This window comes from Triturus cristatus, chromosome 3_2 (assembly GCF_964204655.1).
Source record: "Triturus cristatus chromosome 3_2, aTriCri1.1, whole genome shotgun sequence".
In the NCBI taxonomy this organism is placed as follows: Eukaryota; Metazoa; Chordata; class Amphibia; order Caudata; family Salamandridae; genus Triturus; species Triturus cristatus.
The window spans coordinates 1,166,964,848-1,167,173,029 of NC_140584.1; the positions used below are offsets into that span (position 1 = coordinate 1,166,964,848).

A 208,182-nucleotide genomic window follows, 5' to 3' on the forward strand; every position below is an offset into this window, starting at 1 on the left:
AAACCATAAGCTAATGAGAACAACTCGACTAAGTAAAACAAGGTAAACCATAAGCTAATGAGAACAACTCGACTAAGTAAAACAAGGTAAACCATAAGCTAATGAGAACAACTCGACTGGGTAAAAACAAATTAAGCCGTAAGCTAAAAAGACCAGCTCTATTAGATACAAAATGGGTTTGCTGTTCATCTCAACTGGCTTCAGTAAGATAAAGTGTCCTCTAATGAGAATAAGGTAAACTGTCCACTAGTGAGACGGGCTCCACTGGATGCAGTATGACAAGCTATCCGGTAATGAGGCTGGCTTCCCGACATACAATATGGTAAAGCATATGGAGCTCTCAGCACAATTAGTAACACTAACGTTCATCCTCCAAGGAGAACAGCTCAGCTGGATACAATCAGGTCAACAATAATCTGATAGGATCAGCTGTCCTGCATGCAGTGGGGTAAACGAGTGTTTCCCAAACTGTGGGAGGTACCTTGGGAAAGTCCGGGCAATAAATAAAGTTGGCTTTCAATTCTGTGTTTATCTTGTCACATTTGCCTGCTTCAAAGACAGAGGTCAAAAGTCAGGGTATAACTTCTGCTTCTTCTTTTAACATGGGATTGGTGTTTACTTTTTTTCTCTGACTGCAAAGTGAGAGGGGTTTTTAGAGGGAATTATGAGTCAATCTTGCCGGAGTACAGAGAGTCTGAAAGGAAATGCTGTAGAGTCATTTTTTTCAACACAATTTTTTTTTAACATATGTAAATGAACTGAATGCATTTAGCAGCTAGGACAGCATAAAAGAAGCACATTTTTTTGTAATTCTTAAGTGTGCTGGAAATAGATTTTAATATGATAAAAAGAAATCAAGATACTTTACTTGGTGATGAACAAATGATCAATACTCACAGAAACCGGATTTGCATACATTATCCTTTGTCTGATTTATAGTTTTATCAGTAATATTGGATGTCTGTGCAAAATGAGTGGCCACTTCAATGCAAAATGTGCTGTCTGTAAATGGCAATGCGCCACCGCACGATGCTTCGGTAAATCACCCTTCGTCATGTCCATTCAAGGTAGGAGGGTCACCAAAGTTTGTCAATCTAAAAAGTGGGTCTTGGTTCTAAAATGTTTTAGAACCACTGAGGCCAAACATATTATAAAATGTATTTAAATACATGAACTCTGACGAGACTAGCTGTGGATACAAGAAGTAAACTTTATGTCTAATGAGACTGGTTCCTTTAGATTCTACAAGGTAAACCCCCTCTACTAAGACCTCCTCCACTGGGTAATATTAGGCAAAGTCTATCAAGGTCACGTAAATTGAGGAAATGACACTTAATGTAATAAGAAGAGTCGCTACGCTCATCGGTGTCCCCGCTTCAACATGTAGCTCACAATAAAGGATGTTTAGCTACTCAACAAGTAGCACATGTAAGCGGCCTTAGAAGGTGGTGGAGTAGAGATGTTAGCTAGAGTAGGCATGTCCATGAGCTATTGGGGAGGTGGCGCAGGCTGCAGTGTCGCTCGTAGGGTTAGACGTGGTTGTTTGTGGGTGGAGGGTCATAGTCCAGGCGTTATGGATGGTTGTTTTCTGGATCCCATTTTGTAGGCACCCCTTGTACTCTCAAAGACAACCAGAGGTGGACACCCAAGTCCCATCTCTTTCTCTTGGCCATTGGGACCTACCACGACCCTCCTCTGTCACAGCAGGTTTGAGGAGGGAGAGTGGGGCTGGTGAGGTGGCTGTACATCCCATCCTGGTGCCCTTTACCACACCCTTTAGAGATCCCTCTGAAAGGTGACTTATTTTTAAGGGCATTTAACAAGTTAGCACCTTCTTCCCCATAAAATGACGATGGATTTGGAGTAGGCGCATGTTGAAGTATCTCTGTTCAAGCGCAGCTGATTTAATGTACAAGACAGATTACACTTACCAGCAGCCTGAGCAGCGTAGAGCCAAGGCAAAAAATAATAATTAACGTAATGAGGACAATTAAGCAGAGGTGGAAGTTCTCGTGGGACTGCAGGAGATCCTTGGCTGAGCCTACCTCCTGCACTCAGAGGAGACGGTGCCCTTATATGGTGAAGTAAGATAGCGCAGAGGAGGGGACAAAGGTCACCTGTTGCTGGCAGGAAAGGCTCTCCGCACAGGTATGAGCTGACTCCGGCTTCCTACCTGTGGACGGACGACGCGGGGTCGCTTCCCCTCCCTGCCCTGGACTCACAAACGGAACCTGCAGGTAGGTGTCTCCGGAGCCTTGTCGCTGTGCTTGTGAGTTGTGTGTTGATTTCATCAGGTACCCTGGGCCAGGTGTGCGAGCCTGTCCCCAGGTGTCACTAAGGTAACACTGGGGCCCCTGGTCCACGGAATGATGTCTTTCTCCAAGGGGTGGTGCGAGCTCTCGGAGAAGAGAGTGGAAGATTCCTTCCCTCGCCCGCAGTGGCCTGGATCTGGAGGGTGGCACACCTGTGCCTGTGTTACCTGGGTAATACCTACTGCTCAGCTGGTGCTCACAGGTGCACGTTAAGGTTGTGTTGCATGAATGGAGTATTCCTCTACTTTGGGTATAAAGCACACTGTGACAGCGGTGACTGGGCGGGTGTTTGTGTACCACAGCTGTTGTCAGCTCAATGCTGGTTGAGAGAGAAGCCCACGTTAGCTGCGGCGCCTTCTCTCTCACCTGTCCCAGTGTTACCTGCACTGCCAGGTCCTTCACACTTGTAACTGTGTTAACAACACAGCCCCCTCTCTCACCTGTCTGAGTGCTACCTGCACACCCAGGCCCTTCACACTTATAACTGTGTTAACTGCACAGCCCCCTCTCTCACCTGTCCCAGTGCTACCTGCACACCCAGGCCCTTCACACTTGTAGCTGTGTTAACTGCACAGCCCCCTCTCCCACCTGTCCCAGTGCTACCTGCACTGCCAGGCCCTTCACACTTGTAACTGTGTTAACTGCACAGCCCCCTCTCTCACCTGTCCGAGTGCTACCTGCACACTCAGGACTTTCACACTTGTAACTGTGTTAACTGCACAGCCCCCTCGCTCACCTGTCCCAGTGCTACCTGCACTGCCAGGCCCTTCACACTTGTAACTGTGTTAACAACACAGCCCCCTCTCTCACCTGTCCGAGTGCTTCCTGCACACCCAGGCCCTTCACACTTGTAACTGTGTTAACTGCGCAGCCCCCTCTCTCACCTGTCCCAGTGCTACCTGCACACCCAGGCCCTTCACACTTGTAACTGTGTTAACTGCACAGCCCCCTCTCTCACCCCTCCGAGTGCTACCTGCACACCCAGGCCCTTCACACTTGTAGCTGTGTTAACTGCACAGCCCCCTCTCTCACCTATCCCAGTGCTACCTGCACACTCAGGCCCTTCACACTTGTAACTGTGTTAACAACACAGCCCCCTCTCTCACCTATCCCAGTGCTACCTGCACGCTCAGGACTTTCACACTTGTAACTGTGTCAACTGCACAGCACAGCCCCTCGCTCACCTGTCCCAGTGCTACCTGCACACTCAGGCCCTTCACACTTGTAACTGTGTTAACTGCACAGCCCCCTCTCCCACCTGTCCGAGTGCTACCTGCACACCCAGGCCCTTCACACTTGTGACTGTGTTAACTGCACAGCCCCCTCTCTCACCTGTCTGAGTGCTACCTGCACCCCAGGCCCTTCACACTTGTAACTGTGTTAACAATACAGCCCCCTCTCTCACCTGTCCCAGTGCTACCTGCACACCCAGGCCCTTCACACTTGTAACTGTGTTAACTGCACAGCCCCCTCTCCCACCTGTCCCAGTGCTACCTGCACACTCAAGACTTTCACACTTGCAGCTGTGTTAACTGCACAGCTCCCTCTCTCACCTGTCCGAGTGATACATGCACACTCAAGACTTTCACACTTGTAAAAGTGTTAACTGCACAGCCCCCTCGCTCACCTGTCCGAGTGCTACCTGCACACACAGGACTTTCACACTTGTAACTGTGTTAACTGCAGAGCCCCCTCTCTCACCTGTCCCAGTGCTACCTGCACACACAGGCCCTCCACACTTGTAACTGTGTTAACTGCACAGCCCCCTCTCTCACCTGTCCCAGTGCTACCTGCACACCCAGGCCCTTCACACTTGTAACTGTGTTAACTGCACAGCCCCCTCTCTCACCTGTTCGAGTGCTACCTGCATGCTCAGGACTTTCACACTTGTTGCGGTGTTAACTGCACAGCCCCCTCTCTCACCTGTCCCAGTGCTACCTGCACACACAGGACTTTCACACTTGTAACTGTGTTAACTGCGCAGCCCCCTCTCTCACCTGTCCCAGTGCTCCCTGCACTGCCAGGCCCTTCACACTTGTAACTGTGTTAACTGCACAGCCCCCTCTCTCACCTGTCCCAGTGCTACCTGCACACCCAGGCCCTTCACACTTGTCACTGTGTTAACTGCACAGCCCCCTCTCTCACCTGTCTGAGTGCTACCTGCACCCCAGGCCCTTCACACTTGTAACTGTGTTAACAATACAGCCCCCTCTCTCACCTGTCTGAGTGCTACCTGCACACCCAGACCCTTCACACTTGTAACTGTGTTAACTGCACAGGCCCCTCTCTCACCTGTCCCAGTGCTACCTGCACTGCCAGGCCCTTCACACTTGTAACTGTGTTAACTGCAGAGCCCCCTCTCTCACCTGTCCCAGTGCTACCTGCACACCCAGGCCCTTCACATTTGTCACTGTGTTAACTGCACAGCCCCCTCTCCCGCCTGTCCCAGTGCTACCTGCACACTCAAGACTTTCACACTTGCAGCTGTGTTAACTGCACAGCTCCCTCTCTCACCTGTCCCAGTGCTACCTGCACTGCCAGGCCCTTCACAATTGTAACTGTGTTAACTGCACAGCCCCCTCTCTCACCTGTCCCAGTGCTACCTGCACACCCAGGCCTTTCACGCTTGTAAAAGTGTTAACTGCACAGCTCCCTCTCTCACCTGTCCATGTTACCTGCACTGTACGTCCGTCACACCTCTCCTACACAGACACCTCTCTCTCATCTGTCTGTTACCTGCACTGTCCCCCTTGCGCATCTGTCCTGCACAGACACCGCTCTCTCATCTGTCCATGTTAGCTGCACTGTCCCACTGCCACACCTGTCCTGCACAGACACCTGTCTCTCGCCTGTCCCTGTTACCTGCCCCGTCCTCTTCCACACCTGCCCTGTCCCTCTTCCACACCTGTCCTGCTCAGACACATGTCTGTCGCCTGTCCGTGTTTCCTGCCCTGTCCTCTTCCACACCTGTCATACACAGACACCTCTCACACGTCCATGTTACCTGCCCTGTCCCTCTTCCACACCTGTCCTGCTCAGACACCTGTCTCTCGCCTGTCTGTGTTTCCTGCCCCGTCCTCTTCCGCACCTGTCATACACAGACACCTCTCACACGTCCATGTTACCTGCCCTGTCCCTCTTCCACACCTGTCATACACAGACACCTCTCACACGTCCATGTTACCTGCCCTGTCCCTCTTCCACACCTGTCCTGCACAGACATCTGTCTCTCGCCTGTCCATGTTACCTGTCCCGTCCTCTTCCACACCTGTCCTGCACAGACACCTGTCTCTCGCCTGTCCATGTTACCTGCCCCGTACTCTTCCACACCTGCCCTGTCCCTCTTCCACACCTGTCCTGCTCAGACACATGTCTGTCGCCTGTCCGTGTTTCCTGCCCTGTCCTCTTCCACACCTGTCATACACAGACACCTCTCACACGTCCATGTTACCTGCCCTGTCCCTCTTCCACACCTGTCCTGCTCAGACACCTGTCTCTCGCCTGTCTGTGTTTCCTGCCCCGTCCTCTTCCGCACCTGTCATACACAGACACCTCTCACACGTCCATGTTACCTGCCCTGTCCCTCTTCCACACCTGTCATACACAGACACCTCTCACACGTCCATGTTACCTGCCCTGTCCCTCTTCCACACCTGTCCTGCTCAGACACCTGTCTCTCGCCTGTCTGTGTTACCTGACCCGTCCTCTTCCACACCTGCCCTGTCTCTCTTCCACACCTGTCCTGCACAGACACCTGTCTCTCACCTGTCTGTGTTTCCTGCCCCATCCTCTTCCACACCTGTCATACACAGACACCTCTCACACGTCCATGTTACCTGCCCTGTCCCTCTTCCACACCTGTCCTGCTCAGACACCTGTCTCTCGCCTGTCCGTGTTTCCTGCCCCGTCCTCTTCCACACCTGTCATACACAGACACCTCTCACACGCCCATGTTACCTGCCCTGTCCCTCTTCCACACCTGTCCTGCACAGACACCTGTCTCTCACCTGTCCGTGTTACCTGACCCGTCCTCTTCCACACCTGCCCTGTCTCTCTTCCACACCTGTCCTGCACAGACACCTGTCTCTCGGTTGTCCGTGTTACCTGACCCATCCTCTTCCACACCTGTCATGCACAGACACCGCTCATCCGGTCATGTTACCTGCCCTGTCCCTCTTCCACACCTGTCCTGCACAGACACCTGTCTCTCACCTGTCCGTGTTACCTGACCCGCCTCTTCGACACCTGTCATGCACAGACACTGCTCATCTGGTCATGTTACCTGCCCTGTCCCTCTTCCACACCTGTCCTGCACAGACACCTATCTCTCGCCTGTCCGTGTTACCTGCCCCGTCCTCTTCCACGCCTGCCCTGTCCCTCTTCCACACCTGTCCTGCTCAGACACCTGTCTCTCGCCTGTCCGTGTTACCTGACCCGCCTCTTCCACACCTGTCATGCACAGACACCGCTCATCCGGTCATGTTACCTGCCCCGTCCTCTTCCACACCTGCCCTGTCCCTCTTCCACACCTGTCCTGCTCAGACACCTGTCTCTCGGTTGTCCGTGTTACCTGACCCGCCTCTTCCACACCTGTCATGCACAGTCACCGCTCATCCGGTCATGTTACCTGCCCTGTCCGTCTTCCACAGCTGTCCTGTCCCTCTTCCACACCTGTCCTGCTCAGACACCTGTCTCTCGCCTGTCCGTGTTACCTGCCCCATCCTCTTCCACGCCTGCCCTATCCCTCTTCCACACCTGTCCTGCTCAGACACCTGTCTCTCGCCTGTCCGTGTTACCTGACCCGCCTCTTCCACACCTGTCATGCACAGACACCGCTCATCCGGTCATGTTACCTGCCCCGTCCTCTTCCACACCTGCCCTGTCCCTCTTCCACACCTGTCCTGCTCAGACACCTGTCTCTCGATTGTCCGTGTTACCTGACCCGCCTCTTCCACACCTGTCATGCACAATCACCGCTCATCCGGTCATGTTACCTGCCCTGTCCGTCTTCCACACCTGTCCTGTCCCTCTTCCACACCTGTCCTGCTCAGACACCTGTCTCTCGCCTGTCCGTGTTACCTGACCCGTCCTCTTCCACACCTGTCATGCACAGACACCGCTCATCCGGTCATGTTACCTGCCCTGTCCTCTTCCACACCTGTCCTGCACAGACACCTGTCTCTCGCCTGTCCGTGTTACCTGACCCGTCCTCTTCCACACCTGCCCTGCACAGACACCTGTCTCTCGCCTGTCCGTGTTACCTGCCCTGTCCCTCTTCCACACCTGTCTTGCACAGGCACCTCTCACACGTCCATGTTACCTGCCCTGTCCCTCTTCCACACCTGTCCTGTCACTCTTCCACACCTGTCCTGCTCAGACACCTGTCTCTCGGCCTGTCCGTGTTACCTGACCCGTCCTCTTCCACACCTGTCCTGCACAGACACCTGTCTCTCGCCTGTCCGTGTTACCTGACCCGTCCTCTTCCACACCTGTCCTGCACAGACATCCGTTACGTGGTTGCATTTATTCTTTAGCTGGAAACAAACACAGTTTTCTGTGTGACTTTATCTCTGAAGATGCGGAGATCTGAGCCTGTGGACCCGGGTGTGGCCGAGGAAGGCCGAGCTGCAAGGAATGTAAATGATTCCCTTCCTGGGGTCAAAGGTTAGGATGACAAGGGGGAAATGCTTATCACTCCAAGACATCAAAAAGCTACCAGCATGGCATAATAGCCGACAAAACCGAATAACATGAAAGCATAAGTGATTGGATTTAGGTATAATCTTTAACCGATCATTTATTGAGTGTGTAACCTTTGAAGGGGTGAATGACATCCTTCTGAAGGATTCGCCGCACACTGTGCTCCCGGAAGCAGTTCTGAGGAAGAATGCCCACGCCTGGAAGAGTGATTTCAGGGACACAAATATCTCCTGTAAAGAAAACAGTGAATATCTGCCCCATTAAACAAACCTCAGCCCAGAATCAAGCGGACACAGGAGAGATTCACATTTATTAATTAACCCCCACTTTGTGGGTATCGGCGATTCCAAGGAAGCAAACAGAAGCATGTTATAATGTTAGGGCAGTGTCACTCTAAAGGAGATCCTGTGAGACAGACAGACAGATATCTCTCAAAGTCGTTTGACAATCACAGACACGCTTTGCCCTGTCAATCTGAAGCTCCCTGAACACCCCTTTCACTGCGCTAAAGTAGAAGCATGCCTACTGCGACAGCTCTGAGGTATACAGGTAGAAGGACGACTGGCATAAGACTAGAAAAGTGAGCACTATATAGCGCTCAGAGGCTTAAACGACCAAAGTGCAACAAGAACAACCGTACTCGAAATAGGACTTTCACAGCCGCCAGAAGTAAAAGAATTGTATGGGGAGGTCATAGTGGGTGGATACGATGAAGACATGGGGAGGTACAAGTGAGGAGGTAAGAGTATGTGCAGGTAAATGTGTGGAGACACTGGTGTGGAGACGTCAAAGCAGCATTAAAGGCATGGCGAGGTAGGAGTGGGGAGGTAGAGGTATAGGGAGGTAACATGGTGGTTAGGTAAGGGATAGGAATGCAAAGCTAAGGGAGTACATGTATGCAGAGGTAAAGATGCGGGGAGGTGAAGATATTGGAAGGTAAGGGTGGAGAAGTTTAGATATGGAAAGGTAAAAGTGTGACAACAAAAGTACGTGGGGATGAGGGCTGGGGAGGGGAAATAGAGGAAGTTGAAGACCGAGGGGCAGATTTACAAGCCCTTTGCGCCACTTTTACGACACTTTTAACATGGAAAAGATGGCGCAAAAGTGGTGCAAGGGGCTCGTAAATCTGCCCCCGAGAGTTCACATTAAGGGGCAGATTTATGAGCCCCTTGCGCCACTTTTGCGTCACTTTTCCCATGTTAAAAGTGACGCAAAAGTGGCGCAAGGGGCTCATAAATCTGCCCCTAAGAGTCGAGCACGAGCTGCGTTCGGACCTGGATTCACAGCCGGTTTCAACTCTTTGGTGAAACCAAAAGCAGGTGTTATTCCCCATTTCGATCTGGAAACCGGGAAAGAAGTGATGTAATCGAGCAAGGTTATTGTTCTGCCATTCATTTAAACAAACATGATGTGTGGACTTTGGGAAACCTTCTGCAAATGTTTATAAAGCGTTTGTGTAGATTCCATTTGATACGTTTAAGACTTAATGGACGCTTTCAGAATATTTAAAAGCCCAGCGCGCGACTTAAAACATCAAAGACATTCATTTTAAAAACTTACCGGAAGGTGTGTCAGCATCACAGCGCCATCGCTTCACTTCTAAGCTCTTGATCAGATACAGAGGCCTTGTTTACTGTCTGGCTATACCCCAGACCGCACCTAATCGGGTGTTGGAGGGTTCCATGCCCGCAGGGTGTGAGTGGGGGTGGTCTCTTTATTGTGCTCTTGGACCCCCTTCTGTGCCCTTTATTGGATCAAAAATTGTAGCCCTGGTTCTGTGTTTGGAGAATCTCTCAATTTTTGTTTTTCAAAATCTGGCCAGCTTATCACACCTCATCTGGCCATCAGGGGGTGGAATGTGGCTGTGGGCCAGTACTGCTAAGAGCCACAAGAGGGCAGTGTGCTATATTCAAGGAGGCTTATTTAGTATTCCACCTCCAGTCCTGGAATATTTTGGGGAAAATTCTAAGGGGCATTTTATCAAGCACGGCATTAAAATTATCGCCGCTTTAGCGGCAGAAAACTGCCCCTAAAGCGGCGATAAAGTGCTTGATAATATGCCGCAGAGAATTCCAATAGAAGCCCATGTTGACACCAGGACATAAAGCAACGATCATTTTAACGCCGTTTCTTGATAATATGCCCCTAAATTTCCCAAGTACTTTTGGGAAGGTATGAAAAGTAGTAATCGTGAACTGCAGAAAGTGCCGCACTGAGGGCGCAACTCGGAGTAAAAACGCTAGGAATACCTACAAGCGCTTGCTCCTGCACCTGGGCGTCCCCACAGAAAACACACAAACCAGGCACCTGGATACTGGGTCTGGAAAACCTCCAATTTGCCACAATAAGATCTAGCAATACCGGGTCATGTTAACCCCAGACTTGCAGAAGTAAAGGGGCTCCCCTGAGCAATGGGGAATTACCAGGGAATCATGGATCCTGGGTCTGAATCTTTCAGTAACCTCTCATTCTCCCCTGCAGGTTATCTTAAACAGTTTAGCTGCAGAAGGCATGATAACTCTGTAGATGCAGCCCACATACTTCCCAAGGGGGGAGGCAAGCCTTGTAGTGGCCCAATCAGGGTTACGAGCTCCAGGGCCAGCTTTAGTATTGGTGGCGCCCGGTGCGACAATCTTTGTTGGCCCCCCTATGACATTCTTCTCCAAAGATCCTCTCACTTCCACTCTCCACCGGTGTCGCTTATCACTTCCTACACCCTCTCACACTTTCAGCGCTACTCACTGCAATGCAGGGTGTCAAAGCATCACATCACGCACACATAATATAATATAAAGAGAGAATGAATGGCACAGCTGTGGCAAAGCGATTCCCCCATCCTCATTATCTTTATATTAAGAAATGTAAAGAAGGTAATCTGGGAAAGCTCTCTACTCACAGTGGCATACACTAAACAGGATAATTACATGTGTACACACATTAAACTGTACTGAAAATCAATGGCCTACGCAAGAACGTACACCAGCACTCTCACCCAGAGGCATGCACTCACATATAAGTGTACAGTCATACACGGAGGCCTATTCTGACGCACTGGTGTGAGAAAGTGGCTCTGTATATACTGTCCCCAAATAGGTACAGGGTGTACAGAGCCCACAGTCTGCAGAGGTTTGGCAGAGGCTAAAGTTAGATATTACCTTACTCTCTAAAGTGGTAGCTTGGTCGAGCAGTAAGGCAGTATCAGAGGACAGTGTAAAGCATTTGTTGCACACACTCAGTCAGCAAATGGTCTCACACACTCAATAACTGAACTCTAGGCCAATGGTTTATATATAAAAAATATATGCTTGTTTTATTTTAGAACCAACAACAGGTATTAAAATATACTTTCTCAGAATGAGATGCTTTAGGTAATTACTTTTGCAATATGCAATCGGCTTTTGTAGATATTTACAAGTTGTTGCAATAGGCAACACAGTTTAAACACAATAATGCATTGAGTTCAATGGAAGTTTCAGGTTATTTGCAATAGATTACTTTCAGGATTACTTTTGTAATTCCAGGACTGGATCCTAGATTCAATCCTGGGACAGTTCTTAGAAACAAGTGATAAAAGTCGACTTAGTTACTACTAGGATTTTTAAGTAATATTTTGCTATTTTAAGAGTTGATAGAAGAAATTTCATAGCAAACACTCAATGATTCCCTAATGAAGAAAATTCAAGTTGCAGGTATAGTATGTTCTCGTTACTTTTGTAATCCAGTACTGGGTGCCTAGACTCAGTACTGGGACCTTTATCCAAAACAGGTAAGTAATGACGTTTTCACAATTTATACGATTTTTAAAGAATATTTAAAGTTTGCAGAAATCAACACTAAGAAGAAATTTCACAGAAAAGCAGTCAATGATTTTCTACGGGATAAAATTGGGTTACTGGTAAGTATGGTTGTGAATATTTTTCAGGGTCAGTGCTGGGCACCAAGATCCAGCACTGGGAGCTCACCTGATAGCAGGTGAGTATTTTCGTTTTCGTTACTCGGCTGATTTTTGGTGAATATTTTAAGTTTTGAAAACTCCACACTTAGAAGAAATTTCAGAAGAAACCAGTCAATGTTACCCTATGGAGAAAATTGAGTTATCAGCTTTAAGGTATGTACTCGACTGGCAAAGTTAAGGTCCTGGGCACAGACTCAGGGGTCTCCCAGAGTCAGGTAGGTACAGTAGTTACACCCTCAGCTGCACAGGGGCAGCCGGGTGCAGAGAGAGTTAGGCCCAATGTTATCCAATGGGAGGCAGGGGGGCCTTGGTTGGTGGCTGCTTACTAGCAGGCCACGCGGCTGTGGGAGCTGGGCTCCTGGTCACTTGCTCAGGGCAAATGGGTAAGTATATAGGTGCAAAGGTTACACTGCCAGGGCCACTCGGGCGGCTGGGTGCAAGGTGCTTTTGAGCCTTCGGGCGCTCAATTGATTTCAATGGGAAAGCTCAAGTTTAGAAAAAGACTGCAAGCTTGGGGACAAAGATTCTTCAGGTGCCACCACCCCTTCGAGAGGTAAATTGGGTAGTTGGAGGATAGGTAGGTACCCAGGAGTTGGGCACAGGGGGCCGCAGGGCGCCGGGGTGCCTTTTGGTGTCGGGAAATCTTACCCTTTGTTGATAGCGGTTGGGGGGGTACCTGGTTCTGAGGCTGCAGGCGTCGTCAGGAGCGTCGAGGGAAGTCCTTGGGTGCCGGACTCGGGGTCACAGTCGCCGGGGGGTCGTCCTCGTGGTCTTTGTTCACTCCGGCACAGGCCAGGCTTGGCGGGTGCAGAGTGTGCAGGGTTCGCGGTTCCGGGCTGATGCCAGGGATTAGATGCTGAGTTTGAGCAGAGCCTCTGCTCATGGGAGCCCCAGGTGCTTAGAGCCAGAAGGTAGCCAGGTCCTCCGGGGTTTGTGAGGGTGCTGGCCACAAGAGGTGCCGGGTTGTAGCAGGAGCAGGTTCGAGGGTCGACAGGCCGGTAGGGCTGGGGCCAAAGCAGTTGGTGTCTTCCTCTTCTGAGCAGCTGCAGGACAGGTCTTCTTTCTTCTTGCTCTTCTTTGTATTTCGGAATCTGGAATCTGGGGAAGGAAGATTCAGGGTACCCCTAAATGCTAGATTTAGGGGCGTTACAGGTAGGTAAAGGGCAGGGACCAATGGGTCCCTGTCCTGGGATGGGTACACCCCCTATTCTGCCACTCTCCTGTGGGAGGGGGTCAGTAGCCTAGTCCTGATTGGGTAGGGCCTCCCATCTTCAAGATGGCGAGCGCCCGGAGATGTGCTTCACCTCGTCTCCCCCACCTGAGGTGTGGGGTTGGCAGGCTGGCACATCCCCTGTCCTTATTTGGGGTTTCCGGCCAGGCTTCCCGCCAGAGAGGGGGTTGCAAGTGGCCTGGGGAAGCACACAGAGGCGGCATACCTTTGAAGCTTCCCCCTGTCCATCCTGGGGGAGGAGACCTAACACATCGCCCAGGATGTGCATTGTTGCAGGCCCAGGAGAGCAGGGGCTCTCCTACCCAGGGGTCCAGCAACATGTCTGCTGTGTGGCAGCCTAGGTAGCCTCTCAGACCAGACGTGGATTGTAGGTTAGGTTTCAGGGAGCATCTCTAAGATGCCCTCTGTGGTGCTTGGTACATTAAATCCCACACTGGCATCAGTGTGGGTTTAATGTGCTGAGAAGTTTGATACCAAACTTCTCAGTCTTCAGTGTTGCCATTATGGTGCTGTGGAGTTCATGTTTGAGGAGCTCTCAGCACCATGTACTCTTAAATGGCAGCACTGCACTTACAGTGCCCAGGAATGGACCTGGGCACAGGGCTCATGCTCCTGTGCCCACACCACTGGCATAGGGCACCCAGCTAGAGAGGTGGCTGTTGCATGCCAGGGCAGTGTAGGTGATGGGCATGGCACACAGGGATGTGTGCCATGTCGACTCTTTGTTTTGTCTTGTACCCAGACACTCAGCCACTAAGGGCAGTGTGTGTGTGTTAGGATACAGGGCCTCTAAGGGTGGCACAATGAGTGCTGCAGCCCTTAGAGGCGTTCCCTGGTCACAAGGCCCTTGGTACCTAGGGTACCATTTACCAGGGGCTGACATGTGGCCAGGGTTTGCCAATTTGGAGGTTTTTGTTTAGGGAAGGAACATAGGCCCAGGGCACCTGATTGGCAGGAGTCCAGGGCACACTCAGTCAAAGTACATTCAGCGATTCAGCTTAAAGTGGGGGCATACCATGCAAGAACGATGGCACTTTCTCACAACTGGTACAGTATTTAAGACAGCCAGGCAATTAGTATATACTTTACCATCAGCCGTAACCATGTATGTCAGCGTTCCTGACCTGGCATGACAGGAGAAATTTCGCTAAGCGACATTTCTCCTATCATCAAGCCCCACGCAATGAAGCATAGCGGCAAGAAAAGTAGCGATAACCCCTGTTATCGCTACTTTCCTTACTCCTGCTTCAGGACTGACTAAGCCATGATATCCTATGGAAGGTGGATATCATGGCTAAGTATGTGAAGCCCTATCATCAAGCTAACACCAAACTTCGTGAGATTATCGCTGGGTTACCAGCGATGATCTCACGTTTGGCAGTTAGCGCTAGGATTTTTATCACTTTTGAGATAAGCGTTGCTAATAGCATGCTACTCAGGAATAAAAATCCACGTTAGCCGGCGATAATTATCCTAGCGCTAAGTGAGCTTAGCGATAATTATCGCCGGTTGTTGCTGATATGCCCCCAAGACACTTATTGCAGTACATAATTCACATAAGGTTCAGCATGCTAACATTAAACAATTTGTATCCTATTGGGTGCCATCTGTACTCCCGTGAGTGCCGGTGTCCGTCTTCGATTACCAGAACTGCCGTCTGCCGACGTCATGGAAACTGAAGACAGACAACGGCACTCATTTCAGAAACAGTGCAAATGGCACCCCCGCAAACTTGGCACCTGGTGCGGTGGCACCGGTCGCACCGCCCAAAATCCGCCACTGACGAGCTCTCATATCGAGACCCTTAACATGTGGCGACCCGGCTTCAGTGATCTCAAGACTGGATGATGGAAATGGGCTTCTGAGGTTTCCATTCTGCTGCCCATCTGGTTACTGGAAAAAGAACAATTGATGGACAGAATGCTGCACAATGTCAAACATTCACCCCGATACAGAGATCCGGGCCTAAATCCATAGTTTCTTTGCTACCCATGCCATTCCAGTTCAGACTCAGCCATATGCAAATCAGTGTTGAACCTGTTCCCCATTGGGAACAGTCCAGTCGGAACTGCCAGGCCAGGTCCTCTCCGGACGGGAAACAAGCCTCCTGGGACCGGTTTCTGGGCATCACCCCTCATCAGCCAGGCTAGCTTTACTCCAGTGGCATGGAGAGCATGGGACCCACGTCTGGACATACCCGTCCCACTCGGGGTGACAAATGCAAAAAGAACAATTGATGGACATAATGCTGCGCAATGTCAAACATTCACCCCGATACAGAGATCCGGGCCTAAATCCATAGGGGCAGATTTATGTTGCACTTGCGCCACTTTTGCGCCGCCGTTGCGTCACTTTTGTGACGCAGCAGCGGCGCAAATCCTGCGCCATGGTGCGGGGTATTTACAACGTGACGCATCTGGGAGATGCGTCACGTTGTAAAGCCCTGCGCCACATGTAGGCGTTCCAGGGCAGGTGGGGGCGTTCCGGCGCAGGAACGCCTCCTAAAAGTGGCTGAGTGAAATCTACAAGATTTCACTCAGTCACTTTTAGGCCCATGCTGCGTCAAAACCCTGCGCCTGCTTGAAGCAGGCGTAAGGATTGACGCAGCATTGTACAGATAGGGCCCCCCAGAACATTGCTGGAGCTGCGTCGCGCTTGCGACGCAACTCCAGCAATGCGCCACTTTTACGGCACAGATGCGTCACGCATCTGTGCCGTTTTTGCCCCATGGTGCGCCGCATTATAAATGCGGCGCATCCATGGTGGCGCAGCTGTGGCGCATAATAATTGGCGCATCCCTGCTGATATGCAGGGATGCGCCAGTTAACATAAATCTGCCCCATAGTTTTTTTGCTTCCCATGCCATTCCAGTTCAGACTCAGCCAGATGCAAATCAGTGTTGAACCTGTTCCCCATGGGAACAGTCCAGTCGGAATTGCCAGGCCAGGTCCTCTCCGGACAGGAAACAAGCATCCTGGGACCGGTTTCGGGGCATCACCCCTCATTAGCCAGGCTAGCTTTACTCCAGTGGCATGGAGAGCATGGGGCCCCCATCTGGGCATACCCGTCCCACTAGCGGTGACAAATGCAAAAAGAACAATTGATGGACAGAATGCTGCGCAATGTCAAACATTCACCCCAGTACAGAGACCTGGGCCTATAGCCATCGTTTTTTTGCTCACCATGCCATGCCATTCCAGTTCGGACCCAACCTTATGCAAATCAGTCTTGAACCCGTTCCCCGTGGGAACAGTCCAGTCGGAACTGCCAGGCCAGGTCCTCCGTGGACTGGAAACAAGCATCCTGGGACCAGTTTCAGGGCATCACCCCTTATAAGCCAGGCTTGCTTGACTCCAGTGGCATGGCGAGCACGGTTCAGGCTTAATTAACTCCTCGATGTTGATTAACAATGCTGTTTCTGTTTGAATCCTAACTGAAAATTGCTGATGAGGCCTTTTCATTTCATTGCGAGGACAGGGGAAAACAGTTTCCAATGCAGAAGAAAGACAAGGTGGGGTTGGGATGAACCTTTAGCCGGTACAATTTTCGGGATACGCTGAAGTTTTCTTGAGGTGAGGCATGATGGCCGCATGCACAAGAATTGACAGACAAGTCTGGTGCAGTGGGAGGTATGAATTACCCGGTGATGAGTGGCAGCAGCACGGGAGTCCCCCTGGAGGGCACTTTAGAGTTACAGAAGTCCCAGGATGGGAAGAAATGTTTCAAGGACATCAATATTTTCCAAATTTCATCTCCAGTGGCTGATGTGACTTAGGAGAGAGTGCGCCAAGGAGGTGCTGGTGGAGGGTATTCTCAAACCACTGGGTAGAGGTGTGATCCTGAACCCACTAGGCAGAGCGGTGATGCTGTTTCTTAGATCTGTGGTTTTGATTATGACAGAGCATGAGAAGTTGTTGCAACAGTTGTTGGAAAGCTCCAGAGTGCTTCACATTTGGTTGGGGGTCACCAGATTTTTGTGGATAAAGAATCATTCTTTGAGCATGTTTCCATTCTCAGTGATGCACATTTGGAACACTCCTTTCAGGCTCTTGTGCAATATAATTGATAGCGTACGCTGCATGCAGCACCAACAGAGAGTAATTTAGGTTCGTTCCAGCCTCTTTCCGACGCTCTGCCTTTACCTTTCGAATGTAGGAGCTCATCTGCACTACGTGGGATCTGCTGATTTGTATTTGTGGATTCTGCCCTTGTGTGGAGTCTGGAGACGGCTGTGGGAATGCCCAGTCCAACAATGACTTTCTTGTCCAGGTGGATTAGAAGGTCATCATTTGGCTCTAGTTGGAGGTCGTGCTTGTCACGCAAGAGATGGTAGAAATCACCAGGTTAAGGATATTCAAGCTTCTCCACAGGTTAATTAGTTCCGGGAGAAGAGTTGTGTTTTTTTTACTAGGCTCGTTATCCATGCAGAAATTGATAAGGCTACGCTAGGACCATGGTAGCTGAAGGGCACCCATAAACTATTCTGTGGAGGATAGTAGACTCAGGCAGGACCTCCTGTGAGAGGTAACGCATTGGCCCTTTGGGAGAAGCCAATGTGCCCATTTCTCCAATAATGTATTTTTCAATAAATATAGCAAAGGTAATTATAAGAGCAGTAATAATAAAATGTCTGTTTGCTCTTCAGCTCTGCCGAACTGTTCACATCCTTATTGAGCTCAGGGAAGAGCCTAGGGTGTGCACACTGTTCAGGAGCTTCCAAACCTGCAGCCACCTGCATGAAAATATGGCACCTCACCACCTTTATCATCTCCTCACAGACGTCCCAGGGCACCCGATCCTCAGTGTTAGACCTAACCACCTCCAGGAACTCCTCGCAGACTTCCCAGGGCACACAACCCTCAGTGTAGGACCTAACCACCTCCAGGAACTCCTCGCAGACCTCCCAGGGCACACAACCCTCAGTGTTAGACCTAACCACCTCCAGGAACTCCTTGCAGACCTCCCAGGGCACCTGACCCTCAGTGTTAGACCTAACCACCTCCAGGAACTCCTTGCAGACCTCCCAGGGCACCTGACCCTCAGTGTTAGACCTAACCACCTCCAGGAACTCTTCACAGACCTCCCAGGGCACCTGACCCTCAGTGTTAGACCTAACCACCTCCGGGAACTCCTCGCAGACCTCCCAGGGCACACAACCGTCAGTGTTAGACCTAACCACCTCCAGGAACTCCTCGCAGACCTCCCAGGGCACCCAACCCTCCGGCCCTCAGTGTTAGACCTAACCACTTTCAGGAACTCCTCACAGACCTCCCAGGGCACCCAACCCTCAGTGTTAGACCTGACCACTTTCGGGAACCCCTCGCAGACCTCCCAGGGCACCCAACCCTCCGTGGTAGACCTCTTGAGGAGTTGGGTGGTAATTCTGGTGTAGAGAGCGTTCCCGTAGTCGAGACGGCTGGTGATGAGGGCTTGGGTGACGATTTTTCTGGTGGAGGTGGTGGTGGAGAGAAACACTAAAAAATAGGTCTTACAATTGACAAAAACAAACATTCAAGCAAAACCGTGAAAAGGTGTTAAACCGGGAGGGTGTAGCCCAAGAGAATTGCAAGTGTAAGGACGATCAGAAGTAAAAGCAAAGTGCCTGTCCCAAAGATGGAGTCTGAGTTTTATTTTAAAGGTAGCTTGAGAGAAGGTGGGCGGCTCCAGAAGAAAAGATTCTGCATTTCTCGAACTCCGAAGTGCACCATAAATTTACAGTTTGAGTTTAACATATGGTTGAGTATCCATAATCAACATAATACAACAGACTCAACTCTGTCAGCACACAGTCTGTCTGTGGTTCCCATGCCTTAGGACTCATGGAATATCAGCTGCTGCAGGCACCCTGACTCCACTCTGTCAGCACACAGTCTGTCTTTGGTTTCTATGCCTTAGGCCTCATGGAATATCAGCTGCTACAGGCAGCCTGACTCCACTCTGTCAGCACACGGTCTGTCTTTGACTTCCATGCCTCAGGACTCATGGAATATCAACTGCTTCAGGCAGCCTGACTCCACTATGTTTGTCAGCACACAGTCGGTCTTTGGTTTCCATGCCTTTGGACTCATGGAATATCAGCTGCTTCAGGCAGCCTGACTCCATTCTGTCTGTCAGCATATGGTCTGTCTTTGGTTTCCATGCCTTAGGACTCGTGGGTGGAATATCAGCTGCTGTAGGCAGCCTGACTCCACTCGGTCAGCACACAGTCTGTCTTTGGTTTCCATGCATTGGGACTCATGGAATATCGTCTGCTTCAGGCAGCCTGACTCCCCTCTGTCTGTCAGCACACAGTCTGTCTTTGACTTCCATGCCTCAGGACTCATGGAATATCAGCTGCTTCAGGCAGCTTGTCTCCACTCTGTCAGTACACAGTCTGTCTGTGGTTTCCATGCCTTAGGACTCATGGAATATCAGCTGCTGCAGGCAGCCTGACCCCACTCTGTCAGCACACAGTCTGTCTTTGGTTTCTATGCCTTAGGACTCATGGAATCTCAGCCGCTGCAGGCAACCTGACTCTAGTGTCAGCACACAGTCTGTCTTTGGTTTCCATGCCTTAGGACTCATGGAATATCAGCTGCTTCAAGCAGCCTGACTCCACTCTGTCAGCACACAGTCTGTCTTTGGTTTCCATGCCTTAGGACTCATGGAATATCAACTGCTTCAGGTAGCCTGACTCCACTCTGTCAGCACACAGTCTGTCTTTGGTTTCCATGCCTTAGGACTCATGGAATGTCAGCAGTTGCAGGCAGCCTGACTCCACTCTGTCTGTCAGCACACAGTCTGTCTTTGGTTTCCATGCCTTAGGACTCATGGAATATCAGCTGCTGCAGGCAGCCTGACTCCAGTGTCAGCACACAGTCTGTCTTTGATTTCCATGCCTTAGGACTCATGGAATATCAGCTGCTTCAGGCAGCCTGACTCCACGCTGTCTGTCAGCACACAGTCTGTCCTTGGTTTCCATGCCTTAGGACTCATGAATGTCAGCTGCTTCAGGTAGCCTGACTCCACTCTGTCAGCACACAGTCTGTCTTTGGTCTCCATGCCTTGGGACTCATGGAATATCGTCTGCTTCAGGCAGCCTGACTCCCCTCTGTCTGTCAGCACACAGTCTGTCTTTGACTTCCATGCCTCAGGACTCATGGAATATCAGCTGCTTCAGGCAGCTTGTCTCCACTCTGTCAGCACACAGTCTGTCTGTGGTTTCCATGCCTTAGGACTCATGGAATATCAGCTGCTACAGGCAGCCTGACCCCACTCTGTCAGCACACAGTCTGTCTTTGGTTTCTATGCCTTAGGACTCATGGAATCTCAGCCGCTGCAGGCAGCCTGACTCTAGTGTCAGCACACAGTCTGTCTTTGGTTTCCATGCCTTAGGACTCATGGAATATCAGCTGCTTCAAGCAGCCTGACTCCACTCTGGCAGCACACAGTCTGTCTTTGGTTTCCATGCCTTAGGACTCATGGAATGTCAGCAGTTGCAGGCAGCCTGACTCCACTCTGTCTGTCAGCACACAGTCTGTCTTTGGTTTCCATGCCTTAGGACTCATGGAATATCAGCTGCTGCAGGCAGCCTGACTCGTGTCAGCACACAGTCTGTCTTTGGTTTCCATGCCTTAGGACTCATGGAATATCAGCTGCTGCAGACAGCCTGACTCCAGTGTCAGCACACATATCTGACTGACTACCACTGCTAGAGCTGTGCACTTGAGCCTGGCTGTGCGTACACATGCATAGGTCTGCATTAGGTGTAACATCTGCTCAGCCTTGAAACGGCTTCATGCCACGTGCATGTATTCTGGCCCTAATATCCCCTCTTCCGATGCGCGTGCTCTCCTGGTCTAGTGTATAGAGGTTGCCTCGAGCCTTGATGTGGGTTCTTTGTGCACTTATTGTTGCGTTCTTTCTTTGTCTTAAAAATAATTGAGCCTATAGTTTGGTTGCGTTCTGTGTTTGTTTTTGTTCATTCACTTTGTGGTGTTTTACCCTTGTGTGCTTTGTTTCATTTTAAGCCCCTTCACCCCCCATCTCTTCTCCACCCTCTACACTCTTGCATTTCAATCAGCTTTAGGTAAGGCTCGGGGTCCCTTCAGATAGGCAGGGAGGGATGGAGAGTTGTCCTGTCGATAAATCTTAGGTACCCTCTCCTCGAACCCATGCCAGAGATCACAGCCCACGAATCAAAGGGAATGGCAAACAGTGCGACCTTGCTTCTCCCCAAGGAGGGATGCTGCTGGGAGATGTCATTGACACAGAACACTATCATGTAAAATTGTGCGTGTTACTTGCAGTCACTTAATACAACCTGCATTTTAAGTAGTTCTCTCAGGTAGAGGTGAGTATTTGTCTGGTCCTCTCCTTCAGGTGGGTTTGGTCTTTAGTTTGAGTTCAGGCCTTTGGTTTCTTGGTCTAGTATTTCCTGGACACGTTTTGACTCTTTCCCTTTTATTCACTTACAAACTTTAGATTTGAATTTTATTTGGTTTCTGTACAGTGGTCAGTAACAGTTATGTAACTTGTGTTTTGTCTTGTCTATTCTGCTTTAGGTTGTTTCTGTTACTTGATGTTCGTTTTTTATTGTGTTATTTTTCATTTAGTTGCAACAGGTTTGTTGGATTTTGTTTCCTCCCCATGGGGCTGGGAGTGCACGATGACTTTACACTGATAAATGGGTCACCAAAGAAAACCAAGCAACATTCTCCGCTGGGTTTTACCGCAATAAACAGAAAATATCAAAGTAGATCACTTTAAATGTCTTTACTACTTTGTTATAAGACATTAGTCTCAATGGCAAGCTGCCTAGGGATCTACTAGAGATTAGGATCATGCTCCGCTGCCAATTGTACCAACTTCCTACAGGCAATAACTGTCACTACCACAGCAGAGATTTTCCAGTTTTCCAGAAAGGCACTCATGGGAATCTACTGGGGTCGTAAAAGAATCACATAAAAAAACATACATGCATTGTCTGTGGGTTTCACTCAGAAACCATTTTATAAATTCATTCCTAAAGTCATTCCTATCAGACACTCACATATGTCCCTGTGTTTGGTGTGGTTTTGTCTTTTAATTGTGTTCCTTATTTAGGTTATGCTTTGGGTGTTTATTTCACCTTCTGACTATTTCCAGAGCCACATTCAATTAACAAGATCTATTCCGAGTTAGGTTCTATTCTGTTATTTCAGTTTGTCATGCACTTTGATTTCTGTTTGATCACTCGTTTAGTTTAGGTTTATCCTTATGTATGTTAGAGTTTTGTTCTTTGGTTTCATGCCATTTGTAAATTTGTTTCTTCACATCTTTAGTTTAGTTCTGATCTGTGGTTGAACTTTGTGCCTGCCTTTTGTTTATTTGCTTTCATTTGAGTTTTTCATTTTGTTCTCATGTATTTTGGTATCGACCTTTGTATGATCCATTATCAATGTTTGTTGGAAGTTGGGTCTTTGGTTGTTGTTTTTTTTATCTTACTGGGTTCAATCCCTTGGATTGTATTATGTTCTTTCTTTAATTTTTGCCATTTATAATTGACTAACTTTAGCATTTTTTTTTTTGAAGTACCGAGACTTGTCCCTCTGGTTGCGTTATGGTCTTTGGTTAGGTCTGGTGCTTTTGCCTGCTTCAACCAATTTGTTAAGTTACTTTATATTTTGACCTACTCTCTCCCTCCTTCTCAGTGTTTACTGAGGGTCATATCTTTGGTGGTGTTTGCTATTTGGTTATGTTTTGTGCTATGGTTTTCTTTCCAGTAGGTCCGTTAATTTTGTCTAGTCTTCTTTCTTTGGCAAACTATTGTTTTCTGCTCAAATATTTTCCATCCATTTGCTTGGCCTTGTCCCTTTGAGTTTCTTATGATATTTGGTTTGTTTCTGCTCACTAGTTTTGTTTCTGTGTTTATGTTTGATCATTGTTGCTCTTTTTTTTAATCCAAAAGCCAACATAGCCCTTCATCCTTTTACAGTTGATAAACTTTGTATCAATACATTAGGTAATGGTAAGACCAACTATTATAGCAAAATGACAGAAGAGCGACATACGCTCTAGCTAAATAGCAGGTCTATTATTATTTGCACTGCTTGGTTTATGTCACCTGGCCTGCTACTCCCTGAACATCTTGCAGCTCTGTCCCTTTCTTCCTTTGCTTCTTCACTGGACTCCATTTTGGCCTGTGCTTTGTTATCCTTCATATTTTCTGCCTGTCTGTTCAGTAGTTTCTCGACATATTCTGCGACAAGTCCTCTGTGCAGAGTATGTCTGGGTAATTTCTGTTTCTTGTATTTGTTTAAATCCATTTGGCTGCGCTGTGTTACTTTAGAAGCAAAGGGATGCATCATATCTGCAACGATATGACGGATCCCTTTGCTTTCCCCTGCACTGGTGCACAATGGGCTGCCATGCGACGACGCAGGCACCCTTGCACCATGGTGCAAGGGTGCCTGCATCACGGGGATGACTGTTTTTGTGCAGGAAGGGAAACCTTCCTACACAAAAACAATCAGAAGAGGTGTTTTCCTTCTTCTATTCGTGCTGCACAATGCAGCACGCATAGAAAGAGGAAAAAATGAGAAGAAATTAAAACATTTCTTCTCGTTGCACCCCCTAAGCCTCACCTGAGGAGGAGTACCATTCTGACGCATTTCCGGGTTTACAATTTCTCGTAAATCTGTTAATGCGGCAGAAACCATGGGTGTAGCGTGGGAACACCCACAGCAACACCCATGGCACGCTCTTTTCACGCAAAGTGCTGTGTGTAAAGGGGTCGTATTTACAAAAGCCATACAGGGTGGCTTTACGTGTCCTTGTAAATATGGGGCAGCAAGATGCACCACCGGTGCATCACAAAAAGTGATGCACCGGCGACGCAAGGGGCAATAATCTTTTCAGGTGTTGTACGTCCTTAGTATGCTTTAGCGTAAAACTGTAAGAAAATAAATCCAGCTATTGGGCTGCACGGAATTCTCACAATTTCAGTTCTATTTTTGTATCATTCAGGTTTTTTGTGTAATTTGAGTTCTCTCAAGAATTTTGTTCCAACACAAATAAAAATAAAATGTCTTGTAGGAACTATGCCACTGGATGGGTGTGTGGTCACGTGCTGCGATATCGGCGTTCACCGCTAGACTCTAGAAACTGCATGGACAATACATTAAGCTGGTCCAGAGATACCTTTGGACACGAGGGTGCCCCTCACATACACCTCTTCATGCGAATCCCTCCTACGTGTGCAGCACGAAAAATTCACAAGAGTTGTACTTTTCACTCAAGGAAGAATGAGCATTTTCACTCAGGCCTCACGACCCCAAACCCTTTCCTGAAGAACGAACGTCACAGAATCCAGGAAACTCAAGAATTTGCACAAAAGCTGTGGACATACACTTTATTTCAGTAATACAGCAGACATAGTTTAAGAAACAAGTGTTAGCTCCACAGATGCCCATTGTTATACTCATATATTTCTAAATGTATGCCAACCATTTAGATACAGGTGGAATTACAAGCATCAGTGAGGGTTGTACTTGGCCTTCTCTGCATGGTCACGTCAAACCTTTTGCCTTCATCACTCCTATTTTTGCTAAATTGGCTTTTGTTGGCCTTAGGACTCTGTGCACTTTAGCACTGCTAACCAGTGCTAAAGTGATTGTACTCACTCCTTAAAATATGGTAAAATTGGCTTACACCTGATCGACATATTTAATTTACTTATAAGTCTCAATTAAACTGGCATACCATATACAAAGAGCAGGTAAATTAAATGCTACTACTGGGCCTGCAGCAGTTACTGTGCCATCCACTTAAATAGCCCCCTAAAACATGTTTCTGACCTGACATTGCAGCCCGAATGCAGTTTTAAACTGCCAATTTGACTTGGCAAAATAACCCCCTGACTAAGCCTTAACCCCCCCTCTTTAATTACATATACGTCACCCATAAGATAGGCCCTAGGCAGTCCAGAGGGAATTTTTCACAACTGAGAGACCTATCTGTTCCATAGGATAACATTGGGTTGCCTTATTACATTTTATAAGTGCTAAATTTTGATTGACAGCAGATAAGGACTTCATGGTTAATGTCTCAGAAATTGTAATTTATAACCCTCTTTAATGGCCAAGTTGGATTTTAAGTCACAATTTTGAAAATGCAGCTTTTGGAAAGATGTAATTTTCCTCCCTAACTATTTGGTGTCTGCAGCCTGTTACTGGGTCACATGACTAGGTGTAGTTGGCAGTTGGGCTTTGTTTATTCCTCCCAGACAGCCACATAATAAAAGTGTTAGGTGTGTTTGGATGGACCATCACTTGCAGAATGGGGGAGAGGTCAATGCTGGGCACAGCCCCACTTGCAAATCCATAGGCTGTGCCATTACTTCTCACAAATGACTTCACACCACTGCATTGTTCAGGCAGCCAGGCTAGAGCAATAGCAGGGGAGGCAAGAAATTCCAAGTCCTACAGAGGGAATTATCTAGAAACTTCTCCGTCAAAGAAGTCACCAAGTCTGAAGGGTAAGAGGCGACTGGACCCAATCCACATTCTTGTATGCAACCCGCGCTTCAATGCATTTGGCCTTATTTTTCAACTTTCACACAACAGTCTCGCACAACTAGATGTTTGTGGTTGGGGCTTTGATCTTTTACATGCTAGTTTTTACCTAAAACTTCATCACTCTGGTTCTACTGATTGGATTTTTGTTATTTTGGTGTCACATAATTTACTAAAATGTACCCTTTTGTTCTAAAATGGTGTGGGATTTTTCTTGCGTTGTATTTTCACCTTATTACGGCTTGTGTGCTGCATAAATACTTTACGCATTGCCTATTAGTTAAGCCTCGCTGCTTTTGTTGCAAACTACCAGAGGGTCAAGCACAGGTTAATTTAGCGACCTTTGCGGCTCACCAGGACGGTAACTGTGACGGTTGCTTGAGCAGGGTTAACACCACACTCAACAAAGAACCCGATTTCTCACAGTGAGCATCATAACGCTTTGGCATTTTAATATTCATACAGCTCGGATGCATCACGCGCATCGCACTGTTAAAGACCACTCTGCCTTGCGCTGATTTGCTGTCAATGCTGCATCGTTTGCTGTAACTCTAGTCTGTGTTATTATGGTGTCTCTCCCAGAATAACATTTGTTTTCGTGTCTGCAGCCCAGTGCCCTGACCTTCAGCATGACGGAACTCAGCGCCGCCGTCACGAAGACCCTCAACAGGACCACTCCGGGGATCCAGATATGGAGGATAGAGGTACGGCACAGCATCATTGCTTCACTCAAGACCTGCTGCAGTCCAGACCCTTGTAGCCTCCCGGTCACCAGTGTGGCACTGAAGCCATCTAGCCGACTAATTGTGACACCCCGTATTTGCCGTACAAAAATCTAGCCGACTAATTGTGACACCCAGTATTTGCCTTACAACAACAGAACACAGCAGACACACCTCCCTGGCACTATTTTGCAGATATCATGGCACCAAACTAACCATTGGTTGAGCTCTACAGCACACCCATTAACTCTCACCAACCATTCAGGAAATGTCTCCTCCAATGTACCAAGCCACCCTTCAGGCATGTACTCTGCTAAGAATGGTTCCTAACTGATCAGCCGCCATAACCCGATCAATGGAAACCTTGCAGCCAGCAGAAGAAACTAATAGTAAAGTCCTTCAGCACACACATACTTGCAAATAAGGCAAGTCAGTGACACAGTCCATCCGGTTACTGTTCAGTATGAACCATCACTAAACAATAGATGAGTCAGTTTCATCAATGCTAGTCCTCCCAATTCAATCAATTAGTAAACAATACTAGACTCAGTGCGCTTCATTTACGAGGTTTTGGCACGGAGCAGTACCGCAAGGAATCTTGCTGCGCTGCCCTGCGTCAAAAGAAAAGGGCAGGAATGCGCCGTATCTATGAGACACGCCGCAGTCCTATCCTTTTCCCCTGTACTGGCGCACAATAGGCTGCCATGCTCCAACGCAGCCACCCTTGCTCCATGGTGCAAGGATGTCTGTGATGCAGGGACACCTTCCTGCACAAAAACAATCATGAGAGAGAGGTGTGCTCCTCTTTCTACGTGTGCTTGAGAATACAGCACACATAGAAAAAGGAAAAACGAGGAGAAATAAAGGTATTCCTCCTCATTGCGCCTCCCTTATGCCTGGGGAGGCATTGGAATCTGACGCATTACCAGGTTTACAAAACCTTGTAAATCTAGAAATGCGTCTGGTTTCACGGATAGTGCATGGGAACACCCACAGCAATACCCATGGCACGCCCCTTTCACGCAGAGTAATGCATCAAAGGGGGCCATATTTACAGGCCATGAAAAGTCACGCATGGTGGCTTTCCTGGCCTTGTTTATATGGGCATGCACACTGCTCCACCGGTGTGTCCAAAAAAGTGATGCACGGGCAACTCAATGGGCTTGTAAATAAGCCCCAGAGTCCACAGACAACCGTGACTCGGTGTCTAGAACCGTGGAAGGAGACTGAGCTCTGAAAGGGCTAGAGGGTTGTACAAATGGCACCAAACGATCATTACCTAACATATTATCTTTTAAAAACGGTGTGGCTTAGCGTGTTGTGCATGGATAGTGTCTTAAAAATTCCATCTAAAGCGCCTACCTTATACAATACATCTAAGTCACAGTTTAGGCCTCTCGTGTTCAGCGGGGTAGCATCCATTTGTCAGGTGCACCATGCGAGGCGTGTCTTACAGCCCTTCCAATCTCCTTTTCACTCAGCAGCACAACTAGTGGCCTGAGCTAGAACCTGCATCCACGTTTCAACTATCCTGGATTCCCTCACTGGATTTCCCTTTGAGCCAATATAGGGGCATATTATCAAGCACGGCGTTAACATTATCGCCGCTTTAGCGGCAGGAAACTGCCGCCAAAGCGGGGATAATGGGCTTGGTAATATGCCGCAGAGAATTCCAATAGAAGCCCATGTTCACACCAGAAGATGGGCTTCTATGGGAATTCACACGGGCATATTATCAAGCCCATTATCGCCGCTTTAGCGGCAGTTTTCTGCCGCTAAAGCGGCGATAATTTTAACGCTGTATCTTGATAATATGCCCCATAGTTTCTAAGTTGGGTCACTTTGTGTTAAAAGTGGGAGAAATCCCACAACCCAGCCCTTCCGGCTTTGTACAGCGAGAGCGTCCACCGTTAGAAATCGCTTAGGTGAAGAAGCGCAAACACAGAGGCAGTCATTTTCTACTTTCTGTCTCTAGTTTTGCGAACTGTTTGCCCTTGTCCTTGAAGTTGCAGTAGCTCCAATTGTACTTAAAAAGCAAGCTTGACGCGAGGCCCCCTTGCTCCCGAAATCACCCGCAGAAGATCTCGAGTTCTGCAGAATAGAGACTGGGATTTACTACTGTTTTTTCTCAGAATATCCCTTTCATTGGTTTAAACTAAGGTTGTCACATGTAGTTGGATATTGTGAGGACCTGTAGAGTTCTGCACATGAAGTTAATGTTTGATATTTGGTGGAGGCGGTGGGGTGTGCTGTGTGTCGAAATATTGAGTCATAAACATCGTGCTATCAAAATATCATAGACAAACCATTGAAGACCAAAATATCAAGAAGGTATGTGCATATATGCATGATTATTCTAAACTTCAGACACTCCGTTGGAGTTAAGAATAGTAAATCTAGCTCCGTACCCTCCATAGGTCCTACTCCTCCAGAGCACTCATGCACAAGCCGGGCGCTGTCCTTCAAACCATTGCACCAGGGGTTGTCAGGAAATAGGTACCTTCTTCCATATCCTCTGGGGTTGTCCTGACATACAGAAATATTGGGAGAGAGTGACACAAACCGTGTCTGACGTGACGGGCCAGGCAATACCACTGAAAGGCTAGCTGGCATATACTATGCGTAACGGGTGAGGAGACATGGCAGAGATACCAAAAGTTGTGGCAGATGGCTGCGGCTATGGTAGCCAAGAGGAATATCGCCAGGGCCTGTGGGGCAAGCCTCCCTCCAAAGGTGGGGCAATGGAAATACGACTTGGATTGGTGCTGTGCTGCAGAAAGAGTGACCTATGAGAGGAGAGGCTGCCCTCGGAAATGGGTAAAGGTGTGGGGTCGCTGGGTTGAGTGTCGAGGACTCCGAAGAATCTGGAGGCCAGGAAAGGGGTGGCAGGGAGCAGGGAGAACCCTCTCCTGTGATCTTATGGTATTATATGTAAGTTACTATCAACTCATACGATATCCCTTCTGTCTTATGTTGGTCAAGTTAAATGTAAGCATTGAATTGCAATGTACTGTACTTACTACTACAAAGCCTGTTGTTGTGATACTGTACACTGCAACTGAGGAATATTTAATAAAAAAGATTTTCAAAAAAGAATAGTAAATCTACACTTCCCTTTAAGCATGCACACCGTGGGAGTTAAAAACAGTAAATCTACACTTCCTTGTAAGCATTCAATCTGTGGGAGTTCAGAATAGTAAACCTACACTTCCCCGTAAGCATGAACTCCATGGGAGTTAAGAATAGTAAATCTACACTTCCCTTTAAACATGAACTCTGTGGCAGTACAGAATAGTACACTTCCCTGTAAGCATGCACTCTGTGGGAGTTAAGAATAGTAAATCTACTCTTGCTTGTAAGCATGCACTCCGTGGGAGTTAAGAATAGTAAATCTATACTTCCCTGTAAGCATGCACTCCGTGGAAGTTAAGAATAGTACACTTTCCTGTAAGCATGCACTCTGTGGGAGTTAAGAATAGTAAATCTACTCTTGCTTGTAAGCATGCACTCTGTGGGAGTTAAGAATAGTACACTTTCCTGTAAGCATGCCCTCCGTGGGAGTTAAGAATAGTAAATATACACTTTCCTGTAATCATGCCCTCCGTGAGAGTTAAGAATAATAAATCTAAACTTCCCTGTAAGCTTGCATTCCGTGGCATTTATGAATAGTAAATTCACACTTCCCTGTATCCATACACTCAGTGGGAGTTAAGAATAGTAAATCTCAATTTCCCTGTAAGCATGCACTCCGTAGAAGATAAGAATAGTAAATATACACTTCCCTGTAATCATGCCCTTCTTGGAAGTTAAGAAAATTAAATGTACCCTTGCCGGTAAGCATGCAATCTGTGGGAGTTAAGAATAGTAAATCTACACTTCCCAGTCAGCATGCACTCTGTGGGAGTTAAGAATAGTAGATATACACTTCCCTGTAAGCATGAACTCCATGGGAGTTAAGAATAGTAAATCTACACTTCCCTGTAATCATACACTCTGTGGGAGTTAAGAATAGTAGATATACACTTCCCTGTAAGCATGAACTCCAAGGGAGTTAAGAATAGTACATCTACACTTCCCTGTAATCATACACTCTCTGGGAGTTAAGAATAGTAGATATACACTTCCCTGTAAGCATGAACTCCATGGGAGTTAAGAATAGTAAATCTACACTTCCCTGTAGTCATACACTCCGTGGGAGTTAATAATAGTAAATCTACACTTCCCTGTAAGCATGCACTCTGTGGGAGTTAAGAATAGTAAATCTACACTTGCTTGTAAGCATGCACTCTGTGAGAGTTAACAATAGTACACTTCCCTGTAAGCATGCACTCCGTGGGATTTAAGAATAGTAAATCTACACTTCCTTGTAAGCATGCACAATGTGGGAGTTAAGAATAGTAAATATACCCTTCCCTGTAAGTATGCACTCCAAGGGAGTTAAGATTAGTACACTATCCTGTAAGCATGCACTCTGTGGGAGTTAAGAAGAGTAAATCTGCATTTCCCTGTAAGCATGCACTTTGTGAGAGTTAAGAATAGTACACTTGCCTGTAAGCATGCACAATGTGGGAGTTAAGAATAGTACACTTCCCTGTAAGCATGCACAATGTGGGAGTTAAGAATAGTACACTTCCCTGTAAGCATGCACTCTGTGGGAGTTAAGAATAGTAAATCTACATTTTTCTGTAAGCATGCACTCCGTGGGAGTTAAGAATAGTAAATCTACACTTCCTTGTAAGCATGCACGCCGTGGAAGTTAAGAATATTAAATATACACTTCCCTGTAAGCATGCTCTCCGTGGGAGTTAAGAATAGTAAATATACACTTCCTGTAAGCATGCACTCCGTGGGAGTTAAGAATAGTAAACACACACTTCCCTGTCAGCATGCACTCTGTGGGAGTTAGGAATAGTAAATATACACATGCCTATAAGCATCCAAAATATCTTTGCTGGTCCTGTCCGATTTTGTAGTTGAAATCTTCCCACTAGCTGCATTAAACCCACTGGTTGCATTCTACTCATTAGTTGAATTTCTGTCTGTAGTTGAGTTTGTCTTTGCCAATGGGGTTTACACTCTAGTAGATTCCACCCGTAACTGTGTAGTTGATGGCTCCAACTTCCATGTGGAGCTAACATCTGCCCAACACTTAGCTTCTCTTCTGTAACTGAGCTGGGTCCTGCCTGCTTGAAAGATCTGAAACTGCAAATGTTTTCTTCCCATAAATTGGTCTCTCTTCTCTGTATTTGTGCTACAGTTGAATCTAGGTTTGATTAACTTCTTTATGTGTGATCTTTCATCCAGTTTAGTTCCTCTCTGTGTTAGTGTTAATTATATTTGGGTCCTGTCTTGTTGCAGGTTTATTCTGTATTATTCAATCGGACCGCAAAACTATTGTTCAGACGGGAGTCAGTACTTCCTCCGCAAGATCTGTCATGATGGGAGTGCCACAAGGTTCCATTCTGAGTCCTACACTCTTTAATCTGTACATGGCTCCTCTGGCCCCATTGATTAGAAATTATGGATTTGATGTCATATCGTATGCTGCCGACACTCAAATCCTGATTACACTGGGTCCTGATCCTATCGAAACCAAGGCACGCTTTAAAAACTGCATGTCCCACATTGATAGGTGGATGAAAAGTAACCATCTCCAATTGAACGGTACTAAATCAGAAATTATGCTCTTTGGGAAAGCTCCTGAACATTGGTCACCTGATTGGTGGCCATCTGGTCTAGGCACCTGTCCTGCTCCCAAAGAGGTGGTCCGCAATCTTGGTTTTTATATGGACAATCAATTGTCCGTGAAAACCCAAATAAACCATATTATTAGTACATGCTTTGGAATAATGCGTACCATGTGGAATGTTTTCAAATGGATTCCCATCGATGCAAGAAAACCATTGATTCAGGGACTAATTACAAATCGAATGGACTATGGCAATGCGCTTCTGTTGTCCATAAAAACTTTACAGGTTTTACAGATTTTATAGAATACTGCGGCTAGAATGATCCTGAATCTTCCCCATAGAACATCTTCCGCTCCACGACTGAAAGCCCTACACTGGTTGCCGGTGAGAAAGCGAATTCTCTTTAAAGTCCTCTGCCTTACGCATAAATATCTGTATGGGAAAGGCCCACAATATTGGTCTAAAAAGCTTCACTGGTATAAGCCTCAGAGGACACTTAGGACCAGCACTGTGTCACTGCTCACTCCTTTCAGAATACACACAACGAGACAAGGGGGAAGACCCTTCTCGTATCTTGCGCCGTTCTCCTGGAACAAAATGCCCATATACCTACGCTCCATCCCTGTCCACAGCTGTTTCCGGAAGAATCTGAAGTCATGGCTGTTTGACCAGTAACATCTCTTCCGTCCGACCAGAGTCGTCTGCAAGCGCCATGAGACTCTTCGGAGTGATATGTCTGCGCTATACAAGTGCCTTTGACTTGACTTGACTACGTCATTGGTCAGGGTCCCGCCTACAGATGGGGATTGTCTTGTTAGAACTACTTCTACAGCTACTTTATGTCCATGTGTTCTAGGATGGACTTTTCTTGCTAGTGGACTTTACTTTATAGTAACATCATGGGATGAATATCTTTCTTCACTGCGAGTTTAGTTTTGTACACTGGTTAGATTCTACTATGTGCATTTCATTTTGAAGTTGTATGCTACTGTATCTTAGTTGTGTTCTCCTTAGAATCAGGGTCCTACTGTGGTTGAAGTCCATTCATTACTTCAGTACTTGGTATTGTGTTGGCTTCCTCCAAAAGATGAAACTCACCCGCAAGTAGCCTTTTATCGTTAAGTTGTATTCTTTCTGTTGGTTGTGTTCTGCCCTGCTGTGGGGCTTTTACCCATTGGTGGCATGTAAATTGTTTTTGTCTATGGTTGTGGTATCTCCTATAGTTGAGACCCATCTTGCTGTTAGTGCTGAATTTGTTCCTGCCTTGCTTATAGATTTGAAGTTTTAGCCTTTTTTCAAACTTATTGGGTTCTCTGCTCTAGCTCAGTTCTGCCTTGCTTTTCAAGTTGAGTTTGTGGTGCCATATTGTGCTTCACTTTAAATCTATCTTTTATGAAGCTTCTCACTAGCTTTCTGAGGTGCTTCTATAGGGGATTGTGTTCATCCACAAGGCTGTCTTTAGTACATGGTACTGGGTTTGATGTTTTATGTAGATTGTGTCAGTAGGTTGTTCTCTCTGCTGCCAGTTGTACTTTGCTATGGCCTCATTCAGTAGTTTAGTCATCGGTTACATGCTGCTTTCTTTTTGGAAGTGATTTTGTAATTGTACTACTGAATTAGTATGATTCTTTCATGTAAGTAATTTCTTCCTAGATTTTGGCATCAGCTAGAAGTTAATTCTGCATATCGATTCTACCTTTCAATTGAATTCTCTTTTGGTGGCTTTGTTTTGGAGTTTGTTTTCTTGTTGAGTTCTGTCCATTGGTTGAATTCTCTTCTGAAAATTGTTTTTGCTTGCTGTTATATTTATCTCTAACATTTTGTTCTTCCTCCACTAGGCATCTGAGCTTCTTCCTTATCATTGATGTTCATTTAGTATTTTGGTTTTACGTATCAGTTGAATACTCTCTTGTAGTTGAGTTTCCAACCGGTCCTTTTGAAATTCATTCTGTAGTTGCAAGACTCTGCTAGTTAGATTCTCACCTGTAGCTTGTTTTGCCTTTATTTTTTGAGTTCACTCTACCATAGAGGCCTGTCTATGGGCTGGATTCTTTCCTGGTTGACCTATTTGTTGATTTCTGCTCATCAATTGGATTCTGGTGTTTAGCATTTTTGATGGAGCTGCATCTATCATAGGGTTCTACCAGTCTACTGGTTTCTCTGCTGGTTCTTTGTTCTTCTTTCACCCGGTAGCTGGTTCTGTATGTTTATGGGTTGCATTTTCCCTTGTAATTGGTCTCTGCTCGGCTGTGATGTTTGGGCATGGGTCTGTAAGTAAGTTCCATCCATTGTTTGGGATTACTTCTGTGGCTGAGTTTTGCTCTGTTTTACCAGTACGTAGGTATCATGGATGAAGTAATACACTAAGGTTGTTGAGTTCATCTATCTTCTGGTTCCCATAATTACACAGTACCCTAGTAGTTATCCACAGTAAGACACAACCATTGCTAACCCAGTACAAAAAAGTGAAGAGAAACAAAGAATGCCATGTCTACGAATATCATGAAAAACCAACCCGATCAATACTTCTGGTGATGTATTGATAGTGTAAGAAGCAACCCGCCCTGCCAATAACCATGGTTACAAAGGCAGCAGCAGTGTATGTTACCTCCTCGTCCGTTTTACTCACACAGTACTTATGTATATGTTTATCTCCATTCATGTAGAACCTAATTAGCAAACTAGGGGGCATATTATCAAGCACTGCGTTAAAATTATCGCCGCTTTAGCGGCAGAAAACTGCAGCTGAAACGGCGATAATGAGCTTGATAATATGCTGCAGAGAATTCCCATAGAAGCCCATGTTGACACCAGAACATGGGCTTCTATGGGAATTCACAAGGGCATATTATCAAGCCCATTATCGCCGCTTTAGCGGCAGTTTTCTGCCGCTAAAGCAGCAATAATTTTAACGCCATTTCTTGATAATATGCCCCTAGATTTTTCCTTTCCAATCCAAGATGGCCCCCATAACCATGAATTCAAATACATCACTTCCTGGGAAGCACTTCATGTTTCTTTTTTACACAGCCAATTACCATCTGGTTTGAGGGGAAACATCGTTTACAACGCGGGGATTACATCGCGATGCCATTACATCGCGGTTTTTACAACGCAAGTCGTTACAACGACTTGAGCTAGATGGCGCTCTAGGACAAGGAATAGTATAATTTACTATCCAACACCTTCCCTACTGTACGTAGACTGGAGTTGGAATAGTAAATTATACTACTCCTAAGTCCTATTCCTTGTCCTAGAGCGCCATCTAGCGCAAGTCGTTGTAACGACTTGCGTTGTCAAAACCGCGATGTAGTGTACCGCGATGTAAATGTATGCGTTGTAACGTCATACATCCGGTTTGAGGTATGTGTATTTTTAATTTGGTGATCACGCTCCTATTTAAGGCATATGGGATCACGGAGGATGTCTGTGGTTTGCTAGGCAACCTGTGGCAGCCTCAGGGATGTCGGGGAGCTATTTTTCTTTATTATTATTTTGTTTTCATTTAATTCCCCAATATTGCTGTTATTGCTGCCACTGATGTACTGGGGTGCGCAGCACTCATGCAGAATCAGTGCAAGGATTATTTTGAATGGAATCGGCAGGCGTACAGAATCTGCCTGATTCCAAGATGGTGCCTCCAGGTTTCTGCAGGGGGCATCCTCGCACTTCCTCCTGGCTTTTGCATCGGACAAGGAGCATGCTGCAGCAAGGACGGTATTGCCTGGGAAACCATTCGGCTTTCTCAGGAAGTTTCTTCTTGTGCCAGTCTGGTTTCTGTGTTTGTGGTTGCCTTGCTGGAGTTATTGCCTTGATCTACATATAGAAGGGGGATGGGAGCACACTGCTTCACCTCCCAGCACAGTTTACCCCTTAGCATTATGGTAAATGCAGTTCATTTTAAATGCTTACTTGAGTTTTTGCTGAAGCATTCGACCAAAGTTGGTGCAGGTTAGTGCTGTCAATCTCTAGACACATGTGTTTCTGGATATCATCCTTCATCAGTAGAGATAAAAACAAAATGTATCTGGGGTTGCTGAGCAAGCTGCCACAATCCTTTCAGGTCTCAGTACCTCTCACAGGTGCATCTCCAAAAGCTTGTCAGCTCAATGGCTCAAGGGAGCCTTTTCAAACAGAAGGGGGATGGGAGCACACTGCTTCCGAGAGAGGTACTGAGACCTGAGAGACTGTGGCAGCCTTCACAGCAACCCCAGATGAATTTGTTTTTTTATCTCTACTGATGAAGGATAATAGCCAGAAACACATGCCTAGAGACTTACAGCACTAACTTGCACCAACTTTGGTGACCCACTACAGCTAAAATTCAAGTAAGCAATCACTATGAACTGCATTTACCACAATGCTAAGGGGCGAACTGTGCTGGGAGGTGAGGCAGTGTGCTCCCATCCCCCTTCTGTTTGATCTACATATACTGGCTTCAGTGCTACTGGAGTTTGGATTACCATCTCCTGACTCTGACTTTGGACGTGACACATGCCCTATTATGAGTGATTTGGATGACACCTGTGGTGGCCGGGCCATCCTATGGGGTTGCTGTGTCCCCCTGATCTTCAAGCCATTATCGCTGCAGCTGTGGATGCTGCATTTCGTACCCAAGAGGGGGCTCCTCTGGCTAAAGTTCATAGGATGAATCCTTCAGTTGAGGTGGGTGAGGATGACATCTAGGGCCGCTTTGCACAGGGCACAGATCTGGCTGAAATTCTGCAACATGTGCAGGAGAATTTGGGCTTTGCAGCTGAGGAGGACTTTTTTTTACAGTATGAGCAGACTGAACCAGACTCTTTGCCCTTGCATGCCTCCATTCGCCATGTTCTTACGAATGAATGGAAAGATGTTGAGAAGCAGTCGTTCCCACACTTCTTGCTGAAATGTCACCCTTTGGATCAATTTGGGGAGGAGTTTCCGTCCTCGGTGAAGATTGATAACATTATGGCAGGGTTATCCTCTCGAGGGGCTGTGGTGTCAGAGGATGCTTCGCCTTCTGACGCTGTGGACAAGAAGGTGGAGGGGGCAGTGAAACATCTGTATACAGCTTCGAACTTTGCTGTCCGTGTAAATGTCTACTACACTTATGCTATTCAGTCCCTCCTGAAAGACTTCCATTTTTTGGCCGAAGAGGTGCAGGAGGGTGCAGATTTTTCGACCTTGTTGGCTTTGATGGAACTGTAGGTGCGGTTCCTCTCAGATGTCACTATTGACAATTTCTGTGCCTCTACAGCAGGTTCTAGTGCTGCTGTGGCGGCCCTTCGCAACATTTGGATGTGTTCTTGGAAGGGCGATGCTGTTCATAAGCAGTCCTTTTGAAATTGCGTTTTACAAGTTCTAAGGTTTTTGGCAGAGACTTGGAAGACATGATTAAGAAATCTGCGGAGGATGGGAAACTGGTTACTCCTGTATGGACGGTCACCAAGGGCAGAGGTTTTGGATACAGGAGGGCTTTTACCTCTGGGGGTAAAGCTCTGCCAAACCAGCTTTTTCATGGCAAAGGTCCTGGCCAGGGCACCCCATATGCTGCCAAATCCAGGTACTGTGCTGCTGCTGCCTCTCTCACCTCTCCACGTTCCATCCAGTGGGAGGTCGTCTTCAGTACATTTGGCACACTTGGACTTGTGTCATTTCAGATGCATGGGCCGTCCAAGTGATCTCAGAAGGATACAGAGTAAATTTCAGCGACACTCCTCTTTGCATTTTTTCGAGACTCCTCCTCACTCCCCGGGGAAGTTGGCTGCTGTACTCCAGGGGATTTAGTTGCTGCTCCAGAAGGCTGCCTCGCCGCCATACCACGCATCCGCAGAGCCACCACCGGAGGAAGGTCCTTCTCCTACCTGGCAGCCAAGACCTGGAACTCCCTCCCCATCCACCTTCGGCTGACCAAGGACCATCTCTCCTTCAGGAAGCAACTCAAGACCTGGCTTTTCGAGCAGTAACAGACCCCTCTCCCCCAGCGCCTTGAGACCCTCCGGGTGAGTAGCGCGCTCTACAAATGCTATGATTGATTGATTGATTGATAATTCCATTTCCGCCTGTGAAGATTTTCCATGGTTATTATTCTCTGCTTTTCCTGGTGCAGAAGGCGTCAAGGGAGTTCCACCCTGTGCTGGGCCTATAGGGGGTCAATCAGTATATCCCTCATGTATCCTTCAAGATAGTGTATCTCCTGCTAATTCTTCCTCTCTTTATGAAGGGCGAGTTCTTGACTTCCATCGATCTCATGGATGCCTTCCTCCATGTACCAGTGCATCCATCTCAGCAAACGTTCCTCCAGTTCGCTGTCCAGGGCAACCGCTACCAGTTCCGGGTCCTGACCTTCAGGCTGGCATCGACAGTGAGGGTGCTCACCAAGTTTTTACCACCATTGGTGGGCATTTTACATTCGGAAGGTGTCCAGCTTTTCCTGTATTTGGATGATTGAATGATTGCCTCTTGTTCTTTAACCAAGGCCCAGATGAAGGTTCTCAAGGTGACCTCGCTGTTGCAGGACTACGGCTTCTTAATCAACTGGAAGAAGTCCCAGGTCCTGCCATACCAAGAACTCCTCTTTATCGGGGCACACTTCAGGATGGACAAGGGGAAGGTCTTGGTGTCGGAAGAGTGCTGTGTACGTCTCAGCTCCCATTTGTTCTCTCTCCTTATTCTCCCACCAGCATCTGCAAGGACATGGCTTTGCAGTCAGGGGGAGATGTCCTCTACATTGGTACTGGTTCCTTGGGGGAGGGTGCATCTGTATCCCCTTGTTCACCATCTCCTGAGGCATTGAAACCAATTGTATCGGGTGTGCGAGACACTTGTTCCTGTGACTCCTCTGATCCATGGGGATCTCCAGTGGTGGCTGGACCCTGCTCATCTAAGCAAGGGTTTTTCTTTGGTTACTCTTCCTGTCCTGGTTCTCATGGCTGATGCTTGTGGAAGTCGCTGGGGCGCTACTCTGGGGAATTCCATGGCTCAGCGGAGATAGAATCGGACGGAGGCTCATAAGTCTTTGAATTGGAAAGAGCTGGCAGTAGTCCTGAAGGCCTTTTTGTTTTTCCACCCCCTGTTGTTGCGTACTTCAGTGTGTGTGCAGACAGACAGACAATTCATTATTCTGCCCATATCTGTACTGGCAGGGCAGCATGTGTCCTTCTTTATTTCTCCTTTCCCAGAGGGTTTGCCCTTGGGCCGAATCCCATCTCCTTTCTCTGTTGGCAGTCTATCTTCCGGGAAGGAGAATGTGCCTGCCAATGCTCTGAGTCGGAGGTTTCCGTCCTCTGTGACGATGTGTATGGATCTGGGCATCTATCAGTGCATTCTTTGTCAGTTTGGTCAACCTTGGCTGGATTTCTTTGCTGCTGAAGAGAATGTCATTCTTCCCCACTTCTGTTGTCTGGTTCCATCCTGGGCAGTGGATGTTCCCTGGCCCAGGAGTCTCCATTATTGTTTTCTACTCATCTCTCTTCTCCCTCGGGTCATTCAGAAGGTGGTACAGGACCAGACGGAGATTCTGCTGATTGCCTGGGCTTGGACGAGGTACCCTTGGTCCCCTTGTCATCTCTATCTGTCTGTCAGGCTTCATAGGATGTTGCAAATCCATCCATCCCCGCTGCGTCAGCCGCTGCTTCCGCTTGGACACTCTTCCCAGGTTGAGGCTTGCGATCTGACACCTGAAAAGCAGTCGCTTTTAGAAAAGGGGTGTTCTTTGGATGCTGCTGCACTGACACAGCAGTCCCGGCAGCTGTTTACTCTTAAGGCCTATGGCCGTCATTGACTGAATGTTTCCATCTGGTGTTGGAATAAGGAGTTGTCTTCTTCCTCTTGTGATCCTACAGCTGTGTTGGACTTCCTTCGGGACAGTTTTCAGCTGGGGTTGGCTGTCTCTTCCCACTGTAGTCAGTGGGCGGCTGTTCAAGCGGCTGGTGTTTTGTCTGTTGCCCCTCTGGCGGCTCGGTTCTTGCAGAGTAGTTCTCTTCAGCGGTCTGTTGTTTATTTCTGGGTGTCACTTTGAGACTTGCCCTTGGTTCTGCAAGGTGTGCCACCTGAGCCTTTGGAGTCCGTTGACTTCAAGTTTCTTTCGGCCAAGGTTGCATTTCTGGTGGCCATTTCCTTTTGGAGATGGGTTGGTGAGATAGGAGCCTCCGGATAAAGTGGTGCTTCGTACTAGTCCAGCCTTTCTCCCTAAGGTGGTGTTCTCTTTTCATTTGGATTCTGGTATTGTTTTGCCTACCTTTTGTCCATCTCCTGTGTCGGGTGAAGAGGTGCGTTTGAATTCCCTGGATGTATACTGTACTCTTCCTATCTGTGTGCAACGCACTGCTGCGTACCGTAAGTCGGATGATTTGTTTGTCTCCCATAGTCTGGCGAAGAGGGGTTTCAAGCCGGCCCTCTCTACCTTTGTCCTGTTGGATTAAGTTGGGCATTTCTCATTCCTATTACAAGGCTGGCCAACCTGTCTCTGTGTCTTTCCCTGGGAGGTCTACTAGGGGTGTTTCTACCTCCTGAGCAGCTTTTAAGGGGGCTTCAATTCAAAACATTTGTTTTGCTGCCACTTGGGCTCCTCCCTACACTTTCGTGACCCATTACCATTTACAATTGGGTGGAGATTAATCCTCTTATTTTTGTATGGCTGTCTTGAGATCTGTATGTTCTCCTACAGTGTAATATTTTGGGTCATTTGAGTCTTTTCTCTCATTAAATTCACCTGTTTTGTTTGCACATGGTGTGGTTTGCTTCGAAATCAGTGTTTGGCTTGGGTATGTACTTATACATAAGGACTGTGAGAGGAAGACGAATGAGCAGATAATGCCCGGTTACTTACCAGTCATTTTCATTACTTTGAGTCTGCCTATTGTTCCACTTGTTTCTGTTAATGCTTGATTATTTCAGGAAGTCCTTCCAAGGAAGTGATGTATTTGTACTCATGGGTATGGAGGCCATCTTGGATTGGGAAGGGAAAGTTAAGTTTGGTCATTAGTTTTTGCATGAATGGAGATAAACTCATACATAAGGACTGTGATGAGGAAGAAATGAACTTGGAGTAATGAAAATTACCGGTAAGTAACCGGGTATTAGGGAAGCATATGCCTTAATGTAACCGTTCACGCAGTAAATAATCCTGTCCATGGGCAGTAATTAAGCCTCAGTCTTCAGGGAGTAGCCCTATGCTCTCTACTGTCTCAGGTTCTTTTCATTATTTCTAATCTAATGTATCCTTCTGCTCAGTTAGCAAATATTTGTGCTTTTTTGTGCCCTGGTTAAGGCCAGTGAGGGGTAGCATAAAATGCCAAATTACCCGAAATTGCCTTTTTGGGTGTATGGATGTTCTTCAGTTGTTAAAAGGTAATTTGCTTGGAACACCGAAAATCCTTTACAGTCCTAAAATGTATGTGCACAAATCTTCCTACCATTTCTCAGGAAACAGCTCAGCTCCTTTGCTGGATATTAATTTCGAAATTTCAACCTAGATTCTTTTGGCCTCAGGTACCCTCTAGGGTAGATAAGAAGCTGCATGAAGTATGATGCATTCCTGCTCAGTAACCTCACCACTAGGAGGCGCTATTATGGAGAAACCCCGTACCCTTCTCATGGTGTTGGGGGGAGTGGTGGAGGGGAACTTAAACAAAAGCCTGGTGTTAAATACCCGCTGTGACTTTCTTTTTCAGAGCATGCAAATGGTTCCTGTGCCCGAGAAATCCTATGGTAACTTCTTCGAGGGGGACTGCTATGTTGCCTTAGTGGTAAGTCCTGCACCCAATTAATTATTCATCAATTAGTATCGGAGCAGGTAGCGGTAGATGTCAGTATCGGGACTGGTAGTGGAAACTGATAGCGGCACTAGTTAGTATCGGGGCTGGTAGCGGTAGATGTTAGTATGGGGCTGGTAGTGGTAGATGTTAGTATCGGGGCTGGTAGTGGTAGATGTTAGTATCGGGAAAGTAGCGGCAGATGTGCGTGTTGTGACTGGTAGTGGTAGATGTTAGATTAGGGCTCGTAGCAGTTGATGTTAGTATTGGGCTGGTAATGGTAGATGTTAGTATCGGACTGGTAATGGTAGATGTTAGTATTGGGCTGGTAGCGGCAGATGTTAGTGTTGTGGCTGGTGGTGGTAGATGTTAGTATCGGGCTGGTAATGGTAGATGTTTGTATCAGGCTGGTAATGGTAGATATTAGTATGGGGCTGGTAGCGGCAGATGTCAGTGTTGTGACTGATAGTGGTAGATGTTAGTGTTGTGACTGGTAGTGGTAGATGTTAGTATCGTGGCTGGTAGTGGTAGATGTTAGTATCGGGCTGCTAATGGTAGATGTTAGTATCGGGCTGGTAGCGGCAGATGTTAGTGTTGTGACTGGTAGTGGTAGATGTTAGTATCGTGGCTGGTAATGGTAGATGTTAGTATCGGGCTGGTAGCAGCAGATGTTAGTGTTGTGACTGGTAGTGGTAGATGTTAGTATAGGGCTGGTAATGGTAGATGTTAGTATCGGGCTGCTAATGGTAGATGTTAGTATCGGGCTGGTAGCGGCAGATGTTAGTGTTGTGACTGGTAGTGGTAGATGTTAGTATCGTGGCTGGTAGTGGTAGACGTTAGTATCGGGCTGCTAATGGTAGATGTTAGTATCGGGCTGGTAGCGGCAGATGTTAGTGTTGTGACTGGTAGTTGTAGATGTTAGTATTGTAGCTGGTAGTGGTGCAGATCAGGGCATATAAATTCTCCCTACTTCCATGGATAGAGTAATTTCACAGATACACGCACATACACTCACCATACACTTGGGCCCATTTCACTAACATACACTCAGATTACTCTATCAGTACCAACCATGAGAGAGAAAACCTACTAAACACCCTGCATCTACAACAAGGTCGATGAGACCTAATTGATACTGTCTTGAGTTATGATTTAAACAACAATAATCAAAATAGAGTACTCAATAATTGACAAGAAATAACCACCAACACTGTATTTAAAATTATGATTCTTTATCTAAAATTAGTTCAAATGGAAAAGCAATCAAAATAAAATCATTATTCTCATAGTTACCTATTCTAGCTAAATGTCATAAATGGGTCAGGACAGGTCTCTTAGTAGAAGTCTCCCAAGTCGCCGTCCTCACAGCATCGATCCTCACCAACGCAAGTTTGGGAAGAAGTGGCCTCAAAAATCCGAATGCAATGACCACGGACCCTCTCTAGTCTAGTATATTTATAATAAAAATTACAAAATAATAGCAACATACAATGTTCTGAATTTCCGTTGAGCCGCTGAGCAGAGCGAGCAGGAAAGGATGTAGCATCGCTACATTTGGAAAATCTCCGCTCAGAAAAAATCACAAAAATAAAAAAGACGGAAGAAGGAACTCAAGTTTACAAATGTTTCTTTCGAAGCCGCTCTTCCTTGATATCTCTAGCAGAGCCACCGCAGCATTGTCATTGTTCATTGTGGCCTTATCCTTGTCCAAGGCACTTGGACTTACGCCCAGAACTGCTGTCCTCACGGAAAACTTTTAAACCAGGTGAAGGCTGTGGTCAGGTGACTCTCGACCATGTTCAGCAAGGCCCTCTCATCAAAATTCGATCACTCGAATACAGGCTGTAAACGGCAGCCATCTTGTTTTAGGCCAAAACGAACCATCTTAATCGAAAGAAATACAAATAACGTTACTACATCATCGCAATGATTAAACAGTGTTAATTCCCACTAATACCCTTATGTGTATGTAATTAACTAGCTATCTGCAACATATTTAAGCATTAGTACACATTATTTCAAAAGCGTTTTGTGCTTTAAAACAAACAGCACCTAGCAACATTCATTAAATAAAACCTGCACATTATTAAGCAACATGTATGCTTTCCCACGTGTAATTTCTTTTGTTAATCAGGTTGGTTAATTAGAATTTACACACAAGACAAATAATTACTAATTATGAATTAGTATTTTTAATCACGACTTATAGACAAAACCGGAGCTTAAAAACCCGATAGATTTTCAACAGAAAACTCTGCTCCAGCAATCCCCCCTTTGGTGATATTATCACCAAATAAACAACCCCAAAAAAAAATTTTAGTCACATTTTAGTCCCATTTTAGGAGAAATTGGAAATGTCTTTTTCTTTTTCACAACACTACACACCAGACTCCCTTTCATCATCCCTCTTCGTCTCCAAGTAAACACTCTCCCTCAATTCTTCTAATTCTATTTCTTGTGGATCTCTTTTTGACCTTTCATTTCTCTTTTCAATATTTCTTTTGATTAATTTCTTTTTCCCTCCCCTGTTTTTACAACACAAACACCCCAATCTTAGTATTAATAAAGCAACAATTACACAGGTCAAAGGAAACAATATCTTACCTATTATAGTACTACCTATTTTTGCAATAAAACTCTTAACAGCAACTTTTTTATTAGCTATTTTGGTCCAGATACTTTCAGCTTCCAGTGGTACTAATTCTTCATGCAAATCAGTAATATTTTTGATATAGACCTTCAGGTCTTTGCTTTCGTCAGGAATGTAAGTGCAACAATGTTGAACTTTCAGCATTCCACAGACTCCACCCTCCTTGGCCAATAGAATATCAAGGGCAAGTCGATTTTGCATAGACATGGCACGTACGGCAACCATTTCCGTATTCACCAAAAGAAACCCACCAGCGGTACTTGTCGATAAGCGATCCACCACTGTTGACAGTTTCCGAATTCCATATGCATTTAAAGAAATTCCCACTGCTGGAATTAAAGCTCCAAAGATATCACCAACTATTTCTGACCAAGTTTCTCTCTTAAAACGTGTTAGTAAGTTAATATGTTCTACATCTTCTATTCTATCTATATGAAAGATCTTTGGAAAAACCAGGCCCACATAACACGTGCCATACCAATGGTCAGGCAACTTGTAATAAGCCTTGTTCCCACAAACATAATACACTCCTGGGAAAACTGGATCCTCTCCTCCCTTGAAACCCCATCCTGTCGCAATGAAGTATGTATCATGACACTCACTAGTCCCAACAAAATATGTATCATATTGGGATTTCTTGCTTGTAATGCATAGTTTACCCTTCTGTGGTGCATCTAGAGCTAACGTTGGACTAGCCCCATTTCTCAATTCTTTCCCCATCTCAATGTCCCAAATTGTCTCACTCATTTTATATTTCCCTGCCTTTTCATACATGCTCATTCTCCTTTCCTCTACCATGTTTAGGAAAGCCTTTTCTTCTTCTTTCAAGCTGCAAGTTAAATTGTTCTTAAAAATGTAATCTAACGTTAATTCTTCTTTTTCAATAAAAATCTCTCCAAAAATGTTAGCTTCTTTAGCTGGATTCAGCCTTTTGTTCATAGGCAATTGCCCAAAAATATTATCTTTGTTAGACATCACATAATCTATTTTCCCTAACAAATAGAAAACACTACTCAACACACTACATGAAATCCCATACGTAGCTGGTAAATGGTGATAAGTAACACCCTCTGAAACGGATGCAGGTAATTGCATACATACGTAGCAATCCCTTACTTCCATTGTCTTCACATATTCATATAGCAATTTTGAACAAACATTACTAGAAAAATCATTAATTGACCTATCTTTATGCATGTAAGTATTACTAATTCTAGTTGGAACTACTTTTTGTGAATCCTTCTTTACATTAGTCTCATTCTCAGTATGTATCTCAAATGTACCTATTGTAACTCTAAATGTAACTAATAAAGCTAAAACACCCCATAGTAGCATTATTAATCCAGTACAGCAACAGCACATTCTACACCATCTTTTCAAAAAGGCACATCTACTTTGATTATTTTCTATGTTAGCCATTTTACTACTTTGACCGTGTCTTTTGACTTAGCCTCTACTACTCCACTACTGCTATTCTTTATTTCTGGATTTCTTCAGACAGCTAAATTTCAGACTTTATCCTTTTCACTTTTCACCAAGTGATTTCTTCAGTTCACTCAATTTGGATATTCATCACTTTTCACTTCTTCAGCAAATCAAATTGTATCAGATCATCAACAACATCCTGTGCATCCGACTCTTCTCCAATGTCAGTCAGGATAACTTTTAAGATTCCAACAGATTCTCCCTTTTCCTCAACCACTTTTCTCAAGATCCCCTCCGGATTGTCTCGATTCACTGTTTCTTCTTCTTCTCCTTCAGACAGTGCTACATAAGACCATTCCGGTGATCTGTACTTTTGGTTGGGTCTTCTAATTCTCTTTATCTCCTCAGGTTCTTTTGACTTCTTTTGCTCCTTTTTCTTCACTTCATTTTGACTCGACACCTCATTCACTTGTTCAGCTTTCGATGTATTTGCTCTTATCAGTCTGTATCTCAGCTTCTTTACTCTGTTGTTAGGCCAAAGATCTCCTCTTACAACCTTTTTTGGTCTTGTTTCTTTATTATTTCTTTCTCCAATCCAAGTTCTCTTTCTCAGAACTCGACCTTCTGATTTTTCATTCTCACTTTCATCCGATTCTGTTTCAAATGCCTCTTGTTCTTCAGCAGTTGTCTTTTGCTCCACACTCTTTATCACCACTGTTTGAGACTTCCCTATTTCTTTCCCTCCTCGGGTCTCCGACACGCAATCTTCTTGCTGTCTACTTGTCCCTTCACCTAGCTTATCAGGTATATTCCTTACACCTCCTCGGGGGTCTTCCGCAATCTGTCCCTCCCTATCTTCTTCTGACCCTACTTCTTCAAGTGTAATCTCAAGTGGATTTTCAACCTCCTCATCTGATTCAGGAGTAGTCTCTGTGGAACTGCTCTTTTCTCTTCTTTCTTCTCCACTGCTTGTTGGAACTTCAGGCTCTCTCACAGAATCTGATCTCCCTTTTGAAACTCTCAATGTTTCTCTTGAAGCTTCTCCTGGAAAGAAAGAATCACCTGACTCTCTTTCTCCTTCACTCCTTCCAGAATTCTGATTCCTTGTCACTGGTTCTGTTTCTTCATCATCACTGGAATCTGACTCTTCAAAATACTCCTTACCAGTCCCATCTTTTGGGTTTGGAACTCTCAGAGTATGACTTGCATGTACCCAGTTTTTCACACCAGCACACTTCACTGCAGTTGTCGTAGTCAGAATGACTTGTCTTGGCCTTCCCCACCTTGGAACCAAGCAATTTCTTCTTCTGTGCACTTTAATCCTCACCCAGTCCCCTGGATTCAGATCATGAGCTTGCTTTTTCTCAAGTGTAGTAGCGTCTTCTCCAACCTGGTGAAACACAGAATGAACTGCGTCAGCCAGGCCTTTACAGTAATCCAAAATCATGTCATCAGTTATTGTCATCAACTTGTTGACAGGCACAAATGCATGACGCATTGAACGTCCCATCAAAATCTCATGTGGACTCAAACCAGTAGTTCTATCTGGAGTAGATCGAATAGTCATTAGTACTAGAGGCAAGACATCAGGCCATTTCATTCCAGTGGCTAAACACATCTTACCAATCCTGTTCTTAATTGTGCCATTTATCTGCTCCACAACACCAGAAGCCTCTGGTCTGTAAGCACAATGTAGCTTCTGCTGTATGCCCAATGCTTCACAAATCAAACTCATGAGCTCATTATAGAAGTGTCCACCTCTATCAGACTCAATTGTTACTGGAAATCCATACCTAGGAATCAACTCTCTTAACAGTAACTTTGCCACTGTTATTCCATCATTTCTCCTAGTTGGATAGGCCTCCACCCATCTCGAGAACAAACAGACTACCACTAGAACATACCTCAATCTGTTCACTTGTGGCATTTCAATGAAATCAATCTGCATTCTGGTAAAAGGACCACCTTCTCTGCCTATCGTTCCTAGACTCACCACTGTCTTTTTCCCAGTGTTAAATTGCTGGCAAATCAAACATCTTTGACAAATGCTTTCTGCAATCATCCTGAACTTTGCATTGTACCAAGTCTGTTTAAAAGACCTGATCATCGCATCCCTTCCCAAATGTCCCTGGCCATGATACATCCTTGCCATTGCTGACAACATAGAATTTGGCATGACTGGTCTACCATCTCTATAGATCCAGACATGATCTGTTTCTCTTGGGGCACAACCTGCCTTGATCCAGTCTTTCTTTTCTTCCTTTCCTGCCTCATCCTGCCACTGTTTCACTTCATCCCACGTTTCTAGAACATTAGTAAACATCACAGAACAAAAAGACATTTTCCCTTCTCGTTCCCTATTAATCGGGTGATTATTTTTAGCACAATACTGTGCAATGTCGTTCGCAAATCTGTTTCCAATTGTCACAAAATCATCTCCTTGTCCATGAGCAGCACATTTTACAACTGCTAATTCTTTAGGCAGCTGTATCGCCTCAAGCAATTTTCCAATCACCTCAGCATTCTTTATTGGAGTCCCACTCGACGTCAAGAAACCTCTCTGTAGCCAAAGCTGGCCAAAATCATGCACAACTCCAAATCCATACTGACTATCAGTCATCACAGTCACTCTCAGATCTTTCCCAATTTCGCAAGCTTTCGTCAATGCCACCAATTCAGCAACTTGTGCAGATTTCACTCCTTTCAATGGTGATGCTTCCATAACTTCTGAAACCTTGCACACTGCATATGCTGCACACAACACACCATCATCATTCCTCAGACATGATCCATCCACAAACAGCACATGATCACTCTCAGGCAATGGAAGATCTCTTATGTCTGGTCTCGGTTTTGTACAGTAATCCAGCACATCCAAACAATTGTGATCATCTTCTGTTTTTATACCCACACCTTCATTATCCGGCAATAATGTTGCTGAATTCACATTCACACATCTCTCAAGAGTCACATTTGATGCTCCCAGAATGACTTTCTCATATTTAGTCAGCCGACTATGTGACATATACAGAGTTCTGCTTCTTGTCAAAAGAATTGCCACATTATGAGGTACAAATACCCTTACAGGATATCCCATTATGATTCCTTCACTCTGTTCCAGACTTTTACATGTTGCAGCTACAGATTTCAGACAACCTGGTAAACCCACAGCTACAGGGTCAAGTGTCGATGAGAAGTACGCAATAGGCCTTCTCAGTAATCCATGTTTCTGAATTAACACTGAAAGTGCACATCCATTTCTCTCACTGCAGTACAACTCAAACTCTTTTTCATAGTCTGGCATACCTAAAGCAGGGGCTTCACACATTCTGCTCTTCAACTCCTCAAATGCTGCCATTTGTTCTCCATCTAGTTCCAATGGGTCTTTCATCTCACTTTTTGTCAGTCTAATCAGTGGCTTTGCTATCAGGGAGAAATTAATTATCCACTGACGACAATAACCCACCATCCCCAGAAACATCCTCACTTCTCTCTGTGTCTTTGGGGCTTTCATTTCTCTGATAATTCTGATCCTGTCATCAGTCACCTTTCTCAGACCCTTTTCAATATTGTGTCCAAGATAATGCACCTCTTTCTTGCAAAATTGCAATTTGGCTGGAGATACCTTTAACCCTCCATCTGCCAGATGATTCAGTAAAGCTATGGTATCTACTTCACAAGCTTCACGTGTCTTTGATGCCACGAGTAGGTCATCAATATATTGCACTAGTACTGAGCTTTCAGGCATGATCAAACTCTCCAGTGACTTTTTCAATAACTGATTGAATATCGAAGGACTCTCTGTGTACCCCTGTGGGATTCGACACCATGCTAAAATACGCTGGCCAAACCTAAATGCAAAAATCGGCTGGCTATCATGATGCAATGAAATTGAAAAGAAAGCATGACACAAATCAATCACAGTGTACCACTCAGCATCATGTGGAATCTGATACAAAATCACTGACGGATTTGGCACAATGGGACAACATGCCACCACAATTTTGTTAACTTTTCTCAAATCCTGTACAATCCTGAACTTCCCATTAGGTTTCTTTAGCCCCATTATCGGTGAATTACATGGACTACTCAGTAGTTCTCTCAAAACTCCTTGCTGAATCATTTTCTCAATTATAGGAGTTATTCCTTCAATTATTTCTGGTGTCATTTTGTACTGAGGAATGTTAGGATAAGTAATTCCCTCTTTCACTGAAATTTTCACAGGATCTACATTATTCATCAATCCCACATCCTCTCCAGTAAAATCCCAAACTGTCTTTTTCACTGTGTCTCTCAGCTCTTGAGGCAAATCCTCTGGATTAAACACAGCATATGCACCAACCATCTCACTTTCTCTATTATCTAGAGTCATTCGGTACAAAACATCTTCATCTTGTGTTTCAAAAGCTATTCCATCCGGAGTACAAAAAAGTGTACAGTTCATTTTACATAGCAGATCCCTGCCCAACAAATTCACTGGACTAGTGTCACAGACTACAAATCTGTGCATTTCTGAAAATTTCCCTATTTGTACCCTTACTGGTTCAGTAAGATGTGTCTTGATTTGTGTATTGGCTACACCAACTACTTGGATTGCTTCATCCGAGAGAGGAAGATTTCTAATATCTGCTGACCTGACAGTTGATCTCGTCGCACCTGTGTCTACTAAAAAAGTAACACTTTCTTCATTTATTTTTCCATCTACAAATGGTCCTGCCTGGTCTATTTCTAGAGTTGCACCAAGTATGCACTCTTCCTCCTCTCCTCGGCACCGTCAATAATCACCTTCAGACTCACTCCCTTCATTCTTTAACAAATACTGTTGTACCTGGTTAGAACGCCTTGGTTTGTTTACCTGCTCCTCATTGTAGAATCCCGAATCCTGATTGTACTTTTGTGACCCTCTACTCTGCGGCAAGGGCGGTTTTGGCTCTTGGCTCTGCTGTCTCACAACCTTCTGTTGTTGCTGCTGTTGATTATTCCCCTCGTTCTGCACCTGTTGATTTAAGGGTTTACTCTCGTTATTCACTAATGGCGGATTGGTACATTCAGATCTCCAATGTCCCAGTTGGCCACAGTTGTGACAAGGGAACTTCTTCTTCGCTTCCTCAAGATTCCCCTTTCCTTTCCCTGCATATCTGGGCCTATTCCCTGGATTATTTGCCTGTTCCACCAACTGTGCTTCTTGTCTCTCCGCAACCTTCACTTGTGCCCACATTGCCTTCTCTTTCAGCTTTCTCTGTTTTGCTTCAATTTCATCACTGAAGTACTTTGCATGTCTCAGAATCTCATCTATTTTCTTACTCTGCCAGTCCACTGTATGCTCACGAATTCTCTCACTAATCTCAGGTCTCAGGCCATATACAAATCTGTATACAAAATGACTCAAATCCTTGTCACCCAGGTGCTCATCCCCACTGAATTGTTTAAAAGCCAGTATCAGCCTCTCATAAAAAGCATGAACTGATTATTTTGCTTCCTGATGTGTTCGATCTATCTTAACCCAGTCTGTCTCTTTTGGAGGTACTTTACTTTTCAGGTATACAATCACCTGATCATATTTCCTCATTACCTCTGGATCTGGTGCTCCTGTTCTCTGATCTCTTGGATATTCCTCATTAGGCCAACTTACAACTATTTTACACTCAGCCCACAAGTCTGCTGGAACAATTATATCAAACAGACTATTCAGGTCAATCCACAGCACTTTTGACAATTTCACAAACCTGTCTACCTGCCTATACCACTCGACGGGCTTTTCTCTCAGCCGAGGGAAATCATTCGTAAATGATAGAATATCCTGTCTGGTCCATGGAACATGTACATATCCTCCTCCAGGTATTTCTCTCATAGGATAAGCATCCACTGTTTTCTCTTTTTCTCTCACAGGAAATGCTGAATAAGTCCTGTCCACTGATTCTTCCCTTTTCTTATACCACCTATCCTTCCATTTTTCTACGTCACCCCATTTTCGCAATAAGGCGATCATTTCCTTAATCTGTCCTGTTCTACCATTACCATTCAAATTTTCAATATCCTTGTCTGTAAAATCCATCCTGTAAGACCTCTGCAACGCTTTCACCTTATCAATGTCAACTCCTTGCTCACTCGCTATTGCTCTTAACCTATCATGCGTATTTTTAGCTCTCCAGGTAATATTTTTGCACATGAATAACAATTCTCCATCATAATGGTTTTTCAGAATGTCTGTAGGAATTGTCCCTGCAACAAGCTCCTCTAATTCTATGCGTAACCTGGCCACATCAATTGCCTGGGAATCTTTATCCCTCTTTTGAAGGACTCTCATCCAATCATTCAAATCTTCAGCTGTTATTTCAGTAGTTCTTTTCACTGGAACCACCTTTTCTGGCATCCTCTGTGGTTCTAACATTGGCATCCCTGAACAACTAGCATCACTAGTATCCAATCTTGAATTAGACTGTACCTCTAATCCTCCACTGCATGTGTCACGTCTGGATTGTCTCAAATCATCATTACTTTCTGTCCTTTTTTCTGAATCTCCTGAGGGACCAGCCAAACTTGTTATCTTATTCCCAACATATGGAACCACCAAACCATTTTCACTCATCCTCTTTTTATCAAAAACAGGCATAACCGGACCTATGGTTACAGGCACCGTAACAGCTTCCAGATTCTTCGTCAGTTCCCTAATCTTTTCAGTCAGTTCTGATGTAGTTCTGGCTAATTCCCTCGTATTCTCATCACCACATCTTTTCTCTTTTTCTCTGAAAGGGTTACCACTTCTTAATTCAGGTGTCCCAACTTCTGTCTCAATGATACGCAATGTATCTCTCATCGGAGAAACAACTGGTGTGCTCTCTTCTGGTTCTGGTCTATATGGAGGTGGTCTCTTGTAAATCATGTCATTCAAGATCTCATCCTCATAATCGCTAACTCCATATCTTCTCACTTCTGCCTCAGGAACCCTCTCCGTACCCTTCCTTTCTTCCTTCTCGTCAACTGTTCTCATAGGATATAATCCCTCTGACATACTAGCATCTCGCCATCTCCTCATTCGGTCATGATGAGTTTCACGATCATGTTTCCTCCCAAACATGTACCTATAGTTGCCACCAGATCTCTGTTTTTCTCGCTCATGTACTTCCTCTTCCCATTCCACCAAAGCCTCAAACTGTGTCGGCCTTGGTCTAGGCTCTAGACCCATCATTTTCTCTCGCAAATTTCTCAACACGGCCAGATTAAATGAACCATGTTCTGGAAATGCTAAGACACCATCTTCCTTAGTATACCTAGCCCAATTCTCCAACCATATACAGGTATGATACCCATATCTCGCAACCATGAAGGATGCAGGCGTTTTCGTTGGAGGTAACAATTCACCTTCTCTTGTTTTAACATCTTTATCCTTGTCAAACCATCCTTTAATTTTTCCGAACAAGGATTTCTTCTTTTTCTCTTCCTGGTAATACATTTCTGTGTTTACCAAAACGTTCTAATCCCTTCTGTAATACAACTATACAGTACGATATTTTATCCAATAACAGCGCGACTCACACCAACGCACCAATCCTGGAGCGTCTTCGTCACCTTGTACCCCTTCCAATCCTTGCGCGGCTCACACCAACGCACCAATCCCAGCGCGAGCACTGTTCTGATCTACTATCCAATCAGAGCGCGGTCTGTATTACGTCAGCAGTCGCTGCAGTCGCTCCTGTCTTCTGTCTCCTGTCACTCGTCTACCCCTCCTTTACAAAATCTTCTCAGTAGACTTCGTGTCAAATTTTACAAAATCTATTAGTTACAACATATAAACATCTCCATTGTCTGCTTCGCTAACCATAGAATAGTAAAGAAAATCTATTTCACAAGAATCCCGTCTTTTCCCTGAAACAGCACTCACTTCTGCTTCACTACGGAATTAATTCTTTCGTTGACACAGTAGCACATCCCTCTACTCTGCCCTTCTAACATGCATTCATTAACTGTTTCCTCTAGGACTGCTCCAAAGAGTCTTACAATCAATTAAATGCTCATACATTCACGCACTTTCATACAAGGAATATAATACATACACACAGAATCCTGCCTTCCCGAGAACAGCGAACAGTCTGTCCTACTACAGAATTATAACACGCATTAACCAAGCAGCGCTTACTTCTGCCTAGTCCTTCAGACAAGCTCAGAGAATACCTATTACTTCTCCCGCGATAAGCTTTAACGGCGAACCTTACGGATCCCTGGGACTTAAGACCAGAGTTTCACAGATAACCTTCGCTATCATACACACTCCTTTTATACTAGAAATATATCCCTAATAGTAACATACGACGATGTCACTGATTCCGAACCCAGACAATGTGACGCGCAACTTCAATTGTCACACGTTTTTACTGCATACGTACAGGTAATTCCAACAATCCCGTCTTTACCGAGAGCAGTATATACTTCCCTCTGCCCTACTACGGAACTGCTACCAGCTCCCAAATTCCAGAAGCACTACATAAAACTCAACACGACGACTCCAACATATAGTATTAGTACATATACCAACATCAATCAATAATCAATAAATCAAAAAGCCAATGTACAAGCAATCTAATCAGATCAAGACAATAATCAAAACCATCAAATTCTGCTACCAGGAAATTGGTGCAGATCAGGGCATATAAATTCTCCCTACTTCCATGGATAGAGTAATTTCACAGATACACGCACATACACTCACCATACACTTGGACCCATTTCACTAACATACACTCAGATTACTCTATCAGTACCAACCATGAGAGAGAAAACCTACTAAACACCCTGCATCTACAACAAGGTCGGTGAGACCTAATTGATACTGTCTTGAGTCATGATTTAAACAACAATAATCAAAATAGAGTACTCAATAATTGACAAGAAATAACCACCAACACTGTATTTAAAATTATGATTCTTTATCTAAAATTAGTTCAAATGGAAAAGCAATCAAAATAAAATCATTATTCTCATAGTTACCTATTCTAGCTAAATGTCATAAATGGGTCAGGACAGGTCTCTTAGTAGAAGTCTCCCAAGTCGCCGTCCTCACAGCATCGATCCTCACCAACGCAAGTTTGGGAAGAAGTGGCCTCAAAAATCCGAATGCAATGACCACGGACCCTCTCTAGTCTAGTATATTTATAATAAAAATTACAAAATAATAGCAACATACAATGTTCTGAATTTCCGTTGAGCCGCTGAGCAGAGCGAGCAGGAGAGGATGTAGCATCACTACATTTGGAAAATCTCCGCTCAGAAAAAATCACAAAAATAAAAAAGACGGAAGAAGGAACTCAAGTTTACAAATGTTTCTTTCGAAGCCGCTCTTCCTTGATATCTCTAGCAGAGCCACCGCAGCATTGTCATTGTTCATTGTGGCCTTATCCTTGTCCAAGGCACTTGGACTTACGCCCAGAACTGCTGCCCTCACGGAAAACTTTTAAACCAGGCGAAGGCTGTGGTCAGGTGACTCTCGACCATGTTCAGCAAGGCCCTCTCATCAAAATTCGATCACTCGAATACAAGCTGTAAACGGCAGCCATCTTGTTTTAGGCCAAAACGAACCATCTTAATCGAAAGAAATACAAATAACGTTACTACATCATCGCAATGATTAAACAGTGTTAATTCCCACTAATACCCTTATGTGTATGTAATTAACTAGCCATCTGCAACATATTTAAGCATTAGTACACATTATTTCAAAAGCGTTTTGTGCTTTAAAACAAACAGCACCTAGCAACATTCATTAAATAAAACCTGCACATTATTATTAAGCAACATGTATGCTTTCCCACGTGTAATTTCTCTTGTTAATCAGGTTGGTTAATTAGAATTTACACACAAGACAAATAATTACTAATTATGAATTAGTATTTTTAATCACGACTTATAGACAAAACCGGAGCTTAAAAACCCGATAGATTTTCAACAGAAAACTCTGCTCCAGCAGTAGATGTTAGTATCGGGCTGCTAATGGTAGATGTTAGCATCGGGCTGGTAGCGGCAGATGTTAGTATCGTGGCTGGTAATGTTAGATGTTAGTATTGGGCTGGTAATGGTAGATGTTAGTATCGGGCTGGTAGCGGAAGATGTTAGTGTTGTGATTGGTAGTGGTAGATGTTAGTATCGTGGCTGGTAATGGTAGATGTAAGTATTGGGCTGGTAGCGGCAGATGTTAGTGTTGTGACTGGTAGTAGTAGATGTTAGTATAGGGCTGGTAATGGTAGATGTTAGTATCGGGCTGGTAATGGTAGATGTTAGCATTGGGCTGGTAGTGGCAGATGTTAGTGTTGTGACTGGTAGTGGTAGATGTTAGTATCGTGGCTGGTAGTGGTAGATGTTAGTATCGTGGTTGGTAATGGTAGATGTTAGTATTGGACTGGTAATGGTAGATGTTAGTATCAGGCTGGTAATGGTAGATGTTAGTATCGGGCTAGTAGCGACAGATGTTAGTGTTGTGACTGGTAGTGGTAGATGTTAGTATTGGGGCTGGTAGCAGTTGATGTTATTATTGGGCAGGTAATGGTAGATGTTAGTATCGGGCTGGTAATGGTAGATGTTAATATCGGGCTGGTGATGGTGGATGTTAGTATCGGGCTGGTAGCAGCAGATGTTAGTGTCGTGACTTATAGTAGTAGATGTTAGTGTCGTGACTGGTAGTGGTAGATGTTAATATCGGGCTGGTAATGGTAGATGTTAGTATCGGGCTGGTAGCAGCAGATGTTAGTGTTGTGACTGGTAGTAGTAGATGTTAGTGTTGTGACTGGTAGTGGTAGATGTTAGTATCGTGGCTGGTGGTAGATGTTAGTATCGGGCTGGTAATGGTAGATGTTAGTATCGGGCTGGTAGCAGCAGATGTTAGTGTCGTGTATCGGGCTGTTTGTGGCAGATGTTAGTGTTGTGGCTGGTGGTGGTAGATGTTAGTATCGGGCTGGTAATGGTAGATGTTAATATCGGGCTGGTAATGGTAGATGTTAGTATCGGGCTGGTAGCAGCAGATGTTAGTGTCGTGACTGGTAGTAGTAGATGTTAGTGTCGTTACTGGTAGTGGTAGATGTTAATATCGGGCTGGTAATGGTAGGTGTTAGTATCGGGCTGGTAGCAGCAGATGTTAGTGTTGTGACTGGTAGTAGTAGATGTTAGTGTCGTGACTGGTAGTGGTAGATGTTAGTATCGTGGCTGGTGGTAGATGTTAGTATCGGGCTGGTAATGGTAGATGTTAGTATCGGGCTGGTAGCAGCAGATGTTAGTGTCGTGACTGGTAGTAGTAGATGTTAGTGTCGTGACTGGTAGTGGTAGATGTTAGTGTCGTGACTGGTAGTGGTAGATGTTAGTATCGTGGCTGGTGGTAGATGTTAGTATCGTGGCTGGTAATGATAGATGTTAGTATCATGGCTGGTAATGATAGATGTTAGTATCGGGCTGGTAGCGGCAGATGTTAGTGTCGTGACTGGTAGTGGTAGATGTTAGTATTGTGGCTGGTGGTAGATGTTAGTATCGTGGCTGGTACTGATAGATGTTAGTATCGTGGCTGGTAATGATAGATGTTAGTATCGGGCTGGTAGCGGCAGATGTTAGTGTCATGACTGGTAGTGGTAGATGTTAGTATCGTGGCTGATAGTGGTAGTAGTAATAATAATAATAATTCCTATTGGTAAAGTGCGAACATATCACCCTCAAGGGTCTCAAGACGCTGGGGGCCGTCAGGGAGATTAAGTGAGCTTTTGCCCAGAGTCACATGATGCTGAGCTGAGCTGCCGCCCGCGCCTGGAATTGAACCGTGAGCCCTGCGCTCCGGAGTCGGCCGCGCTTTTTCTTTTTTTTCTTTTTGAGGCATTTCATAGCAATAATAAAAAAATTCTCACCAGTTTGTCAAGACTTACACTGTTTGATTTGCCAATGCAGGTTTTTCATGTATTTACAGTAATTACATATGGCAAAAAGTTTTTTGAATGGGTATTTTTCATTTGTATCACTTTAGGATGCATTCTAAATAGTGCTGCACTGCTGAATGCATTTGTTTAACAACCGAAACTGTGATGTCCCGCTGTGTGCTGAGGAAAGTTCGTGGGCTCCTCCAGCGCTGTTTACCTTCTGTCCTTGAAACTGCTTTGGTCACCTCTGAAGACGGGCGTCACATTGGCAGTGTTAGGAGCCACAAAGGTCACACCCGTGGCTTTTGCGACCCCTCCATTACGCATGTTATGCAGACATTCACAGGAAGATCTATCGTGGTATTGCGTTGCCTTTGCTGTCATGAGTTGTATAGCAAGGGCAACGCAATCCCTAAGCTATATTTACCAAGCATCGTACGGCCACCCTGCTTGGCCCTGCGTTGCCTGATAAATCTGAGTAACGCAAGGCAGCACGGGTCGCAGCCTTGCGTTACTCTGTCCTGGGCGGTGCGTGGGTCGAGTGTGGGTGTTCCCATGCTCCACCCATGGATCGCGGTGCATTCCCAGATTTACCAATACTGGTAAACCTAGGACTGCATTAAACTGCTACGCCTTCCAACTCCAACGACATCACCCCCTCTCAAACCCTCTGCGACTCCCTAGCCTCATTTTTCCACAACAAGATTGCAGACATCCACAACAGCTTTGACAACCAACCCGGAAACCAACCCACCCCACCATCTGCTGTACACCTTCCCCCCGTGAACACCCTTAACGCCTGGAACCCAATCTCCACTGAGGACACCATCCGCCTGATGAATTCCATCCACTCAGGATCCCCCACAGACCCATGCCCTCACCACGTCTTCAACAAAGCAGACTCCGTCATAGCACCGCACCTCCGAGACGTCATCAACTGCTCCTTCAACTCCGCTACCTTCCCAGAAGACTGGAAACACGCTGAACTCACTGCCCTCCTGAAAAAACCCACAGCAGACCCCACCGAACTCAAAAATTACCGCCCCATCTCGCTTCTTCCATTTCCGGCCAAAGTCATCGAGAAAGCTGTCAACAACCAGCTCGCCGCCTTCCTCGAAGCCAACAAATCCCTCGACCCCTCACAATCTGGCTTCCGAGCAAAACACAGCACTGAGACCGCCCTCATCGCAGCAACAGACGACATTCGAACTCTACTGGACAATGGAGACACAGTCGCCCTCATCCTCCTTGACCTCTCTGCAGCATTCGACACAGTCTGCCACAGCACCCTTTTACAGCGCCTCAGAAACATCGGGATCCAAGGAAAAGCACTTGATTGGATCACCTCGTTCCTCACCGGAAGAACCCAGAGAGTCCGCCTTCCACCATTCAAGTCCGAGGCCTATGAAGTCATCTGCGGCGTACCACAAGGATCCTCACTCAGTCCCACCCTCTTCAACGTATACATGAGCCCCCTCGCGGCCATCGCACGCCATCACAACCTCAACATCATCTCTTACGCGGATGACACCCAACTTATCCTTTCTCTCACCAATGACCCCAGCACCGCCAAAACTAACCTACACGAAGGAATGAAAGAAGTTGCCGAATGGATGAAACACAGCCGTCTGAAACTGAACTCAGACAAAACTGAAGTACTCATTCTAGGTACGTCCCCCTCTTCATGGGACGACTCCTGGTGGCCGGAAGCCCTCGGAAAAGCACCCATCCCGACGGACCACGCACGGAACCTAGGCGTCATCCTGGATTCCTCACTCTCAATGAACAGACAAGTCAGCGCCGTATCCTCTTCCTGCTTCAACATTCTTCGCATGCTCAGAAAAACATTTCGCTGGATCCCCACCGAAACAAGGAAAACTGTCACCCACGCTCTGGTCACGAGCCGACTGGACTACGGAAACACCCTCTACGCAGGTACTACCGCAAAACTCCAGAAGAAACTCCAACGAATCCAAAACGCCTCAGCCAGAATCATATTAGACATCCCACGCAACGAACACATCTCTGGTCACCTCAAAGACCTCCACTGGCTACCCGTCAATAAGAGGATCACTTTCAGACTGCTTACCCACGCACACAAATCACTCTACGACATCGGACCAGAATGCCTCAACTCACGTCTGTCCTTTTACACCCCCTCCCGCCAACTACGCTCTTCCAGCCAAGCCCTCGCCACTATCCCTCGCATCAACAAGACCACCATGGGAGGCAGATCCTTTTCTTACCTGGCTGCTAAAACATGGAACTCTCTCCCCGCATACCTTCGCCTCACCCAGAACCACCTAGCATTCAGAAAGCAACTCAAAACCTGGATATTTGAAAGGTAATCCTCCTCCCCTTCCTAAGCGCCTTGAAACCCTATGGGTATGTAGTGCGCTATATAAGTTTTGTGACTTGACTTGACTTGACTTCCCAGGGGAGGTGCAACATGAAGGAATATCTTAATTTCTCCTCGTTGTTTCCTCTGTCTAAGCGTGCTGCGGTTGTTTTTGTGCAGCAAGGTGTCCCTTATTGCACAAAAACAGTCCTGGCTGCAAGGCAAACATCGTAGTACCATGGTGCAAGGGTGTCTGTGTTGGCGCTTGTCAGCCACTACTGCACCAGCACAGGGAGGGAGCAGGAATGTGCCATATCTTGATTGATATGGTGCCTTCCTGTCCTTTCCATTTAATTTCAGGCAGCAAGTTGCCTTGCTGCATTGCCTTGCTGCGTTGCGTTGCCTGGAAGAATGATAAATCTAGCCCTCAATCTTCAGTGTCTGGTGCCGTCAGGCGGGCAACTAGAGCCAAATTTCGGGGGGGGGGGGGCTGAAAAAGATTTCGGGGGGGGGCTAAGTCTTCGAGCCATAGGCAGAGTGGCTGTAAGAAGGGGTGAAAACGCAACAAAAGCGAGTAAATGGTATTTTAAAGACCTGTGAAGTACTCGGGTCCGGCTGCAATTAGACGGACGCCAGCCCGCGAGGCTGTCTCAGCCGGGCTGACACACATGACGGGCGGGCGGGGGCTGAAGCCCGGTGAGCCCAATGGGTGTTGCGCGCCTGGGTGCCGTCAAGAATCTGTTGTATTTCACGGATCTCCAAAAGGGATCTTATTCCAGTTCTGAACGTTTGAACTGAAAAACACGTGTGCTCTTTTTCAGACTCACAAAACCGGGAACAACTTCACTTACGACATCCACTACTGGATCGGCAATGAGTCGTCAACGGACGAGCAGGGGGCAGCGGCCATCTACACCACCCAGATGGACGAGCACTTGGGGGGCGCCGCCGTGCAGCATCGCGAGTGCCAGGGCCACGAGAGCGAGACGTTCCGCGGATACTTCAAGCAGGGCGTCGTGTGCGTATCCACTGAGGCCTGGGCGCATCCAGCGCTTTCATCCCTCTGCCTTTCTATCTGTCTGTTTGCTTTCAGTTTCATCCTCTTTGTAAACACTCAAAACGTACCTGCTTTTCCAATGTCTTGTTCCATTACTTGATTTTTCATTCATTACATTATGCTGCCCACTTCATGAAAGGTATTTATGTATATATTTTTTTTAAAGAACAAAAATAAGTGCCAGTACCAAAAGATTGTCTTAGGAGGCTGCTGCTCTCCACATCACCCTCTAATTTAATTAATCTTAACCTAACCCTAATTGTACCCCGAGCCTTGAATCAAATAAAATTATATTTATATACGACTGTAAAACCTATGTTAATCCTGACCCTAGCCTTAAATTAGATACAATATTATTTATATTAAATTAAATAAAAGGCAAATTTAACCTAATACCAACATGAGCATTCAATTATTTGAAATTAAAAAGTGATTCTACTCTAACTCTATCGAAGTCTGTTCAAAACTTATTTTTTAATTTCATTTAAAAAGTACCTTAACCTAACCATAAAGTCACTTTGGACATATAATATACAAGAATTTAAATTTAATATAACTTCATGCTAATCCTTCGCTTAAATCCCCTCATATTTAAATTGCATGCCTTTTAACTTCCCTTATTTGATGTAGCGGCATCCTCAGAAGTGATAACAACGATGTACTGTCCCCGACGCAATGGTACCCCAATGTAGTGGATTTGCTGTAGGGTGGATGCAGCTCTACTACTTCCCATATCAACCCTATTGCAATGCGCTGCACCGTGGCGAAGCCCTGCTAGATTTAGATGACACTTTAGAAATAATGATACATACATTAGATTTCGCTTTATATCTGTGCACAGACGGACCAATTCTGAGTTGTTCATGTCTTGTGTGAGTAGCTTGTCCAGTGCTTTTTTACCTTTGCCTGTTGGTATTTGTTGTTCATTATTTAGAATAAAAGCAAACTACAAGTACCAGCATGCACTGAAAAAACACAGCCTCACGGGTTGCTTCCCTGCCTTAGGTTACCTTGGCTGGGATTCTAGACCTATGTCTTTCAATGCAAGCGCGAGCCAAGCCGCGGGCACCATGCAGGAAGTATAGACCTGGCTTGGACCACCTTGATTCAGATCAGATGCTGGGAGGCAAGATGGGAGGCCTCCCTGCTATGGGATGTGTCTTGCCTCGGTGGTGAGCCTGGAAGAGGCCTCTGGTGGCAGCAGTGCCTGCTAAATTAAACAAGCATTGGCAAAGCCAATAAGTCTCACCTATGGGAGCTAAGGGCTTTGGCAATGTTTTGTAGCCATGCTGTACAGCAGCGTGAATGCTTTGCAGTGTGGCTAAAACTAATTTGAAAAAAGCGCTATGATTTTAATTCTAAAATGCATTGGCCCTGAATTCGTCATTGTTCTTTTTGTTATTATTTTTTTTTTAAAACAACAGTTGATGGACAGAATGCAGAACAATGTCATACATTCACCCCAGTACAGAGATCTGGGCCTAAATCCATCGTTTTTTTGCTCACCATGCCATTCCAGTTTGAACCCAGCCATATGCAAATCCGTCTTGACCCTGTGCCTCATGGTACCAGTCCAGCCCGAACTGCCAAGCCAGGTCCTCCCTGGACTGGAAACAAGCATCCTAGGACCGGTTTCGGGGTTTCACCCCTCTTCAGCCAGGATAGCTTGATTCCAGTGGCATGGAGAGCACGGGACCCACGTCTGGGCATACCCGTCCCACTCGGGGTGACAAATGCAAAAACAACAGTTGATGGACAGAATGCAGAACAATGTCATACATTCACCCCAGTACAGAGATCTGGGCCTAAACCCATCGTTTTTTTTGCTCACCATGCCGTTCCAGTTTGAACCCAGCCATATGCAAATCAGTCTTGACCCTGTGCCTCATGGGAACAGTCCAGCCCGAACTGCCAAGCCAGGTCCTCCCTGGACTGGAAACAAGCATCCTAGGACCAGTTTCGGGGTTTCACCCCTCTTCAGCCAGGATAGCTTGATTCCAGTGGCATGAAGAGCACGGGACCCACGTCTGGGCATACCTTTCCCACTCGGGGTGACAAATGCAAAAACAACAGTTGATGGAGAGAATCCAGAACAATGTCATACATTCACCCCAGTACAGAGATCTGGGCCTAAATCCATCGTTTGTTTGCTCACAATGCCATTCCAGTTTGAACCCAGCCATATGCAAATCAGCCTTGACCCTGTGCCTCATGGGAACAGTCCAGCCCGAACTGCCAAGCCAGGTCCTCCCTGGACTGGAAACAAGCATCCTAGGACCGGTTTTGGGGTTTCACCCCTCTTGGCAGTTCGGGCTGGACTGTTCCCATGAGGCACATGGTCAAGACTGATTTGCATATGGCCATGTCGGAACTGGGGTGTCAAGGTGAGCAAAATAATGATGGATTAAACCCAGATCTGGGGCAGGGTATGAATGTTTTGCCAATGTGCAACATTCCGTCCATTCTCTTGTGTGTTTTGCTGTTCGTCCTATGTGGGAAGGGTATGCCCAGACGTGGGTCCCGTGCTCACTACGCCACTGGAGTCAAGCTATCCTGGCTGAAGAGGGGTGAAACCCAGAAACCGATCCTAGGATGCTTGATTCCGGTCTAGGGAAGACATGGCTTGGCAGTTCGGGCTGGACTGTTCCCATGAGGCACAGGGTCAAGACTGATTTGCATATGGCCATGTCTGAACTGGGGTGGCGTGGTGAGCAAAATAACGATGGATTAAACCCAGATCTGTGTCTGGGGGTGAATGTTTTGCCAATGTGCAACATTCCGCCCATCATCTTGTGTGTTTTGCATTATTATTTTTTAGCCATGCTGCACAACAGCCACGCTGCTGTACAGCACGGCTACAAATTATTGCCAAAGTCATCAATGTCCATGCTGTGCAGCATAAACAGAGGTAATTGATAGAGTCAATAGTCTCAAAAGCGAGACCTATTGGATTTGTCAATTGCTGTTAGGTCTCAGCCCAACACCTCTGTCATTCTGAGCAAATCAGTTAATCTCCTCATGTGTGAAAAAGAAAGCAAATATGACATTTGGCAAGAAATCCCATCACCTAAAAAAAGCAATTGCGCCAATGTCCATATGTTAGTGAAAATACATTTGGAAGCACATAACCTCTGTTGTCACAATAAAAACAGGTAACATCTATTGTCACAATAAAAAATCAATTATAATGGAGAAAATGGCTTCTTTGAAGTGTGTATGGCATAGTAAAACATAGCTGCAAATGGCAAGAGGTTCAACAAGGATGATAGGGAAGAAAAACAACTAAAAGTAGTAGCTCAATCACAACTTGATCTGCCGAAGGACAGCAGTCAAGCTGAAGCAATCAGTACTTGGTCCATGCTCCAGACAAAAAAGAGGAAGTGAAGCCAGTAGGCCTTGGCCAGTTAGAAGGCAGCAAATACAAGTGACAATGGATGCAACTAATGTTAGGCAATCGACGGGCTGCTAACCCCTTGTGGTATACAATATCTCTCACAAGTGAGAGCGCATGCATTGCATGCGCTGTCACAGGCGAGACCTAAATATGTGACTGCTGCTCGCCATTGGTAATGCTTCTTCAGCGGTTCCACAATTTACCACTTTGTGTCTATTGCATAGTAAGAATAATTAGGTTTCAACAAGTTACATGTTTCATTAATAAAAAGATTCTCAAAAAAAAAAAAGAAGAATTAGGTTTATATTTATGATAGGATACCAGGCACTCTACAATAGGAAAGGAGCCATTTTATCAATTGAAGAACAAACATGAGTAATTTATGCCTGCCAGTGAAGCTTGTCTGTCTAATGCCATATGACATATTTACTGTGTGACAGTAAAGCAAATGCAAACTGATGCATATAAAATTGAATGAGTAGTTTAACAACTATACAGTTACAAAAATATAATAAACAAGAAAATATAAATTAGTTAAATACATACATACATAAATGAAAGATTACCTGGATGTCACTTGGCAGCTAAGCCCCCAAAAAGATTTTAAATTAGAGCTGTGTCGTGTGACTGTCTTGGAGTGAGGAAGCTGGCTTTTTTGAAGCACCTCAAGCTCTATTTATTAGGCTGTGGCCCTAACCAATTTATCGACCAGATCTGCTGCCTGTGCGCACTCAGTGCGACATTATTGCGGGTACCGATGCCATTCCCACCACAACCTCAATAAGTGATGATTCACAACTACGATTGAGGTCATATACAGAATATAGTTGATGCCTCACCGCCTGGATGCTTCGGGCGCCTAACACGGTTGGTGAGGGTCGCCGCTTCCCACCCCCTGTCCTGAGGAAGATCCGCATGGTTGAGGTTTAAATTACCCCTCTTAGCCGTCAAGTCGGATCGAAACGTTGACGAAATCCTCCCATGTGTGCCTGGACCACAATTTCCTGTCACCCCCATTCCAACCAAGAAAAAATCTTCTGGTTTTTGATGTATATTGCCAAACCTCATCTTGTGATTGGCCAGGCTACAACAAACTGTTTATTCAGTATCAGTTCTATGTACAGTCTTTAAAACTCTATGTCCCTCTATACTTTGATTTTTGTGACACCCTTGAGCACTCCTTTACACGTTCCACTTGGAACAACCCCTCCTTTTACGACCCTCTCCATTTCTCTGAACCATGTTGTGTCTTTTATCAATTGAATAAATATTAATTGTTTTGCAAATTGGTTGTGGCACATCTTGTATATTTTTGCAAATCCAAATGGTTGAATATAAACTGTGAGCTGACATTTGCTAGCTCCGGAATGTTTAAACTGATTATTGCGTTAAACAAAATAAGTTCCAGTCCACCTGCTCAGCCCACCTGTCCAGCCCACTTGTGTCCAGCCCACCTGCCCAGCCCACCTGTCCAGCCCACCTGTCCAGCCCACTTCTGTCCAGCCCACCTGCCCAGCCCAACAGCCCACCTGGCCAGTCCACCTGCCCAGCTCACCTGTGTCCAGCCCACCACCCAGTCCACCTGCCCAGCCTACCTGTGTCCAGCCCACCAGTCCAGCACACGTGCCCAGCCCACCTGTGTCCAGCCCATCCCACCAGTCCAGCCCACCAGCTGTCATACCTATGTCGTCACCTGTCCTACCCCCATATCCAGCCCACCTATCCAGCCCACCAGCCCAGCACACTTGTGCCCACCCCACCTGCCCTGCCTAGCTTTCCTGTCTAGCTCCTCCCCAACTATTGATATCATCAACCACTTTGGAGGCCCTGGACCTGACTGTGCTCTGTTTTGCAGCTATAAGAAGGGGGGAGCAGCATCCGGCATGAAGCACGTGGAGACCAACACGTACAACGTGAAGCGCCTCCTGCACGTCAAGGGCAAGAAGAACGTGGCAGCTGGAGAGGTGGGTGAAAGAGAGTGTTAGAAAGGATAGACGGACCGGGAGGGTCGGCCGGGGTCAGGAGGAGAGGTCTCCGGGGAGAGCCGTCTCCAGCGATCGTACAGACAAGTAACTTCCCCCCCACAGACAGATACCACACACGGATAAGGTTCAGTGTTCTTTATAAGCACTTCTTAAGGTACGGTTGAATGGTACAAGGAGGTCTGGACTCAGGGGTCCCCTCGATTCAAGTCTCTCAAAGCAGGGTAAGGGGTAGCGGGACAGTCTGTCTACCAGTCAGGTAGTTTGGATGAGATGATGATTAGCTCACAATCCTCGAGCTTAGTTGGTACGGGCCGCGGCAGCGCCAGCAGGTCCCGGAAAGATGGTCGATGTACGGTCCGCGGCAGCGCCAGCAGGTCCCGGTGAGGATGGTCGTTACAACGGGCCGCGGCAGCGCCAGCAGGTCCCGGAAAGATGGTCGATGTACGGTCCGCGGCAGCGCCAGCAGGTCCCGGTGAGGATGGTCGTTACAACGGGCCGCGGCAGCGCCAGCAGGTCCCGACGAGGATGGATGTTGTAGAAGGCCGCGGCAGCGCCAGCAGGCAGGACGATGGTTCACAAGAGCGGGCTACGGCAGCGCCAGTAGTCCGTCAAGGCTGAGTTCTCTCGGTGTCTCTCGACTCCAGGATACAACTGCCTTCCTGCTCCGGAGTTGCCCCAGTTATAGGGCAGGCGCCCTTTGATGTCCGGACCCTCGCACTTGGAGGTCGGAGGGCCCGGGATGAAGGTGTCCAGACACCCAGCAGGGGGTGGAGCCAGCGCCTGGGGGAGCTGGAGGCGATCGGCACCTGGCGGGGGAAGAGCTCTTGACACTTCGTCCTCCCATTGACCTGCCAAGTGGTCCGCTCACCTCCCGGGTGGATGGTGGTGCCGGGATGTCGGGGCCGGCCAGGCCCGGGGTTAGGGTCGGGGCGAGGCCACGCGGCCTCGTGGTGCAGGGCCCAAGATGGCGGCTTGAACCGGCGGGGGAGCCGGTGGGGCTGGGCCCCGTGATGAGTAGAGGTCCGAGGGCAGAAGATCCGTCGGGAGACGGGGTACAGGTGCTTTTCGTGGATTATGCCTGGTGGGCCGGAGCTCGGGCCCTGTCGTGCGGGGAGGGAGCAAGCCCTTCGTGTGGCCTGTCCAACATGCGTCCCCCCCAGCTGAAGGCGGGGAGAGTCACCCATCTCCTTGGGGACTCTCTTCGTCGAGGCGGAAAAAGCGGGACAGGCCATCCGCGTTGGCGTGGTCTTGGCCTGGTCGGTGCTCCACAGTGAAGTCCATTCCCTGCAGGGAAATGGACCAGCGCAAGAGTTTTGGGTTCTCCCCCCGCATCTGCATCAGCCACTGCAGGGGTCGATGGTCGGTCTGTACCCGGAAGTGGGTACCGAAGAGATAGGGCCGGAGCTTTTTGAGGGCCCACACCACTGCGAAGGCCTCCCTCTCGATGGTGCTCCAGCGCTGTTCTCGGGCCAGGAGACGTCGACTGATGAAGGCCACCGGCTGGTCATGACCTTCGGGGTTTAACTGAGAAAGGACGGCTCCGATGCCGTGGTCGGAGGCGTCGGTCTGTACCACGAATTCCCGACCGTAATCGGGGGCCTGGAGCACAGGGGCGGTGCACAGGGCGGCCTTCAGCTTCTCGAAGGCCGCTTGACAATCGGGGGTCCAGTTAATCCGCTTCGGTTGGTTCTTGGACGTGAGACCCGTGAGGGGCCCCACGATGCTGCCGTAGTCCTTCACGAACCGCCGGTAGTAGCCGGTGAGCCCCAAGAAGGCTCGGACCTCGGTCTGGGTGACGGGGGGCTGCCAGGACTGGATGGCAGCAATCCTAAGTTGTAGCGGGGCCACCAGCCCGCTTCCCACTTGGTGCCCAAGGTAGGTCACAGACCCTTGGCCAATTTGGCACTTGCCGGCCTTAATTGTGAGGCCGGCCCGCTGGAGGGCCTGCAGGACCTCTTGGAGGTGACGGAGGTGGTCGGGCCAGTGGCGGCTGTATACAGCGATATCGTCCAGGTAGGCAGCGCTGAACTCTTCGAGCCCCGCCAAGACCTGGTTCACGAGGCGTTGAAACGTGGCGGGGGCATTCTTCATGCCGAAGGGCATGACCTTGAATTGGTAGTGGCCATCGGGGGTAGAGAAGGCTGACCGTTCCTGAGCCCTGGGTGTGAGGCCGATCTGCCAGTAGCCCGCTGTTAGGTCGAAGATACTGAGGTAGCGGGCGGCCCCCAGCCGGTCGATCAGCTCGTCTGCTCGGGGGATCGGATGAGCGTCGGTCCGGGTGACAGCGTTCAAGCCCCGGTAGTCGACGCAGAATCTCAGTTCAGGTGCGGTGCCGGGGGCAGCGGCTTTGGGGACCAATACAACCGGACTGGCCCAGGGACTGTCCGAGGGCTCGATGACCCCGATTGTGAGCATCTTGGCCACCTCCTCCTGTATGCAGGCCCGTACCCGATCTGGTACGCGGTAGGCCCGGTGTCGGACAGGGGGACTGTCCCCGGTGTCCACGTCGTGCAAACACCAAGGGGTGACCCCGGGGGTGAGGGAGAACAGGGTAGCGAACTGCAGCAGGAGGTTCCGGCAGCCCTGGCGTTGCTCCGAAGTGAGGGCGTCAGAGAGCCGGACCCCGTCCACGGAGCCGTCATTCTCCCGAGTCTTCAGAAGATCCGGGAGGGGTTCGGAGTCTTCCTCTGCCCCACTGTCCGTAGCCATCAGGAGGCTGAGTTCTGAGCGCACAAAGTGTGGTTTGAGTCGGTTGGTGTGGAGGACCCGAAGGGGGTTCCGGGAGGTCCCAGGTCGATGAGGTAAGTGACGGGGCTTTTGCGCTCGACCACTTTGAAGGGCCCCGTCCACTTATCTTGCAAGGCACATGGTTCGGTGGGGGACATCACCCATACTTGTTGTCCAGGCTCGAACTCAACGGAGGAGGCATTGTGATCATACCACTTCTTCATGTCCTCCTGGCTGGCCTCGAGGTTCGCCTTGGCCATCTCTCTGAAGCGCCGGGTCTGATTGCGTAGGGCCAGGAGGTATTTGAAGACGTCTGGAGGGGTCTTTAGGGGGGCCATCTCCCAACCTTCTTTTACTAGGCTGAGGGGCCCTCGCACAGGGTGCCCGTACAGGAGTTCGAAAGGGCTAAAACCGAGGGACTTCTGGGGAACTTCGCGGTAGGCGAAGAGGAGGCACGGGAGTAGTACATCCCACTGGCGACGGAGGGGCTCTTCCAATCCCCCAATCATCCCCTTGAGGGTGCGGTTAAAACGCTCCACTAGTCCGTTCCCTTGGGGGTGATAGGGGGTCGTGAATCTGTAGGTGACCCCGCATTGTTGCCAGAGGGACTTCATGTATTTGGATATAAAGTTCGTGCCTCGGTCGCTGACGACTTCTCGGGGGAAGCCTACCCGGGAGAAGATCCCCATTAGGGCCCGGCCAACCACCGGAGCTGTCACGGTCCGTAGGGGCACCGCCTCGGGGTAGCGGGTGGCATGGTCCACCAGTACTAAGATGAACCTGTGTCCTTGTGCCGTGCGGGGGTCCAGAGGCCCCACGATGTCTATCCCCACCCTCTCGAACGGGGTGGTGACCACCGGGAAGGGTTGCAGAGGGGCTTTCAGCTTCCGACCACTCTTCCCGCTGGCTTGGCATGTGGGGCAAGATCGGCAGTGGTTCAGGACGTCGTTCCTCATCTTCGGCCAGAAAAAGTGGGTCACTAGGCGGCTGTACGTTTTATCTTGGCCCAGGTGTCCAGCCAGGGGGACATCGTGGGCCAGGTTGAGCAGAAAGTCTCTGAAGCGGAGAGGTACCACCAGTACTCGACCGGCCCCCAGCTCGGCGATTCTTTGCTCGCTGTATAGCAGGTCGTTATCCCACTAGACCCAGTGAGTTCCGGTGGAGTCCCCTGCGTTCTGGGCGCTGGCTTGTTGGCGGAGTCCCTCGAGGGAGGGACAGGTCTTTTGTTCCTGGCGGAACTGTGCTTGGGTGGGCCCCCCCTCTTGACGCCACTGAGCCAGGTCAGGAAGGTCCTGGGGTTGCGCGTCCCCTTCGGCCGTCGGGTCTGGGAGGCTGGCCTCGTCGTTGTCTTCTACTGGGGCGACTGGGGGCGGAGGTGCTGGCCATTCTGGTTCTTCTGATCGAGGGACGGCACGGGCGGCCATGGACCGGGTGGTTATGCAGGCCCAGTCCGGGAGGCCCAGCATCCCCAGGTGCTCTCTTCTCTCAACGGTGGCCCACGGGGAACTCTCGAGGTCATTCCCCAGGAGGCAGTCCACGGGGGCATCGTCCCGGACCGTCACCTTCAACAGGCCGGAGACCCCTCCCCATTCGAATGGAACGCAGGCCATTTGACACATACTTTCAGAGTTGTCTGCCGAGCGGACGGGGCAGAGAATGTTCGGCAGGATCTGCTCGGGCTTCACCAGGTGACAGCGGACGGCCGTCACACTGGCGCCTGTGTCACGCAAGGCCTCGGCTCGCTGTCCATTAATGGTCACCCACTGACCGTATTTCCTGGTGTTAGCGGGTAGGGGAGCCCGCGGGACCATGTCTCTTCCCCCTAAGCACGCCAGGACCATGGCGGCCGGTTCCCACTCTTGCTGGGCCGGCTCATACTCCTCTGGTTCCTCCAATGATCGCTCTTCCCCCAGGGCGGCGGCAGCTACCTGGCGGGGCTTGGGTGTTTGGTTCTGCGGGCAGCTCGGGTCATTGGCGTAGTGGCCGACTCATTGGCATCGGTGGCACGTGACGTTGGCTCGGACCCCAGGACGCCACGGGGGGTTGCCCCGACCGGCCGGAGCCGGGGTGCTGGCCACGGGTGTTGCGGGCAAGGCGTCTCTCCCTCGCCCCTGGCCCCCTCCTCCTCCCCGAGGACGGTGCTGGCCTTGGTTGTTTCTGTTCTGTTCGTGTGGCCCCCTCCGGCCCACTCGGGTGCTTTCCCATCGGTCAGCTTCGGCGGCGAGCTGCCGGGGGTCAGTCAGCTTACTGTCGAGGAGGTGCTGCCTGAGCTCGACGAAGCAGTTGTTCGACAGGTGCTCCCATACCATCAGGTTAAAGAGTTGTTCGTAGGTGGTGACCTGGCTCCCCTTTATCCAACCCTCGAAGGCACGGCTGAAATAGTTCACGTATTCTACCCAAGTTGTACCTGGGATCCGGGTGCAATCTCTGAACCTCTGGCGGTACATCTCGGGTGTGAGGCCGTAGCGGGTGAGGAGGGCAGCCTTCATGTGGTCGTAGGACGACATTTGGTGATCTGGGAGCTGCAGTAGGGCATCGCGCCCCTCGTTGATAAACCTCCCCCAGAGTCCGGCTCCCCAATCACTCCGGTCGATCCGGTGGGAGGTCATGGCGATCTCGTAGGCTTTAAACCACTGTTGTATGTCGTCTTCTCGGACATACTCGCGGACAACATCCTTGGGGATGTGGACTTTTTTCTCGATTGGCCCCGGGGTGTGTGGTCGCTCAGGCACCCCCAGTTCTTTATTCTGTTTCCGAAGTTCTATTTCCGCCAGTTTGCGCTCGTGCTCGAGCGTTATTTTTTTTTCCTCCAGCTCTCTCTGTCTCTGCTTCTCTTCTCGTTCATCTCGGAGCCGCATGTGCTCGAGGTTGAGTTTCTGTTCAGCTAACTTGAGTTCCCCATCCATCTTGAGTCGTGCCATTTCCAACTCGTGCAATCTGGTTCTTTCTCTTTCTCGGATCTCCTCCTGCGAGAGGCCCGTTCCCCGCTCCTCGGGAGCCGTGGCGTTCCCCTCTGGTGTGATGCTGCTTTGGTCGGAGGGTCCGGCGACCCCAGTTTCTGTCCACGACTCTAGGGCGTGCTTTAGATCATCTTTGGTACTCAGGCCGGTGGTAGCAATGCCAAGTTCTATGCAGAATTGTCTCAGTTCGCGGTGGTTGTATTCTTCTAATTTATCCATTTGGAATTTCTCGGTGGAGTTGCTATCTTTGGCTGACATCGTGTTGTTGTCGTGGGGTGAGCTACTCTCTGTACGATTATGCGTTGATTCGGATCGCGCCGCTGGCCACCAATGTTAGAAAGGATAGACGGACCGGGAGGGTCGGCCGGGGTCAGGAGGAGAGGTCTCCGGGGAGAGCCGTCTCCAGCGATCGTACAGACAAGTAACTTCCCCCCCACAGACAGATACCACACACGGATAAGGTTCAGTGTTCTTTATAAGCACTTCTTAAGGTACGGTTGAATGGTACAAGGAGGTCTGGACTCAGGGGTCCCCTCGATTCAAGTCTCTCAAAGCAGGGTAAGGGGTAGCGGGACAGTCTGTCTACCAGTCAGGTAGTTTGGATGAGATGATGATTAGCTCACAATCCTCGAGCTTAGTTGGTACGGGCCGCGGCAGCGCCAGCAGGTCCCGGAAAGATGGTCGATGTACGGTCCGCGGCAGCGCCAGCAGGTCCCGGTGAGGATGGTCGTTACAACGGGCCGCGGCAGCGCCAGCAGGTCCCGGAAAGATGGTCGATGTACGGTCCGCGGCAGCACCAGCAGGTCCCGGTGAGGATGGTCGTTACAACGGGCCGCGGCAGCGCCAGCAGGTCCCGACGAGGATGGATGTTGTAGAAGGCCGCGGCAGCGCCAGCAGGCAGGACGATGGTTCACAAGAGCGGGCTACGGCAGCGCCAGTAGTCCGTCAAGGCTGAGTTCTCTCGGTGTCTCTCGACTCCAGGATACAACTGCCTTCCTGCTCCGGAGTTGCCCCAGTTATAGGGCAGGCGCCCTTTGATGTCCGGACCCTCGCACTTGGAGGTCGGAGGGCCCGGGATGAAGGTGTCCAGACACCGAGCAGGGGGTGGAGCCAGCGCCTGGGGGAGCTGGAGGCGATCGGCACCTGGCGGGGGAAGAGCTCTTGACACTTCGTCCTCCCATTGACCTGCCAAGTGGTCCGCTCACCTCCCGGGTGGATGGTGGTGCCGGGATGTCGGGGCCGGCCAGGCCCGGGGTTAGGGTCGGGGCGAGGCCACGCGGCCTCGTGGTGCAGGGCCCAAGATGGCGGCTTGAACCGGCCGGGGGAGCCGGTGGGGCTGGGCCCCGTGATGAGTAGAGGTCCGAGGGCAGAAGATCCGTCGGGAGACGGGGTACAGGTGCTTTTCGTGGATTATGCCTGGTGGGCCGGAGCTCGGGCCCTGTCGTGCGGGGAGGGAGCAAGCCCTTCGTGTGGCCTGTCCAACAGAGAGGCTTGGTCTGGAATGAGGCGGGAGTTTGACTGGAAGCATAGTAACGTGGCGTAAGTGAAACAATGCCAGTTGTGTAATAGTGTTGTTGTGCCTGTGTGGGGATGTATTCCACTATACTAATTGACAATATCGTCCTGCAATGACATTGCATGCGGAATGTGAATCTGCACTTACTTACCGACACATACTTACCGTCACAATATTGCGGGGCTCCGTATTCTGGAGCTGCTGTTTTGTCCAGATGGTATTTAAAATTCAATTCCATGAATTCACTAAAACGAACAAATACAAACGTGCGTGCACGAGCCATCCATTCCCGCAGTCTGCTTTTGAGAAATGTTCTTCTATAAGATGTGAACAGTTCTTTCGCTTTCATATTATTTACTGGTTAATTTGAGGCAATTGCTGTTTAGAAAAATGTCTTGAGAAGTAACTGTTTTTAAAGCGCCGAGTTGCAGGTGACACATTTCCTAGTCTGGGTTGTTTGCCAATGCAGTTTCACTTGTACAGGATTGTACACGTTCCTTTTGAATTCTGGGGTATTTAATATAGCGCCAACCTCCCTCCAAGGAGCCCTGATTTGCAAAGATTGTAGCAGGAGCAGGAACACTCGTTGGTGTAGATGGAACCACGTGGTGTGGGGGTCCTGATTGCAGAATGTGAGGATCGTGCAAGCCATAAAGTTAATGGCTTCCCTCTTGCTGTCAGAAGAACTTGAGGCCATGGGGAGGATCCCCACAGAGCAGGTAAAGGGGGGCTCTTCCTACCCCCAAGATTTCTTTAAATGTCCTCCATAATATTCAGATTTTAAGTAAGTAGTTCAGGTACCCGGTCTGCTGTATTTGGAGAATGATGGCTGCGGAGTATGTCAGTGTGTGCAGCAGATCACAGGTGAGTGCAAGAGTCGCAGTAACCCAACTGTGGTTCCATTGCAGGTGGACATGAGCTGGGACAGTTTCAACCTGGGAGACGTCTTTCTGCTCGACCTTGGAAAGCTGATCGTCCAGTGGAACGGTCCACAGAGTAACCGGATGGAGAGGATAAAGGTACAGATCTGGTGGGATCTGCAGAGATCTGCAGAGACATACTTGGATCCCACAGCAGGGCCTCCTGGACGGCACCGTCGCATTGGACACCTCTGTCATGTCGGCGCATGAACACACTCAGCAGGGGGTTAACATTTGTCCTAAGAGGAAATTGAAACGTAAACCTTGACTAGACCAACACAAATATACGTTGTTAAAACAATCGATTACTGGGCTTTCCCTTGTCATGCAAGTAGATAGTCTATTATATACAGTGCTACGAAGACTTACCTTGTGACAGAAAGCGCTACAGAGGAAACAAGATGGGGCATAAATAGAAAGTTAGCTACACTAATGGAGAATAAAGACTTCTTTGGATAATATTCCTGCCGCCGACCTACGGGTTTCCTTGGTGGTATCTGAAATAAATTGATTACAGTGGTGTTATAATGGGTAGAGTCCTCCTTCCTCACCCCAACATTTGAGTAGGCTCAGGGTGTGTAAGAGAGTTGCTCCAGAAAGGGTCTGCTCCAAGGGCCGGACTGTAGGAATCTTTTATCATTGGCACGGTCAAGAGTCGAGGGTCACTCAATGTATTCAGTGTCAACAATAAATATGCAAATTACCCACATCCATATACATTGTATGTTAATTTAGCTCATGAATATTAGTTATGGAAATCCTGTATGCCCGCCACGTGGGTCTTGCGCCAACGTAGGCTTTAGTCCTCTGGACACAGAATATTTTGATGCCCTCAAAAGCATCAGAAAATGACCCGTTGCCATCCACTGGCCCCTCTGTAGGGACACAAGTCAGAATCCATAACCTATAAAGGCCATATAAAGGGGTGGTAACACAGTGTTTAGGCAGAATGTCGGAAACAGACATATCTGTTCAAGAAAATCAAGAGAAAAATATCATGAAGGTAAGTTTCTATGTATAAGCAAAGTTTTACTATATGTAACTCCACATATATGTACCATGGTGATATATATATCTTCAAGGTACGTAGATGTGGAGTTAGAAATTACCTATTTGCACTTCTAGCTTCTTCCTACTTTGGTCTTCCATATTTCTGTCCAAACGGTGTTTTTGTTTCCGATATTCTGTCAGTGATCCGGTAAGTAATGTATGACGTATGCACTTTGGTTTCATTAAGGTGGGCAAGTACCTTTGTGACACTGCCCCTGAGTGTGAACATCCTCTTGCTTTCTACAGTGTTTATTACTGTGTGGTTTAGCTGTTTCCAAACATGCTACGTTTGGGAATTTAAAGGAATTAAGGCACAAGGTGGTGCAGGGGTTTTCAGGGGATCCCAGAAGTGGGGACCCAGGATTAGAACATGGAATTATTGATTGAAAAGTGAGCAACAAAGAGCCAAGGAGACATTTATTCCTGGTCACAGAGGTTAGTTGTACGAGAACTCTCCTCTGTGGAAACAGCACATCATAGAATCAAATTCTACCCAAGAATCCAGATTTAGGGTGATTTGTCATGGCTCACATAAAAGACTTGTGGTTTTTTTTTCATTTTGTTTAGAAAAAAGTGAAACATAAACAAAACCCCAAGGCACGTCCTTCCTCCATACCCCACACCCCATATCGACAGACTCCTTCTGCAAACACATCATGCAGGGTTATTGCCTTTAAAAATGGGGTTGTTTTGCGTCCATTTGCAGGGCATGAACCTGGCTAAGGATATCCGGGACCGGGAGCGCGGCGGCCGGGCCCAGGTGGGCGTGGTGGACGGTGAAGACGAGGCGGCCTCCGCAGAGCTGATGTCTCTCCTGAGACATGTCCTGGGGGAGCGGCGGGAGATCAAGGCCCCCATCCCTGATGAGGTGGTGGATCAAAAGTTGAAGGCTACCATCAAGCTCTACCAGTGAGTAGGGATGAGTCGGCTTAGAGGAGAGAGTGTACAGACCCGAGGGCCACGTGTACAAAATGTTGTAGCGGTCACAAATGGAATATCGGGCCGTTTGCGACTGCTAAATAGCCTTTTAACATGTACTAACCCTATTTTGCGAGTCAGTAACCTATTAACGAATCGCAAAATAAAGTTTGCAAGTCGGTATTACGAAGGAGGGTGTTAAGTGCATTCCTTCATTATAGCCAGTGACAGGGGGATGTATGAATGTTTGGAGACCGGAATGCGATCACAAAGGGTTCACAGTTTACAACTAATTTCAAGTTGGTGGTAACCCATTCACAAATGGGAAGAGGTCCCTTGGGCACAGACATTATTTAAGAGCAGGGAGTGGTCCTATTACCAGTGCCTGCTCAAAAAAAATGAAAAGAAATCTTTTCATATTCATTTTTTAAATGCATCTCATTAAAGAAAACAGGCTGCATTTCCAACCAAAAATTTGCTTTATTGAAAAAGCACTCATAGACATGGTGGTCTGCTGACCCCAGCAGGCCACCATCCTTGTGATTTTGGCCATTCCCAATGGGTCGCAAATTGCGACCAGCCTCATGAATATTGATGAGACAGGTTCATTTGTGACCCACTGGGAATCGCAAAGAGTGTCAAACACACTGCTGTACATCGCATTTTGCGACTTTCTAATTGCGAGTTGCAAAAAGTCGCATTCAGGAACTCCTAGTATCTGGCGGTCGTACATGTGGCCCTGAGTTCTTAAAAATGTCCATCACCCTGAGATGTGCTGGGAGGGGAGAGCCTCCCAGAGAAGCCATCAGTGGATCACTGAATTTTCATTCCGGGGGTGTGGGTTCAGAATATTGTACTCAACATAGCGTCTGACATAAATATTTTGTTATAAATATAATTTATAAAGATATCGCCCCTTTGCACGTATTAATTGAAAATCTACACCCAAATGATTAAATGAATTATTTGTAGAGTGTAGACAGCAATTCACAACTGAGTGTCCCAGCGCTAAAGACATGTCCTGGTGCTACAGGCCAAGATATTTAGGTCACAATATTTATGTCAAACTGTATTTTTGTAAACTGTATTGAGACCCCCATATTTATGTCAGACTGTATGTTTTATAAACGATATCTACGACACAAATTTATGTCTAATGATTTTTTGTAAATTATAGTGAGGGCATAATATTTATGTCACACTTTTTTGTAAACAATATTTAGGACACAATATTTATGTTTGATGGTATTTTTGTAAACAATATTTAAAGCACAACACAGATGTTTCTGTATAAAGTATCCTGACACACATCCTACTCTGGTTAGTAGCTCTGATTTGGCCTCATTTCATATCCTCTGAATCAGTGGCGGCTGGTTGAATTTGAAAATGGTGAGGCGTAAGAGGAATAAATTCATTATTGCGAGCTAGCGATTCGAGCGTGCCGGACATTTAGGAGAGGGGTTCGGGCTTGACAGTGTCATTGGTAGACTAAGAGGCAAGACAGAACCTGGACCGCATATGGGATTCACATGACTACTAATAAATAGAGCAATATTATAGTCTAGTAAATAAAATACAATAGGTTTATGTACAGTTGGCATTCTGAAATCACATATGTTGCAGACCTGTAGTAGTGAAGCATACGACGCAGCCCAGAGGTGACTGTTTTGGTGTAGTGGGTGTCAGGGCTTTCGGTGATGATAGGAACGATGTTCCTATAAGACAGAGCCTGGGTTGTAAATGGCTGTCTGATACTATTAGTGAGCAGATTCCAAGGACCCCCAAACAGTGTATGACGACTGACACAATGTCAGCTCGTATTCCCCAATCACCTCTATGCAGTGCGGGCTGTAGCAGCAAAACTATTCTATTTGACACATGCGCACTAGCGCATGTGTCACAGAAACCTGCCTGACTGCCTGTCTGACGCCCATTTCTGAGCATCATCTTCATCCATCAGGCAGCCAGGAGCAATCTGATTGAAGGTCACTGGTACTTGCTGTTTGCAATCACCATCGATCTACACGAATGAAAATCGGATGGGCTGCTCCCCAGCGCCTCGAGAAGAAACCGCCGCTGCCTGAATAAAGGAGGATTTCACATTCATTTCTCCAGATATATGCCCCCCCCATAGGAAATACTGCTGCTGCAGACTACTCCAACTGCACCAGGGTGCAGAGATAACTCCACCTAAACTGAGGTCACTTCAGCTACCCAAAGTAGAGTAACTGACTTGCTTTCACCTCTGGTAGAGTTATTAGGAAAGACATCCACGGACAAGATGGCGGGCCAGCAGGTAAGGCATAGCTGCCACGTTTCCTAGGACCATGTGTGCTGGGATAGTCCAGTCCAGGTTTTCTTTTTGCATTCTGGGGCTTAACGTCCTGTTTTTGGATGAAATAAACAAGCCTACAAGTCCCAGAGTTCAAAGAAATAACTGGACTGGAAGAGCAGGTCATGCATTGACCTTGAACCCTTGGCTGGGCTGTAAAGGTGAGTGCATCACCCCTCTCGTGTTTGGAAGCACCACCAAAGGCGGACTCCTCCATTCTCTGGTAGCACAGGGGCTGCTTGACATCAGTTTATTTTCTTTATGAATGTAACTTTCTCTCTAAGCAAGTTTCCAATGTTATTAACAGAAACAGACACATACAAACCCACAAAGAAGTGTGTTTCTACAATGTTTCCAAATACTATTAAGTTTCGAATTTAGTAAAAACAGCCAAACATTTCGCCAACTATTTCATATTCCACCTAATACTATACTATCCTATGCAGTATACTGAACATTGATTTATTTTGTGGTGTTAGCTGCATAATGTCAATAACATTGCTGCTACCTTGGCTTTATGCTGTCTAACAGACTTCAGCCTCTCACTAGTATCTACCTCCCTCTTTACAGTGTCACAGATAGCGATGGGAACCTGGTGGTGCAGGAAGTGGCTGTCCGACCTTTGACCCAGGACCTGCTCAGTCATGAGGTAAGCTGCACAACAATCAGTTGGAGTGATCAAATACTTGGACTCCCAGGTCAGAGTGGGTGGGAACTGTTAGGAACGCCGTTCCTAAACGTGTTTATTCATTTGAAGACCCCATCCCTATACTTTTCTGAAAACTCCACTGGCTACCCCGGGCTTTGATCTGCTCGAGGCTGAGGGGAGGGAGGGAGGAGGCTTTCACTAGCACTGTGAGCTACAAGGAGGGGACAGAGATCTGTCTAACTGAGAGAGATCAAAAGAAGCAAGAAGGGAACCTTTTCACCCCCTGCTCTCCAGGGCGCCGGTCTTCTGAAGGAAGAATAGACGTCACAGCCCTCTGGGGTCACTGGATGTAGATCTGCACTCATGTGACGTGGCACGCCTTATTTAATATATTAGTGTAGTGTCGCGGTCCAGCCTCCCGTGTCACGTGACCCGCCACAAGGCATTGCGGGAGGACGTGAGGCGGAGCAGGCAGCCTGGACCGCGGCACGGCAACGAGGATACCGGCTCTCCCTTACACCCCGTAACTTGTAATACAATAAAGAACAGTTAACCAGCCCCCAGCCTCCGTCTTTCCTTCCAGGGGTGAGGCTGATCCTCCAAATTCCACAGTGGCGAAGAAGCGGGAGTACCTGATCACCGCCCAAACTCCATTCAGGTAGGGGAGAGCCGGTGACATCCTTAAGGCGAGGGGCGCACCGCTTCTCGCATCCCTCCTGTCTTCTTTAAGTGGCAACCGCCGCAGTGCTCCAGCGGCGCGCATTCCATGTGAGGCCCTAAGCCGCCTCATTTTCAGCGCGCGGTGCGAGGCCCCCAAGCTGCCTCATTTTCAGCGTGCATTCCGGCACGCGGCGCCAGGCCCTAATCTGCCTCAATTTCGGCACGCATCTCAGTGCGTGTGTTGGACCCGGTCTCGTGGCGTGGCCCATCCAGACCCGTAGCGACATCAGACTAACCTCTACACCCCACACAACACTGACTAGCGTAGCCTACCCAACCCAGAACCCGGGGTTACCCCCGTCCTCCCCTCCATCTTCCCGACACCGGGCACCCTTCCCCTTCCATAGGCCTCGCGGCCTCCAGTGACCCGGCCCTGCACCCCAGATGGCCGCCCTCGACCCAAGCGCAACCCCGGCCTAGTCGCGCCATGCCGGCTGGGGGGAGAGAGAGCTCCTGGTGAGCAGGAGAGGGAGGAGTAGTTTCATTCACACCTGGCCTCCTCCCAAGAGATGGTTTCGATCGGCCCTCCGGCCACCCTGAGGGCTGGCTCCACGCCTGCTGCGTGTCTGGGGTCCCTCCCGACCCCGCTTTGAAAGGATCAAAGGGCCGCGTGGCAGGAACCCCCAACAAGCGACCCCCAGGCGCTAAGACCCCTGCCAGTGAGGGCTCCGGACATCAAAGAGGAGTCACCCTATAACAAGGGGCGCTCTGGGACCCTCGGCAGTTGAATCCTGGAACGAAACGAGCCCTGCTGACGTGGTCGCGGCTGAAGAACATCCTCCCAAAATCCGACGGAACTCTTGGAACCTCGGTGGGCCCTGCAGACAGCGTCGTGGCTCCCCCTGGCAGAGACGGACTTCTGCCTAAAACCATCCGAGCCCTGCTGACGTGGTCGCGGCTCACCTTGCACCCTAGAGAACTCTGAGCCCTGCTGAGCGACTCGCGGCTCCTGGAAGATTGTCCGACCTCCGACACCCGGACTCGAGTCCTGCAGATTTGGACACCCTCAAGAGACATTCCGGTCCGGCTGGGCCCCAAGGATCGTCTCGTATCCCCCGGCTCGAGGATTGAGAGCCGTGCGCCGGATACACTTCCGCATTGACCCAGATCCTAAGACTGTCCCGCTACCCCTACCCCAACCGAGACTTTGTGAGCCCTTGCTCTACTTGTACATACGCCTCTGCGGATCATAAAGATCCTGATATTTCTAGATAAAGCCTACGTACTCCAGAATCTACGGTGTGGTGTCTCTGTGTTGCCTGGTGCTAAATCAGCGTGTACGATCCTAGGTACGAGACCCAGCCCTTAGGGGGTCTCCGGCCAGTGCTCGGCTATTTCTCCCGGAGGGGTGGGGCGCAGGGTGGTCAGGTACATATTCTGTCCTTCCCTGAGGCTAGCCCTTCTAACAGCATGCCTCGGCGTGCACTATCCACGCCATCTGCACTGCACGGGGGCTGTGTGGCCTACCGCCACTCCCACACAAGTGCCCTCAGCTGGCCCCTAGTGACCTCAGATACAACAGGATCCCACAGTTACCTGTTCACCAGCAGAAGAGGCGCCCCATAGCAGCACTCTGTATCCTGCAACTCAGCAAGCGGTGTCCTCTCAGCCCACGCAGGCGTGCACCCCTCCAAGACGGGAGGACTTCTTCTGGGTTCTATGTGCAACGTGAGGGTCTACTACTGTCCACCCCACACGCACCATGTGTGCCCAAACCTTCTCCTTGACGAATCCGGTACCCTTTCTGCCTAATCCCAGGGAACCAGCCATGAAATGGGCTGACTGGAAGGGGTATTTCTTGAATTACCTCTCAGTGTTGGAGGACGAGGGCGAGGAGGAATTCTCCAGCAAACGGCAGAAGAAGATCCTATTACGTAATCTGGGGCCGGAGGGTCTGCGCGTGTACGACCAAATGGTGAAGAAGGCCAGGGCATCGTCCGATGATGTTTTCCAACACACACTTGACGACCTAGACAGCCATTACCAGCCTGTGATATGCACAGCCATTGACCGCTTCAATTTCTTCCAAAGAAAGCAAGCGGAATCGGAGTCAGTGGAGGACTACGTAGCGGCCCTCAAGAAACTGGCCATCAACTGCAAGTTTGGCACCCTGCACGACAAACTCATACGGCACAAAATCATCATGCACTCCACCCACACGAGTGTCCAGGAAAAGCGTTGGGTAAGCGGCGAAGCGCCACTTCCAGAGCTCATCGCAATAGTAAAATGACCGGAGTTATCTAAGCAATGCGCTCTCGCGGCCAAGAAAGACAAGCCACCACAAGCCACAGTGTGCAAAATCACCGGAAAGGACAACCACCAAAAACCACGACGGACTCAGCCTCAACCCGTCAATCTACGTCCAAGGGCAGAGGTCCCAGTCGTGCCCCTCAGGGCAAACAAGGTGCCTGTTACAGATGCAGCAGCCACTCTCACATGGGCAATGACAAAAAATGCCCGGCGTTTCACGTCAAATGCTCCTTCTGTGGCATCACAGGACACTTTGGCAAGGTCTGCTGCCGAAGGCCCAGAAACGCTACAGGGAAATACGTCCAGGATGCCTCCAATGAGCAAGAGGGAGCAGATCTCTCAGACCCGGCCAGCATTCTTTGCATTGAAGATCGCATCCTAGGCATAGGTGGAGGCGCAACCAGAAAACCTTCCTGCCAATTATCCACAAGGGCGTCCACGTTAGCATGGTGGCAGATTCCGGTTCGCCTTACACCATCATCCAGAAACAGATTTGGTATCGTGACTTCGCCCAAGTGGTGGGAGATCATCTTCACCCCACAGACGTCCATCCTGTCACATACACGGGAGAATGGATCCCCATGGTGGGGTGTGCATATGAAGCAATGCACATGAGCTCTATCTAGAAAGTACATACAATCTGACCAGGTACTGGACATAGCAATGGCCATTTCTGCACCTGGATCATCCGTATGGGCGGCACGCGGTGTGAGGGTGACAGGGAGCAGCGGTCACTCAAGAACAAACAGGTCAGAGTGGGGAGAGGTTTACAACAAAAGCCCTACCTCAAAGGGATATAATATTGCAGATAGAAACACGTAGGGCCTACAAGACTGACAAGCAATGATTCCAAACTGTATAAGGAACAAGAGACAGGATTGAAGGCAAACTGTACACAGCACAAGTGACCTTCAGAACAGACAGAACTGAAGACAATGATTCTAAACTGCACACAGCACGAGTGACCTTCAGAACAAAGACAATACTGAAGACAATGATTCCAAACTGTACATAGCACGAGTCACCTCCATAATAGTACTAAAGACAATGATTCCAAAATCGCACACACATGAGACCTCAAGAGTAGAAACCGTGCAGAAGACACTGATCCCAAACTTTGCACAGCACAAGTGAAACAGAGACAGTGCCCCAGACAAGTGTTTCTAAACTGTACACAGCACAAGTGACCTCCAGAATAGACAGTACAGTACTGAACACAATGGTTCCAAAACGGCACAGAGCACAAGGGACCTCTGGAACATTAACAGTGCAGTAGACAATGATTCCAAACTGTACACTGCAGAAGATGGACAGTACTCCAGGCACTGATCCTAACAGCACAAGGGACCTCCACCACAGAGACAGCACTCTAGACAAGGGTGCCAAAACTGTACCCAGCACAAGGGACCTCCACCACAGAGACAGTACTCTAGACAAGGGTGCCAAAACTGTACCCAGCACAAGGGACCTCCACCACAGAGACAGTACTCTAGACAAGGGTGCCAAAACTGTACACAGCACACGTGACCTCCAGAATAGACAGTACAGTACTGAACACAATGGTTCCAAAACGGCTCAGCCACAAGGGACCTCTGGAACATTAACAGTGCAGTAGACAAGGGTGCCAAAACTGTACACAGCACAAGATGGACAGTACTCCAGGCACTGATCCTAACAGCACAAGGGACCTCCACCACAGAGACAGCACTCTAGACAAGGGTGCCAAAACTGTACCCAGCACAAGGGACCTCCACCACAGAGACAGTACTCTAGACAAGGGTGCCAAAACTGTACACAGCACACGTGACCTCCAGAATAGACAGTACAGTACTGAACACAATGGTTCCAAAACGGCACAGCCACATGGGACCTCTGGAACATTAACAGTGCAGTAGACAATGATTCCAAACTGTACACTGCACAAGATGGACAGTACTCCAGGCACTGATCCTAACAGCACAAGGGACCTCCACCACAGAGACAGCACTCTAGACAAGGGTGCCAAAACTGTAGACAGCACAAGTGACCTCCAGAATAGACAGTACAGTACTGAACACAATGGTTCCAAAACTGTACACAGCACAAGTGACCTCCAGAACAAAGACAGCACTGAAGACAATGATTACAAACTACATAAAGCTCAAGTGACCTCCAGAAGAATTGGCAGTACTAAAGATAATGATTCCAAACTGCACACAACACAAATGACTTCCAGAACAGAGACAGTACTGAAGACAATAATTCCTTTTTTTTATTTTGTTTTTATTTGTCAACAAGAGGGTAACAATAAAGAAAACACAGTTTTAAATGCATACAGATATCAAAGAAAATGATTACACACAAAAAAAGGAAGAAAAAACACCAAATAAATTAAGATTACAGAAAAATAATTCATTGAACAGAGAGCATAATTAAGCCACAGTGAACTCCATGTAATACTGATTATAAATTAAAGCGGAGACCTTCAGATTCCATTACATTTGACTACAGAGCACTGAAGAGAATGATTCCAAACTGTATTCTGCTCAAGTCACCTCCAGGTCAGGGACTGTTCTGAGGACAATCATTCCAATCTGCACACAGCACAAGAGACCTCCAGAACAATTGAAGACAGCAAGTGTGACCTGCAGAAAAGAGAGAGGACTGTGGGTGAGGCCCCCAACATTTCACACACCACATGTGGCCTCCAAAACAGAGACAGTGGAGCAGAACTAGCGAGAGAGTATTCCACATGTGGCATCTAGAAGTGGAGACATGACACCAGATGAGACACTGCTACTGGTGTTTCCTGCTGCACTCTCAGGAATTTACATTTAGCTGCTTCACTTTACGACTTGACTGCGTCAAAATCCCTACGCCTTCTCAAACCAGGCATAAGGAATGACGCAGGGGTTTTACAAAGGGGACTCGCTTATGTGTTCTGACGCATTACTGGAATTACTTCAGTTTTATGACCAACTCCAGCAATGCGTCACTTTTTCGCCAACAGATGCATCAGAATTTCTAATGCATCTGTTAATCTGTGCGCCATGGAGCCCTGTTTTGTAAATACAGTGCATCCATGGTGTCGCAAGGACATTTGGCGCAGGCGCAAGGAAAATGACCCATTGATGCCGATGCATCAGTTTCTTGTAAAGAAGGCTGTGTGTTGTGAACATACTGCAGGCTCCCCAGAACCCGTGGGCTCCAGGCTGTCGTGAACCCTGAGCCCAGCCCTTGATAGGGGGGTTTATTAATCACCTTTACGCTTCAGGGCTCCACTCTCTGGCCTGACAGCCACATATGCACAGTGCCACTCCCCCTCCCAGTCTTTCTGACTTGGTTGCTTCCATGTCTCTGTAGGATTGCTACATCCTGGACCAGGGCGGTCAGAAGATCTTTGTGTGGAGGGGGTGCAATGCCACCAAGGAGGAGAAGCAGCAGGCCATGAGCCGGGCACAGGTGAGTGACAGGTGTGTGGGGTTACATCTGGGGAGTAGTCGAAGGCCCAGCACTTCTGATTGCCTGATTAAGACAGGTCAGACAGAGTCATCTGACAGGATGGGAGTAGATAGTTGTGTAGATGCATTAATGAACGGACACATGGATGAAAAAGATAAGCGAGCAGGTGGATGAATAGGCAGATGAATGGATGAAATAAATTATTGTAGACGGACGGACAGATCAGTTCGTAATAGAACTGATGTTTAAATGGACGAACCAATGGACAAGCGGACGACGTTAATGGGTGGAGAGCGGCAGACACAGAGGGAGAAATAGACAGGAGACTTGAGGGGAATGGTGAATGGATGCAGAGACGAGTGGTAAGAGCAGGGAGAAAGTGAGGGAAATAAGAAGCTGAGGAGACAACATAGGAGAAAGACAGTAGGAAGGAAGGAGAAAGAGATAGACGAATACATGGGTGGATGGATGGATAGATAAGTGGGTGGGTGGGAGGATGGATGGATAAGTGGGTGGGTAGGAGGATGGATGGGTTGATGGCTGGATGGATAAGTGGGTGATTGGGAGGAAGGATGGATTGATGGATGGATGGATGGATGGAAGGATGGATAAGTGGATGGGTGGCTGGAACGATGGGTGGATGGATGGATAAGTGGGTGGGTGGGAGGATGGATGGATTTATGGATGGATGGATGCATGGATGGATGCATGGACAGACGGATGGAGGGGCGGTGAATATGAGCCATTATGTTTGTATTTTTTCCACCTCCCGTTCTCTTGACTTCTCTTTTTACTGATGCCAGTGTCTCTACTCTAACACATTTCTTGAGCAGAGTTTTATCAAGGCCAAAAACTACAGCCCCTCAACCAGCGTGGAGGCGCAGAACGATGGCGCGGAGTCCGCCATGTTCAAGCAACTTTTCCAGAAATGGACAGTGAAGGACCAGACCTCAGGCCTGGGAAAGACACACAGCGTCAGCAAAGTGGGTACGTTCGCCTGCGAGAAAATAGAGCCATGTTTCTCCTCCTGCAGGGTCATCCCTTGGAGTGAAGATCTGATGGTCATTTTGTGGCCAGCTCAACTGAGTATGTGTTCAGTCCCTAGACTGCAAGAAGTCTAACCCAGCAAGCAGGTTCTGGCTAAGGTTACACAATCCTGCCTAGACCCGTGACTGTGTCACCACATAGATATAAACACAGAATCCCAGCCTGCTGTGCACCCCAAAAGTCCACCCATTAGATTCTGTAAGCCCCAAAAAGAAACAGTGACTATTTGAGAGAAAGGAACAAGTCTGGGGTGTTCCACCAATCCCAGTCAGTGATGCTCCGGTGGGTGAGAGTGGTAGGAGTGAGACACATCTGTCAGAGTGAAGTACCGGGTTTTTAGAACCCAGCGGTGCAGGGGAACACACCCTAAGACTTCGGATTCTTCCTGTTTCAGACCCACAGAAACACAGAGTCTTCTAGGTGAAATCAAAGAACGTCTTTATTGGCTGCAGACCAATCACAGATATCCGAGAAGTACAACACGATGTATGTTCTCACGAGACTGCTCCCGAACCAAAAACCAGTCTTTACTTATATACACAAAATTACGCTTTGGGGGCAACACCGTCCCTGTTTCACAAGTGGTCATTCACATATTTTAGTTTCAAAGGAACAGCAGAGCCATAATGATAATCCCATATTTCAGTTCATTAAGCATGCAGTTATTGCACCCAGCAAGGCTCTGAACCCTCATCAGATAACAGCAGACCCCAATAAACGGGCACGTCCTGCTCGTAAAACAAGCCATAAAGTAGGAAACAGAGTCAGGTGTGAAAACAGCTTAGTCAGGGATCGTGTGCGAACAGGGGTTTTATGATGGGTCGAGCCCTGATGCTAATCACATTAGGCCGCGAGAAAGGAACCGGCCGGACAGGATTGACCTCGGGCAGCGGAGTCGGCTTGCACAGGTCAGAGAGAAGTCAAAGAAGGTGTACGTGTCTTTTAGGCCTAGAAATGGCCTTAGTGCGCAGCCTATGTGAGGGCAACCACAAAATGGCTACTACTGTAAAATGGAACCCATGGATACAATATGTAGTATCGTATACACGGTGAATTCATCAGTGAAACATGACGAAAACATTCATACATACCGCGTTGCTCATTTGCGGTTCACTGATACCAAACTTGGCATGGTGGGACCATGCCACCTACATGGTTCCGATTTTTACAGTACCACAGACCCTCCTTTTGCCCTTACATAGGCAAGAACTATACTAATCTGAGTCCAAGTCTACATTCATGAAGTCATGGAGATGTTGCTGTAGCATCATCCTATTGCTTAGCTCGTCCTTCGATATAGGTTTCCTTACACATGATGTAACACAGAGGCTACACATTACAGGGGCACACTGTATACATAAACAGAACAGGAAAAGAATGGCTAAGATCATTCCAATGACTATTAAAATCTTCCATCCCCAAGCTGATATCAGTCCCCAGAACCACCCCATCAGTGACCAATCTCCTTTATCTACGTGAATGGATTCGGAAATCTTATGTAGTCTGGAAATGGCCTGGTAGACTGTTGGAGCGTTATCCGGTATGAAAATACAACAGCTTGATTGGATGACCTTGCATACCCAACCACGGTCTGCAAGTATGATGTCTAGAACCATACGGTTCTGCAACGTCATCAGACGATCCGCTTGAAGCTCAGCTGTCAAGTTACCAAGGGCACCGGCCGTTACATTAACAGTGAATTCAACTACATGGGTCAGTTGTCTTAGGTTCCGACTATTGACCATTGGTCCCCAAAACGGCAGGAAACCCAGGAAAAAGTCTCCCGCTTCCTGACCGGCAGAATCTTCCTTACTAACAACGCCTCTCACAACGCTGGTCTTGTGATAATCAGCGGCGGCAGTAAATGTTGGCGGTAGCAAATTCGCAACATAGCATGTGCCCGAGAAATCAGGGGGCAACCATGTATATGCTCGATCATTGCAGACAAAGTATGTGCCCTTGGCAGCCAAAAACGCAGGGGAAAACTGTGATGGAAAAGTGTATGTTTCAGTACAGTTACTCTTCCCTAGTTGAGCTCTTGGATTCTGACCATTACCTTGTAGACAGAATCGACCTATGTGGGGTACGACCCAAATCGGAGATGAACTTTTGCGCTGTTTTTCACCCAAACTGATGCTATACCCAGTCGCGTTCCAACCTACATAAGCTCGCAACTCATCCTTGGGAATAGATGTATATGCATCGATATCTCTACTCATATCTGCAACTCCTTTCATCAAGGCTTTATTATTCGAGTTAGGTCTAATGGAACGCGGTGGTCGCTGGGAGTAGGTTTCAAGCGCAAAAAGAAACATGGTCTGGAATGCCCATGATGAACCATTATAGCTGAATGGCAGTACTAGATATGGGATGCCCTTATTAATGGTGTGCGGCATCAAACCACACACCCAGCAGTTCGTTGTATTCATAACTAGTTGGTGCTGGTGCAGGAGTTGAATGAACGAATTGTTTACAAATTCGGCACGTCTAGCTTGTTCGTGTTCTGGCAGAGGGTGGAAAGAGTGTTGGGAAACAGTAGGAAGAGGTGTGGGCTGTACAGTGGGTGCAAATGACACTTGGAAAGACAATAATACACAACCTACAGAAAACATCATTATGCTAGAGAGCACAAACAGACATAATACTACAAAACATTTGCTATTCATTATTTTACATATTCTGCTCTTGAAATTCATTTCCTCGGTGGGCCTCTTCATCCTGAAAAACTCCATCCTCTAATCGTGCTGCTCGCGGCGGATGAGTATCTTCTGCTAAGGAGTACACCTGTCAGTTCAGGGAACGCCCTAGACCAACCAGAACCGTCAACCTAGCGTCGTCGGCTTGTACCCCAAAGTCTTGGCACCGCGACCCTGCAGCTGAACCCGGATGGTGGTTCGAAAAACAAAAAGTCAAAAAGGTTTTTCAGGTGATAGAGCTGCACTTTTGAAGATATCAAATAAAAAAGAATTTTTATTTGTCCATGGTTCTTGGCCTCAAATTATACCTATTTCTGCCAGGCACTGTCTGGTCTTGAAACAAGAGTTCAGGCTCTGTGGTATCCAATCGAATTGATGGCGATATAGCTTCCTGCAGAATGTCGTCACTTTCTCGCTCTGTATTTGTCCCCTTTACACGTGCATCGCTAAAAGGCACAAAACGAGGCACAGTCTCAGCCTCGGAGTCAGCGATCCCCTCCTGGGCCCACCGGTCATACGGTAGGGATAAAGGGATCCTCTTACAGTGTATGCCGTGAATCCAATTCTTTTTTCCTTTCACTCGAACTGCTGATCTTGTCGATAGCAGTACTAGGTAGGGGCCGATCCAACGGGGTTCATCATTCTTTGCACGTTGAAAAATTTTAACTAGCACCCACGTTCCAGGATGAATAGGGTGTCCTGGAGCTTCAGAGGCCTGGGGCAGAGTATCGTGAACCTGTTGGTGTAAGACACGCAATTTAGCCATCAATTCATACAGGTAATCAAGCAGTACTGGATATTCGATTTCACTGAACTTTGTCGGCCTTGGCACTCCCCATACATTGGCCGGACGGCCAAACACTATCTCATATGGACTAAGTCCCACTCGCGAATGTACAGTCATTCTTGTTGATAGGAGTGCTAAGGGCAGAGCGTCAGGCAATTTAAGACCGGAGCTCGCCTGAATTTTGGCCAACTTAAGCTTCAAGGTGCCATTGTAGCACTCTACTAGTCCAGCTGATTGGGGGTGATTTGCAGCGTGAAACTTTTGCTTAATGCCTAGTCCCTCACACACATTCTTCATCACTCGGCCTACAAATTCACTCCCATTATCACTCCATACCATCCTTGGCATTCCGAACCTTGGAAAAAATTCTTTAACTAGGGCTTTAGCTGTGGATAAGGCAGTATTGTCTTTTAGGGGATATGCTTCTATCCATTTTGAAAAGGCACAAACAACAACCAGTACATATTTCAAATTGTTGCATCTTTCCATGTGGATGAAGTCTAGTTGTAGAACTTCAAAAGGATATGATGGAGGCGCAAAATGACCAGGTGGAGTTGGGGTTCCCCTACCAGGATTGTATTTCAAACATACCATGCAATTTTTGACTACATTCTCTGCACATTTAGGGATTCCAGCATTCTGCCATACTGGAGCCAACAACTTACAGATCCCTTTCACACTGATATGTGCCATTCCATGCGCCATCGTAACCACTGGAAGCACATACGCATCAGGTAACAACCAACGCCGGTGTTCTGACAAATCAATCCAACAACCGTTTTCATCTAATTTACCCTTACTCTCTTTCCACATACTTAATTCTTTCTCTGTGGCTTCAGCTTGAAGGGACTTCACACTCTCTATCGTGTCATCACACATTCCAACATCACCAACCCATCTTGCGGGGCCTGCAACATACATTCGGGTTGTCACATCTTTTGCTGTTTCTTTCGCGGTCTCGTCAGCAAATGCATTACCACGCCCAACATCATCGGTAACCTTCTTGTGTGCGCTGCATTTCACAATCGCAACTTGTAATGGCAAGGTCAGCGACTCAAGGAGATCATTCACTAACTGACCATTCTGAATCTTAGCTCCATGCGAAGTCAGGAACCCACGTTCTTTCCACAAACGCCCAAAACTATGGGCCACACCAAAAGCGTACTGACTGTCAGTATATATGATCACTTTCATTCCTTTCGACAACACGCATGCTCTTGTGAGTGCAATTAATTCTGCTGCTTGAGCCGAATTATGTGGTATGCGTGCAGTTTCAACAATCGTATGCAGAGTCGTGACAGCGTACGCAGCAGTCGTATCACCGTTTGGAAGCTTGAAGCATGAACCATCCACCAATAAAGTACCATCACATTCAACCAGGGGAGTATCTTTAAGATCCACTCTCCCTTTTGTTTCTTCTTCTGTTCTGAACAGACAATCATGTTGTTCAACCTCATCTGTGTCTGCTGAAATTGGCAATAATGTGGCTGGATTCAACGTATTGCACCTCTTTATGTGTACATGACATGCTAGCAGTGTCAACTCGTAACTTGACAATCGAGCATTAGTTAAATGCTGTGTCTTGGTCCTATTTAACAATGTGTCCACTGCATGAGGAACCATTACAATCAATGTGTTATTCATCACTAGTCCAGCAGACTGTCGAATAGACGCAGCTGCTGCCGCTGTGGCTCTTAAACAACTTGGCAATGCCCTCGCTACAGGGTCCAAAGTCGATGAAAAATACGCGCATGGGCGCGGTCTGTCTCCAAAAGGCTGGGTCAGTACTGACAATGCACAACCGTCCCTTTCATAAACATACAGGGTAAAAGGCTTACTGTAGTCGGGGGTACCCAACACAGGAGCTGAACATAATGCCTCTCGTAATTCCACAAAACTTTTCTGACACTCTTCAGACCATGGGACAGGATTTGGTATATCTTTATATGTTAATGCTAGCAATGGCTTTGCCAATAAAGAAAAACTCGGGATCCAGTGCCTACAATATGAAGTGATGCCCAGGAAAGCACGCACTTCTCTCTTTGTCTTTGGCACGCTTAATTGTGCAATGGCTTGGATTCTTTCTGGGGTCAGCTTCCTTCCCTCCTTCGAGAAGAGATGACCTAAATAGGTCACCTCTTGTCGACAATATTGCAGCTTAGAGAGAGACACTTTGTGATGGAAGGTAGACAAATGACGCAACAATGATAATGTAGCTTGTTTACAAATCTCCTCAGTATCTGCGGCGATTAGTAAATCGTCAACATACTGGATAAGGGTAGCACCTTTAGGTAAAACAAGGGCATCAAGCTGTGCTTTTAAAGCCTGACTGTATATTGATGGGCTTTCACAGTAGCCCTGTGGAGCACGTTTAAAACGGAAGCTCCGACCTCCTAAACAAAAGCCAAAAATATCTCTGCTCTCCTCTGCAATCGGGATACTAAAGAAAGCATTCTTTAACCCCTTGAGTGCCCCGCCCTTTCCCCGCCCTGTGCCGGCCCTTTCATTAGCGGGCGGGGTTCATGACGAGATAGTCTCGTCATGGGCACAGCGCAACCGCGGCCCATGACGAGACCATCTCATCATGGGCACTCAAGAGGTTAAATCAATTACTGAGAACCAAGCAGCGGAAGCCGGGATCATAGTCAACAAGGCGGTTATATCAGGGACCACTGGAAACTGTGGCACAACTACCTTATTGACCTTTCTAAGATCAATAACAAATCTGTAAACAGGTGGCTGCGAAGGGTCAGTACGTTTCAAAACAGGCAGAACCGGACTGTTACAAACGTTGCCTCTTGTCTCTTCAATAACATCCTTCTCAATTAAATCATAGATGATTGCTAACCACGCTTTTTCACCTTCCTTAGAGATCTTGTACTGGGGAATGCAGGGCAATTTAACATTGGCTTTTAAAGTGACAACATAAGGCGGTATTTCCAAAAGGCCCACATCATTCGGGCCAGTGGCCCAAAGGGCATCAGGAAGAGACGACAATTCAGCTGGTAGTTCAGTCTTTGACAAATACATGGGAGAAATCACTTCCTTACCCAGCGTAAGTTGTACTCCCGAGGGAGAACAATATAATGTCGCATGTAATCTCTTCAACAGGTCCAATCCTAACAAGTTTTCATTACATCCTGTCGTTAGGATGAGGGGTGCTTTCAGCTCACAAGGTCCAACAGAAAGGGCCATAGGACTTGAGATCGGGTTCCTAACCGGGGCGCCAGAAAAACCTACGGAAACATTCATTTCGCAAGACAAAGGCGCGCCAGGGAGTTTGGAGCACATAATAGAACTCTTTGCAGCACCAGTGTCCAGCAGAAAGGGATCTGTTATACCCGCTGTAGTCACCTTAACATACGGTCCGCTCTGGTCCACTGGCACTGAAACAACTCCCTCTCTCTGTCTATGGCTGTCCTAGTAATCATTCCCTTCCGCATTATCATCTTTTGCATAGCAGTCATTATTATAGTACTGCGCTGTCTTGCCAGTCGCATTGGCTTGCTGATCAAAACTATTCATCGTATTTTGAGGCGGAAAAGGACGCGCGTTCTGGGGAACATTTCCACGCCCTCTACCTCTTGGGGCTTGCTGGCCACCTCTACCTCTTGCGCCATAAGCATTATTTGTGCGTTGCAACAATCTGAGACAATTATTTTTAAAGTGACCCTCCTCCTTGCAATTTGAACATTGATTGGGACCGATAGGGACACGTGGTTGATAATACCCATACATTTGCTGATTATTCTGGAACTGTTGGGGTTGCTGATAGATACCCTGGGTTTGACTATAATTATTCTGACCTGCACGTGGCGGATAAGCCTGCTGTAAAAGAACCTTCGTTTTCAACTCTTTCGTTTTCTTATCTGTTCTATCCTTCTCATCTTTATCCCTATTTTCATAATACTGTGCAGTAGCCAGTATTTGTGCCGAAGAGGAAACGGCCCAAGAACTCTCCGAATCTTTTAATTTCTTACACAACTCTGGAAGCAAATTGTGCACAAATTTATCAACAAATAACCGTTGGCCCCCTTCTGTACTCATGTCCTGACCACTGTGGTCAATAAATGTTTCTTCAAACCTAGTGAAGAAATCGGACACTGTTTCATCTTTCTTCTGTTTGCACGCGGATAATTTATCCCAATTTACACGTATTGCGGGCATTAAAGTTTTCATATAATTAATTATTCTACCAGGGAGTTCTGCTACCACGGGCTCAGGCTTGGCACCACCGACCTGTCCATTGTCCACATTAATGATATTAGCCCATGTGTCACCTAGTTCTGCAGCATGATCTGCATTACGAATCAATCCCCACAAAGGCTGTGGAACAACATTTCCGAACAACATATCTATGTCTGCCAGGTTCATGACACATGATTCTGCAGTCTGCGATAACTCCTTATAATATCCTGCAGGGTTCTTACGGGGGTCAGGCAATGTCTGTTTAAGGGCTAATACTTCGGATCGTTTCCAGGGAACATGTACCCAAACACGCTGAAAATGTGGCAGAACAGGTGGATTAGCATTCGCATCACCAGGTCTCCAAACTGGAGGAACCTCACGCATCGGATATTGTCGCGCTTTTACCTGTTTCCCTTCAGGGAGTTCCTGTCCAAACAACGATTACTGACAATCCCCATTCCTGAAAGACAGCAGTGTCGCAACTGCTTTCTCAACATCAGAACCCACAATCGTACCTTTTCCAAATTCAAATCGCACTTGACACAACTCTTGCGAACTGGAGTCTACATCATTATCTTCCAATTCCTCACATAGAATTTCACACATTTTCTCAAAAACGTACCGCTGTTGTGGCGCTTCCCACTGATGAAAAACATTAACAACAGATTCAACATCATACCTAGAAGGATAAACAATCCATCTACGTGCCATGCGGTCCAGTTCTTCTTTCTCTCTAGAACCAGGTATTTGACTACGTAACTGCTTACGCTGTGGACCAGGGGTCGTAGTAGACGACCCAAAGAGGGGTGATATAAGACTAGTGACTGCACTAGCTATTCGCTGTCGTGCAGAAGGAGAAGTCGAGGCAAGAACCGGGGGAAAAACAGAGGGAAGGAAAACGGGTGCAGATACAGATACAGATACAGGGGTAGCAGTAGGTAGGGCACCAAGAGAGGCAGCTGATGTGTTAGGAAAAGTTGTAAGGGGCGCAGAAGTGGTAGGTAGCAAAATCGGCGGCCCTTGGGAAGGCTGTGCTACCAGGACAGGAGCCGGCTGAGGAGGAGCTAGCGGCTGCGGGAAAGCTTGCTGCGCATTAGCTGGAGGCTGCACATTTACGGGCTGTGGAGGAGCTGTAGCATTTTGCGCATAAGGGGGTGGCGAACTTAGCAAATGGGACATTAGGGAATCTTTCTCTTTTGACTCATCTTGTTGAAGGGGTGGCAAAACTGGGTAACATTTATCAATGACTAGTTTGCGTTGCCTATGCAACTGCGCATCCATTCGGTCCTCTTCATTATCCTTGAACTGCAAAGCTGCTTGCATTATCGACATACCTCTTTCTCTTTTATTTTTCTTTGCTAATTTAATTTCTTTTTGTTTGGCTTCCTTTCGCCATAGGCGGAAGGAATCAAACATCGCCGGCCGGGCTTTCTTCTTGAACAATTTAACTTCTAAATTATCTAGGATCTCTGTGTCGAAACTACCATTTTGGGGCCATTTTAAAACACCATCCTTTCTGGTGTATCGGACCCATACTTCATTATACGTAATGGGGCCCACGCCATGTTTCACATAAAGCTCATAAGTTGGAGTTCCAATTGGAGGAACCGGACACGAATCTTCCAATCGGGAGTCCCTTTTACCACCAAAACAAAACAAATTTCCAAATATACTAGAACCAGGCATCTTTGCTCACTAGTCTAGTTTCAAACTTCAAAGGATTATCGAATACGATAGTCTCGTGAATACACGAGTCCTCTGGCTTTGGCACTTGCAAGACCCAAATCAAAGCGATCCTGAAGGATACCAAAATCCCGAAGGATACCAAACAAACTGGGAGACGCTCCACTTATACTTAACTGAGGTATCGATGACTTCACCAGAAGACTCTCTCAATTGTTTCGCTCTACCAAATCGTCAAGGGTCCAAAACAGGGCGATTAATCAGAGCAGCAGTCCTTAGTAGCCGTCGGGACGCGGAGAACCTCGCAGAAAAGACTTTCGGACCACGTCGACATGCAGGGGTCGATGAAGTGGCGGCCTTCCTCCAGAATTTCCACACGAAGCTCCTCACGAACCTCTGGCTTGGACCGGTACCACTGAAATCACCCTGAGTTGGGCGCCAACTGAAATACCGGGTTTTTAGAACCCAGCGGTGCAGAGGAACACACCCTAAGACTTCGGATTCTTCCTGTTTCAGACCCACAGAAACACAGAGTCTTCTAGGTGAAATCAAAGAATGTCTTTATTGGCTGCAGATCAATCACAGATATCCGAGAAGTACAACACGATGTATGTTCTCAGGAGACTGCTCCCGAACCAAAAACCAGTCTTTACTTATATACACAAAATTACGCTTTGGGGGCAACACCGTCCCTGTTTTACAAGTGGTCATTCACATATTTTAGTTTCAAAGGAACAGCAGAGCCATAATGACAATCCCATATTTCAGTTCATTAAGCATGCAGTTATTGCACCCAGCAAGGCTCAGAACCCTCATCAGATAACAGCAGACCCCAATAAACGGGCACGTCCTGCTCGTAAAACAAGCCATAAAGTAGGAAACAGAGTCAGGTGTGAAAACAGCTTAGTCAGGGATCGTGTGCGAACAGGTGTTTTATGATGGGTCGAGCCCTGATGCTAATCACATTAGGCCGCGAGAAAGGAACCGGCCGGACAGGATTGACCTCGGGCAGCGGAGTCGGCTTGCACAGGTCAGAGAGAAGTCAAAGAAGGTGTACGTGTCTTTTAGGCCTAGAAATGGCCTTAGTGCGCAGCCTATGTGAGGTCAACCACAAAATGGCTACTACTGTAAAATGGAACCCATGGATACAATATGTAGTATCGTATACACGGTGAATTCATCAGTGAAACATGACGAAAACACTCATACATACCGCGTTGCTCATTTGCGGTTCACTGATACCAAACTTGGCATGGTGGGACCATGCCACCTACATGGTTCCGATTTTTACAGTACCACAAGAGAACCTGTCACCTCCATATTTTGGAGCACCGCCCTGACCCTGGCATCAGCACTCGTGCAAGTGTTGGTGTTTTTCATCGAACTAACATTCATTATGCGCTATTCTCCTGCAAGTAATGTAAGAACTATCACCATCATTATTAACATATTGACGGAGCCGTACGTCAAACTTGCAGTTTTTCTTATTTTCAAAAACAATACTCCCAAAGACGAATTTTCTTTTTGAAAATAATAAAAACAATGTCCTCCTCACCGTGGGAGTTTGCTCCCATGGCGAGGGGGGGGGGGCTTTGAGCATTTTTCAGTGCAACTTACCACCAGGTTTTTCCTGGCGGTGACGGGGATTGAAAATCATCTGTATCACCGCCCATTTAAATTAGGTGGGCGGACATCTAGCCAAACCTCAGAGCCATTGGCCATGGCGGGGACAGAGTCGTATCCGCCACCTTTAAAACTATGGTCAGCCCGACTCTAAATCAGGCAGGCGGACAATAATGTTGGCGAGGACTTATAACATATAAACAAAAGATATACATTTGGCCTTTAGTCAAATCAAATCTAGAATTAACTATTTAAATAAGTATGCAAACTATTTCTACAGAACAAAATACATTGACTACGCTGTTCCCCAAACTTTCCAGCTGCCTTTCAAACTGTGATAAGAAATTTTCAAGAGAGCACCCGGTGAGAAAGATCTCTATTCCTCCATGCACCCTGATGCAAATAGTATTGCACAGGAATATACACCTCCTCCCACGGTGCCCGCCCAGGTAAATAAGGGCACAGAGTTTAAAGTAAGACTTCCTGTGGCAACTTCCTGTTTAGGTGCGTCAGGGTCTGGAAAGGGCCTAGCCACAATTCCTGTCTTTTTTTCATCCTTATTCTATTCCACTTAACACCTGTGGTTTACTTCAAGCTAACTACTGCTTTCTCCCCCCAGAACTGCTACTTATATTTAGTAATCACTGGTTTCTGTGTAGCATCTGCTCCTATAGGTTGTGTCTCCACCACGTCTCACTACTGTGGTGTGACTCCATGCCAGTCACCTAGCAGAGCCATCCCCAACACCGACTGACCTGCTGGGCCACTCCCTGGTCCCTCACCAGCACAGCTCACACTCCCACCCCTTTGCCAAAGCGTCTGCTAGTTTTGTCTGGTCCAGTGCTGGCCCTGACTCCAGAGTTATGGGTTCTGGATCAGACAGGGATGCTGATCTCAGACCTGGAGCCGAGTTCAAGTACTTCTCTGCATGATGTCTTGTTATGAGAACACTAAGGCACAGCCCATGCTGTAGGTGGATTCTCCAGCTGTGCCCTCGCCTTGGCACCAGTATCTTAAATGCCTTATTTAGCTCAGACTCTGATGCCACGCAGGACCCTCAGAATGCTCCACATGACAAGCATTATCAGGAAGAGGAGGACATTTGTGACCACCTTACCACACTGATGCGGGCTGGTGTTTAGGCCTTCAGAGTGCTAGTGGTCTTAATACCTTGCCAGAGACACAATTGGACTCCCCATTGGGACCCCCCACAGAGGTTAGGATAAGATAATATTTGGAAAGCGCACTAATACCCGAAGGTGTCAAGGCGCTGGGCGGACGGAGGAGAGGAGAGATGCGCTAACAGCCAACTAAGATGAAAACAGCCATGTTTTCAAAAGTTTTCTGAAAACCGAAAGAGAGTCCACAGTGGAAAGGAAGGTGGGCAAGGAGTTACAAAGCTTGCTGGCTGATACGGAAGGTCCTCCCTGGAGTGTACCATTGGAACATGGTTTTCAAATGTAGGGAACCTTTACTGTGCATAGCCTTTTATACCATACTCAGGACCTTGAAAGAAATGCGCTTCTTGATGGGGAGCCAGTGCAAGGCACGAATCCCCTCCCTGACTGACTGATGCTTCGGAATGTGAAGGATCAGCCTTGCTGCTGCGTTCTGTACCACCTGGAGCTAGTTCAGGGATGCTGCTGCGTTCTGTACCACCTGGACCTAGTTCAGGGATGCTGCTGCGTTCTATACCACCTGGAGATAGTTCAGGGATGCTGCTGCGTTCTGTACCACCTGGAGCTAGTTCAGGGATGCTGCTGCGTTCTATACCACCTGGAGCTAGTTCAGGGATGCTGCTGCGTTCTGTACCACCTGGAGCTAGTTCAGGGATGCTGCTGCGTTCTGTACCACCTGGAGCTAGTTCAGGGATGCTGCTGCGTTCTGTACCACCTGGAGCTAGTTCAGGGATGCTGCTGCGTTCTGTACCACCTGGAGCTAGTTCAGGGATGCTGCTGCGTTCTGTACCACCTGCAGCTAGTTTTTCTTTCTATTGTTTTGGTAGAGCGCAACAGCTGTCCCAGCAATGAGGCGTCCCGGCGCTAGAAACCCAGATCCAAGTCTGAGAGGAGAGCAGGACTAGGGGGGTTACAGGCAAGGGAATAGAAACGTTTTCACAGCTTTCCTGAATGCTGGTAGGCTATCTATAGAACGGATATGTTGTGGCAGGTCATTCCACAGCTTGGCTCCGAGGAACCTAAAGGAGCGTCCGCCCATGCGGCTGAGTTTTATTCGAGGAACGCAAAGAAGATTTCGGTTGGAGGATCTGAGGATCCGTGCCGGGACGTAGGGAGTGAGGAGGGGTTGAAGCAAGGGAGGGGTGTTGAGTCTGAGAATTTTGAAGGACATAACAAGGGTCTTGAATTTGATTCTAGAATCAACGGGTAGCCAGTGTAATCTTTTGATGGTCGCTCTGGCTGAGCATCTGCGGGGGAGGCCGACCAGAGTTCTAGCCGCGGAGTTCTGCACACGTTGGAGACGTGCTATCTCACATTTGTTGGCACCAAGAAGGAGTACATTGGCGTAATCTAGTCACGAGAGGATGGTGGCTTGAATAATTAGTTGTCGGGTTTTGGCGTTGAAAAAGCCTAGAATGTGGCTGAGGCTTCTTAGTAGGCCAATGCAGGTGCCGGCCACTTTCTTGGTGTGGGACCGGAAGTTGAGTGAGTCGTCCATCCAGACGCCCAGGTTTTTCACTAGTTTTTTTGGGGGGGGGGATGGTGCCCAGGGAAGACGGCCACCAGTGTTCATTCCAAAGGTTGGTGTTATTTCCCAGGAGAAGAACCTCTGTCTTTCCGCCGTTAAGCTGGAGACAGTTCATTGTCATCCACTGGGCAACTGCCGAAAGTCCGTTTTTGAAATTAGAGGAAAGGTTGGAAGGACCTTCTGAGAGAGCGATGGCCAGTTGTGTATCATCGGCGTATGATACTATTGTCAATCCCCATTCTTTGGCCACTGCCGCCAAAGGCTGGACGTAGAGATTAAAAAGGGATGGGCTCAGTGTAGAGCCCTGCGGGACTCCCTGTGTAATGGGGTGGGGTTTGGATAGGAAGGGAGGGGCGGAGACTCGAGAGGATCTGTTTTCGAGGAAAGATCTGAACCAGTTCAAGGCATGATCAGTTATTCCAGAGGCCTCCAAACGATTGAGAAGGATGGTATGGGATACCGTGTCAAAGGCCGCGCTAAGATCCAGAAGGATCAGCGCAGCGCTTTGACCGGCATCTAAGATCGTTCGGAGGTGCTCTGTGGTGGTTAAGAGAGCAGATTCAGTGCTATGACCTGGTCTAAACCCGTTTTGCGTTGGGTCAAGGATGTTGTTTTTGACCAAGTGCTGGGACAGGGAGCTGTTGACATGAGCTTCAGCGAGTTTAGACAGCCATGGGAGCAGGGAGATAGGACGAAAGTTCTCCGGTTTAGATGGGTCTAGAGTGGGTTTCTTGATGATGGGCGAAACCCAAGTTCAGGGATGCTGCTGCGTTCTATACCACCTGGAGCTAGTTCAGGGATGCTGCTGCGTTCTGTACCACCTGGAGCTAGTTCAGGGATGCTGCTGCGTTCTGTACCACCTGGAGCTAGTTCAGGGATGCTGCTGCGTTCTGTACCACCTGGAGCTAGTTCAGGGATGCTGCTGCGTTCTGTACCACCTGGAGCTAGTTTAGGGATGCTGCTGCGTTCTGTACCACCTGGAGCTAGTTCAGGGATGCTGCTGCGTTCTGTACCACCTGGAGCTAGTTCAGGGATGCTGCTGCGTTCTGTACCACCTGCAGCTAGTTCAGGGATGCTGCTGCGTTCTGTACCACCTGGAGCTAGTTCAGGAATGCTGCTGCGTTCTGTACCACCTGGAGCTACTTCAGGGATGCTGCTGCGTTCTGTACCACCTGGAGCTACTTCAGGGATGCTGCTGCGTTCTGTACCACCTGGAGCTAGTTCAGGAATGCTGCTGCATTCTGTACCACCTGGAGCTAGTTCAGGGATGCTGCTGCGTTCTGTACCACCTGGAGCTAGTTTAGGGATACTGCACTGATGTTAAGGTACAGAGCATTGCCTTAGTCCAGCTGGGAGATGACTAGTGCGATGATGGTAGACCAATGCAGTTCAGATGAAATATAAACAGCAGCACCTTTCTAAGAGTTCTTAAAATATAGAAACAAGTGCTGACTGTACGGCTGACCTGGGCATCAGAGGTCAGACCCTTGTCAAAAGTGACCCCCAGATTTTTGGCTGTCCTAAGCGGGACAGCAGAGAACTCTGGGGGTAGAGATTACTCAAAGAGGCATAAAGGCCATTGCCAGCCCAGCCCTGCAATATCTAGAAAGTGATGAGAAGTGACAATTAGTAGGGGTGAGACCAGTCTAACATCTGTGTACCATGCAAGGGGTCTTGAAAACACAAGCTTCCACCAGGAGACAAAAGGCTTGGGTGAGATGATCTCAGCTTCCAAGCAACATTTTTCACTTTCCACAGGCCACTACAAGGCCAGTTTTGAAGCACTGGTACAGTGTGTTCTGGGATAGCTTGTTTACCACACTAAAGGGATGTTGCATTAGCTGGGTGTAACACAAGAAGTGGAGCATGAGAAAAGACATTGTTAGCCAAGGGCAGCCAATAGGAAGCAGAGGGGGTGTGGTATGAATCAATGAGGCAATGAGAGACTAGCTCTTACTGCCATCCCTTCCTTTGTGGCTAGAGCCAAAAAGGGTCTGTTGTTGTAGTGGAAAACACTGTTATTGGGTGTATAGGTCGAGTGCGCACTGCCTATGAGTTGAAAACCAGGAGGTACTGAGTGTTAGTGATCTGGATTGCCACATTGTGAATGGAACAAAAAAATAAAATAGGATTTGTTATGTGCATCAGGAACTTTTTAGGCTAAGACCCAAGGAGTCCAATGAACTCCATCTTGCATTCTCTGTGGCTACATGACTGCAAGTCTCTAATGCTTAATCTCTCTCTACAGCCAAAGTGGAGCAGGTGAAGTTTGACGCATCCACAATGCATGCACAGCCGGAGCTGGCCGCCCAGCAGAAGATGGTGGACGACGGCACGGGGGAAGCTGAGGTAAGGGTGAACTCTCAGGTGGTGTTAACAGAAACCGGGAAAGATTTCAACACAAAACATGACAAGTGGGGAGAGGATGTGGCCGAACGGGCTAGGGCAGTCGATCTCAGATCTGGGGAACCGGGTTCGAGTCTCGGCAATGACACTCAACATCCCGTGATTCTGGGCAAATCACTTAATCTCCTGGTGCCTAACAAAAAAATGAATGTGTCCTTGTGTAACGCAACTGGTGCTAATGTAAAGCGCTCTGATACCCGATACCTTCGGGTCAAGTTCGTGCTATATAAAAATCCGGAAAAAAAGTCTCAGCAGTAAATGCACACCTTACATTCTCCAAAGCTTCTTGAATTTTGGAGTCTATACTAACAGACCGGATACACACGTGATGCACAGGCAACCCGGTATCAGTATTGAGGAAGATGCAGACCCTCGTCTAACTAAAACAAGCATTGTCTAAAACCTAAAGTATTTTTTAATGTAAAAGCAAAACGTTCACCAGTAGTCCCTGGCTCTTAAGAGGCCTACTTATTGTGCATAAGTACAAGAGCTGAATGCTGTCACTCACATTGAGGTGAGCCAATGGTTGAAGTGGGCTAATCCTATATCCCAGGTGTGGTGGGTAGAAGCAAAACAGACGGACACCACAGTTATATAAATCTAATATATATATTGAGAAAGGTGAGCCTACTACATAGAGTCAGATGGAAGTACTGACCCAGTTTAGATGCGTAGAGGTTTTGGACTTAGCCGACACATGTTTCGCTCCACACCAATGGGCTTCATCACCGTTACTCTTCACTTGAATGTATGATAGTATTTCACAAGCCACTTCCATTCTGCACGTTTGAGGGACATGGCGGCCCTATTTGGCCTTTCAGTATGTAGCGTATACATTCTTTCAGTAGGCATACTGAAATTACCAAACAGGACCACTGAGTTTTACAAGACAATGCACTTTGACAGTTTAATCGCGCTGACATTTACATGAGGTAGCATACAGTTCCTAGTGTCCCATGAAGCCCGTGGTGATGGGGCATTGGGTCCATGATTCAGAATTACTCACCGATAAGTGACAGGAGACCTGCCAAATCACCCGGTCTATCGTGTGCAATACAAAAGTTTGCCTTTCGCCATTAGGTCACCCGGTGAGACTCTGCCCCACCTCACAGGGTGAAATATGTTTATAAGTTGGCAGGTCTGTGAGAGATATGTTAGTGCTGTGCGGCTGCTGGCAGCTCTCTTACACATCTGTACTGCACTGAATGCAGAAAGAAGGCGCTACTGAGGTGATGGTGAGACCCCGAACAAGCCAGACCACACTTGTGTAAGGCCAATTCAACAAAGGAGCTTATTTACAAGGCCTGTGTGTCACCAGTGCATCACTTTTAGGGACTTATTTACAACAAAATGATGCAACGCGGCGCCGCAAGCCATTTAGTTGCGCCAAGCTCGTCATTTCAAAAGCACAGGGATGCGTCATATTTACAACAATATGACCCACCCCAGTGCTTTCTCCTGCACTGGCGCACAAAAGGCTGCCAGGCACCAATGCAGGCCCCTTGCACCATGGGATGATTGTTTTGGGGGAGAAAGGGACACCTTCCTGCATAAAAACAATCATTGATGGTGTTTTTCTCTTTTTATGAGTGCTGCAGAATGTAGCACACATAGAAAGAGGAAAAAATTAGGAGAAATAAAAGTATTTCACATTGTTGCGCCTCCTTACTGGAGAGGCGAAGGATTCTGATGCATTCCCAAGTTTACAAAATGTTGCAATGGCACGCTCCTTTCACACAAATTGATGCGTAAAAAGGGGCCGTATTTACAAGGCCATGAAAAGCCATGCAGGGTGGCTTTGTGTGGCCTTGTAATTATGGGGCAGCACATTGCGCGGCCGGTGAGTTAATAAAAGTGGAGCACCACGACGAAGTATTTCAATTAAAGTCGGACAGAGCAACAAAGGTCTCCTAGCTCGAATAATTGATACTTGTAAACTGAATTAAATGGTTTAAACAGCATCCTGTTGTGTCTTGCTGGACACAGTCTAGTGTTTTACAAGCCTCTCCCACGAGGGCTGATCCTTACTCCCACCCCACAACACCCCACACCCATCCAACACAGGCGTCACTGGTCAGGTGACCATGCCAATATAAGAGGCCAAGTGCACGTGGCCAGTTTTAGTACCCTACTAACGGTGTCTGTGTCAATCATTTATCAGCATGTGAGCCCAAGGCTCAGGACACTACATTGGCGACGAGTGAGTCTGACCCCACCTGCTATGCGGGCTATCTGCTGTAAAAGAGAGGGATATCTGAATTAAGGCACTGCCGCTATCACATGCCTGGAGGAACAGAAACTCCTGTAGGCATTGCTGTGACTATCTACATGTTGCCCCGAGAAGAGGGTAGACTGGAGACTGCTCATCCCCTAACCCTCGCTATAGCTGCTGCCGGACACCTGTTGCGAGCCTGAGCGAGTCAGCGAGCAGCGTAAAGAAGCCTAGATAGCGCTATTATGAGGACGCCGATCTCAGATGTACCCGGCCCCCTCAAGGTGAAACAAAGCCCAGCACAGCGGCTGACACCCACCTTATTGATCGGCCCTGCAGTGAGGCCCCCGAAAAAGGGGTGAACTGTGCAGCTAGCACCATGCTTGAAGTGTCTGCATGCTGCCGACCGATACCAGTGAATAGGAGGCCCTGCCCGCAGAGGAAGAGCAGTACTGGTTTTAGCCACCTAAACATTCACAGCCCCGGAGAAACCTGCACACTGATCTACAATCACCTGCTGAGCTACAGACTGGCGCTGTACGGCGGCCTGCTGAGGCCCCGCCGCAAAGGAGTAGAGCCTATGTCAGCCCACGGCTGTTTACACCTGGGAGCATCACCCACGCAGCAAGTTCAGTAAAACCCAAAGAAAGGAGGGTTGGCCGCAGCACTTGGAAGGCTGCTGAGGTCCACATGTAATGCAGCAGCACCTCCAGACCCATGGCGGAGTGAGAAGAGCGCTGCATTGTAGCCCAAGACCGCTCCCTGCCCTGGATGCGTAACGACTGAGTCTACAGCCCTTCTTTGTCAAAGGACAGCACTTACCCTGGAGAGTGGTGGAGGAGTGCCTTGTGGCCGTCAGTGGCAGGAAGCACAAGAGAGGAGCAGCCACCATGTGCAAGGTATGAAACAGACTGAGCATTTACTCACTGGGACGCATAGACAATGAATGGCTGCTTCGAAGGAGTCTGTGCCAGCCAGCCGCCCCGGAACCGAATGGCTACTGTTGGCCTATCAAGGAGAGTGTCACACAAAGTGACCAACCCTATTAAACATGTATGAACCTGGGCAGGATCCAGGGCAGGATCCAGAGCCACAACCGTGCAGCCTCGAGGCACAAGCACTACGCCCTCGAGTGAAGAGGAGGGGAAAGGGGTTTACCTTCAGTGAATAAAGCAAAGAACCTAAGAGATCTGAGAGAAGGCGCCCCGTGTGGTTCGAATGCAAGAAGGAGATCGTGTTCACCCTAACTGCACCACCCGCAGTGGGTCAGAGACTATTCAGGGAGTGCCCCCAATACTGCCTTATGACTGCATTGCACATCAGTCCAATGCATTTCCCCTAGTGACAAGCCACCACCACTGCAGAAGAAAGGAGATCCTCACCTTACACAGCGATCATGAGTTGCACCTGAAATACCTTGTCGAGGAAAAGAAAGGTATGGAAGAGGCTGCAGATCAGATCCATCAAAACACACTTTCCTCCACTGCCGTCCACAAAATGACTCATGCACCGGAGAAGAGGCCCAGCCCTACAGACGGGACTGGACCAGCTAGTGGACCATGACGGGAGATGGTGCCCAGTCCAACAGACACGATGGAGCTGGCAGGACGACCCTGTGAGAAAGAGCTGATAATACGTTGCCGGTTGCTACATCTCACAGCAAGTGCAAAGAGGAGAGAGTGGCATGTTGTCACATTGTGAAGAAAAGGAGTGCAGAGAAAGGAGTGTGACAATACTGTCACACAGAAGAATGGACGACCACAGTTGCGAGAATGAGGACCCATACCACTGTCTGAGTGCATCTACTAACATAAGCCAGCCACTGGGGTGCAGTGACATCAGGGGAAAAAGCTCAGAGAGAGTGCTGAATGTAAGCTTCCTTCACAGGCCTGATGCTTCACAGTGTGACCGGCCAGCCACCTGTCACTGGCTGCTTACAGAAAACAGCATCCCTGCTTGCAAACGGACATGCCAAAGAAGAGCTGCACCAAGTATATAATGAGCCACCTTATTGCAAAGCCCATCCAGTCAACCTTCCTACATGCGAGTCATTGCCACCTGTCGTACGAGTCGTCTAACAGCAACCACTACATCATTTGCCATGTGCATCACTTTCACCCCTAAAGCAGCAAGTAATAAGACTTGCGTCCTGCACTGTTACCATACCAGTAACGATCTGAAGAACTAGTGACCACCTGCTCAACTAACTTGTATCCTGATCCCAGTAGTGAGAGTATGTTCTGACCAGGACACATCCACCCCTGATGTTGCATGAGTGACTAGGTAGTGGCTCCGAGGTGGTTTTGGAGCTGTCCACATGCAGACATATATGCAGCCCCAGTACAGCCTACAGGCAGTCCTGTGGCAACTCAACCGAGGGGCCTCCCCCAAGCGCGAGAGAAGGACTTGAATTAGCCCCACCGATGGATTCCAGGAATTAGCCAGGCTGTGTAACCGAGACTTCAACAGGTCACAGCACACCAAAACTGTCTTCAGTGGATCAAGCAACACCATCGGCAAGCATGCACAATGGACTCCACCAACGCTCCTGATGCACCAAAGTTTGAACTATAAATCACCAACTGCATCACAGCGAGAGAACGATGGACTGATCAACATCACATATGTGGACGGTCACTCACTTGAAGTGGTGCAGAGAGATTCAGACTTCACAGGCACCGTGTTCGTGTTCGAAGTACCTGGTTAAATTATGGATGCATGCCGAGATGCTCCCAGCTGCACCTGTCAACCGTTGTTCTGCGGACTGCCTCTCAAAGCTGTGAAACTTGATTTGTGTTAGTTGTTTTTCATTCCTTCCCACAGGGTGGACTTTAGTCTTTTTTGTTTTGTTTTGAATAAAATTTGGGAGGAATGTTGTGTCCTGCTGGACACAGTGTAGTGTTTACCAGCCTCTCCCTAGAGGGCTCGTCCTTACACCTACCCCATACACATCCAACACCGGTGTCCCCGGTAAGGTGACCCTGCCAATAAAAGAGCCCGAGTGCACGTGCTCGTGGCAAGTTTTAGTACCCTACTAACGGTGTCTGTGTCAATCCCTTATAAGCATGTGGGCCAAGGGCCCACGACACCACACATCCAGTGTCCCCAGTAGATTCAGTCTCTGTTTCATTCACAGCAAACAAACTGATTTCTCTACCTCTCCTTGTAGAAGCTACAGGTTTCTCATCTAGTGTCCTCTAAAATGGGAACATTTGCTCTTGTGAACACGTGAACATGTGTTTTAGTGACTTCCAGGAGGAATTTGTTGAACAGTCCAATCTGTGCTTGATTAGAAAACAAAAACGAAAATAGTCGGTGGTACTGAGAGGCGCCTCTGCGTCATCATCAGATGCTCTATGATTGGTGGGCTGGAGGGTCTCTTATGTAAATGAATGCAACGCACGTGCAGCTCTTCCACAAACACGGGCTACTTCACTCATGACAGAGTGATCTCTCTCGCCAGCCAAACGATGCTCCAATAAGTCAACCAGCTGGACCCAGATCTTCTGATTATACGGTAGGGGCCAAAACTACAGCCCTCACTCGCCGAGGGGCGCACAAAGTGCTGTAGATGACAATAAGAAAGGTGGCCTGTGCTTTGATTATAACGGTTAATACGGGTAGCTACACGCCACCCAGATAACACTTGATTGTCGCATGACGATTATGAGATCATTTTTGATGCCAAGCCAGGTCTGAACATCTTTGTAGATCTGGCTTAAGACTCCTTTAGAGCTCGCCCTAAGAAAGACTGTCTTCTAATATCTGAAATATTAGCCCAATTACTTAAAGCAGGAACTCAAACTAAGGGGCTATTTGAGGGATTTTGAGCAGTTGCCAAAGTAAAACGACAGGAAGGCACCGCATTTAAGCAATACAGTGCATTCCTGTCCTTTCTCGATCCACTGGGACCGCTTCGGCAGCCTAGCGCCAAGGTAGGTACCCTTGCACCATCCTGCAAAGAAACAATCCTAAGAGGCGTTTTCCTCTTTCTATGTGTGCTGCAGAATGCATACATTGAAGAGGGAAAAACAAGGAGAAATGAACACATTTCTCTTCCTTACGCCTCACCTCAGGGGGGGCACGGATTTTGTGCTTCCCAGGTTTACATCACTCTGGAAATCTGGGATGCGTCAAATTCCATGGGTGTTTTGGGTGAAAACCCACCACAGTGCCCATGTAACCTCTCCTGGACCCAGAGTAAGGCAATGCAGAGATTTGTGCTGCTTCGCCTTACACATGATGTATAACGCTACACAAGCTGGCTTTGCATGGCTACATAAATCAATATGAGAGCCCTGCGTCACGCATGTACCACTTTACATGGTGCAAAAATGACGCAGGGATCTCATAAATAAGCCCCTTTATGTGTAGCAAATCATCCTCATTGCAGAAATGCACATTTATTAGTTTATTCCATGAAAGGTGATAGGCAAGGTATTCCTTAAATAATCATGTATCATTGTTTGCTCACGTGTCTTTGGCTGAGCGACGGAGAACTTCTGTGGTGGAGGTGATTTCACAACACCCAGTTACCCTCTTTGTTTCAAGGCTAGGCAGAGCAAATCTAACTATAAATACATGGTGGTTGGCCAGTACTGCAGCAGTTAAAAAGATACACTCAGTCACGTTTTACTCACCCTTCCATACCTTGCTATACTCAATGTTTCCATACCATGCCATACTCATGCTTCCATACCTTGATATACACAGGCTTCCATACTTTTCTATATTCATGTTTCCATACCATGCTTTACTCATGCTTCCATACCTTGATATCCTCAGGCTTCAATATTTTGCTATGCTCATGCTTCCATACCTTGCTGTGCTCATGCTTCCATACCTTGCTGTACTCATGCTTCCATAATTTGCTGTGGTCATGCCTCCATAACTTTCTGTACTCATGCTTCCATACCTTGCTATACTCATGCTTCCATACCTTGCTATACTCATGCTTCCATACCTTGCTATACTCATGCTTCCATACCTTGCTATACTCAATCTTCCGTACCTTGTTGTACTCATGCTTCCATACCTTGCTATACTCATGCTTCTGTACATTGTTGTGTTCATGCTTCCATACCTTGCTAAACTCATGCTTCCATACCTTGCTAAACTCATGCTTCCATACCTTGCTGTACTCGTGCTTCCATATCTTGATATACACATGCTTCCATACTTTTCTGTATTCATGTTTCCATACCATGCTATACTCATGCTTCCATACCTTGCAATACTCATGCTTCCATACCTTGATATACTCAGGCTTCCATATTTTGCTGTGCTCATGATTCCATAACTTTCTGTACTCATGCTTCCATACCTTGCTGTACTCATGCTTCCATAATTTGCTGTGGTCATGCCTCCATAACTTTCTGTACTCATGCTTCCATACCTTGCTATACTCATGCTTCCATACCTTGCTATACTCATGCTTCCATACCTTGCTATACTCATGCTTCCATACCTTGCTATACTCATGCTTCCATACTTTGCCATACTCATGCTTCTGTACCTTGTTGTACTCATGCTTCCACACCTTGCTATACTTATGCGTCCGTACATTGTTGTGTTCATGCTTCCATACCTTGCTAAACTCATGCTTCCATACCTTGCTAAACTCATGCTTCCATACCTTGCTGTACTCGTGCTTCCATATCTTGCTGTGCTCATGCTTCCATACCTTGCTAAACTCATGCTTCCATACCTTGCTAAACTCATGCTTCCATACCTTGCTGTACTCGTGCTTCCATATCTTGCTGTGCTCATGCTTCCATACCTTGCTGTACTCGTGCTTCCATATCTTGCTGTGCTCATGCTTCCATACCTGGCTGTACTCATGCTTCCATACCATGCCATACTCATGCTTCCATACCTTGATATACACAGGCTTCCATACTTTTCTATATTCATGTTTCCATACCATGCTATACTCATGCTTCCATACCTTGATATCCTCAGGCTTCAATATTTTGCTATGCTCATGCTTCCATACCTTGCAATACTCATGCTTTCATACCTTGCTGTACTCATGCTTCCATAATTTGCTGTGGTCATGCCTCCAAGATCTTTCTGTACTCATGCTTCCATACCTTGCTATACTCATGCTTCCATACCTTGCTATACTCATGCTTCCATACCTTGCTATACTCATGCTTCCATACCTTGCTATACTCAATCTTCCGTACCTTGTTGTACTCATGCTTCCATACCTTGCTATACTCATGCTTCTGTACATTGTTGTGTTCATGCTTCCATACCTTGCTAAACTCATGCTTCCATACCTTGCTAAACTCATGCTTCCATACCTTGCTGTACTCGTGCTTCCATATCTTGATATACACATGCTTCCATACTTTTCTGTATTCATGTTTCCATACCATGCTATACTCATGCTTCCATACCTTGCAATACTCATGCTTCCATACCTTGATATACTCAGGCTTCCATATTTTGCTGTGCTCATGATTCCATAACTTTCTGTACTCATGCTTCCATACCTTGCTGTACTCATGCTTCCATAATTTGCTGTGGTCATGCCTCCATAACTTTCTGTACTCATGCTTCCATACCTTGCTATACTCATGCTTCCATACCTTGCTATACTCATGCTTCCATACTTTGCTATACTCATGCTTCTGTACCTTGTTGTACTCATGCTTCCATACCTTGCTATACTTATGCTTCCGTACATTGTTGTGTTCATGCTTCCATACCTTGCTAAACTCATGCTTCCATACCTTGCTAAACTCATGCTTCCATACCTTGCTGTACTCGTGCTTCCATATCTTGCTGTGCTCATGCTTCCATACCTTGCTGTACTCGTGCTTCCATATCTTGCTGTGCTCATGCTTCCATACCTTGCTGTACTCATGCTTCCATACCGTGCCGTACTCATCCATCCATACCTTGCTGTGCTCATGCTTCCATACCTTGCTATACTCATGCTTCCATACCTTGCTGTACTTATGCTACCCTACCTAGCTGTACTCATGTTTCCGTACCTTGCTGTACTCATGCTTCCGTACCTTGCTGTACTCATGCTTCCATATCTTGCTGTACTTATGCTTCCATACCTTGCGGTACTTATTCTTCCATTCCTTGCTGTACTCATGCTTCCATGTCTTGCTGTACTCATGCTTCCATACCTTGCTGTACTTATGCTTCCATACCTTGCTGTACTCATGCTTTCCCACCTAGCTGTACTCATGCTTCCATACCTTGCTGTGCTCATGCTGCCATACATTGCTATACTTAGGCTTCCATATCTTGCTGTACTTATGCTTCCATACCTTGCTGTACTCATGCTTCCATAACTAGCTATACTCATGTTTCCATGCCTTTCTGTACGCATCCTTCTAAACCTAGCTGTAATCATGCTTCCATAACTTGCTATACTCGTGCTTCCATACCTTGCTGTGCTCTTGCTGCCATACAATGCTGTACTCATGGTTCCATACATTACAGTACTCATGCTTCCATACCTTGATGTACTCATGCTTCCATACCTAGCTATACTTATGTTTCCATACCTTTCTGAATTCATGCTTCCATACCTTGCAATGCTCACCCTTCCATACCTTTCAATACTCATCCTTCTGTACCTCACTAGACCTGTCCTTTCATGCATCACTATACCTTCCTATACTCACCCTTCCATACCTCGCAATCCTCACCCTTCCATACCTCTCTAGACTCATCCTTCCATACATCACTATGCTCTCCATACGTTGTGATCTTAGCCAATGTCCCTCCCCAGGATAGGTTGGCAGTTCCCTTGCAAGAGGAATCGCACGACTCACTTAAGCAAAAGACAGTGTCGTGGTTACATAGGAAGTGTGGGTTCCCTTTTAACATGGCGAACAATATCTTAAGTACTCGCAGGGTAAACTGGATTGGGCCTTCCAAAAAAAACATCAAATGGAGATTGTGTTATAGTCAATTTTAAACACACACAACATGTGGCTACTGTTTTACTGAGAGCAGCTTCACTGCCATTAGATATTAATAGTATTCAAGTACGCCCCCTTGGATTCTTCTACTCTCAATTTCCACGGAGAGATAGTTTCCATCTGATTAGACAGAGAAACTTCATCCCAGCATCAAATTCGCTGCCTCTTTTTCACCAGGGGGCAGGTGCTCCCCACCAGGTTATGGGTGGGCTAAATATACCCACATCTAATCGCTTTGAGGTACTCTCCCTGTTAGATACGTGCGACTGACAGGAGGTTGGTATACGGGGGGGGGACGAGTCATCCTCGGTTAAGGCTCTTCACATAGAGGATCAGCCCCCCGCATTACCTACAGAGAGTCATCTGCCTGCCGATGACCGCAAGGGGGGTTCACCCAAAAACTTGATCAAACTATTAACATGGAACATTGCCGGTTTACGTGCTAAGAGTGATAATTTATTTTGGTTAAGCTTCTTGAAGGACTTTGATATCTTGGCATTTCAAGAGACTTGGGAAACAGAAAGTAATTTTTGGCTAGATGGTTTTACTTCTCACTTTGTTCCAGCTTCTAAATCAGTTTCCGGAAGGGCCTCAGGAGGCTTAGTGGTTTTGCTCTCGGTGAAATTAAAAGGAACCGTTAGCAGGATAACTTGTACATGTAACAACTTTCTTATTCTGGAATTTAAACTCCCCAATGATAGGAAGTTGTTACTGATAAATTGTTATAATTCTCAACAAGAGGTCGTGCCGAATGAACACTTGCTATGGTTGGCGAATTTTTTAAAAATGTATTCTTTGAAGCAAACCACTTTTTGTTATTATATTTTGCTTGGTGATTTTAACGTACATTTATGTAGTCATAACTGTTGTTTAACTGATATTGATGGACCTGATCTGACATCACCCCAACATTTTGAGCACTCAAGTAAGGGCGAAGCTCTGGAAAATCTTCTTATTGAAAACCAGCTGTATCAACCAGGCTTCCACGAACAAACCGTACGGGTGCCCACCTTTATTGGAAGGGACAGTAACACCATTATTGACTACATATTTCTTTCATCTGGACTTTTACAATTTGTATGTTTTTATAACGCGATTCCATCTATTTTTAGTGACCACAATCCGGTGGTAATCGAAATGTTAGATGGCCTCTCTCTCTTAAATTCCCTTGCCTCACCCATGTTGGACAATAATCTTAGGGCAAAGGATCAGGGTAGAAGGTTAAATTGGTCTAAGGTAGTTCCAGAGGATTTTTTTAACTCAATAAAGCTAGAGGCGGCCCTAGACTTGGAAATCTGTGGGGACCAACTTTCTACAGGGAAGGAAGTAATCTCCTCGTTTGAAGCCGTATTTTTCCTAGTGTCAAAGGACCTAACTAGTAAAAGTAGACCAGTACAAACTAAAGTAGTCTCCGGCTGGTTTGACCATAACTGCACTAAAGCTCATAACAATCTTAAAATCGCACTTCAGGCCAGCCCGAGGAATAAAATTTTAGTGTCGCAGTTAAGGAGCGACTATAAAGAAGCACTGTTGGTCCGGAAAAAAGAAATTAAACTTAACGCCTGGGCCGATCTTATGGACAAGGCAACTCTAAAAGACAGTGCGAAATTTTGGTCTATTATCAACACTCCTTTATTCTCTGATGTTAAAAATGGAGTGTTGGATACTAATATAACAGAGAAGGACTGGTTAAGCCACTTTAAAATTATATATGGTAGCGACTTAGATTTAGAACCCATAAACAGGCAAGATTCGGCTTCTACTTTAATTCCAGTTAATTTTTATTTAACTGAAGTTTTAAAAGCAATTGAAGACTCTGCGGGTAAGAAGGCTCCCGGACCGGATGGGGTCCCCACCGACCTGTATAAGGCAAATCCGGTTTTTTGGGCCAATATATTAACCAATGTATTTAACTCCTCGGTTATCGCAGGTTTTCCTAAATCCTGGTCCCATTCTACCATAATACCGGTGTTCAAGAAAGGCCAAAGGGCAGACCCTAAGTGCTATAGGCCCATATCCTTGATAGACTCCTCTATAAAAATCCTGGGGAAAGTCATACTTGCTAGGATAACCAATTGGGCCTCGGACAATAACATCTTGTCCGATGCTCAATATGGCTTCAGAGCTGGCCGGAGCACGGAGGATCAATGTCTGAACCTCCTATTAGTAATAGATAAATATACTAGGGTGGCCGGGGGCTCTTTTTACTTGGGCTTTATGGATTTGTCCACGGCCTTTGATCTTGTTAATAGGTCAAAGCTGTGGACAATGCTTTTGGATTTGGGACTCGACCCCCCACTTGTGTATTTCCTTTCAGAGCTCCACCAAGATTTGAATGCATCGATAAGGATGACGACGGATGGGAAGTGTACGGCCAGCTTTAAGTCTAGTAGAGGGGTACGACAGGGATGCATTCTTGCGCCCATGCTGTTCACCCTATACATAAACTCCCTGGAACAAAATCTGCTGGCCGCAACGCAGGACATCCCGCGCATGGGAGGTACCCCGATACCGGTCCTCCTATACGCGGACGATGCTGTCCTGCTGGCTAGGACTCCCCTGGCGCTGCAAAGATTGCTGGACTCGTTCGGGGACTTTATGCATAGCCTGGACTTGGTGGTTAATAACGGCAAATCTCACGCTATGTCGTTAGGCCTTGCGAAAAATAAGGTAAAGCCTTTTTATTGTAGGGGAGCCGTAATATCAAGAGTAAAGACTTTCACCTATTTGGGAGTAGTCTTTGACGACAAGGGCTCATGGTCCCCCCAGCTCTCTATAAAGATAAACTCAATAAAAATCTCAACTGCGGCTGTACTTGGCTTTGCAAAAAGGCTGGGGGGTAAACCGACAGAGGCAATACTAACAATTTACAAAGCCAAAACAGTTTCCATTGTAAGGTACGGGGCGCCAATCTGGGGTTACATTAAACACGATGCGATCCAAACGGAAGAAAATAAATTTCTTCGCACCCTCCTCGGCCTCCCACAATCTACTGCTTCTTTCTCAGTCCATTTGGAACTCGGGTTAGGATACATAGCAGACATGATTAAATTAGCCCCATTATTGCTATGGATTAAAATTTGGCTAAACCCGAAACTTACTCTAAACCATAAAATACTAAAGGACTGTACTCGACTTGACAACATGAATAAAATTCCATGGCTGTCAAATATCGAGAGGTTATCTGCCTACATTGGGAGACCGGAAATTTTTTCTAGCCCTGAAACTCTCTGTAAGGCAGATCTTGACTGGGTAAAATCCAATTTCACGAAGTTAAGGGAGGCCGAGCGGGAAGAAGTTGAACTACGTAAACCTTCCGTCAGGGGACACGTCCTGGTATCTCAATCCTCAGGGTTGTCTTTATATCTTACAGTGGTAACCCATCCCTTTCACAAATGGTTGTTGTCCAAATTCCGGTTCAACCAATTACACCTTGTACTTTGGGATGTGGCTGGCTGGCATAAGCCTGAAAATGTTGCACCTTGCAAGTGCGATGATATTTCTCCACAAGACACTACGCACTTTATGTTATTCTGCCCCTTTTTCAAACATGCCAGGAAGAGGTTTATTATTCCCTTGCTAAAGAGTAGGAATTTTACTCAGTATAAACCAGCTTTATTGTTCCTAAGCATGCTTGATTGTCCATTAATTATGTTCTGTGTCGCTAGTTTTCTGGTGGCAGCTGTTAGAGAAAGGAGGGTGAGACTAAAACCTATACAGGATGTGGAGCCTATCTGATATATGGAATTTGATTCTGTATTATTGATTGCACGTTGTTTATGGTCTTTTATGAATTTTTATTAGGACTTGTTTTTAACTGTAGATTTGTGAATCGCATGATTTTATGTATTTATTTGTGTAGTATACTTTTATGATTTTAAGTAATCGAATAAAGTGGTTTTGACTTGACTTGACTTGACTATGCTCACCCTTCCATACCTCACAATGCTCATCCTTCCATACCTTGCAATGTTCACCCTTCCATACCTCGCAATGCTCATTCTTCCATACCTCGCAATGTTCACCCTTCCATACCTCACAATGCTCATCCTTCCATACCTTGCAATGTTCACCCTTCCATACCTCGCAATGCTCACCCTTCCATACCTCGCAATGTTCACCCTTCCATACCTTGCAATGTTCACCCTTCCATACCTTGCAATGTTCACCCTTCCATACCTTGCAATGCTCACCCTTCCATAACTCGCAATGCTCACCCTTCCATACCTCATGATGTTCACCCTTCCATACCTCGCAATGCTCACCCTTCCATACCTCGCAATGCTCACCCTTCCATACCTCACGATGTTCACCCTTAGATACATCACAATGCTCACCCTTCCGTACCTTGCAATGCTCACCCTTCCATACCTCGCAATGCTCACCCTTCCATACCTCACGATGTTCACCCTTAGATACATCACAATGCTCACCCTTCCGTACCTTGCAACGCTCACCCTTCTGTACCTCGCAACGCTCACCCTTCCGTACCTCGCAACGCTCACCCTTCCGTACCTCGCAACGCTCACCCTTCCATGTCTCTCTGCAGGTTTGGCGAGTGGAGAACCTGGAGCTGGTGCCGGTGGAGAAGCGCTGGTTAGGTCATTTCTATGGCGGCGACTGCTACCTCATCCTCTATACTTATTTGGTCAACAACAAAAAGCACTACATCCTCTACGTCTGGCAGGTGAGATGCACGTGATCGCCTAACTGTATTCGACTTCCCCAGGTTATCTTCTGTTATTGGCTGGGTCACTCAATGGTTTGTATCTCACTCAGTTATACCTATTACTACTCTAACTCAATTCTAGAAGCTTGCAAGCTTAACTCATGATTTTCTGTCATCTTCCTTTCTCGCTCATTGATGCCAGCTTGTAAGTTTACCGCGTGCAGTAATGTCCTCTCCTTGCCTCATTCATTGTGTGACAAGCAGATGGCACAGGGCTGGCAATAACTTTGGGCTATGAAAGAAGAGAGGAGTGCTTATCAATAAGTTGCTGTGGCACATATCACGCCATCCCTAGTGACATGAACTGCTCCATGATACAACCTGGCGATGCTGAAATGTAGAAATGTATGTACCACCAAATGCCCAATGGTGTCCCGCCCCAGCCCCTGAGGGTCTTTTTATATTTCTGCTTCATCCAGGATTTCTTTTAGTTTTTCGAGGCGTGCTATTGCAATTGAGATCAATCTTTTGGTGGTGTTATGGGAAACAGGTCAGTTCTCATAACACACATAGCAACATCAGTGGTTTTATACACAGCAGCATTCCTGGTGGCTGAACTAGCCAGGATATTACCCCTTGAGATATCATAGTGAGGATACTGGTGCGTGGCACCATTCACCACCACCACCTTCTTAGATACCCGTAAGGCAATTAAAAGGTTTTGAACATCCTAATACGGGTTCTGGCTAATGTTACTATACCCATCTGCAGCCAAAGGAGTCCAAAGTTGTGAGTTACTCGAATGTGTGTACACAGTCATTTCATTGGCTAAATACAGGCACCGCAGAGAGAAAGAAGCTCTGAAGCTTAGACAGATCTCACATTTGGCAAAGATAATTCTCCGCAATCTGAAACACGGTGCACACAGCATAACGAGCACCTGGGACACCATCATTGTTTTTGAGACATGATCCATAATAAACTATATTAACTCACTGTTAGACCTGGCACCATTGGCGTGGGTCTCCCTTCCATTTTTCGCTGTTGTCTCCTCTGTTTTTGCTGGTAATAGATGCTCTGGGCGCTGTGCCACTGCCATTCAGTGCCACAGCGCGAATCGAATGCTCCCTGTGTAAATATGACATGTGAATTGGTATATCCATGATTGGCTTATTTGGTTTACCTGTTAGTCCCTAGTAGCGTGGCCTGTGTGTGCCCAGGGCTGGTAAACCAAATGCTGCTGGTGGGCCTGCAGCGCTGGTTTGCCCCACCCACAGAAGCAGCTTGTAAAGTGTGTCTCAGACCTGCCACTGCAGAGTCTGCATGCAGCTCAGAACTTCCATCTTGGCTGTGAAGTGCACCCACTTCCCAGGCCCTGAACCTTCCCTTGGCATCATGTAAGCCACCCCTATGGTAGGGTGCATTGTATGTGTAAGGTAGGACCTGCTCTGATATGTGTAGCATGTCCTAGTAGTAAATTACACCCAATTTTGTTTTTCACTACTGTAAGGCTACCTGTTCTCCATAGGCCAGAATGGGAGGTTTGACTGTTACATTCTATAGTCCTAACTGACCCAAAGAACATGGTAGAAAAACGAATTTAGTATGCCTGAGCTCAGAATATTAAAATACATCTTTTAGTGAAGTTTATTTTTATATTCTGTGTTTGAAAATACCACTTTTAGAAAGTAGGTTTTCTTGCCTAAGCCTTCCAGTGTGCTCTGCTGTTATGTGTATTGGCTGTCTGGTTTTGGAGGGACAGGGCAGGCTGAGTCAGATCTGGGTCGAATAGAGAGGTCTGCAGTGGAGTATGGGGAGGGGTAGCTCCTGGACCTGAATAGGGCTGTGCCTGGCAAGGTGGATGCTGGCTCCACCTCACACTGTGCGTCTGAGGGCAGACCCCCTCTTTCTGAAAGGAAGGATGCAGCCTGGTAAACAAAGTGCTCCAGGACTGGGCAGAACTGGTTCTGGCTGGGTTCAGTGACTTGTAGCTTCTGAGAACAAAGACTTTTGGGGTATAATTATCTGTGCTGAAACCCCTACAAATTGTATTGCTCCTAGACAACAAGAAGAACCTCTGTCCGTGTAACTGAAGGATTCTGCAGGAGAGGACTGTCCTTGTGCCTGTGCGCTGTTTCTTGGACTGGCCTGTAGTGGTTACTACTGGACTTGGAAGAAGAGGAAAAGGACTTTGAAGGGACTTTTATTTTTGCTACAGCAAATACCCAAGGGCTAGGAGAGAGCTAGCCTCCTGCAGGAGTCTCAGGCACATCAGACTCCACCACCAGCCTCCTGTTTCCTCCCAGCGAGGATTTCTATCTGCAGGTGAGGCTCCTGTGAGTTCCAGGGCCTCTAGATCTACTGTGGAGTGCTGAAAATCGTCGCTAACGCCCGTTTGCGATCTGCCGCAGCTGAAGAGCGTAAGGAAAATCATCGCGCTGCTGCCGCTGAGTGCTCGCTACCAGAGATCATCGCATCACCTGTTTGCGGGCTGCCAAAGGCTCGCTGACTTAAAGATTATTGCATCACCTGTTTGCGGGCTGCCAAAGGCTCGCTAACCAGAGATCATCGCATCGAGTTCATCGCTTCACAACATCGCAGCGCGGACGCCGAGCGTCCGCTATTTTCATCGCATCGCATCAGGATCGTCGCTCCCTTGCGGAGTGCCATTTCTTTTCATCGCAACAAGATCGCACACGCAACAGGCTCGGCGCATCATCCTCCCTTCGCGGCAAGGATTTCAGCGCATCTCTGGCTTAGCGTGGAGAGGTTTGTTGCTTTGTCCTGCACACAGATCAGCGCATCATCCTCCCTTGCGGCAAGGATTCAATGCATCGCTGGTCACGCGTGAGGAAAATCATCGCTACAACTCCTTAGTGACATTTTGGTTGCTTTGCTACAGAATCCAGGTAGTTTGTGAGTAAAAGGGTCGCAGAGACCACTGCCTTGAACTGAACTCCTCTTTGCACACTTTGAACTATTTTTGCAGCATTTCAAGAGTAAGGTTATCAAAGGGTGTAGCCCGCTTACTCTGACTTAGGAAGAAGGGTCCCTACTTGGACAGTGGCCAGCCATTGCCAACTAGAGACCCCCATTTCTAACACTCACAGTGAAGAATAGTAGATCAGTTAAATCCACACGGGGCTTGGTTACATGCGCAGTGACGAGGAGGCCATCATGGGGTTCCCCCACCTCATTTGTGGGCATCAAAGGGGCAGGGTTCGGGCTGGACACCAGCTCATGGTAATGTGGGAAGTGGACAGCAGTAAAATGTCATGCTGGGACAACTGAGTTGTAGAGAGATGCTGGGTTTTCATAGTGAGGGGGAGCTAAACCACAGAATGAGGCCCAGCGGTAGTTAGATGTGAACTCATTTCATCATATCAGATGCTTCAACAAGATCAGTGGCAGCTTTCACACACAGTAAACGTGGTGGGAGCCCCGCCGCAACCAGTCCAGGGTTGAAGAATAAGAAGCTATGGTCTTTTTTGTGATCCTCATGACTCTGTACCAACACTCAGAGGAGAAATCCATAACCTTCATGACAACACAAAGTAGAAGGTTTAGCATATCCAAGGAGCCCTAAAGCAGGTGAGAAAGTGTGTGCCACCTACATTTTCACAAATGCAATTTCCACTTCACTAGATCACTTCAAGGGCTTAAAGGTGTCTTTTGTGACATAATCTTGCAAAGGCTTCACCATTGCAGAATAGCCCAAGATCCAGTGTCTGCATGCCCAAACAAGGTAAGCACCTGGGAGACAGTTACACAGCAGCACAATGTATGCGTAACTTCAACTCGTTCAGAGGAGAGGTGGTGTTTACCAGCAGAGATTTCATGCCTGAGGTATCTCACGCAGGGAAGGCAGAACTGCAATCTCTCCTTTGAAGTCTTCTGCACTTTATTAACCAGTGCAGGAAGGAGACAGATGGAATCCACCTTGCATTGATATAGAGTAACAAATGCCAAAAGCAAATTGTCACCATGTTGAAGTACAGGAGCTCACCGGGGAAAAAAGCAAACTATCTAGATCCCTCTTTAGGGCTTGTGAAAAGATTCAGGGGGCGCTCCACAAACCCTTGACGAAGTCTTTTCATTGAAAGTTGGGATCTTTTTTAATCTAAACAAGAAGATACAGACTCTACTCATACCTGGGGATGGAGAAGAAAGTGGAACAGAAAAAACCACAGTAAACTGTTGGGTGTTTAGGGGGATACAAGAAAGGATGGAGGAGGGGTTAGGGAAAACAAGGGAAGGGGTAGCGTGGGAAAATGTTATTATTAAAGGCCTAATGTCTTGAACAATCCTGTATGCGCTGGTTTTTCCTGCCTTGCGGATCTGGAGAATCGAATTATTGCACTTGTTAACAACATAAAGTACATGGTGGATCCCTTCCTCCATCTCAGGTTTCAACAGGTACTGGGGTATCTGGTACTGGGGTATCTGGTACTGGGGTATCTGGTACTGGGGTATCTGAGTACCTTCTTTTGAGGACCAACCTTCACCTTCATCAGTTTCATTGAAGACATAAACCCCACACTGTTGACCCCTGTGGAGACATGGCAGTTTTACTCACATCACTGTGGGAATGTATGCTGTCACACAATAGTGTGAGTAGCCTGTTTTCTTGTTGACAGGGTATATTTAAGAACACCGCTTCCGGAGTACAAAACATACTACAGCTTAATTTGCAAATACTATCTCTGCCTATCAGATTAGCTGGGGAAGTTGGGCCGAAGACCTCCAGGCCTCCAAACGAACCTCTAGGGTCAAACACACTCTGAGGTTTCTCCCAGAAATGAATAGGGTTTTCTCTGATATTAGGGAATTATTTCTTAATGCTCATTAAATCAGAAGGAGTCCAAGGGACGTGGACTATAATTCTAGCACCGCCCTCGGGCAGTCCCCCAAGAGAGGAGCGTAGAAGAGGACGGGCCCTGGTCAACAGTGTCACTTGAACAGGGAGAAGGGAGACATCTTCTTGAGAAGTGTTCATCAGTCTGCCTCGAACTTTCTATGGTAGTAGTAGGGCCTCATTCTGCACCGTCTCTACACCCCAGAACGGACTGTACACGGGGCCTGGACTGATCCACACTAGTGGAATCAGACTCTGTCCTACTCGCTCGCACCCCTCCACCCGGCACTTTATTGCCAGTCAGTCATATTGCAGCACTTACACAGCCCAACATTATTCAACGTCTGCATGACACCAGGCCTGTTGGTTGGCATCCCGCCAAACATTTGGGGTTCTACAGTAAAGGACCTGTGTGGTTCCTCCTGCAGTGTTTCTGACAACCTGGGGTATACTCTGTGACATTTGTCCTTGTTGTGTGGGCCACTGAACGTGAGGAACCTGTGGGGGTTGTTGGGGACCCCATCGCATCTGCTGTGGCCCCATCTGCCTCTGTGGAACGATCCATCCTTGTACTTGCTCATTGTTCTTTTTCACTCTACATTCCCTCGCAAAATGACCAATATAACCACAATAATAACATCGCAGTCCTACCCTCTATCCTCCTTGTCTCCTTCCCTGTACTGGTCCTTGGCCTCCTGGAAAATCCTCCTTGTCCCTTTCTCGTGTTACTTACTGGCTGCCCTCCTGATGCCAGCGCAAGCACTGCAGTTGTGACGGCCATTTTTGGTGATGCTACAAGTGCCCCTTCTGTACTTGATTTTTTAAAGTTTCTCTTGCACCAACTTAGCTGTGGCCATTTCTGCCTGCTCTGTCCTTTCTTTGTCTTTTTCCTCTTTTTCTTAAAATAATCATTTATTACATGGGCTTGTATTTCTGGCCACGGTTTAGCCTCTATTCCCACTACATCATCTAGACTTGCTTGTATGTACGTGGGCTGACCTCGTTTCAATACATTTTTTCTTGTCCCTCAAAGCACTGCACTTTAAAAATTCAAGATGGAGGAATCCTCTCCAAGAGAGTAAGACCTGGCTAAACCAACCCACTGCTGTGGCTCATTTCCATTAGTCCTCCCCTTGCCCTTCTGCACATTTCTTTCCTGGCCTTGCCATCCGGCTGGGGGTACAAGGTGTAGGGGTAGGTAGACCTATCACTCCTTTTTCTTCTGCTCTCTCTTTGAAGACCAGCTTGATTTACCCAGCCCCCTTTTTCGACCTATCCTCTGCAGCTGCAAAGCTCTCTACTCTCTGACCCACGTATCACCTCATCAAAGCAACTTGGCTTAGCCTCTTAAGGCTGACCAATCACGAGAGGCCACTAGAAGGCTGGAGTTCAGCTTACAGAAAAGGTCTATAACTTCTTTTCTGCACTAGTCATGATAAATTCAGCAGTGGCGAGTTGTGGTTGTGTCCCTATCAATCTTTCAATCTTTGAATGACATGTTCAGCCCCTTTCTAGCAATAATTACATCTAAATAAAAGATTCTAATGTTAGCCTATGGAGCTAATAATATACAATGGGGAAACGGAATTGGCAGTTTTTCCCTCATCAGGGCTTATAAAACATATTTATAATGTCCCTGCTTACAGTTACAAGGCACCCCACCCCTGGGGCACCTAGGGTAGACCTTATTGGTGACTTATGTGTAAAATGAGGTAGATTACCCCTTTGGGATGTACCTTTACCACCAAAGTTGAATTTGCATGTAATTTATTTTTAAAGACAGTCGACAAATCAAGGCTTCCAAAAAAATGACAGCAGGTACACAGCAGTGCACACACCAGTCAGCACAGTAAATCTACTGGGCCTCTAAACTCCATTGCCCTATTACATACTAGGAATTTATAGGTAGTTTGCATGTCACTTGCCCCTATTACATGCTAGGGACTTACAAAGTCTGTCATTGCGGATTGTAATTATACCTAATTACCATATACCTTTTTCATCAGAGCACTGGCCTGGGCCTGTTTAGCAGCGTCTAGGGAACAGTCAGAGTCAGTTACCACCAGTATCACTAACATAATGGGGGTGAACAGGGCAAAAAGGATGACTTTCTTGCCCCTTCGTCCCCCAAACGAAAGGTAACTAACCTACAACTTGGTAGTCCTCATCAGATAAGTGGAAAAACCTGGAAACTCCATCCACATTGGCATGGTCAACCCCGGGTCTGTGTTCCACTGTGCAGTCAATCCCCGGTATGTTATGTTAATTTAATTTAATTTATAAAGCTTTCAAATCACCCTTATGGGGTATAGAGAAATTGATACCTCAGTAGCTTTGGATTCTCCCCCCTCATCTGCATGAGCCATCTGAGAGGTCTTTGGTCAGTTTTTTCACGGAAGTGAGTACCAAACAGGTATGGCCTGAGCTTTCTCAGGGGACAAACCACAGCAAAGGCTTCCGTCTCAATGGCACTCCACCTTTGTTCTCTGGAGAGAAGTCGGCTGCTAATGAAGGCACCTGGCTGATCAATGCACTCCTCATTTACCAATGCCAACACTGCCTCAATCCTTTGTTCTAAAGCATCTGTCTGGACCACAAATTCCTTTATGTAGTCAGGGGTCAGTAACACTGCTGCTGAACACATAGCCTCTTTCAGAGTGTCAAAAGCCTTTTGACACTCTGGGGTCCACATAACTTTCTTTGGCCTCTTCTTTGAAGTGTGTTCTGTTAGGGGAGCCACAATGGTCCCATAGTTCTCAACAAACCTCCTATACTACCCAGTCAGACCAAGGAATGCCCTGACCTGAGTCTGGGTAACAGGAGCTGTCCAATCCAAAATGATTTGGATTTTGGCCTGAAGAGGTTGTACATGGCCTCCACCTAGCAGGTGGCCCAGGTACACCACATAACTCTGCCCTATTTGGCACTTTCTGGCCTCAATAGTCAGGCCTGCCTGCTGCATGGCTTGAGGCACATCCCCCAGGTGGTTTAAGTGATCCTCCCAGGTGGACCTAAACACAGCTATATCATCCAGATAAGCGGCACCAAACTGCTCCAACCCAGACAGGACCCTGTTCACCAACCTTTGTAAGGTGGCAGGGGTATTCTTTAAGCCAAAAGGCATTACTTTGAGCTGGTAATGCCCCTCTGGTGTGGAGAATGCAGACCTCTCATGTGCTCCTTCAGTGAGGGCAATCTGCCAGTAGCCTGAAGTCATATCAATTGTACTCACACACTTAGTAGCCCTTAACCCATCAATGAGCTCATCAGCTCTAGGTATAGGGTAAGCATCTTAGTGACTGCATTCAGTCCTCTGTAGTCCACACAGAATCTGAACTCATTATTTCCCCCCGGGGATTGGGTTTAGGCACCAACACCACCGGGCTGGCCCATCGACTGTCAGAGGGCTAAATTACCCCCAACTCCAGCATCTTAGCCACCTCAGCCTTAATACTGGCTCTGGCCTAGTCAGACAACCTGTACAGTTTATGTTTGACAGGTGGTCTGTCACCAGTATCAATGTGGTGCACACACCACTCAGTGGTACCTGGGGTTAAAGTGAACAGACCAGCAAATTGCCCCAGCACCTGCTTGCAGTCTCTATGCTGTGGGTCTCTCAATTTGGGGTAGAGTACAGCTCTCTCCACTGACTCATCTTGTACATTGTTGGAGATTAAAGTCGGGCACTGGTTCAGATTCCTCCTCTTCTCCCTCATCTGTGACCAGTAACATGGTCCTGTCTGTCCTGTCATGGTAGTGTCTCAATCTATTGACATGCAGGACTCTATATGGGTTCCTGGGTTGTCAAGGTCTACCCGGTAGGTAACGTCGCCCTTCTTTTCAATTATTAAATACCTAGTCCACTTGTCGTGGAGGGCCCTAGGAGCTACAGGCTCCAATACCCACACCAAATGTCCTGGAGTATACTCGGGCATTGCAGCCCTCTAATCATGCCAGTGCTTCGTGAGCTTCTGGCTGGCCTCCAGATTCCTGCCTGCCTTGTACATGTTATTCTGCCATCTACTCATGGCATATTACCTTCCTCTGTGCTGTAGGCTTCCTGCCTCCCTTTATACTAATGTCACCCTACCTCCCTCAGTGCTGCAGACTTGCTAGCCCCTCCATACTGATGACCCCCTGCTTCTCTCCGTGCTGTAGATTTACTAACTGTCTCTGTACTAATAATACCCTGCCTCTCTGTGTGCTGTAGGCTTTTTATTTACCTATGAGACAAATATGTATTTGCTTTTTATGTGTTAATAACTTCCTGGCATCCTCTGTGCAGCTCTCAACTCACTCAGTACCTCTTTGTCCTTCCACTGCTACCTTCTTACTGTTCCCCTTACTTTTCCAGGGTCGACATGCTTCTCAAGATGAAATAACTGCCTCAGCCTTCCAGGCGGTTACCCTGGATCAAAAGTATGAGGGGCAGCCAGTGCAAGTGCGCGTGCCAATGGGCAAAGAGCCTGCCCACCTCATGGCCATCTTCAGAGGAAAACTGGTGGTTTATGAGGTGAGGGATGAGTACACCTGGCAGGGCCTAGAAGAGTGAGTGCTAGAGAGCAGCTGGCAGGCCCAAAAAGAGTGAGTGAGTGAGTGAGTGAGTGAGTGAGTGAGTGAGTGAGTGAGTGAGTGAGTGAGTGAGTGAGTGAGTGACAGTAAACATCTGATGTGCTCTGGAAGTTTGACTCAGTGAATGAGTGAGTGATGAGTAAGTGAGTGACAGTAAACATCTGGCAGGTCCTTAAAGTTTGATTGAGTGAATGTGAGAGTCAGTAAGTGAGTTTGTGACTAAGTGAGTGGCAGTGACCAGCTGATAGGCCCTAGAAGTGTGAGTGCATGAGTGAGTGAGTGAGTGAAAGGCAGTAACATCTGGCAGGCCATTTAAGCTTGAGAGAGTTAACAAGTCAGTGAGACCATGGGTGAGGGAGCAAATGAGTGTGTGGCAATGAAAATCTGGAATGCCCTAAACGATGAGTGAGTGAGATGTGTACCCACAGAATGGTGACCAGAGTTGAGAATTCATGACCTCCTTCCTTTCATGTTCTCTGCAGGGCGGTACCTCACGAGCAGACAATGATACTCCCGATCCCCCTATTCGACTCTTCCACGTCCACGGCACCAACGAGTACAACACCAAGGCTATTGAAGTGCCTGTTCGTGCGAGTTCGCTCAATTCCAATGACGTCTTCGTACTAAAGACAGTCTCACATTGCTACCTATGGTACGGGAAGGTAAGTCATGGGACATCCCACTGCTGCTACTTGTCATACGGAGAGTTAATGTTGGGGTACTACACTGCTACCTGTAGTATGGAAATGTAGGCGTGAGGATGGTACCATACTAACCGTGCAATTACAAGGCTAAAGAATAGGCTTCCATTGAACATGAAATACATCACCACTCAGAAACAGACACCTGCCAAACGTCATCAGTTCAATCCTCAAAATAACCCCACTGTAACTTCCTACTATGAACTGTAGTGCCTTCTATGAGACAGAAACCAAAAAGTGGCACATGATAGAAGCACAGTTCACCCTATTTTAAGATGCCAGAATCACTGCAAGTTATTGGACCACCAGACATTGATAGCAGAAACCTAACCAGAGCTGCATGTGAAACCTCAACATATTCCTATCATAAGACTTACCAGAACCCTCTGAGATGGAAGGCAACAAAGCATCATCAAGCAGAACCCCCAACCCATCCATTTTAAGAAATACAGGATCACTCTGAGAAGGAAAACACCACAAGAAATAACTTCAGATCTTTCCTGTTATTTGACACCCAGCATTACTCAGAATTGGAAAAACCAAATACAACCAAAAAGAGCCTCTCCCTTATAAGACATTTTGGGGCATATTTACAAGCCCCTATCCCCACCACGACGTCACTTTCAGTGACGTTGTGGTGGCGATAGAGGCTTTGCCTTATTTACAAGGCAACGTTAAGCCACTTAAGATGGCTTAACGCTGCCTTGTAAATAAGGCCCCCTTTCACGCTATGCTTAGGGTGAAAGGGGAGGACAATGGGTGTTGGGTGGGCGTTCCACCGCAACACGCATTGAGTTTGATGCTGCCCCCTATTAACAAGGGTAGAGTAAATAGGAGGCAGCCCCAAAATTAAGACCCAGGCAAGCGAGGAGAAAGGCTTTATTTCTCCTCGTTTTTGCTGTTTCCATGTGTGCTGCCTTGTGCAGCACACATAGAAACAGCAAATTGCCTATGATTGTTAATGTGCAGGAAGGTGACCCTTCCTGTGCATAAACAATCATTTTAAAAAAATGCTGTTTTGTAACATATATGTGCTGCATTAAGCAGCACACATATAAGTTACAAAATGGCATTTAAAGATTGTTGACGTGCAGGAAGGGGGACCCTCCTGCACATAAACCATCCTCCCCCCAACGCAGACACCCTTGCACTATGGTGCAAGGGTGCCTGCGTTGGCGCAAGGCAGCTCAACTCAGCTCCAGCGCTAGGGGAAATGCAGGGGTGTGCTGCATTCTTCCGAATACAACATATCCCTGCGTTTTCAGAATGGAGAAGCGTGGCGTTAGCAATGTTTGCTTAACGCCACGCTTCTCCATACTGCTGTAAATATGCCCCTGTGTCTCTCATAGTTAATGTCCATCAAACACCATCAGAATGAGCATCAAAACTCTTCTAATGAATACAACACCGCTCAAAGGAAGAGGACCACCAAACAACACCAGGGCAATCCTCAAAAACACTCCGAGGAAGACTCTTATCACCTCTCAATCATATAGTAGGACTCTGAGAGGGAGGTCACCAAACACCACCAGAAGGAGCTCAAACCTCTTCTGATACAGATCTGGGTGCCACACACACCACCAGCCAGAATTAAAAAACACCTCCATGGTGAGTCTCATCACCTTCTTCTAATTTTATAATAATATCTGCATCAATCTCAGTTGGAGGAGCACCAAAAAGAATAGCAAAATCTTCCTATTACAAGAAATACAAGCTGGCTCTGACATGGAGAACTACTAAAAACGACCAAGAGAACCCTCAAACAGGACCAAGATAAACCTAAAAGGGATCCTTCAATAGGTGCTGCAGAATACCTCTGAGATAGAGGACCATCCCAAACTACCATGTAGAATTAGAAAATGGTCCTTAAGAGACACAGCACGGCAAAGAGTAGGAGCGATGGTCAGTCCATCAAACATCAAATCGAGGATCCTTATCAGCAGCAAGAACTGCAACCCTTATTTTATAAGCAATGTAGGGCCTCTCTGTAATGGGGGATCACCAAACACGAGGAGGAGACCTTCAGGGTATGAGGAGCAGGAACCTCAAAATCCTCCCTCTATACAAAATCTATACTATTATGAGTTACAAAACATGACAAACCATCTTCAAAGCACAACCAGGATACGCTGGAAGGACCACCAGACGACAATATCAGGGCTAAAGGAGTGAAATAGGTCAGACTTGTAGTGTAGATTGAACGTAAGATATGAAAATGCTTTAATAGGCCTTTGACAGAAAAAGAAAATACAATTTCTAAGCATATCCTGGGTCTGGTGGCTCAGTGGACCAATGCATCCACTGCAGGGGCCTGTGTTCGATCTCATGGTAAAAGGTTCAAATCCTGGCAGGTCCACCCAGCCTTTCATCGATCTGAGGTCGATAAAATGAGTACCATTGAGTTGGGTAACAAAAAACATCTGTTATTCAGCGCCAAGAGACCTATGGGTGAACGTGTGCTTTACAAATACACATATTAGGTTATGTTATATTAGGGCAAAGATAGAGGTTCTTTGAGGAAAACCAGATGGGACATGGAGAAAGTGGATGGTCTGAAGTATCTGCCTCATAGTGTGTGAGAACCCTCTGTGCAAGGGTGTAGGCAGAGGGTGAGATTTATCATGCATGGGGAGGCAGGTCCTCTTCCAGCTGTTGTAATCTATTTGGTTGAGCTGAAGGAACCCAAGACTGCAACTCCCACAATGCGCTTAAAAGGCTCCAGATATGTTGCCTGGTGTGATTGAAGCTACTCAATGGTACGCCAAAGGAGCAAAAGGGACAGTGCGCTTCTAAACAAGAGACAGAAGAGAGAATAAGGTATGATCTCAGAGTGTTTGTTTACAACAAGCAAAGACCAAAAAAAAGATCCAAAACAAAGGATCAAAAGAAAAAAACTCATGGACTTCCAATGTCCTCTCTTTATTTTACCCAAAGGAGATTTGAGCCCCTGCTATTGAGTTAACAATGTCAAAGCCTTTTTCTAACAATCTTTTGTTGATGATCCAAGCTGCAAACCGGTGCCATTTCACAAGGTGACCTGGGTAGTGTCCTGCAGGAAGTCAGCATATACATCTTCTACGTGCCCTGATCACTTTCCGATAGGGAGCCCAGAAGATGATCCTTTACGTGCTAGACAGAGAAACCTGACCCGGCATGATGCCACAACAGAGGGTGCATTACCGCGTTCAGTGTGCCATGCAAACAAGAGACCACATGGATGGGGGCAGTAGAGTGCCCCTTGATAGTGGCTGCATCCACCTTGGCACTTGGAGCCATGCTCCTGTGTTTCGGTGCCTGCTGGTCTGGACTGTGGTGCATTAGATGCTGTACCCTGGCATGCTGCTGCCACTTGAAGCGTCATCTTGCATGTTTGGTTCTTGTCTTCCTGCAGGGCTGCAGTGGCGATGAACGGGAGATGGCCAAGAGTGTGGCCGACTTCATCTCCAAAAGTGAGAAGACGGTGGTGGCAGAAGGGCAGGAGCCCAATGACTTCTGGATGTCTCTGGGGGGCAAATCCCAGTATGCCAACACCAAGAGGTAATCCAGATGGCATAGCAGGCGGGTGCATGAAGTCTGTGTATGAGACCGTTTCCCATAGCTCTCAATAGAGACCATCAAGTTCCAGTGTACTTAATGTGAGAAGGACAGTCTATGGTGACCCCTAAAGTAGGAGCAATAGATTCATGTTAAAAGGAAGAAAGGCATCACTCTCAACATACTTCCACCCAGGTATTGGTTTGGCACAGTGCTTAATTTGTAAAAAAAAAAAATAAGTGGCAGGTCCATAGCCAGGAATCCTCTGCAGCTTGTACCACCCATTGGCCCTATCGCTGCCAATGACAGTAGCAACGCAACTACAAACAATTGTATTCTTAGAAGTGTGACAATTCAGAATATTAAAGAATCCCAAAGCTCTAGTAATAGCTTGGGTGCATATTAGTCATTTCTAATGTATATTGGGGCAGATTTATGAGGTTTTGCCGTAGGGACGCGCAGCAGGCCTTCCTGCTGCGATTCCCTACGGCAAAAGAAAAGGGCAGGGATGCGCCGTATTTATAAAATGCGGTGCATTCCTGTCCTTTTCCCCTGCGCCGGTGCACAATGGGCTGCCTGCGCCAACGCAGGCACCTCTGCACCATGGTGCAAGGGTGCCTGCGTTGCGGAGATGAATATTTTTGTACAGGAAGGGAAACCTTTCTGTACAAAAATAATCACAAGAGGTTTTTCCTCTTTTTATGGGTGCTGCAGAATGCAGCACACATAGAAAAGGAAAAACGAGGAGAAATAAAGATATTTCTCCCCGTTGCGCCTCCCTTACGCCTCCCCTGGGGAGGCGTAAGCTTTTGGCGCTGCCTCAGATTTACAATTTCTCGTAAATCTGGGGCAGTGTCAAAAGGCCATGGATGTTGCTGGGAACGCCCCGAGCAACACCCATTGCACGCCCCTTTAACGCAGAACACTGTGTTAAAGGGACTGATATTTATGAGGCAGCATTAAGCCACAAAAAGTGTCTCAGTGCTGCCTGATAAATATCACGCAGGCTTCTGCGCCACGGAACGTCACAAAAAGTGACGTTCCGATGGCGCAAAGGGCCTCATAAATCTGCCCCATTGTATTAATAAAAAACTGTTGTTGTTCTCATCTGTAAATTAGACAAACAGCACCACCATGTGGCAGACTGTCATAAGTGCTGGTGTTGACAATTAAGTGCTGGTGCCTAACACAGGAAACCACTGGCTCGAATTAAGCACTGTCTTTGGCATCTATTCATCCAATGCCCACTCTTCTCCTGAGTCCCTGAGAGTGTGAGAGCAGAGTGGGATGCGGAAATGGGAGACTTCCTGGAAGTTCAGTGTTCCTCAGAAACAGAGCATGGGCGAAGTCAGTCACATGTCAAACTCATTTGACACGTGACTGACTCTTTCCTTTCTTTCTAGCCTTTCAGAATCTGCAAGCTGTCAGGAGGTCTCTTCATTTTCTCCAGTGTGTCTCTCCCTCTTTAACACCACAACGCAGTTGTTTCTCTAAGTTTGAAGGCATAAGTGTGACTTACACCTTACAAATGGTGAGACGTAGGGACGTGTAATGTATATGCACTTCACAAAGACAATGTATCTAGGTGTTTTTATTATGTGTGTAAGGTCTGTACACAGCTCACGCATATTATGCTGACACAATTCACATATGGGTTTGGAAAAGTAGATACCCCCATGGAAATGTCAAGAGTGCTAAGTGCTTGAACCCTAACTTTGCTAAACACACACAACATACATGTCCCACATCTGTCTAGACGCTTAACTTACACTGTAATTGGATCCGGGTAAAGTGCAGGAAAGTGCAGACATATGTCCAAGAAGTGCATAATAAGAGGTGGGAGGTACAGTAAAAAATTTCAGAATGTAAGCAAAAAGCACACGTTTTTCTTATCCTAATTTGTGCGTCAATTGTAGGTAGTAAGAACCAGCAGGATTAATAACTAACTGATCACGTGACTCTCTAATGCTTTAGGTGATAGCAAAATGCATAGGAAGAGCTCTTTAAAGTAGTGTCGCGTGGGCCCGGCCCACACGGCTGCACGGAGTAACTTTGCAATGCCAAGTGTTAGTTAACAATTCAGGGGATTTCCTTTTCCTATGTGTGCTGCAAAATGTAGCACACATTTGAAAGAGCAAAAAATGAAGAGAAATTAATAATTTCTTCTCGTATCGCCATTCTAAAACCAGGTAAATCTGCCTCAGCCTTTGTAAATCTGGGGCAGCGTCAAAAAGCAATGGGTGTTGCGGAAGAACGCCCACTACTGCACCCATTGAATGCCCTTTTGCCATAGAGGACTGCGGCAGAAAGCGGCATATTTACAAGTTAAGTGGCTTGGGACTAACTTGTAAATATGGGAAATGATGCTACGCCACCCGAGCGTCAAAAAAGTGACGCTCTGGTGAAGAACAGGGCTTGTAAATATTCCCCTCATTTATTTTTTTTTGTACGGCTGCATAGAAATTTGTAAGAATGATGAATATGATGTTAAATCTGTTCTGGTGAATTTAATTGGTCACAAATATTATGTGGGGTTAAGACACCTGCAGTAATACTCAGGAAAGAAAACGGTAAGATAGCTCTGGTGGTTAATGTACTTGCTGGAGTGACCTGTGTTTTGTTTAGTCACAGTTTTGACTCCTCATAAACTTGCATAGAGGGTTAATATTCCTGCTACAAAGCACAATGTGTAACGTGCAGATCACAGATTTTTTGTGTGCAGATATCTTAGCGGGATACTGGTTTTATCACAGAGTTCGTTTTATTACTTGCAGTTAATACATCACAAGCCGTTTACTATATTTTTATTTATTTTTATTTATTTTAGTGTATTTTTATGAAGCGCGGACATTACCCAAAGGGGTCAGAGCGCTGTACAATAGAGCTAGTTACGTTACAAGAGAAAAATGGTACAGAATATAACATTACACAGACTAACAAGCATTTACAATGCAATGGTCTCGGCAATATTATAGGTAGAGCTATTGGTATTGCTCATTATTTTTTTTTTTTTTTGTATCCCTAAATAAATGGCATTGTCATTTCTATTGGCATTAGCTTTTTTTTTTGCATATGTGATACCTATTGCATTAGCAGAGAGAGAGGTAGTGAGATAGAGAGAGAGAGTGAGGTATTTAAATAGAGAGTGAGGTAGTGAGAGAGAGTGAGGTAGATAGAGAGTGAGGTAGTGAGAGAGTGAGGTAGTGAGAGAGTGAGGTAGTGAGGGAGAGGGATGTTGTGAGGTAGTGATATATAAGCATAGAGTGATGTTGTGATGTAGTGAGATAGAGAGAGGTAGTGAAAGAGAGAGTGAAAGTGAGTTAGTGAGATAGAAAGAGTGAGGTAGTGAGATAGAGAGTGATTGAGGTAGTGAGTGAGAGAGAGTGAAGTTGTGAGCTAGAGAGTGAGGTAGTGATGTTTTGAGAGAGAGAAGTTGTGAGGTAGTGAGATAGAGTGGAGTAGTGAGGTAGAGAGAGTTATGTAGTGAGAGAGTGAGGTAGTGAAACAGTGATGTAGTGAGGGAGAGGGATGTTGTGAGGTAGTGATATGTAAGCAGAGTGGTGTTGTGATGTAGTGAGATAGAGAGAGGTAGTGAAAGAGACAGTGAAAGTGAGTTAGTGAGATGTTGCAGAGTTCTGATCTCGTGATGAGGAGCACACACGCTGCTGAACTAGGCTCCGGTGGGAGTATAACTTTTGCTTGTTTTCGTGTGCAGTGTTTGTGCAAGGTAAGTTTGCACATTCACGCTGGAGCAGTTTAAGGCAGCAGGCATGAACCTTGGATACTTTGTGTTTCTGACACTTTAAGCTTCACATTTCGAGCCAGGTGGAGAGGATTGTTCAAATTTAGAAGGACACCTAAAAATTCTAAAATGTACAGACCTGCAAGAGCTGGTATCCATTTGCAAGAGAGGAGAAAAGTCGAGCAATGGCCTACGATTGAATTTTCGCTAAAAACTGAAGTATCATAAACGAAAATAATAAAAAGTAAAAGAAATGTGGTCAGCAGAGAGGAGCTGGAATGGCATACGTCAGTATGATAGCTGAGCTCTTGAATACCATTGATTTAGGTTTTAGAGCAATATGAATCGAAAATACAAGCCTGATAAATGACACAAGGATTCTGAAAGTTTAAATGTCCGCACTCCAATTAAACTGAAGGGCAATCTTGGAAAAGAAGATATCGGTGTAAGTTATTTTTAAAACTACATTGATTTACTCGCTCGAAACTGACACGCTGCCAACATAACGTGGATGGCACACTGGGTTAAGTTTGCTGCTAGAACACGAGTTTCTTTGGGTCACAAGTTCCAACCACATCAAGGACCACCCATCCGTCTTAGTTTGGTAAATGGGAGAACAAATGCATTGGGTAATAACTCCATTATTTACAGCGCTCAAACGGTAATAAAGCAGTATGGAGCGCTATATGAAAAACAAGTTAACATTAGATATAGCTTAAGATAGGTTGCCATAAAAAAGGGAGTACCTTGTTTATATAAATAATGTTTTTTTTGTTTGGTTTGTTTATCAGACACTGCGTGTGGACTAAGGGGACGCAGTTACGTAGATATTTTATAATGCACACTAATAAGCGGTTTTATCTTGTATGTGTCATGTTTGGCATTAAATTAATGTAAATTATTTCAGAGCATTTCGCGCAAGTTTACAAAATAATCACAGTACAACGTAAATAATCACGGCAGTGGGAGTTTTAAGGCATATACCACATACAAGCAATAACAGAAACTTTAAAATACTCCTCCCTGGCACCGCTGTCTGTACTTGAATAATACTTAAAAACAAGGGGGGTTTAATTGCAGGCGAGTGTTTAACCCTTAAACTACAGCTCTAACAAATGCCGAAAATGTACGAAAATCAGAAAGGAAGCTTACAAAAAACTAGGAAAATAATGTATTTAAATGTTGTTTAAGAGATGTTGCGCCTTGGAGTGCATGTGCGCTATCGAACAATCCCGGAGTATGTGAAACAAATGTACACGGTACTGAGGAAACGTTTAGCTTCTGGTTTTGAAGCACCCAAGTTTCTGGGTGTCTAATTACCAACCCCAGCTCCCCACTTTCTGACTCTGGGCAACACACAAGTCTGCGCACGAGCTCTGTTCTGGACTTCGACCCTCTGGGACTTGCAGGTTAGACACACTCCCCTCCCCCCCCCCCCCCCCCGTTCGCTTTACAGCTCGACGGGTTAATGCACCAACCTCGTGGGCGCCCTCGCCGAGGGTGTGGGCTTTAACCTGTATGTGACACACAGCTCCGACAACAGTTGTATTGTCACACTGAGCTAGGTTAATGTGATTGGCCCAATACAGATGCATAGTATACTCACATTGCGACCGCAGGTTGTGCATTATCCAGTTAATCTATTTCACCAAAAATACAACCTTTAACCTGCAAGTCTCACAAAGATCCCGATAGACATATCAACGCACCAGAGTTATCCCTGTAGAAATACCAAGCCCAAGTTATCCAAATCGGATCTGACCCTGCGAGCTCCCGTTAGACCGAGAGCCCTGCAGGCTGTGCATTAACCCGCCCACACTTCTAAATTGCCGAGAAGGGGGTCGTTTACCGTGGAGGTTACACTGGCAGTAGCCGGTGCATTAACCCACCGAGTATCAACCAAGAGCTGTTGTGCCTGGCAAGGAGTGAAGGCGTTAATGGATTTCCTGGCAGGGCACCGGTGAAACCGAGAGTGGCCGAGACCGGGTCTGTCAGGAGACAGCGCCGCCCCGAGACAGCCTCCCGCTCAGATGGCCGTGAATGTTTAATGCCCGGCCGTGGAGGGGGCAGGTTTACTGCAAGTTCACCTTTTAACCCTGTGGATTCCGATCCCGGTGCCGCCGGGGTCAGGTCTGCCGAACAGGAGACTTCTGAGACTCTCCTGCCCTCACGGTCCCTGACGCCCGGCCCGCGTCACGAAGATCCTCACGGCCCGAAAGTAAACACACGGCTGACTTTGACACGGCTAACTTTGCTAAAGGCGACTGGGAAAAAAAAAGAGCAAGGAGGAACAAACAGGCGAAATGCCTTAACTATACGCACAACAGCACGAAGATCCTCACGGCCAGAGGACAGCAATAAAATGGCAGATGAAAGAATCGTAACTTTTTCGGATCCGGGGCGTGTGCCAGCTGTTCTAAAAGGGCGTGGCTAAAAAGTGGAAAGAACAGCAAGGAACACGCCCCCGAATCTGAAAAAGACGGAGCCTATTTGGAGGGACGGCTCTCTCCTCCAATAGCTGGCCTCCATTTAGGAAGCCAGCCAATGGAGGAGAAGCTAAAAGAGAGGCGGGCTAAATAGCCACTCTAGAAAACATTAAATCTTCCGACTTCCGGTTCTGCCTTCGGCAGACCGGTAGTCCTCGACCTAAAAATGAAGGGTACACAAACACAAAATCCAACACAGCAAGCAGGGGTGAGGGATGCACAGGAAAAAATACAAATTTACAATGAACAGCGAATTTCCAAGAGGTGCCGGAGTATAGCACAGTGAGCTATTACTCGGCATCAGGGAGCTGCAGTCAAACTGCAAGGCAGCTGCCTTATAGCTGGTAAAGGATGCAGTTTATATCAGCCTGAAACATAACAATAACAAGCACAGCCCTCTCTGATATGTTACTTTTAAAAAGGTATTAGTCAAAATAGTTTCCAACTGAGATAAGAGAAGGCGTAACAACTGTTCATCAAATGTAGCCCAGGTAATCACTCCTAGCGCCTCACATTCCCCTGTATCACATATGTTTGTGCAGCGCTAGTAGTTGTTTAGAGAGGAGACGGGATTCCATTCTAGAAGAGGAGGCACCCTGTAAACTCTGGGGCAGATTTACAAGCCCCTTGCGCCACTTTTGCGTCACTTTTCCATGTTAAAAAAATGACGCAAAAGTGGCGCAACGGCCTTGTAAATAAGCCCCTCTGTGCCTAAGTCAGGAATGTGCGAGTTTGAAGCCACCCAACCAAGGAGGAGAATAAAATCAATGAGCCGCCACCTTCCTGTAGCGATTACAGTCAGCCAGCAGGGGGCAGACTCTAACTTAAAATAAATGCATAAGGCGCGTAGTTACCATACATCAAATCTTCACTCTCTGGAAGAAAGGAAATAGCCGCACTCATGAAGGGAAACAGTTACTGCGCGGCCCTGCTCCTGTTTACTGTAACTGACACCTCCCCTTCTCGACATGCACTAATTATTACAACCCGTTGACTGAAGAAATATTAGCTGATAAATAATAGTATTCCCTATTTCTGTGGAAAACTGTAAAGCTGAGCTATCCGCAGTGGGACTGGACAGTTCCGCGGAGCTCCCTAACAGTTCCATGGAGCTCCCTGGCAGTTCCGCGGAGCTCCCTGGCAGTTCCGCGGAGCTCCTTGGCAGGTCCGCGGAGCTCCCTGGCAGGTCCGCGGAAGCTCCTGCTGAGCTCTTGTCTGCTTCCTGTGATCTTGTTCATGGTTCAGATACAATCTCTCGCCTGTTAGTTCTCCTTCGCAAGTGCCTTGAGGCTGCCAGACTGTATCTAGCACTTTTCAAATACCCTAAGAACAAGCATTTGCAATGCGATAGGTCTCGCATTTACGCGAGTTTGAGCTATTGGCATTGTAAATAACAATGCTATTGGCATTGTAAATAACAATGCCTTTTATTTATGTTTTACAAACAGACACATAAATAAAAGGCATTGTCATTTATAATGCCAATAGCTCAAACTCGCGTAATTATGAGACCTATTTCATTGCAAATGCTTGTTATTTTATTCGTCCTTCACCAGCAGGATTTACCTTTAATAAGGAGAGGGGTGGAAAGTCTTTCCTCTAATGGCCCCTTCTCCATCAGGCCGTCGGCGGAAGCTCTCCATCGATTGAGCCTACAGCGGCTCCGTCAACGGAAGCTGGCAGTCTACCCAAGTCTAAATAAGGTGGAAGGGGCAAGGTTTTGGGGGACAGGGTATTCCGCCACATCTGTGACAGAGTACGCTGTCTGCACAATTGTAAATCAGCACCTTAGTAATAAGTTTGTTTCTCTGCAAAGCGTTATGCCTATTCATCCTTTCATTCTTCCAGTGCTGATATCAAGACTACTGACTTAAATAAAAGAGAGCTTTTTTAACACAAAATACACCTGTTGTGATGTGTAGTGTGTCTGTAATATTGCAATGGGTTGCATTACAAAAGTAACAGGTGACTCACAGAGCGGTGCCAAGTCAAACTATCAGGGGAGAGGATGTGGTCCGTCGGCTAGACTGCCGACTTTGGTGCTGGAAACAAGGGTTCGAGCCTCGGGGTCGCGTCCACATCCTGTGATTCTGGGCAAAACACTTAATCTCCCCGTGCCAATGTAAATACGGTGCTCGTGTAAAGCGCTCCGATACCTTCGGGTCGAGTTCGCGCTATATAAATATGCAAAAAACAAAAAGGCCTAGATTGCTTGGTGGGTCGATGAGCGGGTTTGAAGTAGTTTAATCACTGATTTGAAAGCCATCAAACTCTTAGCTGTATCAGCCAATCAGCCTTCCGAGGTCGGTAATGAGAACTGCTGACTTGGGTAATAAATAATTCAGCTATTCCTTTAAATTGAAGGCCTCTGTTTTTGTGCTGCTAAGGAAACGCAACAAAATTATGTCAGGTCACTCCTCCGTTGCCAGTATCATAAAATCAAATGAGTGTTCAGAGAGCTGAATCGTTTCAAGTTGCATCTAATTGTACAAATCACGCGCCCACAGTCACTGAAAACGGGCTCCCTTCAAGCAAGCCAGTGGCGCGCGCTCTCGTCGGCTTCCGCATCTCCCTCTATCGTGGTCGCGGGGAGCACTAATGATGAAGGAGGCGAGGCCAGCACGCTGCTGTCTTCTCTCAGCACAGTGACACCAAGCCTGCTGCCAAACCTGGAGTGGACGAATGCAGGAGGAGTTGGATCTGAAGTAAACACACACTGACGGCTCGCAAGCACAGGACCTTTAAGGCCACCAGTAGGCGGTAAATCTTCTAACATAACCTGCCTTAGAAGGACCATTGTTTCCAGGATACTGGTACTGAAATGTGTTTGCCGGATCAAACAAGCATTGGCAAAGACAAAAGATTTGACCTAAGGAGGCTATTGCATGCAAATTGCATGTGTGCATACCTGTACTACATGTGTTAGCACATACAAGTCAGACTTGTTGGCTTTGCCAATGCTTGTTTTGCTTTATGCAGCTGGATTGTGTGCCCTTTTGTGTGTGTGAATTAAAATATGTGTTTATATATGTGTGACTTGCACATGATTCCTTTTCCAAACATTGACAAAAACATGTTGCAGTTAAAACAAGCATTTGCAATGCAATAGGTCTCGCATTTACGCGAGATTGAGCTATTGGCATTGTAAATAACAATGCCTTTTATTTATGTTTTACAAACAGACACATAAATAAAAGGCATTGTCATTTATAATGCCAATAGCTCAAACTCGCGTAATTACGACAGCTATTTCATTGCAAATTCTTGTTATTTTATTCGTCCTTCAACAGCAGGATTTACCTTTAATAAGGAGAGGGGTGGAAAGTCTTTCCTCTAATGGCCCCTTCTCCATCAGGCCGTCGGCGGAAGCTCTCCATCGATTGAGCCTACAGCGGCTCCGTCAACGGAAGATGGCAGTCTACCCAAGTCTAAATAAGGTGAAAGGGGCAAGGTTTTGGGGGACAGGGTATTCCGCCACATCTGTGACAGAGCACGCTGTCTGCACAATTGTAAATCAGCACCTTAGTAATAAGTTTGTTTCTCTGCAAAGCGTTATGCCTATTCATCCTTTCATTCTTCCAGTGCTGATATCAAGACTACTGACTTAAATAAAAGAGAGCTTTTTTAACACAAAATACACCTGTTGTGATGTGTAGTGTGTCTGTAATATTGCAATGGGTTGCATTACAAAAGTTACAGGTGACTCACAGAGCGGTGCCAAGTCAAACTATCAGGGGAGAGGATGTGGTCCGTCGGCTAGACTGCCGACTTTGGTGCTGGAAACAAGGGTTCGAGCCTCGGGGTCGCGTTGTGGTAAATAATTTAATTACCGGAACTTAATTTGATGCGGGAAATTAATAATAATAGCTCAGAAAAATAAGAGGCAGAATCCGTGGTATTAGAGTTTCCTAACGGGCTTTATTCCAAGATCAATTCGAATTGAGGAGCTCCATATTCCATCACCACGAAGGTTCAGGAAGTGAAGGGCCCTAATTTATTGACAAGTAATCATTTTTATACAATAGGCATTACAGTGAAGCAAATGCAGGAGGCGTAACAATTGATAGCAAAGATAAAACATACATGCGTAGCTAAAGTGGGTGTAACTGGGCGTAACTAAAGAACGTCATCAGGTATGATGTCACAATAGGGTGGTTCCATGGAAGAATTTCGCAATGTCAGCAGAAATACTTGGCAGGGATGCGCGCGCAGCAGCATGACGTGTGATTGACGTGCAACTAGGGGGTGAAGGGGACTTGACATTTAGCTCTACGTGTGGAGACAGAAGTCTGGGGGGTCAAGTCAACCTAATCCCAAATCATATCTAACATCCTATGTTTAAAGAACTATGTTATCCAAAAGGAAAGGTCTTTCGAACAAAATCTATTCTATACTGACTGTGAGTGCGTGTACAAGCGTCTAAGTGTCTACACTAGATGCGAGGGCAGAAATCTTCCATAGTAACAGGGCTATGAATTACTTGCATAAAGACAGAGAAGCCGGGCCCTTTGCTCGGTAGCTGGAAGAATGTTTACTTAAACTACTAGACAGGAATGCATTGGATGGGGAGCGGAGCAGATAATCTCGAAGGTGAAATACAGTTTTTGGCAGGCAACAGGCTGGAGTCAGGCACCGTTAGCCGCGCAGGGAATAGGACAAAGTTCATGGATACAGATGCGAGCTCAGACTGGAGCTTTCAGAGGCAGAAGGCAGGAAAAGGCTTAACGGCAGAATCAGGGCCTACTCGCCTGGACTGTAAAATGGGATAAATGAACCATATAAAGCCGGTGGCCTTTCATACTTAGGAATAGAATATCCGGCCCATTCATGGCGGATCTGAAAGAGGACATGTTGGCGGTGGACGCACATGTGTTTGCGTCTTCATAACTGGAACTGGAGGGATCATACATGTACTTATGATTTATACATGAAACCGTTGGGGTCCAAGATAGGGGACATAACTGATCATAAAAATCCATATTTCCACATTCCCTCCTTGTCCCCTACTTGCCCTTAAGAGATATCAATCTTCATCAATCCGTTGATCTGTTCATATAGCATCATTTGTTCTTCTTTCTTCTTCCGTGATGAATGAAATCTTGGTGGTGGAATACACGATGTGGCACACAGACCACAGATCGCTGGTCCACATTGTAGGCATAGACAGCAACTGAATAATATGAGAAAGCCAATACCTAGGAAGGATAGGACCCTCCATCCAAAGGTAGACAATATACTCAAAAACCAACCGGACCAAGTCCAGGTGCCTGGATTCTGGTGTATCTGGCTTACAATCTTATGAAGGCGAGTTATGGCTTTATATACAGATGGCGAATTTTCTGGTATGAAAATGCAACAGCTTGATCCGATAACCCTACAAGCTCCGCCCCTATCGGCCAGGATGACGTCAAGGACAAGACGATTTTGAAGCACAACAATCCGCATAGCAGACTGCTCTTCTGTTAAATTGCCTAAGGCGGAAATAGTTTCGTTCACTACTGCTTCAAGGGTTCTGGTTAATCTACGTATCAGCTTACTATTGGTGACTGTACCTATATAGGGAAAGAGACCTTTATTGAAATCAGTGTATTTTTCCCATGCTGTCTCAGTGTAATCGACTATTGGGAGATCTCTCCGTTCTCTATTGTGTACTAAATGAGTATTTCTGTGATAATCAGGAGGAGCTAGAAAAACAGGTGGCAAAAGGAATCCGATGTAGCAGGTACCATCCCAATCTAGAGGCAAACGTATATATGCCGTCTGACCACATATGAAGTAGGAATGGCGGGAAGCTCTAAATGTAGACTTGCCTTGATCACTGAATTCTATTACAGTGGTGCATCTACTATGGCCCATATGTATGGAACCATTCTTTCTTACACATAATTCACCTTTAACTGGAAATACTGACATGGCGGGCAAAATTGGTGTAGCTTCGGATTCGACATTCAGGATCATGAGATTAAGCGTAAAATTACCTAATCCATATACTTCATTTTCTAGATCAGTTCCTGTTCTTTTGGGAAGTCCCTCCTTGTTAGGGTAGCAGACTTTGAGTAAAACTAAGTTCAGATTTCCCCATACCCAGTTATTCTGGTAAACTGCAGAATTCGAATCTAGAGAATTAATTAAACTAAACCATGCTCCACAGGAGCCATTGTGTGTGAACGGGTATGGAAAGAGAGGCAGAATTCCTTTATAGTTCTGATAGGGAGGGAGTCGGCCACATATCCAACAATTTGTAGCATTGCTAACCTGATGGGAATGATGTAACATACTAATAAAAGTGTTATTGCGCAGCGCAAATCTATAGGACAACTCATGCGGAGGTAATTCACTAAAAGAATGTTCAGCAGTAACATTGTAAACATGTCTAGAAATAGGATAATATATGTGCAACAATATACTTGCAGTAATTATTAAAAGACTTAAAAAAAAACAGAATTAATAACGTCACTGTGCAATGACTACGCAGTGATTTACAATACGCATGTTGTTTCAACTTCGTCCTTCTGTTTCTTTCTCTATACAGGTCTAAGGGATACATGTCAGAGACAAATTCGACCGATTCACCTTGGAGAGGACTTAAACAATCAAATTGCCTGACTTGTTAGACCGTAGTTTTAGTCTATATTGTTCTTTGTTATTCAGTTCAACCAAAGGAAGCTTTGAGTCAATCGGTGAAGACACGCGAGGTGTGTCGTTTACGTCGGAAGGTAGTCCATGAAATTTCTTGATATGACTTGAATGTATCCAGCCTTTTCGACCTTCGATCTTCACGGCTGTCCTCGTTGTTAACAGTACGAGTTGAGGCGATTTCCACCTAGGATCCAGCTGAGACTTCCGATCAAAGTTCCTCACTAACACCAAATCCCCAGGAATTACGTCATGGGGTTTCACCTCGGTGTTGTCGGGAAAGGCTGCAGCTACCTGTGAACGACAAGATTGTAGTGCAGACATCAAGGAAGCCAGGTAATCTGTCAGCATATTACAGTCAATATCAGTTATTTTGCGTGGTATAGGCGTCCCCCACATATTTGGTGGTCTACCAAAGATCACTTCATAAGGGGATAGCCCTGTTCGAGAGTGTGCTACCATTCTCATGTAAAAGAGTGCAACTGGTAACGCTACTACCCAGTCGACACCTTTCTCTCTACATATTTTGGACAATCTAATTTTCAGGGTCTGATTATGTCTTTCCACGAGACCTGCTGCCTCGGGGTGTCGGACACAGTGAAATTTCCACTGATAGCCTAACAAAAGTGAAACGTGTTTCATTAGTTCGGATGAGAACGGCTGGCCGTTATCTGAGTAGACAACACGTGGTAAGCCGTACCGTGGGAAGAATTCTCGAACCAACTGTTTGGCAGTAGTCGGGGCAGTGTAATCTGAAACCGGGTATGCCTCTGTCCAACGGGAAAGAGCACAAACAACTACGAGAACATATTTGAATCCTCAACATCGTTCCATCTGGATATAATCCATCTGGAGGACTTCAAAAGGGTGATCAGGAGGCTGAAATCCACCCTGTTCTACGGGAATGCTTTTACCTGGGTTAAACTGACAACAGATCATACAGGTACGAACTTTTTGTTTAGCTGCTGCTCGTAAATGTTTGTTAAACCAAATGTGTTGAATGCTGTCTAGCATAGCTTTTTCTCCTAGATGCGCTGGACTATGTACAGTGTTAATAACGACTTGGACCATTGAATCAGGAAGGAACCACACAGATTTTTCCTTCGTCATCCATCCTTGATCCGTTTGGATCCCTCCTAACTCAGTCCATTTCTTTATTTCGTCTGGTGTAGCATGTGTCTGTATGTCAATTACGTCAAGAGCGGGATCCTTAACCGTCATGCAATATGTTGGTGTCGGGACTATTGTCTTTGTCATGTCGGATGTTTGAGTTTGAGCAGTCTGTTTAGCTGTTCTGTCAGCTAGATCATTGCCTTGAGAAATGATATCAGTAACTTTCGTATGAGCTTTACATTTCATAATTGATATTGCAGTGGGTAGATGTATTGCATCTAATAAGGCATGAATGAGGGGTCCGTGCTGGATGTGGGCACCGTGAGAAGTTAAATAACCTCTCTCTCGCCACAGCACGCCGAAGTCATGTACAACTCCGAATGCATAACGTGAATCAGTGTATATGTTGACTTTTTTATTTGTGGCTTGAATACAGGCTTGTGTCAGAGCGATGAGCTCTGCTGCTTGAGCGGACAAGGTATTTATGCGGTTTGTTTCAATGACTTCAGTGTCTGTTGTGACTGCGTAAGCGGCCACTAGCTCTCCTGTATTTGTTCTCATACATGAACCATCTACATACAACGTCAGGTCTGGGTCTGACAATGGGACGTCTGTCAAGTCTTGTCTGGGTTTCGTTGTGATAGTGATAACTTAAATACAATCATGTGCAAGTGGGTCTGTTCCATTTACAGGTAACAGTGTGGCAGGATTCAATGTACTACAACGTCTGATTTCTATATGTGGCTGAAACAATGTTAATTCGTAACCAGTGAGTCGTGCTATAGTCAAGTGTTGTGTTTGTGTGCGGTTCAAGAGAACCTCTACTGCATGTGGTACTTGTACTGTCAATTGGTGTCCTAGTACTATGGCATCGCTTTGTCTGATTGCTAAAGCTGTTGCTGCCACTGATTTCAGGCACGCAGGCAGAGCCTGAGCTACGGGATCTAATGTACTAGAAAAATAAGCACACGGTTTGTGTGATCCTGCTTGTTCCTGTGTGAGTACTGACAAGGCAGTACCTTCGCGTTCTGTAACAAAGAGTGTAAACTGTTTATTATAACATGGTGTTGCTAAAACAGGTGCTTGACATAAAGCTTTCTTTAGGCTTTCAAAAGCTTGTGTATGTTCCTGAGTCCAAGGGAGAACAGTCGATGTGGCTGCCTCCTGTGTTGTCAATTGAATGAGTGGTTTTTCTAGAAATGCATACTGAGGGATCCATTGCCTACAATATGAAGTGAGGCCTATGAAAGCCCGTACCTCCTTTTGTGTTTTGGGCATTGGCATATTAGCAATTAACTGGATGCGATCTGATGTAAGCTGCCTTCCCTCCTTGGACAGCGAGTGACCAAGGTAAACAACTCGCTGGACACAGAATTGCAGCTTAGAAGGGGACACCTTGTGCCCCTTTTCGGCCAAAAATTGTAAAACCGTCAGTGAGGCTTTCTCACATTCAGGTTCACTTCTAGCGGTGATCAGTAGATCATCGACATATTGAAGCAGGGCAGTGTTGACTGGCATGTGGATACTGTCGAGTTCTCGTTTCAGTGCTTGGCTATAGATGCTGGGGCTTTCTGTGAATCCTTGAGGTGCGCGTGTGAATTTAAAGCTTCGTCCATTTAAACTAAATCCGAACAAGTATTGGCTTTCCGGATCTATTGGGACGCTGAAGAAGGCATTCTTGAGATCAATTACAGTAAAGAATGTTGCTTCGGAATCAATGGCTGTCAGTAATGAAGAAATGTCTGGGACTACGGGGTATTGTTGTACAATACATTTATTTAATTCGCGCAGATCAATAACCAATCGGTATACTGGCGGGGCTGTTGGATCAGTTCGTTTAAGAATCGGAATTATCGGTGAATTACATACATTGGAGTCGGTTTCCACAACCACTCCTTGGGTAATAAGCTCGTCAATGATTTGCAGTAAAGCCACTACAGCATCTGGGGGTAACTTGTATTGTCGCATTCGTGGTAGTACCACTCCTGCCTTTAGTGTGACTCGATATGGTGTAATGTTCATGCAACCAACATCTGTAGGGCCTTGTGCCCATAAATGTGTGGGTAAAGTCTGCAGTCGGTGATCCATGTCTCGGGACACGTAGTGCCCTTTGAAATCACGTAAAAACAATCTTACTCCTTCCGGAGAACAACATATTATAGCTCCTAGAGCTTTCAAAGTTTTTATGCCTAACAGGTTTTCTGGACATGATTTAGTAAGTAATAAATCTGTAGTTCGTGTCAAGGGACCAATCGTAAGTGGAAGAGGCTGTGATACTTCGTTAATGATAGGTTTTCCTGAAAAGCCAAGGGAAATATTCTGTGTGCCTGAGAGGGGTGCCCTTGGAACTTCACTACGTTTTATTGTTGTTCGGCTTGCCCCTGTATCAAGTAAAAATTTTCTATCTTGGCCTAATAGTTCACTGTGTACATAAGGTCCTTCTTGATCTACAGGGACCTCAATAAGGGGTAAGCCAACTTCCCTCTCTAGGCTGTTTCATGAATATCGTTGATAATCAGGGTAGTCATACTGTGCGGTCTGATACATCTGTCGGGTCGTTGTTTGTGTGGCAGCAATAGGCTGCGGTGGTGGAGCTGGCATAGACTGTTGCGGAGCTGGCATGGACTGTGCATGCTGCGGGGCTCCTTGTTGATTCTGATCCTGTCTAAGTGGTCTTGGTCTTTCTTTTGTGTTACCTATGGCGATATTATGTTTTAAAACGGGACAATCGTGTACATAATGACCTGGCTGTTTACAATAGTTGCACGTCCCTTTTACAGGACCTGCTGAAACACTGGACTGTGTCATACCCTTTTTATGACCGTCAGCTGGAACTGTCTGGGAAACTAGCATTTTCATTTTCGTGTCTTTCATGCGTCTATGTTCATGTTCTTGTTCTTCTCTAATTCTATTGTGATGGTACTGTAGCATTTGTAACATTTGTGACGGAGTGTTACCTTGCCAGGTACTCTCGAATTTCAATACTCTATTCTTAACTTGGGGCAAGGCATTTTCAACCAATTTTGTCACAAACAGATGTGGATACGACTCGCTACTTGCTTTTATTCCACTATTTATACCAAAACATTTTTCAAATCGGGAATAGAAATCACTAGTGTCTTCATCTGGTTTTTGTTTACAGGCTGATATTGCACCCCAGTCTTCCTTTTTCGTAGTTAATAAACGTGGCAGTACCTGTACTAGTAAACCTGGTAGTGTTTTGGTCTTTTCCCCAAGCCCTGAACCTGGACCTTGAGCTTTTTCTTCGTTTTCTAATGCTGTCCAATCTATCTTCTGATCTCCCACCTCCCAATCCTTTTCCTTGAGTTTTTCGTAAATGCCCGCAGGCATTAATACCTTCAATATTGTCATAATGTCGGGGTAGGTATATTCTCCCATGAGTAACATATCTTTAATTTCACGGTGGAAACCCGCTGGGTCTTTATCATGACTGGGTACCACTTTCTTCATTTCTAATAGTTCTATTTTAGATATGGGTGTGTACACAAACACACGTTTAAACTGATTGTCCTCACCTTTTATCGGGTGCACTTCGCGTAAGGGATTCTGTCTATCCATGTAATACGTCGTTCTTTCCTTGATGGGCAGTGAGACATGTTCTGGGCATACAAAAAGAATGTACTGCTTTCTGGATTCTTGTATTACTCTAATTAACTCAGCACCTGAACCTCTCCATTTGTTCGTGAGTAATTCAGTCAATATATCAGGTAAGGGACCAGGATCGGAGTGTTGGCTTTTATATAATATAAGGAGTTGTTGAATCATATAGATACCAGCTAAACGCTGTTCATCTGGGGCGAGGTTCAAAAACGTATGCGCTAGTGTGTCATCACCATATTTTCCAGGACTATCAACCCAGTGTACGGCTGACCTGGCTAATTCTTGTTCATCCATAGAATCGAGTATATGATAACCCCTTCGTTCTCGGAGTAATTTATCAGCGTCTTGGAATGAATGTTCGGGGGACCTTAAATTTATTATAGGAGTTTGGAATTTTCTGCTATTATCTGGACGTATCGGACGTATCGGATCAGTAAAACATCTAGTATTATTGCAAGATCTTCCTCTACCTACATAGGCCACGGTTTCTAACTGTCCTGTGGGCAGTTCTAATTCTTCCTCGTCCTCGCTTTGTTCAGGTTCGTCTACTGCTAATCTTTCTTCGTGTATTCGTTCTATTTCTTTGCGGATCTTTCGGCACATAGCTACTATACATGATCGTTTATCATGTCTCCCCTCTGATATATTCTTACTCCACGTGGTAAGAATTTGCATTTCTTCCAAATTTACCCCTGGTCGGTCTTGATTTCTGATCACACAGTTTATGAGGAAACGTAACAGTTCCCCCTGTATTTCCACTTTTTGGTACTCCATGGCTCTGTTAATACTCTCAGGGTCTCGCCCTGACTGAACAAAGTGATATATATTTTCTAAATGTGCAGTCATTCCTGGTATTTTCCCTAAATATATTGCAGCTCGTCGGATACGTAATGATGCCAGCACCATTTCGTCCCCTTTTCCGGGCACAGGGTCATATCTACAATCTATTAGAAGTTCCTTGAGCGTGTTGGGAGTTACTAGTTTGGGCGTACGTTGGTGGACTGATTCTTGAAAGGAAAGTTTATTTGCTCTGGGTGGCGTGGAAAAAATGCTTGATGTACCTCCAGTAGCACCACCTGGGGTGCTGGATGTGAAAGGATTCGTTGAACGTGATATAGCAACCATAGGTGTGGATACAGATGTAGAAACAGATGTGCTTGCCGGAACTTGTGTCGGAGTTTGCTGTTGCAGAGGTACAGACGGAGGAGGGTCTTGGCGTTGAACCCCCTCAGCAGGCGGTCTATGTGGCGCAGCATTAGCATACTCGGGAGCTGCGTCGTCTAAATAAGAGGAAAGAAAAACATCTTCTGCGGTTCTGGGATGCCCTTTGGGATGTACTTTTATCGGGAACAATGGGGTTGGCAAGTCCTTTGGTATCTCCGGAGTAGCCTTAGGTAATCCTTCGGCCAGAAGAGGATACATACCATTCACAAGGGCATTTCTTTGTCTGTCTGTTTGTTCTGACTTTACTCGAGTACCTTCTTCAATTAATACATTTTCTCGAACTTTATTTGAATTCTCCTTACTTTTCTCTTCCTGTCTGAGCGCTTTTTCTGTACGTCTATATGATTCTTTACGCCATAATTCAATGGCATCTTTCTGTGACTGTCTAGCCTTCTTTTTCCATAATTCTTCCTCTACTTTCATGATGCAATCTGCATCCCAGGTCCCCGCTGCGGGCCACCTCTGATTTTCTGGTAATTCCTTGGTGTAGTCCACCCATAAATCAAGAAATAATATGGCGTCCAGGCCATGTTTATGATACATGAAGTACCCTGGAGTGTCCCTAGGAGGAATGGGAACAGCTTCTTCGAGCACCCCTTTTCTAGTTTTGATCTGTCTTAATTTCGAAAAGAGCGGCATATTGAGAACTGATCTGATACCTAATTTTGAACACGTTTAATACAGCAAAACACAATAATGAACAGTCATTCACACCACAGTATGCAGAACGTATTTAAAACATTTAACATTTAACGTTTAATGAACAACAATGATGGCCATTTAGGGAACTAGTCACTAAGCATAATACTCGATACTAACTAGGTAATTCTGAATTATATACTAGACATACTTGATATACTGCTAAACAGTACAGATACACTGCTGAAACAGTGCAGACCGGATTTGTGTACCCAAACCCGTCTTGACCGGCACAAACTATGTGCACGTCAGAACGCCTCCCCGACAATGGTACTCACCGGGTAGCTCGGAACGGAAGGCCTCGGAACTGAACTGAACTTGAACCGGACTGGACTTGACTCGAAACTTCGGAAACTTCGGAAACTGGTGGGCCTCTGTATACCTCGGATCTTGCTCTCTCAGCTAGGCTCTGGTCGGGATACTTCGCACTTCTCACCGCCTCGTCTGGGTGTTGATCGCAGCCTCAGTTACCCCCGCTCGGCAGGAGGGAGATACAGGAAATCCTGTGGGTACGCGTTGTTGTCCGTCCAGCTGTGACAGGAGACCGGGCCTGCAACGCACCGCCGGCGCGTGAGATGAGAAAGTGTCCCTGTTCGGGCGCCATATATGTGGTAAATAATTTAATTACCGGAACTTAATTTGATGCGGGAAATTAATAATAATAGCTCAGAAAAATAAGAGGCAGAATCCGTGGTATTAGAGTTTCCTAACAGGCTTTATTCCAAGATCAATTCGAATTGAGGAGCTCCATATTCCATCACCACGAAGGTTCAGGAAGTGAAGGGCCCTAATTTATTGACAAGTAATCATTTTTATACAATAGGCATTACAGTGAAGCAAATGCAGGAGGCGTAACAATTGATAGCAAAGATAAAACATACATGCGTAGCTAAAGTGGGTGTAACTGGGCGTAACTAAAGAACGTCATCAGGTATGATGTCACAATAGGGTGGTTCCATGGAAGAATTTCGCAATGTCAGCAGAAATACTTGGCAGGGATGCGCGCGCAGCAGCATGACGTGTGATTGACGTGCAACTAGGGGGTGAAGGGGACTTGACATTTAGCTCTACGTGTGGAGACAGAAGTCTGGGGGGTCAAGTCAACCTAATCCCAAATCATATCTAACATCCTATGTTTAAAGAACTATGTTATCCAAAAGGAAAGGTCTTTCGAACAAAATCTATTCTATACTGACTGTGAGTGCGTGTACAAGCGTCTAAGTGTCTACACTAGATGCGAGGGCAGAAATCTTCCATAGTAACAGGGCTATGAATTACTTGCATAAAGACAGAGAAGCCGGGCCCTTTGCTCGGTAGCTGGAAGAATGTTTACTTAAACTACTAGACAGGAATGCATTGGATGGGGAGCGGAGCAGATAATCTCGAAGGTGAAATACAGTTTTTGGCAGGCAACAGGCTGGAGTCAGGCACCGTTAGCCGCGCAGGGAATAGGACAAAGTTCATGGATACAGATGCGAGCTCAGACTGGAGCTTTCAGAGGCAGAAGGCAGGAAAAGGCTTAACGGCAGAATCAGGGCCTACTCGCCTGGACTGTAAAATGGGATAAATGAACCATATAAAGCCGGTGGCCTTTCATACTTAGGAATAGAATATCCGGCCCATTCATGGCGGATCTGAAAGAGGACATGTTGGCGGTGGACGCACATGTGTTTGCGTCTTCATAACTGGAACTGGAGGGATCATACATGTACTTATGATTTATACATGAAACCGTTGGGGTCCAAGATAGGGGACATAACTGATCATAAAAATCCATATTTCCACAGCGTCCACATGCTGTGATTCTGGGCAAAACACTTAATCTCCCCGTGCCAATGTAAATACGGTGCTCGTGTAAAGCGCTCCGATACCTTCGGGTCGAGTTCGCGCTATATAAATATGCAAAAAACAAAAAGGCCTAGATTGCTTGGTGGGTCGATGAGCGGGTTTGAAGTAGTTTAATCACTGATTTGAAAGCCATCAAACTCTTAGCTGTATCAGCCAATCAGCCTTCCGAAGTCGGTAATGAGAACTGCTGACTTGGGTAATAAATAATTCAGCTATTCCTTTAAATTGAAGGCCTCTGTTTTTGTGCTGCTAAGGAAACGCAACAAAATTATGTCAGGTCACTCCTCCGTTGCCAGTATCATAAAATCAAATGAGTGTTCAGAGAGCTGAATCGTTTCAAGTTGCATCTAATTGTACAAATCACGCGCCCACAGTCACTGAAAACGGGCTCCCTTCAAGAAAGCCAGTGGCGCGCGCTCTCGTCGGCTTCCGCATCTCCCTCTGTCGTGGTCGCGGGGAGCACTAATGATGAAGGAGGCGAGGCCAGCACTCTGCTGTCTTCTCTCAGCACAGTGACACCAAGCCTGCTGCCAAACCTGGAGTGGACGAATGCAGGAGGAGTTGGATCTGAAGTAAACACACACTGACGGCTCGCAAGCACAGGACCTTTAAGGCCACCAGTAGGTGGTAAATCTTCTAACATAACCTGCCTTAGAAGGACCATTGTTTCCAGGATACTGGTACTGAAATGTGTCTGCCGGATCAAACAAGCATTGGCAAAGACAAAAGATTTGACCTAAGGAGGCTATTGCATGCAAATTGCATGTGTGCATACCTGTACTACATGTGTTAGCACATACAAGTCAGACTTGTTGGCTTTGCCAATGCTTGTTTTGCTTTATGCAGCTGGATTGTGTGCCCTTTTGTGTGTGTGAATTAAAATATGTGTTTATATATGTGTGACTTGCACATGATTCCTTTTCCAAACATTGACAAAAACATGTTGCAGTTCAAACAAGCATTTGCAATGCAATAGGTCTCGCATTTACGCGAGTCTGAGCTATTGGCATTGTAAATAACAATGCCTTTTATTTATGTTTTACAAACAGACACACAAATAAAAGGCATTGTCATTTATAATGCCAATAGCTCAAACTCGCGTAATTACGAGACCTATTTCATTGCAAATGCTTGTTATTTTATTCGTCCTTCACCAGCAGGATTTACCTTTATTAAGGAGAGGGGTGGAAAGTCTTTCCTGTAATGGCCCCTTCTCCATCAGGCCGTCGGCGGAAGCTCTCCATCGATTGAGCCTACAGCGGCTCCGTCAACGGAAGCTGGCAGTCTACCCAAGTCTAAATAAGGTGGAAGGGGCAAGGTTTTGGGGGACAGGGTATTCCGCCACATCTGTGACAGAGTACGCTGTCTGCACAATTGTAAATCAGCACCTTAGTAATAAGTTTGTTTCTCTGCAAAGTGTTATGCCTATTCATCCTTTCATTCTTCCAGTGCTGATATCAAGACTACTGACTTAAATAAAAGAAAGCTTTTTTAACACAAAATACACCTGTTGTGATGTGTAGTGTGTCTGTAATATTGCAATGGGTTGCATTACAAAAGTTACAGGTGACTCACAGAGCGGTGCCAAGTCAAACTATCAGGGGAGAGGATGTGGTCCGTCGGCTAGACTGACGACTTTGGTGCTGGAAACAAGGGTTCGAGCCTCGGAGTCGCGTCCACATACTGTGATTCTGGGCAAAACACTTAATCTCCCCGTGCCAATGTAAATACGGTGCTCGTGTAAAGCGCTCCGATACCTCCGGGTCGAGTTCGCGCTATATAAATATGCAAAAAAACAAAAGGCCTAGATTGCTTGGTGGGTCGATGAGCGGGTTTGAAGTAGTTTAATCACCGATTTGAAAGCCATCAAACTCTTAGCTGTATCAGCCAATCAGCCTTCCGAGGTCGGTAATGAGAACTGCTGACTTGGGTAATAAATAATTCAGCTATTCCTTTAAATTGAAGGCCTCTGTTTTTGTGCTGCTGAGGAAACGCAACAAAATTATGTCAGGTCACTCCTCCGTTGCCAGTATCATAAAATCGAATGAGTGTTCAGAGAGCTGAATCGTTTCAAGTTGCATCTAATTGTACAAATCACGCGCCCACAGTCACTGAAAATGGGCTCCCTTCAAGCAAGCCAGTGGCGCGCGCTCTCGTCGGCTTCCGCATCTCCCTCTGTCGTGGCTCGTGGGGAGCACTAATGATGAAGGAGGCGAGGCCAGCACGCTGCTGTTTTCTCTCAGCACAGTGACACCAAGCCTGCTGCCAAACCTGGAGTGGACGAATGCAGGAGGAGTTGGATCTGAAGTAAAAACACACTGACGGCTCGCAAGCACAGGACCTTTAAGGCCACCAGTAGGCTGTAAATCTTCTAACATAACCTGCCTGAGAAGGACCATTGTTTCCAGGATACTGGTACTGAAATGTGTCTGCCGGATCAAACAAGCATTGGCAAAGACAAAAGATTTGACCTAAGGAGGCTATTGCATGCAAATTGCATGTGTGCATACCTGTACTACATGTGTTAGCACATACAAGTCAGACTTGTTGGCTTTGCCAATGCTTGTTTTGCTTTATGCAGCTGGATTGTGTGCCCTTTTGTGTGTGTGAATTAAAATATGTGTTTATATATGTGTGACTTGCACATGATTCCTTTTCCAAACATTGACAAAAACATGTTGCAGTTAAAAAAAACAAGCAGGAAGTGGGATAAGGGAGGGGGTAGGGGAGAGAGGCACGCAGGCTGGCATATGGTGAGCACTCACTAAGAACATCAAAGCGGCCGCGAAATGAATGACACAGGCTGCCAAATATTGCGCGGGCCCGGCGCACATGCACTGTATTTGGAGGCCTGAAAGCACTAATTTGCACTTCCAAATCCCCCATTTACAAAAGCTCTTGCGAGAGCAGCGCTAAAGCGCTGGCTCAGGCGAGACCTAAAAAACAAGCAGGAAGTGGGATAAGGGAGGGGGTAGGGGAGAGAGGCACGCAGGCTGGCATATGGTGAGCACATTCGCAGCCGCTTTGATGTTCTCAGTGGCCGCGCGGCTTACTGAGAACATCAAAGCGGCTGCGAAATGAATGACACAAGCTGCCAAATGGTGCGCGCGCCCGGCGCACATGCACTGTATTTGGATGCCTGAAAGCACTAGTTTGCACTTCCAAATCCCCCATTTACAAAAGCTCTCGCGAGAGCAGCGCGAAAGCGCTGGCTTAGGCGAGACCTAAAAACGACGTAATAAAAAATAAATATGCAGAACCACATGTAATGTAAACCCTACAGCCATTTAGACAATGTAACTAAAAATGAGTGCTGTAAAATTGAACAGTTTGGACAAATTTTAAAAAAACGTTTTTGAGAGGTGTTGCCCCCAAACCTCGCTTCAGAGGTTTCGGTCCCGCTTGCGCTCTTGCGTGGTTCATTGCAGGTCTGGTTTCAACCTTTATGGCGGGAACCACTTTGCTTCCTTGTGTGGCTCGGGCAATAATAGAGCACTTTTGAATTTAGACAGCAGATGTATCCTGTGCAAAGCTTGCATCCCCGGGCTACGTGTACTAAAGCTTCATATTTTACATAGCGCCGAAGACTGTAGCCGCTTCTAAGTGCTGTAAATAACAATTGTTGCTATTACTCAATTTAATGATACTCAATTTTATCAACCACAGAAGGATAAGAGGCTGAGTTTGATTCTTGCGGAATACAGACTCATGGGGGCAGATTTACAAGCCCCTTGCGCCACTTTTGCGTGACTTTTCCCATGTTAAAAGTGACGCAAAAGTGGCGCAAGTGTCTTGTAAATCTGCTCCATGATATGTAGGTCACACCAGATAGCAGCAGCACGCACACAACTTACTGAGCTAACTTGCTGGTTGGTAAATCAACTGTCAATCATTTTCACTCACAGGTTGCAGAAGGAGTCAGTGGACATCTCGCCACGCCTCTTTGAATGCTCCAATCAGACTGGGACATTTGTTGCCACGGAAATAACAGATTTCAATCAGGATGATCTTGATGAGGATGACGTCTTCTTGCTGGACACTTGGGACCAGGTAGGAAGAATGAGAGACAAGCAGAAGAATAGGGAAAGAGGGTTAGGGGTTTTGGAAGGATATACAGTGTGTGAGAGGCTTGGCACGGAAAGGAAGGGCCTTATTTACAAGCCCATTGTGCCGCAGGTGTGCGTCATTTTTTTTACGCACCGGGGGCGCAGTGTGCTGCCCCATATTTACAAGGCCACGCAAAGCCACCCTGCATAGTTTTCATGGCCTTGTAAATACGGCCCCTTTTCATGCATCAGTTTGCATGAAAGGGCAGTGCCATGGGTGTCGCTGTGGGTGTTCCCACGCAACATCAATGGATTCTGCTGCATTTCCAGATTTACAACATTTCGTAAACCCCGGAATGCATCAGAATCCCACGCCTCCCCAGGGGAGGCGTAAGGAGGCGCAACGAGGAGAAATACTTTTATTTCTCCTCTTTTTTTCCTCTTTCTATGCGTGCTGCTTTCTGCAGCGCACATAGTAAGAGAAAAACGCCTCCTGTGATCGTTTTTGTGCAGGAAGGTGTCCCTCACTGCACATAAAGTACCCCGCAATGAAGGCACCCTTGCACCATGGTGCCAGGGTGCCTGCTTTGGCACATGACAGCCAATTGTGCACCAGCGCAGGGGTAAGCACAGGGATGCGTCATATTGTTGTAAATAAGGCCTGTAGAGTGCACAGAGCAGAGTGGCAGGAAGGAGGTGGTGCTTAAGGGTTGGGCTAGCCAATTTGCTCCTTGTCAAGTCCAGATTTCCAAAAGCTTTGCACTGGAAAAACCATTGCAAACTGATGCAAAGTCTTGCGAAATAAATGATTGTTTTTGTGCAGGAAGGTGTGCCTTCCTGCACAAAAACAATCCTACCTACAACCCAGGCACCCTTGCACAAGGGTGCCAGCGTTGGCGTTAGGCGGCCAAAAGTGCTTGTGCCTGGGTCGAAGTGAGTTTCACACCTCTCACTGCTGGTGAGCAGATAATCCTCAGGAGCGGTCAAATGTTGTGTTAAACTGTGAACATAGGCTTATCTGCTCGAATGTGCGAGGGTTTAGTGCTTGAATGTCAATAATTCCCACCTACACCCAGTCAGTGTGTCACTAGCCCTCCTCAGAGGCTGATCCTGGGGCTCATGACTCAACCATTGCCAGGTCTCAAATCCACCAGTGGTCATTTATGGGCTACTGTGATTGGACAGAAAACCAATCAGCGAGTGGTGCTGAATGAACTTGTACCTTTCTGGTTGATCCTCTCATTATAAATGTGTCTGCCCCTTGGCTGATCACTGTCCTGAAATTAGGACGACAAGGCTTCCCAGATTTGGCAGGACAGTCCCTTTTTTTCACCAGTTGTTAAGTGTCCTGGCAGAGCTCAGCAAATTTGGCCCGGAACGTGGTTTTTAGAGAGGGTCGACTGAAAACAGTGTGTTTCAGAGAAGGGTTAGACTGCAAATGTTATTTAAAAAAACAATTTAATTAATAGGTCTGATGCTGGGTTTAAAAGTTGCATTTTATGGATTTTCTTAGAACCTATTCTACATTGCTACGTTCATGAGAGGTGTCGTTCTGTGGCCCTCGGATAATGTACAACTGTGGCCCTTCTTCTATTTTTGAGAAATGTCCCAGTTTTTGGTTTTTAAAATCTGGTCACCCAACCTGAAAAGGTTCTTGAATGCTTGACTACCCCAAGAGTGTTCCTCTTTCCTGGTTTCACCGGGCAGTGATGGAGGTGCGATAATTCTGATGGTTGCTTATACCACCTTTAGACCCCCTCTTGATGTCCTTTGGTAAAACCCACCTGTGGCTTCCTCTTTCACAGGTTTTCTTCTGGATCGGGAAAGATGCCAACGAGAAGGAGAAAGAAGAGGCAGCTGTAACCGCACAGGAGTACCTCAAGACGCACCCTAGCGGCCGCGACCCGGACACAGCCATCATAGTGGTGAAGCAGGGCTACGAGCCCCCAACATTCACTGGCTGGTTCCATGCCTGGGATCCCTTGAAGTGGAGCGTAAGTCTGTTTAAAAGAGTGGACAAAAGTGAAGAGCCCTGAGGCACACAACAAGGCAGGGTGAAGGAATCAGAGGTATATTCTCCAATAAACACACTGTGAGGCATATTTACAAGCCTTTTAGTGACGTTGTGATGGCAATAGGAGATTCGTCTTATTAACAAGGCAGTGTTAAGCCACTTACTGTGGCTTAACGCCGCCTTGTAAATAAGGAACCCTTTCACGCTATACTTAGCGTGAAAGGGGCAGGCAATGGCTGTTGTGGTGGGCGGTCCACCACAACACCCATTGATTTTGACGCTGTCCCATTTTTACAAGAGCAGCGTAAATAGGAGGCAGCGCCAAAATTAAGACCAGGGAAAATCTGGTCTTAAACAATGCTGTTTCCGTGCATACTGCCTTGGGTAGGTACCTAGAAATAGCAAAACGCCAATGGTGTCCCTTCCTGCACATAAACAATTCATTTAAAAAATGCTGTTTTGCAACTTTTATGTGTGCTGCATTAAGGAGCAGACATAGAAGTTACAAAGCGGTATTTAAAGATTGTTTAGGTGCAGGAAGGGGGATCTTCCTGCACATAAACAATCTTCCCCTCAACACAGGCATCCTTGCACTCTGGTGCAAGGGAGCCTGCATTGGCGCTAGGCAGCTAAATTTAGCGCCAGCGCAGGGTGAAACACAGAGCTGCACCGTATTCTTGTAAATATGGTGCAGCCCTGAGTTTCTAAAGTGATGAAGTGTGTCGTTAGCGTTCTTGGCTTAACGACACGCTGTGCCACTTTATTGTAAATATGCCCCTTAATGTCTTGAAAGGGGGGGGGGGTAAATTGGTCTCATAAAGCTTGGTGTCCTGAAAAAGGAAATAATGCTTAATCAACACAGCCCTGTCAAGTACCATGCCTCAAGCGTTAGACTAACGCATTCTAGTGCTGGTGTATGCATCACCGCACTATGGGGTCTATTAGCATGGCGATCGGAAAATCACTCCGACCGCCATGGTAGCGGGAAAACACCGTCCGCCAGGACCGTGGGAAAACCGCCAGTCCAATTATTATGCTCCGCAGTGGAAATCCGACCGCGGCGGTCGGATAACGGTGGTTAACATTGTGGCGGGCAGTGCTGCCAGCAGCACTGCCACGATGTCCAAACAAGCATGTCCTGCATGTCCCTGCACTGTGTTGCAAGCACTGCACAGTGCCTGCCACCTGGTACAGACACATATAGGGGGGTACCATGGGTACCCCCTCAGTGCACCCACACACACCCCCAACACATTGGGCGACCGCCATGGACCCCGGAGATATTCTCCGCATGCCTTTCCATGGCGGTTCCACCGCCGCGGAAAGCTGGCTCCCGCCGGCAACATAATCGTGCCGGCGGTCCTTGGCCCTGATCCTCCACAATTGTAGGGGTCCAGCTCCGCACGCCAGGCAAGCGGGCGGACTGCAACCGGCGAAAAAGTTGCGGGCGGAAAATCACGACCGCAATGCTAATTTATAGAAAACAGCAGTGCTTTAAATGGGCCGGTACTCACCGGTACTAAGTACCGGCACTTCTTAAATGTATCGCTCTGAGTACCGGCACTTCTCTTCTGCCGACGAGAGTTCTGGTACTCATGAAACGGTAGGCTCATTGGCTGAGAGGGCTAATGAGCAGGAGTGGAACGTGTCTGCCAGCCAAGGCGCCGCAGCTGTAGCCCCGATCTGAGCCCCAGATGAGATATTCAGCAGGGCTCATCTGAATAATGTCCGGTGCTCACCATCACGCTGTGCTTGAGAGAGCAGGGACCATAAGATTCATTTTACCTGCTGGTGTGCGCGTGTGATTTTCAAGGCGCAGCACTTCAGGTAGTGAAAAGCCCGTGCTGGGTAATACTTTAAACATAGACATTTTATCAGGGGAAAGGGCGGTGGATTCTCACACTTGCCGTACTTTCTCTCGATCGAAGGGTTAATGCCCAGATATGCGATCGAAGAGGCCCCTGGAGCGCTCCTCTAACTTCTTTTTCTGCACGGAGGCACCTACCTTCCTAACGCCAAAAGCCTCAATTACCCGGTCTGTGCACAGAAGGCTTTCTTATATGCCAAAGAAGCTCAAAACTGGCACCGCCAACCCTGCTTGCTGTTACTGTTCCCCGGGTCACGTAAGGTCCCACTGAAGAACCAGACTCTGTTAAGCCTAGTGGCGCAGGGTACGCCTGAAATCTTCTGAGTTCGCCTTCCAAGTTACAGAGACACGGAACACTCTGTTAGCATAGGAACTTCAATTTATTTAGCTGCAGCTAGGTACAGTTGTCCCAGAAGTACATCGTAAGTAGGTTCTTAGGAGACTGCCACTTCAATCTGTGGCTCACAATCTTTTGTAGCGCTGGAATCCCCTAAAGCAACAACCCCCCTGCATGTGCAATAAAAATACAAATCATCCACAAGGACACATTCTTCGTACAAGATGCTGGACAATGGGCAATACACATTCTTTCCCTAAGGTCGTGTTCTCTACCCGACCCGACAGGTCAGGTGGCTTAGCCATTCCTTAGTTAAATTACTTTACGACAGGGCGCGTGTGCATGCTGAAGATGATGATGTGTAAAACAGCTGTAGGGGCAGAGGGTCAATAGATGCTTATCTCGAGAATTGGTTGTTTCGAACCGAGGTTCACGAGGTTCAGGATGGGTTTAGCTCGAGGAAGAGGAGAGGTCGTGTAATATGTACAACAGCATAAAATACGAAAGAAACGCTATAGAGGTTTAAGGTGCCTGAGTGAGGGCAACAGCGCAACGATGTTACAAAAACGGAATGGGGTCGAATTTGAATTTCCTCACCACGTGGACACACTGTTGCGGAGGAGCCATGTCCGGTCGGCACCCATGCTGTGGCAGGATGTTGCATTTCCTGCCTGCCAGTCGGGCCCCAGGGCACCCAGGCATTCCCCTGCTGCATGGAGTTAAAAGAGGAAGCCGGTATTCGGGAAGCGATCACCTGCTCACCTCCTCCTGACCGCGACATGATGTGCTATTGCTGTGCCCAGCCCAGCCCAGCAGAGCCCAACTTCTGCCCCAGACTCACCACGCCATTGTGAGTCTCATAGTGGGAGCAGATGGCACAGGTTGAGACACTGCAGCAGGCCTCGCTGTCTGACTCTCTGAAGAAGAGACAGGGTAGAGATGCACGCGGTGCCAGGACAGCATCTCCTCTCGGTGGATCGTTCAGCTAGCTGTAAAGAGATGCAGGTAAGTCAGATATTAATTTAATAATCTCCTGCTGCTGACATTTAAGATGTTTGTTAGGAAAATGATTAGGGGGCTCCAGCATGGCATAGGGCCTTGCAAATGGACACACTAGAGTGGTCTGTCTGTGCTGAAAACACGCTACGTTCTGTCTAAACTAGCAGTTTTGCTGATTTATTAGTAGTGCAAAGTGTTTAACATCCCTGCTCGACAGTGCACTACGAAGCAGCACCCTTTATTTTCTCAGCATTGTTAGACTTGCTAAGTCAGAGACAAGTCATGTGATTATTGTTCCCGCTGGAGAGAGGTCAGGGTTTTCTCTACTGGCAGTTTTCACTCTCTCCATTAGGTGGCGTAGAGGGTTAACATGCCTCCTTCAAAAAGCATATTGTATTGTACTGTATTGAATGTGGATAGCTCAGTGAGTTGCTGTTTTTGTCACAGAGATCCCTTTGTTACGTGTGGTTTGGCCGCACCTGGAGCTGATGTTGGGGTGGAGGGCACTGATTTTTTTAGAAATTAAAAAATAGCTTCAAAAGCACCTGCTGCAGAGTCTGACTTCCTTGTTGCTCAAATGAGTGTGATGTCTGATATTTGTCAATTTCCCTTGACTTCATACCATGATTTTGGTCGAAAGAAAGTGCCACTCTAAGTGTCACACATCTAGTTGTTGCCTGACTCTCGTAAATCCACTGAATCTATGAAAATGTCACACATAAGCAACCTGAAACATTAGCAGCTACACTCAAATGAGTGTCATTTCTGATATGTATATGATTCCCTCGTCTTCATTGCTTAATTTTGCTGGCGAGAAAGTGTCACTCATAGTCGTTGAAATGTCACTCATAATTACAATGAAAATGTGAAAATGTCACACATGGCAATCTGAAACCTTGGCAGCTATGGGGTCCATTCAGGCCCTGTGCTGTCAGCCACATTCACACTATCCTCTGCATTTGCGCAGACACAGGAATCATGGCAGTTCCCTGGCAGTGGCAATTAAAAAAAACAAGGTGAAGAGTATATAACATGGCTTTTAACATGCCGGAGTCTTTTGTGTGTCTGCTTATGTTTGTGTGTTTGCCTGCATTTGTAGGCCTGTTTTTTGTAATAAAAAAGCGAGAGAGAGAATCAAGACACTCTCAGGAGGTATTTTGAAGAAAATGGGTGGCACTTTGTGTGTACAGGTCGGCTCGGTGACAAAGGTTCATAAATAACGTAGTAGGGAGGTTTGGTGGGTGAGTGAGTGAGTGGAGGGATGAGTGAGCAAGGGTGGATGGATAGATGGATGAATGGATGGACGAGTGGATGGATGGATGGATGAGTGAATGGATGGATGGGTGAAAGAGGGTGGATGATTGGATAAAAGAGCGGATGATTTGTGGATAAGTGAAAGATTGGATGGATGAATGAAAGGGAGGGAGGATGGATGAAAAGGTGGATGATGGATAAGTGAAAGGAGGGATTGAGTGAAAGGGTGGATGGAATGAAAGGGTGGATGGTATAAAGGAGTGAAAGGATTGATGGGTGAGTGAAAGGGTGGATAAAGAGATGGATGCGTGAAAAGATAGGTTTAAAGATGGATGGATAGGTTTGGATATGAAGGGTGGACAGACGGAATGGTGAAAAACTGAATGATGGATGAAAAACTGAATAGACGACAGAACGTAAAGGGTAAATGGTGGACATCAGCAGGTAAAGGGTAGGATGAAAGGATGAATGGATAGATCGATGGAAGAGACAAGAGATATCTTCTGGAGAGGGTCATGATGATTTGCTTCATTTGCTTGGTGCCATCAGAGCTTTGGTTCAAAGAGGAGGTATTTTCAGTTCCTTCCTACTCACGTGCTCAAAAAAATATAGTATTGTGCCAAACAACAGTATGGCATTAGCAACTATTGCAAAAAAAAGGAAATGTTAACATATTAACATATTATCGCATTTCTCTTTCATTTTGTGTAATGAGTTAACCTGCTTTGTTTATATAAACACATTTATCGTGTGCTTTGGTGTGTGCTGCAACTATTATAGAAGTGGTTAAGTATCATCATGTCCTGCCCTTAGCTCCGCCCCTAGCCCCGCCCCCTCACTACACCTCTAGCTCATTTTTATGAGTACCTACACTTATTTTTTCCCATTTAAAGCACTGGATAACAGCCTGTAAAACCACAGGAGAAGGCAATAGTGCTTCTTGAATTGCTGTTAGGCTTGCGGTCTGCGGAAGGTTATCTTCTGACAGTAAAGTAGTTCTCATTAGTTCTCATTTGCTCCACAGAACCAGAAATCCTACGAAGAAATGAAGGCCGAGCTGGGAGACACCACCTTGATTGCTCAGCTGACAAAGGTAAGTGCAGTGATGACGTTTGAACAAGATGCCGTGTTATGACGTCACCCCGGCAGGAGCAGTAGAGCCCGCGAGCTTTCGAGGATAAGAGGCAGAGCACATCCTCATATTCAGCTGTTTTCTCTCCTTTAATGCTTTCTTGCTCCCCTTCCTCTCCCCTCTTCCCACTCGTTTTTGTACCAACTATTAATGACGTCACTTCATTCATCATGTCCTCTTTCATTGACCCTCTTTTTCCACGAGGCTTGATTTTCTTGACTTGGAGGGAATTGGTAAATAGTAAAATCTGGCAAATTCTTGTTATTCTGATGACTCTCAAGGGCTGGGGAGAGTCGGAACCATGTTAGACCAGTGTCAATGAAAGAACAGAAGGGCTGGGGAGAGTCAGAACCATGTTAGACCAGTGTCAATGAAAGAACAGAAGGGCTGGGGAGAGTCAGACACATGTTAGACCGGTGCCAATGGAAGTATGGAAGGGCTGGGGAGAGTCAGACACATGTTAGACCGGTGGTTATAGAAGAACAGAAGGGCTGGGGAGAGACAGACACATGTTAGACCGGTGTCAATGAAAGTACAGTAGGGCTGGGAAGAGCCAGACACATGTTAGACCGGTGCCAATGGAAGTATTGAAGGGCTGAGGAGAGTCAGACATATGTTAGACCGGTGCCAATGGAAGTATGGAAGGGCTGGGGGGAGTCAGAGCCATGTTAGACCGGTGCCAATGCAAGTACGGAAGGGCTGAGGAGAGACAGACACATGTTAGACTGGTGCCAATGGAAGTACGGTAGGGCTGAGGAGAGTCAGACACATGTTAGACCGGTGCCAATGGAAGTACGGAAGGGCTGGGGAGAGTCAGACAAATGTAGACCGGTGCCAATGGGAGGACAGAATGGCCGGGGAGAGTCAGACATGTTAGACCGGTGCCAATGGAAGAACAAAAGGGCTGGGGAGAGTCAGAGACATGTTAGACCGATGCCAATGGGAGTACAGAAGGGCTGGGGAGAGTCAGACCTGTTAGACCGGTGCCAATGTAAGAATAGAGGACTGGGGAGAGTCAGACACATGTTAGACCGGTGTCAATGGAAGTACAGAAGGGCTGGGGAGAGTCAGACATGTTAGACCGGTGCCAATGGGAGGACAGAAGGGCTGGGGAGAGTCAGACACATGTTAGACCGGTGCCAATGGAAGTACGGAAGGGCCCGGGAGAGCCAGACACGTGTTAGACCGGTGCCAATGGAAGTACAGCAGGGCTGGGGAGAGACAGACCCATGTTAGACCAGTGCCCCTCGAAGGCAGGTAGCGCTGGGGAGAGGCAGACACATTTTAGACCGATGCAAATGGAAGTACAGAAGGCCTGGGGAGAGTAAGACACATGTTAGACTGCTGCCAATGGATGAACAGAAGGGATTGGGAGATTCAGACATGTGTTAGACCGGTGCCAATGGGAGGACAGAAGGGCTGGGGAGAGTCAGACATTTTAGAGCGGTGCCAGTGGAAGAACGGAAGGGCTGGGGAGAGTCAGACACGTTATACCAATGCAAATGGAAGTACAGAAGGGCTGGGGAGAGTCAGACCTGTTAGACCGGTGCCAATGTAAGAATAGAGGACTGGGGAGAGTCAGACACATGTTAGACCGGTGCCAATGGGAGGACAGAAGGGCTGGGGAGAGTCAGACACATGTTAGCCCAGTGCCAATGGAAGTACAGAAGGGCTGGGGTCAGTCAGACACATGTTGGACAGGTGCCAATGGAAGTACGGAAGGGCTGGGGAGAGCCAGACATGTGTTAGACTTGTGCCAATGGAAGTACGGAAGGGCCGGGGAGAGCCAGACACGTGTTAGACCAGTGCCCCTGGAAGGCAGGTATCGCTGGGGAGAGGCAGACACATTTTAGACCGATGCAAATGGAAGTACAGAAGGCCTGGGGAGAGTAAGACACATGTTAGACTGCTGCCAATGGATGAACAGAAGGGATTGGGGGAGTCAGACGTGTTAGACCGTTGCCAATGGAAGTACGGAAGGGCTGGGGAGAGTCAGACACATGTTAGATAGGTGCCAATGGAAGTACGGAAGGGCTGGGGAGAGCCAAAGACGTGTTAGACCAGTGCCAATGGAAGTACAGAAGGGCTGGGGTGAGTCAGACATATGTTAGACCATTGCAAATGGAAGTATGGAAGGGCTGGGGAAAGCCAGACATGTGTTAGACCGTTGCCAATGGAAGTACGGAAGGGCTGGGGAGAGTCAGACACAAGTTAGACTGGTGCCAATGGAAGTGCAGAAGGGCCAGGGAGAGACAGACACGTGTTAGACCGGTCCCAATGGGAGGACAAAAGGGCCGGGGAGAGTCAGACGCGTGTTAGACCGGTGCCAATGGAAGTATGGAAGAGCCTGGGAGAGTCCGACATGTGTTAGACCGGCGCCAATGGGATGGCAGAAGGGCCTGGGAGAGTTCGACATGTGTTAGACCGTTGCCAATGGGATGACAGAAGGGCCTGGGAGAGTCAGACGTGTGTTAGACCGGTGCCAATGCGAGGACAGATGGGCCGGGGAGAGTCAGACACGTGTTAGACCGGTGCCAATGGAAGTACGGAAGGGCTGGGGAGAGTCAGACACGTGTTAGACCAGTGCCAATGGGAGGACAGAAGGGCCGGGGAGAGTCAGATACGTGTTAGACCAGTGCCAATGGAAGGACAGAAGTGCTGGGGAGAGTCATACACGTTAGACCGTTGCCACTAAAAGAACAGAAGAGCTGGGGAGAATCATTTACACATTAGGGCAGTGCCCCTGGAAGGCTAGTAGGTCTGGGGTGAGTCAGTACTTCTGAAAGGCTGGTAGGCCTGGGAGCAGTCAGTCACATGTTAATCTAGAGCCTCTGGGAGGGCCGAGAGGGACTGTCACATGTTAGGCAAGGATCTCAAAGGCCATTAGAGCTGGGGAAGTGTCCGTCGCATCTTGGGTCAATGTGCCTTCATTGTCGGATTTTACATTCCAGTGACGTTGTGCGTTGAAAAACAGAAGGACAAGATCTTCCTTTTTGCCGTTCATTTCAGCCCGCTCAATTGCCCCGACTGAGCTGCCTAGTGGTATTTATTTTACTTCTTACCCCAGATAGTGGTTGGTGTGCTGGCTCGCTACCAGGTTCCTCCAGCCAAATCTAGACTATTATGTTCCTTGTTCAATAATTCACAATATTCTTTACATTCTTGTTCATATTTTTCATAAGGCTAAAATGTGAAATAGACTAAAAACCTGAAGTAACCAAATGTAGGGCCTCCTCGGTACAAAGATTACAGTTCTTGAGAAATGTCTTCTGAAAGTCTTAATATTCGCTGGTGAATTTTGCTTGATTAGTAGAGCTCATGTAGTATTGAATCAGCTCTGTTACGGTAGTCCAGTGGGCTGCTGTGCCTGCTGCTATCTACACATGCATTGCTGGTTTATATCCAGACAGATCCACCTTTTCTGACGGTCAAAAAATGTCGCAATATTCATTTTGCGCCTTTTGTTATCGGAGCTCATTGAAACCAAGGTCACTTAGCACTAGGTATCAATATCAGCATTATTCCTGCTGCAGACTAGCTCAGCACCAGTCTATGCACTAAATGAACAGTGACAAGGGGAAATGTTTTCAACCGTGTGCAATATACAAATAGCAAACCTCGATCAACCCACAAGCCAGCTTACATACACCGGGCGCCAGTGCAGTATCCCCCCAACATTTGCACATTCCACAAGTGCAAAAACAACACTTCCACCTACAAATTGATAGAAAAATTGAATTTTTGCACAAGTCGTTCAGTGCAAATATACGGGCATATTTACAATAAACCAGTAGAGCGAGGTTTAGCTCCAAAATTACCAGCACCGCGGTCCGTCAGTTTAAAAACACAGGGATGCGCCAAATTCACAAGAATACCCTTGTGTTTTCCTGAGTACTGTCGCTAAATCTAGCTGCCTAGCGGCGACACAGATACCCTTGCACCATAGTTGAAGGGTGTCTGGAAAGGTTGTCAGGTTTGCAGGGAATGACTGTTCATGTGCAGGAAGGTGCCCCTTCCTGCACATAAACAATCAATAATGGTGATCTGTAACTTCTATGTGGGCTGCTTTGTGCAGAACACATAGAAGTTGCAACTCTTCAATTTTAAATGATTGTTTATGTGCAGGAAGGGACACCTTCTTTCTGCACATGAACAATCACCAATGCCGATTTGCTGTTTCTATGTGTGCGGCACAATGCAGCACACATAGAAACAGCAAAAACGAGGAGAAATTAACCATTTCGTCTCGTTTCGCCAGGTTAAGACATTTTCTCTGGTCTTATTTTTAGCTCTGCCCTATATTTACATCACCCTTGTAAATATGACGCAGTGTCAAAATCAATGGGTGTTGCGGCGAACGCTGCGTGAAAAGAGGCCTTATTTACAAGACGGCATTAACCCCTTGAGTGCCCCGCCCTTTCCCCGCCCTGTGCCGGCCCTTTCATTAGCGGGCGGGGTTCATGACGAGATAGTCTCGTCATGGGCACAGCGCAACCACGGCCCATGACGAGACCATCTCGTCATGGGCACTCAAGAGGTTTAGCCACATAAGTGGCTTGCGGCATTAAGCCACATAAGTGGCTTAATGCCGCCTTGTAGCTAAGGCAAAGGGCTTATTGCCACCAGAACGCCATAAAAAGTGATGTTCTGGTGGGGATAAGCCCTTGTAAATGTTCCCCATAGTTTTTTGACCGGTCCATCGGTGCAAATGTCAGTTCAAAATGTACACTGCTCTGGGGCAACGTTCCATAAAGTGACAGGTTGTATCTCCGTTTAACCTCTTCAGTGCCCATGACGAGATAGTCTCGTCATGGAGCACGGTTGCGCTGTGCCCATGACGAGACTATCTCGTCATGAACCCCACCCACTAATGTAACGCCCGGCACAGGAGGGGGAAAGGGCGTGGCACTGAAGGGGTTAAAAGAGACCCCTGAGTATGAGCTCCTGAAAGGATGGGTAGGTGAATGCAAAATATGGCATTAAATTTCACTGGATGGATAGGGATAGAGGATTCAGAGTACCCTGGGTAAAGATGGAAACCAAGACAAGTGCCCAGATTTACTGGCATCCCTTAAGCCCCCATATCCTTCCCTGTCTAGAAGCACTATTTACAAAAGGCGCATTGTGCAGCACAGATGTCAGCCCTAATTGAGTAATAATAACACTTACTATTAAAGAACTAGAAGCTATTCAGTTTATAAGGTGTGCTGGATAAATAATAAACATCAATTCAACTACATAGTTAGGAGATGACAAGCTTAGCATGAACCTTAGTCCCCATCCAAAGTTGCTAACCACCGAGTACAAAGCTGTAGATGAACTGGGAGGCAATAAAAGCTACAGTGTGAGGCACTAACTACGTCCCTTTGTCCTTTTTCAGGATGTCACCAGCATTCAGATTGACTCATTCACCTCCTCTACCAGCTTTTCATCTGGGGTATTTAAAACCTACACGGCAGAGGAAATTGTCAACAAGACTGCAGACGAGCTACCAGATGGAATCGATACATCCAGGAAAGAGGTGAGATGCCTGTTCTCCTGCGCCTACGCATGCACTGTGATGACTATCAGAGCCATAGTGTTTGTGATTCAATATATGTGGATGCTCCTGAGCTTTCCTTTCACCTTGTCTGTTTCATTTTTGGGTACTTCTGCATACCACAATATAAGAGCCATACAGAAGCACCCAACGTCCACTCCATTCCCACTGGAAGGACGGCCCCTGGTAGTCTGATCTTAAGCCACCTGAAGACACTTGTGTTCACACTCGAGTAGATGGTGTTCCTTCAGTACAATTGCCACAGACTAATAAGGACTATTTTCTAAATGTACAAATTGAGGGGCATATTTACAAGGAAGTGGCAGAGCGCAGCGGTAACCTCCTTTGCTTATGGCCGCGCTCCGCAACTTCTGAAACACAGGGCTGCTCCGTATTTACAAGAATACGGTGCAGCCTTGTGGTTCTCCCTGTGCTGGCACTAATTTAAAAGCCTAGCACCAACGCAGGCACCCGTGTACCATAGTGCAAGGGTGCCTAAATTGAGGGGAATGATTGTTTTTGTGCAAGAAGTTGTCCCTTCCTCAACATAAACAATCTTAAATGGTGATTTGCTACTTCTGTGTGTGCTACACACAAAGAAGTAGCAACTCGTCATTTTTAAAATTATTGTTTATGTGCACCTTCCTACACATAAACAATCAATGGTGTTTTGCTGTTTCTATGTGTGCTGTACAAGGCAGCACACACGGAAAAAGCAAAAACGAGGAAAAATTTAGCATTTCTCCTCATTGCACCAGGGTAAGACCAGGTTTTCCCTGGTCTTAATTTTGGCGCTGCCCCATATTTACTCCAGCCTTGTAAATATAGGGCAGTGTCCAAATCAATGGGTGTTGCAGTGGAACGCCCACCCCAACACCCATTGCCCGCCCCATTCACGCTAAGTATTGCATGAAAGGGTGCCTTATTCACAAGGCGGCATTAAGCCATGTTAAGTGGCTTTACGCCGCCTTGTGAATAAGGCTAAGGCCCTATCGCCACCACAACGTCGAGAAAAGTGATGTTGTGGTGGTGATAGGGGCTTGTAAATATGCCCCTAAATGTCCCCGAAATTAATTGGCTCTAGCTCTAAAGTAGAAAAACTGACAGACTGAGGAACTTGGGGGCATATTTACAAACCCCGATCGCCACCACAACGTCACTTTGTGGTTGTGATGGCGATTTTTTATTGTGGCTTAATGCTGCTTTGTTAATAAGGCCCCCTTTCATGCTATAGTTAGCGTGTAAGGGGTGGGCAGTGGGTGTTGCGGTGGGTGTTCCACTGCAACACTCATGGATTCTGACGCTGCCCCCTATTTACAAGGGTGGCGTAAATAGGATTGAGTGTCAAAATTAAGACTAGGGATAACCTGGTCTTAAACAGGCGACACAAGGAGAAATACTTTATTTCTCCTCGTTTTTGCTGTTTCCATGTGTACTGCCTTGTGCAGCCCACATAGAAACAGCAAATTGGCATTGATTGTTTATGAGCAGGAAGGTGACGTTTCCTGCACATAAACAATCACACAAAAACTGACGTTTTGCAACTTCTATGTCTGCTGCATTAAGCAGCAGACATACAAGTTAGAAAACGTCATTTAAAGATCGTTAATGTGCAGGAAGAGAGACCTTCCTGCACATAAACAATCTTCCCCTCAATGCAGACGCCCTTGTACTATGGCGCAAAGGTGCCTGCGTTGGCGGTAGGCTGCTAAGTTTAGCGCCAACGCAGGGGGAAATGCAGGGCTGCACAGCACTGTTATAAATATGGTGCAGCCCTGCGTTTCTAAAGTGGCGGATCACGGCGTTATGCCAGGAAGTCTACCGCCGCACTCCGTCACTTTGTTGTAAATATGCTCCTTAATGAGATTGAACTATTGTCCAAAACTGTACAGTAGCTGAGAGTCAGCGGATTTCCAACGGAAAGGCATTATTCCACAATGTGGGACCCAGTTGGTGGAAGAACTCACCAGCTGTGGTTGGTCGGCAGGTCATGGGGGGAAACATCCTTTACCACGCAACCATTACAACGCGGTATGGTTACATCGTGGTTTTTACAACGAAAGTCGTTACACCGACTTGCACTGGAGGGCGCTCTAGACTAAGGAATAGTGTGAATTACTATTCCAACACCTTCCCTACTGTACGTAGACTGGAGTTGGAATAGTAATTCACACTATTCCTAAATCCAGCGCCCTCCAACGCAAGTCGATGTAACGACTTGCGTTGTCAAAACCGCGATGTAACATACCGCGTTGTGATGGTACGTGTTGTACCATCATACATCCGGTCATGGGATGTGGGTGCACAAACCGGAAGATATGCTTTATCTGAGTTTCCAAATAGGGGGCATCATCCCTTGCTGATATTTAAAGAGCAGATATGGATTTGGGAGGCATTTCCTGGTCCGCCATAAAAAACAACAGCATTTTCGATGTTAGGTAAAATGGCAGCTGCCAAGTAGAGAATGATATAGTTTAAAAAGAAGGTGATGAGAGGAAATTAATGGATGTACTGATCCCGGTTGACCATGCTTAAAAGTGCTTTCATTGGACGGCTGATATGGGCCTTTATACTATGGTCAGCGTCCGAGTCCCCGAGGTTTTCCACTTTTTCTTTAAAATGTCGGTGATATCTAAACATGATTGATGGAGGCAGCAACTCCATCAGCATTGGGCGTGCCAAAAAAAGTAGCAACTAACTTGTTGTAGCATTCAGTTTCAATCTTCAGGCTCGCGCTCTTTCTCACAGCAGAAGTGTAACACTCTGAAAATACTCTCATCTGACCCAATGCCATGCTGGCAATGCGTGTGCGGCAACATTCGAGTGCAGGCTGGCTCCTCTGTCCCCTGCAGTCAGCCTAACGCTGATGATAAAAAACTGGATGATGCAGAACCTTGGGGGGCACCACACTGTACTGGGATTGGGGAGCAGGCCCTGGCACCAAAAAAGTGCCCCTAGCCGAAAAGAATAGTGTCCCTCATTGGTAAATCGGGACATGACGGAGCTTTGCAACAGACCTTCATGAAGGTTTCTAAGGGGATGCGGGAGCGTACGACTCCGGGTGCTACTGGCCTGGTTTCTGGATTGTAAATATAAATACTCCTGATGGCACTACCAGTGTCATGCCCCCCTCCCCCAATACTGACAGAGCTGAAACAGGGATCACTGCCCAGAGCTCAGCTGCACCACCTGGTGGCCATGCAGTCACACAGCCAGCTAGGTGCTGTGAAAAACTAGCCCAAGGGGGAAAAAACAGTCCACGGGACATAAAAACGGCCAGCGCACCACTGGCCTGCAGGGCGGCCCATCTGGCGGTGACAGGTCGGCTGACACTGCTTTTGGCATAGCTGTGGCAGCTGAAATGTAGTCAGGCTCGGCAGCCACGGCGAAGCCACAGACGTTACACCCTCCCAGGACTGCTGCAACAAACTCGGCTCCTACTTCCACCTAAAGATCAAGGCCCTCTACGACAACTTCAGCGAACGGACTCCAGAAACCACTGTTTCCACTGTCAACGACAGCCAGCCCACCATCACCGCCTGGACCCCGGTCACCGCCGAAGATACCACCTTGACCATTAAGAGCACCCACTCAGGAGCCCCCACGGACCCCTGCCCGCCACACATCTTCCACAGAGCCGCCATAGCGCCCGTGCTACATCGCACCATCAATGCCACCTTCGAATCCAGCACTTTCCCCAATGACTGGAAATGCGCAGAAGTCAAGCCCCTCCTCAAGAAGCCCTCATCAGACTCGACAGACCTGAAAAACTACCGACCCAAAGCTCTCCTTCCCTTCGCAGCCAAAGTCACCGAGAAGATCGTCAACGCCCAGCTGACTAACTTCATCGAATAGAACGCCATCCCCAACTCCTCCCAATCTGAATTCCGCAGTAACCACAGCGCCGAGACTTCCCTCCTCGCCGCCACAGATGACATCCGCACACTCCTCAACCAAGGCCGCACCGTAGCCCTCATCCTTCTATTCCTCTCCACAGCCATCGGCACCATCTCCCACCGCACTCTCGCAGCCAGACTCCACGACCTGGGCATACAGGGAATGGCCCTCGACTGTCTCCGCTCCTTCCTCACCAGAAGAACCCAAAGGATCAGACTCCCGCCTTTCCTCTGCGAACCCACAGAGAACAACTGCGGAGTTCCCCAAGGATCGTCGCTCAGTCTTACGCTCTTCAACATCTACATGGCCCTCCTCGCCTCCATCGTCAGACAGCATGGACTCAGCATAGTATCATATGCCGACGACACCCGGCTCCTCCTCTCCCTCACAAAGAACCCCAAAGACACCAGACTCAGCTTCCAGGAAGGAATAAAAGGCGTCGCACCTTGGATGAGCAGCAGCTGTCTGAAGCTCAACTTGGAGAAGACAGAAGTCTTTGTCCTTGGACCCACCCCCTCAGCCTGGGATAACACTTGGTGGCCCACTGCCCTTGGCAACCACCCCACACCCACGGACCACGTCCAGAACCTCAGCATCATACTCAATTCCTCCATCACCATGTCCCGCCAGATCAACACCGTCGCCTCCAACTGCTTCCACACCCTCTGCATCCTTCGCAAGACTTTCAAGTGGATTCCCCCCCCCCGCGAAGCCAGAAAAACCATCACCCACGCTCTCATAAGTAGCAGATTGGACTACGGGAACGCCCTCTACGCTGGAATCAACAAATCCCTGCTACGCAAACTCCAGACCATCCAGAACACCGCGGCCAGACTTGTCCTCGGCATCTCACGACATGAGCATATCACCCAACACCTGCGAGACCTCCAGGGGCTCCCCGTCGAGAGGAGAGTAACCTTCAAGCTACTCACCCACGCCTACAAATCTCACCACAACACTGGACCCAAATACCTCAACTAAAGAGTCTCCTCCTAAGTTGAAAGAAACCCCCGCTCCGCTCCACCCACCTCGCCCTAGCGGAAACCACACGCATCCGCAGAACCAGAGCGGGTGGAAGAGCCTTCTCCTACGTCACAGCCAATGCTGGAATGAGCTCCCAGTCAACATCAGATGCTCCCCTGCTCTGCACATCTTCAGGAAGAGCCTCAAGACCTGGCTTTTCAGCTAACACGGAGCTGCACCCCCCACCCCCAGCGCCTTGAGACCCTCATGGGCGAGTAGAACGCTTCACAATTCCCTGATTGGTTGATTGCAACTCCCCTGCAGCAGCATGGAGTTGCACTTTGGCGATCACCCTCCTCAAAGCTCTTCGCAGTGCCGTCATGGCGTCATGGCTACTGGCAGCCATTTTAAGAGCAGCCTTCACGGAAGAATCTTAGTTGGTAGGTAATAGTGTCTGCGATGCCTCTCGGGCACCATACAACTCCCTGATAGATTGACAAGCGTTGGTCAATACTCGTTAGCCACACAGGCATCTCCATCAAGCCCTGGGTAGGCTATACAGGGATGTGAGTTAGTTAACCAGATTGTAATCACAGTAGAGTCCCCATGTTGGTGAAAAGCTAGATTTGCACAGAGAGGCATCATTTTGGAGTCATGTGATGCCACGTCTGTCCATGTGAGACAGGCTGTTAGTAAAAAAGTGCACGCTTACTTCATGAGCAGCTGTAATCTTAGTTATTTTTGCATCTGATTTACAGAATTTAGTATTTATTTGTTTACCATCTCAGTGTCTCTATGATCTAAGGTTAACATGTATGCTGATACAGAGATATTTTCATATAATACCGCATTCATTGTTGTAAGTTCCTATTCCTATATGGGAATTCATTTATTTCATTTTTTTAAATAAATATCAGGTAATGTGTGTGGCAATATTTTCTCTGTTGAGTGAATGAGTTGACAGAAATGTCCTGTGGCACAGGCGCTTAGTGCTGTAGAGTTCAGGGTAAGGTATATTTTTGGAGGCACAGAGGAAACTAAACAATGTATCTCTCACTGGAAGGAGACTTCTGAAAATGCTTATGATTGTGGGATGATTGATGGGGTCTGCTGCGTTCTGATTGGATGCCTTTGCAGGAGCATGAGTGTATTTACTGAAAGGAACTTTCCAGAAGCAGTTAATTTGAGCTGATTTGGGCACAGGGGCCTGTGTGTCCTGCCTGTACCGGAGCCCTATAAGTCCAGCATGGTTTCAGGGATCTTTCACACCATACCGGAGTACTCTGGAGAGAGCGGTGCCCTCTTCATGAGGAAAGACCACACCCTAACTGTACCCATGGGCGGGCAGGTTTCACACTAAGCCTGGTTGAGCCACCGCCACATCCAGCCGACACGTACTCACAGCATCCAGGGGCTGCCGTCTCTACGAGTCCTCACGAGACTGCATCACTCACAGGTCCCCCTGCTACCACCATTCATGTCATGTCTCATTGCCTCAATGGCAACTTCTCAGCTGTGATCCAGGCCGTATATGACTGGTCTGGGTTACATGTATGTTGCAAACTATCCACTCCTGTCTGAACACAGTAACGTACTGATGATTCTCCCACCCACTGTCTCATTTTATCCCCCTACCCCCCGGTTTTCCCCCACAGTCTCTTTCAATCTTCTCCCTTGGGTTCCTCCAGTGTATTTACATTCCCTTCACTTTGTGTTACGCATTATTTCTTTTCATTCGTGCCCATTACTTTTTTCATTCCACCTCTGTCTGTCCCCCCGCCTATTGTTATTCTCTCGCTTGTGTTTGGCCACTGTCTATGTTTACCATTCAGCCCGTCTCTCAGTAATCAGGATTTCTTACCAACACAAATAACACACACACTTTTGCATTAATGGCTTCTGGCATCCTTTCGCCTGCTTGACTCCTTCCTACTCTGAGATAGACTCAGGGTCCTCCGGGCTTAATACAAGAGCTCCGGAGAGACGTCAGCTCCAAGGTTCCGTGTGAAGGACATTTGAGCTGTTTTGGACAAAAATCCCTGGTGCTCGACTCTGCTTCAGTCAATGGCACAACAGAAAATGATCAAGTGTTGAGGCCATCTCCGAAGGTTTGTCCAAATGTCATGTTAGATCCAGCAACTTTTCAAAGTTTAAATTCTCAAAGGTCTTCTACCCATCTAAATGCTGCACAATTACATTGGGAAATGCAGTAAAATTATCTTTTCTGTGTGGTATCCAAAGAATATTTTGCTTTATAATGCACTAGTCTTTGCTAGTATTATGACTGTGCACTTTGACACTGTCATTTAGTGTCACAACATATGTGGTCTGGCCCTATAGATATGAGGTAAAATCGGTTAAACCCAGTTGGCTTTTTTAACTTTCTAGTATGGTGATAGTAATTAGTACAGGAAATATAGTAGCTTTGAAGTTAAAAGACATCTGTGGATCACACTGTATATTTTCACCTCCCATTTAGGACTGAAAAGTATGGCTCTGTGTACACCATTGTGGCCTGGTGAGTTGCAGTGTCAAAACCTACAGTAACAGATTAGATAAAAGGGACATGCAATCAGAAAACCCAGTATTATATATTAGCAAAGTTACCCGTCAATGTACTCTCTTTAGTCCACATGAATGAGTGCTTAAAGTATAAAAGTGAGAAGTACTAAATTTAAAGACATATATGTCCCAAATCTAAACAGCTATGAAATGACGTATTTGCCTTATAGGTACAGTGGTATTTTCTTATTGAGCAGCTTGATTGTGATTAAAAGCCTATTTTACATTTTCGCAGGAAACCGCTGGAAACATGTTTAAAAGTTACTTTTTACAGTTTGTCAAAAATCTATTCCAGTGGTGAAAGTAGAATTTTGATATCTGAAGAAGAAAGGTAACTTTTAAAATCATATTCTGTGCTGGCTGAAAGCCCAGCTGTAATAAACAACTGGCTTTCCCTTCCCTCCTGTGGCAGTCATTAGCGTCCTACTTAGGTGTGAAGAGGTATGCTGGCAGGAAATAATATACCATTTTGTAAAAGGCAGGAAGACTGTTGTTGGGCAATCACTAAACACATATGGGCTAGCTATTCAGGATTGGACTGGAAGAAACGGATCTGCCCACAGCAAGAGGGAGAGCTCTTTCCAGATTAAGAGAAGTGTGTCGGTCCTCATTTCGACTGCGCTGTGTATGGGAGCTGGGCATTCTCTAAAGCTCCTGAGAGTGGGGTCTGACTTTTGCTATCTTAAGCAGCGACCTCTGGGAAAGTTTATAGACAAATCAGATAGAAAGTGCTTAAAAAGGAAGATGAGTGTCCCTGGGGACTGTGGGGGGATTGAGCCTAGGGAGGTTTCCATTAATTTGCTAGTGCAGTGGACAAAACTGCACTTCACAGCCAGCATCCTAGAGGACTCCTGGACCTGGAGAGAGACCAGAAGAGAAGCAGAGGAAATGTGTTTGCTTTCTGCTATCTGCCTGTAAAGAGGTCTGAAGTGTAACCAGCTGTTCACTAGTATAAAAGAACGGAGATGCTCTCCATGGGATTTATTTACAAGCCTCTTCGCCACCACTGCATCACTTTTTTCTGACGCAGCGGTGTTGCAATCAGTAAGCCACACTGCGTCATATCTACAAACTGACGCGTTGGGTTCAATGCGGCAGTTTGTAGAGGCCTGCGTGACATTATACCTGCGTCAGGTATAATGTATGCAGGGTGGGCGTTCCCACGCAAAAAGCCATGTAAAACTGGCGCATGGAAATTTACAACATTTCACTGCGTCACTCTACGCCTTCACTGAATCAAAATCCCAACGCCTGCTCAGACCAGGCGTAAGGGATGATGCAGGGCTTTTTTAATGGGACTCACCCATCTGTTCTGGCGCAGTGCTGGAGTTGCGTCACTTTCATGAGCAACTCCAGCAATGCGTCAGTTTTGCGCCAACAGATGCATCAGAATTTCTGACGCATCTGTTAATCCTTGCGCCATGGAGCACTGTATTGTAAATACAGCGCATCCATGGTGGCACAAGGGCATTTGGCGCTGGCACAAGGAAATTGACGCATCTATGCAGATGCGTCAGTTCCTTGTAAATGAGGCTCAATGTGTCCGTTGGCCACCCCCGTCCTGCCGCAGGGACACAAAAGGCTGAAGAAGCTTTCAGTCAGAGAGCCAATGGCTGACTGTACTGAACCCTGGGGGAACCCTGGCTGAACAACTACCTAAACCCTTGTCCTCTTCCCAGGACGTCCGAGAGGTGTGGGGGAGATAAGGGGCGACTACTTCTGCATCTTCAAGAAATTGGCACTCTTGTCTGTAGCAGGACACAGTGGCAGAGAGCTATGTCTCATCCTTGAATCTATGACTTGAGCCCCACAAATGAGAGACAGCAGCACCATCACCCCAGCCTCTGTGAGGCAGGACAGTTTGCTGGTGACTTTATCTTGGTTTTAATTTTGATGTACGACCGGACCCTTGTGGCCATGTTTGGGCAATGCACATGAACTAACAGTGACTTAAATACCCCAGGTATTCTTCTGGATATTATTTTTAAATTTTCTTTTACAAAAATCGTATCTCCTTTTCCCCTAATCCAATTTCAAACTATTTTAGTGTCATTTTCTTGCTGACAGAAACCAAAGTGTTGCTAAGATCAAATCAGCAAGTGCAAATGCTTGTGTTTTCCCAATTTCCGTCACAGAAGTGCCACACCTAAGTGTCCATGTAACTGAGGGGGTGTCAGGCATCTGGCGCATACCACAGGGCATATTATCAAGAAACTGCGTTAAATTTATCGCCGCTTTAGCGGCAGAAAACTGCAGCTAAAGCGGCGATAATGGGCTTGATAATATGCCGCAGAGAATCCCCATAGAAGCCGATGTTCTGGTGTCAACATGGGCTTCTATGGGAATTCTCCAGGGCATATTATCAAGCCCATTATCGCCGCTTTAGCGGCAGTGCCCCCACCACATTCTGTGCCTTTCCACTTGTGAGGTGAGTTTGGGTCGGACTCAAGTCTTCACTTCACTAGACGTGATGGGATGATACAACCATCAATGACAACACAATGAAGTTAATATATACAAATAAAGTGGAAAGAAGCAAACTTTACTATCAATAATGGTTACACTTGCACAGCGACGGTTCTCTACGTGGGATAACAAGTTCATGTGCATCTGAGCACCAGTGGCCGACAAGGAGCCTTTGAAGCAGGAGGCATGGCCCCCCAGAGGCCACCAGGCTGCCAGGATCCTCACCCTGGCTGGAAAGCCTGCTTAGGAACCAGCAGCAGCAGGTTGGGGGCTGCTACAGAACGTGTACTCAAGGGTTGCACTCAGGATGGCTGTCATGTTTACATGGATGGAAAATCGAATTTACTTCCTCTGTTTGGGTTGATAAAAACACATATTGCTCTCAGTATCTCACGTATTGCTCGTGCAGCTCAAATTCAGTAAACATTGCAGCCCTCTGTAACTTACACAGTAGAGCAGGAGAGAGGGTGCCTCTCCTACTGAGGGGGTGGCACTGCCCGATCACTTATACTGGCAGGACAGAGGCATGTTTGAATGTGTGAGACCTAAGTAAACGTGTATTGGGCTCAGCCGACATAGACTGAACTTGACAGAGGTCACACCAGCATTAAGAAGTAAGGGGCTTATTTACGAGCCCCTTGCGCCGCCGGTGCGTCACTTTCTTCCATATTAAAAGTGACGCACCGGCGGCGCAAGCGGCTTGTAAATATGCCCCTAAATGTCATGCAAGGTATACCCTACTCGCATTGCAACAGTGGGGACATTCCCCGTTCATTTGCATTACGACATCCATCAATCCCAGCCTACTAGAAAGAGTAAAACGTTTGTTGAAGGAACAGGGGGGCATATTATCAAGCACGGCGTTAAAATTATCGCCGCTTTAGTGGCAGAAAACTGCCGCTAAAGCGGTGATAATGTGTTTGAAAATTGGCCCTTGTGAATTCCAATAGAAGCCCATGGTCTGGTGTCAACATGGGCTTCTATGGGAATTTTCTGGGGCATATTATCAAGCCCATTACCGCCGTTTTAGTGGCAGCGGCGATAATTTTAACGCCGTTTCTTGATAATATGCCCCAGGATTATTAAAAATACGAATCTGACCACATTGTGTTTATTTGTTTGTTCTCATCCCATCTCATCACCATGTTATAAAGCGATAATGAATTGTGTATTCGTCTGATGCCGTCTCGATGGATCGATTGCTTGGTGCTGGCAGTATGGCTCCGTGGTTCGGGGTATACTGGATGGATCAATAGTTCTTCGCAATCCGAAAGGCCTGCTGGCTTGGCACAGACTGGCACTATCAGTGCTGGGCACAGGGCGGGCGCATCAGTGATTTGGCACAGAATGAACGGCTTACTGATTTTGTTGGAAATGGAAGACTCATCAGCTTGGCACAGACTGGTTGGTTCGTGGGGCAGGCACGGACCTGGGTGAATGAACAGTTTGGAAGAGATGGGGGGTCTGCAGTGTGCAATCGACATACGATTGAAGAGCTTGGCGTAGAACTGATGGCCAACATTTCACAAGTCTGAGTGTCTCTGAGGTTTGGCACAGACTGGTTCACTGGAGGCTTTTCTCTTGACTGGTCAGTTCAGTGGTTGTCTGCAGACTGCGTGGCTCAGATTGGCGCAGACTGATGGCGAGGTGATTTCACACAGATTGGCTGGCTAAAGACTTTGTCATGGACTGAACAGCAGGGACGGTTAGCACAGACAGGAGGCTTAAAGACTCGGCACAAACCAAAAGGCTCTAGAGTTTGGCAAACATTTAATGATTCATGGACTGCACAGACTGGGTGACCTCATGATTTGCCACAGACTTGAAATCACTGGGTTAATACAAACAAATTGATTGGCACACACTGACTGGCACATTGGGCCTCCTTTACAAGACCCTGCGCGCTGCTGGCAGCGCACACTGCAGAGCCATATCTACAAGGCCACGTAAAGCCGCCCTCAATGGCTTTTCATGGGCTCATAGATATGGGGGTATATTTACAAAGAAATGGCACTGCACGACGCTGCAAGCAATTTAGCTGCTCCTCACAGTGTCATTTAAAAAAATGCAGGGATGCGCCGTATTTAGAAGAATATGGTGCACCCATGAGTTTTCCTTTGCGCCAGCACTAAAAAAGCTGCCTGGCCCCAACGCAGACACCCCTGGGCCATGATGCAAGAGAGCCGGCGTTGCAACTGTGATTGTTTATGTGCAGGAAGGGATATCTTCCTGAATATAAACCATCATTAAAGGCAGTTTGCTCCTTCTATGTGTGCTGTAAAATGCAGCACACATAGAAAGAGCAAAAAAACGTGGAGAAATAAAAGTATTTCTCCTTGTTGTGCCGCTCTAACGCCTGCTTTTCAATGGCGTTAGTATTAGTGCAGCATCAAAAAGCAATCGGTGTTACATTGGAACACCCACAGAAACACCCATTGCACGCCCCTTTCCTGCAAAGTGATGTGCAAAAAGGGGCCGTATTTACAAGGCCATGAAAAGCCACGCAGGGTGACTTTGCGTGGCCTTGTAAATATAGGCCAGCGCATAGCACCACCGGAGCGTCAAAAAAAGTGATGCTCCGGTGGTGCTACGGGCTTGTCAATATGCCCTTGAGTGTGAGGCAAAGCAGCGCAAGTCGCTGCGTTGCCTTACCCTGCGTTAGGGAGGAGTGCCATGGGCGTTACGGTGGGTGTTCACGGGGAACACCTATGGCATTTGACACATTCACAGATTTACAACGTTCTGTACACTTGGGAATGCATCAAAATCCTACGGCTACCTAGGGCCGGTGCAACGAGGTAAAAATAACTTTATTTCTCCTTGTTTTTTCCGCATTCAGCTGCACAGATGGAAAGAGGAAATCGCCCCATTGATTGTTTTTGCACAAGAAGGTGCCCCTTCCTGCACAAAAACAATCATCCCTACAACATAGACACACTTGACCCACGGTGCAAGGGTGCCTGTATTGATGCATGACATCCTTTTGTGCGCCAGCGCAGGGGGAAAGAACAGCAATGCCCATATCTGATAGATTCCTGCCCTTTTCTTTTGCCGTAGGGCAGCGCAGCGCAGCAGGAAGGCTCGCAGGACTGCCCTACGCCAAAATATTGTAACTGAGGCCCAGTGTTTGGCAAAAAGCGTCTAGCTTGGTGTCTTGACTCAAAGGTGGTTTGTCTGTTGGCCACAGACTGGATGGTACAGTGGTAATATCCTTTTTCTCCCTCCAGGATGTCCCCAATGGGCAGCTAGACTCATTCACCTCCTCAACCAACTTGTCTTCAGGGGTATCTAAACTTTACCCTCCCGAGGAGATTGTCAACAAGACAGCAGAAGAGCTCCCAGAGGGAGTGGATGTGGCCAGGAAGGAGGTGAGAATTCAGTTCTCTTGCTCCCTGCAGATGCTGTTGCAGCCATCAGAGCAACCCTGCACCATGGATCTGCACCATGGATCTGCACCATGAAACTACTATTACTTTTTTGTGGGGTTACCAAATGTTGCACCTCTTGCTGCTTCCTCATTTAGAAGCAGTGAGTAAAAGTCATTTAGAAGTTACATCTGGGAATAAGCACAACTGGTAGTGCCTAAGAGTTTACTATATGTTTTCCAGAATACCTTATAGATATATGTTTTTGGCCCTGTATAACCTGCATCCTAATTGCAATGTACCCTCTTACAGCCTGTCTGTTCCTGTGAAAAGTTTGACACTTACAGAAGCTTGACAGTTCACCAATCCTCACAAAGAATAACACGAACACTGACTTCACGGTTCACACCAGTAAGACACCGCATTGTACAAAACTATGGAGGACAGAAATCCCAGCTTCGAGGAAAGCTGTGAATGATCACCAACACACTTATCACAATCTAGCGCCTAGAAGTAACCACTGACTTTAGTGAGGAATCCTGAGTCCATGATTGGTAGATTCTAACAAACAACAAGGATTTTCTCAGAGAACATGTTAACAACCAAAACATAATAGTTAATAAGTAAATAAGTAGATATACACAACCCAATTATGTTAGACAAAAACACTTGAAGGATGAAAATGGCCCGCAAATTCAAGAAAATTTGATGCAGGGGTCAATAAAGGTAAAAATGAAACTGAAAGTATGCGATTTGAAAGCAGTTTTTTAAAATGTAAAAACACACCCATCAAGGCTGTGAATGTGGTTCTCGATAATTACCAACAGGGGCAGAAGTGCATTTTTTACAATAAAACAAAGCATGCCTCTTAGTTTTTTCGGGAAATATCTTCTTTCCTTGCTGGAGCAGATGTCTATGTTTATCACTTAAAGCACGCCACAGAATTGGAGCAAAAGTCTGTACTTAGGTTCTGTTGCTCCAACTGTCCCCAAATCTTCAGAGACAGCTCCTTAGACACTTGGGGTCAATTGGATAGAAAGGCTTCTCCTCTGCCCCTTTACAGGCCACCGCCAACAGTCCAGTTCCAACTAGACCTACTGGTGTTCTCCAGGATGTTGCAGCCGAGTCTGTTCCTTGCACTCTTACCTCTTCACTGCAGTGGGAAAAGTGAATCCAGCCCAGTAGGAGCCCCAGGATTAGTGGGGTACCCTCTTTCTCTTTTCAGGACAAGCTTACTTTGTCCTCAGGCTAGTTTTAGGAGTTCATGATTGAAATGAAATGCCTCTCAGAAGAAGTAGAACAGGGGGCCTTATTATCAAGACCGGCGATAACATTATCGCCAGGAAACTGCAGCTAAAGCCGCAATAAGGGGCTTGATAATATGCCCTTGCGAATTCCCATAGAAGCCCAGGTTCACACCAGAACTCGGTGGACGCGTTACTCCGTCCTCAACAGACTTTGGGCCTTGTTTAGATCCTGGCGGACGGGTTACTCCGTCACAACTGCGACTAATATCCCGTCCGCCAAAATATAAATACTGTAGGATATAATGGAATTTATGTTTCGGTGAAGGGGATATCCGTCACCGTTGTGACGAAGTAACCCATCCACCGGGATCTAAACAAGGCTCAAAGTCTGATTCGCTGTGGCAAGAAACAGGCAATCAGGAATCACTCCTATGGATGTGTGCTAGGGTCGGCCAAAGGAGGACCAGAGTCTGCCTGTCAATCACAGGATCAGTCATTTACCTGAAGCCTCAGGTACCCAGCGGGTCCGGCCACGAAGTGAGAATGCATCATGGAGACGGCCTCAGCTGTGCTGAAGATCTGTCAAGGGGGTCCCAGAATGTAAGCCCTTCGGGGAAGGGGACCTCTGAAGGACTTCTGTTCAGAGACGAAGATGTCTCAAATGGCTGGAGGGAGGGTCCAGGATGGATGAAGTGCCTTACCCACTGGTTCCGAGAACTCAGTACCACCACATGGCTAACCACGAGTAATGTCACGTGCTTGAAATCCCACAGCATCCTGGGACATCCGCCCTCTCTCTGGCAATTGCTTTAAATTGTGAACATGCAGCCAGAATTTGCCCTGAAACCCAAAGCTTCCCTGTGTTTGAGATGCTGAAGGTATGTGGGCGGGGCCTGGCAGTGTCAGGAGTGAAAAGCCTGGCTCCTCCAATCCAAATGAAGGCTTCCCCGATCCGCACAGAAGGGCGCCCAGACAGGTGGTGGCACCACAGGCTGGCAGGTGCTTGACACCACACAAATGCCAATGATATTAACAAACTGAATGAGTTACTCTAGAAAATCCAGACTGTTGCACACCCTGAAATACTTACATGATTGCACTGCAAAAAGACGTTTTTGTTTGTGTGAACTGAATTTATTTTAGGGGAAAACAAACAATGAAAAATATTTAAAAATAGATTAAAAGGAAATATGAATAAAAGGATAATAACCTTGTTGTTATCATTTTACTTTTCTTTGCCACGGGGCTCGGTTGGGGCGGGGCTGAGGTCACAGAGGGAGGAGTGGTTTGCACACTCCAAGTGCGTATAGCTGCTTGGCCGGCCGTCTTGGCCCGGCCAAACAGTCATGCACACTTTGCATGTTCCCCACCAGGCTGTTAAGCACAGCCTGGTGAGGAAATTGCAAAGGCCCCCAGTCCCCGTCTGAGCGCTGAACCATGGCAATCAGACCAATCACAACGCTCCATTGCAGCGTTGTGATTGGCTATTCGGAGCCTGGTTTCTTCCTGGTTTGGACATCGTCTAGAAGAGAAGCAGCAAGACGGAGACTGTTTTAAGGTAAGTTTTTTTAAATATATATATTCCCTCCCCCACCTCCGCCCCGCCATCCCCCTTCCCTGCCAGCCGCCACTGAGTGGATCAACTATTGATTGGGTTGGAGTTTAGATGGATGGACAGGAAAGTGAGTGAATGGATCAAAGGATGAGTTCTTAAATGGGAGAATGGGAGTAAGATAAAATGTGTTGTAAATTGCTGTGAAAGAATTAATCGATGGGTTACGTTTGTGTATGTGTGTGTGTGAGATTGTAAGGATGGATGTATGGATTAGTTAGTGGGTGGATCAAAAGTGACTGATGAATGAATGATTAAGTAAGCGCAGGTCCAAATGTCTCCGTACTTTGCGGACAATTGGGCCGTCTTGCATTTTCTTACTTTTCACCCTTTTTCTATCTATTATCTATACAGCCATTGGAGGTGTTCCACATCGTTGTTGCTCACATACAAGAGCACTAGGGGGCATATTTACAAGCTCCATTCACCACCGGAGCATCACCTTTTTTGACGCTCTGGTGGCGTAGCGCCATTTCCAATATTAACAAGGTGGTGCTAAGCCACTTAACGTGGCTTAACTCCACCTTGTAAATATGCCCCTTTCTGCCGCAGTCCTCTGCGGCAAAGGGTCGTGCAATGGGTGTTGCTGGGGGCGTTCCACCACAACACCCATTGCTTTTTGACACTGCCCCAGATTTACAAGGCTAGGGCAGCACCAAAAACTAAGAACAGACGTGACCAAGCGCACTCCATCGCTTGTGGAAGAGAGTTTTTGGGTGCGGAACTCCGCGAACTCCGCCCAGACTTACCAAAAACTAACACCAGAGAATACCTGGTATTAGCATGGCGATACCAAGAGAAGTTATTAATTTCTAAGAGTTGTTTGCTCTTCCTATGTGTGCTGCATTCTATAGCACACATAGAAAGAGCAAATCGCCATTATTGATTGTTTATGTGCAGGAAGGTGCACCTTCCTGCACATAAACAATCGCCACTGCAGCACAGGCACACTGGCCACATGGTGGCAGGGTGCCTGCGCTGGCGCTAGGCTTCTTTGTTTGCGCCAGTGTTAGGGGAAACACAGGGTGCGCCATCTTTGTGTGAATATGACGAATCCCTGCGTTTAAAAAATGTCAGAGTGCAGCGTTGCCAAATTTGGCGCAGCACAGCGCTCTGACGTTTTTTGAAAATATGCCCCTAGATTTCTACTCTACAGGAAGGGCATCCAGAGTGTACTTTCACCCAAAGTGTAGAGTGGCCACAGCTTTGTCACCAGCCTGTGAGGAGACTGGTGGTAGGCGGCAATGGAATAGTTGGATGAGGTGCGTTAATTTGAAGTTTCAGCACTTCCAACTAGTGCCTGAAATAGCAGAAATACTCCAGTAGGTCATGTGTGCTGGCCCTCTGGAGCCTGTACCATGTAAACCCCTGGACTTCAGAGTGGAACTTTGCATCATCGGCTAGAGTGATGACAAGACAGGGACAGGACATACCATTTCTGCCCTCCTCCCAGCCGAGGACCAGTCAGCAAGGTTAATGCTGATTCTGCTGCTTGGAAGATCATGAAATGTACTTCCCTGAGTGGAGAATAGCTGCCAAAGGTTCAGAGGAGAACTGAGGCAAGGCCCAGGTAACTCAGATCAGAGCAGAGGGCCAACCGAAAGATAGTACCTGCCCTGGAGCACAGTGGACCTACAGCCCCCGAGCTTCACTGACAACTGAAGCAAAGCACCACCCCACTAAAAGATCTGCAGCGATGCGCTGGAGACCCCAAAGTTACACATTAGAGATGAATGAATGGAAGAAGGAATGTACTATGAGATATATATGGTACTCATTACCTAGAAATAGGTTTCTTTTGGTGCAAGACTTACTGACAACTCTTGGGCTAGATGATATGTTTTAAGGCCTGATTTGAAAAAGAAGGAAAGAGTCTAAGATTGTCTGGTAATGAATTCCACAGTGTCAGACCAAGAACATAGAAAGAACCACCCCCTCTAGACTTAAGTTTAAATCTAGGAAATGGAGCAGCTTTTTGTTCTCATTTGTGACTACATTCAATAGTTGGCACACAAGAATGCGATTAGGCAGGTCAGGTGGCGCTAACAGGCTTTCCTCGCCTTTGAGATTTGATTTCTTTTCTTTAAATCAGCAATTATGCTGACAGCTGTATTACGGATGGCCCTGAAAACCAAACAAGATTATCTCCAACTTGGAACTGTCAAGTTGAAATTGTAAAGTATGGTGACTACTGGTGAAGAGGAAATGCCCCCTCAACCTTCCACTGGGTAGTCCAGTCCAGTAATATCCTCCTCTGTCCCTGACTGAGGGGCAGAGATGGAGTTTTACCTTAAAGAGGTCACTTAGACCATATTTAACTTGATGCATACTGGTTTATCTCATTTGAGCCAGAGGGAACTCTAGTTTCCCCCTTGTTCACCCATGATCTTTGTGGTGCCTTCAATCACGTCGGGTTGTCCATGTTGATCTCAGAGCTAGAGGAAGCACCTCCTATGACTGAACTACAGGAAGTCTCTCCTATGACTGAACTACAGGAAGTATCTCCTATGACTGAACTACAGGAAGTATCTCCTATGGCTGAACTACAGGAAGTATCTCCTATGGCTGAACTACAGGAAGTATCTCCTATGGCTGAATTACAGGAAGTATCTCCTATGACTGACAGTTCCTAAAATATCATTGTTACAGGATCAAGTGTTACTCCAACTCTAAGGTGCCGCTGCTCCTGGCATGAGACACCTTGTCTAGTGGATGACACTGGTTCCTTGGGTAACATGAAAGTTGCAGATTTTGTCCACAAACAGAAATATAGCCTCTTACGTACCCTTCAAAGCCATTTCTGAGATGCCACCTCTTTACTTGGCATCCTGTACTTGTACTAGGGCAAGCTGTGTCTTTGCCATGTCCATTGATCTGTGCCTGGACCCATTTCCACCGAACATGAGAGCCAGGAGGCCTTGGTACAACCCAACACTTCCCCTGTTACTCCATTGCCAGTGTGTTGCACTCCTTTTTGTGTTTCGCTTGACATACATTTAGGTGGTGGGTCTTCATGAGCATACTTCCCTGTGCTGTCAGTACATCAGGACCAAATAGCCAAACATGCCACAGCCCTCAGGATACCTAGACTGGGTTTATTGAGACCCTTTTCTGGTTCAAAGCAACATATTGGAGGCCTGGTATTTACTTTCCAGTGAAATATGTGTTTTGCGCTTGAAAGGTGGCCTTTTTGCAATACAACAACCACTTTGCACTGCTCTGCCTTGCTTAATGCCTGAAGGCTGTTACTGAGGCGATTAGTGAAAACACCATCAGGATTGGACATAAAGTCTGATCTACTAAGATAGCCAGACCGGACTTTGTACCAAAAACTAAGGTCTACTTAAAGCAGGTGTAGACAAGGGAAAACGTGTTAATTTCTCAAAGAAGAACCATAGTACACGTATGCTGCAGCACACAGCACACATTCTACATATGGGAATCCTTTGGGGTTTGTCTAGGCAGGGGAATTTGCACTGGTAGGGGATGCTTCCAGTAAATCCTATTAGACCGCACACACTCACCTCTGCACCAAGTTGCCAGGCTGTGGGTCAGTCACATAAGGAAGTCACATAAGGAAGTCTTGTTAGAGCACCGGTGCAGGGGTTGACAGCACCAGCTCCAGCAGCAGCAGCATGCCAGACTGAGTAGATGTGGCTCTGTTCTGTGTCGCCCCCTCCCTTGCACAACGCAGTAGAGAAAATCTGACTGTGCTGCAATTAGTAAATCTGAGCCTTTGTTTTCCCTTGTCCTGCATCTATCATCAAAGGCAACTTGGGAACTAGAGTGTGCAATAAACCCCAAAAGACCTAGAGTGATTCGAGGACTGGTCTTTGCAATCCCTCCCCACAGGATATCTTCTATGGACTCCAGTGTTAGATCAGCATAGCCTCTTAAAGGATCAGCACCATAAAACTGTTTGCAGTCGATCTTAGCTCCAGAAGGTGCTAGTATCACCTGGTTTTATTTATTGTGTGCGATCTTATCTGCCGTACATTTTTCAAATATAAATAAAGTCCATTATTGCTTTATGAAGTATTACTATGAATAGATATTTACCTTTATTGATTGTGGTTTCTATGTCTGTGCTATCTCAATTCTAAATCTACTACTAACTCCTAGAGTGAGTCTTGTCTGCACATCCAAACTTCCTCTAAAGAATCAAGAGTACAAAGGGGGCACTTGGTCAAACCTATCGAAGTCTGAGTGGATCGAAGACCCTGGGGCTCAAATTTACTTGCAGACCAATTTGTTTGTAGAGACAGAATGTACATGTGAACTGAGCTGCACATAGTGAGTCCCACTAAAGGACACAGTTTGCAATACAAATTGCCTAGCTGCACCTTTGGTTTGTGCAATACGCATGAAATAAACAAGTCGCAGTGCGTTGTTCCCCATTGCACTCATGCATGTACTGGTTGTCCTTGGTTCTGTACTTTAAAATGGTGAATGGCTGTTCTAAATCTTCTCCTCTCATCCTCTTTTCGCAGGAGTACTTGTCCCGTGAGGATTTTATCTCCATCTTCGGCATGCAGCCCCACGAGTTCAAGGATCTGCCCACCTGGAAGCAGAACAACCTCAAGAAGGCAAAAGGACTTTTTTGAGCTTGAAGGAGACACCAGGAAAAAAAAGTTGCTAATCTTTGAGCCACCTGAGGGAGAGGAAGTTTACCCTCTCTCAGTGGGTATTGCCTCCTTTCACCTTGGCCATATTGCATTAAGCCATACATTACTGCTTCCAGCCCAGTACCATTTGGAACTAGACACAGCTCCACAAAAATAAACCTGTCTCTGAATTGAGTCTCTAAATAGGAGCAAACAGGTTTTAACTTCACAACAGCTATACAAGCAACTTTGCTGCCACTGTATGGCTAGCGTATAGTTTGCATGTATATTCTTCATACTGGTTTACCTGTATCTAATAATTTATATTTAAAGGAAGGAATCTTCTTGTCAGTTTTATCCATTTGTATGTGTTTTTTGAGGCAAGGGCCATAAGAACTGTTCACAACTGCACGCCTCCTCGTTACCCAAACAAAATAACATCCAAACATTGTCTGGCAGTGTCAACTCACCATAATTGGTTGTTGTATTAGGGCTTTAGCGCCGCATTAATGCACGTAACATAATATACTCAGAAGTCCTGGTCATCGCAAGAAATAGTAATGTGCTGTAAGAGATGGAATCTCCACCTGTTGTGTTCTTGTGGGTTCTTCATAGTTATTGACATTTTTAGACAAGCCTGCACGAAGCAGAAAATTCACTGCATCCCCAGCTAACCTTGGCCCTTGTGCTGACCTGTCCACAAAATCAGTAGGGCATCCAGGGGGATATTGCTTAAATAGAATTTTGTTATGTCTTTTAAAAAAAATACCAGTTGAGTTGAAAGATGTTCATGCAATAAAGAAACAAAAAGGTCTATTAATCCTGCTGTGTGTGTCTATTCTGCTTTACCCAGACAAGGGCCAGCAACAGAGCCTTTCAGGAGAACACAGATTAGATACAGAATAGAGGCTGAACCGTAAATGGTAAAGCTAGATATCTTATCAGCACTCAACACCTGTGATAGAACTGTGGGTCTCGAACACCTTTTCATTCTTTAATGGCTGCAAGGCACCTGCCCTGTCTTGGTTCTCATAATTTCTTAACAATCACCCTTATCAAAATGTTTCACTTCATCTAAAAAATCACCCACAATTGATTTCCCTTTTCCTGAACCAATTCTTCACCACTATGGCACTTTTGCCCATCGTCCAGAATGACAATACCAAGTGGTAAATTGTCTGGAAGATGCCCAGTCGTAGATGTGGCTCAGCAGGCCCTGTCGGAATGGACCGAAGGCTTAGGGAGTCAGTGGAAGCTCTGTACTCCACTCCCCTTGTGAGGAATCTCCCACTGCAATTAAAGATGCTCGCCTGTTAGGCCAGGTTCTCCGTCTTCAATTTATCTGGCAACAGGCCTTTTTCACCTGTGCACCTGAGGTCTGGAACGACATTCCTGTATCCATCAGGATTGTCTCAATCCTGATCAAATTTTGGAAAGAGCAGAAGATACACCTCTTTAAAGAACAGTACAATATATTGCAATAACAGTCCACATACGGTCTTTGAGCACAGCCACCCCTTCAATCACACAATTATCTTTGCCCTTGCTCCCGTAAAACTCACGAAATAAGAATTTGTTTCAGTATAACAAAAAAATCGATGGCCCTGATATAATGGCAGCTTTCTCCCTGCATGTCTTGACCATTGTTTGTTTTCCCTCCCAATCTCCACAACGGCTAGTGTGGCCATTGCAAGCAAGCAATTCCAGAGGTTGACCTGCCTCAAAGAGGGAGTAATTGGCACCAGTGGTGGACAGGCCAGCAGGCCATTTCAGAGCCAAGACTCCACTGATGGAAACCCTCATGTCCTCCCGCCTCAAAATGGGGCAGGGAACCAAGAGGTTGGTGGATGGAATTGTTTGCCGTGTATCCGCCAACATCTTTACAAGGTCTTATCACCCTCCCATAGTCTATTCACTTGTACAAATAATGTGGTGCTAGGATAAGCACATGTTAGAAGCAATATTTGACAGCGATCTCTCCTTCAACCCCCAAGTCAGCAGCACCTTACAGCCCCTCACGAGGACTCTCATTGGCCTTGGTTTGGTCTGTTCCTGTCGCGGACACTAGTTTTAGCCACGCAAGCGAAGCACTGGTTTTTATCGGGACAAGTGGGGTAACAATGGGTGGTAGGACTATTGTAGATTCCTGCTGATTCCAGAAGTTTACGTCACAAAAATGCAAGGAAAATATATGTTTTTTAGCAAAGTTAGAGGTTTGCAGGGCATTGTGGATAAGAAAACTTTGTGAGATTCATGTGAGGCATACCACCCTGGACTCCCCTGGGTGTCTAATTTTTAGAAATATCTGGGTTTGGTAGGTTTCCCTGGGTGGCTGCCGAACCCAAGCCTAAAACCGCAGCTACCCCTTTTGTTGATGTTGCCACATTGCGTCTTGGATCCCTTCATGTCACAGGTGCTAGCTCCACTCACACAGATATGATAAAAATTTTATCATGATATATGTGGAAACGCTGGGTGGCTCCCCCCAGATTCCAGTAATTTAACTCACAGAAATAATTAGAAAATGTGTGTTTTTAGCCAATGTTTGAGGTTTATAGGGGCTTCTGGGCATGAAACCCTTGTGGGATCCACATGAGACATATCACCCTGGAATCCCTTGGTGTTTAGTTTACAGACATATCTGCGGTTTTCCCTAGAGAGAATCTACACCCTGGCAGTGAAATTCGGAAAAGACAAATATTACTGCACTACCATGTACTACTCAAGTATGGGAAACGGATTTAACAACAGCTGCAAGCCAAACCACACTTGCCTTAACCACGCATATCCATGGTTAAGGCAATGCGCGGTCGAGATGCAGAGTGGATGGGTGGGCACAAGAAAACAGGAAGACGAAGGATCAGAGAGGAGGCGGTGAGGTAAGTGGGGCTGGGTCTTGGAGGAGAGGGGGTAGTTTTTCGGGCTGGGAGTTATTTTTAGGGTTGAGGTCAGGGTTGTTTATAGAGCAGGGAGCTGTTTTAGGGCTCAGGGCACGTGGGGGCTGGGTCGGAGTACTTCACAGGTGTATGGGACAGCAGTTAGGGCTCAGGATGAGGGTGGCTGGGGTCAGGGTAATTTTTAGGGTGTTGGTGTCAGTTTGTAGGGCTCAGGGCCTGAAAGGGACAGTTTTAAGGGCTGGGGCAGTTTTAGGCCTCAGGGCAGGGAGGGCTGGGTCGAGGTACTTATGGGATGTAGGGAACAGTTTTTAAGGGTCAGGGCGGGGGGCTGGGGTCGGGGTAGTTTTGAGGGCGTTGGGACAGTTGTTAGGGCTCAGGGCAGGGTGGGGGAAAGAGACAATTTTAAGGGCTGGGGCAGTTTTAGGCCTCAGGGCGGGGAGACTGAGTCGGGGTACTTTAGGGATTTTGGGGACAGTTTTTAGGGCTAAGGGTGGGGGGCTCGGGTCAGGGTAGTTTTAAGAGTATGGCGTTAATTTTTAGGGCTCATGATGGGAGTGGGACAAAGGGGTATGATCTTTAGCACACATGTCCCTTTACCAATCATGTCTTTACCACGAAATTGCATGGTAAAGGCATGCGTGGTAAACACGTGGTCTTGGTTGAGAGGGAGTGGTCAGGTATGCCTTGTTCAGGCATGCGATGTTCCTTCATACAATCTTCAAGTACACACACATACTTGCTGGATTTTGCACAAGGGTGTGTGTAAAGTTAAAAATTTAAATATTATTAACAAAGAATTTCACTAAAATGAAAAAGTAGAAATCACTGTTATTAAGATAATTGGAATTTCAGAATACTGAACCAGTGAGTCACAGAACTTGAGCTGTAAAGCCACAACAAGGCACTAACCGCTTTACAGGCCATTCAGACACCTTTTATACATCACTCTCCCAAAACCATTCACACCGCCAGCTGCGGGCCAAAAACATTACAACACTCACATTCAAGGGCTCATCATTTTCATACGCCCACAGGACTGATACATCAATCACATCACCTGGCGGAGTGTGTGGAGTTGCGTTTGGCTGGTGGAATGTATTGATTGGCGTTTGGCTGGCAGTGTGTGGGTGTATAGTGACCAGCAGCAAGTCACTACACACGCACACACTGTCAGCCAGCCAACACTACACAGTCAGTCAACCACCAGTTCACACACCATGCCAGCAAAATGTCACCAACACACACAGCCAGCCAGATTCCAGTCCACATACAATGCCAGCCAGATGCCAGCCCACACACACCGCCAGCTAGATGCCTGTCCACAAACACCACCAGCCAAATGCCAGTTCAGACACACCGCCAGCCAAATGCCACTCAGATACAACCATGAAGGTCCACACTACTTTCATTTCTAAAACACGCACAATGAATAGAGTCCACACACAAATAACAGGCAGGAAAAAATAAAACATCCTACTGAAACAGCACATTTCTTTTCAAATAGAAAAAACAACCTATTGGTAGAAGATGAAATACCAACTATCACTTCATACACGACAGCTGTAACTAAACACATCAAACTACTGGCAAAGAGGTATCTAAACAGAAAATATATAACAATGCAGACCACAGTCAGTTCCCTTTTCCTCTCATGGTTGCTCCCAATACTTGAGCTGCATATGGTACAATTTAAAACATGTGGGCAGGACACTCAGGCCATTACATATGACTCTCCTTTCATACTCCTTTTCAATCACAGGCTCTACATCTCCAACAAGCTAAGTATTTTTGGGTGTTGGAGGAATGTATTTTGGAAAGTAGCGATCTTTCAATCTAGCCATATCCTCCACCACTCCAATTCTAGGAACCCTTACCTGCTCAACTGCAAAAAGGCTGCCTTTTACAGACTGCTGAAATGGTGCAAAACACATCTTGGAATCTGGAGAACAATTTTTGAAAACAACATAAGCCTAGAAAGGGTGCCAAATGAAACAAATGAGCAGCCAACTTCTTGTACCAGGTATATGTCTTTCAAGCAGCATTGTAAGGCTCCAACCTTGGATCTACACCTCCCATGTGCTTTTTGTAGTGTAACATGCACACAGGTTTGCTCACTTCTGCTACCTGAAGTGCTTTCATTGTGAATAGTTGTGAGCATGGGGACATCTGTACTGTCTGAAATTTCAAAACAAGAAGTTCATTACCACACAAGGCACTGCTCTGTCCCCTTTGAGTTTTTTTTATATACAAACTCTTTTGGGTAACTTCTACAGTTAGAAGGGATGTGTCACATCCCACAGTGGTCACTGTGAGCAATTTCTGAAGTAATTGCACACCTGTGTAACAATCGTCACTGGCTCCAAAAGTGGAAGGTCAACCAGGAGGGTCACTTTAAGAATCCCTACCAGTGTACACCCTGACATTATACACATATACAGTGTCACTTTCGCACAATATATACAGCTTAATACCATAACGGGATCTCTTGCTGGGAATGTATTGTCTGAAAAACCAAACGCCCTTGAACAGGACCAGAGACTCATCCATAGTTATATCTTTCACTGGAACACAGATTTGTGACAAATTATCTACTAAATAGTCCAGGACAGGCTGAATCTTAAAGACAATGTCACATCACAATCAGGGTGAGCCTGTGGCAATTCTGCAGCATTATCTACAAAATGCAGCATCTGTTGGAGAAGCAAATATTAATCTTGACTCATGGTTGCTGGAACTATAGCAGTTCCCATCAAGGGACTAGTAGACCAATATAAAGACAGTGATGACTTCCTTAGTAATCCCATCAACAAAGATAAACCCCAGAACTGCTTAATCTCATGGAGATTTGTGAGAGTCCAGCAGGCAGCTCTGGAGTGGGCACTTCTGTCCCTCGAAAACGGTTCTACATAACAATTAGTCTGCTCAACAATATTGTCCAAAAACACATCATCAATAAACTGTTGGACGAAATCGATAGGCATAAAGGTTCTCTGTATTGACACCCCATATATACCCTGCAACACCATGAATGCAGGCAAAGCAGGCTGCACCATGTTAGGGGTACCCCAGGGCTCAGCACTTCTAATGGGAAGCCTTACAGCCAATGGCCGCAATACAGCCTGCTCTTACTGCGCTACCAGCATATAAATGTCCTCCCCTAAAAGAGGCACACCATCAGCACTAATAGTGGATTCGTCATTAGATGATTCCTTCCAGAAAGGAAATCACTGCCAGAATTGTCAACTTGGTCCTCTGTCTCAGACGCAGAGTCCGTCTCGGAGCCATGTTCAGAAGCAGATTCATAAAGCAAACCTACAACCTGCTGGGCGGTCAGCCTTCAGGAAGCCATATATGTCTACTAACGAAACTAACACAACAAACAGGACAACAATAAACAACACTGTATCAGACTAGAACTCAACAAACTGTGGCTATATCAAACTGTAAATATAACTTAACATATATTGATCTGGAAACAATTACCAATACAAACCACAAAATTAACTTTATACTCCAAAAAGATACCTCTCACTCGCCACAGACAGCAACTGCACCTGCTCTGCACAAAAATACAAGCACCAAAAATATTCCATTAGAAAGGAAAATCAAAAGAAAATACACATAAGACAACACAATACCTATCTTGCACAAATCCAAATGTGAGTTTGAAACATAATAACACATAAGCTAAAAAGGTTACAATTATTACAACAGTTAAAACAACATTCAAGCAGGGCAGTGATCCTCATTTGAAGTAAACATTACAAAAAACAGTTTCCTTACCAAACACAGGCAACTACACAAACTGAAGATCTAACAATGCTGAAACCACAAGCAGGAGTGGCCACCAAGGAATTCTAAAGCTTTGCACTACATAAAACATTAAGTTCACAAATGCAAATGACGACAAGACATAAAATGGTTTACATTAAAAAACACAATGAAGTCTGCCCATGGGGGCATATCAGCATCACAAATGTCATAACTCGCTCCATAGGGGGCACAAAGCAAAGGCAAAAAATTAGCAACCCAGGGGTAGTGACCCTTACCCCAAACCCAAGACAATCCCCAGTTCTCAGCCAAATGCCATCCCCACACACCACCAGCCGGACACCAGTTCACACAATGCCAGCCAGGTGCCAGATCACGCACACTGCCAGCTACAACAAACAAAGAAGTTGCCAGTTTCTAAATGGGGAGCAACACTTGCCCAAAGGGCTGCTCCCCAACATACATAAATGAAAACTCCCTGGTGACTTGTGGTCGGTCCCCCCCAACCCACCCCAGGGCAGGAAAATGGCTGATCTGCACCCAGGGGAGCAGAAACAGCCAAAACAAACTCAAAAAAATTGGGGAGCGACCCTGCAGCAAAAATACATCCCTAGTACCTAGTGGATGTATTCCATCTGTACAGTTGCGGCCCCACCCGTGATGCCACAGAAGGAATACACTAATGAGAGACACCTGGGGGGGGGGGGGACTCTTTCCTTTCGCCCGGTGTCTCTCTGGCCTCCCAATCCCTCCTGGCAGTGACCACTTACCGCGAAGAAGTCTTCCTTCCTCGACGTGCTGGAAGCAAATGGTTTCCAGGATGCCCCCAGAACCCCCTGATGGTGCTGGTGCACTGTAGGTGCGCTCATGCCATCTGATTGCCCTGAGAGGGTTCGGAGGTGGCCAGAGACGTTCTAAGGCATGAGTTAAGTGGCCTCTGGCCCAGGGCCCCAGCCTCTCAGGGGGCCCCTTGATGGAGCCGACTTTGTCCTACACACAGTCCTGTCCTGTCTTGTCCTGATGACCTTGAATAAATGTTAAACATGGATAGTTTTAAATACTGTCTTCCTTCAATGTATGTTTAATGCGGGTAACTTGTGGAAGTTTATTAGACATTTTGCAGGGAAGTGTGGTGTTTGAATGTTTCACCACCATGCAGCATTGATAAAAAGTTTATTTTAGATCAATCAGGACCTCACCTATGAGAAATGAGAGGGCGTCAGAGATTATTTGCAATAACATTAGTGAGCTACTGCAGCACTACACTATTGAAAACCCACATTAGAGTTCCCGAATATATGATAGAAGCAGATTTAAAATTAGGACCAGTGTGCCTGCTCACTGTCCCTGACCTTGCCACAGAGGGCATGATAGAGATGTAATAGGATCATATATTCAAAGCTGTTCCGAACAGGAGTCTCCAAAGTACGTTTGGCCCAGGGCCCCCAAAATCCTTAAGATGTCCCTTGAGGTGGCAGCAGAAGCGCTTCCATAGCCATCCCTGGTGGTGGGGGTGGGTGGGTGGCCTGTGATGGGAGCGCCAGCTAGGTGCTAGGACATTTGTGGTAAATAATATTGAAAAATGTTTCAATTCTGAAATTATGAGACTGTGAAGTAAATATACTGAGGCCTGTGGAAAGGGTAATGGTCTTTGGAGAGTCTCAATCACCCCTGTTATATTCACTCTATGTTAGACGTGTGCGACATTTTTACTCTCCGCCGCTCCTCCGTCTGCATAACTTACACCTCGTCTCTTCCTCTCCAGGAGTCTCTTTGTCTTCCCTCCTGAATGCTCTTCCTCACATCTCCTTCACTTCGCCATCTGCAGACACTCAACGCAGCCACTCCCCTACACGCACTGCATTTTCTGTTGCCTTGTCAATGTTTTGGAACTGCACACTTCCTTGTCACACACTTTCCTTTAGGTTTTGCTAGGGTATTCTCAGTCATGTTCTATTCCATCAACCATGGGTAGTATTGAGAAAGAAAAGGGATTAAAGTTATCCCACTGTTTTGCCGTAATGATAGGTCCATGGCCGAAGAACCCGTCTCAGTGCTGTCTGTTATAGATATCTCTAGACCATCCGTTCCAATGAAAGCCTTGAAAAAGGCCCAGGCTTGCACATCATGAGGGGGTGAAACACGTGCTGGCTGTGATCCGCAGGCAGAAGAAAAGTAACAATAAAAGGATTCAACCTTTTAACCAACTATAGCACTGCTATTTTTCTCTGCTGTACATTTTGGTGTTCAGTGACCTCCCACTTCACCTGTGCAAACCTTTGTGGCCCAGTGGCGGGCCCTGTGAGAAACTCGCACTGTCTTCAGTCCCCACTCCAGGGCTCTCGAACGTGACCCATTATGAACACGGGATGTGCTTCAGTTTAAACTATGTACAACACAAGTGTGATATAACACATGAAAACAAATACAAAGAACAACATCCTGGAAATAGATACCACGGAGGGGGGGGGGGGGGGAGGGTGCAAGATTAAGTAAAACATGAAATATACACAGGAACTATATTGCTGGCCTGGGTTACCTTAACATTTTTTGCATTCATTGTTCGGAGACGGATCAGTGTGTTGCCACTAAAGTTAAGGACATTAATACAGGGCCTTACAGAGACCATTTGTAATTACAACCGGTCTGAAAACCGGAAGGACCCGGCCCACTTAAAGTCCTGGTTAGTGCAAAGAAACCTCACATCTTCCTTGTGCCTGTGTCGGGCTCTGAGTCTAGACATTGATGTACCCTCTTTGGTGAGGTTATGCTGCCATCAATGGGTCAGCCCCATGGTTTCTAGCTTTACCCTTCCTCATCCAAATGCTAAGGAGAAAAGTGGCATAAAGTCGAAGTAAAGGTCACTGGAAAGGGGGGGGGACGGAAGGGGGTGGGATAAGTGCAAGAGATAAGGGGAAGCTGGAGAGAGGATTGCACAAGTAATGAGGGAAGAAAGAAAGGAGGAAAGGAAATGGGAGAGAAGAGTGAAGGAAGAAGATTGAATAACAAGGGGGAAGAAAGAGTACCATCAGAATGTGGTAGAGGGGGGAGAGAGAGCAGAAAAAAGAGTGGGGAAAAGATTGAATAAAAGCAGTATATGATGAAGCATATGTGGTAGAATTAAATCAAACAACAGGAGGATCCCCGAAAAACCAATTGAGACCTTGGTAAATAGTATATATTACAAGCAACAATGTATCAACAGGTATGACTAAAGAACAGTTTTCGAAGGCATGCACAAATTTGCAAAAGGAGGAGACAGGGAGACATTAATACTTATGGCAATAAATGCAAAAAATGGTCTGTATTTAAACAGAAGTAACAAGAAAAAAGACAATAATGACGGTGCTCTATTACATTGAATGTACATGTAACCTGTACAGACTTGTGCACATTTGTGCTTGTGAAAAACAAGGTGAACGGCACAAGTGACAAGTGAAAAATACAGAGCAAATAAACAACACAAGAAAAACAAAATTGTCAATATATACAGGGGACTTTTGGTGGTTCCAACTCATTAGTACATAGATAAAGGTGGAAGGTAAATTTGTGGAACCACTAAAGTAGTGCCAAGGATTGAGCTGGGAGGTCGACGGCGTTTCGACCTGTTCAAAATTCAGGTCATCTTCAGGACCAGGTTACGCATTTAAAGGAGTGCTGCGTAAGAACCAGAAGCCCAGGTCTGGTGGGGGAAAGGCACATAAGTCACGGGGGCTGGATTGTAGAAGTGTAAGGAGGCCACCGACTGAAGCGGTTAGCTCAATTACATAAGCAAGGTGGAAGCAGTAGGGGGCGCGACATGCAGTTTGCTTACCCCTAATCTGCGACGAAAAGGGGAAAAAAACAATGATGTCCCAGATCTGAAGCAATAGGTACCGGCGTCGGGAGCAGGATGAGCAGCATCTACAGTTAAATGTGCAGGCTGTGCGGATGATGAAGGGCAGGAGGTCTGCCGAGTCAATGCAGGTCCTCCGCGACCCACGGCGACACCCAGCACTCAGGACTGGGTAAATAACCCAGTGGACGTACAAGGATCAGAAGACAAAATGTTCGAACAATTAGCCCCATTGAAGAGACCATAAAAGGACTGACAGTCAACCATGGAGGATTCTCCAATTGAGAACCACAATACAAAAACAGGGGGAACTGGCGTCCTACTTTGTAATACATTCAATGACCCATGGGAGATGAGTGCAGGGATTGCCCTCACAATAGAGGCAGATCGGCTATTGGCGGTGCAACCTCATGTGAATGCCTTATTGCCCATCATAGCTTTGACTTGTAACACAATTTCACACCAATGGTCCACCATGCCTTATGATGACTTATATACTGCCCTGACACATATGGAGAGAGATGGATTGTTCACGGAAGAGGATATTTGCTCAGGGATCGCGTCCCTACTAGAACACGTGTTGACCTACACTGACAGCCTGAGGAACACCCCAGTTTTCCCTATCCCTTAAGGATGGACCAGAGGGACATTGGAGGTTCGTATAAGATTTACGCAGTGCGAACATCATTGTGGTGCCTGACATCAATTCAATATTATTGGCCATTATTGCGGAGGCTGAGGTATTTTCAGTAACAGACTTCTCCATTTGAATCTATTCCACTGTACCCGGAAAGCCAGGATTCCTTCAGCTTTACCTATGCTGCTGCTGTCGAAAGAGACTTGGACAGCTTTCGGTTGACAAGGGGTAGCATTGTCATGGAGTATGTTGATGATCTATTGGTTGCATCGCCATCTTTGCAAGCCTGCGAGCAAGACACTACGGCACTGCTCAATCTATTTCAGGAGTGAGGCCACCAGCCGTCCCTCTCCAAATTCTAGGGCTGCCACCCAGAAGGCAGCTATTTTGGGTACATCACATCAAAAGGCAACTGTAAAATATCATCAGAAAGAGCCACAATGTGCATGCCGTGACCAAGTATTGTCGCCAGTGTCTCCCAGACTACGGATCCTATGATAAGCCCCTTAGGCAGTGCACATTAGCATGATCTCTCAGAGACACTGCATGGACCACTGAACCGATGATTGTTACACCAAAATAAAAGTGGCCTTGTTCACTTCTCCAGCCTTGGGAGTCACCAATTACAAACTGCCTTTCCATCTCTATGTGTTAGAACACAATGGAGTGGCCAATGAAGTACTTACCCAGCAGCAAGAAAAAGGCTGGTAGTTTGCTGTTCTGTCTCTACCTGTGTTGTAAAAGGTTTTGACCTACGTCTCTGTGCTAAATTGCTGTGAGGGGAGGGTTAGAGAAAACAGCTCCCATTGCACTAAATTATAAGTGCATTGTACATGTCCCACACTCTGAATTTGCTGCCAAATTCTTATGCAACTCAGCACTACTCTGCATGGCCTATGTGCTCACAGTTTTGTTCAAAGTGATCTTTCAATGCAGCATTTCCCAGCTGTAAATGTGTCAGCATTGCAGGGCCCCTCAGGGGACCCAGCAACTGACATCAGCAAAGAGGGTCATAACTGCCTAATAACTGTTATGCACTTCACCCAGACCAGAATTACAGCATTCTTCCCTGCCCAATGCAGACTCTGGCTGGTATACAGATGGTTCAACAAGTGGGTTGCTGATACCGATTATAGAGCAGGTAATGCCGTAACAAACAAGCTATTTAAATTCGGTAACACGCTTTCTGGTGGATAATTGATCTAACTGCAGATGCCTCACCTTTAGAATATCCCCAAATGCCAGACTGGATCTGGAAGGTTTTGGGCAGCGGTAGGTGGCATTGTGTGTCTCTGAGTTGACTCTGCTCCACCCCAGAGTGACGGCTGGAAAGGCATATAGGCACCACCCGCATGTGCTTGGATGCAGAGCCTCAAAAACAATTGCTCATGTCAGTGGGCAGAACTCTAATTTGGGGCCTATTTAGAAGGAAAATAATCAATTTCACTGAACAGGGAAGTGGGCGCTGGTGAGTCTGTGCAATGATTCAGACGCAAAAGTCCTGCAGGACTGAATGGCCAAAATGCCCTTCCTGTCAGACCTTGCTGTCAAGGCAATAGTGCTTTGTGAACGTGTTCACGGATGCCCACATGGCAGCTTCACAAATATCCAGGACAGGCATTCCACGTGCCAGCGCAGTAGCAGCAGCCTTGGCTCTGGTCATTTGAGCCATCAGTCCTTCAGGCAGCTGTTTCTCAGCCAATGCATCGCATATCTCACTGCAGAGAACTATCCACCTGGAGAGTCTACCCTTCTGCACTGCCTTGCCTTCCTGTGCCGCTGAGAATGATGGGGTGCGATGAATGTGAAAGCTTAGCTCTCTTGTGGAGTCCAACCAATGGAGTCTCTCACCCTTCAAGGGCTGAAGTGGAGCACCTTACATCAGGATTGGGATCGAATAGCCGACCTTTCAGTGGAAAGGTTGCTGTAGTCCGTAGCTTAAGTTTTACCTGAAGGTGGTGTAGGGTGGCTGTACAGAAGAGCTTGAAGATCACACATGCAGCAAACTAAGTGATTGCAATGCGGAAACCTGTCTTTAGGGTCAGGAGACGGCAGTCTAAAGGTTTAAACAGGGTACACATGAGGAAAGTAAGGACCAGATTAAGGTCCCACTGAGGCATCATGAAAGGTGTGGGGGAAACATGGACCAAACCTTTAAGAAAAGGCATCACATCTGGTGATTTTAACAAGAATGGCTGTTACAGCAAAGATAAAAAGGTTCAGGGGGCCAACAGGTATCCTTTAACAGTGCCTGTTGCAAGTCTTTGCAGAGAGAGGACAAACAGTAAGACATCCGGCAGTTTGGCCTGCAGTCAATCTGTGTTACAGGTACCACACCAAGCCACAAACCTATCCTATCCTTCTGTGTAACCAGATTTTCTAGAAAGGACGCATAGCAGCCAAGATGACATTCACCACGTCAGAAGGTAGATAGAATGCATTCAACTGCCGCTGCTCAATCTCCACGCACAGAGGTGTAGACTGTGCAGACCTGGGTGCAAGACCTTGTCCTGCTTCTGCAATAGAAGTTCTTCCTGAAGCAGCAGCCTGATCAGAGGACAGATGTTGATGCCCATACGTTACAGGTACCGCACCCTCCTGCCCGAAACCAGAGTCACTATATAATCAGGGCAGGGTCATTCCTGATCTTCTTCAGAACTTGTGGCGGCTTTGGGAGTGACAGGAAGGCGTACAGGAGTCGCGTGTTACAGACAGGGCCGGCTTTAGGGCAGTGCCACTGGCGCTGACCTGTGGAGGGGGCGCTAAATGCACGGGTGGGGCTCTGTGTTTAGCAATAACTTAAGACTAGAGAGATATGGGGAACTTTTTCCCGATGGTAGTGAGATAATCCGGGGAGGCGGTCATTGTGTGTGGGGGCGCCAAAAATGATTGTCGCACTGGGCGCGACCAACACTAAAGCCGGCCCTGGCTACAGATGAGTCTCTGGGGGAGAGCCTTCTTCAAAACTTCAAAGCGTGAAGGTGTTGGCACTGCGTGGTTTCTGCAGTGGCAAAAAGATCGAGCCAGGACAGGAAGACACCCTGTTAGGCACCATGTTAGACACAACTTATCCATGAACTCCAAACAGATTAACTAACCTGTGATCTACTAGTCAGGCAGGAGTGATGCATGCTGCTAAGTCACCTTTGCCCAACCATGCTTTCTAAAGTGAGTGTCATCAACACTTGGACCAAGATAGCATCGAGAGGAAGAGAGGAAACAAGGGGGGTGAGTGAAGACTGGGGAAGCGTTAGGTTATCGCGTTCCTTGACACTGGTGCGCTCACTGTGCTCCTTAGACTACTCCTCAGCTGTATTGAGTCACTGAAATACACAGTAATTAATCTTTACCCAGGTATTCCTAAAAGACTACAGCATTGAATAGCAACCACAGCAGTCATTGGTCTTCTCATACAGACACTCACCTTTGCAACCCTTGCATTGCTCATTGTTTTCAAGTTCAGACTGAGGGTGCACTTGAGAACCCAAAGGTTAGAATCAAACTCCAGGACGGGCTACAGGTCTTTGGCACAGTTTCTGATTGTTGTAATGTTCTTCACTTGGAAATAACTTATGGGTTGCCTTTGTTCAATGGCTTGGTTTAGCTGAACAAGCTTTGGTAAACTTGGTGGGTGCACTCAAATTCAAAACAGGCTTCCTGGATATGGTCATGAAGTGTTATAGTGTTAGCTATGCGCACATGTTAGGTTAGTTTACTCATCTGTATTTTTGCTGTTGTCCATAATTCCTTATCTTTTTCTTTTCGGGATATATTGGCAAGAATACTGGTTTGTATTGTGCAGGTGGATGGGCGATCTCTGTAAACCACTGCTTGAGAACAGATCACCTTCAAGGTAAGTGACATGGCAGACGGCAGCTTGAGGACAAATGCCGATTGCCAAGCAGGGTGTGGCTGTAGGGCATGTCTTTTATAGGATTGGTTTCAAAATGGCTGCTGACCTCAAGGATAATGTCCCAGAATGTTCAAAACTCTGTATATTGTTTTTGTATGCCTCAAACAGCTCAAGGTAGACGTGCCCAAGGAGGTACATATAGTTCTTCATGGACGCAATCTAAACAGATCAAAACCTCCTCATTAATCCTCTATTGTTTGGCACTACTCTGAACCCTGCTTCAGTGATGATGTCAAAGTTAACGGCAAGTATTCTAAATTCCTCCCAGACACTTTTGTGGATTGCGCCTTCTCCATGCGGCCACTCTTTAAGCTCAATTGACTATCTGGTGAGATATTCTGTTATGTGAGTTTAGTTTACGGGGTAATCTGCAGATGGTAATGACACTACCCCCTGTCTCTCAATGTCGGTCGTCTCAGCATTTTTCCAGGTTTTGTGAGATAACGTTGATGAAGTTTTCTTAGAAGACATGGAGGTGTTCAACTGGTTCGCAAGATCTTATCTCGACTCCAAATCCTAACCAGTCCACTAAATAATAAAGCTGTCCTTAAACTAGCTTGGAATCCAAAATCTGTTTAATCTTGTATTCCAATTCTACCTGAAATTCGATTGGTGGCAGTGTTGTAAGGTTCAATGGGGCCAGCGCATAAAGTCTTCGTTTTAAACCACATGTTTAAACTTGACATCTTTTTAGACAGTAGCTTTTTACATGCCTTCTTTTTTTTTTTGCTTTTGGTTGTGCAGTTGAAGACAGCTCTGATTTGCAAGACAAACGATCACATCAGTGCTGCTCCTCTAACACAGTGCCAGTGGAACAGTGCTTTTATTATATTAACCACTTCTGAACCACATTCCGCAGAGGAATCGTTCTATGGATTATCCTGGAACACTTGCCCGTGACTGAGGTGCAGCCCTGCTGACGCTAATCTCTATCCTGTAAAGGACAGCGACCTGTTCTATACCAGATCGGCTTCCTGATGCATCATATACAGGTATAAGGGGGTTGGGTTGTCCCAAAAAATCTGGCAGAGGGTACTCCCACTATGCTCTTGATAGTGTAGGTAGTACTAGGTAGGAGGATAAGTATATGCATAATCATATATTTCTATAATCATTCCACATTGTCATAAAAGTTACTTACATTCAGTAACGCTATATCAGGTGCCGAGAGCAACTAATGGATTTATTCAAGTTGAAACACTGAATTAGCGGGGTAGCTCTCCGGTTAGAGTATTTGATTTGGACATCCAAATTGAGGGTGATATACCTCATACCATTACAGTAATTTGGGAGGGAAAATTTAACATTTACTTATGATGAGGGTTCCCGGCTGTATGGGATTTATTTTTTTAACATTTCTGTCTGTATTTATATACATGTATTTATATACATATATATATATATTTTTTTTTTTTTGCAGCTATCTTATTTGTATTCATCCATATTTATTTGAGGTTTGGGAATAAATGGAGTCGTAAAATGGTATATTTCCACATTTATTTAACACACAAACATGAACTCATACTTTGATGCCTGTCGCGTTTTGCCAAATCAAGCAGCCAAATATAACAAAACAGTACACCCACAGATTAATATTAACATCATATACAAATATATGCTAACATATGCCTGTATTTAAGGAACTCTTATCCTGTCTTTTACTACTCATGCTTGTATCTTCTCAGGAGTTGGTCTGGAATTTATGAAAGCAGGATGGAGATTTACTCACAAGAATCACAGTTTTCTGCATTTTTCTGCTTTAAAAATAAATACAGATAGAAAACACATTGATTTCTGTCTGTATTTATCTGTAAAATGGAAAACTGGGAGCCTTACTTATGACTTTCTCTTGGCTGAAGTGGATTGGCTACCTGAGTTTGCTCCTCTTGCACAAGCCCCGGCATTATACTGCAATCATGTAGGCTGGAATAAAGACTCACGTTATTATACTAAACCTATAAGGTCCAGCCCACAACCATAAACCCCAATTAAGCATGAAGCTAAATGCCCAGTTAGAGAACTTCTAACACAATCAGAATATCGAGGCATCATTGAACCTTGTATCTCATAAATAAACAGTCTTTTGTTTCCAGTAGCGAAAACAGATCATTAATACCGCCTAGTCTTA

General features: G+C 46.7%; 1 protein-coding gene across 2 annotated transcripts; it reads left to right on the plus strand.

Annotated features, from left to right (window-relative positions):
• The first annotated feature begins 1,996 nt into the window (after positions 1–1,996).
• On the plus strand, positions 1,997–191,821 carry VIL1 (villin 1). 2 transcript variants are annotated; one of them, XM_085650035.1, is made up of 21 exons: positions 2,000–2,237; positions 26,340–26,435; positions 41,800–41,874; positions 61,000–61,196; positions 66,485–66,593; positions 74,726–74,836; positions 76,494–76,696; positions 79,608–79,686; positions 85,999–86,097; positions 86,931–87,084; positions 103,076–103,176; positions 117,947–118,084; positions 127,276–127,434; positions 127,976–128,155; positions 131,586–131,731; positions 157,003–157,147; positions 158,949–159,137; positions 164,639–164,707; positions 170,127–170,267; positions 183,401–183,541; positions 190,888–191,821. In XM_085650035.1, exons 2-21 carry the CDS (start codon positions 26,361–26,363, stop codon positions 190,999–191,001), a joined length of 2,625 nt encoding a protein of 874 aa, XP_085506161.1. In that variant the 5' UTR covers positions 2,000–2,237; positions 26,340–26,360; the 3' UTR covers positions 191,002–191,821. The 2 variants fall into 2 exon arrangements, with proteins under 2 accessions (XP_085506162.1, XP_085506161.1); XM_085650036.1 differs by lacking the exon at positions 183,401–183,541 and having other exon boundaries at positions 1,997–2,237.
• The last annotated feature ends 16,361 nt before the right edge of the window (positions 191,822–208,182 follow it).

Bases quoted from the DNA above. Each gene is read 5' to 3' on its own strand.
- VIL1 (XM_085650035.1), top strand. From the start codon at position 26,361: ATGACGGAACTCAGCGCCGCCGTCACGAAGACCCTCAACAGGACCACT. The intron at 66,594-74,725 runs GTGGGTGAAAGA...GTTCCATTGCAG, and splicing joins AGAACGTGGCAGCTGGAGAG to GTGGACATGAGCTGGGACAG. The intron at 87,085-103,075 runs GTACGTTCGCCT...CTCTCTCTACAG, and splicing joins ACACAGCGTCAGCAAAGTGG to CCAAAGTGGAGCAGGTGAAG.